This window comes from Anser anser (genome assembly GCF_964211835.1).
Source record: "Anser anser genome assembly, chromosome: 15".
NCBI lineage: Eukaryota > Metazoa > Chordata > Aves > Anseriformes > Anatidae > Anser > Anser anser.
The window spans coordinates 10,964,575-11,249,012 of record NC_139736.1 but is presented as its reverse complement, the minus strand read 5'-3'; the positions used below and the strand labels follow the sequence as shown (position 1 = coordinate 11,249,012).

At 43.1% G+C, this 284,438-nt stretch overlaps 9 protein-coding genes across 35 annotated transcripts; 4 read left to right on the top strand and 5 right to left on the bottom strand.

Annotated features, from left to right (window-relative positions):
* Window positions 1–1,339: 1,339 nt before the first annotated feature.
* LOC310882288 (hemoglobin subunit alpha-D) lies at window positions 1,340–2,356 on the bottom strand. The gene is made up of 3 exons (XM_083800817.1): window positions 2,175–2,356; window positions 1,818–2,022; window positions 1,340–1,515 (listed from the first exon to the last, which is right to left on the bottom strand). The coding sequence occupies exons 1-3, from the start codon at window positions 2,264–2,266 to the stop codon at window positions 1,387–1,389; spliced, it is 426 nt and encodes a 141-aa protein (XP_083656943.1). The 5' UTR covers window positions 2,267–2,356; the 3' UTR covers window positions 1,340–1,386.
* A 2,842-nt stretch (window positions 2,357–5,198) lies between these two features.
* Window positions 5,199–10,209, bottom strand: LOC310882285 (hemoglobin subunit pi). Of its 2 annotated transcripts, XM_083800814.1 has the most exons (4): window positions 9,331–10,209; window positions 7,307–7,474; window positions 6,050–6,254; window positions 5,199–5,477 (listed from the first exon to the last, which is right to left on the bottom strand). In XM_083800814.1, the coding sequence occupies exons 2-4, from the start codon at window positions 7,399–7,401 to the stop codon at window positions 5,349–5,351; spliced, it is 429 nt and encodes a 142-aa protein (XP_083656940.1). In that variant the 5' UTR covers window positions 7,402–7,474; window positions 9,331–10,209; the 3' UTR covers window positions 5,199–5,348. The 2 variants fall into 2 exon arrangements, with proteins under 2 accessions (XP_083656940.1, XP_083656939.1); XM_083800813.1 differs by lacking the exon at window positions 9,331–10,209 and having other exon boundaries at window positions 7,307–7,845.
* Window positions 10,210–11,577: 1,368 nt separating this feature from the next.
* NPRL3 (NPR3 like, GATOR1 complex subunit) lies at window positions 11,578–61,699 on the top strand. 7 transcript variants are annotated; one of them, XM_083800803.1, is made up of 14 exons: window positions 11,578–12,267; window positions 14,948–15,017; window positions 17,411–17,521; window positions 23,951–24,080; window positions 27,746–27,820; window positions 31,255–31,408; window positions 32,224–32,305; window positions 41,080–41,217; window positions 41,968–42,124; window positions 42,587–42,693; window positions 43,986–44,115; window positions 52,968–53,157; window positions 54,288–54,480; window positions 60,931–61,699. In XM_083800803.1, exons 1-14 carry the CDS (start codon window positions 12,150–12,152, stop codon window positions 61,094–61,096), a joined length of 1,821 nt encoding a protein of 606 aa, XP_083656929.1. In that variant the 5' UTR covers window positions 11,578–12,149; the 3' UTR covers window positions 61,097–61,699. The 7 variants fall into 7 exon arrangements, with proteins under 7 accessions (XP_083656929.1, XP_083656930.1, XP_083656933.1 ...); XM_083800804.1 differs by lacking the exon at window positions 17,411–17,521 and adding an exon at window positions 20,234–20,272 and having other exon boundaries at window positions 11,585–12,267; XM_083800809.1 differs by lacking the exon at window positions 17,411–17,521 and adding an exon at window positions 20,234–20,272 and having other exon boundaries at window positions 12,028–12,185.
* Window positions 61,700–64,005: 2,306 nt separating this feature from the next.
* Window positions 64,006–81,318, bottom strand: MPG (N-methylpurine DNA glycosylase). Of its 2 annotated transcripts, none has more exons than XM_083800810.1 (5): window positions 80,910–81,318; window positions 75,564–75,712; window positions 74,730–74,955; window positions 71,484–71,688; window positions 64,006–64,528 (listed from the first exon to the last, which is right to left on the bottom strand). In XM_083800810.1, the coding sequence occupies exons 3-5, from the start codon at window positions 74,949–74,951 to the stop codon at window positions 64,134–64,136; spliced, it is 822 nt and encodes a 273-aa protein (XP_083656936.1). In that variant the 5' UTR covers window positions 74,952–74,955; window positions 75,564–75,712; window positions 80,910–81,318; the 3' UTR covers window positions 64,006–64,133. The 2 variants fall into 2 exon arrangements, with proteins under 2 accessions (XP_083656936.1, XP_083656937.1); XM_083800811.1 differs by having other exon boundaries at window positions 75,568–75,712; window positions 80,910–81,314.
* Window positions 81,319–108,228: 26,910 nt separating this feature from the next.
* RHBDF1 (rhomboid 5 homolog 1) lies at window positions 108,229–146,176 on the top strand. Of its 5 annotated transcripts, none has more exons than XM_083800798.1 (19): window positions 108,229–108,539; window positions 124,237–124,378; window positions 126,522–126,652; window positions 129,454–129,555; window positions 132,367–132,580; window positions 134,524–134,730; window positions 135,484–135,606; window positions 135,769–135,929; window positions 138,272–138,523; window positions 139,119–139,230; window positions 140,106–140,180; window positions 140,769–140,930; window positions 141,044–141,144; window positions 141,868–141,931; window positions 142,401–142,495; window positions 143,461–143,536; window positions 144,061–144,161; window positions 144,427–144,580; window positions 145,416–146,176. In XM_083800798.1, the coding sequence occupies exons 2-19, from the start codon at window positions 124,259–124,261 to the stop codon at window positions 145,833–145,835; spliced, it is 2,670 nt and encodes an 889-aa protein (XP_083656924.1). In that variant the 5' UTR covers window positions 108,229–108,539; window positions 124,237–124,258; the 3' UTR covers window positions 145,836–146,176. The 5 variants fall into 5 exon arrangements, with proteins under 5 accessions (XP_083656924.1, XP_083656928.1, XP_083656926.1 ...); XM_083800800.1 differs by lacking the exon at window positions 108,229–108,539 and adding an exon at window positions 111,008–113,086; XM_083800799.1 differs by lacking the exon at window positions 108,229–108,539 and adding an exon at window positions 113,166–113,187.
* A 464-nt stretch (window positions 146,177–146,640) lies between these two features.
* On the bottom strand, window positions 146,641–150,218 carry SNRNP25 (small nuclear ribonucleoprotein U11/U12 subunit 25). Of its 2 annotated transcripts, XR_014572890.1 has the most exons (7): window positions 150,087–150,218; window positions 149,891–149,981; window positions 149,687–149,792; window positions 149,529–149,603; window positions 148,186–148,248; window positions 147,656–147,773; window positions 146,641–146,850 (listed from the first exon to the last, which is right to left on the bottom strand). XR_014572890.1 is itself a non-coding variant. In XM_083800812.1 (6 exons), the coding sequence occupies exons 1-5, from the start codon at window positions 150,192–150,194 to the stop codon at window positions 148,194–148,196; spliced, it is 435 nt and encodes a 144-aa protein (XP_083656938.1). In that variant the 5' UTR covers window positions 150,195–150,218; the 3' UTR covers window positions 146,641–146,850; window positions 148,186–148,193. The 2 variants fall into 2 exon arrangements, 1 of the variants encoding a protein (XP_083656938.1); XM_083800812.1 differs by lacking the exon at window positions 147,656–147,773.
* POLR3K (RNA polymerase III subunit K) lies at window positions 150,213–150,859 on the top strand. Its single transcript, XM_083800815.1, has 3 exons — window positions 150,213–150,345; window positions 150,453–150,540; window positions 150,620–150,859. The coding sequence occupies exons 1-3, from the start codon at window positions 150,235–150,237 to the stop codon at window positions 150,745–150,747; spliced, it is 327 nt and encodes a 108-aa protein (XP_083656941.1). The 5' UTR covers window positions 150,213–150,234; the 3' UTR covers window positions 150,748–150,859.
* A 654-nt stretch (window positions 150,860–151,513) lies between these two features.
* Window positions 151,514–197,035, bottom strand: GTF3C1 (general transcription factor IIIC subunit 1). 5 transcript variants are annotated; one of them, XM_083800784.1, is made up of 37 exons: window positions 196,775–197,035; window positions 196,395–196,604; window positions 196,047–196,223; window positions 194,632–194,775; window positions 194,005–194,101; window positions 193,218–193,341; window positions 191,281–191,439; window positions 189,661–189,776; window positions 187,788–188,112; window positions 186,594–186,805; window positions 185,835–185,974; window positions 184,020–184,173; window positions 182,945–183,048; window positions 181,913–182,097; window positions 181,281–181,553; window positions 180,127–180,272; window positions 179,605–179,702; window positions 178,309–178,405; window positions 177,351–177,528; window positions 176,460–176,595; window positions 174,967–175,102; window positions 172,430–172,511; window positions 171,040–171,225; window positions 169,291–169,448; window positions 169,009–169,151; window positions 167,296–167,377; window positions 165,861–165,973; window positions 164,884–164,946; window positions 163,654–163,747; window positions 162,643–162,815; window positions 161,724–162,008; window positions 159,661–159,953; window positions 157,908–158,170; window positions 156,734–157,394; window positions 154,561–154,600; window positions 153,394–153,586; window positions 151,514–151,945 (listed from the first exon to the last, which is right to left on the bottom strand). In XM_083800784.1, the coding sequence occupies exons 1-37, from the start codon at window positions 196,993–196,995 to the stop codon at window positions 151,724–151,726; spliced, it is 6,483 nt and encodes a 2,160-aa protein (XP_083656910.1). In that variant the 5' UTR covers window positions 196,996–197,035; the 3' UTR covers window positions 151,514–151,723. The 5 variants fall into 5 exon arrangements, with proteins under 5 accessions (XP_083656910.1, XP_083656912.1, XP_083656911.1 ...); XM_083800786.1 differs by having other exon boundaries at window positions 159,661–159,914; XM_083800785.1 differs by having other exon boundaries at window positions 185,835–185,971.
* Window positions 197,036–197,040: 5 nt separating this feature from the next.
* On the top strand, window positions 197,041–269,892 carry KATNIP (katanin interacting protein). Of its 10 annotated transcripts, none has more exons than XM_083800791.1 (27): window positions 197,041–197,058; window positions 197,330–197,410; window positions 197,840–197,916; window positions 200,454–200,623; window positions 205,029–205,108; window positions 207,484–207,615; window positions 210,941–211,199; window positions 214,441–214,590; window positions 216,943–217,106; window positions 218,797–218,906; window positions 219,352–219,466; window positions 221,335–221,538; window positions 225,387–225,524; window positions 231,025–231,913; window positions 239,779–240,513; window positions 241,773–241,981; window positions 246,000–246,075; window positions 249,044–249,221; window positions 251,358–251,523; window positions 256,039–256,196; window positions 256,491–256,555; window positions 258,393–258,503; window positions 261,223–261,362; window positions 263,826–263,927; window positions 264,581–264,738; window positions 267,102–267,190; window positions 267,326–269,142. In XM_083800791.1, the coding sequence occupies exons 3-27, from the start codon at window positions 197,855–197,857 to the stop codon at window positions 267,391–267,393; spliced, it is 4,728 nt and encodes a 1,575-aa protein (XP_083656917.1). In that variant the 5' UTR covers window positions 197,041–197,058; window positions 197,330–197,410; window positions 197,840–197,854; the 3' UTR covers window positions 267,394–269,142. The 10 variants fall into 10 exon arrangements, 9 of the variants coding, with proteins under 9 accessions (XP_083656917.1, XP_083656915.1, XP_083656918.1 ...); XR_014572889.1 differs by lacking the exons at window positions 197,041–197,058; window positions 267,326–269,142 and adding exons at window positions 262,235–262,297; window positions 269,152–269,892 and having other exon boundaries at window positions 197,069–197,410; XM_083800789.1 differs by lacking the exon at window positions 197,041–197,058 and adding an exon at window positions 197,069–197,221.
* The last annotated feature ends 14,546 nt before the right edge of the window (window positions 269,893–284,438 follow it).

The window sequence follows — 284,438 nt, the reverse complement described above, 5'->3', positions numbered from 1 at the left end:
GTGCACCCTGAATGATGAAGGCGAGGAGGGCAAGGAAGACGAGGAGGGTGAGGAAGATGAGGACAGCTGGCAAGGTGAGGGCAGCAGTGCTTCCAGTAGGTTCGAGAGCAGGCGGGTGGAGGACAGTTCACACCCGTGTTTCCTCCGTGGCCAGCGGTTCTTATCATTTGTGTTTGGGGGAGATTAGCTTGACCTGGCACCATGTCAGAGCATGGGAGGAGGGGGGAGCAGAGCCCAGGGAAAGAGTGGCAGGGCAGAGTGTTTTCATCCTGTGCACACATCAGTGGGGCAAACTGCAAAAGCGGATGAGCCCTTCAAACTGAAGGCACAGGAATATTTGGGACTAAATGAACATGGAGACAGATACATGTAGATAATGCTTCAGAGCATGGAGGAATAGCACTGTGTGTTCATGAGTGCCCTCACAAAAGCAGGAGCCAGCATGGCACAAGGACTCCTCAGAGCCGTTTCTGTGCATGCAGGGTCCCAGTATGCCCAGTGGCCTGCACTCAGCCACTGCTTTCCTGATGCACCTTCTTTCATCCCTCACAAACTCTTGTTACCTCCCTCTGGTGACACAATGCAGAATAAACCCTGGGCTAGTTTAATATCTTATAACCCATCACCTCCCTCAGATCTAAAGCCAATGATTTTGTTTTGGTTTGGTTTGGTTTTGATTCAGGCTCCAAGAATGTGAAACCAGTGGCATTGGAGTACAGCTCCGCAGAAACCAGCTCGCACCCTCCCCAGATGCCATGGGAGGAGCAGACACCCAGGGCAGGGGAGGGGGACACTTCCCAGGCACTTGCTAGGGATTTGTGGCTCAGGGGCTTGAGACCAAGAGCAGTGTTTGTACTTCATGGTTCACAGTGGATTTTTTGTCACTCCGTGAACTTGTCTGATTGCCTGTGGAGCTCATGCAGGCACTTAGCTCCCACAGCATCCCAAATCAAATCCTAAACAGTCATGGTGACAGAGCCAGGAAGGGTTAATCCTTCCCCATGGAAAATCCTTCAAGGAGATCCAGGAACCATGGTTGGCTTCACATACCCTTACCCCACACCCAAGGTTTGCAGGCACAGGCAGGTGACAGGCTGAGCTCTGTCCCCAAGGTCCTGCTACCAGCTTCAGGACTGTGTTTAACTGGGCAGGCCCCAAGCTGGAATGGGAGAGTGAGCAGGGCCCTGGAGAGTAGCCATGGACCCCAGGGCCAGTGCCTCCTCCCCACTACCACAGCCAGCCCCGCCAGCAGATCTCTCCATTCTGAGGGATGTGGGGAAGCAACCCAGCCCACCCTGGGGCCCCCGATGCCCAGTCCCAGCACACACGGACACAGTGCTTTGGCAATGGTGTCTTTATTGAAGATGCAAGGGTGCAGGCAGTGGCTCATCTGTACTTTTCAGCCAGCACGGCAGCCACGGCCGACAAGAACTTGTCAAAGGCAGCATGCATCTCGGGGGTGTAGTCTTTGCCCAGGTGCACGGCCAGCACCACCTGGAAGCACTGCGACAGCAGCTGCAAGGCAAACCAGGGCTTAGTACCCCTGCCCTGGACGGATGGCCCTGAGTCCAGCCCACCCTGGCCCCAGCCCCTGCCCAGCTCCCATTCCAGACACAATCCCAGCCTCTGGCCCACATCCCAGATGCAATCCCAGCCCCTGCTCTCTGCCTGCTGGTCCCCAGGACCATGGTACCCAGGACCGCAGGACCCTGGCCCTCAGTCCCCAGCAGTGCCAGATCCCAGGAACCTCAGACCCCAGGACCCCCAGACCCTATACCCCCAGACCCTCAGACCCAAGGACCCTAGCCCCCGCTTGCCTTGAAGTTGGCGGGGTCAACACGCAGGTTGTAGGCATGCAGATTGCTGAGCTCAGACAGGGCCTGGCTGATGTTGTCCAGGCTCTTCACAGCATTGCCCAGGGCAGCCGCCACTTTCTTGCCGTGGCTACGGACCTGTTCAGAGCCGGGATGCAGGTCGAAGTGGGGGAAGTAGGTCTTGGTCTGGGGGTAGGTGACGAACATCCTGCCGGAGCAAGGCCAGTCAGTTTTGCTGCCCTGCTGCTCTGCCCGGCTCAGCCCGCACCCCATGGCGCTCTGGGTCCCAGCCCACACCCACTGCAGGGCTCCTGCTCCCTGCTGCCCACCCCATGAGGGCCCCCTGGGCCCAGCCCACACCTCTGCAGAGCTTCATTTCCGAATTCGTCCTGGTGGCCAGCCACCTTCTCCCACAACTGCGCGATGATCTTCTTGTCGTCGGCGGTCAGCATGGCGGCAGCTGGCGAGGCAGGCTGGCAACTGACGGGTTTCTGTGGTGGAGACACCCGCGGGGCCGACCTCTTATAGCACCCTGCGCTCCCGCCCTGGCCTTATCTTATCAGCGTGGAGGGGTGGAGGGGCTGAGGCCTCGCAGTGCCGGGACCAGGGAGAGGCTGCAGCAGTTCCTTGGGGGGCCCCAGCTTCCCTGGAGGGGGCCCGTCCCCAAGGGGGGCCCAGATGGGGCACCACTGCTCTGCTCTGCCCTGCTCTGTCCTTCCAGCTGGGCTGGCCCCCGCAGGTGGCCTTGCCGCAGCAGGCAGAAGGGATCTGAGGCAGCCCCTCACCAGGCCTGGGGCTGGGGAGAGCACCCAGCAGGGCTGCGCCTTACAGTCAACAGCAGCCATCAGCACATCCCATGGGTGCCACAGGCCAGCCACAGCCTTGGTCTTTCTTGCCAGTGCTCCTGTCCAGATATGCCATTCTCCCCTCGCCAAGCCCTGCTTGGCTCTTTGTCACTTGAGTCAGGGTGGGTCCCACACCTGCCCCTGGCCCTCCTGTCCTCCAGCCTCTGGCACATGCAGCCCACTCTGAGCAAAGATCGCTCGGGCCACCTCCCCTCCCCGTGCTGCCTTTGCTTTCTGCACGCTCCCAATGCCTCTGAGCTAGAGCCATGGACAACCTTTGGGGCAAGTCCTTGCAGGTAATGCCATGGACCTGCTGTGGGAAAGGCATCTCTCCATCAGCCCAGAGAAATCTGGGTGGGGGAAGAACCTCTTTCATTGGCACATTGTCTTTCCAAAGTCATGGAACCATAGAATCATAGAATCACAAAGGCTGGAAAAGATCTCCAAGATCACCTGGTCCAACCATCACCCTACCACCACTATCACCTACTAAACCATGTCCCTAACCACCATGTCCAACCTTTCCTTAAACACCCCCAGGAACAGTGACTCTACCACCTCCCTGGGCAACCCGTTCCAATGCCTGACTACACTTTCTGAGAAGAAATTCTCCAAAATTCTCCAACCTGAACTTCCCCTGGTGCAACTTGAGGCCATTCCCTCTAGTCCTATCACTGTAGGTCCATACCTGCATGATTGTCAGGCCTGCACTTGTTGCCTCATTCCCACCCCGGTATGTGCTCCTGCCTCTCCATAAATGCTAGGACACTCCATAGGGCCTGTGGTGGTTGAGGACTGTCTTATCTTTCATTTATCTCTGTGTGAAGTCATTGATACAAGTGTGGGTTTAGGGATATACCAGGTGTTGACCTACCAGATCCCCCTGACTTGAGGACGTTCAGGCTGGATATCAGGAAGAGGTTCTTCACTGAGAGGGTTGTCGTGAACTGGAAGAGGCTCCCCACAGACATAGTCACGGCACCGAGTCTGTCGGAGTTTAAGAAGCATTTGGACTGTGCTCTTAGTTACATGGTCTGATTTTTTGGGTAGACCTGTGTGTTGCCAGGAGTTGGACTCGATGATCCTTATGGGTCCCTTCCAACCTGGGATATTCTATGATTCTATGATTCTACCATGTAAGTTGTTGATTTAAACCTCTGAGCTACCCAAAACCCCACCAGTATAGTATGCTTTAAAAACTTACTGGTCACAGAAAATGCTGTGGTAGACTTCAACAGGTTTAGAGCAATTTGATGGTTTCAGACCTTCTGCATCTTCTCTCTCACACTTACCCAAATACAGAGCCTAAATTTTGTAAATTAGATGAACACTACAGCTCACTGCACCAATTCAGGCTTGCTGATCAGAGTTTGCTTAAGACTTTGCACCCATCTTTTCACGTCAAAACTCCTCTGAGACACACATGGACAGTGAATGTAACTTGATAAATATCTCACTGAAAGAGCAGGGATATAGCTCAGCAAAAGAAACAGGGGTCACTCAGTCCTTAGACACAGATCCTTTCTAAGATGCACTATACGTTCAGTTTGTTCCACATGTGTGGGAAGCTTATTTAGTCTTTGGCATGCCCATAGCATATGGCTTACTTAGGTAGAGAATACACCAACAAATGAAGGGGCTTTTGATTTTCAAACCGCTCTAAAAATTCCTGTATTTTCATGAAGAAGTGATGCATCACTGTAAGTCTTGGGAAGACTTTGGAAGAGGAAGCAAGGACGTAAACAAAACAGCTCTCACATCTTTTAACATCTGGGAGCTGGGAAGGAGTCAGTGGGAGTCAGGAGGGCCTTGGCTAGTGAGGCGTGAGTAGGTATGTATGGAAGATTCATGCCTCCCCCCAGGCTGACTGTTGATACAGGTCAGCAATACAGGTGACCCGTATTCTTCCGTCACCTTTTTCCAGACAAACACTCATAATTTCTGGTCCCGCAGATGTCATCAACACTCCAGTGTTGATGTGTTCACTCCAGTGGCCACTAGTTTTCCCAAATTTCAAATGCATGCAAAATTCCCAGTATAAAAACAGGAAACATCAAGCTGACAGGATGGTCCCTTTACCAAACAGATGTGACTAGCAGGTGTGATAGCCCAAGGTGTTCAAGAAACACCAGATACCTTGACCAGACCCTGTGAAGAACAGCATGCAAATACAATGCCCAGCATCACCTTGTGCACATCCCACCATATGAAATGCAGCTATTGTTCAGAACAAGCTGTGCTGGATTTTGGAGAGGCCAAATGAAAAGCCTGGGTCCATTCAATATCCTAGAAGGGTAAAAGAATGTTTCCTAATCAGCTTTATCTTGGATGGACCTACCTTCTGAACTCTGAGCAGTAGCAGTCACAGGGCTCTAGTCTCTTCTGGGATTCTGCTCAACGGTATGTTATTTTTGCTATGTACGTGAACTTAAACAGCTTACCATTTTCCTTTCCATATTATGTAGAGATTTCAGGACACCCCTACCTGAACGCTACGGTGTAAGTGGAACGTGTGAAGATGAAAGCACAGAGACCATAGTTCACAGTTGAATTATTTATTGTGGTTTGCAGATGACCAAGCCCCTGCATAGGGGATTTGAGAGGACTGCATAGGAAGGAGTGAATACCCCAAAGCTTGGCAGCTGTGATGTGCCATGGATGCGCGTCCCTCATCCTCTGTGGAGGCCATTTATCTGTACTTCTCAGTCAGAACAGAAGAAACACTGGACAGGAACTTGTCCCACGCAGCATGAACTTCTGGAGTGAAATCACTAGGATAGTGGGCAGCCACAGAGCACAGGATACAGTGGGAAAGCAGCTGTAAGGGAAAACAAGATTAATTCCATTGTAATCAGTAACAGATGCCAGTCTGAGGGTCTGCAATTGACCTTGGTTTGTCCCAGCATGCTTTGGAATGACAAATACATGTCCCAAACAGGTGACGTTAGTGCCTGAAGAAGGAGAGTGTGCGAAGAAGCAGACTGGCCTCTTGTATTGTGCAGAAGGCACTGCTTGATATAAATCCCTCTTTCCAAATGTCTCTTTCTTCTTCACCAAAGGGAATTCAGATTTTATTAAAACTATTCAGGGAAGGTGATACCACCTGACATGTAAGGAAGATTGATAAATTACAACAAAGGCAGCAAGGACTCAGATCTGTCTAACACAAACCACAGAAGCACCTTGAATAATCCTTTGCTTGACCCGAACCAGATGTTTTATTAGAAGATCCAGTCTCAGGTTGAAAATCAGATTGGGAACCAGCAGCAACATGAGTTGACAAGGCTGTACCATACAGTCAGGGATCAAACATCCATTAGCAAAATGATCTGTGGTCTCTAGTTCTGTGACTGTCTGTTTTCATTCTTGAAAATGTCTGTGTTCACTTACCTTGAAGTTCACTGGGTCCACCCTAAGGATGTAAGCATGCAGCTCACTGAGTTTGGCCAAAGCGCCTCTAATGTCATCAATGTTCTTCACAGCTTCCCCAACGGCATTCATGACCTTGGAGCCATGGCCACGAAGCTGAGCTGAGCCTTGGCTGAGATCAAAATGAGGGAAGTAGGTTTTCGTCTGGGGATAGCTGGAGAAAAGCCTGGAAGAGAACATGATAATGAAGTTTGGCAGTGGAAAAGGCATGCATGATCTGACAAAACCTCCAGGCAAGTACACTGTAAAGCCACCAGCTTCAGAAGTACACTCCTTCAGCAGTTAACAGAGCTTTGGAAGCTTGAACCTGGCATCAGAAGGTCTTTCTGCTCTTAAACCTCTTCTGTAGTATGTACAGATTAAACAATGGGCTAATCTATACATACTAGAGAAGAATGAAATGCTAAAAAAACATTTTAAACATAATGTATTTTTCTAAATAAATAATAGCTCCAAATTGTCACTACATTTTCTGTATTACACTGTAAGCCAGTTTCCAGGACTGGCTTACAGTCTTAAAACTACTATGATCTGAACAAACCAGAATCAATATGAGTGGTACTCAGAGTCCCAGGAGTATCACAGTACTTTAGATTGATTTTAAATAACATTTAAATAACGTTGAATAGCAATCACTTCTGAAAAATTTCCAGAATATTAACCTTTTTGTGACAGCTTGCTTAATTTGAATGACTGGTTTGCCGTGCTGTAGTTCATGCAGGGTCCAGTTGTGTTGTTTCCTAACAGCTTTTTATGTATCAATTGGAGCAATGAAACACGAGTACCCAGTGAATCTCATGGACAGCTATTCCCTTGATGCCCATTATATGAGAACTTACATGATAAACCACTGAAAGTTCATTTCCTAATAGTAATAACTCTGTTTTAGGTCATCAGGTATGAATGACTTTGAATTTCTCTTTAGGGCTCCTACCTGTCAGTTCTTCTGAATTGCCATAATCAAAGTAAACCCATAAGATTATTTAGGAAAGTATCTTTGCTGTAAGATTTTGAAACCATCTATTAGCATTTAGTAGCACAGATGTAGTTCCAGGAAAAAAAAAAAAGTCATATTAAACAACATGGAGATAATCAAGCAATTCTCATCAGTCCCGGTGTGACTGTATGAATCTCACTCATACAACATTTACATAAGAAGCATCCTAACAGCAAATTCAGAGGAGGCACCCTCTGGAGAAGGTGTTCTGGGTGACTTACCTCTCCAGTGATTCTGCCCCAATGGCATCAGCTTGGGTAGCCACCTTTGTCCAGATGGTGATCACAGCAGCCTTCTCAGCTTGAGTGAGCGTCATTGTGTGGGAGAATGCAGGCTCAGGCTCCTTGCAGTGAACACAGAGCAGGTTTGTACTAATTGCCCTCGCAGCCCTGGTTATAAAGAGGCAGAGGAGAGTGGACCTTGGGGTCTGTCCACATTCATTGGTCACTCCAGAGGCCCACCCATGGAGGTGGGAGGCTCTTATCTCCCCGTGAAACAGAGCCTTTTTCGGAAAGGGTCAGTGCACTGGCCTTCTGTTTTGCTGGTGTTATCAGCTTCTTGCTTCTTAACATAATGGCTATGTGGCCTGAAAAAAATGTCTGGACACATATTGATACATGAACAGAGAGAGAGTGCTGGAAAATTCCAGTGATGGCAGATTAAGACACATCTTTAAGCTGAGGAGCATGTGGATTTCAAGCATACTAAGAAGCTTGGAGAAAAACCTTTATGTTACCTTGCTTCACAGATGTGAACACCAGACCATGTCTTTCTGTGGCATATCATACACTTCCAATTCATGTGGCCACCACATGTCCTAATATTATGTTAAATACTTCCTGGGTAGTGCTGGGAACAGGCTGGGAGATGCACAGCATAGTTCAGAGTGGGAGTGAGACCCTGCTTTGCTGGAAAACTGTGCAGATTTTGCCACATGTTTCAGCACTTCCAGGCATTTGCCAGCCTCTTGCAAAGAATTAGGGACCCACTCCACTACTGATATTGCTTATTACAGCAACAGTAGTAATGGATATATGGATACAGGGAGAGAGAGCTTATGAATTTGAGATCTTATGAAATTGAGAATATTTCTTCTAAAAAGAGGCTTGTATATGTGAGAAAACCCGGTTGGATGCACGTTTCCTTACTGTCTGTGGATCTCAAAGTGCTGAGACCAGAGGGCTTCCTGAGGCAGTTAACATAGATGTTTCCCAGCAGTTTATTTCCTTAACCTACAGTTCCCTCCTATAGAGATCTGAGTTACATCACTAAGTGCCTCATACTGCATCTCTTTGATTTCTAGTTGTGTGGTTCTTACTGTTAGTTATCCCTGGTGTTTTAAAGTAGCCTTCAGCACCTCAGACAGTGCTGGTATAAACTGTGCTACATGCTGTACATGCACAGGAAAGCCTGGTCCCATGCTAGAAAGCTTGTAGCTTCAGGGCTTGGAAAGACCAGCACAGGTCTGTAATCGCAGATATGTGGGCAAAATGTCAAAGAAATACCCTTCTGGAGATGGTCGCTTCTGATCCTCAGAGAGTATCCTGCCAGCACATGAACCAGAAGTAAATCTCTCTGCCACCCTGATAAACCACAAAAGCAGTACACACCACTGTGCATTGGCAGCAACGCACAGCAAGCTGGCTGGTACAGGCAGAGGCGTCAGCGCTCTCTGCCCAAATAGCCTTGCACATTTGTGCTGAGGAGGTTGATATGTATACGCCAGATTCCTTGCCAAGACGTGTCTGTGTTTCACAATGCTACCAACAGCTACAGACGATGCTCCCCAAACATGGTTGTCCTGCTAAGAGGAAAGCCCTTCTAAGGATCTAGTGGTACTTGGGTCATGTATGCATTGGAGTACATCCAGCCAACAGTTATCTGAATGAAAGTAGCAGTGCCAGTGCAATCATACCACCCAGCTCCCCTAAATGTCACACAGGCACATGCACCAAACGTGGAGACTCTCTTGAGAGCTACGGTGTGGCTGTGCTGTGCTGCTGGGCACCGGAACCCGACTGCCAGCATGTATTGGGTTTGGGGTGTGATGTTCTTATAGTGCTTTTTTTTTCTTTTTTTTTCTTTTTGTGTCTTCACATGAAGTTAGATCTCTTCTATAACAGGAAAATATTATATTCAGTTTATATAGCATAAATGGAGGGAGGTATCAAGGGAGGCTGTATTCATTACCTCTTACTATATGAATTAAAAAAAAAAAAGTGCAGATTTCCCACAGGAAAATTACTTTGATAATAATGCTGCTGTTGTTTGTCTCCTCCCAAAAGTGCTGCCTCTTATATTGCCCACTGCATGGCAATGCTCCAAGTTTTGCTCAGTGAGAGTGCTTGAGAGAAGTCACTGTGACTCAGATATAGCCAGGCAGAGGCCAACAATACCTCCTTCCTATTTTGTTGCCAGCTGTTTAACCTGAATATCAGTCCTCCATGACTGGAGGATTAAGGTTTGTGTAGGTACGAGGATCAGAGTGATGCCTGCACTGGAGGCTTGTTGGTTTATATGTATAAATCTTCACGGAATTTGAATTCATTTTCCAAGAGTTGCTCTTGCACTATCACAAAAGCCAGAGCAGCCAAAAGGTGACAGTGGTTTGCTAGAAGGAGCTCACCACTTGCCTAGGATCAGGGTTGTGCTGGGGACAGCTTCAGGAACTCTTTAGAAACATGCTTGGTGGGAGAAGTATGATTTACAGCCGTATGTGGCAATGTGACAGGAAGAGTGATGGGCTCTGCCCTTGCATGGACTTCTCAGCCAAGTTCTTCCATTCCACTGTTTCAGCTGCCCACAGGATACAGAGACATGGAGGTCCTGGCCTACGCGATGCAATGAATAGGACAACAAAGCTGCTGTTATTCCTCTGGTCACAGGGTTCATCATGAAGCTATGTCCTCTGGCAAAGTGCATCAGACATGCCTTCCTCTCTTTCTGCTGCTTCTCATAATTATGTTTCTTAAATCCGTAGCAGAATGTGCACCCTGGTGCAGATGATGAATCTTTGTCGTGAATCTGTGAAATGTCACCAAAGACCTGGAAAAGAGCAGCAAGGCTGGGCTGGCACACACTGTCATCCTGCACAGCAGCATGGCCTCAGGGCTGCCTGCCCTCTCACATCCTGCTCCTGCAAGAACAAACAGAACAAACAGCAAGTGAGAAAAGTGTTTTTTAATATTAACATAGGTCTTTTTTAATCCTTGAAAAGCAGGCTGTCAGATTTTCTCATTATAAAAGCCATAAGTCAGCAATAGACCTGTTTGCTCATTATAAAAGTGGGATTATAATTTCCATGAGCCCTGACTGTAAATCCAGACTAATTGAATGGCTGCACCTCTGTGAGATCAAGGATAACTGTCCCCATGAGCCCATATTCTGCACAGGGCCTGCCTCCCTCTCAGGGGGAATTTCAGTGTATAACAAATGGTGGCATATATATCTGCTCTAACTCTGACAAATGTGGAGTGTATTAAGTTTTGGAAATCTTAAAAGTAGAATCTAAATCTTGCCTTTATTCTTTTATTTCCCTCTAGCACTCGAAGAGCATGCAATATTCTAAAGCTTTGCTTTAACTAAACTCATCTACAAGAGCTGGAAATGGCATATATGTCCGTAATTTATAATTGAAGAAAGTAAAATTATGCTTTGAAGCAGACACACTGGGAAATTTTAACATAGCTGCCCAGCACCGGTGCATGAGGAATGCTCTGCTGTGATAATGTGGCTGCTCTTTAATCACTCTTAAACAACTCTCTCGCCTCAATGACACCTTCTCTTGCTTCAGTTGTTATCACCTGCCTTGCAGAGAATGACAGTGCAGATTAAGCCCTTTGCTGCGTGTGCTCATCTCCCTTTCATTCTTTCAACCACCCATCTTTCTGCCTGATGTCCCAGGGAAGAATCTTGCAGAGAAAACTCCAGAGTGGGTATACCTCAGATTATTCAAATATCTAAATATTGCAATCAAATACAGAAGAACTTACATGCAAAACCCAGGACATCCTCTATCATAATCGTTGATAGTTTTCTGATCTTATTAGAACACAATATAAGACAAATGCACCAAAACAGCTGCCGGGCAAATAATGTTACAATTAGTAAGCTAGAGGCATTAAATCTATTAATTTACAGGAATCTCAAGCCAAATTGTATCAGCAGTGCACACTGTGCCGCAAAGTGCCCTGAAATCATACAATGAACATAAAAAAACCAAAACCAAATGTGCATTTCCATGAACACAGAGAAGACTGATTTCCAATGCGTGCCTCCTGTGGAGATCCTTCAGTGTCTGAGCTGTGAGGAGTGACGAGCTCTTCAGTTACGAACGCTTGCTGATGACCGTACCATGGAACCAGCTTTTAGTAAAGTTCTGGAGTTGTAATAACTGAATGACTAAAAACGACTGAAGGAGATCATGGGACATGATAGTGGCGAACGGGTGTGTGGGCATATGGGAAGAGGTGGGAATAAGCCTTCCCACAGAAAGCCAGATGTGGTGTGGGGTTTTGCAAACAATGGCAATCACTGGCCCAAGACTCCCATAGCTGGTGCAAGGCTGCCAGGGCAGGCGCCCCAGCTGGGATCCAGGTGTCACGGTGGGACGGGTGCTGTCACTGCCCTGGGGCACCACAGGCGCTGGCTGGGGTCCAAAGCGCCGGGGGAAGCGTGCTGAGCTGGAATAAATTCGCGGTGTCGGGCTCAACTAGGGGCACCGACCATAGGCACGTGAAGGACTGAAACGGAGTGGGTACACCAGGCTGGAGCGTGAGGCGCTGGCTGTGCTGAGGGCATTGGCTCAAGCGTGAGGTGCTGGGCTGTCCGTGGGGCACAGGTGTGACCTGGTGGCTGCCGGCGGCGGGTGCACGCCGTGCCGAGCCGAGCCGTGCCGTGCCGGGCCCCCGCACCGGGGCAGCTCCGCCCCACCGGGCTCCGAGGGCCGGGGAAACCGGCGGCTGCGGCGCCGCGTCCTCGGAAGCGGAAATCAGCCGAGCCGTGCCGCCTTCCTGCGGGCCAGGCCGTGCCGAGCCGTGCCGAGCCGTGCCGTGCCGTGCCGGCATGGGCGAGAGCACCAGTCCCATCAGCGTCATCCTGGTGAGCTCGGGCAGCCGCGGCAACAAGCTGCTCTTCCGCTTCCCCTTCCAGCGCGGCGCCGAGCACCCCGCTGCCCAGGCCAGTAAGTGCGCGCTGCCGCTGGGGTCCGCCCCGAGCCGAGCCGTGCCGTGCCGTGCCGTGCCGTGCCGTGCCGTGCCGTGCCGAGCCGAGCCGCAGGGCCCTGCTGCCGGCCGTTGCTCCTGCACCCGGGCCCCTCGCCCACCTCACAGTCCTCTGGGTGTCCTGGTGTGTCCCCCCCCGCAAGCTCACCTGACGCCCCCGTGGCATCGCCATTCCCTCATCCCCACAGTTGTTGGTGTCTTGGCACCCCAGAGGCGTCCTCCCCCTTCTGAGGCTCGTCTCTTGGTGGTTGGTGTCCCCTTCACGTGCCTGCAGACGCACAGCTCCCCGTGCCTTGGCCTGCCTGGCAAGGCGCGTGCATCTTCGTGGCACAGAGCAGGGCTACGAAGCTGGTGAAGGGCCTGGAGCACAAGGCCTGTGAGGAGCGGCTGAGGGAGCTGGGGGTGTTTGGTCTGGAGAAGAGGAGGCTGAGGGGAGACCTTATTGCTCTCTGCAACTGCCTGAAAGGAAGTTCAGTGATTCTATTCTGTTCTTTGCTGGGCAGCCATATGTGCACCCCTCCTTGGCATGGGGTGCTCACACCTCACCGGCCGGGCTGTCCCCAGGCTGCTGCCACAGGGCATGGTGGAGGCACAGCACCCCGGGTTGTCCTGTGTGAGGTGTCTGTCTGGCCGAGCATGCCGAGCAGGGGCTGAGTGCAGGTACCCTGACTGCAGGTGCCCATGCTGACATCTTTGAGGAAGGTGAATTTGAACCATGGTAGGGACTGGTGTTACTCGCGATGCGGTATTGTGTTGCTTTTTTGTTTTGTTGATGTTGGATCAGCTGGAGCACTGGGGGTTTCAGAACTGTGGAGGATGGAGGAGGCAGAGTAAGGAAGTGGAAGGGGGAAAGATACTGACCTAGGAGAAGGAATTCAGAAGAGACAAAGTGAGCTTTAACAAATAATGGGTAGAAACTAAGGAGCTTCATAGAATCATTAAGGTTGGAAAAGACCTCCAAGATCATCTGGTCCAACTGTTCCCCCGCCACCACTATCACCCACTAAACCATGTCCCTAAGCACCACGTCCAACCTTTCCTTGAACACCCCCAGGGACGGTGACTCTGCCACCTCCCTGGGCCACCCGTCCCAATGCCTGACTGCTCTTTCTGAGCAGAAATGTCTCCTCATTTCCAACCTGAACCTCCCCTGGCACAACTTGAGGCTGTTCCCTCTTGTCCCTTCAGTCCATTGTGTTGAATAATCAGGTGAAGGAGGTTTCATTTATACAAGAAAACAGGACCTTTCAGGTCTCAGCCAGTTGCTGCGGAGGCAGTTTCGCTTGTACCTCTTTCTCCATTGCTTCCAGCCCCAGAAGGTATATGGGATGGACTCAGACCTGCCTTCAGCAAGAGTCAGCCTGGAGCCAGGGGTAGGATAACTGCGCCTGTGCCTCTAAATGAGAATCAGTATGGCCACCGGTACTTGCCAGCAGGAAGAAGGGGTGGAGGCTCTACAGGGTGGCTCTGTGCACCAAGCGTTGGCACAGGCTCCCCACGGCAGTGGTCATGGCACCGAGCCTGTTGGAGTTTGGGAAGCATTTGGACAATGCTCAGACACATGGTTTGGTTTTTGGGTTGTCCTGTGAAAAGCCATGAGTTGGACTTGATCTTTGTGGGTCCCTTCCAACTTGGTATGTTCTGTAAATTCTATAAATTCTGTCCAGTCTTCTCTTGGGTCTGCAATGGCTGACACGAAGCCATGCTTGTGCTGGCCCTGTGCAGCCGGCGTGGCTGTTTCTGTCCTACACTTTGAGGTGCACTACTACTAAAAAGTCAGAGTGGCTTTGAGAGGGCTTAGCACGGTTGGTGCCTCAGGATCACAGCGTCATTGCTTGCAGATCTAAGCCATTTCCAGGCAATGTAATCGCAGGTAAGTTAGAAATGATTGTTGATTTCAGTGTGAGTTCGGTGCCTAAGAACATCTGATGATTTGGGCCTCATTAAGAACGTACTAAACTGAACATGAGAGTCACCTGGTAGGTGAGTACGTGGTACATGGCCTAAAGTTGTTCTGCATGTATCTTTGCCAGCTGCCATATATCATGGGAGATTTGACACCCCTTTTTAGGTTGTGAGCAATTTTTTACCGAGCAAAAGTCATTTTTGAATCCCTCTCTGTTTTTTATAAGAAAAATCTGAATATATATATACACGTATATATATATATTTGCTGTCAGTTTCCCTCCTGTCTCTCTCCTGCTTTTTGTTTGCAAAAGATTTTGATATCTGTCACCACAGCGGGGGCTTCTGGAGCATTATCATTCTGCTGAAACCTGAGTAATGATAAGGGAAATTAATTGGTCAGATTTTTATTTTCCACTCTCTTGAATTGCAAACTGTTACCTGGTACTTGAGAGAAAAGTTATTTCTTTGTATGTTTTGCTTTATTCTCTGTATTCCCTGAAAATGTAAGTTTCTTTCTCCTATTTTTTAATGTGTTTATGAGTAAAAATAGAAAAAAAAAGGAAAAAAAATCTGGTATTTTCACTTAAAAAGGAAAGGATTCTTACTTTTAATGTTACTTTTTTTTTGGAGCTTGATTATAGATTATTTTTAAAAGGGCACAGACAAGTATTCTTTAATGTACACTTTAAGGAGGTTGTTTCTCAAAAAAGATGTCTTTATTCTTTGCTTCAGATAAACCAAGGAGTCGATATGCTGTGAATAGCTCTGGTGACACCTCGGAGGATCAAGATGGGGACTCCAGGTAGGGAGAAAACATTTCACTTTGTCTGAGCTTGAAACAGGAGGAGATGGCCTCTCTTTCTCTTGCCTGCTAGTTCAGCAGGCAAATTCTCTTACAGTGTATAGAAGACCTGCAAAGAGATGCTCTAATGCCAGGTTATGAGCAAATTACTGCTTGGTAATGAGGAACGTCTCACGAGCGAGTGCTAGTGAGTCTGTTGTTTTCTGGGCACGGTATTGGTCAGATGTTTTGTGCTTGTTAGAAAGGCAGTATTACTCTTTGAAAGCTAGGAGTATTAATCCTTTGGCAAAATTCCACTTTTCTCTACCTGCATACCTCTAACTGGATATATCATGTAGTTGCCTCAGATTCTTCCTTAGCTCATATAATTGTCATACAGAATTGCTCTACACTAATGAGTAACTAATTTTGTTTTTCCAGATATAGCTGCCTGTGTATCCATGGAGTGAAATAGTAGCTCAAAAGGATACTGAGACTTAGAGACTTTTTCAGGAAATCAGCGGGTAACAAATGCACTGAAAATAGACAGTATGTTGTTCAGCATGCATATACGTAGAAATGGACCCTGTAATTAGTTTTTGGAGAAAATCTGAAATTTGCTGCATTGTTCTAAATTTATCACTATCAGATATGAGACAAACCTGGGCCATAGTTCAGTTCCAGATCTTTTTTGAGATGTGTCTTTTAATTTCAGATATTAACAATGGCGTAGTTGCTGCTGTTCTCTGATATAAGAATGAAAAAGAAGTTGTCATCACTTATCCTCAAAAAAATAAATATCCCAAACTTGCGAAGTTTAATCTTGTTCTTATATTTGACTGAGAATAGTTTCACTGAAATGAAAACCACCCATGACAGTAAACTTCATCAAGTTTGCATGTTTTTCCAAGACTGGGACCTTATGAAAACAGTACAACAGATGTAACACATCTTGTTTGAGGTCATTTGTATGTATTGCATCTTCTGATACCTTTGAAACCTTCAAATGCAGTGTTCTGCCATGTCTCCATGGGACGCATTGTGGTACGGGGCACAACTCCAGTGGGACCACACCATGTCTTTAAGTCTGATATTTGTTGAATGACATTTCAGACTGTCCTCTGGACAGCAGCTAGTATGCATGTTAGGAGGGCTCTGTGCACGTCTGTTGGTTATCTCAGGGATTTTGTTGGTCGCTGTTCAAAAACGCTGTCTCCAGTATTTCCCTAGGTAGATTTAAGGCAGTATTGGAAGTGAGCCAGCTTCTTTCTGATACCTATTCTTGTTGCCTCCTCCACTTTGGCAGGTTGGGCAAAACACATAATGCAGAGCTATGCTGGCTGGATGTTGTCTGTGGTGCTGAATTAGTATGATGCAATATTGGCTACTACTGTGGTGGAGGAAGAGCTTTTATCACTTCAAATTACGGTCAGACGAGAAAACTGCTCTTAATTTAGTATTTTCCTGAGACTGGTTGTAAGTAGATTGAATGTGCTGGCATGTAACCTAAATTAAACAAAGAGTTAAATGATTTTATTGTAGTAGTGCCCAGAAATTGGTGGTTGAAGGCTAGTGCTCAAGTCTCTTGGGTCAAGTATTTGTTATTAAGCTTTTAGTGTTTAAAAGAATTTAGGGAACTGACTTCCCTAAGCTCAAAGTATCAGCTTATTGGCATTAAGTGGGTTTGGACAGTTCTGAAGTGCTGAGTGAGAGAGTATTAAGACAGAAATCCCGCTCTGTAGTGATGGTCTTCAGAGAAAAATTGCTATTTGTACAGCCTTACATAGCAGTACATACAGATCCATACTGTACTGTCTGTAGCTGATGGTTGTCACGTTTACTGGAGTTCATAAACCTTATAGTTACATCCATGAAGTTGAGGTGCCAGCCAACACAGCTCTATTAGCAGGAAGGCCCTTATTACTATCCCCTATGGGTCTGCCAATAGCTGCTATTCACGTAAAAGGGGAGTGGGAGGAGCGGAGCATCTATATTGCTCTGCCAGATCTTGAGGTCCAGCACACTGCTTGTGCTGCTTACACAGGTATACATCTACGTTCAGAAATGCAGTGTTTTTCAAAATTGGGTTTCTGTCAGTTTTGTTTACTGAAAAGCCTTTCCTGAATACCGGTGTAATTAGTGTTGTAAATCCATTGAAAAAGCTGTCTCTCGCCCTAATACAGAAGAGCAGCTTTCAGATTCATTTAATGCAGCCATACAACTGATGCAGCAGCTAAATATCCTTCTCTTCAGCGATAGCAACTAGTAGAAGAAATCACTGAAGCTCTCATATGTAGGTAGAAACCATATGCAAGTCTTGCGTACACAAGCCCATCTTCCAGCACAAAGCAAAAAGCGATTTTCAAAGCTGTGTACAACAGGTGGCTCAGAGTTTTGATCTCTGTCTGTATTAGGAGTAACAGCAGTTGGTGCCTGTGGAGCAGAAGAGATCCTCAGGGGAGAGTGGAGGCTGAGAAGTGCAAAAGGTCTTGGAGAGAGCGAGATGCATGTGATTTACAGCCTATGTGAGTAGACGAGGGAAGGAAAGAGCTTAAATATCACGTACTGTAAAACCAGTACTGTCGCTGAGCCCGTGGGATTATTCCTCAGCAGTGGTCTGGTTGTCGCTCCTGAGCTCCCGTGTGGAATGTTTTTTTTATGTTTCTACTGAAGGCTGGAGAGACCAGGAGTGGAGCGACTGGGTTTGTGAGAGCCATCCCTGTTTCTCGAGTGGCAGTTCTGTCCCTGTAGGTTTGTTCTTGTGCAGCGCAGTGGTGTAGCAATTCTCTTCCCGAAATGCTCGGTTTAGTAGTCCACAGAGAGTGAGAGGGTTTGTCAGCATGAAGTCCTATCTGTGTTCTGGTGGTGTTGATTTTCTTATTGAAGTTGTCCCGGATGAAAGTAATTTATGAAGTGGTTTTGTGTTATTTTTGGAAGGCTTCCTCAAGGAAGTGTTGGCAAAAAGATTTCTTTAAATCACCACATATCAGTAATCTCTACAGATGTTTTTGGCAGCACGAATTGGGGCTTTGGAGAGGGCAGTCTGCTACGTTGAGTGGTTTGATAATGGTTTGTGTTCATTAACTGAGGTTATTTCAGATCTCTCTTGCTGCTACAATAGTTCTCATGAGGGTTGGATGCATCTTCTTTTATAGTGGATGACTGTCCATGATATACTGATAATCTAGGATCAAATGTATCCTAGATAAGGTTCAGTATTGCTTTTTTTCTAAGCTGTTGGAACCCAGATTGATTACTTTTGAGCTTACCTCTCATGGAGCAGTTAAGGTATATGTATTTCTTTATGGCTTCAGAAAATGAGATCGGTTCAGGTGCCTTAACTCTCCATTTCCATACTTATATGCATAATTGGATTTCTTGTGACCTTCAGACATGAGTTTCCTGGTCTTCATTATACTTGGTTTTTTAAAGAAAAGTGCAGCTTATTCATGACAGTCCTGCCTCTAGGTTACTGGTGTGTATCTGCTGTATTGATTTCTCTTCAGTGGAGCTGTGTTTGGGTCTCTAGAATACAGATCTTTTCTTCATTCTAAAAGCAAGTCAAGCAACAAAAGTGTTCAAGGTGTGTTGATGATGGCCAGGCAACAGAGAGGTGTTGTTAAGATTCTGTTACTGTCAAAGCAAATCACCTGTCAAGCGTCTCTCTTTGCTGGCTTCTTCTCAGTCTTTCATCATTTGCTCTCACCAAAAACATCCTTCATTTTTTTGAGTGCTATATCAATAATACATACCCTTCAGAACTTATGGAGATGCCCACCATCCTGGAAAAAGGTAAGGCAGTAAAGACATGTAGCAACTCTTGAAGTCAGAAGATAACGCTTTGTTAAGTTTGTTTGAAGTGCATTTTGTAGTTTTCTTTGGAGGGCAGATACTCAGCAAAAATTCTAATGAAGATGCACATAGGGGAACATACGTTACACCAGACTTTGTATTTTTTAGTAGCGTAACGGGCTAACTGAGGGAGATTTAGTAAGCTTGACAGCATTGATGTCATTAATTGGCTACATGCTTTTTGCTAAAAACAAAAAACCATCAAGTTACTGACAAACAAGGACTCAAATGTCCCTTTCTATCAAACAGTAGTCCTCCTGTGGTAATGTTTCTGTATCCTCTGTCCCTCTTTCACTGGACCTCAGTATTCTCCCTTGTTATTTGTTCTGAAAGGCTTCCTTTCTGTAAGCCTGTGCTTTTCTTTTCAGCCATCCACCCCTTTAAACATCCTTTCTGTAATATCACCCTGTTGTATACAGTTTGTCATTTGGGATTGTTCTACCTTTTCAATGTGACTTGTGGAAATCTACAGTGGACAGTATGAAGCTTTTATCAGATTCATTTTTTGTTATGGATTCATTTTTCTAAAGTCCTTTTTCCCTTGTTATTTGGAAAACAAAAACAAAACAAAAAAAACAACTACCAAGCAGTTGATAGAATTAAAATAGGTATTTGTTTCCCTGATACAAAAGTGAGTGCAGCTGCTAACAGAGCCTTGCTCTGTACACCTTTCAGGTTCTTTGCCGTGAAAACTTTTTCTGCCTACTCTTCCTAAGTTACCTTCATGCTTGTGCTGTGGTTCTGGACAGACTTGTACTTATTGTTCAGATCCCTGTGGGAGAGCAGCAGCAGCTGTTTGTGCAAAGCCCTTTAAAAATAACCCTGGCTGTGCGTGGAACAGTAAGTGTTTGCTGTCCTCTTTTTCTAAGTCTTGTGGATATGGAAGCACTAGCACCAGTGGTGAAGAGCTCTGACACAGCTGGGGCTGCATGGGATGTTCTTTTGGCGAAACCTCTACTGACAGTCTAGAAAACAAACTGACGTTTATAATCTGCTCTAAATCAGACTGCAACACCTTCTGTGTTTTTGTTTGTTTTTGTTTGTTTGTTTGTTTGTTTCTTGTGAGGTAAGCGTCAATTTAAAAGTGCAGTGTAAATGCAATTCCATAAATGCAGCATATTGTGGGAGCACATTACAGCAGCCAGTGTTAGTGAGAGGACTAAAATGCCTTCAATTTCAGTCTGCAATATATCACAGGAATTCACCTACCATTAATTTTGAGTCTTCTCAATACTTATCTTTCCTTTACAGAAGTTAAACTCTTAATAGATCGTCGTAGTATTTAATGTTATCTTTTCTCTTTTTTTTTTTTGGTGTGTACTTGCCTCGTTTATTTTCTTTTGTTATGTTTTCGTCTTGTGTTTATGGCCATGTTCCCATTTCAGAGACCAATGTCCTCTAACTGATGAGCAATTGGTTTCAGGGTAAGACCAAATGTTCTTAATAATCACCTCTGTCTAGAATGGCTTTCTTTTCTCACTATCCTTTTAATTGTGCTTTGTTCCTGGTTTCTACTTCACACCGAATGATGACATAATTATATGCTAAATCACAATGTCTGTAGGAAATGTATTGCTGAGGTTTTATGCTAGGATAATTACAAAGGTCCTACTAACATTTCTGTGCTTTCTGTAGGGTATCCAGAATGGGTGTCATACTGTCCCTGTGGGAATTGAGGAAAGTTGTGACCCTCCAAGAATGCAACAAAGTATAGTCTTAACGTTGTAGTTATTCTGACAAGGAGCCCTAAAACAAATTGCTTTCTGACAAGCAATGAATTAAAAGTACAGATCAGTAAGTAAGCTATTCAGTCTCACAGTAATTACGGAGAGCTCTTCAGAGACCAGGTTTTGAACGGATGTTCGGGTTGCTTGTTCTTGCTGCCCCACTAAGCTAAACTGGGTGACTGCATTATACCCCTTCTTGAATGTGTGGAGGGAAAAGTGCTTATCTCTGGCCAGGGGCCCCAGAAGTATTAAACCTCATCTCTAGTCCCCGCGTAACAAAGATGATCGCCCAGATAGTCAGCTCCCTTTCTAAACCGCTTCAAAGACGAATTCTTTAGAAATAACTTACTTTGACTTCATGTAGACCTTAAAGTTATTTTCCATTCTTCGGAAAAAAATACATTTTTGTTTGATATTCTTGATATCCCTCCTCTTCTGTATGCTAAAGCAAAAGCAATTGTTGTTTCAGCTACGTCAGTTCCAGAGGAGGTGCTGGTGACAGCAGTCAGTCTGTACTAGTGCAGTTTGTATCGTACTGCAGGATTGTCTGCTGTTGCCACAATGTCAAGCTCACGATAGGATATTTTGGGCAAATCAAAGCTTTTGTTTTTTTGGATTTAGTTTCCAGCTGCTGAATTCTTTAGTAAAGGAAAAGTTTGCTTCCCTCTGGAAATCACAGAGCTCAGGCTAATTCCTTGAAATAAAAAGGAACTGTCCAATTGTGAAACCTAATCTGCTTCTAACAAACTCTTGGGCTCTGATAAGTCAGTGTTTTTAGGTCGTCTTAGTACGCTACAGAGATTAGAAAACCAGTTTTAAAATATCTAAACTAAAATGTTGTTGTTTAAGATGAAATGATGAACTGAAATGAAGGGAATGACATATCTGTTGTCCCTCAATTTCCCTCTTGTCCAGAGGCCTAAGAAACGTATAAATTATGTGGAATGTTTTCGGGGGGTTTTGGAACAAACAACCAAACCAATGATTCTAGGCTGTCAGACCAGGAGAATGAGTCTGGAGTCCAGGTCACTCTGGAGAGCCTGTGGTGATACCAGGTGCCTGTACCTACCAGGTAGACCCCCTGCAGCGCACCAGAGGGTTATATATCCTGAGCATGTCATCTGGCTGCAGTTGCAGTTCTCTCCCAGAAAGAGAGGTCTCGGCTAGCAAGAAGATGGGGAAGATGTTGCAAAATTAACCTGTTAATCTTCTGCTCCCCACAGAGCCAAATACGAGGTAATACAGAGGTGGGTGTCAGTGTCGTGAGCTATCCTGGGGAGCTGCTGAACTGTTACATTCAGCACCACAGTTGTGCGTGAAAAGATCTCTTGGTGGAATTCCGTGTAAAAGTGAAATCTTAACAGTGGTGTAAGTCATCATTAATGAAGTTTGGTTTTCCAGCTCTCAAGGCATCCTTTGCCAAGGCTGGGGGAGGGAAGAAGAATTCATTTTTTACAAGCAAGCAGGCACTTCCCAGTTTACCCTCTTTCTACCTCTGCTTACCAGAGCATATGCTCATTTTTTATCCATTGTTCTTACAGTCTTCCTGGCTCTGTGATCAGGCTATTATCTAACACAGCTGGGCATGGCAAAAAGAGGAGGGAAAGCTCACTGCTGCCATGGTGACTTTTTCCTATTTTGGATGTGATCTCCAGGAGCTGTTAAGATGTGAAGTCCAGTTGGAGGAAGCTTTACCTTTTCCTCATGAAATCCATGTGTTGTGCAGCCCAGTCCAGTGCAGTGGCCGGGGAGCACGGGTTCAGTGGCCCCAGGAGTCTCCGGCTAGTCTTCCCATCTCTCTGCTAGCCCTCTGCTGTGTTCAGCATCCTGTGTGAGTAGAGCAGCCAGGGATTTGGAAGTTTGTACAGAGCTGCTCCTCCCATTAGCCAAACATAAGCAGGATGGTGAGGATAACCTTTTTGTAAAAGCATCAGAGGCTTTGACAGTTTGGAAAGCCCCTGTATTATCCTGCATCTTCAGTATATGTAGGTCTAATAACAGAAATAGCCCCTGGGTCATATGCAGATAGATACACACGAAAGACCTGGCTGTGTGTTTGTCTTAGTTTCTGTAGTACTCCATAACTCACTCAGAGTGAACCAGGAGTGTGGTACATGAAGTCCTTCCCTGGGCACTGAGGGCTTGCTTGTGGCCAAGAGATAAGGTGAGTGCAGAACACACCCGTGTCTGCCCTTTTCTCTGAGTGATACTGTGTTATCCAGGAAACCTGTGTGGTGGAGGGGGATGGTCTGACAGGGACGCACATCCATGAATGTAAATAAAGAAACTGGAATAAACATTGCCATTATTAAAAAACCGGTCTCATCGGAAGCTCGCTTGAAATCCATCTGGTTAAATGAGGGTCTCAGAAATCAGGTGAGGAAAGAACATTGCTAATATCAAACCTTGCACTACTTCTGTTGTGAAACAACGAGAAGTTCCCTCCAGCAGCTGATTGAGGTCCCCTTTGCTATGGATTTGAGCTTCACTGTCTCGGGACACCCTGAGGAACATGAGTATTTTTAAAGAGAAGGCCAATGTTGTAAGGTCATCAGAAGTGGTTGCAGAACTCTTCCCTTGTCACACTGGAATTCTTACCCATTTTTGGAGATGTGGCTGTATTTTACTTGGCAGACTCCTTGTAGATACTTGCTGTCCTGTCTCATGGTTGCAGTCTTCCCACCACAAATCCAGAGCAGTCCCCAGTACCACTAAAACGTGGTCAGCATTGAGGAGAGCCCATTGTCATGAATTTGTCTTGGTTTAGTTTATCAGATGAGGCCAGGTGATGCCGTGCAATTTTCAGAAGGGTGCTGCTGGTCCTTTGACCGCAGGTTGAGAACCGTTAAGTGAGTAACTTTGAATCTCACTGACTAGATTTGGAAAAGGAGGGACAAATGTAGAATATATTTTCCTTTTAATTGAATCAGCTCTGTCTTGCCTTCCCCTTTGCCGCAATGGGTGGCTTAAAGATCTTTGTTGTGCTTGAGTGACAGGCTGTCTTGATGTGTAGTTGCTTAGTAAGTTCATTAATCTGCAGCTAAATCCAGGCAATGGCTAACTCAGGCTGTTTTTGTATTTAAACAAACTGCATCTAATATTACCAATTTATTTTGCTGTGCATGTACTTGAATAAGCATGACACCACAGTCTTTGTCTTGAACGCTTCCTGTTTTATAATTGTGATGATCTGATAGATGTAATTAAGGGATTCTTAATTTTCTATAATTGGGGGTATTCCAGGTACAGCAATTTATACACAATTTACAATACTTAAAAAAAAAACCTCACAAGTTAAATATATCTGTATTTGGAGGAACATTCTGGGGGTATGCTTTTTGAAAATTGTAATAACTTTTGTTTCTGCTCTTCAAGGTTTTCAGATGTCATCCTGGCAACAATTTTGGCTACAAAGTCAGATATGTGTGGCAAAAAATTTGAACTGAAGATTGATAATGTTCGCTTTGTTGGCCACCCTACATTGCTTCAGCATGCCCTTGGGCAGGTATGGTAAAAGGTCTGCTTGGGGGGCATGCTTTCTTTTCAAACTCCATGGCTTAGTTAGGAAACTTAGAATTTAGAATGGATAGGTTTGCTTTTGATCCTGTTTCTTCCTGATTTCTGATTCTTCTTGATGCTCAAAGCTGCCTTTCTGTATTTCCAGATAACTACGGTGAGTGGCAAACTAAGGGAGCTGTGTCAGTGACTCACAGAAACCCCTGTCTGGTTACATTGGAAAATGAGCTTAGGTAAACAGAAGTAGTGCTAAGTGGTCCAGCTCAAAAAGCTCTTTCTCACCATGTTAGTTGTTGCAAGTTAGCTTTTCATCACTTCCAATTAGTATGGCAGTAATAAAAAAAAATAAAAAAACCAACCAACCCCAAACACTAACAAATGTTAAAAAGAGGTCTAAAATTTTCTTGTGGAGAAATTCAGGCTGCTGTTTGTATTCAGACCTTGGTTTATGGTCTGCGTTTTAGCTGATTGGAGTGAAAGCAGTTGTCACCCAGGTATGGAAAAGTCCCTGCTTAAATCTAGGAAAGAATTTGCATGGTTCTGCCTGCAAAATATTCCCTTTCCCATTCCTTATCCTGACAGACTATAAAAATGAACGAGGCTTTGGTAATTTCTAAATCCAACACTAATCTGTATCACTGAACTGCTTTCATCTCCTTTTTTGTCAAATTTGCTAAGTCGTTCATTTTTCCAGGCAAAAATCTGCTTGCCAATTCTGTCATTCTTTCTATCTATAATTAGAGGTGCAAACAGATTGTTGGCAACTGCTGCTTGATATTTAGAGGACCAGACTGCTTTAGGACTGCTTTGATCCAAGTAAGAAGCTGGCTTCAAGCATCAAAAGGTGCCAGTGTTCCACTTCTGAAACTCACATATGAGTACAAGAAATGTGACTGAGCATCACCAAGACTCAGTTCTCAAATGTTTGAGCTGCTTTGGAAAACAGAATACAAGTTCCCCCAGGCTGTGCAAGTACTTCAGCAAATGCAGCCTGCTGTGTTCAGAACAGCTGGTGCCCACTACCCTAGGACACTAAAAGTTGCTGGTGCTGGTGGGAGTGAGGTCAGGTGCTGGGAAGCTCAGGCAGTGTTTTCAAGGTAGTTCTTGTTTTGTCGTTCATGTTTCTGGCTCTGACACTGGGAGCCAATAGAATGGTACCAAAGAAGAGACGAGAAGGTGTTGCCTTGTTTTGTTTTTATAGAGACTGTTACAGCCCACCTCAGTAATGTGTGGCAGTTGACTCTATGAAATGATGGAGGAAAGGACTAAGGAAGGGAGAGAAGGTGGGGATGCTCTGGACCCACTGTGATGCTGTATGGGAGCAGCAAGGACCAGCTGCTCCTGATGGATGGGCAAGCTGGGGTGCTGCTAGCAGGGTCTGTCACCAGTCTCACAGAAGGCAAGCAATGAACTGGGCCCAGGGTCCATCCGGAGAACTCAGCCAGGAGCAAAAGGAGATGGAGCCACAGGTAGGGCTAGAGGACAAGGCTGCTGTGTACATAGTGCAGTCCATCCAGGAGACACACTACCTACAGCGTAGGTCTGAGGCCCGTCCACGAGACAGGGCTAGAGACGCCCAGCTTCAGGGACCAAAGGCCCCATACTGAGCTTAAATGGGGCTCCTGGGTCATGCATGGGCGGGTGTGGGGACCAAGTGGTGCCGGTCAAGGCCGTTAAGACTGTTTGGTGCTCTCAGGCACTGGCAACAGTACCAGGTTCATTTATTTTGCCAATCTTGTCCAAAAGGCACAACTTCATAATTGTGGTGTAGTGAGTCTAAACTAAGTTGAAAAGTTGTATTTGCATTTGTTTACCACACTTTATACATTTTCTCTGCTTGTAGTCACTTTTATCCTAATTGCATGAAAAACCTCTTCATTTTCAATTTGTCTAAATAAAATTACATCTATGTAAATAAACAACATTATAGAGTGCTGTAAATGCCTTTTTGTTGCTTATGGTAGAATCTTTTTCTTGGCTGTGTCTTATCACCCCAGCAGGCACCCAGAACTTTCTAGTTTCCAGAATCTTTTGGATGTGGCAGCCCTCTCTACTAGTTCATTTGGGTCTAAATCTGGGACCCTTAGGCAGTTAGGAAGAAGCTAGATTATTTCACCCTGTCCCATGGAGCAAAAGCAATGACTGAAGTAACCTGACAGTCTCTGGTTTGGATTTCTTTGGAGTTCATGCTGCAATAAGTTACTTCACAGGACAGCTCAGCAAATTCTTCTTCAAATGAGATTCAGGAATTACAAGAGCACCACCATTTAATCGTGTGCCAGACTGTCTTTTATGTAATGATATCCTGAATTCTTAAATTCTTTCATCATTTTCTTTTCCAGCTTAGGTCTTCTTTTTCCCACTCAAGAGGGGATATGAAAACTAGCTGTATTCCAGCTGATGTTAGTGGTTGATTTTAAGGAAAGAATAGGATCAGTCCCTGCACTTAATGCTTTTAAGTCTTTATTGAAGTTCACAAGACATCTTGGAACCTGTATCTCCAAAAGAACAAATAAGCACTGTAAATTGTTTTTGTCATATCCCTTGACACTGCCTTTTTGATAGAACTTCACGTAACAATTTAGAAAAACAAAGATATGTGTTACTACTTCTAGTTTTTCCAATTTTTAAGTGAAAGCATTCAAGAGTTCACCAGTGAGCAGTTTGTTGATGGTGCTCAGTACTTGTCAGAAAGGCTGGATGCAGCTTTGCTGTTGCTAGCTTCTCTGTGTTTGCCCTGCTTCGGACACTGCATTAACTATATGCCCATTCATTGGGTAGGGGCAGAATATTAGGCTAGATGATTGTTCAGGTGGTTTATACTTCAGGTTGGACTGGGTGTTCAGCAGGGAGCTTCGGGGAACGCAGGGGTGTCCTCTGGATTTTGTGCTCCATCTTGTGGTGACGCATGGTTGATTCAGAGATGTTAGTACTGGATTTGCAAATTCAACTTGCTTGTCTTCACTTCCTCTGTGCCTCCCCACAAGGAAGCCTGTACATGTGCTAAAGATTATGACACTAGGAAGCCTTCTGTTGCAGAAAGAACATTTCGGGGGGGGGGGGGGGGGGATGGAGAATGTATTTGAAATCCTGCAGGAATGTAAACCAACCCTTTTATCTTAGTATTGTGTAAGTGCATGAGATTGAATATGGGCAGTTCTAGAGCACAGTTTTTCTGATGAAAACAACAGCTTGCAACATGATGCAGTCCAAATGGGGATTTTAGGAAAAAGGAGAATATGTGTGGCATAGGGTGAGAAATCTGTAGTATTTTCTGTGGTTAACAATTGTGCTGAGAAAAATTTTTATCTAGGGTCCTTAATGGTGCTAGAATGCATTAGTAAAGACTAATTAGTAAAGACTACTAAGACTGCTGTCTTAACTGATACACATTTCTATGATCCTTACCAAAATGTTTTGGTTTATGTTTTATCAGCTTCTCAGAAAGTGTAAAATAACTGTAACACTTTAATAAGAAAATAATTATACAATTTTATTTTTTACAAGTCAAATTTTGGTGGTAGAATTCGATTTGTCTGCTCTCGTCTCCCAGCAAATTGTTATTTGACTGAGTTTTTCTTTTTTTTTTTTCCTCCCTTCATTACTTGTTCGAGAGGACACTAGCATATGGGATTTATTTTAAATATTTTTCAGGTATCCAAAACTGATCCCTCGCCAAAGAGAGAGATGCCCACTATGATTCTCTTCAATGTGGTGTTTGCCCTAAGGGTAAGTAGGGACTGCCTTCTTGTCATCTGGTAATGGAATGTCCTTCAGATGTGTAACAGAATGCAGTAGGTTCACGTTGCCGTAATCTCCTGTAAAACATTTAGTGCCCGATTTCACTGGGAGATTTTCATTTGAAACAACAAAACTAAACAAAGTAGGACATGACACTGCGAAGTTAGTAAGATTTCCAGCCCAGCGCTACGTAGCCTCAAGCACAGTTGTTCTCTTCAGGATACATCTTAGAGTTTTTTTTGTTCTGTTTTTTTAAAAACCCAGACTATAAAGGCGTGCAAGAAATCGCTTTGAAAAATAGATATGACCCCTGTTACAAATCTTGCATGTGTCTTGTATGTTTTTATTGACAAGCTGCTAACCTGCTGCGATGTTTCTAATCATGCAATTGAAGCTTGTCCAAGTTAGCTATGTGGAAAAGCAGCCTGCGTCTTACTGTCCTGTATGCCAGATGCCATTCTCTGCTCTACTTCTGCCTGGGGTAGGTCCAAATCCATACAGCTGCACTAGCACGTTGCTGAGCCCTTGTGGCTCCATGCAGCTCTGGCCTTGGTGGTCAGTTCTGCGCCAGAAGCAGAGGAAGCAGCAAGCATGGACAGTGACGTGCGTTTAGACAGACTTACAGGTTAGGGCCCTGCCATGGGTTTGGTTAACCCAAGCTCATTCAGTGTGGAGCCATTCAGAAATCTGCTCTGTGCTCTCTAGAGCAATTACATTTTCCAGTAAGGTTTGCCAGCTTGGATCCAGACCTGGATGGGTGCTGGGTCTATGTGTTAGCACTGTGCTGTAGTTTCTCGGAAGACATATCAGCTTGGGGTATCTAGGCTGGCTGGATCTGAAGGAATGTGCACATAAAAGTTCTCATCTTTACAAAATTATTAAGGGAGTGAACTTAAGAACTTGCTGATCATGCCACAAGCTGACCTTTAAGCTGGAGCTTTTCTTTCTCTCCTAGCGTGGAGAGTTTGCCTTTGCAGGGCATGGCTTCCATTTCTATATAAGGCTGTGCTTTGTGTTCAGTTCAATCAATCATTTTCAAATCAGAAAAAGGATAGAGTTTAGGCTCATGTTTAGAAGGGAATGGCATTTGTGTGTTTTTACCTCTCTTGTCTCATAGCATTTTTCTGAGTGGGGACCATGTTCCTGGGCTCACGGGCTTGCAGTTTCATCTAAAATTGGTCTATGGATGAAGGTGCTCTTGATTTAATGTCTGAAGAGTTTTCTTGGCTGTCCTTCTCTATTTGGAAAAAAACTATCACTTTTTTTTTTTTTAAGCCTCATGCTCTTTTTGAAATGATAGGTCAGAATAGCACTGTTTAGAGCCCTTAATCATGCTGTATGATACAGAGCCATGTGCCTCTGCTCATTACCTCCAGGCCTCTTTATAATTAGTTGGATAGTGTTTGCAAGCTGCCTATTTTCAGCCATGAGATTGTTTTTAAAGAAGGGAGCCACTGGCTCCAATGCCAGGGAGCAACTGGCTGTATGTAGCATTCTGAATGAGAAGCAGGTACATGTGAGGAATAAATAGACTTTGATGTTAAACAAAAATCTGGAGCAAATATATATGTTTTCCTTGGAGTTTCTTTTAAAGTCTACTCTATTGATGAGATGTTGGTATCTGTGTTAAGGGATCCTGGTTTGGCTAATTTGATAGTATAAAACCCTAGAAATTTCATTATGTTCAAGCATTATTTGATTTCTGAGCTCTGGCTTTCTCTTCACAGCCCACAGGTTACATCTGTGAAGCTATCATACTATTTTTGTGGCACATATGCATGTGAAGCAACATGCTGAAAATGAAGGATGGCATTGGGATAGCTGTCTTGCTGGAGATGGCTGATTTTTGCTTGACTAGGACTTTGGATACCATGTCATGATTTTAAAGCCTCCAGCTCCTTGACTGTGAAGTGACTTTTTTTTTTCCCTTTTAGCACCGGTACTTTATACATGGCCATAGTCCAAGTGGCTTGTCCTCAGTGGAAATGCAAGGTTTCACAAGAAACAATTATCCCAGTCTGAATCAAGCAAGATATCGTTCATTGAGTTCTGCTGGGAATCCAGCGTTGCTGTGCTTTGGGACATTCTTAGGTTAGGAAGTGCCAAATTTGCAATGCAGAAGTTGATTTTAAATTTCACACATTAAGAGACGTTAGTTTCAAAAGTTTTGATCTTTTAGTAAAACACTATGCTTTGGTTATAGGCAAGTGTTTGCATGTTCACCTGCACACATACATTCCTCTTGTCTGCATTTCTTTAGAATCTGTTTTCTAGTGGTTCTCCTAGGAAAACTCACTTTTTTGCATTTTGGCACTGTGAGGATACTGATGTAATATGTGCTTAATACAGCATTTAATTGTATTTGCAAAATGAGACACTTGTACTTCATAGAGAGCTGTCAAGTTTTTGGAAAGTACTATGTGTAAAGCAAGTGAATTTTTTTTTCCTAGCAGAGTCTAGTGCACTGCAAAGTGTGGGTGGAGGTATTCTGTGATAAAGATGAGCCCATCTGCAGCGGGCAGACAGAGCAGGCAAAGTCCCAAACACTGTAATCAGCACTGATCCTGCTGTTTAAGCTCAGGGTTACTAACGTGTCGTGACTCAGCAAGAAGAGTGGAATTTGAAAATGTTGACTCATGGTTTGCTAGTTTACATGCCAAGTTATCACTTGCTAGAACTGTAAATTCCTTTAAAAGTCTTAACAAACACGAAGCAGCCGCTTACTGTGCACTTTCTGACTAGAGCTGCTGAGTCCCCCCTTATCAGCTGTACTTACGTGATAGATTTTTCTAGCACTTTCATTCTGGGACTTGCACAAATGCAAGTGTTTGTAATAAGCCATATTTGTGAAATGCTTTGAAATGTATGTCCAGATTCATTTTGGTTTTGTATCAAAGTATTGATCGTTTGTTCGTACTGCTTATATACTGGCAAGACAAATGCTAGTTGTAAAAGACAAACTTCAGTGCAGCCAACATGGTGAGAGTGGGCTATGTTAAAGGCACTGCAGTCCTTATACTCCCAGTGAATTTAACCTGAACATTGTGATGCTCTTCCTTTTCAAATAACTTGACATTTTCTTTTCTTGCTATGTGAATTTGAGTTCTTTGGTCTCTTTGCTAGCAAAAGTTCTAGTAACAGCTGGAAAAAAAACAGATATGAGTATCATACTCCAGGTGCTGTGTTAATTTGATGTGCATGAACAAGTCTATAAATCCTTCACTTTCCTCTTCCTTAACTTTGGACATCTCTGAGAGCTTTGTTACTGTCAGAGAAAACTCCATTCTTCATCCAGTTGCCAAAGAGACTGACTTCTTGTATCTGCTGAAGATAATTGCTTTGATTACTTATCCATCACTCTAGTTCCATAAATGTGACTGTGGCTGAATGACCAGACAGTTTTCCTTCTGTGTTGCCTGTAGGCCAATGCAGATCCATCAGTGATAAACTGCTTACACAACCTTTCCCGTCGAATCGCCATCGTCTTGCAGCATGAGGAGCGCCGCTGCCAGTACCTAACCAGGGAGGCCAAGCTGATCTTAGCTATTCAGGATGAAGTGTCTGCCATGTCAGAAAGTAAGTGTTGAGCTTAGCTTTGTGTACAAATGTATTTGTGCAGGAGCACTTTTTCAGAGAAGTGCTGATTGTGGCTTTTTCTTTTGTGGCTGGGATCAGTGTGAACAAGTTTTGGTGCTCTTTAGCATTCTTACAGCTTTTGACTGCATTTTGCCTCATCCAAGAACACCATCCCTGTGCAGAGATGTCAGCTTTAGAAGTGAAGTAATTCGGTTGCTTTCCTTGTTAGCTTGGTTCAGAGCAATCATTGGAGAGAGTGTACTGAGCCATCATGTTTGGATCTGCCTGTCAGGATGATATGGAGGAACTCATGTAGCTACTTCACCCAACCTAGAGCAAGTTTCCTATGCTCTAACACTATGTGTTTAGTTAACTAGACTTCTTACATGGAAATTTTACTTTTACATGTAGTTTCCATGGCCAACAGATTTTTATACACAGCGTTTTTATAGACCATGCTTTATGGCAATTTACTATAATAATATGCACCATCTAAGGTGAACTCTTAATGACACATCATCTTGCTTCAAGTATTGAAAATAAAACCTAGTATGTATAAAAACAAAAACACTTAAAATGATCACATGTCAAGTTCACAGGTAATGTGTTTAACTAAGTTGAGGATCAGAAGATGGCATTAATTCACTGTTATTATCATAATGGTTAACTTGGATTATCATAAAAGCTTTGAAATAGAAATGTAGATTAAAAAGATATGGATTCTGTGCCCAAGGTACTGGTTTTGCCTAGGGGGGGAAAAGGAAATTCTCTCTGCTTTGAAATTGTTTGCTTTCTTGTTTTGAAATTTTCCATAGCCACAGAAGGGCCACAGTCACCTTTTCATCATATCCTGCCCAAGTGCAAATTGGCCAGAGATCTCAAAGAGACTTATGACAGGTAAGTAGGATTTCCTTCATAGCTCATAGTATGTTGCTTGTCACTGAAACCTCTTGGCCCTATTCCTTAGGAGGTTATCTATCTCTTTATGCTGCTGACTCACTGGGATTTGGGTTTAGACGAGGTGGAACAAAGTGGAGGCTAGGTGTCAGGTGAAATGTTCGCAGAATTGCTATCCTAATCATCACCTTGGTCTCCCTTTGGATATATTATGTTTCTTAAAAGTTGGTGATCTCTTGCAGCTTCACGATTTATTATTTTCCTCCTTGGCACAGAGGAACATAAAAATAAACGAATTGTAAAACTGAAAAATCTGAATATGAAAATATGAATATTTTATCTCTGTAGTAGTGCTCTAAACCTGCAGGTAAGAGAAAAATGCTGCATATAGCACTGATGGCAATGTTAGATACTGCGTTGGCTTCATTTGGTTACACTGTGCATGTCTGGACAGTGAATTTGGATTAGGTGGTGAGACTTTCAGCAGAATAGAAAGTGTAACATGCTGTTTCTTGATTGGATTAAAGGTTCTGGTGAGGATTTCAAAGGAGCATTGAGCTAGTGTTGAATTTCAGCAGGAGTTGGCACCCAGCTCCTCCAGCGTACTGCTTCAACAGTATGTCGGTGCTGACTCGTCATGCAGAGCAGACACCTTCATTCAGGATATGCACTTGGCAGGAGAAGGACAGAAGATAGAAGGGTTTGGTGGGGTGAAGGATGAGCCCCTTGATTAGTGTGTTTGTCTGGACTTAGGAAAACTACTGTTGAGTTCCTTTGTTGACTGTCAGGCACAGTGTATGATCTTAGACCAACTCTTTAGCTTCCCTAGGTCACAGTTTCCCTTGTTCAAAGGGAACAATCACAAAGACCTGGAAGGCAAGGCACTGAAAACCTAGATAATTTAACGATTGCAAAGCACATTATAAAACTTCTAATAAGCTGTTTTAACTATGTTCAAGAGCTGTGAATTTCAGGCTGTTTGGAATGAGTGTAGCATATTGTTCAATAAGATTCTCACAAAATGTATACTAAATTTTAAAATAAGGCTTTTTTTTTTTTTTTTGCGTAGCCTGTAATTCTTATATCAAACTTTTCACTTGCTTTTTATGTTTCTCTGTTCGTCTCAGGGTATGAATTCATGACTGGGCAAATATTGATCTTGTTTCCAAACATTTTAGTGACACAGTGACATCTTGTGGCATTTAACTGTGACTGGAGGAACATACAGCCCAAGCTCATGGAGTAATACTACTGTCCTTCCATGAAATAAGGAGTAGACTGGCCATGGAGAAACACACATTGGTGCAGGCTCCCAGATATAAAATAAAGCAGTCTCCCTTATTTAGGCATTGTGGGTGGGGGAGAGGGCGTGCATGTCATATTTTGACACTATTTTGCATGGCATTGTCACAAGCAAATTAAGAATTAAACTGTTGGTAAAAGGATAAATGACTTTGCATTTGATTAGTAAGCTCTCTTTGAAGAGTCATTAACAGTGTTAGCTGGATGGGTAATAAGGTGGTGTTCTGCATTTTCCATTAATGCTTTATATGAGAAAATAGGAAATATGCTTATTACACCTGCAGGCAGACAGGGTGAGAGGTGCTGCAGCACCTTGCAGGGCAAGCATATAACTAAAATAATTTTTTGGTCAAGTAGAAGAAACTGTCCAGCACTGGAGGGACAGGGACCTGCTGGAGCAGGTCCGGAGGAGGCCACGAGGATGGTCAGGGGGCTGGAGCACCTCTGCTGTGAAGAGAGGCTGAGGGAGCTGGGAGTGTTCGGCCTGGAGAAGAGAAGGCTCCAGGGAGACCTATTGTGGCCTTTTAATACCTAAAGGGGGCTTGTAAGAAAGATGGAGTGAGACTTACAACAAGGGCATGTAGTGATAGGACAAGGGCTAATGATTTTAAACTAAAAGAGGGTGGACTTAATGTATCAGGAAGAAATTCTTTATTGTAAGGGTTGTGAGGCCCTGGCCCAGGCTGCCCAGAGGAGCTGTGGGTGCCCCATCCCTGGCAGTGCTCAAGGCCAGGCTGGGTGGGGATTTGGGCAGCCTGATCTAGTAGCAGATGTGCCTGCCCATGGGACTAGGTGATCTGTAAAGGTCCCTTCCAACCCAAACTATTCTATGATTCTGTGATAAGTGCATGCAGTGGCAATGTACTGGTTTAAATATATGGGCATTTCTGGCATAGCCTTTGGCATAAGGAAACATCATAGTTAGGTGGAGAGGGCACTTTGAATTGCAGATGGGAACCCATCTCTCCATCTGAGATTTGCTCAAGCCAGCATTTCCTACTGCCTGCTTGTTTTGGAATTCCAGTCAAGTGCTTCTTGAATTACTGCAGTTGCTTCAGAATTGCTGTCTAGCCTTTGGTTTCCTGTAGATGGTGCTGAGGTATTTCAGGCAAGACCCAACATGTCCCTTAGTAAGTTGGTTTGTAGTAAACCATGAGTGTACGAATCTTTTTATAGCACAATGTCCTTTGCATTTTGAATGAAATGTCCTTATTTTATAAGACAGTAATCAGTAGCCAGGCCATTTTGACTGCAGTGCTACTGCTGCTGTTATAACTGAGTGTTATTAAACTGACAGTTTGGAGGTAAACAACAGCTAGTTCCTGGGACCTTCTTGACTAACAGCTAAAACCAGATGTTTCTCTTCCATTAGTTGCGAAAACAAGTTTGAAAATCTTTTTCACCTTCCCCTCAGAGGAAGGGGAACCTTTACTGGTTTTACAGTGGGGGCCTCCTATAAGCCAGCGTTCAATTTAAGGAATTAAGACTACTTTCACCAATTGTTATCTACAGAGCAGATAATTTGTTAGCCTGATGATAGCTAAGTGCCCATCTGTTTTTTAGTAAATTTCTATTAGCTTTATATTAGAAGAAAATTGAAAATATGATTTTTTGGGGGGAGGAGAGGATTGGTTTTTGTTTATTTGTTTTTAATATACAAAGAGCCTTTATACATTTTAGCCTAGTGGGATTTGAACTGACTGGTGGATCTAGCCTATCTCATCACTTTAAGGAGAAGAGGAATAATTATATGAAAATTAATGAATTATTATGTTATTTATATGACTGTACTATGACATATAAGCCAACTACAGTTAGTTGACCAAAGGACAGTGTGTCTTTTACAGGGAAGCATAAAACTATTTGAAAGCTCTAAATAGTCACAACCTCTAGCAAAAATAAACTCAAAAGCTACAAGCTCACCCCTACAAAACTAGCAAACATATTATTAATATATGGTGTAAATAGGATAAACATAAGATGTGGTGTGTGTGTAGGAATTCATAACCAGTTTATAAAAAGTGAGGTGGGATTGTCTGCGTTTTGCTGATAGCTGTGAAAAAGAAGGCTGGAATTCTGTAGGATACTGGCCAACTTTAAGATTCCCATTTTGGGGGGAGTAGATCACAGTTGCTATTCAGGGCAAAGCATAAGAACAGAGCAAAAGAGCATTGATATTCCCTAAAATATTCCACAGCTTCCTGCAGCTTGCAGCTCTGGAGGTGCTTTCTGTATATTCAACAGCCTTAAGCTGATCTCATTTCCCGAAATTAGTTCACTCTCCTGCAAGCCAAAGTAAATATTTAACAACCACAGCATCCTCTGATAAGGAGCTCCATGGCTTAACTGGTTGCTCTGTTTCTTTCTGTTTCTTTTTGAACTTTGCTCCTCCTCCCAGTCTCATTAGATATATCTTAGGTCTTACACTGGAGAGACAGTGAAGAGCTTTTTACTGGTTACTTCTCCCTGATTCATTTTCAGATTACTACAAAATCCCGTCAGTATCCTAATCCCTTGCTATGTATCCCTCAGCATTGCTCATCGTGTATCATCTAAGCAGAGATTTCCAACAAAAAGTGTTGAAATTAAGTTTTCATGAGAGAAATGGAACATCAGTGAGGATTTAATGGACGATTAGAATATGGAGAATGAAGCCATTTTTACCCAGTTACTTGTGATGTCTGTGGGAATCTGCATTCATACCTGTGCTGTTCAATGTGTTCATATTGATAACTGGCCTGGAAAAAGGGGCAGTGTGTGAAGTGACAAAGTTTACAGATAATAACAAAGGGAATAAAAGTGCAAATAGATGAGGAAGATTTGAAGAAAGGTTACTGGAGACCAATTGATCAGCAGATGAAATTCACTATAGTTAGATGTAAAGTAATGCACATGAGACAAAACAAACCTTATATAATATATAACTGCTCTGAAAAGGGCTTTTGGAATTATAGCAGATAGTTCAGTGAAAAACCTCGGGGTGCAGTAACACTGAAAAAATCCCTATAAAACGTGAAGAGAAGTTGGGAAAGGAGCAAAGAAGAAAAGAGGTAATCCTGTACATTTCTTGTATATCTACCATGCCTTTGAAATCTTTGTGTAATTCTATGTTTCCTGTCAGGGACTATTTAAATGTGTCCCTGAGCCAGAGGTTCATGGTACAGTGCTGGCCAACGCAGTGTTCTCACCTTCTGTGGTCCCGCGTCTTCCTGGTGCTGGACTCGGGGTGGGATAGTGAGGTCTGTGCTCTGAGTTTGCCTTCAGATTTGATCTGTTCACTGCTGCTAGATAAAGATGATTCCACTTCGGTTTCTAGCTGTGTTTCAGTCTCTTTAGGATAGGATCAGCATAGCGGAGCTGGCGCCACATCTTTTGAATAAGGACATCGTGTTATAGAGTTACGTGTGCTCATTGAGCATGGATATCACCACTTACACAGGACTGTTTGCTCCACAGTTTCAGTTGTTTGAGAAGAACAAAGTCGAAGTGTAGCTAGGTGAGTCTGTAATGCAACTTTGATAACTTACAACCTGTTTTCTTGGTACTTTCTTCTGTTGCCAGTTTTTGGTGTTGTGCTTCTGTCCCTAAAGAAGGAAGCTTCTGGGTGTGCATGGCCCCAGCCAAACAACTGGCAGCCAGCTCATGGGGATTCGTGAGGCTTACAGTAAAAAGCTTGCTAAATAGATGACTTTGTGGGGAACAAATAAAAATGAAAGCAAATGCGGATCCAAACTTCAATTTCACACAGTAACAGCATGGCTGAGGCCGGAGGCCCCCCTGGGCCCATCTGCTCCCCCCAGTGCAGGGGGCCCAGGCCCGTGTCCAGGTGGCTTGGGGAGATCTCTAAGGAGGAGACTCCACAGCCTCTGTGGGCAACCTGGGCCAGGGCTCCGACACCCGCACAGCACAGAAGTGCCTCCTGGTGCTCAGAGGGAGCCTCCTGTGCTCCAGTTTGTGCCCACTGCCTCTGGGCCTGGCCCTAGGCACCGCTGAGCAGGGCCTGGCTCCATCCTCTGTGCACCCTGCCTTCGGGGATTTGTAGGCATCGGTGAGATCCCCCTGAGCCTCTTCTTCTCCAGGCTGAGCAGTCCCAGCTCTCGCAGTCTCTCCTCCCAGGAGAGGTGCTCCAGTCCCTTCATCATCCCTGTGGCCCTACATTTGACTTTTCCCAGTATGTCCAGGTCTCTCTTGTACTGGTGGGCCCAGAACTGGGCACAGCACTCCAGGTGTGGCCTCACCAGAGCTATAGGCAGAGGGGAAGGATCACCTCCCTTGACCTGCTGGCAGTACTTTTCCTGATGCAGCCAAGGGTACCGTTAGTCTTCCTTGCAGCAAGGGCACAGTGCTGACTCTTGTTCCACTTGGTGTCTACCAGGACTCTTAGTACCTTTTCTGCCAAGCTGCTTTCCAGCTGGATGCCCCCAGCACGTGCTGATGCTTGGGGTTGTTACTCCCCAGGTGCAGGACTTTGCACTTCTCCTTGCTGAATGTCGTGAGGTTCTTGACAGTGCATTGCTCCAGCTTGACAGGGTTCCTCTGGGTAGCTGCATGGCCCTCTGGTGGATCACACTTCTCAGTTTTGTGCCATTTGCGAATTCAGTGAGGGTGCACTCCACCCCATTGTCCAGTCCGCTTTCTGTGACTTTACTGTGTTTCATGAATCCTTGCATATATCTCGGTGAAACTAACTGATTTTGACTGGCTAAGTGCAGTCACATACATTTTTGCTGGTGGATGTAGTTTGTTCCTAGCCAGATTATTAGAGACTTAAATTATTTTCCATCCACAAGGGGAGGAGTGAAGGAGAAATCATTACATAAAGCTAGCTATAGTGAAGGTTTGAAATTGAATGCAAATGTAGAAAAATTAAATTAAAATTGAAATCAGAACTCAAAATCTGTTTTTCTTGTTGTCTTTAAGTTTAGGCTATTGTCGTATAATGCAACGTAGACAAAATTATGCTGTGGAGAATGTAATTATATAATTAAAGCTTTTGCCTTAATGCACTTGGACCAAAGAATGAAAGGAACCAAACATATATTTTTCCTGAGTGTTAGAGTACACAGGGAGAATATCCCTGCAAATGTTTCATATTTTCATGTTTCTTTGCTTCTTTTTGGTAACCCATTTTGACAACCACACTAGCTTTCACATAGTCTCTTAACTCATTTGTGCAATTGATCTTTTTGTCATGTTTTCTCTTGTGAGTGTTTGCCCCCGTACATAGTGTGGATAACTACTGCTTCAAGGTGCCCTTTACCTTGATGTATTTTAAGATAATGCAGCTTTCTCTGTCAGTTAGTGTGTGTCTGGTGGGTTAAGCAGTGTTACTGGAGTTGCAGCAAGACAAACTGAGGTGTTTGCCATGCTTTGCATGTTCCTTCAGGGTTTGTAGCCTCTGATCAGATGTGAGATGCTAGCACCAGAGAGTGGGTTTAGCTTTTCAGGGATTTTTTTTTTTAAAGGAAAGCATGTATAGTGTTTGTTCCATTAACATTTTGGAAAATAAATACTTCTCAGTGTTCAGTGCAGGATTTGAGAACAAAACCATGGCCTCTGCTTTACAAAAGCTTTGTCTACAGTGAGATTTCACGTAATGAGTCTGATCATGCAAAAGGCAGGACAGGATCTTGTTTGTGCTCTCACCACTCTGTTGTGGTTTGGTGAATAGTTACACTGGCAGCCAAAGCTACCAATGCTTTTGTTTTAAAGCTGAATTTTCTGATCTCTCTAAACTCCTTATACAACCAGATGAACTTGAAGAAGAGCATGTTAGTTTGTGGCCTAAAATTAAGCGCTAGGTGTAAATGTTTAAATCACCACATAAAGAGTGTTCAAGACACGTATTCACTCTCTGTCTGTTCCTGGCATGTTTTTAAATGTGTTTTGAGCAGAGGGGAAATTATTGGGTTTTATCTACACAAAAGCTATATTACAAGTCTCAACACACTCAAATTTAAAATTTAGACTGGAATTTTTGCAAACTTCAGTTTGCAAAAAAAATTTGCAAACTTCAAAATACTGTTTTGTTTAGAAAAAAAAATTTAGAACAAACTCTAAAAGTAGAGGGTGTCTTAAGGGAGCTAGAGGTTTTATCGTCTGAAACCTAGCCTGTAAAGTTCTATCTGTGATTCTATGATCTATAGTTACAGACCTACGTGCGTACTCCTTCTGATGGATCCCAGCCAGCTCATCTTTAGGAGTTGGTGCCATGGGGTGATTAACATTTTGAGGACTGGGTTTTGTTCTCAGGATGAAACATTCTGGGGACTGGGTTTTGTTCTGAGGATGAGGTTTGAATTCAGGCAATATTCATTTAGCCTCTGATGCACTTTCCTCATCTTGGAGGAAAACAGCCTGTAGGCATCTTGAGAAGTTCAGCTCTCCAGTGTAGACAAAGTTGGCTTTGGCTTAAGAATGATTAAGGAGTTTTTTGTGTCTAACTCCCTATACATGAGAAGATGTTCTGGGCCTTGCCTCTTCCTCCTTGCTCCGTCCCACAGTCTCCAGCAAAGCTGTTTCCAGGCCTGTGTTTCATGTTGTCAGACTGTGCAGTGTTGTAAAAATTTGCATGGGGGCACTGGCTTAGTTCCTTACAGTATCTTGCCCACCTGTACCCATTTTTCAGCAGATACAGTTACCTACCTAGCTATGTTTCATCTTTTGCTTAGATTTACAGATTCCTACTTCCATTTCTCTATATCGTTTCTGACTTGATTCTGTTCATTGCTGAAATATCTGGAAGTGTCATTACCCAAAGCAAGCCCTATAAGGTATCTCAGTTGTTTATCATACGACTTATGAATCAAAAGATGCCGGTTATGTTTGTGATAATAGGTGCTCTTGTCTGCTTTGTGGAACTGAGATTTTGGCAGAAACTACTTTTTGTGGTTCGACATGCTTTTGAAATGCAGGAGTGAGGGCAAATAAGGCAAATACTTATCCCAAATGGAAACTTTGCAATTCTGCTTTTCAGCTTGAGACACTTTTCTTGGACGTATATATTTAAATCTCAAGTCTCTGAACTGTTTTATGGATTCTGAACAAATGGAGCTTTTTCCAGAAAGATGGAAAATGGTGGTGAAAACATTGTGCCTTATTTATCTTTGCCCTTTCCATCTCTGGTCTAGGGAATTTTCTAGTGTAGTGACCTTGCAGGAGACCTTCAAGTAACTGTGCTCTCTTGAGATACTGCTGCAATGTTAAGAGCAGAGGGAACTGACAGTCAGTGGGACATAGTCTTGCAAATTTCCCCAAAGCCTCATAATACATAATGTTCTGTAAGTACATGTTAAGGAATCTCTTGCAGCCAGGAATCATCCATCTCGTCCTCAGCCAGTCCAGCGGTAGACATGGTACACTCACCCTTTTCTTGCCCTGCTGTGATTCCTGTGCAGAAATGAACCTGGACCACTGTTTTCACTTGGTATACACTATAAATGCTGTATGTATTTATTTTCTTCCCATTATAGTCTCTGTACAACAGGAGTGGTCCGATTACATATCAACAACTGGTTGGAAGTGAGTTTCTGCCTGCCTCATAAAATCCATTATGTTGCAACAAACTTTATTCCTCCAGAAGCAATTGAGAGAAGCCTGAAATCTATCAGGTAAGAGCAACTCCTTCAGGCTGCGGTCTGTCCTTTTGCCAGGTCCAAGTATTATGCTGCAAATGATTGTACTGGCACAGCTGGGGGGATGAAAGGACACTGAGTGGTGGGTGGCTGGGGTGTGAGCTGAGACAGGACTCCCTGAATCTTACGCTGAGGTATCGTGCTGCTGCTGTATACGTGGTGGTGCAAAGCCACAGCTTTCATGTTAACGTAAGGTGGTTGCACTGAATTTGGTAGGCAGTGCTGCAGGAGAGGTCTGCACTATTTGCATTCAGAGAAATCGTGTGTTCATTTTAATCTGTTCACATGGGACTGATTTTTCTTAAAGAGGAAAGAGAGCCTACACCCTTTGATGTCTTATTTCTTGCTCTCCATGTTTACAGCTTTTTACCTGCAAAACTAACTCACTCCTGCTTTCTTCCTCTCTTCTACTTCATTCTATATTTCAGTGATGCAAATGTGCAATTTTCAGTCAAATTCTCTAGGGTTAATTGTATGCCAGCACAGCGTCGTCATTTTTTCTGTAGTCATTAGGGCATCCAGTTATCATATAACCCTCTATCCCCATTTTGTGGGGAACATCTTATCTTGTAACATAAAAATAATCTTACTCTGAATCCAGTTACAGCAAAAGGATGATACTAGAGTGTCATTTTTACCAGATGAGGTATCATGGTCTGGGAATAACTAAACCTTCAGGAAAAGTTGCAGTTTACTGTGCATATATATTCCTTTTTTTTTCTGCAGGCCTTACCATGCCTTATTACTTCTAAATGATGAGAAGTCATTGCTTAATGAGCTCCCATTGGACTGCTCTCCTGCCCTGGTGAGAGTAATTAAAACTACCTCTGCTGTGAAGAATTTGCAGCAACTGGCTCAAGATGCTGACTTGGCATTGCTGCAGGTACGGGGAACTGTAAGCAGTAGCTGAAATTCTTTTAATTCACAAGACATTTTCGTTCTTCATGCCAGTGGGTTTCTGTGGTATATGAGCATGTTAGGTTTTTTTCAGTGTGAGCAGAGTGCACAGAGAAACCTTGAGCCTTAGAGTATGGGAGAAAGATGGGTGAAATGAAGATCAGTGGTGCAGTGATGGTGCTCAACAGTCCAGCATCCAAAGCTGAATCATAGGTTGCTGTGGAAATTCTTAACCTTGTCAAATGCTTTTTGATGTGTCACATGTTATTTAAACCCTGAACTTATTCTGAAGGCAGAGTTAAAGGATGGAATATTTTTCTTTCATTTCAGCTCAAACGAGACTTTTTGGTCGTCTGACATGACTTTTCTGTCATTGTATGGAAGTACTGCTGAGATTTTGAATTTTGCTTTTTTGCTGTCCTAACTTTTCCCTGTTTCCTTAATGCAGGTTTTTCAGCTTGCTGCACATCTTGTTTACTGGGGAAAAGCAATTATTATTTATCCGCTGTGTGAAAACAATGTCTACATGCTTTCTCCAAATGCCAGTGTCTGTCTGTAAGTAGAAGGAAGATCAATGATTGTATTAAGAAATTGGTGAGAAGTGCAGATATTCTTTCTTTCCCTGTCTGACTAGGTAGAGGGTGGATCTTTCTTTGTGTATGAATTTGTTGCAGTTGTGCAGAACACTAATCATTACGTGTGCTGGAAATTGCGAAGCCACATACATTACGTGTGCTGGAAATTGCAAAGCCACATATGAGTTTGTCTGGGGTAGGGAGCGGTATCAAAGCAGTTCAATATGCTTCTGCAGTGATGTGGGACTTGGAAACAGTATTTACATTGTGATGCTACTCTTAGTGTGTCCCATACTTTAGTACATCACTGTGTTCATATCAGAAAAGGTTGTATGATTCTGAAGCAATGTGGAAAGACTTAGAAAGCTTGATTAAGTTAAATCGATGAATATTTCACGGGACCGTCTGGGTATCTGGCACACAGCATCACCTGAAGAGAATCAAATTAGCAAGTCAGGGTAGTGTTGCCGTCAATATTGTATTGTTTCATATGATGGCATTTCCACTTACATGCCTTTCAGTAGACTGAAGGTAATGCAGATAGTCTGAGGGAAGGTAGTGGCAATCAAGGAAGATATGGAGGCAGCAGTGGATATTTTTGCTCTGCTGAAGATTGGCAACTTTTTCTGGGCTAGATTTTGAGATGTTTTTAGAATCCGTGTTGGAACTCAGTTATAGGAAAATACTTTTAGGTCAAAACTAATGGGATGGAAGTATAAAAATAGTCCTGAAAGGGACCTTGAGGTCATGCACGAACAGCTGTGCCTGTGTCATATATGGCAGTGCTGTTCTTGAAGACAAACAGTTTTCTTAATATTTAACTTGACTCTCCCGTACTTCTAATCAGTCATATTGCTTTCCTTGTTCAGCACAGGCAGGGAGAGCAGTAACATCTGCAGCTGCATTTAGCTTGTTTGAAGATTGTGCTTATATACTGCCCATCCCCAGTCTTGTCTTCTCGTGACTGCCCAATCCCTGTTCCTTTGATCAGAGACTGCACAGGTCTAGACTTTTTATCATTTTTATTTTTCTTCTCTGGATTCCCTGCACACCCTGAGTAATACAGTGAAGCTGAATGTAATGCCAAGATGAAAATACATATTCTGCTTGGTTACTTAAAGCAAGATGCAACATGCTGTTAAGTACCCTTACTGTGTTTCTAGATGATAGAGAATATTTCGTTTGGAATTGACACAATGTAATGCTTAAGTGGATAAATATTACACTGACCAGCAATATAAAACTGATTTCTGCCTTTACCTCTTTCTGTAGTTACTCTCCATTAGCAGATGCGTTTTCTTGTCAGTTCCGGGGCCACAATCTGCCATCGATGCTTTCCAAGTTCTCCCTCCCAGTGTCACTCTCAGAGTTCAAGAATCCACTTGCACCGCCTGTTCAGGAGGTGAGATGGGGGAGCATGCAAGAGCTGTTTGGACAGCGTATGGTTGCCCTGCTAAGGAGAAAAAGGACTGGTGATGCTTCCGGAGTACCTGGTTAGGAACTTGCTACTGTAGGCTTAGAAGTTGCCACTTACTACATTTCCGAATGTGATTTGTTGTTTCATATCCATGTGCCAAAAAGCTGAGGGGATTTTGAAGATGAAGCTGTGTGGATGCTCTGTGGTAGCAAAGCACATTCCTAAAAGAAAAATCAGAATGCTTCTTTTCCTTGAGTGATGTAGTATGGAAGAAGAGTGAAGGCCTGTCATAAACTGTAGGGCTTAATGCAAGTTTGTGGATTCCGCACAATCACATTTACTTTTATTATATCCCATCTGGTTTTAAAAGCAAATTGTCTATTCACTTGCCTTTTGGTACAAAACTGGAATTGTTTAAAGGCTATTGCAGGAAGTAGATTCAGCAGGTAGTCAACAGAAGCCCATGTGTTACAACATCAGCATTTTGATGTTCAGATTTGGAATAATAGCATATTGATTTTCGATTTGTGTGCTGTTATTTTGCTTGATCATGGTTTGCAGCATTTCTGGGAACTGGTGAAATGCAAGAAAGATCTCAGTAATGTAAGACCTCCAGGCTGACACTGTTACATTCCCAAATGAAAAAACCTCTGAACAATCATTGTGGCAAAGTGAGCACAGGCAAATTTTTTAACTGGTATCTTGTAGTGCTGTTTGCTAGCCTTTGTACTTTGATGACTTTCTGTTTATATGAAATTAGTCACTGTTCAAATACCTAGAAGATTAACATCAACTGAGCACACAGACACAATTGCGAGAGAAGAATTTGGCATAATTACAGGTTGGCAGAGATAATGATCAGAGATAAAGGTAACTACTTATGTAGCTTCTAATCCCCATAGTATATACCGGTCAGCTGCCATCTTTAGAGGCAGGGGAAGAGCAGTGACTACTGTTTTGGCAGTACTTTGCTGTAGCTGCAGACAAATCTCTGTCCTGAAAATTGAAGCTGAATCAATAGAGTTAATTTTATTTTAGCTGCAGTAGCTTTAGGAGGCATTTTTACTCTCAGTACTCCTTTTAAAATTAATTACCTGCTTTAAGACTTTTCCTTCAATAATTCTGGTTGTTCTCAGGCATCTTACTTTTGTTTAAAATACATAAGTAAAATCTGCCACTCACTACTATAGTTATGAGGAAAGCCTTGAAACAACAGTGCATGTCAATGTTTGCCAGAGCTGTTGGAATGCTAAAAGGGCTCTTTTAGGTTGTGCATCTTTGCTCTGATGCTCACCTCTCCGTGATGGGGCTCTGAAGGTCAACAGCATGGGTGGTTTTCCTCATCCTTTTGGCATGTGTTCATGCACTGAGGATGAGGATGATGCTGTGAAAAGCTATGGAAGTGCCTCCTGCAGTCTGAAAAGGGGAGGTGAGCTTCTGTGGTTGTGGAAGACTTGGGACTGCTTTGGCAAGACGTGCATGAGGATGAGCAAGACAAACCATAAACCAGTGGGCTGCTGTGAGAGATGGCTAGCTTTTTTTTGCATAAAGTTAAGCATACCAGTTCTTGGAGAAGTTTGAAATGGAGAGATGTTTTTGTATAATTATGTTCCTGTAGAAAAGGTACATTCTTCTGCTTTAATGTACCTTTATAGAATTCCTGGTAGTATTTTGTTAGGAACTAGCCTTTTAAGAGAGATGAATCCCATCCCTATCCTGGGGTGGCCAGGCTCCAATTGTAATTAACAGAGATCTAGTTGATAGAGCAAGTAATCTGATGAAACGTGGGTGTTCTTTTTTTCTGCTGTGCAGCAGTAAAGGGTGCTGCACTCTGAACTGTAAATATTGTCTAATTGTGTTTTCTTTGCCGTTGAAAAAAAATTAACAAAGTTTGGACTTTTCACTGTAATTTTGTCCTTTTTGTACATTGGAGTCGATGTTTTTTAATTTGTAGTGTAGTTTTTTTTTTAAACTTTGAAGAAATTCACTCATGGTCATATCTTGTGCTTTTCATCATGCTGACTGTACTGTCTCTGTATTTCTGAAGGTAGTCTGTACTGAAAGGTCAGTACTGTGGGAAGTCTAATCACTAGTTACCTGTGAGAAGAGGCCGACCCCCAGCTCCCCACACCTTCCTTTCAGGTAGTTGCAGAGAGCAATAAGGTCTCCCCTCAGCCTCCTCTTCTCCAGACTAAACAACCCCAACTCCCTCAGCTGCTCCTCACAGGCCTTGTGTTCCAGGCCCTTCACCAGCTTCGTAGCCCTGCTCTGGACACACTCCAGGACCTCGATGTCCTTCTTGTAGTGAGGGGCCCAAAACTGAACACAGTACTTGGGCAGTACGTTGCAGTTGAACTCTTCAGCAGTTTAATATCTGTCCTCTGTCAGTGGTCTTGTGCTTATATTTGCTGAGCTGTTGGTCTTTGGGTAGGGATCTCTCTGCTAGCTTCCCTTTTTGTCTGATTAATCTGCCTTGCTTGGATAGCAGTGTTGCAGTAGCATGAGGATGAGCCTATGCCTACAGCTCAGCTGATATAATGATATCTCTGTGCTGCCAAGAGGAGAGGTGGCCCCGGTTTTCCTTTCTACTCTCAAGTGTGTGCACACATGCCTTCCTCCTTTCCCCCTTTCCTTTGTGCTGGTGCTCTGGCTCCTGTCCAGCTTGACTCTATTCACTTAACTTGTTTCAGCCACGCTGGTTTTCTGCCAGGTTAGCAGGTGGAATTTGCTCAGGGGATCAGCAAGATCCAGGACTGGCACGGAGCAAGGAAGGCACTTTTGCAGCAGGGGATGTGAGTGAGGAAAACAGAAGCAACTTCCCTTTTTTCACAGTGGTGGTCTGTCTGTTAGCAACACTGTGCTGTGTAGTGACTTCCAGCAGTCCACTCCAACCTTGGATTGTGACCCAGGCAGCAGCCAGTTTAACTCATGCTGCTGGTACTGGATCCCACCAGGGTGTAGCCATGGGTTGAGGAGATCCTGTGAGTTGATGTGGTAGCGTAACTCATATTACTTTTTAGCATTTTTACTGGAAGAGAAGCAGTTTGCATCTCCCCCACCCCAACCCCAACCCCAAGAAAGCTATTCTTCTTTTTGCTTCCAGTGACTCTGGGCTCTTGTCCCAGTGCTCTCCTCTTGCTTGTGTGGCACGGCACTGGTGTGACTGCGCGGTGGTAGACCAGAATGGAGCACTGTGGTTGAAAATTAATCTGGTGTTTTGCTGGAACGGTATACTGGCTGGGATGGAGTTAGCCTTCCCCACAGCAGTCCACACAGTGCTGTGCTTTGTGCTTGTAGCTAGAACAGCATTGATATCGCATGTTCTTGTTACTGGGAAGAACTTAGCCGCATGTGTATGTAGTTTGTGGGCAATGTTAGCTGCTTGGACCTGCAACTATCTATCTTGATCAAGAAGGTTTGAGGTTACATACAGAAGCTAAGGGTCTCAGTAAGCAGATTAAAATTTAATCTCAAAGCCACTTCTGACGCTCACCTTCCTGTTTAGTGTCGTTCTGTTTTCTCTTGCCTTAGAACAATGTGATTTCTAAAGAATATAGCAAGCTTTTCTGCTGATAAGAGAATCTGCCCCTCTGATTTGCACAGGATTGTTTGTAGAATTACCAGCTTTTTGCTCCCATTCTTGTTGATAAGCTAAGATGCCTTTTATCATTGTGGTGGCATTAGCTAAACGAAGTGAAGAGCTGTAAGCTTTGAGTCTAGGACCATGTTCAGTTTATCTAAGATTACAGTCTTAAGGTGTAATTCAAATTCCTTTTTTTAAAAAAGGATCTGAATATAATCTAAATCAGGTTGTACATTTGTAGATAGATGCTCTTTCTCAAAAGTTGTAGGAGATAAGGAGACACAGCCTAGATTCATTGCATACAAAGCAACTGGTTCAGTTTTGACAAAGAATACAAGTGTCTGTGTGCAGAGAACACCCACTTATGGCAGCCTGGCTCTAGGGTGGCCTCATGGCCTTTTGGAAGAATATTCTTGTAGAATGTTGCAGAGCAGCAACGCCAGTCCTCTGGTCGTGTCCCTCTATGCTGGTGCAGGAGTATCAGGAGCAGATTAAAACTTATGTGAGTATACCAGGCATGTGCCAGACAACTGCAATTGCTGCATAGGAATGTTTTAATTCTGCTTCTCAGTGTAAGGTTTTCTTTTACAATATCGAAGTTTCTTCACCCAGATACTCTGTGCTAGGTTTCTTGGCAAACCAAGGAAAAATCATAATGCTTGTGGCTTCCCTCCTCCATGCCTTGTAGCCTCAGCTAGTTCAGCTGTTTGAGACGAAGGTTTTACATATCTCTGCGCTGCCCTGAGGAACGAAGATGGACTAGCAGAGGGGATCTTTCCACCCATGAGGTAGAAGGGATGCACCTATGTGAATTAGACATCCCATTTTGTCCCTGCATCCCCTTCACTACAATAGTTCCTTATTATGATACACAGTTATTATCGTAGTTAACTACTTTATCCTTGATGGGGCTAGGATAACTGTGGAAAAAAACAGATATGGAAGTATGACAGCTGCCAGTGAACAGAACATGCATGATTAGTTTTTCAACTTTATTTGAATAAAGTCAATCCATACTGTTGGGACAAACGCACCAGCAGATGAGGCCTCTGCCTTACACATCCGGAAAACGTGCCATGCTTTGTGTAATGGCACAGTGGAAAATGAGCGTGTGTGTCAGAGGATGGGAGTGGGAGGAGAACTGCATGCTGAAAAGGCAGTTGTCTTCTGAGAAATGGACTGCAAATGGCACTGTTCTGCTGGGCATCTGGAAGGCATTAAGAGCCACAAGAGCTTTTGTTGGCAGAGGTATGGAGACAGTACGGTTTTTCAGTGTAGCAGGTTAAAAAATATGGCTTTCTAGGCCTAAAGGGAGGGAATGGTTAAGCTCTCTTGGTAAAGTGAGAATTCAGAGCTGGCACATAATGATCAAAATGGCAATATTAGACAATCATGTTTTATCCTTCATTAATAGGGGTCTTCTGAGTTTTTTTTAATGCCAAACAGGAAAAAATGTAATAGATTTGTTATTCGTAAAGCAGGATGGTTTGAATGATAAAAGAGCTTAATGCATTTCAGCAAACGTCCGTTTAGCGCAGTGACCATGCAGGTGCTACCTTACCGACACAGAGTGACACTTAGTTCTCCAGTCAGACCATGAAGAGCGTGTGTCAAATTAACTAGATAATCCAGACTGGAAAAAGGGGGCTTACACATTTCAGCAGGCAAAATGTGCTGGTTCTTAACTAAGAGGATATCCTTGGGTAGTGAGAAACACTGAGCTAGGATTTGGGTGCTTCTGTGGTGCTGTTTTCTTTTCCCTTTCCTGAACATGTTGCTAATCCCTGTTTTCTTTAGCTTTTTAGGCCTGGGAAAGAAACAACCTTAAAGAATCTGTGCAGGAAATGCATTTTATTTAACATATTACTGAACAGTTTTACAAATGCTCCCTTTGATTCACAGAGGGAAGAGAATAATGAATGCTAAATCCTGTTCCTCCAGGACCTGGATCTGAGCTTTCCTGAGTGTCTCAAACTGCCCAGATGGGCTGCCATACAGTGCCCACCTTCTCTGATTTTATCAGTAAACACAAAGCAATGTATTGTTACCAATGCCTTCCATGCTGTGGTGCATACTCTAATTTGCCCAGGTCTGCTGTGCCATGACGGGGGCGAGGAAGGGGATGGCCACGGGCTGATCTGTGCCAGTGGGAACGATGCAGATGCTGCAGCTGACAGAACCCCTCAGACTGGGGAGAGGGGAAGTATGAAAGAAATATAAGATGAAATTTAGAGTTGATTGTTAAATTAAACAATGAAGAATATTGCCTTTTATATTTCTGTCATGGTACTGGTGTTTCAGCCAAAAAAAGGCTGGCTATGGCTTCCGACAGTCATTCAGTGACTGAGTGGAGTCGGTGCTGGGACTGAAGCATACCCTTTCCTGGGAAGTTTCTCTCAGCCTTTTTGGCTTCAGGAAGAACCCAGCTAATCCAGCAGACTGAGACCAAGCATGGAGATAAGCCTGTGTCCCTGAGGGATGAAGAGCATTTCCAACAGACAGAGCAGCGCAGATGGTGCGGGGAAGCCCTCTCTCCTGCAGACCTGTCTGTAAACTCCATCATAGCTCAGGAGGAACAGATGGAGAATGGATATAAATTTTGTGTTCATGTCTAGAAGAGCAGGCAGCAGAGTATTAGCAAAGCCTCTGCCTTATCTTATCTGTGAAAATACTTGCAGCTTTTGGTAAGAAATAAGTTTAAACCTGGAAGAAGTATTTTTATGTACATAAGACAAAGTGGAAAAGGTGTTGGGGGTGTATTAGCAGTGATGGCACAATACACACAACTTAGGGCATGGTGCCTGCTGTAGGTGCTTCACTGCCTGGTCTTTTTTCTAGGACTGGATTTTAAGAGACACCAAATTCCCACTGAAGTCAAGCTTATTAGAGATAACTTTCAATGATCATTTTCTTTTACCTAGAGGTGGTTGTTCAGGCTCACTTCAATACAGAATAACAGTTTCCTCTAGTTGTAGAGTTACTCGCTATCTCCAAGTCTCCCACTCATGGCACAAAGACATTAGGCAGTCATCGTTTCAGGAAAGTGCATTATAGTTGTAAATCTTTACCACCACTTTTGCCTGGCTTCTTGTTCCACTGAGCCATGGCTGCTGTCTCAGGGGTGGCTTTCTCTAGATATTTGCATAAGAGGATTGGAGCGAAGGTGTGTATGCAGAATGGGAGAGTTCCCAAGCATACAGGGCTGCAGCAAAAACAACTGGCTATTTTTGTAATTTACAAAATCACCAAAGTGGCCTGTGGAGGTTGGTCTAGGTCAGGCCCTACACAGCAGATTCTGCAGGTCTGGCAGAGCCTGTCTTGGTGTCTTCTTGAATTTCTTTGGATTTTTCTGAGGTTATTTTGGTCTATGAAATCTGCAGACCTCTTTAATTTCACATGAAACTAGGTAATCAGATGCCACTTCATGCCAGCAGGTAGGAAATTTAAGTAAAACATAAGAGAGATCTTTACATCCAGGCCTGCATCTGGAAGGAAGGTTTTTAGCAACGTAATCACTGGAGTAAGCCTCTTCCTTTTACAGGCTGATCTCAGGTGTTAGCAAAATAATATGCAAATGTACTTGCTATCTTCTGCTAATTTTCCCTTCTCTAGATTTTCTTTTAAACATATAAAATTAATTACACCTTTTATGGAAAGGATGTGTGGAAGGCAATCCCAGATAAGATGTTTTAAGATTAAAATCCATTCAGCCTCAAAAAGTGGTAATCCCTGAAAAGACAGGGTGTGGGTTTATCTGCAAGCAGAAGATGTTTCTTTTGTGATTTGATAGCAGAGAAGGAACTGAAAATTAAATGAATTATGGAAAAAGGATGATTATGGAGGCTGATGAACTTCATTCTGGGGGCTTGTATTTGAGATTTGGCCTGTTATCCTGATGATTAATACAGCAGAGCTAGCTTCCTTCTTAGAGTCTGAGCTCATTCTGTATGTGTTTCTCTCACCAAAACAATGTTGGTTGCTATGAAATCCCCAAACAGCTTTTGTCAGTGAATCAGTGTTTTCAGAGCTGTTAGCTATGGGAAGGGTTGTCTATAGTGAAATGAAAAGGCTTTTTGTGTAGAAATTCAGACACGATGATGGGTTTTGAATGCTCCTCTAAAACTCCTGAAAGTAGGCCATGCCAGAAACCTACCAATGTTCCTCCCTCATTCTGCCTGCTGCTCTCAGCATCGCTTTTGGGACATTGTGCTGCTTCAGCTGCTGCAACACAAAGGTGTTTTGCTTGTTTGTTTAAGTTGAGTGTCATCTCTCGGTGGTTTTTAAACTCTTGCCTGTCTGTACTATGGAAAGCTAGGTGCCTTTACAAGCTGGCCTGTCCTCATATTGTGGAGAGATGGTGAGTAAATGGGTGATATTAACCCTGTGTATTGAGAGGGGACTCCCTGGCAGCAGGAGGCTGCTGTTGCTTGTCCAGTTTTCTGCTGCCGTTAGCATTACTTCTGCAGCAGCGAGTCCTGGCATGGCTCTGATATCTGGAGTCTCTCTCATGGTTTTGCAACAATTTCTCATCTGACGACAAAAGTCTCCTGTGGGCGCCTCTCTTGGTTGCTTCAGCTGTGTCCTGTCACCCTGCCCTCTCCCTGGCTTTCCAGGAGAAGATGAACTTTCGTCTGAGCATTCTGGGATTAACCCTTTGGTGATTACTGGTTTTAGTGGGTGTTGTGTAGAAACCAGCATGCTGATCTCGGGGCTCACACTGCTGGGCCTAGGCCATCAGGGCCTGCATCTGCCTCATTTGTTTCCCATGCCCTGTGTCTCAGAAGGATGATCATTCCTTTTTTTAGCACCTACTAACATTTTTGTTAAAAGGACTGAACAGCTCTATGTGGGGTTGTATGGCTAAAGTATTAGGTATGGCTATATTTGTATGGCTAAATCTTCATGTGGTGAGGGCATTCAGCTGCTCTGCTAGAACATAGCAGCTGCTGAAACTCTGGCAGGGGGGCAAGGTTGGTTTGTTTGAGTACACTGGCTGTGCTGGCCAGTGTTGCATAAAGACGTGTTGGTCATTAACAGTTTGATATCAGCCTAAGCCATACACAAATGCTTTGGGTGTAATGAGCGCGTGCGTGTCTGGTCATCTTTTTGTGATGGGAAGTGTAGGCTGATGTTTCAGAGAAAATATAAAACTGTTCTCTGGCATGGAAAGCATTTCTGGCTGTGATTTCCTAGGCTTTGTGCATTGTTTTTTCACTCTTCACAGGTGTATAATGTCTCATTTCTCACTTTGCAGACTCAGCTCATTCAAATGGTGATATGGATGCTCCAACACCGGCTTCTTATTCAGCTTCACACTTACGTCTGTCTGATGGTGCCACCAAATGAGGAGGATTTCCGGGCCCAGGATGAAGACATGCCCTTTACTGCCAGAGTTGGAGGCCGAAGTTTAAGCACCCCCAATGCTCTCAGCTTTGGTTCTCCAAGTACGCGCAAACTTTTCTCTGTTGTTCAGATCACAGCCAACTTCTAGACATTCTGTTAGCGATGCCTTAGTATGAAGATAACTTGTCTTTGCTGGAGTGCTTGCAAATTATGACTAACCCATCTTAAATTTAGAGCTGGGCATTAGTGAAAGTCTTAAGGACTTAAATCCTTGTTTTTATAAACAAGTAGTTCTTTGTAATTTGCCAAGTTCTCATTTGGTTATGTCAAATATTTTAATATTTATCAGAGGTACTTCAATGCATTTTTCCCAAGTAAATTTCTGCTTCCTTGCTGTGCTAAAGAGCAACCATGAAGGACCTTTGGTTGCACTGCTGTTATTGCATGAGCTCTGGTTATCAGGAGAGGAAGAAAATTGTGAAAATTTGTTTTAAACAGCACTGATTTCTGTGGGCTGTAGAGCTGCATGCAGAAAATACAGAGATGGCTGTCAGTCTCACAAATGGTTGATTTCTCTTTCCTGGCATATTTAATTTCCTCAGTGCCATTCTTCAGGGTGATTCTAGGAAAGCATTTTTTCAAAGGGTAATCAGATACAATGCAGTAATCCCTAAATGTGCCTGCCTGTGCTGTCATGAGCAGCATTCTCAGAACGCTGAACAGCACTGCGGCTGGAAATCAGGATTGATACTCTGTGCAACCTTCAGCTTTACAGAACTCATGAATTAAGGCAGAAATCTTGGAACGTGAGTTTGATAAGTTTGCGCTCTGCTTATTTTGTCTCACTCACAAGAGGATATTGCTTCTTGGCCTTTCTGCTTGCTCGCACCTTCCGTGTTGTTAGGCTTTTCATGTTACCACTTCATGGTATTCCAGCAGAGCTGGCTGGGAATTTTCTTTTCAAATGTTTTTATGGACTGTTTATGGTCTCCAGAAGTAGTTTCCCACGTAAATTGATGACGCTGTTGAAATATTTGACTTTCCAACTGAGAAAATTCCTGCGCTGTCATATCACTAGTTGCAGATACACATAGCATTTCCAGAGCCACTTTCTACAGATCTGAGGGGATTGTTTGGAAAGACTGCATAGAAATGACCTGAATTGATAATCTTTATATTGTTATGCTGAGGAATGTAAATGTTCTGTCTCTTTTCTCTCATTCCCTGATAGCTAGTAGTGATGACATGACTCTGACAAGTCCTAGCATGGACAATTCCAGTGCTGAGTTGATACCTGGTGGGGACTCACCCCTAAATAAAAGGATGACAGAGAATCTCCTAGCAAGCTTGTTGGAACACGAGCGGGAAGCTATCCTCAATGTCCCTGCTGCCCAAAATCCAGAAGATCTTCGCATGTTTGCAAGGTAGGTAATGAGTGCAGAGTATAATTTTTTTTTCTTATCCTTGTTGTTTTATTGAAGGGTAGGCATGGACTCGAAGCAAATACCATTAGCTTGGCATTTTGGAAGATAAACTATTTTGGTTTTGTTTTCCTTATAACTATTTCATACATTTTTTGACAAAAACTAATATATATGTCACAAGAACACCTGTTAACAAAATTCTCGATGTGTGAAGGAGCATCAGGACATAATAGCCTGTTGTCCAACCATCACTGTTTACCTACCAGTTTTGCTGTGTCCACACATGGTAGATATAATAGCATAGCCTGAAAAAAAATCTGAGTATGCAAAGGAAAGACTCATTCATACTGATGCTGTCGTTTTGTGTTGGTATTTTCAAGCCAGCTAGTCTTTATTTTAAGGTTTTTAAACTATGTGTAAATATGAGACAAAGAAAAAAGCATCAGAGACAAAGTCAGCCTGAATACTTCTACAGCACAGCTTACAAAGGTTTCAAGGCCCGTTTTGCTGAGATAAGCTGCTTATTTGAGTAGGTTAGTTAGCTCTACAAGTTAAAGTCATTATGTTATGTGATTAGTAGCACCCAGTTTTGTTGTTACAAATTTCAACACAACAACAATAGGCAAGGTGTGGTTCTGCATATGGTCAAAAGCAGAATGACTTCCTAACCAGCTATCTGTGAAAATGGTAAGGGGGAAATTTTTTCTTTCCTGAGCATTTCAAAACACTGGAATGCAACTTTCACTGTTTTTCATACTTGTAGAGCAGAAAACCTCCTGGGGCAAGTTCTGTAACTTTTCCCGTACTTTACAAATTCAGGTGGTCATCCCTGAAAACCTGGTTTTCACCCTAGGATGGATATAGTCAAGTAGCCTACAGAAACTGTATTGGCAAGAAGTTACTTTTCTTATCTTTGATGAAGTTTGCAGCTATGTTGTGCTCAGGCATTTTTACAGAGCTCTCCCATGCTTGTGGGTAGTTGCTGTTCTTTCCTGAAGTATTCAACTCCTTCTCCACTTTCTTAACTGTTCAGAGGACATTCTCTGAGAGGCAACACTTCAAACATTTGAGATTTTTGAAATGTTTGCTCTTCATTACCAGATAAGTGGTTACAAAACCTGTGAGAAAGAAAAGTAAAAATCATAATTGGTGGTATCTTAAGACAGAATTTGTGGGGGACGCTTTGGATGAGTTTAGTGGCAATGCAGATTCATAATTATCCTGGAGAGAGGAAAGGATCTCATTATTGCTTCCCTGTCACCTCTTTCATCTGGATAAAGCAACAATTTGAAAGCTTTTGAATTGCAGATGCCAAAAATGACTTCAGTTTCTTCAGAAAATCAGCTGCCGTAATCAGGCAGCTGTCTTAATGATGTGTATTTTGCAGTTTGCCCATGCACTAGGTTCTTTAGCAAAGCCATCCTGAGCATCTGCAAAATGTTAATTTCCATTCCACTGTAGATTGAATTGACAACCATAACTCACTCTTAAGTCAGCAGTGAGAAAGAGAGAAGGTAGAGTAAACAGATTGGTTCTCTGGGTAGGATGCTAGAGTGTAAAAATAGAAATGTTTATACAAGATACTCTTGGTTACTTGTGACTTTATGAGACACCGCAACTGGGAGGTCGTGCATGTATTTTCTCTCATTTTGTCCTGTAAACCATTAGAGATGAGTGCCTGGGTGAGCCTGTGGCTCTTAGTGAAAGTATAAATAATTGTGGAGAAGCCACTGCAGTGAATGAGCTGATCATCCTCATTACCCCAGCAGAGGTTACTGCGTCAGGTCTACTTTTTGCTTCATCTTGAAGAATAACAGCCTAATGAGGGCTGTGCTACAGCAAATAGCTGTGCTGTATCAGCTGCCTACCAGAACAAATTCCTACTATAAATGCGTAGTTAGTGCACTAAATATACTGTAACTGACCTTCTAAGTATAGTTTTGTGTGTGCACGAAGGGATGGTCTATTTTCAGTATAGCAGTAAAGTTCAGCCTGATATATTTTCATGTGTCTATGCCTCTGAACTCCTGTTATTCATTAAACAGATACCAGAAAGAACTTGTGCCTGTCCATTACGATGCAAAGCCAGTATTTGCAAGGCAGAAACCTTAAGGGGGAAATAAGGGATATGGGAGCTTGGCTTCAGCATTGGCTGCATTAATCCTCATAGCATTGAATCGGAATTCAAATCCAAGTTGTTTCCATAGGTGCTGCTGGAGAGGAGGGATGGCATTGTCCTTCCAGAACTAAACTTGAGAAGGAAAAAAGCTCTTTTTGTGCTAGATCTTCAGTAAGGTACATAAAGTATTCCTCAATGCACATCCAGCAGTGCTTTTAAAGACAGTTTGAGGCTTCACTCGTTGCTTCTCTCCCAAGCAACGGGTGTAGAGTCACTTTTGGGAATTTTCTTACTCTTAGATTGAGAAATAGAGGTCCTTTACTCCATAGAGGAATATTCGTAGGTGTTGTTAAGCTGTGGACAGTTCTGCCCCATCTTCAAGCAGTGTTGGAAAGGGTGTCTCCTTGGCCAGATTTAAGCTAATTTTACTTGAATGACTAACCTGAGATATCTTTTTTTTTTTTTTCTTTTGTCTGAAGCAGTTTAGAGAACTGCTCTACCACCACAGTGCTGATAGCAGGGCAGCTCCTGTAACTTGAACGGGGAGGATGGTGATGAGCAATGGAAAGAAAGAATCTTCCATCACTGCATCTGGACCTGGAAGCACACATCTGTCAACAGATGGATTTGTGCAGCTTCGGAGTGACCCAAATGCAGTGTTATTGCCCTGAGAACTGCCATCTTATGTCCTGTTTGGGTCCCATAGATGCTTACTGCCTGACAACGTGAAGATAGTGCCTGTCTTCAGGCTCCAGCTTCTGGAGCTGTAAATGAGGGTGCTTGGTGTAACCCTTCTGTGGGGCAGTGTTCACTGTCTTATGTCATCGTACTGGGCACTTCCCTCTGCCCTGCCTATGCTAGTGGTTTATTCCTGTGTAACACCAAAATGAGCTTTCTGTTCACTCCTCCTTTCTTAATTGCTGTATTTTCCAGGTAGGAGTTGCCTGGGACAGATGAAGTGAGGCATTTCCCAGAGCTCTGGCTTGCAGGCATGCACACGGACACAGGCGCATGCATGCGTGAAGGAGCCCAACACAGAGTTACTTGGCTCGGGTCAGTCAGGACAGATGGGAACCAGGAGCAAAGCGTGGGGCTCATCAAGCCTGACCACTGACTTCTGTGGTGCACACGCCTGAGCATGTTGTCCATGTATATGTCATGTTAGAGGCAAATGATACATTAGTGAGGGAGAGCGGCCATCAGACTGAAAGAAATTATTCCCTTCTACCTGGTGCTGCACCTGGAAAACTCTCTCGTTCCCCTCTCTCTCCTCCCCCCAGGTCATGAAGAGCATGGTGAAGGTGGAGATGGGCCCGTGCTGGCTGCTGGGTTGGGGTCTGGGGCATGGGACAGGCGGGGAGGCTCATTCAGATGGGGCTTATTCAGGCCAGCAGAGCGGAGGCTGAGGGGGATCCAACGCCTGCCTGCAGCACTTTGGAGGGCACTTACAGCAGATGATGGAGCCAAACTCTTCTCATTACTGGCAGACGGTTAAACGAGGGGCAGCAGCATCAAGTTGCAGCTTGGTAGATTCTACTTCGACGTTAGGGAAAACTTCTCCAGGAGGGCGATGCTGCCCAGGACAGATTACCCAGGTATGAGGGAGGATCACTACCCTTGGAGAGTTACAGAGCTTGGGCAGAAAAATCTACAGTGTTGGCAATTCTCCAGCTGGGACAGGAGGCTGGACTAGGCCTTGGAGGTGACTTCCAGCCAGCGTTTTTGTGATATTCTTTAATATCCTCTCTAGCTTTTATTGGAATGGAAACTATTTCATCTTGACCAGTTACAAATCCAGACTCTTTTTGAATATAGGATGGATGTATTTATTGGAAAACTCCTACTTAGTTTGCGTTGCTGTTGAAAGCCAGGTCGCAATCATTCACACATAAGTCAGTTGTGCCAGGGGATGAGAGTTTGGACAGTCACTGTGAGCAGCTTTGTAGGAGGGAGAGAATACGGAGCTTTTAAAATCTTTAAAGTGACTTTCTGAATAGCGACACAAGTTAGGGGAGGAGGAGCTTTGGCCAGGGACAGATAGCAACATAGTGCCCAGACAAGGCTAGACAGCATTTGATTCGTCTTGGAAAATCACAGCAAATAAATCTGGGCCAAAATGAAATGGAGAATTCTAGAAAGCAGTCCTTCTGGGGGAAGAATCTGGTAGAAGAGATAGGTAGTCATTTTTAGAAAGAAAAGGATGTTAACCCCCTAGCTAGCTAAAATGTGAGCATGAAAAGAAAAAAATCCAAGATCAGTAAGTGTTTTCAAAAATCACCATTAATACTTCAGGCAATGGTGCGTTTTTGACGCACACAACCCCCGCTTTGCCTGCTAATGGCCACTTTTCAGTGTGCTGGTTACCATCGACTGGGGGAAGGAAGCTGATTAGCCTAATTTAAATGCCCCGTGGGAGATACTGCAGGAGGCCAATGCACTCCACAGATAGGGGAAATGTAAATATGACTGGAGCCCGTTGTTTGTTTGCACTGCAGACTTAGCAATTATGTTCTACATAACGGTGCCAACTTGAGAGCTGGCAGATGTACATCAAAGCAGAAGGGAGCGTGTGCAGCGTGTTGTGCTTGCACTGCATGCTCATTTTGCTGGGGAACTGCACACCCCCAGGCTGCCTGCAGGGACGAGGCAGCTGAGGTACCCTGCAATGAGCTTACCCATGGCCAGGGAGTGTGAGGAGGGTGATGGGAGCAAAGAGAAATGACAGGAGACTGGAGGTGACCGATAACTTAAAACCACGTGTGTGTGGTATACAGGGAGGCTGTGACGAAGGGAGACTCGTTGCATACAGACTCCTTTCCAGGTGGCCGTGAAGGGTGGTGGGGTGACAGGAGTGCCCAGCCTGAAGAGCAGAAGACAACCAGGCAAGCTTCAGTCCTTCAGTGAAAGCAGGAGAGGCCCCGTCCTACCATCACCTGAATATAGGCAGGAATGCTTTAAGGGATATTTGGCATCTTTCAGGGGCCGTTCCTGCATGAGGACTGTATGAACGAATTGGAAAACAGATCTTGTCATCTCCACTCATTTTTACTGTCAGTTGGCATAAAGCAGCCGGCCAGTATATTCCTAAACTGCAGATGGGTATGGAAACATGAGCAAAAGCTGATGAATTCCAGAGCAGAGCATGTGATGTATAACACATGGAGATGCACATCTTTATGTTAAACTGGAGAAATGATTCTGGCGTGCGTGTTTGGGCCTTGGCTAGTGGGAGTAGTTTGAGTGATGTGCAGCATGGTTCCTTCATTTGGGAGGTTGTTAAGGCAATTAAGAGGCTGTGCAGCAAACCTGAGCTTTATCTGAAGGGCTGGCTTGGTGGTTCTGCTCTGACGGGTCTCAGGGGAGCAGCAGCTCCTCCGCCATCAGGGACTTGCTGCAGTGAAGAGCCTGCAGTTTGTCTGACCCTGCTGTGACTGACTGCGCGGGGCCGAGGTGAGCTGATGTTTGTGCAGCATGTCGGTGCCCAGCAAAGGGATATCTGTACTGACTGACGAAAACTGGGCGTGTAAGTAGTCACTGTGGCTTTAGCTTAGAGTCAGGGTTTAGGGGCTCTTTCAGGACTTCGTAATTCCCAGAGCTTCTCTGTGGTGATCCTGGCCAAAACTGCCATCTCCCTATTGCAACCACTCCACCCACCCCAAGCTAACCAAACCTCAAGAGTGCATGACCTGTAGTTACCAAGCCACTTGGACTGCTCTGGGGGAAAATAGCCTCTTAAGTCTAAAAGCAAGACTAGACTGCTGCTGCAGAGCTGTGACAAGCGCATTGTAGATCCAGCTAAGAGACTGCAGAAGTAAATCAGTCACTTCTTGCTTTCTCAGGGCTTGTTGGCACTTGTGGTTCTGTGCTTTCTGGAGTTAAAACTACTGACAGGCTCAGGAAATGCCCTAGGCTAGGAACCCTTTTGATACAAGGAGGGCCTTTGCAAAACCCCAAGGCTGCGTTTCCTTATTACAGACTAGCTGCCATGTGATGTAGGTATCAGGGCAGCACGGGAGCAGGGCACCCTTAGAACAGCTGGGCACCGCTGAAGCAAAGTAAGTGTGATGGAAATTGCACACATAAGTAAATGAGAATTTAGTGGGTGATGTCCCCTGTACTGATTTTCCAGGGGACTTCTGTGCCAGGCATGCCTAAGATAGGAACAGATTTCACTCAATTCACTTTTCGTGTAAATGAGGGACACAACCCAAACGTCTTCTGATTTGCATCCCATGGGAGGGGAGACCTTGAGGGTGGCGGTATTGGTATCGAGTCTTGCTGCATCCACTTGCTTTTGGCCTACATGCCTCCCTTGTTCTCTTTCCCTGCAGGCTGCTGCACTATTTCCGAGGACGACACCATTTGGAGGAGATCATGTACAACGAGAACATGCGTCGCTCCCAGCTGCTGATGCTGTTTGACAAATTCCGCAGTGTCCTGGTAGTGACCAGCCATGAGGACCCTGTGATTTCAGTTTTCCAGTCCCTCTTAAAATGACTCTACAGGCAAAAACCTGCCACATGCTTGATACTCTAGGAGATGCTTAAAACATAAGAGATGAATTCAGTTCCTTCTTGCCACATGACACAGAGCAGGTTCTCTCCCTCCGTGCCTCCATTTCCCATCTTCATCCTGCGGTTACAGCTGAGGCCAGTCTATGTGAGGGGCTCTAGGGCCTGCTGCAGGACAGCGTGTGCTTGCTCAGCTTGGGATCCTGCAGTGCCACGTGCACAGCAGGGGAGCTGCTGTTTCACTGCTTTCCTACTCCTTTACCAGGGCTTGTAAGCGTGGTCCAAGAAGATTTTTAACTGCATTGTCGCTGACAGTACATTTGGGCGGACGTTTTGCAGCAGAAATGCTTTTTCTGCTCTCCGGCAGCATGACCGCTGGGTCATTTAGCCGTGGGCACCGTTCGTGGGCAGCCTCTCCCCACGGCAAACCGTGCTTGGCCTCTGCTCAAGGGCAGAGCAAAGTTGGCATGGCTTTTAGGGAAATGTCCCTGGGTGCCGAGGAATTCTGTTTGATCATCGTTATCTGGCAGCAGTGGGGACATAACTAAGAATGCAAAGTGTCACAAGTAAACAGTTTCATGAATGAAAATGACTTCCTTTGTTATGGCTTGCTGTTTCCTCTCCCCAGTATCCTTATTACTAAGTGTCTGTGGGGACGCTGTTGTCACAAGGCAGCCTGGTTGCAGATTTGCAGGTCTGTTTTTGACTGGGGCAGGAGGAGCTTGGTCACAGAGCAGGACTGAAATTGTCTGGCCATGCTGCAGGTGCATGGATGTATTAGTTCCACAAAGCTGCAGGCTGCTGCTTGCCCCTCTGGGGCCTACTTTGTGGCTCTGTTTCCCTCCCTGCAAGCACTGCTGCAGCTGCAGGGCAGCAGACGAGGGAGCTGGCCTGGGTTAAAGCCATCCAGCTGAAAAACAACACACAGGTATGTACGTGGCTCTGTTTCCTCACCCAGTTCAGCAATGCTTGAACAGCTCCCCACAGCTGTTCACCATGGCGGGGTCCAAAGCGGCAGCAAGGCAGGGACGTTATGCCATCAGCTGCAGCACGGTGCCTGTTTTACCTCTTCCCTTAAGAGTAACGCCGAGCTCCAGCTGCTGCATGGGTGAGGGCAGAGAAGGCCCAGGGCCCCGGGCTAGGGGATGCTGAGATCCTAGGCACCCCTACAGCTCTGTGCTGTGCATCCAGGAAAGGGGGCAGGAGGAACTTTTGCTTCCGTGGTGGTGGCTTCCAGGGACATGTGGTGTGTAAAGACCATCAGGCTCCTCTCGAAGACCTTCCCCTATACCACACGGACCACACACACAAGCTTGAACTTTTCCCCAGAGCTGCAGGACTGTGAGAGCGGCTTCACTTGCCCACACAGTGGGGTGAAAAATGCCTTGCCCAAGATATCCACCACCGGCAAGGCGCAGCTGCACCGAGGGAGCACAGGGCCCACAGCGTGCTGGATACCCAATGGCAGCTACTTCATTCCAGTCCCTTTTGTGCGTCTTCCCCTGCAGCTGCAAGCAAGGATGTTACAGAAGGACAAAAGCGATGCCTGAGCTAAAATCAGCACAATGTTGCTGCAGGGCCCCGTGGCTCATCCAGTCCCCAGCAAATGCATCACAGGGCGTTAATGAGCTGGACATAACGAAGCCCCTTTGGAGGAGCAGGACAAGAGTCTTCTCAGGTGATGGGGGGGAGGTTGGAAAATTGAACTTTTTCTTGCACATGAATCCTAAAGGTGGAGAGGAATCCCTGTCATCTCCATCTGTGGTCATAGGGATGATGCTGACACAGACTGCTAGATGAAGCCAAGTGCCACGCGTCACTGACGGGATGTGGTCACCTTGGCCCAAGCCCAGGGACACAGGTGAACAACGGACCTAAAGGGGAAGTGCAGCACAGCGCTCCCTCACCCTCCCACCCCGCGGTCATGTCACGGTAAGGCAGGGTGCAGCGCTCCATGGGGGAAGTTGCAGCAAAGCTGTGGCACAGAGGTTCCTAACACTGGCTGGTGGCCACTAAATCCTGAGACCCAAGCAACCGTTTGGCCTGGCTGCGTGGCTTGGTGCCATATCTCCAAGGCAAACTGCCAGCAGGGCTGCAGCTCCGTGGGTTTTGCCCTGAATCCTAAGTGCCCCCTCCACGCATCCCCCACACACCGTACCTCATGGCAGGCTGCAGTGCTGCGAAGCAGAAACCTCAGCATCAGTGCTTTCTCTGTGTTCAGGCTCACATACTCATAAGATTTGAAATGGTCTCAAAAGCAACAGGAAAACATAAACAAAAAAAGATGGACTTTGTAGACTGGGGTAGATTGAACAGGGGCTCTTGTCCAAATCTCTGCTCAAAGAAAATGCGTCAGGTCAGGTCACGCAGGAGCTTGTCTAGAGGAGGTTTGAATGCCTCCCAGGACAGATTGCTCACAGCTTCTCTGGGCTCCTGTTCCAGTGTTTGACCACCCTCATGGCAAAAAAGTTTTCCATGTAGCTAATGAGAATTTCCTGTTTTCTAGCTTGTGCTTATTACCTCTCATCCTGCCCCTGTGTACCTCTGACCGAACTCTGGCTCTGCCTTCTCTACAGCCTCCCACTAGGTAGTTGTAGGCGACAGTAAGATTCCTCTTTTACCTCCGCTCCTCCAGGCTGCTCAAACACAGCTCTCTCATCCCTCCTGTCAGCCCTGCTGCCATCCAGTCTCTTGGCTATTCCCCGGAAGAAGCCAAGTGGGAAGCCTCTACTGGGCAGCAGCACAGCAGGCCAGCATTGCGAGCCTTTGCCAGTCAGCCACCTTACCAGAGCCTGGCTCTGTTCACAAGGCCTTCAGTGCTCAAAACCAACCTCCGTTTTGGCTGGGAGAGCCATGCCCATCTGCACCCCCCAAATAAAATTCCACCTTGCTGTCTTCATTGTGATAAAGTACGTTTATTGTTAAAAACCTACAAGCTGGCCTTGCTGCTGCCACAACGTAGCTTGAGGCTCTCATACAGAGCACAGATCAAGTCCTGGTTGGTGGCACACTCGCAAGACTCATCAGCTGCAAGAGGAGGGTCCCATTACTGCCATCTCTCTCTCTATTTTCTTGTCTACAACACTTACAAATTTGTTTCCTCGTAAATAAAACCTGAGAGGTTTGTGTGACCATTCTCCCCTGTTGCCAACACCAATCCTGGTTGTGGCTACCACATCCTGCTCCCCTGGTAGTTCACGTCCAGGTACCATCCAGATGGCTGCATCTTGAGTCAGGTCCCTTTGGTCAAAAGCCTTATCAATCCCAAATGCTTGGCAGAGCTTGGAGGGCCCATTACACAGCTGCCAGTCCTTCAGTGGCTTTGCAGGTCCTTTCCTTGAAGCACTGCGCAGCTCTCGCATCACATCTAAACCCCGAAGAGGCTCCAAAGAACGAAGTAAGACAGCAGCCCCTTCCCCTGTGCAGAACAAGAACCACATGTTAGTACAGGGTTGTTTCTCAGGAGCATCTCCGCACTGATCCCCAAGGCCAGTGGAAGCACCTCAGTTCTAAGCCTGAGGGAGCAGGGAATCGGCTGCGGCACCAGCCACAGGGCCTGCACTTCTCCCAGGCTGTCACAGCCCCAAGTCAGCTGCTAACCCATGGTCAGCACATTGCCTTCCCTATTCTGAATACCTGGAGTCCCATAACTCTGTGTCCTTGATTCATCAGAGCTGATTTGCTCTTCCTTAACCCCCACTTCTTGATGTTCGTAGGTCTTGCTGCTGCTCCAAGGCTTGCCAGAGGGCAAGAGGTTTTTCTTATGTCAGCACAATGTTCGGGAATAAATACACATATGGTTCAGTTTTGGCATAACTATCTGAAGCTGCTCCCAAACCCAGTGGATTTATAATAAACTCTGATTATAAGATCGCTAGCTAACAAAGGAGAGGAGGAATGAGTGTGGATGCTGCCAACAGAAAGAGACAGCTTGTGGAGTTAGGCTGGACAAAGCCACCTGGCAAGCGGCGGCAGGCACTGGGAGCAGCCGCTGTCTGGGCTACCGCTGAGGGAGCTTGGGATGGAGGCGTTACCAGTGCCAGTACCCTGTCTGAGGTGTGGGTGGGACCAACGTGGCTTTGGGTAACTGCAGGGCTACAGAGCAGTCCGATCTGAATCCTTGTGCCAGGGAAGCTCTCACAGGATGGGGTCCTGGGGCAGGCAGGGGCTGCACCATCTCTGGCTGCAGGAAGCATGGCCCTGGGAGCATCCCTTCTGCAGAGATGGCCCATCTGCGACGAGAAGGGAAGAAAGCTGCCATTCTCTTCTCAAATGTGATTTATCACCCTGTCAGGAGCCTTTGGAAACTCCAGCTCCCCATAGCCATTGTGACCAGCTGCTCCCCCTCATTTTGGTGACAGTGAAGCAAAGATACAGCTCTGAGCAGAGAAATTCCCCTGCAAGGAGGATATCCAGCCTAAGTGGGTCATAAATACTTCCTTGATATTTTCCACTGGGGAGCAGGGAAGGTCTTCTCATGACCTTGAGTGGGCGAGCTGAGAGCCTGGCAATGCGATCTGTGTGCTGCCCCACACAGCACCCGTTGTGCTGGGGCCGCCCACGACATTCCTCCTCTCCAGCATCTGCGCTCTGGTGATGCTGCTCCACAAGAATCTCCTCTCCCTCTCCAGCCTCAAACATCTGGAGCCATGCTCAAGCCTGGCAAAGGCTCTTCTGTAGCCCACCAGATCCCTAGGGACCTGCGGTTTCCAAAAATAGAATCCCTCTCATATTTTGTACAAGTCCCACAATAAACTACTCTCCTGGGTTCCCAATGAACCTATAAACTGAAGGCCTGATTTCTTGCTTTTGCAAGGTGTGCCTCTTGCCTTGAACCTGCACAGAACCCCCACCGCCCTCAGTGCAGCTCAGTGAAATAAACAGACTCAATTCCAACAGCTGTCCGCAATCTGCTTCCAAACACTCCCTTCTCTAAGGAAGGGGATTGATGCTAATCTAGCAGCCAAAAGCTGCTTCCCTGTATGACAGTGATTTAGAGCTCAAAGCTCATTTTAGATTTTTAAGAACATGCTCCATGTCCTAATTCTGCTTTTCATCCATGCAAACAGAAACATCCTTCATGTTGGGATGCTGTCTCACTCACCAGGAACAACTGTCGGATTCTGAGGAGCTGCTAATTACACTACTTGCCTTCATCCATCATAAATGTAAGTGGAAACTGTGGTTACATGTGAATTAAAGCAAGTCCTTGGGAGCTCATGTGAAGAAAGACAAGCCCTCAGAGAAACTCCAGGTGCTCCAGAGCATCCGCACAGCAGTGGCAGGGTGTACCGGGCACTTGTCTCTGGCTGCTCTTTGTGCATTTCCACTAGGAAGTTTTCCAACTCTTTGTAGCTGTGTGCAACACAGACCCCTCTCTGCTCTGAGCCAGCAGCCCCTGAATGTGAGAGCAACACCACGAGAGCTTTAGGAAGAGTCACCAGGCAGGATATGAGTGCAGGGATGCCTTGATGAGCTACTACTTTCTCTACCCTCCCAGCCCATGGGCTGACGTTCAGGACCGCCTGAGTGTATTTGCATATCAGAAGTTTTACTTTAACTACCAAATAGTTGCTGAATCCTTCTGGCTCACCTCCTGCCTGCCAGAGTGCTCGAGCCTTCCTTCTTCCCTTCCTGCAGCCTGCCACTGTGAGCTCTTGGGGTCACCTGGCTTCAGCAGCAGCCTGACACAGACACTGCCACCACCACGCCATCGGCAGCAGCGCAGCTTGGGTCCTCTGCTCCAGTCCAGAGGCAGTGTATTTACCTCCCGTGCCTCACAGAGTCACTTCATGTACCGAGCAGAGTTTAGAGCCAAAAGCTGGGATCTAGCAGCAATGCAGAGGCCAATTCTCTCCCTGGGCAGCTAGAAATCATGAAATGATAATGAAGTCCCACACCCGCGCTCTGCAGCTTGCTTCTCCCTCCCTGGATCAACTCCAGCTCTCATTCTTGGAAACAGCTCCTGGCTGCTGTAGAGACATTTTCTCCTCTCTCCACCCATCTGACTCACTGCTCTCAAAGCACTTCCTTCAAAGTCCTGGTCTAGGACCCAAAAGTTAGGAAGAAGTCCACACTGTGTGACCCTGCACCCGGGTAGAAAATCATCAGGATCCTGATTTTACAAGAGATTATTTCAGATCTGGCAGCAAAATGCTCACATTGGCAAATGCCTGAGAAAAAAAATCACAGCAAAGTCAAAGAGAAGCGTGACTGGCATTTATTGTCTTCCTGAAGCGAGGGAAGCCCAGCATCCCTCTTAGCCCTTGAGACGGCTCTTTGTACTAAGATTATTCTGCTGTTGCCAAGATTCACGGTAGGATTCATGCACGTTGAAGGACATTGGTTATATTTTTCTATAAACTTTTCTTCCTCTATCTTTTATGATTTCTCCAAAAACACCATGCAGTGATGCACTCCATTGCTTCAGGCAGTATCAGTCCTGACACAGTAATGGGAAAGGCCTCTTCCAGTGTAGTCCCACGATTCAGCTTTATCTCGGTGATGTACACAAAGATTTCCCCTTCCTCTGTGACAAAAATCACGAGACCACCCTTCAGCTCGTTATGGCTTTATGAACACAAAAACACAGCCAAGTGGACTTGGCTGAATACACAAACAGCCTCAACTTCCCGCCTCAGCGTGGCGAGGCAACATGCTACAGCTGAAGTGTTTTTGCCATCTGTCGGCGGCATCACGCTGGGCTGAGGACATACTGCTGAGGACACTACGGTGGTGGTGGGTCTTGCAGTAAAACGTGCTTTTGTAGCTGCTCTACCACACACCTCCGGCAGCACAGCTCTACCGGTGACACACCTCTTCCTATCCCTGAGTGACACTGCTGAGCTTAAAGTGTAGAATAAACCAAATACAAAAACCAGAAGATGTTTATCCCAACTGGTATGAAAACAGACAATGCTACAAGGCTACATATGAAAAAAAAGGGAGCTTTAAAGAGCGAGAGGCTCAAGAGCCAAATACCTCATTCTTGAGGAGGTATGCAGAGGGCAGCACGGAGGAGAGGCATATAAAGCCTTGCACATACGGTACTGTCTTAGATCCTGAGCTGATTAAGAAACAAAAAGCTGCCTGCACAATTCAAGTCAGAGTTTAGCTGTTGTCTGCTGCAACAGTCCAACCTGTGCTGCTTGCCTGGTCCCCACAGCGCCTGTGTCCGGGACAGCCCTGTGCAGCAGCTATGCCAAGAAGGTAGCAAAACACAGGCGACACAGAGAGCAGGGCGCTTTGATCTTCCTCCAGTGAAAGTACAGCTGCTTTCATTAAGCTAACAGCTCCAAATCAGTGCTCTGGCCGCTCAGTTCAAGAAGCTGAGCCGCGGCAGGACAGCAGCCAGTGGCTCTCTTGAAACGCGCCCCTTCCTCATCAGGACCCTGCTGCGGAAGCAGCACAAGGGCTTGCCAGCAGTGCAAAACTGGTCCTTTTGACCTGAGCCGGCACAGTTACGGCAATACAAGGTCTCAGCAGGGGCACAGAAATGCTGGGGAAAAGCAGGGGTTGAGACAACAGAATTCTGGATACAGAACAGGCGTTTCCAGCGTGAGGGCCAGATCACGCTACTACAGCTGGTACACGTGGCCACCCGATCTGACAGAGCAAAGCAGGGCACTGCTGGGGCAGCAAACCTAGGGCTGCAAAGCAAAATCTGCTGGGCATTTCCTCCTGCACCCCAACCCTGCAGAGTACAGAAAACTCACGTGAAGGCCTCGGTCACCGTCAAAAGCTTCCCTTCTGACCTCACAGTCAACTTCCCATAGCAAAACAGGCCTAAACGAATAATTGATTACGCAAAAGTCATCGTGCAGTAACGGCTGACATTCAAAGGGAGAAAAATCATTTCTAGAGCAAGGGCTCTGATAGCTGTGGTGCCCGAGAACAGACAGGGAACACAAATACTTCCAGGGCCCGTTCTTACACTTCGTCATCTCAGACTCTGTGTCCCCACAGCACCATATCAGGGCTGCAGAGCAGACAGAGGCTGAGTTCATTTCTTTTTAAAGCACAGGAAGATCCTGGCAGAGACAGGTAATAACTTACTAACAGATCTTTTTGCTTCATACAAGTTCTCTCTCTGCTTTAGTGCAGAGACCCACTGTCTTGGGCATTGCTTAGGGAACAAAATGTCTGGTCACACACATGGGAGAATGTCCTAATGCAACACAAATAACGTAAGAAACTAAAAATAAAGCTAAGAGCTCTCCTGAATCTTCAAATTTCCAAACAGCCTAACTTTTAAAGGTGTGGCTTGGAGCTATTTAGGAAGAGGGATATAAATTCTTTGTTAGCCATAATCACAGAAAAAGCAAAGGGACCCCAGAGGGACTGCCTGAAGTTTCACTCCCTGTGAAAGAAGTCACCTGGTATTCCCCCAGCCAGGCTCTAGGCAGACCTGGAGCATTCCCTGTACTGAAAAGTTAGCTCCATCTTGGGGCGGGGGGGGAAGGAGTGGAAGTCAGGGGAAAGATATTTATTTGGAAACAGGCAGGAACAGTACCCTGACACTGTTCTGTGCTTTACTGTGGTGTAAGATGGCAGCCAAGGAAAGAACTGATTTCTCCCGAAACCAGCCTCAGGCTTTCTGCCAATTCTCACGTCATTCAGTGTGAACTTTGCTAACATGCATCCAGGTCAAAATTGAAATGGCTTAAGGTGGGATCAATTTGTGCGTGTTTGCAGATACCAGGGAATCCAAAAAACACCTTTCCACTTCTCCATTGTTCCAATTTGCTGCCCCCAGCAATACCATGTAGTATTGCCACATGTAAACCCCTTTATATGTTACTCATATAAAGCAAGTTGATCCACCATCCTGAATTTGTGGTGGTTTTTTGTTTGTTTGTTTTTGCCTTCTGCCCAGGTGCATAAATGCCACTACAGAAGCCTTCCTTCAGGCTAAAATACAGGACAAGCATCTTCTCTATCTATGGTAAGATGGGAAAAGCATCTCAGGTACAAATCTTCCCCCAAATTCTTTCTTTCAACACATCTGCACATGGGCAGATAAACTGAAGGAGTAACTGCGGATGCATCCCGTGCCATAAGAAATGTACAGCCATGCTGTTTACTTCAGCATCTTCCTGACAAAGTCAGTAGTGAAAGCCGTGCTTTGCGTCAGCATAGCTGCGGGTATGACAGCCTAATGAAGAATAAACAAGTGTGTAACAAAAATCTCTGAACTAGTTCCATCAAAACAGCGAGCTCATTGACTGTTGTGCTACAAAACTAAACATAGGTATATAAGGGAAAATTTCCAAAAGCACAGATTTCAAAGAAATCTTTTAGAATTCAAAGGCTAAGCATCTTTTTTTTTTTTAAATAAAAATTATTATTCCTAATATTTCATACACTAAGAACCCCATCCTGAACAAAAAAACCTTCTTTCATTATCTGAACAGATTTGGCAGAGACACCGTAATGAAATTCACGTGTTCATCCATCAGACTCCAGACTTCCATTTAGGAAGTCAGGCTCTTCCCCCACAGTATTACCTGGCACTGTTTTTCTGCTTGGCTCCTGCCCAAAGGCCAAAACCTGAGGATTAACGGTCACTGTGACAGCACTTGCTTTCCAGTTAGGAATATACAAGCAAGGTTTTTTGTTTGTTTGTTTTCGTTTTTAAGATCTATCTTTGCAATGGTGAAAAAAAAGTTTTTGAGATTTTTCAAACGAAGTGTTTAAGAAATACATGCTGCCATTTCAAGGTGTCTAATTAACCAATAACTTTATTCCAAGGCAAACACTGTCATTTGTAAGTAAAGCAAAAAAAGGTCTACAAGCAACACCTGCTTGTTAAAAGGAGAATCGTTTGATTAGGGCTTTTATTATCTTGAGAATAATAGAAGATTAAAGATCCTGTAGCAGCCTGTTTTTTTTCCAGTTTTTTTTTTTCTCCTTAAGATACAGCAAAGCAGCTAAAATGGTCCTACAGTGACTACTTGCTTACACTTAGACATCACCACCTTCAAGGAACAAAGCTCACGGACTCACATGACTAAGGCAGCAGCTCTGGTCATCAAAACTGAAAGCTCCATCCTGTCAAGATTCCCTTCCAGCCCTTGATCTTTATTTTTGCATCTGAACAGCCACAGAGCTTGCAGCTGGGACAAAAACCCCATCTGGCTGGTCACTGCATAGCCAGAGATGGGCCCTGCTTGTAGCATCTGAAGCTAACGCACCGGCCACAGCTACAAACCGTTTACAATGGCAAAACTAAGGTCCCAAGGAAAGGTTATGACAACAAGTCATTGCCTTCACAGAGTCCATAGGGAACTCATGAGTGACTGCAACACAGCAAATGTAGATTGAAATATCAGACCCATGCTGTAGGCATTAAATCTCTTTCAGCCTCAGCTTACCTTGGCTGGAGACATTCACGCAGAAGTAAATCCCATAGATCTGATACACGTACAGGGTTCCTGGTTTCATGAACATCGCTGCGTTTCGCTGAGTTTGCTTCCCACCTTTCGAGTGGGAAGCTTCATCTTCCCCACCCAGATAGGCTTCTGTTTCAACGATCCTCCCCCAGAGCTCCCTGCCGTCAGGAAGTCGGCGAACTAAAATCTGAAATCAGAGGGCATCAGTTAGCAACCCCCTGTACAAAACAACCACAGCACAAGGATTGCGGAAGCAAGTCAGAAAAAAGGGCACGATGGTACAACCTACTCTCCTCTACCTCCATGAGGTCAGTCTGTAAGCTAATAAGAACTCCTTCAGTTTCTACTGTCTGGGCCACATCCCAATACAAGAAATTTCTACCTGTCATTCACTCAGCAAAATGCTTGGAGGGTCTAGATGTTACAGTATCATACAGAACAAATTTATGGCCATATATACAACAAATCAGCAATCTCCACAGCCCACAGAGCTTCTTTTGTGGTTATTTTCTGTATTCTCCACCTCAACCCAGCAGGAGAGCTAGAGGTTTAAGGCAAAAAAGCACCACTAATATCAACTCTGAAGTACCACAAATATGTATTCCTTCAATCAGAAGAAATATGACAGTAGCATAATTAAATAACTACTGTGATTGGATAGTCTCTCTCTCCTAGAGGTGTTTCAAAAAAGCCCTAATGACCATAGAGACAGAAGTACTATTGATACTTTGGTTATTTTCTACACCATGGAGAGGGCAATTGCAGGAGAGCTGGAAAGTGGCTTCAGGCAGACAACAAAGGATCTTTGTTATTGCAGTGCGTTCCTCACTGCTGCTACCTCCTTAAATAAAACAAAGTAGATGGGGAAAAACACAACCACAACAGTGAAAAGATTCTCTAGAAAAATAAACACTAAACTCTGTACATTTTTTTTGTTGTTTGACCTGATTTCTAAACTTTTTTTCTTTTTTCTTTTTTTTTTTTTTACTTAATGCGTGTTTATAATATACTGCACTATGGTCTCATCAGTCTAATTATAACATGTTCTGTGCTTCCATACTTAAAAACCGGCAATTCAGAAATGACTTGCAAGAAACAAAGCATATTTCCTAATAGATTTTTTTCCTGGATTGCTAATGCAGTTGTTGACCTGATCCAGTACAGATGCTCCAGAAGTCTGTCTTAAATGTTGCAACTCCTATATATCACATTTTCCCTACAGCAGTTCCCAAATCATTGAAAACAACATTTTATTGTTTTTGTGAACAACAGGGACTTCAGAAAAGCACCGGTGTCTGTGAACACCCCAGAAGCACACCCACATGGCCAAATTTCTCTTTCAATATGATGAAGTGCAATGGCAAAGTTACAATTTTAAGAGTATGCAGGCATTTCCCTCACTCTTCAGACTAACTATTTACAGTTATAACAGTTTAAAATAATAAGTAATACTAACAAACCAGGCACCTCCAAAATCTGGTAGAGCAAAGATAATGAAAGTAAACACTAAGCTACCAATGCAGTTACAATTATATCAAATGAAACCATAGATTACATCATGGGAGACTGAGAGTTATACTTTAAAGAAAATCTAAAATGCACACAGAATTTGCCTGGTTTGTAATTCTAGGCTTAAATAGGATAAGTATGGAATTGGGACTAAAATATCATCTGCCTGGGGCAACAGAATGCATGAGGATGTTGGAATCATTATGACAACAAAAAATGCACTAGTACAAGAAAACTTCAGGTATCTTCATATAGACTAAGAAAATACCACAGTAGGGTTGGCCACAGACCATATTTTTTAGATACCAACAAATGTTGGTACATAAACTCTCAAAGTGATCCAGAGCAAAATGCAAAGTGTCCTCCAAAGGCTCATCTCTGAAAAAAAACTTTCACGAAGTTGTTCAATTTGTTGAACTTTCAGCCATGGAGTATAAAGTTCAGTGTCTTTCCACAAGCTTTCAGGTCTAAAAATAATCTATTACAGTATTGCTTACCAGCAAAAAGGGGAAACTACATAAAATGAGGAAGCTTGTTAGGAAGAACTTAAAAGAGGCAGCCAAAGGCCAAAGCAGGAAAGGCAAGCCTCTAGCAGGAAGTCTATAAAGAGCAAATACACATCATGACGTCTGAGAGAAAAGCTGAGAAAGAACAAAAAAAACCCAGCAGGGTTAAAAAACCAGGAGAGCACAGGCATTAATTACAAGCAAGACAGTATCCTTCAAAAATAAAACCAAAGCTAGACACAGCAATACATGCCAAAAACAACAGTTAGTGGAACAAATTCCTGAAGTTATCTAAACCAATGAGAACCCAGAGAGTTCACCCTACAGATAATAAAGGTATATTAAAAAAAAGTCTCAGATAAGATTGTAGCAGTAAAACTAAAAATACATTTTGCAGTTGTGTTTAGGAGGTCCCAGACTGGAACTTTTTATAGGAAGGAACTCCCTCCCATAAAGAGAGCCGGAGGGTTTTCTGAAGGACTTGCTGAGCAGAAGAGACACACTTAATCTCCCGTACTCTGATTTCCAAAGGCTTTCAGCAAGGTCCACAAATTCCTCAAAATTTCTGCAGTGCGATAAAGTAGAAGGTATTTTCATGAACAATTACTTGAAAACTCAGAAACAACAGGTAGGAATAACAGGTCAGAGTTTAACTGTGGGACTGTGGAATCCCAGAGGCCTCCATGCTAGGGCTTATGTTGCCTCACGTATTTGTGTTAATAATCTGGGTAAGGTGATTGTTAGCAAGCTCCCCATCTCTACTGACAATACTGAGTTAAGCAGAACAGCAAAAATAAAAGTAGATAGTGCAAGACACAACTCTCATAGTGTACTTCCAGGTGAGAATGGAATATTCCAGTACCCTATGACAGTGGATATTGGTCAAGAAAGGCCAAGGAGCTGGCATGCTATTAGCATCTTAAGATATAAAGTGGAGGTAGAGGAGAAAATTATGTTGACTGCGCAGCATTACTTTCCAGTGGGCAAAGCAGGAGCCAAAAACAAATAAAGGAATACCTTTATGTCTTCATCCAAAACAGATTTAGCTACTAGTCTTTAATTTCCTAAACTTTACAAGAGAAAAAATGAGGAGAACAGTATTCCTAAAATAGAAAAGCCCTAGGGTCAAATTGCAGAAAAATAATTTCATCCTTTTACACTAAATTATTAGCTAGCACATGCTTCAGCACAGTAATCTGTGTTCATGTCTTACCTGTCCTAGAAAGGATTTGGCCAGACTAATACAGGGCTGGCTGAAAAAATCTGCTTCTAGCTGGAAAGACTTTTTCTTCTCTGTTGCAAAATATTTGCTGCTTTTTGGAGAAGAGTCCCCATCAGGAGTGGTGTTCAGGTTCTCCAAAGCATCAGAGGGAGCGATGCTGGAGTTGCTTTGGAGAGCACTTAATTCAGCCAACAGCTTTCTTTTTCTTGGCATAGTTCTAGAAAATAGATACAAACATAATTAGAGATGTAAAGCTTATTTAAAAGTAACTCATGTCCACAAACTCTTATTTTTACACATCTCTCCACAACAATGAATCTGAAAGGTTAGACAACTTAGGCAAACTACAGACGCAGGTGACATATTTAGCCGGGTCTACATCAGGTTAAGCAAATACTGGGCTCTGCTGATACACAAATAGAAAATGGCAGTTTGAGTTTTCATCTTGTAAAGACTCCAGATAGAAAATAACTCAGTTCCACGTAGCAGTAAAAATATGTTTGCTTTTAGGTTAGGAAATTCCGAACTTGAAAATAAATATGAAGCAGTACTATGTTAGTTCTCCAAAAAAGGAAATAATCTGTTAAGCAGACAAAAAAGAATACAAAACAAACACCCTGAATATTGTGCCAAGTTAGAAAGTTCAGAGAAGTGATGTATCAATCATTTTATACAGTAATGTAAGTGGATAACAATCTAAGTCTCCACAGGGCACAGAACATTTGAGATGGGAGATGCCCTATTTACAGTCATAGCGTCAAACTTGTTTATCATGCGGTAAAAATGTTTCTATTAAGACCTTCACAAAATAAGCTTTAAACTCACCTACCAAAGAGACGAAAAGCAGTCTGTTCCAGCCTACAGTATGTATTTGTGACAACTACATAAGATAAAATTGTTCTTTTAGATTTGTCACCAATTTACTACGCGAGATTCAAAAGTTAGTTTCTTTTTCTGTGCGGCAGTCCTTATACCTGTCAAAGAAGAACAAAGTTATTTATTCACTCTGTAAAGCTCTTTGAAACCTATGTTGGCTAACAGCGTGATGTGGGAGCTGGGGGCGATGGATTAGCGCCGTGACTCCAGCTAGCTTTGGCTGGAGCTATTTTCCTGCAGGAACATCTGCAGAGCACAGCACAGAAGTGAGCTGTTTTTGGGGAGTTGTGTATGCTGCTCTTGGTTCTTACTGGACTCTCAGAACCTCCCAGGTAGGCTAAGAGATTTTGGAGCTGTAGGTCATAATACCAACAAAGCATCATTTACTCAGGAACAACTTAACAGTTTTCTATTTCTTCTCAGGGTCTAGCAAAAGCCAATCTCCCAGCTGGGACATTGTCACTTTTGGAAATGCTCTTTATTTAGCCTTTTTTATATAAAAAGGCTAAGAAAACAGTGGGAAAAAAACGCACTTTTCCTGTACTCCAACAATACCGGATACACAAAAAGCTGAAACCAAACTTTAAAAAAATTCCCCCCCTCGCGTTAAATTTGGAAAGTGTCAGCCTCAAAAAGGGAGTCTTATAAGAGACTGCAATGACATCAGGTTTTAAAAGATGCCTCACCAATGCTAAAATTCAACCACATCTAGACACAAGGGAAAAAAGCAAGAGTTCAACATCCTATGTAAGTGGAAATCACAAGAGACCTACACACAGCTGAATCTGCAAGGGAAGCATGTACATAGTTAAACTGCTGCCGCTCATTCTTCACTAGATCAGGAACTTTTAAAAAAGCCTACAAAACCTTTTGCCATCAAAAAAGATCTGTAGCTTGCTTTGATATTTTTCACAAAGACATCAGCAACAGTTTCCTTTAACTGCACTGAAACAATAATGAAGCACAAGTGCCGTTCCCCGGTACTGTTATTTTCTACTGCAGAAATAGAGACACATGCATATAAAGATACACAGAAAGAAAATCACAATGCCATGACTTGCAAAAAGACTATATGTTTGTTTCTTCCTGAACATCTAATTCTTTACGGCAATAATTCAGTGATGTTAGAGACTTGGCATAGAATGGCCAACTCCATGCCAAGCATTCTGCTCTGGACCATGGCTTTCACTTTGTATCAATTCTTGAAAACTGTATTAGAAGTCACCCACCTCCCTCAGACAAAATTGCCTGTTGGCCTTTGCAAACATGAGTCCTGCCTAGAAAGGAGGATGTGGATGGGAAAAGGGGTTGCGTGAAGGAAGGGACAGAAGAGGAATACTTCCCCATATCAGGCTAACTTCTAAAGAGTCAATCAAAGGAATGCTTCACACTGGAGACCAGCCCCAGACTCTTCTGACAGCGTTAACTGGAACTTCTGGATCACCAGCAGTACACGAAGACACGCTGAAAACATGGCCAATTTGTGTGGAGCACTAACTCAGTTGGAAAGTTGCGCTTTTATGGAATGCAACATCAGAAACAGGATCTGGGTTGCCTGGCACCTATTGCCTTTCCAGTTAAGTAATTCTTAAAAGCTGGAAGTGCTCTTACGGACATGTTACACGGGCAGCCCAAGGGCACTTGTAATTTCATTGCTATAGGCTGATCTCACACAGACCTCAGCATCTTCAGCTCTCATTAGAAACAGCTTCACAGTCATGAGAAACGCAGAGCCTACAAAACGTGATTTCATTAAGAGCAAAAACCCAGACTGAAGGGAATGCAATACCATTCCAGAAACCCAGGAAACCCCCAGTGTACCCGCTGTCTCCCTGCTCATTCATACCAAGATATGAAACAAAAAACTCTACGCCTCAAAGCCTACCTACATTTTCTACAAAGAATGTTGCTTGAAACACGTCCCTTCTTGCCAAATGAAAAAGCACACTGCAGAAGACAGTGCATATCAAGTACCCAAGCCCTATTCACTCGGGAAGTAAGAGACACCATCTCTTCTTAATGCAAGTCTACAGACAAATCCCACAACTCTTTATTTCCATCTAGATTTTCTTGCTGGTATAGTAAACAAGTTATACTTCTATATCGTGTGCCTCAAGTAAGAATCAGCTGCGGGTTCAACACTTTTTACTAATCCCATTGTAACCAAACTAGCTACAAGTCGTTAAGCACATGTGTATACATGCACAGAAACGCAGGCAAGGTGGGAAGGAGAAGATCAAGATGTTCATCCCAGGAAAGGTAAAAAGGACAACATGATAAAGCGACACAGGAGTCTTAACCCACCTCCTCAGTTCTGTTACCCAGTTCAGTCCATGGCTACAAGCAACCTCACCACTGCCTTCTGACTACGCCCAGTTCCACCATGCTCCTTCTGAGGTAATGGTACCAGTGCACACAGTCTTCAAGGGGCTGGCACACCGCATATACAAAGAGACCTTTAGTGTATTTTCTCTTTTGCTGAGATGTAAAATACGACTTGTCTTCCTTACTGATGAAGAAAGCTTCACAGAATTAGTCATTAAGGCTCCAAAAGCTCACTCATTTTGTGTGTGAAATTACGACTCTGCACCCGCACCCACGTGAATCAGTTTACATTTGCAATTGAGCAGCCATTAATGTTAAGCCATCTGGAAACACTTAACAGTCAGAGCCCTGCACCACTTACAGGTCCTTTAGGAAAGGTTGCACAGCACATCCCTGCGGCACTCCAGTGCTGACATCCCCTCATCGCCAGGGCTGCCCATTTACTCACACCCTCTTCCCTATCTGCATGAAGCGTTTATGACAGGTTGACTTTCTTCAGACATTTGTTTCATTCTGATTTCTGCCCCCCCCCAAGGTTCTAACTGTTTTTAACTGAGTGCCAAACTTGAAGTTTAAACGAAAGCAAAAAAGTTAAATACAATATTGACAATGGATGTTAGCTAGCTCAGCCTCCTGAGATCTAAGTTAACCAAGGCATTACCAAGCAGCATTTAGAGAGGCCACAAAACACTGATCTGCAGTTAATTTTTTTTCTTTATATCTGCATTATATGTAGCAAACCTACTTTCAGTATATTTGGCTAATCATCAAAAAACTATGAGTTATTTTTCTCTGCCTATATGATAACAGTGAGAACAATCTTGATTTGTAAAGCATACTCAAAGAGCTCGAAAATGATACAGCACTTAACTCTTAGGTACCTATTGCATAAAATTATCCTAGAAAACACATTCCTTCCCCAAACCTTAACATTGCATGAGAAACAATTTAGTTAGGCATGGGGGTTTGACTCGATGACCAAAGACATTTCTCCAAAGCCTTCATTAATGCACTGACAAAAAGGAAAATGTATGACTGAAATGCTTAAACTTCCAAATAATATCCACAAAGAGTCCCACTTAAGAGTTCCTGCTGAAGTACAGTAACTTAAAGACCAGGAAGAAAAACATAAGACACAAAGATTTACCCACAAAAGGATCCAGGAGTTATTCCCTCCATAAACATGGAAGCAAAGGGTTCTTGCAGTTCCTCCTAAGAAGTCAGCCCTCGGCTCAGACTCAGAGAAAGGACCCACTCCATATCCAATTTTACAGAGGAGTAATATGTGAAGTCCTATGAGAAGTTTTTGACAGGCAGGGGGGCAAGGGACAGGTTATTTCCTCCAAATTTCAGGTCCGCTACTCAAACAAAGGCCTTAGTATTCAAGCTTTGTTCAACCTGAACTCTCCAACAAGACCATATGGAGGGAATCACAGCCACACTTCGTAATCAGTCATGAGACAGACTCAGTAACAGCTAAGATTCTGCTCTAGGAGATTAAATTGGGACTGATTCAATGCACATGTTATGAGCCTGTCTCCTTAGTGAGAAAGTCCCTTTCTTCAATTTTCAACCAAAGGAAAGACTTTTCCTACATTTAGTGATTCAGGGTTAATCTTTACAGTTAGAGAGAGAATATTTGTCTGTACCTTGCATTGCATTACCAGGCATTGTTAAATAATTCAAGTAAGAAAACAGAACACTTGATCAAAGCCTTAATGGATGATGATCTGTTGAGATACAATTGTAAATGCAGGTTAAAATAAATAGCCGATGTAATGTCCACCACAATAATGAGCAATTTCAAAACCCCCAAAGTCTTCAGGCTCTACGTAAACAATGAAGGATCTGAGGAGAGGCCAATTTCCCGCACAGCTTTGGATCATACGCTGTATGGGACAAAACTAGCTTGCTAGTGGCAACGAGACAAAAAACATCTGATGATGTAATACAGGAACAAAAGCTAAAGTTTCTCCTATAAAAAGACACTTCCAGTAATCTAGCAAATCCCCACTTATTGTAGAGGCCGTGAAAATATGAGTCAGACATAGATATGAACTAGTAAAGCATGAACACGGTCCCTTTCGTGCCACAGTAGCCTTGATTCTAACACGGCATTCTTACTTAGAAAAGCCTCCATTTTCCAAAACAGATTAGCAGCACATTTCCTGGAGACTGGGTATTTCCCCTCCTTATAGGGTCTAATTCATACCATTTTTTATTTTTATTTTTGGCACGCACACATCTGTACAGCAGTTGGCCTTCCAGCATTTAGCTGTGAAATCACCCATCTTCCAGGATCTCTGGAGCATCTCTGACCGATTCCATTATCTGTGCATTTCGTTATGTACAAAAATGCCAAAGGAAGCTCTGCAGAGCAGAAGTGGCAGGCCAGGAAATCCCTGTGCACCCAAAGGCAGCCGTCCATTTCATCACGCTTTATTTAATCAGCGGATCGCGCCTCTCTCGCCCCAGCCCCAACTGCATTCACAGAACGGGGATGCTGTTTTCCCCTCAATGTTCATTACGTGGTCTTTGCAACATCTTAAAGCCAGAAAGTGTAGAAAATAGTTTTTTATAGTATTAGAAAGGGATGTTTCGATACGCAAGCCTGAAATAAACAGCACTGGCGACCGTGAAGACAGCTGCAAGAGCGTCTGTTTCTAGGAGATAGGTGGGAAGAAACACCGGGAAGCGTTTGCCACTTGTGCTGGTGGAATCCTGCAGAGCAGGAGCCGTTCCAGCAGCAGCACCGGGGGCCTGCCCGCACACCAAGCCGCAGGACACCCCAATCACCACGGTCACGTCTCGCAGGGCAGCCCCGTCCTACCGACGCCTCCAGGCCGCGCACGCTGGCGCCGGGCCCCGGCTGCGGCGGAGGCGGCCCCGGGGGGAATTCACGGCCCCGCAGCCCGCCCGGGGTGGGCCCGGCAGCGGCCTCCAGCCCGCCCGGCCCCGCCGCACACGCACCTGGCTGGGGCCGCGCCGTGCCGGCCGCCGTCCCGCGGTGCCACCGGGCCGGGCCAGGCTGGGCCGAGCCGGGCTGGGCCGGGCCGCTGGCGGGCACCGCCTCCCGGTGAGGCCGCCGCCCGCCCGACGCGGCCGTGAGGGGCCGGGCTGCTGAGGGGCGACCCGAGAGGGGCTGAGGGGAGGCGGTGGGCTTTGGAGCCCGCCTGTGTTCCCGCAGGCCTCCCTCCGGCCTTGTCAGCTGCGAGGAGGAAGCGTTCAGGCTTTCAGAACAGGCCCAGAGAGCGCTTGCGTTTTGTCACCCTCCAGTCAGCGAGGCAGGGCTCTTGCTGTGCCCGCAGAGAAAGCGTTTCTTGCTTCTTAATCTTGATTTAAGGATTGAAATGATTGAGCTGCTGCTGCGCTGAATGCTGCTACACTCATTCACTTCTTCACTAGTAAAATGTCCCGTGGATTTTTGGCCTTACCGTCTCTCCTGTGTCCAGGTACCGGGCTCTTACTGCCTTGTCGGACTAAAAAGGCCTCAATTTTTTTTTTCTTGCCATCTTTTCACGGTGTAGATGGTGATGGTCCACAATCAAACCGATTTACGACCCTTTCTCTGAGCTTGCTTGATCTTTCATTGTAATTCTTTTATGGACCACAGATTGCTTTGAACTCTTCCTGGTTTTCAACGTCGACTTTCTGACATGTTGCTGCTTCATATTAATGACACCCAGAAAAATGAAATAAAGGGGTGAATATACATTCCAGTGAATATGAATGGTTACAAGCTGACTTCATAGAAAGCTGCATTAATTATTCCCTCAGTTCTCTGAATAACAAGTGTCTGGCCTGCAGAAGAAGATTCTTGGCTTTGGCTTTTACCCAGATGGAGCGCATGGTCAAAACGGGGTCAAAAGAAGATTTTCCTCACCGCTTTCTGGAGATACACAGGGCTATGGATTCATAAACAAGTGTTTGCATAAAGGGTACTAGGAAAGGTCTGATTGATCAAAATGTATTTATTTCCTATTTATACAATAAAATGCTGTTTGCCCTGCTGGGTTCCAGGGTAGCCATAGCTAGGACAGCACCAAGTCACTTGGAGATGGTTAGGAGCCAGCCGTGCAGAGAAGGAGCACTTAGTGTCTGTCTCATTCATAAATTTGCAGGGAAGGATAACTTAGTTTACGCACCAGCATTTTAGGAGACATCAGAAGCCTTGGAGGTGCGGTCAGGTGTATGCGTGGCTAAAGATGGCCTTGTGGAGGCACAAAATGACATGAAGAAAAAACCGATACACTTTGTAACTCAAAACAACACCAAGAATGCACTGAAGAGTTGCTAAAACTTTCTGGTAAAGCATGATAGCACTGATATTGTACTGCTGTAGAAAAGAAAGGGCAGGAAATATACACACATATTAAAGTTATTAATATTTTAATTGGAGATCTCTATATGACTTTGTTTTGTTAAACTGGACAAAAATAAGCTCACAATAGTGAGGATTCCCTGCAGAAATACTGCTGTCCAGCTGCATAAATGCATTTAGCTCCAGCGGGAAATCAGTTGCTTGTGTTATTAGCAAAGAAATCAGGAGATATACATATATATAAAATCATAAACAGTGTTGATTGCCTGAATGTCTTCAGAAGAGCTTAGCATCTTGGACTTCCTTACTCGCATGGTTAACATCCCAGCTTTAATATGGTGTCAATATAAGAACGGAAGGCCAAGAATGTGTATAAAAAGGAAGATAACCAAGCATCAAACTGGCCTTTCATCAAATTCCAAAAGCTAAATGTGAAACTAAGAAAGAATGAGAGATGTAGAAAGGGTTTCCTGATGTCAGACTAGTTCAGCTCTGCAGACTTTCTCCTGTAGGAGTCTGTGGGACAGGCACTTTCAGGAATGCTGGCTTCTTTGATGACACAAAGGAAGTATTTCAAGCTTTTAACACCTGAAGAATGCAAATTGCTCCAAGCTACAGCATATGCCATGTTCTTCTTTTGTCCAATAACTTCACTGTAACAGAATTAAAACCTAAAATAGCCTCTTGTAAAAACTGATCTGTTTGGGAAGATTAAAGTTTTCCTGTCTACTGGGCAAAAGCATTTTTTTTCCCTTGAAAGAAACGACTTGGGAGCCGCTGGGAGCTGTTAGAAAATCTGGCTTTCTGAGACCTGGGATCTGCAGCATGCTGGATGCATACGGACGGCTGGGCTTTTCTTGGAGCAAAAACTGTGTTTGCAAAATGGTTCTCCACAGCTTCCAGGATATGATGACTGTTGACTTACCTTCTTTCTACAGTGAGGACAGCAGATCAGCATGGAAGCAGAAGAAAGCACAAAGGACAGATTTCCAAGTCTTCCCTGTGTAAGATACCAAATCAAGTTTTTGTGATATTCACTGAAATTGGATTTTGTGTCCAGTTCGAAAGAGACTTGGAGTCAGCTCCCCACCAGTGGCTGTTGACTGGCCACTTTGCCTGGCCACACGACTCTCACCAGGACTTGCAAGACAGCTGCAAAGTTTCATGAGCCAACTACTGAAGAATTCCTGTAGATGAAAATGCTCCAAACAGCACAGGGTTTTTATGACACCCACTCCTGGCCTCTCCTGACATCCAGTCTTGGCTGCTGCTTCCTGCTTAGTTTCAATTGCCAGCGTCTTGTTCAGAGCTATTTCCAGTCGGTGTCTGTTAGAGGTATGTACACACAGCCCTCAAATTAGTACCAGAACTAACCAGCTACTAGAAGGCAGAAGGGCTCATAGCTACTTTGGTATCTCCCACACCCAAGCTGAGCCATGGATCAAATATCTAGTTCTGCGAACCAAGACCATTCAACTTGTTATGTAAGCAGATGTGTATGTTGTATTCTAAATTTGGTGACATCCATGATGGATAACATTCCACCTACTTTGTACTCAGGGTGAAAGAATCGTAGCAAGTGCATTGCATGTAATGGGAAAACACAGTAAATTAACAGACAGCCTGGGAACCTCAGCTCTGGACCTGAGACGGCAGGCAAGTCCTATTTAGTAACATATTAATGGACTCTACTGGGTCTCATTTTTGTTTCGGATGCAGGACATTGTCATTCTCTGACAAGACAGAAATGCTTTGCTTTATGGGATCGCTCAGTGCAGAGAAACAAATAGAAAAAACAAGTGAGCAGGGCAGTCTGCTGGGCTGGTGGGCTCTGCTCACTGTGTCTGCAGTACTGACAGCTTACGTGATATCCCCACTGACACAGATTTTGGCAGTACCGTAAGGACAGACATGCCTGGGGTCTCTCCCAGCTGCATGTGGGAGGAACAACAGTGGGAAACTGGAGGCTGAAGCCGAAGGCTCAGATAAACTGGTAGGATGTTGGGAGGCATGAGGTGGAGCTGGCACAAGCTATTGGCCAGCGCTGCCCCTCTGCTGAGAGTGCTCAGAATGTGCTGGATGCAGGGAAAATGCCAGTGTAAGGCATTTCAATGCTCTTTGCCTCCAGGCACTTGTTCTTGCCCCTGTCCTGAAAAGCAGTTGCCCCTCTGCTGTACCTGTGCGTTAACTTGTAGACCTGTGCTTAAACCAGCTCCTTGAACTGAGGAGGGGAAGTGAGAGAGCAGCGTGGTGGTGCTGAGCTACCTGCTGGTGTGAAACCACCACGAGCACGTCCACACTCCCTAGGCAGAGCAACAGATCACCTTTGGCACGGATAACCTAGAGCAGTATGGGCAGAAGCAGGCACAAATAAGGTGCATCAGCAAAGCTGAGGTGAGGGTAACACTGAGGAATGACAGTTGTTCTGCAACCCGTGCAATGTCAGCAAACTGCTAGTAGTTCAGGTACACTCTACCGCTGTCTCTTAAGAGATGAAAAACATTCAAATCCAAATGCAGCTGAGTTGCTGCTGATCATTTGTTTTTACAGGAGTAATCCTGTACCCCTCGCAAGTACAGAAACACTACAGGGAGTCATTTCATTATGTACTGGTAACCACCGAAGGGAACTTTGCAAAGGTGACGCTTGTATTGTATGAGTGTACTGGGATAAAGACTGGTCACTCACTGGTTCTGCTGGGAAAACAACAGAACAGTTTCCCAATGAGATCAGAAGCTTACGTCCTGACTGGGACTCAGTCACTCGCTGTCCTAGGGGCTGGTCACGAAAGTTGTCATGCAGAGGGGGAGTGAAGACTGAAAAGGAAAGAAAGAGGCCTAGAAAGTGCCAAAAAGTGGCAATTATTATCACAAAGAAAGACAATTACACAAACTGAGAGTATTTGTGTAGGACATTGTGGATACAACAAAGTTGTAGGGATTCAAGATCTGTTTGAATAAATACTTGGTAGGAAAGGCTGTCCAGGGCTGTTAAACATAGACAGCATCTCTAACTCGGGAAGTCTCTGAGCCACAAACCGCTGGGTCTGGTGGAGTATTTAGGAGAAGTATGACTCTACATTTGACCTGGTTTTATACTGTCTGTAAGCTTTTGCAATTCACGCTGTTGGAGGGACATATCTTCTGCTCGATGGATCTGTTATCTGACTCATCTGCCCTTAGAGATTCTGTAGGAGTCACAATCGTTTTGCTTATCCTGCCTAGCTGACCCCTTCTAATAAATCTAAATTCATCCAGGCAATGCACAGAAGGTAAAAGAAAATGTTTGAAGAGCAAAAATGCCCCAAATCTTCTTTAGTGAAACAGAACTGCCTATCCAGACCCTGTTGTTTGCCATCACAGACATCTAGATTTAGGATACACATGGGCGTGGGCATATTTAGAGTCATTGACCACAGGCATGACATAGCACTGGTTACTAAAACTGACCTGAAGTTGTTTGCCTCGCAGGATATGGTGAGGAGGCTTGGATTGAATATCATTGACTAAGGTCACAAGAGTTAAGCTTGAAATAGCAGAATATGAGAACATTTGGGATGTAAACAGGTGACTGGAGGGACTATATCACAGGCTTTTTGCAAGGGATAATCATTGACCAGAACTGCTGGTGTGTAGGCAATGATCTAAGAAAAAGTTTACTGCCTGTATAAGACTGCTGGCAACAAAAAGGTTAGTTCTGACTGAAGTGTAAGTTAATTATATTCCTGGTGTTTTTTAACTCCAGTTTTCATGTCCCAATAGACTAAAAAGATGATTATAAATGCTGCATGAGAGATGTTCATCTTAAGGCTCACAAGACAGAACAAGAACCAGAGAACCCCCCCTCTTAGGGTCTGTGTTTCAAATTTAGTTGTTGTAACTAAAATTACTGTTCCATTCCATTTTAACATTCTTTCCCAGGGTAAGAAAACCTATGCACTCCCCTTGTCTCTTTCCCTTTTGAATCTGCAGGCTGAGTTTCATTAGATTTTATGAAACCCAATTTCTAGGTAGGGGATAAAGATTTGGAATCATGTTTTCACCCCTTAGAAAAAGAAAAAATGCTCTCAGCAATTCCCTGCGCTGTTTCAAGTGCTCTGGGTAGTCAGCACAGAGCTACTGGACACCCTCCCAGTCCTCTGCTGCTTATGGGACATGGGAGGTGAATAATGTATAGAACCATATGGAGTGGGGAGGGGGAGATAGAGGAGCTGGCAGCATGGTGAGGTCCTTGGGAGGACAGGAGGAGATGGAGGTTTTTGTGGAAACAAAGGGAAATTGGGCACAGGAGCCTAGGAGCCCAGTGTTTTGTTCCACTGCTCAAAGACCTACTTAAACATGAAGGATCTCCAGTTTCTGACTGAGGTCCCATTTAAAAAGAAAAAGGGTGTTCTTGAACCCTCAAATTTGTCTTCAGACAAATTCATTAGGTTTAATGTGATTATTTCCTGCTGCAGGATTTCCCAGAAGAATGCAGTCTTTGGGGTGAGAATTCAAGTAGCTGGAAAGCAGCAGGATGCACCCTCTGCATATCAATTTTTCAGTTGGCATTGGACTTAGTGTTCCAGTTCCAAATACTGCCACTGAAAACAAATGTCTTTTTTTTTTTTTTTTGAAGAGATGGGAACTTGGATATTCCCAGGGGAAAAAAAAAAAAGAGAGAGAGAGAAAAAAAAAAAAGAAAAAAAAGCAGTTTGGGGGCATAACTAGAGTATAGGTAAATTTGCTTTTGAGTGTAAATCACTAAAGCTTTCTGCAGCATACACCCACTTTTAACATCTGCTTCAGTCAAGGCAGGTCTATGCTGCAGCTTTGCTGTGGCTTTTACTTTAGGAATGTAACAAGAAAAAAAAATCATACCCTGACCAATAAAATTACATTGGAAAAATCCCAGTGTAGTTTGATTAATAATGGAAAAGTGAAACCCTTTGCTAAGGGATCGTAGCCTGTTTGAGGTGGTAATTCCTCTATACTAACAAGGAAAACTTTTGGGCAATATAAGCCAAGAACTCTGTATAAAGGCTTTTAATGGGCATTGAAGGTGAATCATATAATTAAGGAATCAGCTTTGCTGAGCAATGGCTCCTGAAATTCGGCAAAGATGGGGACTGGGCTCCCTCTCTTCCTGGGCCTCCAAGACACTCTGCAGTCAACTTTCAAATGACCTTGTCCAGGTAAGCAAGATTAAATAACCGTGGTCACACCTTCTCTGTCAAGCAGTGCTGTTGCTCAGTCGGCCCGTCCTGTCATTCCTGTACATTCTGGGGGTGATTGTACTGAAATCAGTAAACCTCTAGAGCATGTCTAACCTAATGAAAGATCTTGACACTCACAAAGCAGCAGGGTTAACTAGCACTGCTGAATCTGTTTCTGCCCCATCGGCTTGCCCTTCTGCTGTCATGGGTGGCCAAAGGGGATATGCAAGTACTGAAATCAGGAGCATTTTGTGTCCTCGTATAGGAATATGTAGATCCCCACAGTGTGCTGTAAGCTGTGCCGTATAGTCATGTCTGCTTTGGAGGCAGTAGCCTCCTGCCAGGTGAGAGCAGACAGCTAGACATGACAACCCTTCAACAGTCCCAAAAAAGTGGGGCACGGAATGCAGCCATCGTGTTGAGGCAGTAGGCAAAGATTTTCTGATCCCCATGGCTCTAACACTCAAAACAGAATCCCCTGATGACGCAAATATTCTCCACAGACTTATGAGGTTTTTGAAAAGAAACTGATATGGCCTAGCTCCAAGACTCCCTCTTTTCCAAGTAGGAACCTCTTTTTGCTACTGTGGATTGCCGCCTGTCAGAGGCTTGTTTCACTTTTTAGTCTAGGAGTTGGTTAAGATAGCTACCACATCTGGTTGCAATGATCTGGAACTTTTTTGCCCTTCTCTGGCCTGCCTTACCGAAGAGTTCGTGTACATCACAGTGTTGCTTTAGTTGGGATATGCATTGCTTTTGGCTGAATTTTAAAATATGTTGTCACATGGCAAGAAAGACTTTTGACTGGAAAGTTAGGAACACAGAGCCAATATAAATATTCACTGAAAAAATAGGAATTATTTTCAAAATAGCTAAGCTCCCAATTTATTTGTTCCTACTTCCTGAAAATTTATCACATTTGCTTGGCTCACAGCTTTTCCCCACTTATCTGTTTTCTCCTTGCTGACATATTTCTGAGTGCAGCACAAGCTGTGTTTTGCTCCATTTTGTGGGCTGTGGTATTTAAAACTTCAAATAAAAGTTGCAGTTGTGTCTTCAATGGGATTGTGGGTTAGCCAGTTCTAGTCTTAACAAATTTGTAGTGATATAGGATAACCAAAGATATTTGCAGTAAGTCAGAATTTCTCCTCGTGTAAAGAAAGTGACCAGAATGGGGGTTTGGGGGTTTCTTTTTTGGTCTGAGCAGCAGGAGAGTTCCTCTTCACGTCAAATTGCAGCTTATGCTGTTGCTGGGGGTTACAAAGACCCTGGAAGGGCAGAAGGCCACAGGCGGTGACAAGGGAAGCTCTGATTCCCATGCACCATGATAATGGTGCAGTCCCAGAACAGTACCGAGAGAGGCGGTGGGACCTTCATCTTTGGAGACTTGCAGAGTTCAGCTGGACAAGGCTCTGATGAGCTTGCAGCCAGCTCTGCTCAGAGCAGGAGGTCAGACCATCTGACCTCCGGGTCCTGTCCAACCTCAGCCATTCTGTGATTGCATGAGACCCCCACAGATGAAAACCCCACCCGCCATGCCCCTCAGTACTCCTCTTTGCCTACAGCATCATCTCTGAGCAGTGGCTCTCAAACAGTGACCATGGATGTGTTGCCTTGGTATAAGCTGAAGGCCAGAAACTTGCACTCTCATCACTTGCAGCAGGTTGCTCTGCAACTAACCACTGATCAAAGATACAGCCTTTGGCACAGTAATTAAACATTTAAAAGGATAGCATCTGCCTAACAGCATTTGGTTTGGGTTGGACAAGTGAATAAGCGTTTTTCCCACCCTTGGAAGGTTTCAAGACTTCACTGGGCAAAACCACAGGTGCCTTGATCTAATGTTGGTGACTGTAGTGCTCTTGCAGAAGACTGGGCTAGATACCTCCAAGGTCACTTCTAATCAATATTTCTGTGCTTTACAAGTCTAAATCCAGACAGGATGAGGAAATTTAGATTCACAAAACAGACTTACATATTGTAGTATCTTCTTGTAGGCCTTTTGCCCCCTGTTAGGTCTTCCTTAAGCATCAAGGGTTGAGGAACCCACCCCTGGTTCTGTGCATAGGATTATACAAGTGTTCAAATAGTGGTATTGAGGGGAAGTAACACACCTGCATAGACCAGGTGAAGATACTTTGGGGAAAGGTGATTTGTGTCTCTCCTTTCAGAAAAAGGGCCACACATCTTTTCCTGACTCAGCGTTCATGACTTTAGTTCACTATTACTATCGAACTTTATCTGGGATGTAGAGGCCAAGGCCTTTCCCTCACTGAGCACAAGGAGCAAGAAAAGTAACCACCATGCCCTGTGTTCTGCACTGTGCTGCTGCTGTGCAAACCGAGAGATAAAACCACAGGCTCTGGACATACATTGCCCTGCCTAATTTTCCACTGACTGTAACCTGGCTCAGAGCTGTTCTGCCATGCAGCCCAGCAGCGAGTGTAGCTGCTTGCAGACCCACAGCCAGGGACAGTGGGATCGTTCTTCTGGTGGCATCAGGACCTGCCTCCATGCAGAGGCATGAACTGAGCCCTCTAAGCCCCAAATCATCATGAGAGGAGGAGGTGACCTCTGATTTCAGAAGTACTTTTGCCTTGGCAGAGACGGCTATGAAGGATGAAAAGACGGGAGAGGACTGGCGTTACTTACCAAGCATGTGGGAGTGGAGGGGCACTGGAGAGATGCTGGCTAACCAGGGGGAGTCAGATTGCAGAAAGACCCTATTTTTGGAAACCCTCTAACAAGTTGCCACATCTTGCCGGAGGGGCTCGGTATAGCAAGGTTGCTTGTCTGTTTTTTCGCTAAGAAACCATTGAGAGGAGCTGTATCACCTATGGACTTACATCTGGAAGTGTGTTCATTTTGTTCTGTTACTACATTTTAATTTCCATAGCACATCTGATATGTGGCTTTCTGATGTGTAGCATTTCTACAACTTTGCTTCTCCGTATGTTAGGTTCAAACTGGAGAAAAAGAGAGACTAAGGACTAGCCAGCTGGAATGGCGTGTGCGATGGCAAGCGTGTAGGGGAAGCAGAACAGCTTGATGTGTGCGCTGCAGTGACCTACAGCCAAATAGCCAAGGTGTTATTTACACATGCTGTTTACACATCTCACATAAGCATCGCTAAATTAAACACCATTCAATTACTGTTGGAACTGATTTTTATTTTATTTTTATTTTTTCAAGTAAGAGGGTTGGAAATTAAATGTTGTAGAATCCATTTTTAGTGTCAGTGCTGTCTGAGGAACGATTTCTGTGGGTTAGATGAACCCTCAAAATGCTTTTAATGAAGCAGTTAGCAGGACAGTCAGAAGCATTGCCAAACTGTTTTCTCAGTCTGACTAGTTAAAGTTAAAACAAAACAAAACAAAACAAAACAAAACTCTTCTAATCAAAGATAAACTAAGTGATCATGAGAAAGGAAATGCTTCCATGAGTAACTCCTCTGTCCTGCCCTGTCACCCTGCAGCATGCTCTATGTCTGCCCTTTCCCAGGAGAAGGCCGTGCACATGGCTGGTCCTACTATTTTGGGATAATATATGTACCCGGGACTTGGTGCGTTTAGGAACAAGAGAAGCTGAAGTCCCATGTCAGCACATTCCCATGGTTCAAGAGGGATTATCTCCCATGGCATGGCGGGGTGCTCCCAGGGTCTAGCTTCAGCCTCTGACTTTGGCACCTGGGTCTCTTCTGCCAGGAGGAACCATACTAACAACAGGTGGCCTCTAGAAATGCAAAGGATGCAAACTGTTTTTGGGACTGCTGGAGGGAAGGTTAAGGTGGTTTCAGGGCTGCTGACATTGGCATAGTGGGTTACAGTAGCCAAAAACCTGGGGGATTAGAGAAACTGGCTGCTGAGCAGCATTGTGCACAGTTGTCCCTGGGGTGGAGGTGGAGCCCCCAGGATCCATGTTTCCAATGCTCAGGACAGATACTGAAGTGGCACTGCATTTGCAGACCACAGCACACTAAGCAAATCAATCAATCAAACAAACAACAACAAAAAAAGAAAACTCCAAATTTTGTCTTTAATCATCCCAGCACTGTCGAAATTTCTTGATCCTCATTGTGATACGTGTGGGAAAATTCCCTCGTGTCAGAGACCCCTCTGAGCCATGCACACAGCAGGCCAGGGATGGGGATGGGGCCATTCCAGGTGTGTTTCTTGGATTAGCTCGCAGATGTTTTCTAAGAGGGTTATGGAAAATGTGCACCCCAGGCCAAACGGCTGTGCAATCACCTCTTGTACAGCCCTGAGATCAAAGCCTGTCATGCTCCTTGAAAGAGAGTGTTACCCTACATAAATGAGGGTAACTTGTCTGGACAACAACAACAAAAAAAAAACCAACAAAGTTCTCTGCAGACAGCTGTGCTCAAGGTGAAGTAAATTTACTTTGGCCTCGACAATCTTAGAGAATTTATCCGGATAAAGCCACAGTGGCAGCTGAGATTGGGAGCTGACGAAGTCTCCAGCTGGTGGCTTAGACTAGGTCTGGTTGTTGCCCTGTAGGAAGGCAGCTAAAGGATTGCTGAGCAAGACACACGTGGACACGGGCTGACAAAGCCAGGATGTCTGAGGATGACATTTCTGTGCAGACCTGCAGAGACACCAGCACCACGGGGAGCCAGGACCTGAACCGTCTCCTGCTGTGGGAGGCGCGGGCCAGAGAGGAGCCACCCCAGCAGCCTCTGCCTACACCCTGCCGGGAAAGAAGCCTCTCTTCCCAGGCTGTGCTGGCAAACCCGGGTGCCCTGCGGGAGCAGAACAGGCACGTTCCTGCAGCTTTGTCCAGGACATCCATGTGCTGGCACAGGCTGGACACGGGTCTTTAGCTGGTGTGGCTTCATCCCTCAGCTGACTGCAGTGAATGAGCATCTCTATACCCCTGGAAGGACCAGACGCCCGTGTGAAAAGGGGCTGGTTGGGGTGCAGGGTATGGCCCCTAAGCACAGTGTGAAGGTTTTAAAACAAGCAGGAATTCTACAGCTATAAAAAAACTCAAATTCCACAAATATTTGGAGCTAAATTTAACCCTGATCCTTCCAAATCTGTGCTCATGTAACTGGAGGTCTGCCAGATTAAGCTGCTATACAAGAGGTGTGCTATTTTAGGAACAAGAAGGGATTTTTTTTCTCCCAGAGCTTTTGCCAGACCTCAGCTTCAGAGTGTATGTAGCTCAGGCAGCAGCGTCCTGGTACAGGGTCCTACTGCATAGCACAGGAAAAATAAACTTGGATCAAGCCCACCAGTGTGGTATGGCTGCAGGCCCACAGGGGGGTGGGCTCGCTGAGCTGCGCGGCACCATGGCACAGTGGGACGGTGGTCACCAAGGACTCACCGCTACTCCTTCCTGGTCCCAGAGCACGCTGAGAAAGAGCTGAGGATTCCCGTGCTACTCTGGGCACTAAGCCACTGGCCTCCTTCCCATTAGCCATAATCACTGGTTTGCTGGCTAATTTATGAGACATGCTGTAGGGATATTCATGAATATAGAAGCTGCTGTAAACATAATTTGTTTCTAGGATTTGACAGTGTGTATCTGAGCAAATTCATTCACCCATCATTCTCAGTGGCCTGTGACAGTGCTTCTGCTAAACAGGCTACGATAGGCACGAGCTTCTGTCAGGTGCTGCAGATTCTTTCCTGAGTCGTCTGGTTTCCAGCTTGTGCCAGGAAGCAAGGCAGTTAGTCCCTCTGGTTTAGCGTTATTGCTAGAAATGTTATTGTTAGCCATTAAATTCACTAAACCTATTTTCAAGGTTATTACAGCATTTAACTTGGCTGCTCCAGTGTGGTTTTAAAGTTGTATTTCAAACATATGATATGGGTTAAAGATAGCCAGTGTCTAACTAGAATAATCCCTGGAGAAAGTCAGATTCCTCACTCTCCCAACGAGCTGTCCTCCTCTCAACATGGCAGACACATTTCAGCTCAGTGACCAGATCCTTCTCTACCAACGTGTGCCAGACTAGACCTCCAGCATCTGGGGAGAAGCTTCCACCAGAGAGGCAGGAGCGAACTCCTTAGGAAAAAAAATGAGAGCATTTCATGTCTTAGGACAAAGGAGCTTCTCCAAGTGTCCAGGCTTAAGTAACCCCTACCAACAGCCCCTACATCTGTATTTAGCTTTTCATTTTCTAAGTTCCTGTGTGGGTGTGTGAGAAAAATCCCATCTCATCAGTCACTGGAATTTCTGGGAATTGGGCATACTCCAGCATTATGGTTTGGGTTTTAGGATGGCAATGGTGCCAGAAATAGTATTTTGCAAGTAGCAGCATGCAGCAATCTGGTGGGCCGTGAGATTCCATGGGGCTATCATTAGCCCGTGAAGCATTCCTGGGGGTTACAGCGGGGCACGAGGCCTGGCAGCGGCCTGTTGGCTGCCCAGCATCCCCACTTGAAGCTGCAGGGAGAGATGAGTCAGGCCCCATCTCTGCCGCTCTGGCAGGTGGAGAGCAGCCCAGGCCCTCCCACGCAGCAGCCGGGGGCTGTGCTCCTCCTCAGTACACTGGGCTTGCTGCAGGTGACGAGCCTGGAAGGGCTGCTGGCACCACTGGGCGCCCCTCCGCTCCACACTTGGCTCCTGAAGTCCTGCTGAATCCTGACAAGTTGTCCTGAGGGGCTCGGGAACATTTTGTTGGAGAGGATGGAGGGGCTGAGGAGTAACTTTTCCGCTTGAAGCTTGCCAAAAGCCAGGCTTACCATGGCTTTGCGCAGACACACTGTGCAAGTGCTCTCCAGAGCTGGGTCTTGTTACATCCTTTCATTCACGACTGTGAAATGAGATGATACACAAACAAAAACATGAGGCGGATGCTACCAAGTCCTGGGGCTGATGAGCCATCTCCTCCATGTACTCCCCAGGGCACCGGGAGCTATCCTCAGCTGGCCAGGACCCCTTGCCCCCAGGTACACTGTAAAGCCCCTGGTGCTCAAAGCCACGTTGGGGATAGTGGGCCGTGTGGGATATATATTGCCTCCCTCCTGCAAACGGATGGAAATATTTCTGTTTTCCAAAATTAGTTTCTAAATGTGTTGAAATTTCCTTTCAGTAGGAATTCTTGAAAATCTGGTCCTCATTGTGAAACTGAATGGCAACTTTTTCCAAACCCCCTTCTTTGGAGTTCCTCACCCAAAGCAGATTTCAAGTCCTTCTGCTTACGGGGCAGCTCTCAGTATTACCCTGCTGAGAGACTGAGGCAGGGGCTCTGAGGGATTCTCCAAAGGCTCACCCTCTACTATGTGGCTGCTTGGACTTTCTTTGTAACAGTGCTTTAGCTGTTAACAGCTGAAGAAAATCACGGTGATGGTTTGGACAATGCTTTTCACCTCCTGCAGTGGGACTGGACTGCCTGAGATCCTGGCTCACTGGGCTGTGTTCAATCTCCTGGACACGTGCAACCCCACACGAATTCCTCTTTCTTAGCATGACACCCTCTGTTTGCAAAGGACTGTAAGTTTAAGGGTCATGTACTCAAAATACACTAGTACAATGGCAGTATTTTACAGCAAGGCTTACTTAAGAATGACATATTTTGTTTTCCATGTCTTCTGGTACCATCTGGACCTCTGGGGAAATATCTGGAGTGGCCTGGCAAATTCCCAATCACACATCTGAAAAGAGTTGTTTTCAAAAGGCCAGCAACACAACTGTTTGTGAGGGCTGATTTCAGGCTCTGACTTCACTTTGAGCGGTGGCTTCTCATCAGTTTGGTTACCAGGGTTATTATTAAAAAAAAAAAAATGACAAAACAAGCTCTAGACAGAAAACACAACTGCCTTTCAATATTAAGATGGACTCATTAACCCCAAACAACAAGGCAGATAATTTTATTTGAAGCTCCATTTACAGAAACTCTTTCTTTGAAATTCTTCCACGGAAGCATTTTCTCATTGCAAACAACCAGCTTCAGTGGGCACCAAGGAAGCATCTATGTCCAGGCCTATTTTGGGAGCCTGACTCCAATTGCTCTTTTGCTCAAAAGTAGGTCAGATTGTATTCCTTTTCCAGCAGGACAATTAAGAACAAGCTCAAATGCAAGATTTCCAGGAAACTAGAAATTGCTGCTTCTATTTCTAGAAGCCCTGCCAGAGACAAGCTCCTTTGTACTAAGGCTAACTCCTCTCCTAACTTTACCATATGACTGATGACTCAAATTATGAGGTTTTGTTTCCCACTTCTACCTGAGATTTCCTGTTTGGGCTCTTCCCAGATGCAATGAAAAAGGTTACCACAGAGACACTTACGGACGTATAACTCTAGCTGCTAAATTTGTAATTGCCCAGCCCCAGGGCAGAACATCCTTTTAGCTGAATCAGTGGCTGTAAGAACATATAACATACCATGGAAAACTGGCCTCATTTTCAACAGCACTCACCTTCTGTGTACCAAAGGAGCTGGCTCTGTTGGTGTGATTATGTGTAACAGAAATATATGAGACCTTGTGATTGCTGAGCCTCAGTCAGCAGCACCAGATCTCACATTTCTCCATCTTCCCTGCTCCTCAGTACAGAGGGCATACTGGGTCCAGCGCTGTGCCAGACCCTCCTGTCTTTCCTGCACTTCTGGGGAAATTTAAGTGTTTGTTTCTAGTCCAAGGATCACTGAGAATGTACATCGTTTCCTTTCGAAACAGAAGCATTTTTCCTTGGAAATATCCATTTAGAATCAACACCAGCAGTCCTTGCACATAGCACGGCCATGAGCCAGTGGTTATACGTGGTCAGTACATGAATTGCGCACAGCTAATCTCAGCTCAGCAAGCAGCCTGAAGAACTGCCTTGTGCTGGAGCTGTGGTCAAGGAGCTCTGTCCCTGTAGCTTAGGATCCAACCACATGAAATTTAACAAGAGCAAGTGCCGGGTCCTGCACCTGGGACAGGGCAACCCTGGCTATACGTACAGACTGGGCGATGAGATGTTGGAGAGCAGCCCACAGAGAGGGATGTGGGGGTTGTGGTTGACAGCAAGCTGAATGTGAGCCAGCAGTGTGCCCTGGCAGCCAGGAGGGCCAACAGTATCCTGGGGTGCATCAAGCACGGCATCGCTAGTCGGTCGAGGGAAGTGATTGTCCCGCTCTGCTCTGCGCTGGTGCGGCCTCACCTCGAGCACTGTGTGCAGTGCTGGGCACCGCAGTGCAAAAAGGACATGAAACTGTTGGAGAGTGTCCAGAGGAGGGCTACAGAGATGGTGAAGGGCCCAGAGGGGAAGATGTATGAGGAGCGGCTGAGGTCACTGGGCCTGTTCAGCCTGGAAAAGAGTTCCCGGGGTGGAAGCTCTTTAAGGAAAGGTGTGAGCAGGGACTGCAGGGGGACAGAGAGCACAATCCATGGCCCTGCAAAAATGCCCCTTAAGGGTCCTCCCTCCTTATGTTTCATGGAACTGTTTCCCCAGACCCTGCTCTTCACGCGTAACTCAGCTAATTCTGCACAACTAGGGACTGCCCCAGCATATGTGTGATACAATCACAAATTTTAAATCTAGAAGAGATCGTTTGACTCACCAGTCTGATTTACCCAGTGAAGATCTCATGATTCCTCCAGCTTTTAGATCAAGGAGTGACTTTTCTGTTCACTGCTCTGCTGCTGGCTCTCTGACCATGTGTAATTGCATACATATGCATATGCAGGATATACTTACAAAAGCTGGAAATTCATTGCAGACTCTTGTTTAATTCATGGCCAAACTCCCTCAGACCTTCCCATGGCCATTAGGAAGCTCAGCATTTCCCCATGTCACCTCTTTCTTATGGTGCCACAGTAACCATACAACCCAATTATGTGGGGAAATCGTTCATGTCTTTACCCTAAATGCAGAAAGGTGCCAAACGCTTGGCTCTCCCACCACCAAAAGAAAGTGCTTGACATTTGCAGGTCTCTAATTTATATATCTTGAGGGCAATGGGGCAATGCATATTGCCCACAGCCAGGGTCAGATGTGACCACTTTTCTTCATTTACAAATGACCACAGCTGAAAGAGCAAACGTGTAGTGAACAGGAAGGGTCCCCTTACTGCCAGGGAACCACAGAGGAGCTCATTTACCATGGGCCTGCAACAAACGATCATCTGTGCGACCATTATACCAGCGTTTGTAGTCAGCATATCAGCATGCTGCTGATTAAGTAATTCCATTTGAGGACAGCCTGAGCCTCCGGTATGGTGTGTGCAACTGTGAAAGAGCGTGGGCCCACTGGCGTGAAATCTTGCTGTTTCATGCCATCCTCCTGGTGGCCGTGAGCTTGCTCAGTTTCAAGAAGTGAGTTGAAATGGTGGTGGTAGTGTAGGAGAAAAATGCCTGTATCTGGCAGCAAAAGGATCCTTTTCCATAGGCTGTGGCATGCTCTTGGGAAAGTTGTCTGTTGTATGAGGTGAGTCACTTAACCACGGACATCTGTGGACGTGAAGATGCTCTCGGTTCCCTCTTGTAACCTGAGCAGCAAGTGTGGCTGCAGGGATTGCAGACACCATGCAGGCGTTTTCCAGCAAAAGGCCGTGTAGGAGGCTGGGAGGAGAAACCATGCTGCTGGCAGTCACGCTAAAGCCACAGATGGTGAAGAAACCACATAACCCAAGGCAGCCCTTGAGAAAACATTCTTATTACCTGCCCCTGCAAACAGGAGCCACCACTGACCCACTCACAGCTGACGTGGGTTTCCTGTGAGCTGCTCACCTCCCTTGTACAGACCTGGGGGTTTCTTCTCCTTGGTAAACCAATGATGTCCCCAGCAGAGTCACCCTACAATCCCAAACCACTCATGGGAGCTCAGCTCATAGCTGAAAAGCACCTGGACTTACGGCCTGGTGTTTCCTGCGCTTCCCAGAAGTGTTATGGGGCTGAGAGTGTACCGGGAAGGAGGCAGTGCAAAGGTGGCATTGTGTCAAGTGGAGACTTTTCATTTTGAGTTATTCATTTTGAGGAGTTCATTTTGCCAGACCTCCCTCATAAATGAAACTAAGAGCTAAGGGATAGCTTTGTCGCTCTTCCTCCAATGCCTTCCTGTAGTTTTTTTAGACAAGACATTCAGTCTCTTGATCCCAGGGAGGATAATCACTTCCATGGCTGTTGGCAAGGGTGGGAGCTGGCTGCCCTCAATGCTCAGTAGCTTGAGGCTGAGTATTTGCTCCATTCCCTTGGAGACAGCAGGAATTATTTACTGCTGAAAAGATCCTCATTACAGCTGGAACATGGCCCAGGGAGCAGCAACCTCAGGAAAGAGCAAATTTGGTGATGAAACCAAAAGCAGAGGTGAAAAGGCCGGCCTGGTGATGGGGCTTTTGCCCAAACCAAGCCCCACCAGCGCTGGCTGGTAGGCTCCCTGCCCTGAGGGCTGCCAGCGGAGTGGGGTCTCCCCTGGCAGCGTGCACAGTGCATGGGCTCGTGCCCTGGCTCCAGCCTTGCCGCTCTGCAAACAGGAAGCTGGCAAGCAGCTGCTGAATAAGTCATTTTGGAGAGTTTGTACCAAACTGGCTTTCAACTCCTGAATGTGTAGGACGGAAAAAGCTGTGAATACGCCTTTGTGACCAAGTTTGGCACCAGCCGCACTCTGCAAGCAGGACAAGAATGTGGCCATTTAGAGGGGATTCAGCTGCCCTTTAAGAAATGAAATGATCCCTTCCCTTTCCTGCAAGGCTTTATTCAGGGGAGAATAGGAATGAGACAGTGAGCAGCTTCTTTCTCTTGCTGGCACCAAGGGCTGCCATCACAATAGTGGACACCAGAGCCCAGGAAAGGCCCCAGTGTCGGGAAGATGCACAGCCCGGCAATGGGCCCACCCAGGAGGTCCCTCCTGCTGCAGCCCGTCTGCTCCTGGAAGAGTCAGGCTGGGGCAGTGAAGTTCCAGATCTGCCTTTTCCCAGATGATCGAGCGTGCCCTGTGGTGATTTTGTGGGGAGACCAGTAAAACGCCTGTCCGTCGCATCCACAGGGCTCTGAGAGATTTTAGAAGTGAGCAGCTTGGAAGTTTTTTCCTTTTTCTGACAGAATTCTCTACCCAGTCTTTGAGATGTTTCTGTATGTTACATTAAAAATGGGTTCTGTTGAAACATTTGTATTTTGGGGTGTTTTTTTTGAAAGACTAAGATATTTTGTGCAGTCCTTTCCTTTTTGGACAACTTGACATCCAGGGGCTTTGTAGCAACCTGGAATGAAGACATGTTTTCTTTTTCCAAATCCTGCAGGAGGTTGGACTAATTTTTTGGTTTTCTGCCTAACTGAAGCTTTGACCATATTCACTGGTGCAATTGTCATGTTCAGTCAAAGAGGGAAAGATGCCTCTGGAACAGACAATTTGCTTTAGCCTAGGCTCTGAGAAGACAGTTTGATTGCTCATATATGCCCAAAGTTTTCCAAACAGTGACTTGGGAATTTTCTGAACGGCTGGCTTTGGGACTTCACAAGTCCTGAAGCAGTAGAAAGCTCCATCTGATTTCAAAATGCTTCATGTGCCAGTATTTTTGGAAGGGAAAAACAAGCTGGCTTGTGCTAAACTACTGGGACCATTTGCTCCAAGTCAAGACTTTTTGTAATAAATGCTTATAATAAAATGTAATACATGCAAAGGTCTTGGGTGGGAGTCAAGATTTATGCTCAGCTCAGTTGCTTTCTTTTTGAGTTTAAGAATTCTTATTCTTTACTTGCCTTCTCCTGGTTTGGCATCTTATAACAAACAGAAACAGAAAATTGGTTATAAACTTTGATGGCAACTTCCTCTTTTTACCATGTCGTGTGAAAGGTCTGGAAAGATAGAGACAGCTCCACCACCTCCTTGTCATTTAAGCTTGGCAACAGCTTCTTTAGTTCCTCCACCAAAAAGTCTGCTGGAAAACGAGGTTCTAGTTACAGCTCAGCATGTTTTGTAGGCTCACCGTTGACAGGGGTTAATTACAAATAATCCTTCTCTTCCTGTTTGCATAGCTCCAGTGTTTCGGTGTACATGCATCATGGTGCCCAGTTCGGATCCTTTGGATTTGTGGAGAAATGGCATCTTTGGAGGCTGGTAACCCCCTCCTTTTCATTAGCTCCTGTTGCAACCTAAAAAATGAGGATTAGCACAGAAGGACCAAACCAATAAAGCAGTGACAGACCAGAAAAGGGAGCTACCTTTCCAGTTGTACATTTTCTCACTGGCTGGGAAGCACAGGGGCAATCGTTTAGACCAAAACCCATGAAATTAGATTGTTTGAAATAGTATTTATTTTAAATATTATTGTTCCTTAAATATAACTACAGCATTTCTTGCTAAACATTGACATGGTTAATTTATTTGTTGATGGAGGGTGGATCTAAACTATGCTAATGAAACAGGGAGACTAGATTTTACTTTGAAATTCCAGCCTTTTATTTTGTCTCTAAGTTGCCTATGCCAAAACTATTTGTCAAGATTTCTTTAAAGATTTATTGGGTTTACACAAAGCCCTGTCATTTTAGTTGAGCAAGTTCTTTACAAGACTGTTGTCAGTAAACAAATTAATTTATTCTCCAATTACTGAGTTCATATTTTTACAGGAAGATAGCATATCATTGTTCTTTCTTCAAAAAAATGTAGTTTATTTCTGACAGACGGAACAAAATTCCTCATCTCTTTTGTGATTTCTTTCAGTTTATTTATAAGTAACTGAATTGGAAATCTCTGTCTCTCCTTAAATTAATTTCCCTTTTTTTAATTTGGAAAGTTGTGAGATGTGGTGATTGCTGCGTTTGAGTCCCTTTTCATGATGCTCAGGAGCTGCTGCCCGTGGGGGACCCGTGCTGGAGCAGTTTGCTCCTGATGGATGGACCCCGTGGTACGGAGCCATATCTGGAGCAGTTCTTGAAGAGCTGCTGCCTGTGGGCAGCCCACGCAGAATCAGTTCAGGAAGGACGGCATCCCGTGGGAGGGACCCCACGTGGAACAGGAGCACAGAGTGACCGTGAAGGAGCAGCAGGGACGAAGCTTTAGGGACTGACCGCAGCCCCCATTCCCCATTCCTCTGCGCTGCTCGGTGGGAGGAGGTAGAAGAAGGTTGATGGGAGGAAAGTGGTTTTAGTTTGCTTTTAGTTCTCACTGCTCTAGTCTGTTATCAATAGGCAATTAATTATATTAATCACCAAACCTGTTGTGTCTGCGGTGGTAATTAGTGAGTGATCTCCCTGTCCTTATCTCAACCCATGAGTGTTTTTTTCATCATATTTTCTCCCCAGATTTGCATTATCTGCAAATCTGCAAGGAGTCTCCCTGTCATTTGTTCCTGGATAGAAAGCTGTTAACGTACAAGGTAGGAGCTCTTCTCCAAACCAATCCTTTGTATACCTTCTAGATGCATCTCCACCTTTTGGCCCTTGCCAGCCTACTGATATCAGTGCTAAAGCCAGTGATGATCCCGCTCTCAAAAAATACTCTCTGTAGGAACAGTTTCAGCATTCAGATCGTGCCTTTTCCCCTTGCCTGCTTTCCACCAGACTGAGCTTCCTGCTCTTGTCCTTCAGAAATAGGACACCAATTGCTCTCCCCTCGACATTATATTGCCTTCATACATGAAAGTCACCATTTAAAATTCAGGGCACTCCAGAATTACAAATCACCAGCTAAAAGGTAATTTGTGCAATTTGAATTTGGGCTCTTATGTTCCTGCACTCTGATAGCAAGGTTTGATCACAGGCTCAAGAATGCTCCATATTTGACTGCTTTATAAGAGCCCTTGTGTGCCTCTTGGCAATAAATCTGTCTAGTTTTGAAATTCTGAAGCAATATTATTTAGTCTCTTGCCAACAGTGGATTTGAAAATTGTAAGAGTCTTTCATGCTATGTAACAGATATTTTGGGGGTTTCATCTTACTTCTCCCATGACGTTTTTATTCCTTTCATATGAAACATATATATACGTGTATCATATCTGTATATATAGATTTTAAAACTTTTTATTGTTGTTGGAGTAAACTGGGGGGACAGAAGCTATTTTGTTAAGTGACATTTCGTAAATATTTCAATATTTTGGAAATAATAGTGTTCTTCACACTTTTTTTTTTCCTTTTATACTTTTTTTTTCCAATTTCCCCAGTGGTTTACCAACACAAAACATACCGTTTTGACATGAATGGATTTTCTGGGTGAAATACAGTTTAAAATAAAAAATTCTGTAAGGGCTGGCAATGAAATCTTAGTTTTTTGTTACTTCCACTCCTCCAGCTCCTCCTGCCACTGGAAACACACGATTCCCTGCAACCAGAGCTAGAAATCATCAGTTGCGATTAATTTGGGCAGGAAATGAATGGATTGAGTTTTGATGTGACTTCCTCATGCTCCTGCTGGGCAGCAGCTCCTGTGGCTATATGCAGTCTGGGGGACCACCAGCTTCCCAGATCCCCAGCATTTCAGCTCCCCTCCCGCCTTGTCTCCAGGGTGAACTCTGTTTTTTGTCCCTAGTCCTACACCCGTGCCCCACATGGACTCATTGACACGTCTGTGATGTGAAGTAGTTCTGGTGTGAGCCGAATAAGTTACTGTCTAGGACAGTGGGGCTTGGTTTCATTTTGGGCCTCTTCCTTGGTCCGTGACGCCTGGCTCCACAGCCGGTCACCACCGCCAGCACAGCCCCGAGCACACCCATCGCTGCATGAGATGGATGAGCTAGAGGCATGGTGCTCCTTGTTGCCACACCACGACGTAATAACTTTGGCAATGTTTGCTCGTGCCTGAGGGTGACAGAAGCTTCAAAAGATTTTCAGTCCAATGTTACTTTTTTTAACTTAATGTAAATTGAGTGGATTGTAAGAAATTCAAGTTGCAACATAGCTGCTTGTGAGTAGCCTTTTTCTTTCTTCCTTTTCCTTTCTTTCTTTCTTTCTTTCTTTCTTTCTTTCTTTCTTTCTTTCTTTCTTTCTTTCTTTCTTTCTTTCTTCTTTCTTTCTTTCTCTTTCTCTTTCTCTTTCTTTCTTTTCTTTCTTTATTTTTCTCTTTCCTTCTTTCTCTTTCTTTCTTTCTTTCTTCCTTTCTTTCTTTCTTTCTCTTTCTTTCTTTCTTTCTTTCTTTCTTTCTTTCTTTCTTTCTTTCTTTCTTTCTTTCTTTCTTTCTTTTTCTTTCTTTCATTCTTTCATTCTTTCATTCTTTCATTCTTTCATTCTCTCTCTCCCCCTTCTCTCTTTCTCTTTCTCTCTTTTTCTTTCTTACTCTTTCTTACTCTCTGTCTTACTCTTTCTCTCTTTCTCTCTCTCTCTCTTTCTCTCTTTTAAAGAAAAAGGTATTTTTTGCACTCCAAAAAGTGTCAATGTTATTTTTTGCTATTCTATACCCCTCCTGTTGCACATCTGCCCTGTACCAAGGCAGAGAGGTGCTACAGGCACTTGGGCTGCTGCCACCCCTTAGTCCCACTTTCTCGCCTTCCACATTTCAGTGTTGAACATCAGGCTATCAGGTCACTGGTGCCTAAATTCACAGGTTGGCAGCACCAGCCTTGGCATCCAACCTGGAGAGGCGGCGTCTGTATTCCGGCTGTGTTGTGCCGATGCTCTGTATCAGCAGGCTGTTAGCAGCCGTGATGCCAGGGAAAGGGAACTGCTGGAGCTGGGAGCTCAGAGCAGCCAGCTCACCCTTCTCGGTGTGCACCAAACCCAGGTTTAGTTTGCATGAGGGGATCATTCCCTTGCACTTAGGCCCAAACCTGGAGCATTCACAAATGCAGGGCTGTTCTGTGGAGCCGTGCTGCTCTTCCCAGAGGGGTGGTATAGCCCCTCTGCACAGATAGATGTGGAGATGTGGAGATTGGTGCTTGCATGGAGCAGTGGTCCCAGAATTATGGCCAGTTCCAGAATAGTCCTAGAGCTGTCCCATGGCTCTCCAGCCTTTAGGTATCAGATGTGAAGCTTTGTCTGGCTACTGCGGGAAGAGAGTCTTTATACAAGTTCTCACCTCTAGTCCAGTCACCTGGTAAATCCTCGGGGTGTGCAAAGGTGAAGGAAAGGCTGGGTGTGCTCCCAGTGTGAGGCTGTGTCAGAAAGCAGCAACGCCAGCTGCACACACAGGAGCTCCAGCATAGCAAGGAAGAGCAGGAGACAATTTGCGTAGCAGCTCTGGTGAACAGATCCCCCAGCACCAACCCCACTTCTGCCCATAGGAGCTTCCCAGTGCATAGGGCACAAGAGCACAACACCCTTCCTGTCTCGGGGTGAAAGCCTGACTTGCAGTTGGTCCCAGGAACCTGCTTAGTTCCCTGCCGAGGGATTGCAGGTGACTGGAAACCACCATGGAAATGCATTCCCCAAGGGGAACCCCCATCCTCAACCTCCTGGCAGTTTCCTCTCTGGCTCCTGGCCAGGCCACCTACATTTGAAAGTCCATGGGATTTTGCTTAGGTTTCTGTGTTATTAATCCTCCCCAGGAGAAATCACAGGCCTTTCTGGACCTCTTCACTCTTTGCTAGAACAGCTGCTAGGGCTGTGCTGCTGCTCCATGTGAGCGCAGGAGGCACTGCAAAGCCAGGCCATGTCCAGGAGGCAAGGGAAGCTCTGTTTTCCCTGTGAAGGCTGCAATCCGATGCTCTCAGCTGGGCTTGCTGTATACTAGGACACTTTTTTGGCCTAAACCCTGAATAAAGCAGTTCAAAAACAAACCATCTGTCTAGATTACAAGCAATACAGATAAAAATAGATCTCTGTGCTCCTGGCGTGTCCCAGCTGTCCTCACATAACTGTTAGGCAATGCGTGCAAGCTGAAAGAAGGTAAAGGAAAAGGGGCTGGGCTGGCTCAGAGCATTGTACAGCTCCCTGGTGTGCCAAACAAAAGAGAGGCCATGACTTTTGTGTTGAGACTAGACAATGTGGCACGTCCAACCAGCCCATGCACCCACCTGAAACTTACCTTGGACAACATAAAAACACTGTTTTACAGATGCATCAAAAAGCTGGTAAAAATCAGCACCCAGGGTCTCGGCGTGACTGAACAGGTGGGACAGGCCAGGACTGCGGGACCAGTGCTGGGAGGCAGGGAAGGCAAGGACCACTTTGTTGGCACAGAATCGAAGGAAAATTGGCTTTTGTGTTTTGCATTCCCAAGGCAGGCTGCGCTAATGCCGCATAGCTGGACAGCTAAGGCTCTTAAGACTGTCAGTGCTGGCAGATTCAATGCCTGATTACACAGGATAACTGTTCCAATGAGCATTGCATACAAACGTGTGCACAGGAGGGAGAAGCGTGGGGTGCTGATGAAGATGAGGAGCATGTGAACTACCCACAGGCCATTCTGTGCTGCCCGGACTTCTGGCTGGTGCAGACCCGTGAGTGCCTGGGCGAGTGTGCAGCTCGCCCAGCTTGGAGGGAGCAGCGAGAGTGAGCTGCGGCAGTAAAACTTCCGTACTTCACAACGGAGGATATCTGTTGCACTGTGTCTTGACCACGTTTTGTGGTAGGGTCACAGTTTCTCATGGATTTCAAGCAGAAGGGAGGAAACTCCAGCTTCCAGCAGAGAAGAACGAGGCAAATTGATGTAATTACATGTTCCTGTTAAACGTAACAAGCACCGAAAGATAACTGTCCTTCAGCTGGCTCTCAGAGGCCATGTTTTGAACAGAAGTGCTCCCTGCAATTCCCCCCCCATAACATTCCTCCCCTTTGGACACTGAGTGAGGCGAAAAATCTTCAGTTTTCCCCCTTTGCTAGGTGAGACCTGAGCTGAGTATTTCCTTTTTCAGAAAAAGATCAGAGGCTCCTCTATTTTCAGGAGAACTCTTCCAAATAGTGAAACCAAAGACCCAGATAGTGGTTTTTGTCCTCTGAGAAGTGTGTTTGCATCTGGGAAGCTCTTCTGGTCAGGGTGGGTACGACCGGCCTTAGGCTCACATTGACCCTGAGTGATGACACCCATGTGAAACACCACTGGAGGCGAACACCTGGTATCCCAGTCTAAACACAGAGGAACCCACCCTAGTAGTTGCTGGTTGGTCACCAGCTGGAGAGGGATGGAGAACAGGACTGCAGCTTGGGGCCAACCCCCGCTGCGAACAGATGCCAGCTTTGGAGGGGAATTTCCTAAGGCCTTCCTGGGGAGCAACATTCAGCGAGTAGAGATGGAAATACCTCCTTCACCATCTGAGTCCTCTGCCTGGTGTCTCGCAAGGACTACTTCTCTCCCCCCCCCACCCCCCCCCCCCAACAGGGCTCCTATCATAGAATCATGGAATATCCCACAAGGACCCAGTCCAACCCTTGGATCCACACAGGACCACCCAAAAAACAAACCATGTATCTAAGAGCATTGTCCAAACACTTCTCAAGCTCCAGCAGGCTCGGTGCCATGACCGCTGCCCTGGGGAGCCTGTGCCAGTGCCTGCACATCCTATGGACATGCCTCATGTCATGATCACAGGCTGGACATTGCTGTCAGATGCTGGCATTAAGTCACTTTTTATCAATGTATTTTAGGCTGATACGACTCAGTGCACTGAAAGAGGAACACCCTGGCTGGCAATGGGAGCAAGGAGAGTGTATTCTTGACCAAGAGGGTAGAGTCTACCCGAATAAGTGCAGATGCCTGCAGTTGCCTAAGGGAATCCCACCCCGCAGGCCCGGAGGGACACTCCGAGCATGTGGGATGGAGTGAGGAGTGCTGTCTGTGGGAGCAATAAATCACGTTTCAGTGTAAGAACTTTATTTTTCTTGCAAAATGCACATGCTGTTGGAAGGAGGCTAAGAAAGAGCAGGGGTGGGTCAGAATCACGCTGGCTCCAGTGCATTCCTTCTGGGAGGTGCTGAAGGGCCTGCAAGTTCATCCCTTCTCTCTCATGTTACTGGACACTTCTTTCCCTTGTTTATGTGGTAGGAACATCTGAAAATAATTTGTGTCTGTTAAGCTTCATGGGGCTTTGCGGACAAGCAGGGTTACGCATGCAATTTGGTCTCCACCTTGCCGAGGACTAGCTGGGGCTGACCTGGATACGCTCACCAGCTGAGGAGACGCGCTGAAGTCAGCAGGGCTCTGGGGGCTGCCTTCGAAGCGTGGCTGTCGCTGCTGCACACGGGCACGGGCAGGGTGGTGGCGATGAGCTCCCCCTTCGCACGCAGCACCGGCAGCCACCCCGCTCCTCTCCAATGCCGTCATGTGCAGGTCGGCCTCGGAGGTGCGGCAAGATGGCAAGGAATACTCCCCCCTGCCCCCGGTTATTGCTAAAATTTAAAAAGTACGCAGATGCAGGTTTGGGTCCGGCCGAAGATGGATGTGCATGATGCAGGCCCTACTGAAGCGTCCGCTGGGGCTTTAGTGAACCTCTGCACGAGCAATACATGCTGACCACAGAGCCAGATGGAGAAAGTTTGGGCAGCGGTCCCAGGACAAAGGCGAGGACTACTGAGCAAGGGAGATGGGTGTACGCCATCCAGAAGGGGGAAACGTTGAGGCCGGGAGGAAAGAGCGAGCTTAGGAAGGGTTGATACCCTAACCATGTGCCCGGAGAAGCTGTGAAGAACCGGATGGGAAACACAGGAATATTTGGGGCAGGGGGGGGGGGAGACACCGAGCTCCCAGCTTCGGGGCTCTCCAGGCGCCCCCGGCGCGGCTGCTGGCGGAGCCGGGCGCTCCGGGGGAGCGACTCAGGAGCACGCCGAAGGCTCGGCGCTAACGGGACTGCCTTTCCCCGGCAACCCCGTCCCCGTCCCCGCGCGGCCGGGGAGGGGACGGGAGGGGACGGAGAGCCCCGACCCCCCGGGAGCCCCGCCGGGCCGCTCCAGGCTCAGCCTTCACCGGCGAAGGGGGAGGCCTGGGGCGGGGGCCCGGGGCCGGCCGCTTCCGCCCGGCGCGGCGCATTCCTGCGCCGTGACTCAGGCGGCGGCGCGGCGGGATGAGCCCCGCGGCCCCGGGCGCTCGCAGCTCCCCGGCGGGGCGTTCGCCGCCGAAGCCGGCGCGGAGCCCAGCGGCCATTTGCATGCCGCGGCTGTGAATGGCGTGCCCGGCCGGCCGGCCCCTGGCACGGGGGAGGAGTCTCCGCGCCCTGCCCGGGCCGAGCTCGGCGGCGGCGGCGGCGGCGGCGGCCCCTTAAGCCCGCAGCGGGGCGGCCCGGAGTCCGGCGGCTCGGTGCTGAGCGCCCCGCCGCTGCGCTCGTCCCCGCCTGCCCGGTGAGTGCGGGGCGGGGGCCGGCGTGCGGGTGCGGGTGGGGAGAACGAAGGGTCGGGGGAGGGGGGGGGGGGAGGAGGGAACCCCGCTGCCCCGGCGCGCACGTGAGTTGCGGGCTCCGTCCCGCACCGCGGCCCCGCCGCCTCCGCCGCGGCTCGGCAGCCCCCTGCTGGCGGCACGGGCCCGACGGGCAGCCCCGGGCACCGAGCGGGGAGGCCGGCCGGGGGGAGGCTGCGGAGGGCCGGGTGGCGGGGCAGCCGCCTCGTCCCGGTGCCGCAGGTGGGTGACAGGTCCTAGCCCGTGGGGCCGGCCCGGTCTCCAGCAGCAGGGAAGGCGGGGGCGGGTCCTGCCTCGGAGGGGTGGCGTCGGGACCCCCGGTGACCCCGGAGGTTTCGGCTGGAGGTGGGGGTGCGGGTTCGTGGCCGGCTTAGAGCTGGCCCAGGGCCACGCAGGAGCCCCGGGCCCTTCCAGCTGTCCCTCGCCACGCGTTGCCACCCGTTTGTCCCCTTACGCTGGCAGTTTGGCAGCCACCTTGTGAGCTGATAGGGGATCATAATCTTTGGAGGTAAAGGTTAGTTTTCCTCTGGATCCAGTCCCTGAGCTGACTTTTCACACTATGCACTGCTGGCCTGATGTGGGGGAATTGCAACAGCCCAAGGCGAATCTGGCGAAAATTCAGATATTCCATAGTTCTGTGAAAACTTCTGCAGGATTGCGCTCTCAGTGCTGCATCCTTTTGGGCTTCTAAGAAAGTGACCGGTCCTTTCCCCCCTTGTAGCGCACACACACATGTAGCTGCTGCTGTTGCACTGGAGGGCCCCTTGCGCGTATTTTGGCTTGTGCTTTTCTTTCCCTCGATGTGAGAGGTGAGCGGCAGCACAAACGACTTCTGCCTGGCCTCGGAGTGTTCCTCGTGCAGCGCTTGGTTCTGGCTGCCAGTTCTCTTGCAGGTTGGCCTCGCGGTGGAGCGTGCAGCGTTGGTCAGGGATGCCGGGGTCTGGGAGCAAGCAGGAAGTTGTTTCTTTTCTTCCTGTTTTTGTCCCTATGGCTGCTGATTTCCTCTGGGAAGAAAGCTATACTTAATGGGAAGGGACAAGGCAGCAAACACTGAAGGAAGGGAACTGAACGCACTTCTGAATGAAGCGTGGGATGAAGAAGGCGCACGATGTTTTAACGGCAGTAACGCTGATTCAAAGACAAGTAGCTCCCCTTGTGCTGTAAGTGAGGTAAAAAGGGCCCAGTTGGGACAAGCTGGGGAGTAGAGCCTTGGGAGAACTGGGTCTGCACTCCAGTGCGTGGAATTACCTTGCTTTCCAGCTCTTCTATCTCAGCCATGCAGTGTTTGCAAGAGGTGATGAATAGTGCTAGATCCATTGAGATAGCTAGAAAAACCAAATGGGCTCCTAGGTGCCTCCTTCACATTTTAATTGTTAAATGGACTTTCAGAACGGCCTTGTGTGCTTGAAAGCCTGTCTGCTCTTTTTTTTCTTTTTCTTTCCCTTCTCCAGCCTGTCAGCCTAGTGACAGCTATTGCCTCTCCCTCCTGCTGCTTCATCTGTAGATCCTCATGGCTACCGCAGTGCTTCCACTGTTAACCTAGGTCTCCGCTGTCCTTGTGCTGGGCCATTCCTGAGCTGGGGCCCGGCCGTCCTCCCGAGGGGGATTTTGGGCTTGGAGTGGAGGAGCAAGCTTTGCCACCATCTCTGTGCTCCTTGGTCCTGAGTCCCCGGGGCGGCAGCAACTCTCCTGTGTGGCCGTGTGTCAGCAGTGTGCCCGCTTCAGCGGGTTCCCATGAAAGGAGGTTAAAGCTGTGTGGTGTAAAAGCAACTCCCACAAAACTAGTTCTGCTCTGGGACTTCCCATGACAGGCCTTTTTTTTTTTTTTTTTTAAGCAATACATTTGCAAGAGACCTGCCTACAAACTGGCTTTTCAGGTTCTGGGGAAAGCCGTGGGCTGGCGCAGGGCTGAGGAACGTCTTGCTCTTGCTCGGTGCAGGGTAGGCCCTAGCTTGGCCCTCACCGAGCTCCTGGCCTCTGCACCTGGCCAGGGCCAGAGGGGCTGGTGCCTTGTCGCAGGATTTGGGGACGGTGGGTTCGGTTTAGTGGGGGTCTTCAGCAGTCCTGCAGCAGAGCGAGGCTGCACGGCAGGAGTAGGAATTCCTTTTGGGATCATTGGTCTTGTTCCTCTGGAATCCAGCCCCGGAGAGTAGCCAGCAAGTCCCAGCATGTTGCCTTGAAAGAGGCAGGGTCTGCTGAGTGTAGCATGACAGGACAGTTTATTTTGGGCACAGTGCCCACATGCTCAGATATAATTAGTAAAGGTTTGATTCCATTCAGTGTATCAGATCTTTCTGCAGTGTGAACACGCAGCCTAGTTAGTGCTGAAGGTCTGAGATGGGCAACGTGAACAGGAGTCCTGAGTTGTTTTCCATTCAGTGCGTCCAGGGAAAAGGTTGGCAGAGCACCCACCGTGCTGCTGGGGATGTTGCCTGCCGAGTGGGATTGGCCGTGAGCTGAACATCTGACATTTCTGTATCTGCATCTCAAGAGCTGTTTTCTGGCAGAGCAGTCTCTGATAATATTCTTCCCTTGTGGCTCCTGCCTTTCTTCCTTAGTTATCTCTGGAGGCTTTGGCATCCCATGGAGACCATGCACCCTTCTCAGAGGTTCCAGCATTAACTGTGACCCAACACGCTTCTGTTAATTCCTGTTCCTGCAACCACCTGCCTGTCACCAACGTATGACCCATTCCAGTAAAAGCACTTAAAACCTGAGGATGGGTTCCTTCGTATTTTTTTCTGGGCTCAGATGTGGATTAGTTTCCTTTCGTTTCAGCTGAAGAGATGCTGGGCCCTATGTCTAACACTCTGTCATCATTAGCTGGAATGAAGCAGACAGGAACTGTGCAGATCTGGCACTGTTATTGTAAGGTTGCCTCCCTGCTACTGGATGTGTACTTGTTGTAGATTTAGGAAACCCATGCAATGTATGCATCGCCTGCCAGCGCACAGAGCTGTGTTGCATCCTCTGCTGAGAGCGTGACAGCCTCTCGAGCTACAGACTGCGTTGTGGGAGCTGTAACCTGAGTTTAGTGGGAACCATTGTGTCTGGGTAAAATGTCCCCGTTCTCCTGGAAGGCAGAATGAAGATGGTCACTTTTTTCACAGGAGGAGAGAATGCCCACTGTCAGGTGGGTTGTCATCTCCCCAGTTGTGGCTATATATATATATTTTTAATTTGTTTGATTGTTTGTTGCCTTGTTCAGAACTAGCAGACGAACCAGTTGAACTGAATGGAGATGGTGACCTGCTCGCTCTGTTAGTGTCTGGTAACTCCCCTCTGAGGTCAGCACCCACCATGCAAGCAAATATTTAGGAAGGGATGATCTCAGCCCTTGCGGCTATCAGGCCCGAGACTAGGGAGGCAACAGGCAGATTTACCCTTGAAAGCAAGCGGATCTATCAGACGGTGTTTTTTGTGGTCCTGCTAGCAGCCCTGTTTCTGCAGCCCTGAAGAGCCCTGAACTGACTCAGAGCGTGGATCGCTGCTCGCGCAGAGACCCTCCTGTGAGCACACAAGGGGAGGGCAAGGCTTGACTGCCAAACCTCTCTTTACAGGCAGGCCGCATGGTGCCATTGGTAGGTCTGGGGCAGCTCCCAGAGAGAGAGGCTGGGTTGTGGCATTGATGTGGAGCAGTGGTAGTCGTGTTCGTGCCGAGGCCGCGCATGGTTGTGTCCTTGGTAGTTGAACTTCAGGGGTTTCGGACCGCCTGCTCTGGTTTTGGTCCTGCTCCTTTAACTGCTCTCCGGGACTAGCTGAAGCCCACTTGAGATCACAGTCTCTGATACTTGCTGTTTCAGTCAGTGCTGCTGTAGGAATGAGGAAGTGTTTTTTTTTTTTTTCTTCTTTTTTTTTCAAGGAGTGTTGGGATGATGCCACAAGGAGCAAATCAGTAGCCGAGTTTTCAAGCACATCATCCAAACTCTGGTCAAATCCTTCTGAATAACAAACAGTGGCTGTTTGCTGCTTGGTGAAGGCGGAGAGTTTATGTTTCATGTTAACCTTAACTGTTGAGTCTCCAAGTGCTGTGTAGGACAAGTTTGTTGGTTGTATGCTCTGCTGCAGAGACAGTAAATGCCAGATTGACGTGAGGCTTGTGCATGCTGAAATTTCCTTTGGGCTTGCTTTTCAACTATGTGGGTGCGCCATTTGTTTGAAGCACAATGGAAGGTGTCTTGTGCATGCTGTCAGATTGTTAGAACTATCGCAATACAAACCTGAGCAGCGGGTACATTCTCAAAGAGACCGGAGCCTTCAGCAACAAGCAGACCTTGCCTTAGTAATCAGAGCATCTCTAAAACGCAGTGATTATTACCGGAAATTTAATTTCTTCTCAATGATCTAAGAAGTGTGTTGCAAAAGGCTTCCCAGGGGGAGAAGAGATACGAAGACATGTCTGATCTTGCCTTTTCTGGATAATATACCTTTGCTGCCTCCTCCCCTTCCTGTTTCCACTCTGCTGAGAGAGGGACAGCCGCTTGCTCTGCTGGTCAGTAGCAATCCCTGCTTTGAAGGTTTTTCTTTTAAAAGGAACAATCTGTATGCGATCATCCTGAAGCTGCACAGGATGCTGCTTTTACAGTTCTACAGGTCTGGCGCTTTGCTTGGCTTTAACTTCATGAAAGTTGTAACAGCTTGATTTGTAAGATCTGGAGGACTCAGATGTCTGGGGTGGATGAATACAGCTTCCGTGTTTCAGGTGTTACTGCCCTGTAGCAATCGGCAGATGGCAGGTACGTTTCTCTGTCGCTTGAATTCAGAGATCACTACTTTAAAGTCAACCACAGAAGACAGCTGTCTAGGATTTGCTTTGCCAAAAGGTGTGAGCATGCCTGCCCTTTCTCCGTCTGCCGTGGGACTGTAAATTCAGAGGGAGCAGTGAGAGAGAACATGCCATTTGCTCAGTTTATAAATTGGATTTAAAAAATACCTTTCACTTCCCCCCCCCCAAAACAAAGTATTTTGATTATTTGTATTATGAATGACTTAGCGCATTGGGCACACATGAATGTATACGTGAGCGCACGCACCTGCAGAGCAGGGCGAGCTCTTCCTGCAACTGCTTTCCCATGAGGCAAGGCAAGAGAAGGTGTGTGGCCAGCTGTCAAGCACCAGCCAGAGCAGAAATTGGAGCAACGGAGGGTCAGGCTAGCTCGCCTGTGTCAAAGGCTATCCGCAGGTCTGTCCCTGGCTAGATCAGCTAATGCTTAACAAGAGCAGCTCTAGCTGAACCAGCTCTGCTCTGTATCCTTAGCTGTTCGAACGTGTGTGTGTATATATATTGAATTATCTCCATGGGGCTTCATTGCTTTTGGCATTGCTGGTGCTTGCAGGCTTACTCTAACTTGTATCTGGGGGAAGGGAACCATGGTCACCTTGGAGAAAGCAGGTGTGTGATGCCGCGTGAAGATGCCGTGAATTTCAAAGGGGCGTGCAAAGAAAGCTGGCCTGCATGGCTCAGATGCTGCTGCTTCCATCCCTTCTGAATATAGAATGTCTTCGGGTGGCTTTAGTGTTTGTTATTTCCTTTAAGAGTTTTTTTTTTAGATTGCTATTCAGTGTGCTTTTATGTAACTTTCCATAGGAAATGTTGTCATCTGTGGCAGTTTTGATCTCATTTGCCAGTGAGGCATTCTTATTTAGCGCAACAAATAGTGATACTTAGCTGCTTTTAATACTAAGGTGAATGCATGGGCAGCAGCTATTCCAAAAGTAACCAGAGCCAGCATTCTGTGCTGCACTGAGAGTCAAACTGGTGCCTTTTTCTTAGCTTTCTGTGTCCTGAATTGCAGTCCTTGTGACAAATATGCAAGCTGTCAGGGAAAAAAGTTACAAATGCAGAATTTCAACAAAAAACAAAACCTTTGTTAAAATACAGTGTTAGGATTTAGTTGTTGTTGTTTTCTTCTGTGTTCTAATGTGGGATCATGACTGTGCTATCAAAACCTTTTTTGAATCTTACCTTACTGCATAATTGAGGTGACTGCTGTGTCCCTGGTGCTCGTGGGTCAGCCAGTATTTACAGTGCACCCATTTTACTAGTAGTGAAAACCAGTACAATCCCCTCTGGAGTCCTGGTGAATTTTTGCAGTGGGTTGAACGTGTACTAAAATAGTTGCTGTGATCACCCTTTCCTGCTTCTTTGTTAGCGAGGAGCTCCAGTGGCGCTGAAGAATGTAGACCCAGGCGACTGCTGTGATGCTGCTGGGGACCCCAGACCAGAGTGCTGCTGCCTCGGCTCTGGCACCGCTAGCCCAGCAGGCACCTTTGAAAAGGCTGCAAGAACTAGGCTTGTGTAGATGAGCCTTCTTCTGGATACACTTCCACTGTTGGCAGTCTGTTGTTTATAATTGGATTTGTTAATATTTGAGTTGTTAATGTGATTATAGTTGTTATCCAGTCTGGCTACGTTCGCTGCGGCACCGGACCAGCAGTAGTATCCTGGCTTCCTGCGTAAGCATGCTGAGATGCATCGGCTGTGTGGTAGCTGCTGGTGGTTCGAGGGAAAAGCCAGCTCCTTCTGAGGATGACTACCAAGCTTCCCTGAGGAATGGAAGCGTTGCTTGGTGCCAGCTTCTCAGCCTCTGTGCTTGATGCACTGTCGCTGGAGCTATGAGCAGGTACCACCATCGGTCCGTGCCCTGATGCAGCCTACAAGTGGTGTGCTACGGCCAGAGCCTTAGGATGCAGCAGCTGTAAATGTGGCTGTCGCACATGGTGCCAGGCTGGCGGTCTGTGTGAAGCTGCAGGGTGTGTGCACGGGGAAACACAAACAGGATGAAGACACCAAAGTACTCCAGAAAGCTTCCTGCTGCTCCCCCCTCTTTGTTGGTGATGTTTTATGCTCAGGCTGTTCCCCTTGCTGGTTTCTAGGCAGGTTGTTGATAGCTCTGTAGATTTACTCTGGAAGATGGAGCTGGATGCTCGTTGCTCCTGATCTGGGCCCTGTCTGGGCTCTGGGTAGTGCTGCGAACACCCTTCTGTCAGCTGGGTGCTCTAGGAGATGGAAAAGGCAGCACCTCTGCCCAGTCTGCTGGGCTCGGCTCCCTTTGTTAGGGCTGCAGGCCTTAGGCTAGCAGGGGAAGCTGGCCCCTTGGAAACCCTTTCGTGGAAACTACCCGTGTGTGAGGCTTGGCTGGCAGCTCCCTGCAGCTTCATGCTTCTGTGGAGTTGGTTTCCCATTCGGTGACTCTGGCAAAAATTCACTCTGCCTCTGATGAAGCAGTAGTACTTTATTCCTGCTGCACTCAGCGCCTGCGCTGAGGGCAGTTTTCAGAAAATAATTTCAGCTTCAAGAGATGCAGAACCCACCACCTGCCTCGTGATAATTTTAAGCTTCCCACAGTGCTACAGATGTGAGGTTTTGGCCACGTTTTCATAATTGCGTGAAACCGTACTGCCTCGAGAAGCATTTCTGTCATCTGGCTCCAGCTGCTCTTGTTGTTCCTGCCTCTTCCTCTTTCCCTGTGCTGGCACAAGTGTTTGTGGAGCCATGTGGTGACTTTGGGCTGGGGAAGGAGCTTGGGCTGGAACAAACCGTTTTCGTTGCTGAGCTAACGCGGGTTGGCTCCCAGTGCAGGTCACCCAACAGCTGCGGGGATGGTGGTGCCAGCACGAGGAAGGGGCAGCACGGCAGCTGGGGGCACTGCTGCTTCTGCTGCCTTGCATCTCTTTCAAGTGGCTGTATATCATCTTTGCAGCTTGAATTGTGAGCCTTAACTTCTGTGTGCTGACTCCTGCTCTGCCTTTTGTCTGCTGGAACAAAAGGACCTGGAAGATCAGAGTCTGTTGCCTGTGAGTGTTTGCAGGTTGCAGTTGGGGTCGTCTTTTAACCTGTTCTTGGAGAAGTTTAGCTACAGATCCAGGGACTAACAGGAATCAGAAGAGTTTTTTGAGCTCTGTTCTTCTTCTCCCTTCAGTACGAGGCCACCAGACCTGGATGCCCCTCATATCCCACACAGGGCTGCTTTGAAAGCTTGTCATGCTCGTGTTCCCACGGGAGCTTGTTTTTAGTTGCTTTCCATCATGACCCACATTTTTTTTCCTGAAAATTAGGGAAATCAGTTGCACAAAAGCAACTGATCTGCTTTCCTGATTGTGTGATTGGCTCACATACATTCAGACATCGCTGTCAGGCATTTTTATTACCTGCATTTAAAACCCTCTGTCTCTGTGTGTAGCTGAACCTTCTCCAAGGTCAGTGGGTGCCAGGTGAGGCTTTGCACCGTGTGCCTCTTGCATACCAGTTTCTTTCCTCAGGGCCTTGTGTGAAGTCCAAAACTTCTATCTATCTATCTATTTATTTATTTATTTATTTATTCATTTATTTTCCCTGATATAGCTTCCTATTTCCTGTCATAGGGGTCTGCTTGACCTCTTCCAAGGCAGGAAGTTTCCACTGGTATTTCTCAGCAAATGAAATAAATGAGTGGCTCACGGTGAGGTCCCTCGATGGTGGCTTGGTTGCTTGGGTAGCCACAAAAGTCAATAACCTTCCAGAAGCTTCTGCGTTCACCCTCCTGTGGCTGGTTCTTGCTGCAGTGGCCCTGCGGTAGTCCTTACGTCCTGCTTTTCCGTGATCTGCTTGCAGGTGGTTTTGGAGCCACCTGCTCAAGCACGTAGCTTCTGTTGTAGCTCTTCTCGGAGCACTGGTTGAAAAGAGCTCTCTTCTGCTGTTGCTTCTGGATAATGCCCTGACCCGTCTGGGGCGGGACGGGTTGTCCTCTCCCTGCCTCTCTAGGTTTAACGTCTGCGTGCGTTGTCTTTTGCTCCTCTTCCCGTGATTACAGCTGCTCCCTGGTCCCCGGTTGTTTCTCGGGTTGTATTAGCTTGTCCCCACAACGTCTCAGGATGAACTCGAGTGTTTTTCTGACCCCCAAAGGCAGAGAGCTGCCGTTCTTCATTGCTGCGAGGTTGCCAGTATGTAAGGATGGCGTACGCTCCCTGGAGGGAGGGAGATCCCATGCCTTTTAATGCACTTTCCCCAAGGTGAATGCAGCCCTCAGCCATTCCGTTGGAGCCTGCACAAAGGCTTCTCATACCCCAGAATCATTTTTTCCATGTTCTGCTTGAACATAAAAAATATTTTAAAGACAGCTTGGGTCGGGACAGGCCTTTCAGACGTGCCACGCAATGGGCGGCCATGCCTTTATCGACAGGCTGGCTGTTTCTCGGTTCTCATCTGGTCTGCGTCCCGAGGAGAGTGCAGGGCTCAGCGTGCTGCGTGTGTTGGTGGGGCTAAATAAAGCTCCCCAGCGCTGACCTGCCGGGCTGGGATGGAGCAGAGATGTTTCACCCAAGCGGAGGACCGTGGTTTGCTGTTCCAGCTCAGCTGACATCAGGGTGAGCTATCACTGAACAGGCGGGTCCTACCCTTCCTGTCTCAGGTTACACACAGCTTATCCGAAGTTGTCTGAGCCTCTCCGGGCTGTCAGATCGACAAGAAGTCATTTGCTTCTGGGTCGGGTTAGCTCTGTGCCTGTGAAACACCTTGAGGCGGCTCGCTGGAGTGAGCCTGCTCTTTGGGCAGCCGGCAGGTGGGTTTGCTTGCCAGAAGAAGGCAGGCTGTTGGCGACCTCCTGCCGCCTGCTGTGGGCTGCTGGCAGCACCAGCCTGTGCCGGCACCCGCGTGGAGCTGGTGCGCGGCCCCGCGTGGCGGAGGGCAGCAGGCGGTGGGTGGGTGCCGTGTGGGCACAGCAGTCCTGCTGCCTGCCGGCTCCCTGCGGGGCAGGGCGAACAGGACAGCGTATTTTCCTGGCTTGCTGCCCGGCCCGTGCCCAGAGGTTCCCGGCTCGCCCTGATCCCAGCTTCTGCCGGGCTGTCGGCAGCTCTGCAAAGCCTCGTGGCATCTCCCTTGAGCTCAGCAAGGGAGGGCCGGGAAAGTGGGAGAGATTCCCATGCAGGAGTGCAGCCAGGGCAGTGTTGATGTCCTTGTTTCGTTTTCGAGGTGGTTCCTTAGGGCGGGACGCAGTGGATGGAGGTCGCGGCAGAAGCCTGAGTATTGCTGCATCCTTGGCAGCTTTCCCTGAGAGCGCAGGGACACGGACCTGGTCCGCCTTCCCCGTCCCTGCCTGCCCTCAGCCCCTCCGCCTGGCTTGTTATGAAGGTCTGGCTTGTGCCCAGTATTTGGGATATTACTTGTAACTTGTTGGGTCTGATCCATGCTAGTTGGTGGTGTTGGCAGTCATGAGGCTGAAACCCTGCTGCTCCTCTTCTACTTGGATTTCCTGCCTTCTCCCGGCTTGCCGGGCCAGCAGAAATCCTCCTGCAGACAGAGGCACAGACAGCAGCCTGCTGGCTCCCCTGGCTCATGCTGGCTGCAGAACACATTTAGGATCCTGTTCTCTTTGCTGTGTTTCCACTCAGAAGCCCACCAGCGTGCCTCAGCCAGGACCGTTGCTGGAACAGACCCCTCGCCGGGGGCTCTGCACAGCAGGCACGGCAAATGCAGCTGTCGAAGCGACGGCGATTTGAAAAGCGGAGGAAAACAGTTGGAGGGTCATCAGGGACAGAACATGGGACGTGGTGAGGAGACGGCGGCAGAGCAGCTCCAGTGGCTGCTACCTCCTGGGGGTGTCTGTAAGAACATGCACACGCTGTGCTGCCGAGGAGCGCAGTGGTGGTGGGGGAAAAAGCACAATGTTTGTTTGTGTGGTAGGGTTGGATGAACCGTTTTTGTTTTTTTTTTTCTTCATTTGGAATGCAAATTATTGGGGAAAACAGCAGCTTTATTTCAAAAGGAAGTGCTGGTTAACAGTGGAAATTTCAGAAGAAGAAAATCAACAGGCTTTTAGGGGAGTAGCTTCGGTTGTGTGTTGAAATGGAAGGATGCTCTGTCTTGGAAATGATTGTGCAGCTCTTAGAATATATTTGAGATGCCTGTCAGTTTTAGGAGCATACTCAGACTTTCCACACAAGGCTTTCCGTTCTCTGTTTGGGTCAGTGGAATTTGCTAAGCAGCTTTTCTTGATCATGTGCCAACTTCAGAATTTAAGGTGCTCTCCCTCCTTCTTAGCCTGTGCCACAGCGCAGTGGATTTAGCTTTCGCTCTGGTACTGTGACCCTGCTTTGTCAAGGTGCTTCTGAAGGTAACTTTACTGGAGTATCTGCACCACGAAGGGCTTTGTTTGTTTGCTTGCTTTTTAATTGAAATGGCCTTTATTAATCATCTTTATGCTGCCACCACAGTTGTAACATGCAGCTGGGTTTGCAAATGCCGTGTGTTCAACGCGTGTGCTGGGGCAGAGTTTGTGCTGCCCAGTTCCTCGGTCTTACGATGCTGAGGGAGCAGCCAGAGCTGGCCGGGCAGTGCACATGGTGGTGCCAGGCCTGGGTGTGTGCCAGCGCTGCAGGGAGCAGCCCAGGCAGGTACTGGGCCCTTCTGCCTCTTCCCGGCCTCTTCAGACAGCCCCCGTGCTTCTCTCCTGGACGGGGATCCCGCTGTGTATGTGGGAAGAGAAGATGCTAGGGAGAGCATGGAGGAGATCTGTACAGCCAGGATTGGCATGGAGAAGAGGGGCAGGGAAAAGCTGTTCACTCTTCTAGACCAAGAACTGTAAGGCACTGAGTGAACGCAGGAAGCGTCAGGTTTAAAGACAAACTGAAGAGGATGGCTTGTCACACAGCGTGTGTTCCAGCCCTTTGCCACAGGCAGGTAGGAATACTAAAAGACTGCATGGATTCAGAAGGGGGTTGGATAAATTCTGGAAGAAAAAACATTGGATGGATATGGGGATGGATGCAAAGACCCATTAAATGCAAAGACATCTCTGGCACAAGATGTTCCTGAGTTATTCATAGCACATGCAATGACTCTGTCCTGGGAGATACGACTGTCAAGTGATCCTCTACTGATCGCCAGGCATCCTCTGCTGTAATGAGATACCGGATTTAGGCAGATGCTTGGCCTGACATTGCGTGGCTATGCTGTGTATGTTCCTGTCCTGCTGCTGCCAGTGACCTCTTGAAAACACTGATTGGGACAGTACTGAGAAACTGGGATTGTTTGAGGATATGTGACCGTTCAAATGAATTATGTGTCAGTGCAGTCAACTTTGAGATGAAGCCTCTAGGCCAGAACGAGTACATGGATGCTGTATCCTGAAACGCTAACCCCTTAAAAAAAATCAAGGGGGTAGCGTGAAACTCGGGAAGTGCTTTTAGTGCAGTGCTGAGCCACAGGTTAGTAACTGCAGCGCTTTGAGTGAAGGCCAGGTGTAATAATGGGTGTTACACGTGCTGCAAAGATGTCCAGCCATCCAGCAGTGCTGTGCATACGGCTGGATCCATGTTCAGTCTCACCTTGAACCTCCTGGAGACCTTTTGTGGCCATAGCCCCATCCCTCTCCTGCCTGCGTCAGAGGTATTTCGTTGACCTGTGCTGTGGCCATGTATTCACAGTGTGCAGACATCTTGTGTGTATGTAAGATTTATTCTTGGCCAGTCCAAATGTGCATATGCAATTGGGAACTCTGAACAGCTCTTACTAACCTGCACCCTTATAAATTGGTGGTTTAGTAAGTAATAAGGGTTAAACTGTTGGAAGAATTTGCTTCTCAGCTAAGTACTCTGTTTGCAGTCGCCCTTAAAACTTGCCTGGTTTTTAAATACTATGTGTCCTTACACAATTATTGTATATGCATTTTGATGCTTTGCTGTTTTTTCAAGAACACAGGAGACATTACATACATTTATATGGCAGGTGCCCATTTTACTTTTTGTTTAACATCATTCTGAGGCAGGATACTGTTTTCTGTAACACTGGACTTTAGTTTTTTGTGGAAAGTGTTTGTGCATCATGCTTTTGAAGTTCTTAATTTCTGACTGATGTGCCCACAAAGGAGGTGGGAGATGTAGGTTAAAACCCTTCAGGTGAAGCAAATACTGAAGTGGGGTCCCCAGCCTTCCCAAGAGTTCTATAAAGCACACTTTAACTTCTGAAGCTTCAGAGAAAGCAGTCTGTTGCCCCTGCCAGCTATGCGAATCTCATCTTGAAATGTTTTTCTTACCTAAAGCACGAAGGTGAGTCACCTTTGGGGACAGCAGTAAGGCTTGACCGCATGCATGTGCGTGCTCTGGCCTCGTCTTTGTGTGCGGCATGTGGAGATCCCAGTGCTTGTGGGTTGCAGTGAAGCTGGTGAAGGATGCTGGCACGTCCCTGCTGTGGCAATTTAGGAGGGGGGACTGAACACCAATTTCATCAGAATGTCGTTCGCCGTATTCGACTTAAAGTGCCTGTTGTGTGCCGGTGCCGTGCCTGGGATGGGGCCGCACTTGCACGTTCCCTTGTGCCAGTTGGTAGCTGTCTCATAGCGGATTTACCCTTCGGGCCGTGCAGTGTTAAGCCCTTGAAGCAGAGTATGTTTGAGCCTGTCTGGCTGATGCTTTGCTTTTGCTAAGGGTCACTTTTTTTGCAAGCTTCCCATGCTGTCCCTATCGCTGAGGGCTCCTGCATGGCATGGAGGACCTCAGGATATGAATCTCCTCGGTGAAGATGAGGAGAGTGTTGTGCCAAATTTTGTTGCCTGATATTGAGGTGTTTGCTTTCTGTTTCCATCTTTTAGGTGATGGATTAGACTGTGCCTGGGCAAGGGCCATGCCTTGGAGACGTCCAGCACTTAACCAAATCTCCTTCAAAAGTAAACACAAGCAGGCAGGAGCCCCCCTAATACCCTTGCTATTCTCATCTTGTAGGAAATTGGAACAGGTGCGTTTAGGCACCCCTGCACCCCTGCAGCTACGGATGGACAGTAAGGAATTGTGACCTTTTATTGCGTGGCACTGCATCTGTGCACATGGGGTGGTGGTGCATGTGCAGAGAGTATGTCTGTACAGGCTAGATTGTGAATTCCCAGACTTTTGGGGGCCTGTGGTATTTGCTGAAACCTAACCTTCATCCACCTACAGCTGAGTCCTCGCTTTCCATTGTTCCAGCTCAGCTGAGCATGGTGCTTCTGGCAGCCAGCCCAGCTTGTGTGACTGAGCTAGCAGCTGGTCTTCACCTCCTTTTAGACAAGATTCTCTTCTAACCCAATCCAGGTCCCCCTCTGCTCCCTTCTGTTGACCTGCTCCCCCTTCTGCAATGTACCTTCTGCAATGGTAAGCCTCACTGTTTGTGTGGCTCCCTTTACAGAGCACTTGTGGTGAGCTGTGGGAGCATGGTGAAAATGCTGTGAAAAGCAGTCTGTTTCTGAGAACCAGAGCCTAATATAGCTTGGAAGGGACCTTCGCAGGCTGTCTGGTTCATTTGCTGCACAGCACGAGGCTAATTCTGGCTGCTCAGGGGCCTCGTTTGGTTGAGTGCTGGACGTCTCCAAGGATGGAGGTCTCACTGCCTCTCTGGTCCTGTCCCAGGACTTGGCCACTCAGAATTCCCGCCTTGCATCTTGGATTCATCGTGCATTCAGAATGAATTGTCTGTTTTAACACTGTAAAAGTGCTGAGCTTTAATCCAAAGAAAGCATTCTGCTCCCTTTCATAACGTGTGTACCTGCAAAGTTAACTGGACTCTCGTTCCCTCTGTTCTTTATGGGAGGGGAAGAGGCTGGCACTCTGACTTTTGTCTCCTGTGGGATCTGTGTTCTAGGATGACACAAGGAGGGATCCTCTTGGATCTGTTGTCCCGCTCGAGACACGTGCTTCCCACTGCTAGCTTGCGATTGTGTATGTGCTAGGAAGGAATAGGGGCTTGTGGAACAGCTCTGATTGGCAAGCACTTGTGGAGATCTGTGATTGAATCCTCATCAATTTTCCTTTTTTTTTTTTATTTTAGCATGTGCAGCGAAGTAGGCACTCACAGCCTGAAGAAGTCACATAGTTCTTGTTTCACTGCGTGCAACCTAACCAGCCAGAGAAATTTGAGACACAGTATAGTGGACAAGACGACAATGAGTTACTCTGGTTACTTTAGTGTTTCTGTAACACTATTATTAACAAGATATTAAATACTGTATCATTATTTTTTATGTAGGAAAACCACTCTTAGTTCAGAATTAATGCCAGTTCTCTAACGTTCATGCTGTACTTGCTATGTGCACTATGTACTTGCATAGTGCACTCTGTGCGCTATGGCGTGTTTCTGGAAAATGTTTACATGTAAAGAGATTAGAAACAGCAGTTACAAATGGACACTTGCTAATTGCTAAATAGTAGGTAGTAAGGAAATTGTGGTGCTTGGCTTTGGGTGGGCAAGGGAGCCTGTGTGAGTCACAGGCTGGTTTTGGAGGGGGCTTCAGTGGCTTTTAGTGCTGCAGTTACTTAGCTGGTTGGAATGGATCGAGATCCAATTAAGATTTAATTCCTGACTGTTTCTTATGGAATCTGGACTCCACAGTAGTCTGAGGAAATCTTAATGGGAAGTGAGTCTAAAATTTGTGACTGTGATCTCCAGCACCTGGCTTGAGGTCCTGTGGGCCTCAGAAACGTGCTCCGAGTGTCTGGCCCTGGCTGACCAGGGCTGACAGCAGCTGGGACTTCTGAACCCTTGCCAGGCGCTTGGCAAGTGCACTCGGCAAGTTGTCTGCTGTGGGGCTTGGGGCCTGTAAATCACAGCCCACAGGAGGGTAGTCTGCCTGGCCCCACACGCACTGTGTCAGGGATGTGTCTGGCCCCTTCCCAAATGTGATTTCTCCCCTCTCCTAGGCTTGAAGACAAACGCGGGACAATGTCGGAGGTGCGACATGATAGCACGAGCAGCTTGCAGCGGAAGAAGCCACCATGGTTGAAACTGGACATCCCGGTGCCGGTGCCCGTGTCGGTGCCAGAAGAGCCTCTGCCAGTGCAGGTACAGAGGCCGGGGCCAAGAGCGAAGGCCTGTGGGGTTGTGGTGGGGGTGTGCAGAGCCCTGCTGCAGTCCTGGCTGAGAGAAAGACAGTGCTGTGTGATGACAGGTCGTTGGGTAAATTTACAACCAGAAGTAAGCTCCCCCGTGAAGGCGATATGGAGGGAGAGGATGAGTGTATTGCTGATGTGCTGAGATCAGTGGATGTGACTGTTCGGATGTGGGGATTGTGAAAAGTGTCCTGGCTTGGGGGTGGATATGGGATTGAGGTAGCCAAACAAACGTTTCTTAAAGGAACTGGAGAAGTGAAGGGCTCCTAGAGAAATATGAGGGCCTGGAAGCGCTGGAGTTCTGCTGAAATGAGCAGGGAACAAATCTGACTTATGAATAGCCAAGATAATGGCAGGCTCTCGTCAGTAACAGCAGATTAAGAACAGTTACTGGCAACATAAAGCTGTTACCAGCATGAGCATAAGAAAATCACATAGGAAGAGAAGTAGGAATCGTTGAAGAGTGGCGGAGTAGAGACAGGATGATAGGTTAGTTGGAACTCTACAAAGTATGAGAGTAAAACATACATATTTCTGCTGGGAAGAGGAAGAATTACCAAGAATCTCTGCTTCAGAGTGACAAAAACTCTTACGGGTGAGACCAGGGTAGGATGGTGCTAGCTACTTATGACCTTGCTGCAGAGCAGAGACTGCCTGCAAAAAAGGCAGAGCCAGAGAGGTGTTGCACAGAGCCTAGATCCATGGGTGGAGTGTGGTGTCTGGGCTCAGATGGTAATATACAAGAACAGTTTAGCCAGCAGAGAAATGGAAGGTTCTGTAGCTTCTTTGGAGGGGAGTTGAGGGTGTGCTTATCTTAAGAGGGAATTTATACTGTTACTGGAAGAGTGAGGACTGGCGTCTGCCATTCTGATCCAAGGACAAAAATTGACTTCATCTGTGTGATAGCTTCTGGTAGATGCATCTTGGTCCTGATCTTCTCGTGGAAGGAAGGAGATTGGGATTCAGTCTGCAAGGATTAGAAGTGAATACAGGGCTTTAACTGTGCAGGTTGAAGCCGTCTGAGTCACTTAAGGCTTTGATGGATGTTTTCTTACCTGAAATCTCTAAATCTAGCTGGGCATCTTCTAGAGAGGGACTCTGTACTTACAAGCTGGTATAGATGATGTTCTCTGAAAGTCCAGCATGTGCAGTACAGGCTGTTAGGATAAGACTGCATAACAGGCTCCTGTGGCTTATAACCTGAGTGTATATGCATTGTTTTAACATAAAACATAACAAAAATGAAAAGATCAGTGGAAATTATTAGTTCTCTGGCCAGCAGAGCTAGAGTTGCAAGCACTCTTGAGACAGTGTCTGACCAGAGAAACAGTTGGTCGGAGCTTCACTGGCAATTGAAGCAGAGGGATTGTCTGCTCAGCCTGCATTTTAGAAATGGGCGATGGTGTCTCTGCCAAGCTAATGAAAAATTCATCTGGAGCAGCCTTGGGGAGGTTAGCTGAGAACAGTCAGGTGATCTGTGTCCTATTTGGTAGGTGACATTCAGCCAGGAGAAGCTGAGAGCTTCCAGACCTGAGTGCATCCAATTAGGTTATGAACAAAGCTGATGTGGCTTTCCCAGCTCGCTTATCCTGTGCCAGGCAGCAACTACAGCACAGACTCACCCGCAGCTTTCATAGGCTTTTAGTGCAGATCCAGAGTTGCTTATGAAGCAAATCTCACTTGGCCCTGCTTACTGTGCTTTGCTTCACCTTGTGGAGTGGTGGTCTAGGAACATGTGATCTCAGTTCCTTCTGGCTAGAGAAAAGCCAGAGGGATGTGTTGCAGGATCCATGGACATCAATCCATGGGACAGGCTAGAGCCAGTCTGAACTGAAACCTACTGCAACATGCAGATGTCAAGTCCTTGGTGCTGACTGCTCTGTTCTGCTGGTCCACTCCTGTTTCTTCACATTAGCCAGTCATGAACTCAGTCTTTGTTAGCCTGATTTTGCTCCTCAACTGCATGCAATCAGCTTGTGGCTTGGGCTGGGGGGAGAGGGAGGCTGTTGAGTTGCTGACTAAATGGTTCACCTCTTGGCTGGCCTTGTAGGTTCTCTCTCTGAGAATGCTGACTCCCGTTCTGCTTTTCTTCACAGCCAACAAGACGTCAGGCCTTTCTGCGAAGTGTGAGCATGCCTGCTGACAACAGCCGTGTGCCCTCCTTGCCTAATGAAGTGAGGAGACCGGTGCTACAACGACAGACCTCAATCACCCAGACCATCAAGAGGTGAGATACTGAGTTCATGCAGCCTGCTTTAGTGGATTCTGCCGTCCATTGCCATTCTTTATTCATGGGCCTCTGATTGTCCCATTGCCTGGCACTTACATGGCATGTTATCAAAGCAGGATTAAGTTGTCTCCATTGTTGTCTATCATTAGGTTGGGGCAGAGGGTGGAAGCAGATAGGTCCCCAGTATATGAGCCCAGTAGTGCTATATAGGATTGTTTTTTGTAAGCGAGATACCAGGTTCTGGGTGGAAAATTGTGGTGATCAGGACAGTGTATTGTCCTTGCCAATTAGAGTCAGGTTTTGACTGTTCCAATGCTCTGGGAAGCTGTCTGTTTCTGAGTAATAGGATACCTCAGGCCCTGATGTGTAGCTGAGAAGGTGTGATGTGGTGTGTTGGCCTTGCTTTGGTGTGGTATTTGAGAGCATGTGATTGTGGGGAGGGGGGCAGAAGCCCATCCTTAGCAGTCGCAGACGCACGGCATGGCTAAGGCCAGAGGCCCCCCGGGCCCATCTGCGCCCCCCAGTGCAGGGGGCCCAGGCCTGTGTCCAGGTGGCTTTGGTAAATCTCCAAGGAGGAGACTCCACAGCCTCTGTGGGCAACCTGTGCGGCTCCGACACCCGCACAGCACAGAAGTGCCTCCTGGTGCTCAGAGGGAGCCTCCTGTGCTCCAGTTTGTGCCCACTGCCTCTGGGCCTGGCCCTGGGCACTGCTGAGCAGGGCCTGGCTCCATCCTCTGTGCACCCTGCCTTCGGGGATTTGTAGGCATCGGTGAGATCCCCCTGAGCCTCTTCTTCTCCAGGCTGAGCAGTCCCAGCTCTCGCAGCCTCTCCTCGCAGGAGAGGTGCTCCAGTCCCTTCATCATCCCTGTGGCCCTACATTGTTGTGAGGTTCTTGTCAATGCATTTCTGCATCCTGTCCAGGTCCTCTCATTGGCAGCATGGCCCTGTGGAGTATCTGCCACTCCTCCCACGTCTGTGTTGTCTGCAAACTTGCCGAGGGTACTCTCTGCCCCATTGTCTAAATCATTAATGAAGATGTTAAACAGGACTGGACACCTGGGATCCACTGCTGGTTGCTGGCCTCCAGCCAGACTTAGTGCCCCGCTCACCACCCTCTGGGCCTGGTCATTCAGCCATTTTTTACCCACACGTCCATACATCAACATGGCCTGAGAGCAGGCCTCTACGGCTGTTTGTGCCAGGACGTCAAGGATGAGAGGATACCCTGTGACGGTGCTGCGGAGGCCCTGACAAGAAGCACCGTGCAGAGGGGCCAGGGCAGCCTGCTTCCCCAGAGGTCCCTCCAACATGTGCTGTGTGTGTAGAGCTGCGTAGGGCTGAGAGGTGTGGGAGACAGGAGTCAATTTAGTGCTGGGGAACAAACTTGCCTCCAGCACTACTACACTGTAAGGCAAGGCACGCGGAGCTACAGTGAGCGGGGAGGGAGTGCTGAGCAGTGGTGGTGAAGCTCCTGCATGCTGAGGGAGGTGCTAATGTCCTGCCTAGCATCAGGGCTATGGACAGGCACGTGCGGATGGTGCACTGACAGACCTGTGCCATGTCTTCTCTTGCCTGCCCAGGCTGGAATGGCAGTGCCAGGGCCCAGGTGGTGGCTGCGTCTGTGCCTGTGCGTAGTGGTCTGGGTAGTAATTCTGTAACCCTGAAAGTACATGTGGTCCCCCAGGGAGTGGCCAAGAAGTGCACAGATGGTTTTGGAAGTCCTGTGAGTCTCCTGCTCAGAGTATGAGTGTAGGGGGTTGATGCCATTTAGCAGTGCAGAGTTGTCTCAGGCTGTTGTGCAATGTGAGGGGTGGCCAAATCTCTCTCTTCCTCCTGGAGGAATTAGCTTGCACGTGATTTTTGTAGAGCGATTTGGGTAGGGGGGCAGGTGCAGCAGTGGGAAGGACTTCCCAAGGGGCAGAACTGCAGGAAGTGCGCAAGACCTAGCAATAAAAGGATGAAATAATGGACCAGAAACAAAGACAGGGAAGTGCAAAGTACCGAGGAATGACCTAAAAACCAGTGAGGTATGTGATGAAGAATTGCAGACCATATATCCATAAAGGTGCCTCTGGGATTTTTTTTTTTGTGAGTCCAGAGAGGCTGACTTCCATGTTTGCTACTTAATGCAGCCCTAGTTATGCACAGAATGTGAAACTGTTCTGGCAACAGCACTCTGTACCTTCCTGTTCACTGCTTCTTGGAGGACACGGATCAGGTGTGAGCATAAATTCAAGAGTGTATGGTCCAGAATATGGCGTGGTAGTAATTCAGGTGCTGGAGTGGAGCATCTAATACTCTTTCCAGTCTCCTACAGTGTCCAAGATGTCCAATCAAGGCAGTAGGTGTGGCAGAGATGGACTTGTGCCCCAGGTGAGACCCTGCCAGGGTCAGCGAGAACAACCCCAGAGCATTTCCAGTGGCATCAGATACCTGTATCCAAGCAGAGCATATCTCATTCTGCTGACATCTGCATTGTTTCACACTCTGGTGTCTGAAGCCAGACAGTGGGATTTGTAGCTGGTTGTCTGGGCAGAAGAAGGCTGATCAAAGAGGTCTGGGGTGAAGGGAGACTGCAGTATCTGTTGTGTCCTCAAGACCAATGGGAGACATACATCAGAGATGTAGATGCACAAAAGGGATTCAGCAACCTCCTGGAGCCCTCTGTCGTGTGCAGCGTGGCACAACTGCTGCTGATGGGGTTAAGTAAAGAGATGGGAAGGTTTTGGATGTAGGTTGCTGCCCACCTTCACAGCCTGGTGGGCTCTTTCCCTTCAGCTCTCTTTTCTTTGCAGCAGGCAGGTACGGTTTCAAAGGAGTCACACCCTGCCTGTTCACGGGCACCGGGTGGGCAGGAGTTCCCTGAGAAAGCGGCAGTCCCTGCCCCGATCGTTCTTCAGGTACTGGTAGAACCGAGTGTGCAACCTACCCCTGCATGTGTGTGCAAGGGCTGCTGTGAAGTGCACAGACTCTGGCTGTTGCTGAAACCACTTTGCCTTCCAAGGCCTGGCCAGGAGGCCTGCAAATGGGTGGCAGGGAGAAAGTTCATGTGTGTGTCTAACAGAAAACGATGGTCACTCCTACTAAATCTGTAGGCAGCTGTCAATATGTAGCATGGGACTAACAAACTGTCCACTCGCCAGCCTCACTCCCTCCTGCCTCTCCTAACAAGCTGTCAACCTCCTGGTGTTCACCATAACTGCAATATCTCCCCAGGGCAGCCACAGTGCAGCCTGTCTTTGCCAACATTAATGCAACATGTGGAATATGTGTGTTTTGGCCCCAAAGCCTCTTGGGAGCAGAAGAGGAAAGAGAGAAAGCTGCACCAAATGGGTGCTAGTTGTATCGGTCTGAATGTAGCTCAGAGCTGGTTGACATCATGACTTTTTCTAATCCAAATGTGACTGTCTTCTTTTTGAGGTGGAGACCTTCATTTACTTAGCACCAAAGAGATGAGCCACTCCAGGAGTCCAGGGCACAGTGGCCATCGATCACCAACCCCAGACTGGAGCTCAGTAAACCGTGACTGTGCATGGCAGGGACTGGACCTAATGCCCAGGTGTCCCTTCTCATCCTACCTTCCTCACTGCTACCCTTGGCCAGGTGGCAGTCTGACACTGTGTCTGCCTTTGCAACTGCTTGCGGTTGGGCTCAGACTGTCAGAGCTGATTAGCTCAAATCAACAGAAGAACAGGAGCCAGCCCCTGATGTCAATTCATTGCTGGTTACAGTGCTCCAGGGTGTTTGTAGGAGGTGATGGGGCTCCCCAGGTGGACAGAGTGTTCGTTATTTTTCCAGGGTGCTCCAGGTACCCTAAACTCTGTTCTAAGGCTCCCATGGACTGTCTTGGCTATGATCAGGGAGTAGGACAGATCTCTGTGCTGGCACTGGACCAGCAGTGGTCCCTGGCAGTTCAGGAGTGGTACTTGCTGTGCAGAGTGGCTGTGGTAGTGCTTGTCCTTCCGTGCTAACAGGAACACAGTTTCAGAGAGCTCTGAGGCACCGCTCTTTCCACAGTGGGCTAGTAGGGGCACAAACAACTCTTTCCTCTCTCCCTTTGAAGAGTGGCCCCTTGTCACCCAAGGCCACCTTGGTGTTGAAATGTTGGTTATGGAAGTCCGAGTTGTGTTGTAAGAACATTTTGTGGCGTGTTGTGCCTGTGCATCTGCACAGCCTGCGTGTTACCTCTGTGCTGTGGACTTGGTTCAGGTGTTTCAGGCCAGGCACTTAACCTGAGCCCTTCCACTCAGAACAGGGACAAAGATTGCTCTGACAAGCTGTGGGTCTGTGGGAGCAGAGCAGTGGTCTGAGCTGGGCATAGCCCCTTCTGTGTGGTCTGTCCCCTGTTGACTAAGTGGAGGCATTTGGAGAAATTTGGCTCAGTGAGGTTGGGTAAGATCTAGCAATGGCCCACTCAACCTTTTGCCCACTGAAGGGCCTGTTCTGGGTCACTGGGAAGTTGGAGAAGGCTGTGGGCAATGTGTGGTTGTTTGCATCTGGAGGTTTTAGCTGGAGAGACACTGTTTTGAATTTGTGTCTTTTTACGTAGTGTCAGGACACCTTCACCTGCTTGCTGATGGTATCTTTGTTCTGTAGGGTGGAATAAGGAAAACACAGGACTAATTTCCTACCTCCAGTGCACTGACTCAGTTCCCCTGCGTGATGTAATTCTAGATTTAACCTACCCTTTACTCCAATGTATGTTTTGATACTCCCTTTGTGATTTGTGAGGTCTTGCTTCTCAGCAGCTGGAAATCCTACACCTGAGCAGGGGGCCTGAGGCGAGGGTTTCGGGTTTGGCTTGGAAGGACTTTCAAGTTTCGACACCTGGGCCAGACAGCTGTAGGCTGACACAGCTTGCCACCTTCTGAAGCAGGATTAACCACCGTGGGAAAGGCCTGGCAGGGCTGCGATGATCTTTGTATGTTTAGGATACCAGCTTCTCCTGCAGTATTTGACGTAGGTTGTTGGTCTAATTCACACCTATCCCTCTCTACCTTCCTTGGGATTTTGCTTCTGATCCAGTGGGCTTCCACGACAGCAGCCACTTGGCAGCATACCTACTTTGTGGCTGCAGCATTGTGCTCCTGCTTCTGCCACCAGCAGCACAGAGCTATGTGCACCTGCCTTAGCGGAGAGCAGGACCACAGCAAGCATTTGCTGTTAATGTTAATTTTGAGCAGGATGGAAGTCCTGCAGCATGAGAAGTTGGGGATATTCTGGGAGTGTGGTGGGCAGCTGGGAGAGACCAGTGAATTGTGGTGGCCACAGGGAGAAGCTACAGAGCCATGGAAAAGTATAGTCCCACAGTGGGGGGCCTAGAGCTGGCCTGAAGATGGTAAGTGTTTTCTGTGGATGGCTTTTAAAGAAAAAGCCATTTCACCGACTTCTTATGTGAATTTCTGTTCCATCTCTTCTTCTTTCTTTCTAGGAAAACTCAGAACTAATAGTTCATTACACACATTGAATCTCTTGTTTTTCTTTTGTCTCAAGAGAGAAAATAATGCTGTTGATGGTTGAACATTTCTGGCCAGCATATATCAGATTGCTAAAACTGGCTGAGGAAAGGCTGTGAGGTGATCGTGGGGAAGAGTTCTGCCTACATTCAGATTGGGGTTGGCTGGAAGTGACCACCAGGGGTTTTGTCTTTTCAATTGCATTGTCCAAGCAAACATAATGCTCCTGTGCACTTGTATGCTGACATCTTTCAGAGGCACAGCTGACTGGTTTGGAGTAAGCAAAGACAGTGATGCTACACAGAAATGGCAGAGGAAGAGCCTTCGCCACTGCAGCCTGCGGTATGGGAAGCTGAAACCTCAGGTCATCCGGGAAATGGACTTGCCCAGTCAGGACAATATTTCTCTAACAAGCACAGAAACCCCCCCTCCACTCTATGTTGGGCCCTGCCAGCTGGGCATGCAAAAGGTGAGTAACCTGGGATAGACTCAAGGCCATCGCGAGCTTCCTGCACAGTGTCTTTACCGCTTTTAACTCCTCTGTTGGCATAGTTCTGCCTGAACATGTCTTCTCCAAAGAGTTACAGTCAGTGGCTCAATGTCCAGGTGGAAACCAGTAACAAGTGGTGTCCATCAAGGGTCTGTGCTGGAACCAATACTATGTGATATCTTTACCAATGAGATAGATATTGGGATTGAGTGCATCTGCAGCAAGTTAGCAGCTGGCACCAGGCTGAATGGTGCAGGTGATATGCTAGGTGTCATCCAGAGGGACCTTGACAGTCTTGAGGAATAGACCCATGTGAATCTCATGAAGCTCAACAGTGCCAAGCGCAAAGCCTGCGGGGCAATCCCCAGTATCAGTGCAGACTGGGTGATGAATGGATTGAGGGCAGCCCTGCTGAGGATTTGGGGACCACACTGGGACTCTGGTGCCATGGTGGTTAGATGCGTGCAGCATGTCTGAGAACATTGAGCTCAGGCTTTTTGCTGCCATTTTACAAAGGCAAAACTCTGTCATACGTAGACTGGACACTGTTGTCGACCCCCATTTACAGTAACAGGCCTGCTAACATCCAGAGCACTTGCCTTGTCTCAGGCTGAATGCAGGCAGTAGCACAGGTACTGGCTTCAGAGAAACCTGATTATGTTATAGGACTTTGAAAAGTGTCTCTTGCATCAGCTGTACTACAGCGCTGCTCACACGTCCTCACAAATTGTGAGGTATCTGGTGCCCTTTGCAGTAGAACTGTGTCCATAAAGGACAGGACCCAGTCAAACATGCTCAGTTACCAGCACTTGAGAACTAATCCATAATATTCCAGCTCTTCCCTTTGCTCCATTCACCACCTTAATCAATATGGTATCAGGGCATCAGTGAGCACCACTGCAACTTGGACAAGTGGGAAATGAATTTCTTCCAAAGCAAGTTAGTCTGTGACCTGAAGCCTGGCTGCATCGCTGAAACAGAGGAGAATATTGTGCATCTTTCAATCCAGTCTCACCTTGCTGAGGGCTTTGGTCCCAGGAAACTCAGAAATATTGTTGGGCTCTATGTGGACTACATTAAATCAGAACTTGGTTTCAGCAGATGAAACCCTATAAAGCTTCCTGTTGAGTGTGCAACTGTGGATTAAAAAAGGGTCATAAAACATTAGGATAAAGCAACCACAGCTGTGATGATGTAAGGACAGAGGTAAGTTTTGTAGCTGAAGGCAATATTTTCAGTAGGTTGGTTCGTGTGTTTGGAAGAAGTGGCAGCTTTGGTCTGAAGAGTCCCAGAGAAGGGCTTGTAGCTCCTGGAAGCTTGCCTGCTCTTTTCCAGCTTATGATTAATAGAATCAGTTGTAAATGTACAGTAAAGCTTCACCAGGATACTGTTTAAGTCCAGTGCTGTCCACCATCAGAAAGGAAACGAGCTCTATAAAGGACATGGTTGCACTCAGGGATTTCTCAAAGTCCTGCTCATACATCATATTATCTGACTGTAGAGTTTACTGGCACAGAAGGTGAGTGAAAGCAAGAGCTTAGGAATGGCTGAAGGAGGTTTGGAGTCTTGTGTAGGCGTCAGGAACGTTCTGGGCAAAAATGATCAATACCACTACCACCAATCAAAAAACCCCACTACCACCACCACCAAAAAAAAAACAACCAAGAACAAAAACAAGTTGGGAGAGGTTTGAGGAGGATGTGGGTTTGGGACGGAGAATTAGGGCTTAGCTTGCAACAGGTTATGATTTATCTCCCTAATGTAGAATTGCTTGCTGTTTCTTCCAGCCTGGTTCTTGGCTGATCCCAGGAGTCAGGCCACTGTATGGTTTCAAGAGGTGAGACCATGGCGAGTTGGAGGGAGAAAGGCTTGGTAGACAGCAGCTGGGGGGTAGGTGACTGATGGGCTTCCTCTCTGGACAGATCATAGACCCTTTGGCCCGTGGCCGAGCTTTCCGTATGGCTGATGACAACGATGGCTGCAGCATCCCCCACACGCCGATCACGCCAGGCGCCACATCGCTCTGCTCCTTCACCAGCTCACGCTCGGGCTTCAACCGTCTCCCACGGCGGCGGAAGCGGGAGTCTGTTGCCAAAATGAGTTTCCGAGCAGCTGCAGCTTTGGTAAAGGTACTGTCTGGGGGAGCGCAGGGATCAGGCTGGCAGCAAGATGGGGCCTTGCAGTGGGAGGGGAGTGAGAGGGAAGGAGCTGTGTGTGCAGGCCATTGATCCTGGAACAAGTACTTTCTGTGAGTAGAGGGGATGTGGGAGAGCAGTGATGGAGGGGAAGAAACCAGGATGTGTCCTGTTTTGTTTCAGCCATCTGTCTAGCAGGCAGGAGTAAAAACCAGGATGCTTGCTGGGCTTTGGTATAGGTCTTGCCCACCTTTTATCAGCCTTGGGACTTTGATTCCCACATTCAGCAGCCTTAGAGGGTTCCAGCAGGTCCAGCTCAGCCTGCCTGGACCTCTGGGTGGTCTGTCTGCACCTGCTCGTGGCACAGTAGAAGCACCCGAGCCTCTTGCAATGCAAGGCTCTTCATCCCGCCACGTGTGCTTTTCTGGGTGTCCCTTAGGCGGGCCCGGTAGCCCTTTTGCTGTGTTTGGTACCACATGCCACTGCTGTTTGGTCAGATGTTGTTGTAGAGACGTTAGAAGCCTGTGCTACCAGCCTGCATGGGATGTGGGCACTGTGGATTGAGAGGTGGGTTAGCACTTGGAGGTGTCACCTGGAAGGTGTTGCACACCAGCAGGTCTGCTGTGCTCCACAGGCAAGCCTGACGGGGTCAGCGCTTAGACTCCCTGCGACCTGTCCGGGTGACACTGCATGTGCCTGGGGCTCAGGTTTCTGGCAGCGATCTGATGCCACTCTTGCTGGCTACAGGGGCGCTCTGTGAAGGACAGCACACTGAGGAGGGCTCAGCGGCGCAGTTTCACCCCGGCAAGTTTCCTGGAGGAGGACACGGTGGATTTCCCAGATGAGCTCGACACTTCTTTCTTTGCTCGGGTGAGAGGCAGGACGCCGATGTGGCACTGGCTCCAGAGACAGCACGAGGCTGTAACTCTGGCAGGGCTGTATGTTGCAGAGGGTGGTGCTGCTTTCTCCAGGGGCTGGTGTCTCAAATGTGATACTCGCCCCTTCTGACGGGACTTCTGTGTCTTTGCCCAGGAAGGAGTCCTTCATGAGGAGCTCTCTACGTATCCAGATGAGGTGTTCGAGTCGCCATCAGAAGCTGCAGTCAAAGATGCTGAGGTGAAACCTCTGGATCAGACAGATCTCACAGGAGGTGCCTTGGACAAAAATGAGCTTGAAAGAAGCCACTTGCTACTGTGAGTATTTTCTTGGAAGCCGCCAAAGCCTAATGTGGGGTGGTGGCCAACCCATTCAGAGTGGGACCTTCAGTGCTAGGCAGCTGGTGGGGCAAGACCATTGCTTCCTGCATGAGGGAAGGCAGGATCTGAGTGCTACAGGTGTTTGGAGCAGAGCTCAAAGAACAGAACAGTGGTGGGTTTTCTTTAAGCCCAGCTTGCTTCTCTTGATATTTTGGGTGAGCGACCACCTACCCCAGCTACCCATGAAAAGTGACTCTGAGGCCACCTGTCCAGCAAGTTCCCACACCGATGTGATGTGTTCTGGAGGCTGTGTCATGCCTTGGGGAAACAAAAGACACCAAATCAGCTGAGGATGCTGGGGGCCCGGCCTTCAGCTACGGAGAATACAGCAAAGATGAGAAAGCTGTTGCTACAGACACCGGGAACTGTTGTCTAACTCCAAGGAGTGGTGTGAAGCATTGCTGAGTGTCAAGCTGGGCTACATTCCTCACTTGAAACCAGAGAAAGGTGTGGCACTGATGCCGTGAGCCTTACAAATATGTGGGTGGTACTGTACTGTATGCCGAGATTTTTTCCACCTGAGTAACTGGTACTGAGTAATTGCTCTGTGTCGTTTCCGAGTCAGCTCTGGCTTAGCTGGCAGCTCACCCCAGCAGAGCGCTCTGCTGGGTGTGAACATGCAGCAGACAGGGAGGTCCTTGTGGTTCTGCTGCTCACAGCCCATCTTGCTCTGTTGGTTCTTTCCTTCAAGTGTTTCCAAGAACTTGACTCACTCTTAATGTAAGTAGAAGCAACAAATGGTGTGAGCTTGTTGGCTTTCCTTTGAGATGGTCTCAGCCTTTTTGGCTCCATTCATATCTCCTCAAATAGTTTTATTTATTGAGGAAAATAACACTTCTTTCACACTTCAGAAAACGACATCAGAATTGCAGTCAGGTGTCCTTTTAGGTGATCAGGTGTTTATTCTGGCATAGGCTGATAGCCCAGCACTGGAAATATTGGGAAAAAACATGTCGGTAATGCAGAAACTACTCTAACCTCATCCTATTGCTTGTCCATACTTCAAAGCTGTCTTGACCTCTCCAAGATGCTCTGGTGATCTTTCAGGAAAAAAAAGATGGTCAATCAGTTTCTCTGACCACTTTTGACAACCATTGTCTTTGTGCAGACAGGATCGTTTAGGATACCAGGGAAATTATCTGTAGAGACTAGAGCGCATGTAGGGGACACACTTATCACGTGGCAGTGAGCAAGAGTGAAATGGTAGGTAGTATTTTTGTGTGTGTGTGTGTGTGTGCCAGGTTCTCAGTGCTGCATACCTGAACTCCAGACTGCTCTTTAAGAGCAATGAAATACAAAAAGCATCTGAAGATTGTGCAGACTTCCAGAGCAGGTGCTCTTCATCAGTAGCTTGTGCAACCTTCATTCATTGCATACTTTATTTTGGTAAGAAAACATTCCTTTAGACAGGGATGCCTGGGATTTTTATTGTGTTGTTGAAGCCTGGTTTTGTTTTTCTCCCGAGAAATGCATGCATCAGTGCAAATAGAGGGAAGAATGGAAGACAGGTCTTGAGAGGTAACTGTCTTAGTCTTGGATTCCTGCTCTTCTCCTCTGTCTGGTTTAATGGGCATGGGGTTTTGACTTGCCAGTCTGATCGCAGTAAAGTACTTCAAGGGTGGGGATTTCCACTGCTGGGCTAAACTGCACTTCCATTTTGTAGCAGAGAGCAGAGTGAGAGGAATGAAGTAGAAGAGGAAGTAGACGTGTATGAGGGTTAAAGCAGGGTCTTTGGGCTGCTGGCCCTGGAGATGCTGAGGGTGTAGTTGCAGATACAGCACGTGGCTTCCATTCCTCTCCATCTGTTTTGCAGAAAAGATACTTCTTAGTCAAAGATTAAGTTGAGATTGCAAGAGGTGGTCAAAATCGTCACAGAATGCTGTTCTTGCTCCCTGATGCAGTATCGATGCTGGGAGGTTGGAAACCTTGTCTCCCCAAAATGAAAAGCTCAGTGACGCCTCGTCAGAGCCTCCCTAATTTAACTGGTTGCTGAGATAATTCTTTAAAGCTGTGAGAACTCCTCCTTGGTGGGGCTCAGTTTGGCACAGCTACCTTGTGCCACCTTCTGTGCATCGTCCCGCGCTTTTGTCAGCTGGGGCTTTGTAACACTTGGAAATACAACTTCTACTTCAGAGCACCTTGCTTGCCATCAGCTGCTGTTCAGCCGGGCTGTGGTGGGACAGACACAAGGTCTGCTGCCACCAAAGACCAGAGAAGCGCTGGTCCCTGTTACTGTGCCATAGAGAAGGAAACCATTGTTGTCCCACTTTTTATTCCAGCCCACTGGAGCGAGGCTGGAGGAAGCAAAAGGACGGGGGCCTGGCACAGCCCAAGGTCCGCTTGCGGCAGGAGGTGGTGAGTGTCAGCCCACAGAAGCGTGGCCAGCGCATCGCTGTCCCTGTCAGGAAGCTTTTTGCCAAGGAGAAGCGGCCGTATGGCCTGGGGATGGTGGGGAAGCTGACAAACCGGACATATCGCAAGCGCATCGACAGCTACGTGAAGCGGCAGATTGAGGACATGGATGATCACAGGTGAGAGCCGCAGTCATAGAAGGGTTCCCGATACAACTAGCAAGGGAGTGAGTGCCATTGCCTCTGGGTGACTCAGGGAACTGCCTGGGAGTGATGGGGCGAAACCTGTGGCTTGAGACCCCCTAGTCTGTATCCCTGAAGCACAGCACTAAACTGCAGCTGACAGCAGCATGTTAGCATCACTGTGCACTGGGAGCGTACCCTACTCCTCCTGTTGCTTTGGGCATCTGTGTCTCTTCCCCACCACTACTGTCCTGTTATGAGCAAGAAGGCTCAGGTATTCCTGCCTCTCATCGTTTCCCTAAAGTCATTATTTCAGCACATGGCACATTTTGGCATCAGGCTTGTGTGTTCATGGATGGCTTTCTTGGCAAAGAGTGGCTTGCTCAGTGTTGTGGGGTAGTCAGAGTAAACGGGCTGTCTGCCAGCAAGATCGTTGCCCCCAGTCTTGTGCATCCCTAAATGATCTTGGTCCTGTTCCCCAGAGTCTGCCAAGGTACCTAGGAAAAATCAGAAGCTTTTCTCGTGCGCTCTGTGAGTAGATGTAACGTGCCTGGATTTCTGCCTCTGATCTTTTCCCTTTACCTCCATCCAGGCCTTTCTTCACATACTGGGTCACCTTTGTGCATTCACTCATCACCATCCTCGCTGTGTGCATCTATGGTATTGCCCCTGTGGGGTTCTCACAACACGAAACTGTTGATTCAGTAAGTAAATCACCCTGACACGCCTGGAGTGTGACTGTGTCTCAGCCTTCTGCTGCTGGTTCTGTGTCAGTCCTCAGCATAATGGCTACTTGCCTGAGGCTTGCCTCGGGGCCTGCATGCAGCATCTCTGCGAGCCCTTGTGCTGCCTGCTTTCCCTCCTGCAGCCACATTGCTCTTGACATTGAGCTCTTTCAGATGGGCTTTTGACACAAAGCATGGTGGGCTCTTCACAGGTTCTGCTTGTGTCTGTGCTGGGACCCCTTTTGAGCAACTTATTCCCCTCCTGGCGGAGACCAGAAGGGTGCTCGTGGTAGGGAAATATTTCAAACCTGAGTTAAGTTTTTGCAACAGCTTCAGGATTTTGCTTCTTTCAGGAGCAAAACTGACCTGTCTGACTTTGCGAGCTTTGAAGCTGTTTGTAGACTTCCCACAAGTTGTCAAGGGTCTCTCTCTGAGGTACACATTTCTGTAGTGCCGTATCCCTGCTCCATGCGGGGGATGTCCTGGATTACTTCTCACCTACAAGTCTGACAGCTTTCAGAGCACTGTCACCAGCGTCTGGACCTGCATTGCTGGCAGCTGCTGCTTATGTTTCTGAGCTGTGTGAAGCTTTCTGCAGGACCTCAGCCATCCTTGGGAGAGCATGGATTTTCCTGAAATTTGAAGTAGCCAGATAGACTATTTCAGTGAAATCTTTAAAAGAAGGTGCCCAGACCTGCTATCCAGCAAAAGACCAGTTTGAGAGAACTGTATACCCAGTCATCTGCTGTGGGGATTCCTGCTACTCCTGGGGGCTGTTTTCACCAGTTCCTGCTGCTTGCCCTGCTGCCCACGCAGGCAAGAGCTCATGGGGCTCTCACCTTCTCTCCTTGCAGGTCTTGCGAAACAGAGGAGTTTATGAAAATGTCAAATATGTTCAGCAGGAAAACTTCTGGATTGGCCCCAGCTCAGTGAGTGTCATTGGCTGGGACTTTTGGTGGGCTGTCAGGGGGATACATCCGTGTCTACAGCCATGCCACCCCACAGACCAGGGCCCTCTGCTGCTTGGGACCAGGTGCTAGCAGCTGCCACTGGCTGGGCTTCCTGCAGGACCCTGCAGTCCCAGGCAGGGTGCAGCAGCGCTCCCTGCCTCAGCTGCCCTGCAGAATGGGCTACTGGGAGGCTGCGATGGACCTTGACACTCCTGCTTTGCACCCTGTTCTTATGAAGCCAAGCACTGGGCCAGAGAAATTGCAGGAGTTACGTGGGGTGTGACAGCTTTCATGGTGCCATTCCCATGGGAAAGGCTGTAATGTCCCAAAGCTTCCTTTCCCAGCCCCAGCACTGGCATTTCTGGGGCCATGGGCAAGGAAGTCCCTGGATTCTTGTTCTGGGTTCACTTCTTTGTGGCAAATATTGAGAATATGCCTGATGTGTGTTGAACATCATTATGCAGGTCTTGTCCCTGGCCCTGATGGGAGTCCCCCCCCAGCCTGCTCTGTCCTGATCAGTCCTTGTCTGCACCTTGCTTGAGCTGAACTTTTCCATCTCTCTGCCAGGAGGCCCTGATCCACCTGGGGGCCAAGTTCTCACCATGCATGAGGCAGGACCAGCAAGTGCACAGCTTCATCAAGGCAAAGCGGGAGAAGGAGAAGCACTCTGCTTGCTGTGTGCGAAATGACAAGTCAGGCTGCGTGCAGACCTCAGAGGAGGAGTGCTCAGTGAGTGTGGTGGTCCCTTTCCTGCTGTTCCTGCAGGCTCAGGGCCATTTCTGCTGACGCTTTCTCCCTCCCTGGGCTACACAGTGACACCTCTCCTCTCCCCTCTCCTGCAGTCCACCCTGGCTGTGTGGGTGAAGTGGCCCCACCACCCCAGCACACCGATGCTGGCAGGAAGCAAGAGGCAGTTTGGGTCAGTTTGTCATCAGGACCCCAGGTAGGTCCTGTTGAGCCCAGCTGCCGACCTGGGCACACCAGGGCTGCTGTGACAGTAGAGCCAGAGTTCCCAGACTAGTTCCGTGATGGACAGGGCAGCAGCTAGTCTGGAGACCATGAGATGTGTGGGCTTGATGTCCTTGCCTGCCCTGATGGCTGCAAGGGAGGCTGAGGCAGCTCCCTCCTCTGGAGCCTCCCAGAGTATGCTCATACCTGTGTTCCCCCCATCTCCATTGTTGGCTGACCATCTACACAGTGGTTTGTTCTGAGCTGTGGGTCCTTTTCCTGTCCCTCTCCTCCTCACCTGCTCCCCGCACAGGCTCCCTCCCTGGGAGCTGTGTTCCCAGCACAACTCTCCCGCAAGGCCCTGGGTGCCGCAGCATACACTTGCCCTTGGTCACCATGGGCTGGCGCAGGGCTGAGACCAACTCAGTGCCCATGTCTGGGGTTGTGTCCACCTGGAAAGGAGCCAGGCAGCCTCCAGTATGTTGCTGGGCGGTTGCCTGCTCTCTGACGGCTGCCTTTGTGCTGAAGCCATGAACTCTGCTCGCTGGAAGCAAGCTGTGGCTTTAATCAGCACAGCCTTGGCTGACCTGATGTAGTGCGTTACCACCCCTGCCAGGGACAGGAGGGACCTGTGGGAGTGTAGCCTGGGGTGCAGGGACAGCGTGGTGTACTGGGGAATGTCATTTCTGTGGGTGATCTTTGCTTCCTGTTGCTGCAGAGTGTGCGAGCAGCCAGCCTCAATGGAGCCACATGAGTGGCCGGACGACATCACCAAATGGCCGGTGAGCATCACTGGTGGCACAGGGCCTGTGCTGGCATATGGCATTTCCACCCCACTGTTCAGAGCCACAGCACTGCTGTTGGAAGCAGTATCTGCTGCAGCCTCCTGCTCGTTGTCACAACCATCAGGTCAGGGCGGCAGTTGCTTTGTCAAGCCAAGGCTTGAAGCCCTCCAGCTCCGAAAGTTCCCCCTGCACCAGCTAAAGTCCTGAGCCCTGCCAGGGTAATAGGATGACGGAGACTGACTCAGTCTAGGAGCTGTTCTGGTTGCTTGGCAGGGAGGGGAGAAGGTGTTGATTTAGGCTCCAACAGCTCAGGCAGATGGGGTGTCAGGCACCATCTTGCTATCAGACGAAGGCCTCAGGAGGCTGTGTCTGTGGGACTGGCTTCTTCCCAAGTGTCTGTTTTGACCTTACCCAGGCAGCAAGCAAAATTGTGACTGTCTAACTGAAGCCTGTTGTCATTTTCCAGATATGCACAAAAAACAGTGCTGGAAATTATACAAACCACCTTCACATGGACTGTGTGATTACAGGCCGGCCCTGCTGCATTGGGACCAAAGGAAGGTAACGAGTTTTACCTATATGGAGAGGGGCTGGGTAGCGGGGTGAGAAACAGGGGTCCCTTTTGGGGTTGTAGACAAAGCCATTTGTCCTCCTGCTTCCTGCATGCAGCCCAGAGCCCTGCTGGGAAGGGGAGCCCAAACGGGTGTCCCAGACAGAGCAGGACTCAGACAAGCGCAGGATAACAGCCAGCCTGCTTCTTTGGTGTGGCAGGGTATCTCATTCAACTGATCCTGCAGTTTGGAGGGACTCAAAGCCCTGGGAATTAAATATTTTTTGGGGGGAGTTCAGTGCTTTTCCTCGGGAATGGCCAGCGTGTTCCTAACAGGCTACATTGGCCCAGCTTGGTACCTCTGAGCATTCAAGGAGCTGTCAGGAAATGACCAACTGTGGGGTTTGCCAAGGAGGAAGATGTTCTTCCTCATGTTGCTTTTCGGCTTAAGTAGTTGCCTAGCGCTTGGACATGGCTTTCCCTGCTGGGAAGAAAAATCAGTGCTGCCCCAAGGGGTTTCTCTGTCCCAAAAGTCAGGGCAGGACACTCTTGGCTTAGCCCCTGCCTTCCTACGCTGTCAGCGACTCAGGCACAGGACTCCTAAGCCCAAGAGACACAAATTCCACAACCCTCAGTGTTTCTTTCTCAGCTGTAAATAGCTCAGCTTCAGTACTTATTTTGGAACCCTTGTATGCAGGGCATTAATCAAGGGGGGGAGGAAGCAGGGGGTGACTGAGACTTGTGTTTGGGAGAGGAGTGGGGGGGAAGCGGCAGGTATGAAGAGTGGCGTCTGACTGAAATGGGAATGCATTAGTGCACCCGTTGCAGAGATGCTACAGCATGTCAAGGGCTGCATCAGTTCTCATAGACAGATTTGGGATGAGATGAGGAGGAGTGGGTGTCCAGGGACGACACTGTGTCTTCCACACGACTGTGACCAGTCATTTCTCATTTTGATTACCTGTGCTTCTTCCAGGTGTGAAATAACTTCCCGAGAGTATTGTGAATTTATGCGGGGCTATTTCCATGAGGAGGCAACGCTTTGCTCTCAGGTAAGTGCAGGCTGGGGTTTTGTATGGCCACTCCTGTTCCTCTTAGCAGCTTGGCAAGATTTGGGAGCGACTGTGGCAGTATGGGTGGGAATCCTGTGTTCTGCCCTTAGGCTGAGTCCCACCCTGAGCCCAGGGGAAGTTGCTGATCCAGAATGTAGTGGCAGAGCTAGTTGCATCCATCCTTTTTGGGAGACCAGTTTAGAACTTGGGGCTGGTAGCCACAAAAGCCCAGCACAGGGCCACTGTAAAAGCAGCGGGTGAATGCAACCTTCCTGCTCCATGGGTGAGCAAATGGGGATGTATGTTGTACATGTGTTGAGGTGATAAATAAGGGCCTAATTCTGCAGTAAGTAACGGGTGGGGTCAGAGGCAATTGGTGTCAGAGACAAGTGTTGGGACGTGATAGAGCAGGGAAGGGAAAGGAGAACCCCTTTTTCAGAGTTAGCTGCAGTCTCTGACTTTGGTAACGCTGTGCTGGGTGGTGCTGGCTGGCACACCTCATGACTCCTCTTTTGCTGCCCTAGGTTCACTGCATGGATGATGTCTGTGGACTCCTCCCTTTCCTAAATCCAGAAGTCCCTGACCAGTTCTACCGCCTCTGGCTCTCACTTTTCCTACATGCTGGGTAAACACAGGTGCAAAACTTCCAGTGGGGGGAACCATGGGATTGCCATGAGGGTTGTTCTAGTGGTTTCTTCCCTGGGGGACAGTGGGGGGCTGAGTTTTTGTCCCTGCTGAGGTTTACCAGGCTGCATTTGTTGGGAGGGATATTAAGAGGCATGGGCCAGATCAGGTGCTTTCAACAAGACTCGGCAGAGAAGACAAATGAGCTGAGCACATTGGGGAATTCAGTGGCTGCTGCTTCAGCTCCTGTACTCTGAATTTGGCAGGATCCTGCACTGTCTGGTTTCAGTCTGTTTCCAAATGACGATCCTGCGGGACCTAGAGAAGCTGGCAGGATGGCATCGCATCTCTATCATCTACCTGCTCAGTGGCATCACTGGGAACCTTGCCAGTGCTATATTTCTACCCTACAGAGCAGAGGTGGGTCTCCTACAGACTAGGGTCCTGGCAACTTGCCCTGAATACAAGTCTCTTCATCCCTGTGCCTCTCTGGCAGAGGCAGAGAAACCAGAGCTGTGCTTATTTCTGCAGCACGTGGATTGTGCAGATTTGTAGCTAGAAGTCAGCACCACACCGTCATCTAGCTGCCAAGCAGTAACATCCCCCAGAGTACCTTGGGCTTTCCAAGTGACTGACCCATTCTGGCCATGGGAAGATGGCTGCCTCTTGCAATGAATTGGGGGTGTCGACCAGATGATGAGGCCCGTGGTAGGCTGGGAATTAAGATTTGTAGCTGGTGCCAGAGACCCTCCACATGCAAGTGGCAGGTAGGAGAGGGTGTGGGCTAAGACCACAGCTTGCCTTTCCCACAGATGGTCCAGGACTGTCCCTGACCACATTCCACAGCTGGAGAAGTCCGATGTGACCATCGGCTTCACTTCAGAAGGCTGCATGGGTTGGACCTGGAGGACCGTCTTCCAGGTCCTTCAGTAAGGAAGAGTGCATGGTGGGTGAGGGGCCCAAGGAGATGGCCTTTAAAGACCTCTCCACTCTGGTGACTCAAACCAGATTCACCCTCCTTAAATTGAAGATCTGTTCTGGCCATTGATGGCCTCACACCTACCTTGGTCCTCGTGTCAAACCAGGCCTTGAACCCCATTGTCAGGATGAAGTCTCACGCTGCGGCATCTCTTTCCCAAGTAACACTGAACAAGGAGTTGGTTGAATGATAAGTAACTGTAATGGCTGGAGCTGGCTGCAGAAGCCAGGCAAATGGCATGTGCCTGATGTTACTTGTAATGCTCTTCTTCTGCAGGTTGGCCCTGCAGGATCCCAGTTTGGGATTCTGGCCTGTCTCTTTGTGGAGCTCTTCCAGAGCTGGCAAATCCTGGCACGCCCATGGAGGGCCTTCTTCAAGCTGCTGGCTGTGGTGCTCTTTCTTTTTGCCTTTGGCCTCCTGCCTTGGATCGATAATTTTGCTCACATTTCAGGATTCATCAGTGGTTTCTTCCTCTCCTTTGCCTTCCTGCCCTACATTAGCTTTGGGAAGTTTGATTTATATAGGAAGCGATGCCAAATTATAGTTTTCCAGCTCATCTTCATTGCACTCTTCTCAGGACTTGTGATTCTATTCTATTTCTACCCCATCAAGTGTGAGTGGTGTGAGTTCCTTACTTGTATACCATTCACAGACAAATTCTGCGAGAAATACGACCTGGATGCACAGCTCCACTGAAAGGCAAAGACGGGCTTCTCGAGCAGGCACTGGAGATGGACTGTCTTTGCATTTGCTGTGCTAGTTCCATATGGACAAAGCTTCTAATCCAATGACACTTCTAACCCTGCCCGTGGTTAATTTAAACTGTCTCTTTAGCACTCGGCAGGCATGTTTTGCCTTATCTCAGAAGACTCTGAACAGAACGTTTGTGCCTTGTTCAATTGTATTGAACCTTTTCTGCTGCCATTATTTTTATTACACTAGTTTCAATACTACATTTTTAACCAGAGTTATTTACTACTGCTGAGGTGGTGATTAAATGGAAAGGTAGCGTTTTAGCTACTGTTAATTGTTTTGCATAGTCTGTGGCTATGTTTGTTGCTTTATTTCACCCGTGTTGTTTCACACACCAGGAGGATGCATGCTTTTCTGGCACCCAAAACACCCAGACAGATTTGCTGCTGGAAATCACAGAACTATTAAGGTTGGAAAAGACCTCCACGATCATCTGGTCCAACCATCCCCTAATAATAGTGTCACCCACTAAACCATGTCCCTAAGCACCAGGTCCAACCTTTCCTTAGACACCCTCAGGGACGGTGACTCCACCACCCTCCGGGGGCAACCCGTCCCAGTGCCTGACTGCTCTTTCTGAGAAGAAATGTCTCCTCATTTCCAACCTGAACTGCCCCTGGTGCAACTTGGGGCCATTCCCCCTAGCCCTATCGCTAGTTACCTGTGAGAAGACGCCAACCCCCACCTCCCCACTACCTTTCAGATAGTTGTAGAAAGCACTAAGGAGAGAAATAAGGGCTTTAAATGCTTCAGAAAACTAGAGAGTCTCTTTAATCACAGATAGTGCGTTCAGCATACAGCTCAGAGGGAAACATTTTGAACAGTGACTGTGAAAACATGTAGGAATTTCTAGTCAACTGGAGTTTGCTTCTCTGGGAAATGGTACAGTCTTTTCCTCTAGGAGAGTGCTGGATCCGGTGCCTGGTCACGGTAGAGCTGGATTCTCTGCTGGATTTCTCTATTAAAGAAAGAACATATTTGAAAGTGGCAGTAATAACTACATGACGGGCTCTCTTACATCCACAGTACCAGAAGGATGAACCGCTGCTATAGGTAACTGCTGGGCGTGGGCACCATGGGGTAGACAGAGCTTTTCTGTCATGGCACACACTTCATTACACTGGATGCCACATATGCGGTAGTACTGAAAGAGGGAAAAAGCTACTGTGGTCACAAAGTGACAGTTTCTAACCCAGCTAGCTGGAGCCACAAAACAAAGAAGTGTTTGGAAAAATTGCAATTACCACTGCTTTTTGGTGACTGTGTTTTTAGGTGATGAGGGGAGACAAACAATTTCAAACATGCTAAGTTTGGGAGTCTTGGCCACCCCTTGTGTCTGTGTGTATCACTGCAGCACGATACCAGAACTACGCTGTATACTTGGGCTACATACAGGTAAATATACATGCTACCAGTAGTCTTAAATCCATCAGCTGCACAAAAATACTACAGCCAAAAGTTGCCTAGTGCCTTCTGAGAACAACTCAACTGAGCTCAAGGTTTCCATAAACTGAGAAAATTGAGAAATTGAGAAACAAAAGCTACATGGTACATAAGCAGAGGTGCCTCTTGGTAACTCCTCATAACTTCCAGTAATTGAGGAAGATGGCTCAAAGTACACCCAACGTGGAACAGCAGCAATGTTTACTTGTGTTTGTATATGTGCACCCATGGGACGATTCTTTTAACTGCAGGTGCTCTGAAGGGTATAGGAGCATTAGGAGCAGGTGGAAGAAGAGTCACTTGGATATAACGAGACTCACAGGAGGATCAAATGAACTGGATGGTGACAGTCACGTGTAACACAGAGACCTCATCTTCCTAGGCATTAGTTAACAACCTGCCACATTTCTGACAGTGATTTCCAGAGACTCATCAAGTCTAAAAAAAAATAAAATAAAGCAAGGTCCCAGAAGCAGTCATAAGAGCAAACAAAGGAATACCGTATTTAAGGATTCTCAAGACACTGGGGGAGCAGAGTCTAAAATGTAATGTAGGGGTTAGAGATGCACCATTGCTAACACTTAGGTATTGCTTCTGCTGCTGCTGATGTGGTTTGTTAACTGAAGTAGCTGAATCATCATTCTCTGCCCTAAGAGAAGCACAAGCAACACAATGAGAATGTGGAAATGGATCAGAGCCAGCGTGTGAGCCTAATGTAGCCATGGACGTTCAGGAATGCTCTGCTGTACAGTGGAGAGCAGCACCACAGGCTGCTGTAAGTCTGAATGCTAAGGCCCTGGGAAGACAAAGCTGAAGAACTGGTAGCTTGTAATGGATATTCAGGACTTACCTGACAGGTTACTTTCGAAGCTTCTTAATGAAGCTGACCTCATCCCGGTTTCTGATGCCATACCTGAACAGAGAGTTGTGCTGTTACATGCCAGTTCTCCGGAAACCACAAACTTTGAAATCCTATAGCCTCCTTTTCCCAGGGGAAGATGGACTCCTAATGTGCTCTACTGCAGGACAGTTTAAAATTCTCACCTGCATAGGCTGAACAGGATCTGATCATCTGCCTTTTTAACTGCAACACCTTCTCAACACAATGTCTGTCACCCATGGCTCAGTCTTTCAAGGACAGCTTTGATTAGGCAGGGCTGTCTTTCTAGGGACTCTCATTCCTGCTGAGTTTGTAATACTTCAGACAAGCTTTTCTTGCCGGTGTGCATGAGGGCTGCTATAACCAGCACTTGCTCTATGCAGCAGCTAGAGTACACAGAAGTACCTCCTGCCTCCTTGCCTTGAGAACAGGCATGGAAGCATAGCAGTGGTTTGTCAGTGTTGTTACAAGGATTGTCTCTGATGTGTGGCTGAGCAGGCTTTACATTCTTTCAACCCTTCTCCATGCCCTTCTACCTTAGCAGCTCTGTCAAGCTCTGTGAGGGGGTCTGAGCACTGGCACAGGTTGCCCGCAGAGGTTGTGGAGTCTCTGCTCTTGGAGATACTCAGAACCCAACCGGATGCAGCACTGAGCCACCTGCTCTACGTTACCATGCTTAAGCAGAGGGTTGGACTAGATGACCTCCAGAGGTCCCTCACCCCATTCTGCGACTTCAAAAGCTCCATCTGATTTCCTCCCTTAGAACACCTTCGATCCCCTCCACCACGTCATGGGGCCTGTGCTCATCTCCTGCTGAGTAGCTGCTCCCACATGCTCCCAGTTCCACTGGAGATGAACTGATGTGCTTCACGTGCACAACACCATGCCTTGCCTTCTACGTGCTCTTCTCCCTTCATCTCTCATTTATGCTTTTTCTCACTAACCTCATCTCTGCAGAATAGCTCAGGTGTGAACTTAGTGTTCAGCTGTTGTACAAAGTTTAGTGTGGCTGGGCCAGGGACAATGTTTGACTGCCTTGCTGTCATCCAAATTGCACAAACACCCTCATCACGGAAAAACTGTGGCTGAAGAATTACCCACGGCTTTCCCGTCATGCAGCTGTCCTCTGCTAGGGACGTGTCCCACCTGCGTGAAGCTCTGCTCCCACCTTGCAATCCATTTTGGAGAACCTGGCTGAGCCGCGGCACAGAGGTGGAAGCCAATCCCTCCCCGTGCTCATGCTTTGAGTACAGCCTGACTCTAACGAGGCTCATCCAGCCCCCACAGACGCCGGAAGCGACTCGCTCACTCACTCTCTCAGCTTCTTTCTGTCATCTGCCAGTTTCTCTCCGGCGTAGGTTAGGTGGTACGTCCTCCATATGTACTTCCTGAGGAGAAAAAGGGGTTAAGCGGGAGCCCCGGGGGGCGACCGGGGCAGGGCCGGGCAGCCCCGCGGCGGGGCGCCGCTCACCAGCTGAGGTGCTGGGCGCCGCCCTGCCGCGCCTGCCGCAGCTGGACGTGCCTCCGCAGCGCCTTCTTCAGCTCCAGCACGGTCGCGTTCTGCACCACCACCACGGCTGCGGAGGGGAGAGCCCCCGTCAGCGCCCCCTCGGCCGCCGTCCCCGTCCCACACGCTCCCCCCCCCCGGCCCGCCGCCCCTCAGCCCCAGACGCACGCATGGTCTCGCCGTCCGCCTTGCAGACGCGCACCGTCATGGCCTGCCCGTACTCCAGCGCCACCTGAGAGCCGATCTCCTCCGGCGTCACCTGCGGGGAGCGAGCGGGCGGCGGGGGGGGGGGGGGGGCTCAGCCTCAGCCGCGCCGCCCCCGCTCCCTCGCTCCGCTGCCCCGTGCCCCCAGCCCCGGCCCCACCTGCGGCGGGAGGTCGCAGAGCAGCGGGTCCTGCACCAGCCGCGCCAGCGCCGCCTGGAAGAGCTCCAGCACCTCGGCGTGCGCCAGCTCCTCCTCGGGCTCCGCCATCGCCGGGCCGGAAGGGGCGGCGCGAGGCGCGGAACCGGCGATGTTGCTGTTCTGCCCGGCCTGCGGCAACGTGCTGGTGGCCGAGGAGGGGCCGCGGTGCCACCGCTTCGCCTGCACCACCTGCCCCTACGTGCGCAATGTGACGCGGAAGGTGCCGGGGGACCAGGGGGAACCGGGAGCGGGAGCGGGGGGGGGGGGGTGGAGAATGGGGGGCGGCCGCGGTCGGCCCGGACCCCGCTGACCGCCGGCGGCCCGCAGGTGACGAGCAGGAAATACCCGCAGCTGAAGGAGGTGGACGATGTCCTGGGCGGCGCCGCGGCCTGGGAGAACGTGGACTCCACCGCAGGTAGGGGCCGTGGGGCGAGCGGGGCCGGGCCGGGCCTGGCTTTGCCTCCCCTCACGGCGCCTCGCCCCCCGCCCCGCAGAGCCGTGCCCCAAGTGCGAGCACCCCCGCGCCTACTTCATGCAGATCCAGACGCGCTCGGCCGACGAGCCCATGACCACCTTCTACAAGTGCTGCAGCCCCCAGTGCGGCCACCGCTGGAGGGACTGAGTCCCCCGCACACCTCGGGGCCGGCCCAAGCTGAGGGGGCCCCGGCCTGGTCCTGCCCCGCGGCCAGGCTGGCGGCGGCCGCCCTCGCAATAAAGCTGGCGGTGAGTGGAAATACCCGCGTCGTGTGGTGCTTTGAAAGCCGCTGAGGCTGAGACTGCCGTGGAGAACTGGAAGAGGAGAGGCCGAGCCAGTGACAGGTGAAAAAAATCAGTGTTTAGGAGGTAACTTTAGTTAGCTGAAGCTCTCTAAGAATACTCAGCAAAGGTTAGCCCAGATTCAACTGCTGTGGAACTGACCCACACGCAAAGCAAAGGTAAAATGTTACCGCTGGAGCCTTCAGGGGAGAAAAAAAGAACAGGGGCCTTTTGCCCCACACGGGCAAACCAGAGCAGAAGTTCTGTTTAAAATCTTGCAAAAGCTAGGAAGGATGCATGGAGTCCTTTGGATAGATAGAGGCCTGGCTTGGCTTTTACAGGAATTTCTTTCAGATCGTACTCAGTACTGCATCCCCAGCTCCAGCAAACACAACATGAGCACCTTTGATGTGCAATTAAAAAAAAACAGCTCTTCATAAACACCCTGGCTAATGGCTCACACCTAACTAAAACAGACCGTTCGTATGGCCATTGAAGTACATGAAATGTTATCTTGAAGAGACTGCTACAATATCTCACTACAAAAAGATCTAAAAAGAATGCCTGCTGAAGAAGCAGTATAGTAACTGAAAAATAATAAAAAAAAACACTAAAAAAAGTAGGATCAAGTATTACCTTCATCTTAACATTAACATTTATTCTCAGCTTAAATGTATTCAAAAGTAAAAATAATTAAAAAAACCACTGCTTTCTTAAAACAAAACATGATGGAGCACAAATGATATGGTGTTTAATCTGCATTAACACTTGTTCCTAAGGGCTAAACCAGTTTAACACAACTCAAGTTTAGATCTTCTGTACATTTTACTATCTTTTATCTATTATACATGGATAATCTGCACCCATTTATTCCAGTTAACTTCATAGGGGAACACTCTTCCCAGCCTGAGAGTACAGTCTATGGTAGGCTCAAAGTATGTTGTTGGGGTTTCACTCAGTTTGGGATTGTTTATTTGTTCTTCCATAACTGGCTTAGAGAAGAGAGACACCAGGGATGGCTTTTTCATGTGGAATCGTCTGATGCAACCAAGAGCTTCGAGACCCTGCAGAAAAATTCACGCATTTTAGCTTGAACAGTTGCAAAAACAAACTAAACGACCCACCCACCCCCTCAAATGCTATTCTACATTTAGTGTCCCCAGAAACATTAGGCAATTTGTACCGAGTAGTTTAACTTCCAGCCCACAGGAGGACACGGGGATGGCAAAGTTTACTGCACACCAAAGAAAGTTCACGTAGCTGGATATACCCTCATTTGTCATTTTGCTCATCAGCTACTGTATCTCTTGAGGATAAAAGCCTTTCAGCACAGCAGTTGATGTCTGGATACTAAGAACACACTTTCAATGACAGGTCTCAGAGTTACACATTGGAGCTGGTATAAATGTACCAGGATTCTGAGTCAGCTCTTGTTAATGGGTAGGCATTTGCTCCCACAGCAACACCCAACAAGGCAGTCTGTGTGCTGTATGTGCTGACAATACCTGCTGCATATTCAGGGATCTTATGCAGGGAAGCATTCGGACCTACTAGCGCTTGGTATAATACTACAGATAGAATATATATATATGTGTGTATAGAATATATATAGCTCTGTATATGGTTTCAAAACCAGTTCTCACCAGATTTATTAGTAATGAAGCTAGATTCAAAGTTCTCCAGTCTGTAAAAAACACACGTAACTCTTTGATTTTAATTCAAGTTGCCTAGGAATTTGTGTTACTCTCCCACACGTGCAATGCCTGACCAATGTGCACTGCACACTTAAACCTGTTCGCGGCTGCTCTGCCTGTCTCCTGATCCCAACTAATTGCCAACAGAAATTTTGCCATGGCACAGGACATAGGGGCATGCCGTGCTGGATGGAACACCTACAAGGCAGGATGGTTAGTCAGTGCACGATCGGTAGTGTACACAACTTGCATTGTTACCAAAATGTCTTTGGACATGCCACATGTGTGACATACGTACACATGAATATTCATTTCTATTGTTAAACAGGGGAAGTCATGCTTATGGAAGCAACTACAATATTACTGCTATACTTAAGATTTTGAACCATCTTAGAAAAAAATCAAGGTTTCAATTGCAAAGCAGCAGTGGTGGTGATCCCATGTCTAGATGTGGAAAAAAAAGGAAACAAATTTTCTCGCCATGTATTGTTTTACAATTAAGGATGTATGCCATCAAACAGGCTTATAAAACAGGTCTTATTTACAGTAGTTTTTAAACACATTTCTTCAGAAAGCTAAAATTGTTACATCAGTAACACAGTAAATCCAAGGACAGGTAAAGCAGGCTTCTTTCTATTCTCACTGTGAGCAGTAAATTCCTCTGGCTTTGGTTAGCTTGCACTAATGGGAGAAGAATGTTTTTCATGGTTCTTTCACAGTTGTCACCCATTTTGCTGGGACTTCAAGTGAAGTACGTGCTGACTCTTACTGCAGAAGCCTCACCGGACTGAGGTTCACACAGCTGATGGTTCACATACCTGCAGTATCTCCAAGACGGCAACAGGCTGCAGTACCCCCATATAATGCTGCAGCAGCAGGTCTTCCGTTATGCCTGGTTTCGTCATGATGTGATAGAGCACAGCTTCCATCATTCCCTTACATACAGGTTTATTTAGATTCCCATCCACAATCCTCCATGGTCTCCCAATGAAGCAGACATTCTCACAGGCCCTGCAAAAGACAGTTCAAGTTCAGCTCTGCCAGCTGCTACTTTGAATGCAAACTGCTGGCTGCATCATGATGCCTCTTCCATCCCCCTATACTGGCAGCCAAGGCAGAATGCTTGCAGGTTTATCTTTGTCTAGTGATTGTGTGCAATTGTAACCAACCCTGTCCTTAGTTCTTACTAGGTTTTCCCAAAAATAATTAGCTAGATTTCCCATCATCATAATTTCTATGTAACAGTGACCGGCCCCAAAGTGAACACGGTCTCACCAGCGCTGCTTACAAGGGGACAGTCACTTCCCTAGTCCTGTTAGGGAACAGTCTACACTATTTCTGATACAAGCCAGGATGCTGTTGGCCTTCTTGGCCTCCTGGGCACACTGCTGACTCATTCAGCTGGAGGTTGACCAGCAGCCCCAACTCCTTTTCTGCTGGGCAGCTTTCCAGCCACTCTTCCCCCAACCTGTACCCACTGCAAGGGGTTGTTGTGACCCAAGCTCAGGACCCAGCACATCACTGATGATCAGCAAAGTTTTGTTTCACTTGTTTGTTTGCATTATTTCTATTATCCTCCAAAAGTTGCCAAAGACTTGCTTTGATCTGCAACATACAGCAATGATACTCAGACAGGAAACTGAATCGCTCATTTTTAGCATTTTGGATGCAAAGGCTGGACCCTGCATTGTAATTCACACTTTCCATATTGCGGAGTTTCCACGTGGCCAGGAAAGGCATAGAGAAGGTGAGACTCACCGACACTGGACTTGTGAATTAAAATTCCTGTTTTTCCTCTGATACTGGAGAGCACACATATGAACACATCAGCAACATTAACAAGAACAATGGAGGAAAACATGGGGCTCATCTTCAGTGCTCTCAATTCATCACAACATAAAGCTAAGGTCTCCAAAGCATTTGCTTTCAGAAGTTATTTTAGTAATGATAACTGTTCAGCTATTCTGCAGACATCTGTTACTCACCTGTCCTTAGCTGCCTGGGATAAATCTGTCATAGAACTGTCTGAAAAGAAGACAAACATGTAGTTTTTAAATTAATTAGCCCAAACTTTATCTGGTAGAAGAAGTAAAGAAGTAAAGGGCAGCTAAGCTGTAAAAGGCAATGGCTTATGCTAGAAAATAACAGAATCAAACTAAGTGGTGGTGTTCTCTGTTGCATGGGGAGTACCACGATTCCACTCTGCCTTTACCTGCCTGCAGCACAGCCCTTCTTCCACACGTGTTCTCACAACCACATCTGTCTGCTCCAGCCACACTTCTCGTGGTTTTATTCCAAAATCATAGCAAGAAGTTTTATCACTAGAACTCTTATTACACGGCTGAACAACAGACAATTCTATGTACTGAAAGAACAAAGTTTCACCCCATGCTGGGTCTCAGCTTGCAAGTGCTCACATGGGTTTGGGTTTGTTTAATTTTATGCTGCTGCTGGTCATACTGAAGTTGATCAGCCGTCTGAGTAACTGTAGACTTAGGACTTGAGAATGTAAACTCAGGATTTCAGCATGGTTTACTTTCAAAATGAAGGTTGTCACTGCAACTTCCATGATCCATTATGGCATGGGTTTTAATTACATAATTACTTAATGTACATACTTCTACCACACCCAGAGGCTAACAGCTTTGGCATAAGCACATGTAAACCCTTCAGCTGTGCTTCATCAGTAAGGCCGGTAAGAACTCTGCACTTGATAACAGCTACAATTTTACCCCTCCTATGTTACAAACAGTAGAAGAAGTTAAATCCAAAATATTATTTTAGCAGTTCTTAACATGAAACTATTAAAGTCTTAAGCTACTTAGACAGCCCAGAGTCTATTTCTTGCAGGAAAGCCCCTATCAAACAACAGTCAACTCCCAGACCCTATGGCTCAATCTGCACTGATTCATATGGCAGGCTGCAACTGTAAATGCAGGGTAAGGGCAGATTTTGGCAAAATGCCACAAAGACAGTTAGCTTGTGATTCAATCTGAAATGAGAGCTGATAGAAACAAAACCAAAAGACTCCCCCCATCAACCTACTCAATGTAAATCCTGGCAAGGGCTACTAGCTATTAAAAAAAAAAAAAACAACTGGAAATAAAAAGGACAGGAAAATGGAGTCAGATTGGGTCACAAAAGAGGCTATTAATCTTTTCACTGGCATGTCCTGCGTTCTGGTGAATGGTTTAATGACTTCGCAGCTTTCAGTCACAGGTATTCTAGTTAAAGGTACACCACAGTGCTGTGTTTTCTAGATTTAAAAATGTCTAGCCTTTGGAGTGAAGCCAGAGATGAGAAACTTCAGATCCAAATATGTCTTTGGAGAACATTAAGACATTGATTGTCCCATTCTACTCTGTGCTGGTGCGGCCTCACCTTGAGTACTGTGTGCAGTGCTGGGCACCACAGTACAAAAAGGATGTAAAACTGTTGGAGAGTGTCCAGAGGAGGACTACAGAGATGGTGAAGGGCCCAGAGGGGAAGATGTATGAGGAGCAGCTGAGGTCACTTGGCCTGTTCAGCCTGGAAAAGAGGAGGCTGAGGGGAGACTTCATTGCAGTCTACAGCTTCCTCACAAGGGGGAGTGGAGGGGCAGGCACCCATCTATTCTCTTTAGTCACCAGCGATAGGACCCAAGGGAACGGAGTCAAGCTGTGACAGGGGAGGTTCAGGTTGGATATCAGGAAGAGGCTCTTCACTGAGAGGGTGGTCGCACACTGGAACAGGCTCCCCAGGGAAGTGGTCACTGCACCAAGCCTGTTGGAGTTTAAGAAGTGTTTGGACTGTGCACTTAGTCACATGGTCTGAATTTTTGGGCAGACCTGTGTGGTGCCAGGAGTTGGACTCGATGATCCTTATGGGTCCCTTCCAACTCGGGATATTCTATGATTCTAAGAAAATGGGTTTCTAAGGAAAGCACATTTCTGGACTAGGCATGAACATTCCAGGCACAGAAAATAATCTTTCATGTATCTGAAGCCTCTAATACATTCTCAACTAGTGCAGTGCCACTTCGTGAGAAACAAAAACTTCCCTTGGTGGGTATGGCTTCATAAAGGATCAAGTGTTTGCTTATAAAATGGAGCTACCTGTTTGGGATCAGATGACAACGAGCTAGCCTCTATTTCTTGGATGTAGAACACTCCTACATACCTTTTAAGACCTCTGGGTTCTCCTGTAAGTGGGAAACATCATCACACTGCTCTTTGACTGAGTGCTCAAGGCTAGGCGTAAGCTTGTTGTGGTCAGTGCTGAAATCATCATTTTCTACTTCTGGCTCTTTGTCCTCAGAACAAGGTTTATCGTGACCCTTGTATGCATCCACATTCACAGTGTCTGGAGTACACAATGGGTGTTCAGCTGTATGTTCTGATTGTCCCCCCAGGGAGCCTGATTCTCCATCCATGATCAAAGGGTTCTTCATGGTAATAGGATCAGTAACATCTGCATCAAAGTTACTTGATTTCGCACTTTTCAAACCACTCTGTGAATCCTGGCAGAGTTGGTTACCGTCTTGAAGGACATAATTTTCAGTCTTGCATCTCTTTCTTGGGGGTTCTTCATCACAGAGATTTTTTGTGTCTGTTTCCAGCTGTTCCTCCTCTTGTGAACATTCCTCTCCCTTCTTTGGTCCTGACAGCAGGCAATCCTGTTGTACATCTGAGAGAGTGGTGTCTGCACCTTGCTGACCAGAATCATCTGGTTTATTCATCAGACATACTGAATGTAATAGCCATGGCTTGGCAAATATAATTGCAACCAGTCGTACAGTATAGCCTCCTACTTCTAAAACCTGCTGCATTTCAATGAGGTCCTATGGAAAAAAAAAAGAAAGAAAAAAGATCTCAGGAGCTTACAATGGAAAAAAAGGCATTATAACTAAGTATCATGGAATTGTCATATTTAAGTAGCAGCTAAGAGGGAGAGCTTAGTAGGATATTCAATTTCCTGTCCTGTTGCGCTTAAGTTGAAAAGATGTTGTGTACCTTAAACTTCTTTGAAATTGCAACCCAAGACATTTTCATTCAGCTTAAATTAAGTTAAACTATAACTGGGAAAGAGTACTTTGCTTCCAGAGGTGAATGCTGACACCTCTAAGTTTCTGAAAAAGTTAATTTCTGTCTTTGAATAACTGCTGCTTTAGATTTTGGCCTTACTAACTATGAAGCAAGATTGCTATCATGCTATTGGTATGTTATCTCCTGTCTAATATGAATAGCTTTGTTCAATTTATATTGCTTCATACCATCTGGAAGATTGTTCTATTCAAGGGGAATTCTAGGCATGCAGACATTAATGTATGGAAAACAGCTGGCTGTTAAACCACCTGAATGTACTGCTGCAAGTTCCTGGTGCGAGCAGGTTCCACCTCTTCATAGCTGCAGAAGCGTTTGCCCAGGTCAGCTTTGCAAATCCCGAAGTGGGAAGTGGCTTCTATTGCATTACGGATCTCCAGAACAGCAGCTGTGTCGCTGGGATTATAGCCATAGCATTCTGTACACTCACGAAGAAACTGATCAACATCGTACTTTTCTTCTTGGACTTTTATCAGCCTAGTAAAAGTTTCAGGAAGGCAGGAGACTCCCACAGCTGTGTTATCAAGCACAGAAGAAATTGCAAAGCAAATAAAAAACAAGTGTATAAGCTGTGATGTATTGTTATTACACAGCGCACTACGGAAAGATAAATATTCTGAGACAGACAGATTAGAGGTGTTCTAGACAATTCCAATTAAAAACAGAGCTCAGCTTTCCATGTTCGTTACCGCAGCTTCCTTTTTCCTTTCTGCCTTACATATTTGTGTCTGAAAAGGCCTGTAGCAGTACAGCAAGCTGGTTTGAAAGGGCCTACTCTCTTAGCAAAGGGAGGTATCACTGGAAGACAGTGTAGACTTTCTGGTATTCTCTAACACTGGGCCACCTTACCTTAATTAATTAGTTAACTAAGTTAACTCAGTTAATTAGTTAATTAAGTTAACCTCATTAATTAGTTAGCCCAGCTCTCCAGCCTGTCCAGGTCTCTATCACACTGAAAAATCTGTGGCAGCTGATCTGTGGCAGCTGATCTGTGGCAGAAAGCTATTGCCCAAACGTGGCATAAACTGCAAGTTCACAATATTTTAGTACAACCAGTATAACAAGCACCTCTGTGTTTGGGGACAGGTCTGTCACTGCACCAAAACTCACCCCCCACTGTACTAAATATTCAGAAGCTAAGCAGCATAAAACCTTTTTTCAGTTCCGGATGATTAGGTGGCAGTTTTGGCAGTCCTCTTATCTGCTCCCTGCCCTTTTATCTGCAGGTTTCCTTTACATCATGCACTGACAGACACTTACATGACACAGCTGCACTTCTTTGACAGCCAAGGAAAAACAAGAACTGTAATGAGCTGTTAGCTGAGCAGACCTGCAGGGCATGTGTGGTAGCAGAGATATGAGAAATAATTCTATTTTACCTCTATCACAATAACAATAGGAATGGGCAGGGACAGCACTAGGCCTTCCCACTAAGAGCTAAACAGCTAAAGGCTTTCCTGGATACATTTGCATTACAGCAGAAAGGAAGATCCTCAGGAAGGAAGAGTGCCGATAAATTGCAAATATTCAAGCTGTAAATATTATCAACAAGTTTAATTACTGTAGCTAAAAGGCCAGAGATTGAACACCACTATTTCAGTCACTTGCAAGAGACAAGTAAAAGTGAATTTCCATTCAAGGAGCTCTGAAAGACTTTTTTTTCCTCTTTACAGAAAAGAAATCCTGGCTGTAAGATAGCATAGTACTTTAAGTTATTGTGGGGACTGAAAAATTTAAAGAAAAAATGGAGCAGAGGACAAACTTCCTATTTGGATGAACAATTTCATGCAATATGAAGTGCAGCCAAGGACTTGTCACCAACCACCAAAAGGTGCCTTTATAAGTCGACCACTTGTTTGTATTCAGTCAGGAGAGAAAGCATTACAAGGCAAACTGCATGTCTAATGTAAAAAGAACATTCCTATTAGGAGGCTTTGTTCAACTCAGAAAACACATGAGCTGAGGATTTATCTATCCTGCTCCAGCCCACATCTGTGAACAAACCTGGAGAGGTGAGTCTTCCTGGAACTGGTGTACACCGCAGCTTAACCTTCACCTGGCAGGAATTGACCACGATATTGTCACTGGGACTCAGATTGCGCATACTGACGATTCCAGGGGCATAGTAGCCTCTCATCAGTAAGTAATTGGTATGAGATGCTTGACGAGCTTTTACTTCTATTCTCCGTTTGCCACCAGAGCTGTCATCTAAGTCATCCTCCTCCTCTTCCTCCTCCTCAAGTCCTTCTTTTCCCAAGCTACAGCAAACAGAGACATTTTGTTTGTTTGTTGCCTCCCTCCGCCAAAAAAAAAAAAGAAATTGACTCATTACAATGAGTACAGCAAGAACGCATGCTATTCTGCATTCCAGTAGTTAGTCATGAACAGCTGTGGGTATGTCCATAACAGGCTTATTTGAAGTGCTGAGAACAAACAACCGTAGAAAACAAAATCCGGTGAAGGTCCACAGTGAAGTATATACTCTCTTTTTGTGAACATCTGAAATGAACCCCAAACATCTCAGCTTACAGTGCTGAACCTCTTTGGCTGAACAGAAGCTTCATCATGAGAGAACACCTCTCAGAGCACAAAGGCTGAAACCGTACGTGTCTCAGACAGGACAGACATGAGGCATGTCTGTCTCATAGGGTAGGGTTTATTTTTAAAAGGAGAAAAGCATTACAGACCAAACACCTCAGTTACTTAAAAAAAAAAAGAAAAAACAAAAACAAACAAGAAAACTGTAGACAACTTCTAAGTAAAGAAAGAATAGTTCTAACAGCAGCCATGATAGATTTCCCAGGAACAAATTTAGTCAAGTCAACACTTACTTTCCAGGACAAGAAAGAGCCATTCTGGATAAAGGTGAAGCAGACACCTCTGGACAACTGATCTAACCCTGAAGTTGTCTCTCATTTAAGCAGATTATGCCAGAGACAACCTAACCTAGGTTCCTTCTACTCTACTCTTTTCTGAGATGGCTTAGACCTGAAGTACCTTCTCTTAAAACATATTAAAACCAAAAAAGAAAACATCATTTTGAAAAAAACTAGTGTAAGCATATCAAAACTGGTTGGAAAACTGAACTCAGGTGCCTCTACTCACAACTAGGACTTCTCCAGAGTTCAATGTTGTATGCATTTCTGCTAATGACTAGGTGATAACATAGCTTACTAAATTCGCACGGGATCACCAAACTGGAGTGGCTACAAGTATGTGAGAGGACTGGATTTGTTTTCAGAATGTTTCCATTGGAAAAATAGTCTGGAAAAGAACAGGATGCAATTTCATATGGACAAATGCACTTATTATTTATATTACAGTACTATACACCTGTATCCGCACTGCGGGGAAACTAATGATGTGAAGGAAAACAATCTTTTTGTAGTGAACCACAAGCTGGACATCAATTACCACGCTTTTTTTTTTTGTTTTTTTTTTTTTTTTATTTTTGGCAAGAATATAGCCATTAATCATGTTGGGGTATATAAGCAGGTGTATCACCTATATAATACGATAAAATTGTCACAGACCTGCCAGCAAGACCATGGCATTTGTTTCTTGACATCACAGTTCAGTTTAGAGGAAAATAATACGGAAGACACAGATCTGGATAATACACCAAAAACACTACCAAAGGAACTAAGGCTGCTCATTTTAAAGAGCAGCAGATTTTGGGAGGAGGACTATGATAACAAATATTCAAAAAGCTGCTCTAAAGAGAAAGGGAACAAACTATTTCCCGTGTACACTGGCAACATAACAGGAAGCAACAGGTTGCATGCAGCAAGAAATTTTAGTTGTACTCTAACAGAACACATGACTATTGCAAGATTGCCAAGAGAGAGTTTCACTTTCAATGCTATTCAATTGCTGCAGGTTTAAAAAATAAAAATTAAAGAACAGAAAATACACAGAACAAATATTGTGGAGCCAGGTGTCACTGACAAAGAAATCCTAATAAATCTTTGTTAAGTCCTTGAAATGGGAAGGTACAGTGTTGAGATAGCCAACTTCATTCAAGTTACTCCCAAACCTTATTTACTAATAAAAATATCAGTATTTACCTTTTTATCACTTCATTTTCTACCATAGTGCTGTCCACCACAACTATCTGCTCTGGGATCCTCACATTCACAGATACAAGTCCCAGGGAGAATAGGGAAAGCATTGTCACACAGTGACCACCTGGTCCATCCATAGGAAATGTAATCATGCCTTCTGATGCTTTGCTTTCTTGATCTTTAAACGAGAAGTTATCTGGCTGGTCTGATTTTTCTGTGTCCTTGAGCTTCTCGAAGAACTGAAAGGACTCTGTACAGATTGTACTAGGAAACCGCCATGTAAAAACTCTGGACAAACAAACAAACAAACAAGAAAACCAATCGGCAAACCATAAATCTTTTGTAGTCTGTTCTTACAGTGTATAGATTTCAAACCAATAGTACATAGAGCAGCCAAACAGTTAAAGTTCCATGCTAGAGCTGATGACCAAGTATCCTCTACATCTGCTTTCACAGTCCCTTTACTAGGTCCAGAACAGCAGGTATTTGTACACCATGTAAAGGTCAGGTACTATACAGCAAATATAAAGCAACGATCTCATCTCCTGCTTGAGCATTGAATGCATTTATAGCTAACTGCTCTTCCCCGCCCCCCGACATCCAGGGTACAGTACAGCACAAAATAATTAGAGACGAAAAATCTTTTCACCACATCTAGAACTTTGGTGCTACCTCTCCTCTCCTCTGCGTATGTCTTTCTGTAAAGGCTCTTCAGCAAACTTGGCTCTATTCCCTGTATGGTCCCAATTGCTAACTGAATGAAGGGCTAACATACATAGATGGTATCTTCATCTCTTGAGCTTCAGCTGTGATGGCCGGGTTTCTTTTTTACTCTAGGTACTTCATGTGTATTCTCTCCTCCATGCCAAGCATACCAGACTGGATTCTTTTTATTTGCTCATGCATATACAGTGACACCCACCTGTAATAACTCTGAGAGAGCTGATATGACATGGGTACAAAAGGCAAAGCCCGGCTTTTCTTTGGACCCAGTGTATGGTTTACTCGACGGCGATTGACCAGGCTTCTCTTCTGACACTCTAGGAAAGCCTTCACAAGAATGTCATCCCGGTACTCCCGGTACAAACGAAATGTCTGCAAAAAACACCAACATAAAAGGCAGTTTTAGCTCTGAACCCACTGTTAGGCTCATCTACTGGAGGTTTATATTAACTAAATGAACGTTGAGCTACAAGCCAGAATGTAAATGACATATATAAATTCACTTAACTACACTATTTGTTTCTTTTATTGGCTTCCAGGCTTTCCACAGTAAATGCCAATTAAATTAACTAAATACTGGAGAACACTTGAAATTGAAAACGGGATCAGTCTCCTACTAGAATTTAATATGTAAAGCACATTCATTTGCACTGTGCCTGGATAGATTATTCCCATCATTTTACCAGGCAGACATGCTTCCACGAACTTTACTTTTTAGGCCCCATTCTTGCCTGTTGATATTTAACTCCTTTGGAACTTCTAACTTTATTTTTTTGAAGTGTTTCACTGATAGATGATACATTTTTGTAATCTCCAACACTGAAGGAGAGGTTGACCAACACCAGTGGCAGCTGGATACTAGGACTGCCTTTGTGGTATCTCCTCCAGAGCATAATTTCAACTGCTCAAGCAGGCACTAAATCATGATACAGTTTGACCCACTGGAATTGATACAGAGTTCATTTCCTATGATTTTCAAGGATTGCTCCAACCTTACATCTTGCAATCTCATCCTCAGCAGACAAGCAACATATAGAAAAGCTGCCTGGAAAACATAATTTCTCAAAAGCAGAACAGAGTAATCCCCAAAGAATGGATACAAATCTAAGTTTCGGGGTTTCTTGTCTCCCATTTGAAAAGACATTATGACAAGGTAAGGAAAAGCTCTTTAGGACTGTATGACCAGTAAGGACTGGTCTAGATTTTGTACCTGGAACGACTGGCAAGATTTCATCTGGTTATCTGAGAGTGCCAAAGTGCTCTGAATAAGATTCTGTAGCACTAAAAAATGAATATCGTAGACACTGAAAAAAAAAAAAAAGTGTTTATTCATGATGATGATTTTTGAGCAGGAGGTACCAAACTAGCGAATTAGCACAAAAATAGGCCAACTCAATCACTTGCTGCTTTGAATATAGATTTCTAAAGGTATGAGATCACTTCAGCTGAGGATCATTAATGTAAAGGAGCCTGTTACATTTACTTGACCCTCCACCCTGAATTTCTGGATCAGTCCAGATAACATGACATAAAACAAAGTTCTTTTTGATAACATCTCCTCCTCTTAAGGTACAGCACCCATATGGAAAACATAAATGTCATTATAATGGTAAGAGACCACCAGAACGACAAATTATTGTCTTAGTTGAGAATATTCATACAGGAAAGCCTGTCTTATTTTAGATTCCAGAGAACTCCTTGCCAGTAAATAAAACTTCTGCTTCTACCTCTACCCATCCCTTAAGACTCCTCTGGATGCTTATAGGCTAACACAGAAAGGTGCTTCCCAAGTACAAAAGCCTTCTGCCAAAAGCCACTTTCCAAAAAATATCTCTGCATTTTCTGCCAACACGAGACCTGGGCTCATCTGACAGTCCTGCCCTATCTTTTATCTGCACAAGAGCCATAATAAAATAGATTTTCTTAGAGCAACCGAGGCTTCCCAACACAGTCTTCAAGTCAAGCATTTGCTTTGTGTTCTGCAATTTCCAGACATCTCTTCTGTATTTCTTCACAAGTCAAGAGGTCAGATTTGTAGAACATTGCAAAGCATTTCAGGAATGATCTTACTACTTCCTAAATTCTGGTGAGGGCAGTAAGTGGTAAAAATTTCTTTTGAGTGGCAAAGGAGATTTAAAAACCTGGAGATAAAAATAATCACAAAAATGCTGAAAATTCAGTTTTCCCAATGGAGAAATTTTGAGAAGGTCATTGCTGCTGTCATTTTATTCATCAAATCCACGATCCATGTCAGAGATAACTGCAGGCTTTTAAGTGTATTCTTATACTAAGCTTTATATTGAAAAAAAACAAAACAAAACAAAAGAAAACAAAACAAACCCATACTGAATTAGAAGACTATATACACGACTTTCACAGATGTGAGGGCTGACACGACCTTGGAGTCCCAATGGAAAAAAATGGTGTTGGTGTTACTCACCTACTGAGACTATCCTCTTTTGTGTTTTGGTTTGTATCTTCTCCAATTGCCAAAACTCGAAATCTAGTTAAGTGAAGGAAAAACACTGTGACAAAAGTAACATGCCTTATACTGAATCTGTGCCATACCGAGATCTTGATTTCGTATCAACTGTGAAATGCAGAGGTTGACCACAGCAACTGCTAATAACCTAAGTACTAAAACAGTGCAGGGGTGCTCTCTGTTCCAGCAGCCCTCAGTATAACCATCAGATGAAACACATGCATGGGAGCTAGTACAGAATTGTACAGATTTGGTATTTTACTGAGTTCTCAGACTTTCAGTTGCCATCCACGGCATTTCTGTAACATACAGCTTTTCCCAAAGTTAAAAAAAAAAAAAAAAAAAGTAACAAAGGTGCTAAATTTTTTATCATAAAATTGTTGAGACCCATATTTTCAAACTCATCTCCAAGTAATATTTATCAACAAAGAGCCTGGGGAATGCTATACTCTGCTAAGTGCTCTTCGGTATCACCAGTTTTAGACAGCAGCATTGAAATGATTTAGCTAAGTAACCAGCAACAAATTATGATACAAAATGAAGCCAGTTAATCTGGAAAATGGTAAAGGAAAGTCTTATATTTCATCCAAAATATCACACCTGAATACCTACATCGCTAATAACAAAGCTGAGGATTTAACCGTTTATGAAAATTTGACACTGGAATTTCTGGTTTTATTATTTAGCAAAATGGAAATGATTTAAAATAAGCATGCTTGCACAAATAACTGAAAATTAGTTATATATTTGTATTTAGGAGTTATGGATTTGAAAGAAACATTGCTTGTTGTATGTATTGAAAATTCTTTTGATACCAAGAATACAAGTAGCAGAGGGTATGAACCATGCATAGCAGAGAACAGGTATGCTCTGAATGGCCCCCCTCTCCCACTATCTGCCCAAGTACGGAGTCAAAATCACCATTATTAAAATACCTGGAAAAGAGTTCCTGCAAAGTATCAGGAATCTCAAGGTTGGGATTTCCCAGTGTTGAACTGAATTTCACTTTCAGTCTTTCCACAAACTGCTTAAACTCTGTTGCACAAACCTTTAAAAACCAAGAGAAAGAAATTGAGGTTGGTAACATTTCTGAAGAGTTGGAAAAGACCGTTTACTTTTAAAGTGTTGATGGAAAATTCTGGTAGAGGGAGCTTAGTATTGAATTATCCAGTCAAAGAAATAGTCCAACAGATGAGAGAATGCATTAAAAGCTCTGTAAAGATTGCTGATTTTCTCAACAGTTGCAGGTTCTGTGTGTAATCAGGCTCACAGCTACAAGCAACCCACCATGAAGATAGTTAATAAAAATTACACACAATTAACAGCATAAGATCTCTTGCTAGACCTTTGTTTAGGCTTCTGCTTAAGTCTTTTTTTCTCTTTATACCCTTCACAGTCTCTATCACGTTCTACCTCAAATCAGTTTGCACAATCACTTTTTGAAGGGCACCTGCTAGACAAGAGAAATGGTCCTGAATCTCTCTGGAAACAAGTTTTTATTTGCTTCCAAAGAGACTTTGGGGACAAACGATGGAGGGCAAAAAAGAACCCAACAAATAAAATAACATAAAAATTTTCTCCCCTATACTGTAAAACAATCTATAGAAGAAATGCATAAAAACAGCACGAGAGTCAGCAGTTTCTTTCTGTGAGAGCTAGCAGCTTCAAAGCTTCTTTGCTTTCCATTCAGGTCCTCTTCCCAGAAGAGGAAAAGTCACTTCTCCTTAGCTTCCTGGACAGAGTAGGTAAGCAAGGATAGAGGATGCATGCAGTATTTTTCAATTCCTTATGAAGTAAGAAAGTGTGGCAGATGAAAGAAGGAAGCAGAAAACGTACAGTCTGTCCTCTGCAGTATGTATACTGCAGTCTGTGTACAATTCATTCCTAGAAACTGCCCAGCAGGACCAAAGATGCTCCCTTGAACACTGCTTCTCCAATAAAATTTGCCTACAATCTTACATTCAGCCATACAAGCAGTGCAATATTTCAAGATGCAACTGGATTAAAAATACAAAGTTACCAAGCAAAGACGTTTTCTTGCTCAGATAACAAGGGGCTAAGAGGATTTAAAAAAAAAAAAGTCAGTGTACATGAATACACACGATGGATATTTACAAACAACCACATTGAAAAAACAATTTTGTTGTGCTGTTTACATGCCTTTGGAAGGCTGCGAGTGTCCGTCTCATTCCCAAATAGCAATGATGCTACATTTTTACAACAATGCTATTTTTAAAGTGGCAAAGAGCACAAGACAAGTAAGAAATTAAGTCATAGTGCAAGTACTCAAGAAATGAAATCACAGGGCAAGCACTCAGTAATCCAAGCAATGCAAGCACTCTATGACCTTTCAGATTATTTCCCTCCTACCTGTGGGTCTTCATAGTTATTTTCTCTATTCATGAAATCATCAATGAGGGCTTTATCTTGGTAAACCTCAGCAAGGCAAACTCTGCAACAGATACAATTGAAGACATTGTAACTGGTTGAAATTCTCTCAATCTAATGCCGCTCACAGAAATACCTATACGTATCTATACGTATACGTATATGTATATGTATATCTATATGTATAACCTATACGTATCATTTGCAAAATAGGAATAAAGGAAGAATTCTGCCTAACTTACCACATACCTAGATTATCAGTGCAATCAAACCAACTCATCTTCACTTCGTTACTTCATATGGGCTGTGATAGAAATGAGAACTGAATAATAAACCTAAATTTCCTTTAGGAAAAACTTCTGTGCCATGGCCCATACACAGTGCAAGAATAGCACCCATGCAAGTCTTTTTTTTTTTTTTTTTGAATATTTTTGTAAGGAATGCAAGAAAGTGGAGCAGAATAGGAAGCAGAGGTGTTCTGAGAGGGACAAAGGGCTGAAAATCTTAAGTGAGGCAGCTTGGTTCACCTGAAAGAAGGTACCGAAGTATAAGAGAGTTACTTGTCACTGTTACTTCTAAATCCCTGTATCTTTACTTAAGAACTGACAATCAAATTCAGACATTAATAACCCAAATCAGATTTAACTTGTTCTTCTAAGCATGTTTGTCTCCTCTGTCTAGCTGAAGATGTGCAAACAGTAGAGCTAGTTACTTTAAGTATGTTAACCCTTTTTTCCTAGTTTGAAAACAAGCAATTACAAATATTTCTAAGGATCAAACAAGAGGTATGGAACGTCAGTTTGATCTTGCTCGTTACAGAACTTTTGTCTTCACAAAGGTGTAATAATGGATCAAAAAAAAAATTCATTTCAATCAGAATCCTCTTATAACAGATACCAACAGGATACAGACTGGAAAGAAGGAAGAAGAGGCTGTGCACAGAGTGATACCTTTTTTGTGTAATCTCCCAGCTTCCGAGAATTTGCTTGAAAGGGAAATTCCTGATCCACAACAATGTCTTTACATTTATAATATCTTTAATACTCTTCAGTGGATTTTTCTTTCACTAATTTATCTAGTTACTTTCTGAATCCATGTAAACTTTATTATCTAAAGCATCCTGTGTCAAGGAGTTCTAAACTCAATTGTGTGTTGTATCAAAAACCACCATTATTTTAAACTACTGGTTATGATCTTTATGCAATGTCTTCAGTTCTTATATTGGTTAAGTAATTGTTCCTTCTTAATAGCATAAACATGTTAGAGAACCATAAAAATCATTTGACATCTCCCTTCAGTTCTCTTTTCCTCTTTTCCAGGCGCGCAAATCCTTTTATAGTATCTGTTTCCACCCCTAATTATACTTTGCACTCACCTCTAACTTTTCAAATGTACCATATCTTCTTTTGAAGTCATGGGGAAAAGAAGAATAAGTGGACAGAATACCAGCTAACATCAGAAGTGTACAGCACTTTTAAGATGCAGGTGCACTACTGATTTACATACCAACATATTTCTTGTGCTATTCTTTACGCCATTGATATGCCTTTCCCACTGAAGAGGCAGATTTGATAGCACTAGGGTGCAGAAAATTGGAAATTTATATTCCCATGAAACAAGATAAACATGGGAGGAGCATATCCCTTAGTTTCAGAATTCAGCTTATGCCTAGAACACAGACAGAAACCTTCTTACTTGTAATTAAGGTAGGTCTGGGGATTTCTGACAATGTAACGAGCTCTTCGTCCAACAGAATGAGAAGTTTTATCAAGGGACTCCTCAAAACTGGCATGCATGATATCCCGAACTACTTGCCATGGAACAAAGGGTCCTTTTACCTACGAAGAACAAAAATGTTCAGAGTTGAACTTCAGCTTTTATGTACACGAATGATGTTTAGAACCAGGAAGAACTCCTAGGACCAATGAAATGTGTGTTCAACACACAGACCCTTTAAATAGAGGTCCTATTAAATACCTTTGCATTTAGCACGTGACTAGCAATTCGGCACAGCATGAGCAAGCTGTCTTCTTGCACTGTCCAGGTGACACGCAGACGTGTCATTCTCTGCAGGGCACTCTGGTCAGCTTCGTCATGGTAGCGGAGCCTTTTGCTTTTCTCTACAGAAGTTTCTTCTAACAAATCCAGAAAAAGACAGTTATCTCAGCACTACATATTATGATGAATTCAAACTCTTATCACAAACATTATAAATGCTAATGTGCAACTTTAAGGAGCAAAAGCCCAAATTAGAGACTTAGTGGGCTAAATACACTGTCCTTGCTTTGGAAAACATGGCTTAAATCAATGAAAAACTGGGTTAAAAAATCCACAAAGAGAATTTGACTGGACGTAACTCAAGTTCTTTCCAGTATTATGTTTCTGTAAGATGTAGTACAGCCGGGCTATTCACTATGACACACAGCAAGAGAAGTGCAATGTAACCAACAGTGAAGCATCAGATGTGTCAAATGTATTTTAATGATTATTTAATCTGTAGAAAAACTGAAAACACTAGAGACTATGCATTCAACCAGGTGTATGCATGGTAAATGGTTATAATGTACAACCTGAAAAATGCTGTAACACCAAGCAGGCGCTTTCAACAGAAGAACGGTTATCTTTTTTCCTCAAATGTCATTGTTTTAATTTACACTGCATTTTTCTTGGGACTAAGTGCTGCATGAGAATAGGAAACAGAGCAGCTTGCCTTTGAAAGATATCCGAGGAGCAAGCCTGAAACATTGCAACTGTATTTTATATTTAAGAAGTTCAAACCAATGTTTGTTGTGAGTAAAAGCACAATGCAGCAAGAATTTTCAAGAAGGAAAAGGTGCTCACTGTGGCTAGTGTGAAAAGCAAGCAACTAGGTTTTAGTTCCCACCAATAGCTACTCAGCCAATTCAGAAGACAACAGATGCTTCTCTACTGTTGCTGTTTGATTTATTATCTTAGCCTTGTGAAGATTGAAGTAAGAGATAAAGTCTGATAGGAAGAAATTTTGTTAACTACAATCTTAATGCTTTGTTTCTTTCCTTTTGTGCTGCTTTGTCAGCTCTGTTTCTGTCATTCAAAAGCAGAAGGAAAAAAAAATCAGGGGAACTTGTCACATACTCATACTACCTCAGACACAAAAAGGAGCAGTCTAGATATGCACAAACATGCAGTGGATTACAGAAAGTTTATCTGTCTGGATGTGAAATCCTCAGGGGATGAGGAGGATTATGGGGCCAGGAACAACTTCCAAAGTTGAGCTTGTGAGAATGAAAGCACAAAACAGAGAAGGAACTAGGTGACAGCAGTTGAGGAAGTAAAATGCATTAATACTTTGCTCAGGAATGAGCAAACAAGCACTTTACATAGAAAACTGACTACCTACAGATTCTTCATCGTCTGATGCTCTAAGCCAGCTATCAAAAAGGTAATGGTGAATTGCAATGAGTTGATCTGGCCCAGGCACAATTTGACTTTCTTTTGTTTATACAGTAGTACAACCATGATGGACACACAGGTAACAGCTGCAGCATGCTCCTGTTTTCCACCAGAGCTGGAATACAGCCCCAGAACATCTGAACTTTTTCACCAAAAGAGGCAACCCAACAAGATGACTAATAACATTCCATTTCCCACACTGTGTCAGTCACATCAGCTTCTCTAAAGCAAACTACAGTAGGTATATGCATTAAAAAGAATGCTTCTTCTTCCTGATGTGTGCTAGTTACTTACCTTTCTTTTTCTTCTTTATTGCCTTCCCAGTATCCTTCTTAAGCCTCTTCCTCTTTTGGCTTTTTCCACCTCTCACTCGTTTGGCTCGATCCTGGGATGTTTCTTTACTTATTTCAATACATTCCTCCTTTTGGACAAGAGACTTAGATCCTGCCTTTGCTTCTCCCAAAATATTAATTTTGTTACCTAAGATGACACATTTACAGAAGTGGATCTTTATAGCAATTATATTCTACAATATTAAGATATAAAAAGCAAATGCCAGTTTCAGTGTATTAAGAGAGAAGGTCTCTCCAACTTGCCTTTTGTTGGTCAGTGTGGCAGTTCATGCCACTTCTCAGCAGCTTACATAGAATAAAATCCTACATAAATTTGGAATTATCAAGTAATTATTAAGTCTAAAGTACAGTGCAAAAACACAAGGAAACTGAACTGAGGTTTTATATTCAACATGAAGCACTTCCTCTGCCTTAACTTAGATGCTAGGCTATGCAATTTTAATAGCGCCTTAATGAGGATTCATTACAGTGAGCTTTTTATAACTTAGGAATTTAAATCAAGCTAGACTTGGCAAAAATGGTTCGACAGTTTCAGCATTACAAGTGTTTAATGTTGCACATTCTTCTCAATTTAATAGTTATGTAAAAGGCAAGCTCCTTTTAATTTATCAAATTGAGTTTATAAAGATGTAGAATGAATTATTTGTAACAAGGCCTTTAACCTTAAAGTCATCTAGATGCTACAAAACAGGCTAGGGATGAAGAAAACCAGAAGTCTGAAGGTGCAATAGGACCGTTTGCAAACGGACGCCTTTATCTAGCCGTATTTACATATAAAGTATACAGAACAACTTGACTGCAGAGCAACTACAGCCTAACATGCAGTTAAAGTACAAGAGTATGAACACCCTTAACAAAAAAAAAAAACAACACAAAAACAAAGCAGCAAGGAGTTTCCCACTTTTAGGAAAGATCAAAAGGTAAATTTTGGATCCAATTAAACAAGTGGCAAACCACCGAAAGGCAGAAAAAACATCACTCACAAATTGCTTTAGAAAATAAGGTTAGTATTCTACCCTACATTGGTATAAACCAGATCTCTGATACTACTACGGCCTTGTTAGAAAGATAGGGGACCTAAAATCCTAGTCATAAGAGACACTGGGTACTTCTGGACTTTTTGCAAACTGCACATCAGAAATTAAAAAGGATAAAAAATATTGCTCCAGATATCCAACAAATAGGAAAGGAAATTATTTACTTTTCAATTACAATGCCTCAGAAGCATCCTAGGTCAGGTACAAGATTAACCCATGTAATCAATATGGGATTTGACAAAGACAGTACCAGCCATAAAACAGTCACAGCCCCCACCAGCACCATCACCTTACCTCCAGTACTAAGTGGAAGAGGGTGTTTTGTTAAGAAGGTTTGGAGTCTCATCGTCAGTCCGTTTTCAGAAACTGAATTTTCCTAGAACAGAATTTTCAAACAAGTGATATGCAAAAGGAGTGCACCACTTTTAACATTACAATAAGGATATCCTTTGAGTAGTGTCAGAAATAAGCTTTCAGTATGAACAACAGGAAGATCCCTAGCTACAATGAAGAATTCATTTATCTTATTACTACTACGTATTTGAATGGCTGTTAAGCTTTTCTTAATTTATACTGGCATGACCACTAGATTATTAAAGTTAGAATTTCATCAATTCCCTTCAAGTTTAAGAAGTCATAACTGGAAAGGAAATACTCGATTCTTTCATTGCTAACAGAGGTTGAGCAGAAATTCCTGTAACAAATTGTTTTTTCGAAGTGTTTTACATTCCATAGGAAATTCTAAAAAGCACAAAACCAAAATGCAAATACAGACATGGGTAGATGCCTTCTACACTGTATTCTACCCATCTTAAATCTGAGCCCAAACTTATTGTAACATATTAAAAGTTTTTCCATTCCCAACAAAACTCGTTTATCCTGTGTGGAATTCATCGTCAACAGAAGTTGGTTAGAGAAGAACAGCAGAGAGCCCAGACTGAAGAACTGCAGGAGGTTCTGTTAATGCTGAACAACTAGGTGACAGAACAGCAAATGAAAGCAAAATGATCTTGCCTGAGGGGAAAAAAACAAGGAAAACTTTAATTTTACATATATGCTGATAGGCTCAAATTTGACCACTACTTACAATAGCGTAATTATGGCCAGTTCTGTGAAAGCACCTGTTCAATAGTTGGTAATGGCCAAAAAGCCAATAAAATGTTAAGAATTCTTAGGAAAGGAGAGCAACACAATGCAGATATAAAAACCCAACAATGGCCACAGCTTGAACAAAGTATGTGATTCCATTTCCACCTTAAAAGGGATACAGAAGAACTAGAAGAGCTTAAAAAAATGGCAATAAGAAAGAATAAAGACAGAACAGGTTCTATGCTAGCAATAGTTAAGTAATCTAGCAGATGCCAGTTTTTAAAATGAGATGCTAATAGGAAACATTAGAGATACTCACAAAATCACAAGTGAAATAGAAAGGGTAACAGAGAATAATACTTTTCACAGCTTCCCTTACTACAATTATTAGGGGAACTTAGGGCCATTAAAAGGAAGGAGTGACACATAATAGTGGGGCTTTGAAACTCTGCTACATGAAGTTGTAAATACTAAAGATTTACATGTGTACAAAAAATAATTATACAAACTAATGCTAGATGAAAATGGTAAGACATCTCAGAGGGACCCTGACAGGCTTGAGAGGTGGGCCTGTGCAAACCTCATGAAGTTCCACAAGGCCAAGTGCAAGATCCTGCACCTGGGTCGAGGCAATCCCAAACATCAGTACAGACTGTGCAATGAATGGGTAGAGAGCTGCCCTGCAGAAAAGGATGTGGGGGTACTGGTAGATGAAAAAACTTGACATGAGCTGGCAGTGTGCACTTGCAACCCAGAAAGACACCTGTATCCTGGGCCACATCAAAAGTATGGTGGCCAGCAGGGCAAGGGAGAGGATTCTCCCCATCTACTGTCCTCTCATGAGACCCCACCTGGAGCCCTGTGTTCAGCTCTGTGGCCCCAGCACAAGAGACAGGGATCTGTTAGAGAGCAGGTCCAGCAGAGGCCACAGGGATGATCAGAGTGCTGGAGCTCTTCTCCAGTGAAGAGAGACTGAGAGTTGGGGTTGTTCAGCCTGGAGAAGAGAAGGCTCCAGGGAGACCTTACTGCAGCCTTCAATACTTAAAGGGCTCCTACAAGAAAGACAGGGAGAGACTCTTTACCAGGGTGTGTAGTGACAGGACAAGAGGTAATAGTTTTAAACTGAAAGAAGGAAGAGTTAGATTTAGATTAGATATAAGGAAGAAAATCTTTACTGTAAGGGTGCTTAGATACTGGAACAGGTTACCTACCTGTGGTAGGTAGGAAGCTGTGGATGCCCCATCCTTGGACGTGTTCAAGGATTGGATGTAGCTCTGAACAGCCTGATCTAGTGGGAGGCATCCCTGCCCATGGATGTGGCGTTGTATCTAGATGATCTTTAAAGGTCCCTTCCAACCCAAACCATTCTATGCTTTTATGATTTTTAAATTATTTTTTTTTTTAAACTTTGTGCATTTCCTTATTCTAGGTGTTTCAGTTTTCATCTGACAATATGAAGCACCACTAAGGAATCTAAGTTTCTTGCTTAACAAAGTATTTCTCCTTTGGTCGAATGTACTATCAAATTCAGTTCCAATAAAATTTATGTCCAACTCTTTGATTCACTTCAGTTAACAAGATTTACTACATTTGCCATCCATTTCTTTCCAGTGATGCAAAGCCTTACTAAGACAGGACTGAGAAAGCATGCAAGCAGCAACATTTTGCAGTCGGTATCTCAATCCTTAAGAATACAAAAATCTGCACAAGTCATCACTTTATACAAGTTTAAAGATACTCACCTTGCTAGTCTTATTGATGATGTAGCTTGTCCAGATCCAATTGCGTTTTAAATGCCCATAAAAGCTGGAATCCAGACCTGCAGCACCTAACCCATCCCCAGGGATCGTTCCATTGTCAACCACTTCTCGGCTGCCTCTAAGAGAAAGAGTGAAAAAATGTACATTTATTATTTTATAAAAGCAGCTGAGAAAGCAATCCCTAAGTTACATGTGTGCAATGTGCAGAACTCTCCCCTTACCCTCCCAATTTAGATAGAGCTGGGAAAGACGAAGAGAAAAAGAGGAACTCCCTTCCTTAACCCTGATGCAGACGCAGAGTAACAACAAGGCTCTTCCATGAGGTTGTAGTGCCAGATATTTAATGACCAAGCTTTCAGTTTTAAGATTATACCCAAAGCAACTTCATTATTGTTAATTAAGTTCCAATGATCATGTTAAACACTGTTCTCATTATTATTCCTACAACAGAACTAGAGAAAATACTTGCTCAGATGAGAAACTTTCTCACGGCAACTGTGGGGAAAGTTTTCCATGGGGACTAAAGGCCACCATAAACCCTACATTTTTCACACTGACTGTCAAGGACTGATCTCTCCAGCTAACAAAATACATTAAAACCTTGTTTAAATACACATACAAACAGCAAAAAAAAAAAACAAAACAAAACAAAACAAAAAAAAACCACCAAAAAACAATGCATGTGAGATTCTCTCTCTGGAAGGAAAAACAAAACCAGAAACTGGAATTTGGTTTCCTCAAATATATACTCCATTATTTATTTATTTTTAGATAACTTTGTGTATCTATCAGTATTACTGAAAATAACTTTAAACACTGTTTAATAAAACAGAATAGAGTACTGACAACAAAACTAAACCATAGTGCACAACAGTATAAAAAGTACAACTGCTATTCTGCAAGGCTGTCACAGTATCCTGGCTGTAATTAGGCAGATGATGTATTTCAGGCTTCTGTATTTCATCAGTGTACAAATACCATATTGGGAATTGATCTGTAAGCAATATGTAAGAAACTGCAACACAGAAAGGACAGAATTCAGAATGTGATACTTGAGAGTTTCTGAAGCTGTGTGGTACTTGAGATGCCATGCTATAAAGCACAGGAGAGTCCTTAATTTTTTCCCCTTGCGTTAACTGTACTTATGAAGCATTCCTTCCTTCTCAGTTTCACTTTCCCCAAGACTCTTGCACCACACATCTGTACTACTTTGGAAGGAAATCTGGACCTGGTTTTCCCATTCTGCTAGAATAAATACCCACTTGATAGGCAAGGTGCTTGTAGAATTGATACATAACTATGCTTCTTCTTAATCAGAAAGGTTCTGAATTAAAAACAAAAAACAAAACAAAACAAAAACCAACCATGAAATGCTCGCCTTCACTGCATTTGCTGTTGAGTGACATTCTCAAAACCAGAACAGTTCTTTTTACCCACTCAATTCATTCCACAAAACAAGCATGAAGCAGACATACGTGGTATATTCCAACATCGCACACTTTCGTTCCAGATTGTGTTTATCCACTGCTGATTCTTGTTCCATTTCTACATCTAGTGCAGTCTCCTCCCCTTGAAGATTACTTCTCTTTGAACGAGGATAGCGGACAACTCCTAGACATACAAATGGTTTTGACCATCAGGTTGAGAAGTTAGACTTCAACTCATTTCAATCTACCCTGCTATGGGAAACTACTGCTCTCACTGACTTACCAAATAGTAATAAATAGATTCTTTTACCTATCTGACCACAGAAATACAGAATAGTTTTGTCTGGGCTTTCAGTAGCAAACTTTTCTCTTTTTTTTTTCTTAAATGTATACTTGTTGCAGCTGTATATCCTATTTAAAAATACAAAAGGACCAAACAAAAAAAATAAACTCAAAAAAAAAGGGGTGCAAAAATCCTTTAAATTCCACTTCTCAGCTAACGGGAGCTATCTGTTGGAAAGTTTAACAACACGTTTTTAAGGAATAGAGAGATCTGCTTGAATTGAGAGGACTATGACAAAAATATACTAGTAACTATTCTCAAAGTATTCTCAAAGAGGTTTTTTTCATAGCTGGATTGAAATCTACCAGGGCTATTACACATATTGATACGTCTAATGGGACAGAAAGGATTTTTCCTTTAATACAGTTCTGAAAATGTCAAATATATAGTTCTGTTTCTTAGATCTCAACTTCACATAATTACAAGGACAAAACTCCTAGTTTTTTTTTTTTTCCCATGCATAAAGAGACCAGCCAACAGAACAAAAGGCGAGCAATTACATACACAGAGCTTGCCTCAAGTTTTAGGAAAGGGAGGAATTATGGTATTAACAGAATGAACAGTAAAGGTGATAAGAACGTACAATTATACCATACCCAATGGTGTATTAAGGCAGACACACTGCAAATCAAACCAGAAGTTTTCCACATCCTGCATGGTATTCAGAACATATAAGCGCCTCTCAAATGGGCGGCTGCTTTGTGCCAAGTTATAGTGGGGGTCACAGATAGTGGTATCTACAATCACAGCATTTCTCTTCATATACACAAACACCTGTCAAATATAGTACGTTTCAGGCTGGTAGAAAGAAATCATTGAAATTGCATAATTTACAAGACTCAAAATCTAATCTATTTTAGGAACGATTAGCATTTTCTCAGTCTTTGCTGTTTTGAGCCAGTATGTAAGCCAAATATTGCTTAGAGACACCAACATCCACCATGTTGCATTGTATTCCCAAACTTCCTTTGCCAGAGATGCAGAAATTTAATTTTCAGATTTAGAACAGTTTCTTTCCCCAACTTGTGCATAGGACTATTCCAAGTTTCCACAGAGAATGACTACTTCCTACAAGCTCTCGTTCAAGATTAGGCCCCTCTTTAGGGGCCTAATTATCTATCTTCTGCTCGTAAAGTATATGTTGCTGTTGCTGCCTTCTCCTTTGCATGTGCCCTCAATTTACAAAAAGTCGTGTAAGAATGTCTCTATTTCATTATGATTAGTGACTTAATTCTGTCTGTTAGACATCCAAAGCCTAACACCTTAATAAATGAGTACATGGCATACTAATTTTTCACAAAGTCTGCAAACTCACAGGTCATTATTGTGTGCAACTTCCAGCATTATACACTTGAGTACTCTCTTTCCAGAGAAAGGCAAAAATTCCAGAGAAAAATAACTTACTATATGACAGCTGGAACAGGAGGTTTGCATATGTCTGCAACATCAGTATTTTATTAAACTACTTAAGGTAATTACGACCCCCCCAAATTTGCATTTGTATCACTGGAACAAATAACACGAAGAACAATGGTTAAGTTTTCAAAGAATTACCTGGTCTTTGTCTTGAAATTTCTCTGTTGGACCAAATTGTATCAGTCCCATATAACACAATCTTTGAAGGTTTTCTACCACTGAAAAGATGTACCTCCTGCAGTAATGTTAGAAACAATACAATTAGCGTTCACGAAAGCAGTAACAATGATACCAGAAAACATGCCATTTTCATACAGCAACCCGAAGTTTCAGAAAACCAGCTGCTTTTTTTAAATATTGGGTTTTAGAATTTCTCAAGTGTCTGACTTGTTAGTCCATAGAAAATAACTAAAATCCCAAAGCTGCAAGGTTTCTTTCCTCAAATCACAAACATAATATTTTAGCTAATTATTAACAAAATTTTGCTAGCAAAGAACATAATTAGCTAAAAATACTTTATGTACAAAAGAGTTGAACAAGGTCAGAACACCAGCAGATCTGCAGACAATTTCTTATTATGAGAAGACATTCGTAACAAAACATGACTACTAAATATGGGCTGATAAACCTTCACGTGTCCATACAACTATAAGGATCCTTGTCCAGTTCTTTAAAGTTGTAAGGTTCAGAACTACCTGCTCCAAGAAACTGCTTTCAGAGCTTGGCATAGCAAAAAGTGCATAATTTCCCATGATGTTTATCTACTTCAATGGCAAAACTCTGAAAGTTTCAGGAAGCTTTTGAGATCACACTTCTGAGACAGAGAGAGAGTTTGTGAAAAATCCAGCTTTGCTCACATTTAACTTCATTAAGATCTAAGTTTGTCTGTGCAATTACATGGGAATTTATACAATTTTTTTTATTTTTATTTTTATTTTTTTTGCATTTTATACCTTCAGTCCAATCTCGATTTCTAAACCTTCTAGATGAGGAATGGCAAACAATGGCAGACATGCCAGCGTGAGCACATACACAGAAACTGAATGTTATGTATGAGAGGCAGGAGTTAGGTAATGTGTCACCTCCTGAAAGATTTATGAAGGACAGCATCATTTAGACTCTATTAAATTTTGAATTTAGCAGCAGCCAGGAGTGTGTTTTGAACAAAAGTAACATCCTGCTGATGAGTTATGAAGGACAGAGCCTCCCAGTTCTCAAACGCTGCCTGACAGCATGCATGAATATCATTTATTAGTTTCTTATTACCTTCTATTTGGGAGAGAAAAATACAGTTTGGCACACTATCCTTACAAGATTGATGATCCTTGTCTTCAGTAACAAAGTTCTCTTTGACACAAACAGAAAATAACTGAGAAAACAGTCAGCCACTGTTGTTTCCTCCCTAGAGCCATTTACTTTGACTCATCTACTTACCTTTTGTAGAGAAGCTGCTGTCGGACTGACCTTGGAAGAAATCTGATCAGTGTGTGCTTTTGTAGTGGATCATTTAAAAACTCTTCAAGACCATCCACCTAGAATTATTTATAAGTTAATCAAAACGTGAAATATAACTGTCCTTTAAAGTACTGAGCTTTGGTATTACTACTGTCTACTGAAATATTTTTAAGCAAAAGTTATTGCTTTTGTAAAATGGTTAAACATTAATCGTGTTAATCAGGCAGGAGATTCACTGAGATTATAAAAAGCTCTTTGCAAAATATAAGCTTTATAATTCGCAGTATTATAGGGCTATACATTTTTCTCAGCATGGCTGAGCATGCAACTAGCTTTTCTGTACAAGAAACTATGATGAAATAAAGTTTCTACTCTCTAATGGCTAGTTTTGTTAAAAAAGACTAAGGTGGTATTTGTTACTGCTTATAAGTCCAGTTGAATTATCAGACTTTAAATTAAACCAAATATGAAGTAATAATAATAATAAAAAAAGCACTATACCTTGTAGCTCACTTGTACTATTTGAACAAAGAGTGAGAGAGGCAAACAGAGGAGAATGTCACTAACAAGAGCCCATCCAAATCCAAACTCTCTGTGAACTGGCAGAGGAGGGACATAGCGCATCCACGACGTATCATCCACATACACTAGGAACAAGATAAGTGGCTTAGATTCAGATTAAGACAGGACAAACTCAATACTTACACTAGTCATTTTACTGCGAGTGTTCAAGCAGAACATATCTGGCAGTTCATCGTTTGGATGCCTGAAAATCTAACATGACCTGAAAATTACCTATCTTGCTGACTTTCAGTCTTTTTTGAAGTGGACGCTTACATTTTTCAGTGTTGGTGAGGACACTTGAAAAGCATATTTAAACCTATTACAATAAGTTTGCTCTTCTTCCTTTGCTTACACAGACATTTTAGAGGATGTCTGAAAGCTACAAATGTAACAAATTCCCATGTTCTGAAGTGCGAAGATATTACTTACACTACCCCCATAAGACTTTATTTTTTTTTTTACCAAGATAATCTGCTCGAAGACTTAACTATCCTTAAACTATATTTAAAAAAATAAATAAATATGGATATCCAATCCAATTCTTTTTCTACACCCAATAGCATGGAGAACAGTTGATCAATTAACTATAACATTGTCTTCATTTTGGAAGATATGCATTCTGTCCCCCTTAGTACAACTTTTTTGTATAAGAAATAGAAGGTGGCAACATTACGTTATTTATTTTAAGCACTAGTTATGCAACTAGGGCTTTGGTGCAGACCTATCCCTAAGAAGATTAAATCTAAACCGTTTCTTCCAATTTACTCAAGACAATTTGGAATTCAAATCCTGCTCTCCAAATTACTAGCAAACCGTCCACTTATCATCATCCCCAATTTGAGCATATTTTGGTTAATTATCTAAGACATTAAGAAAAAATATTAATTATGATTGGGCTCAGAATAAAGGTCCTATATGATATCCTTTTCAATTTGAGAACAAGCCATTAATAATCTCTCAGTACTTTTTTCAAGCATTTGTGTTCCTACCTTAGTGTGTTTTCATTGAAATCATATTATCAAACAGTTACGGAAATATTACACTGAACCATAGCAAAGCCTCTAGTAAAGCCAGGATGTGCCAATTCTTACCTGTTTGATTAGACAACTCCACTTCAGTGTCGCGTGCAGAGGTTTCATTTGTCACAGCTTCAATAATGTGTATGCTCCCATCTGTCTGGGCTTCGAGGACAGCAGTGTTCACATTTGGCTCTTGCTTGCTGCCTTTTTTCTCACCATCACTACCTCCTTTTCGGTCTGCTCCATTTAAAGGGTGTCCATAAATTAAATACCAAAGGAACATGTGGACCATTCTTAAACGGGGCATTTTGGGAAGAAAGCCAAGAGAACGCCCAAGTCCTGGAACTGGGAGGAAAGATAAAGTATCAAACAGAAATAAAAAGTGGTTTAAAACAGGAAAAAAAAAGCTATCTCTGCAAAACTGATGTGAAAAAAAATGGGAGGAAAGGTGGGCCAATGAAGGTAAATACAAGTTACACATTAGTGAAGAAGTAGAGAATGGGAATACTCCAGTTTGCAATTTAAAAAAAAAGCTAAGAAACCATTGGATAGTAGTCCCTAGCTGAGATTGCTTCTAATATAAGGCATTTCTATAAAATAAGAAAAAAACAACCACTTATATCTTATGAGAGCCCAACATCTGAAAGTGATCATTAATAATAAATGGAAATGTGAAAGATGACAGAAAAAAGAGTTGGATGTACCTGTAACAGGGTGATAGTTTTTTAGCTCTGTTATGCCCATTTTTTCATCATTTTTTCCTGTCCGACTATTATTTTCATCTTTACATGAACTTTCTTGTGTTTCTCCTGACTCAGGAACTGCATCTTGTCCCAGGTTTTCCTCTTCGGCATGGTCCTGGGATGTTGGTGTCTGCGGAATTTTAACCCTGTATTGAAACCATACAAGACTTTGGTAAAAACAAGTAAGATTATGATTGCTTATAAGTTGAACAGAGATGGCATCACTGGGACTGGTAATTAAAGGAAATGCAAGTCTCTTTGCAAAAGGACGATGGCCTTGAACACTTGTTCCCATCAAATGATACTGAATATTTTGATGGAAAAAGAGGTACTTTTATGATCTTTTTTTTTTGAAAAGATAAGCTGGGTATTGAAATTTAATATGCACAACCCTATTCTCTCCTGATATAGGATTTCTTTCTTATATTAATCTTTTCAGACATAAGGTGCAGAAAATCCTGAAAGAAACAGTGGGAATTTCTTACTCATTCATCTCAACAATTCCCATTATTTCTCTGTCTGCAGCTAAAGAGAATCCTAAGTTTCCTCTAAATATTGCACCAAGATTACAGGGCTAACTTGGCCTCAAATCCACTACTAACCAAAAGACAGAAAATTAAGAAGCTTAGTGCTGCCCGTAAGTAAGCCTCATTCTCTGTGAATTGGCAAAGCTCTTTAATTACTGCTGTTCTAAACTAGCTGGGTGTGATACCATGTGAAGACAGTGACTGAAATGCGAAGCAAAACGAGCATGGAGAAGTCAAGACCTTGAAGCTAATGCTTAAAGTTCAAGGGATCAGAATTCAATTCCTCCTCTTTCCTGTCTTTGGAAGATACTAAGCACCTCACTTCATCTTTGAGCTTTGATTTCTCTGCTGTTAGAGAGGAGGCTAATTTTTCTTTTGCTTAATTTGCATTTATTTCCTCTGCATACTTTTGCATGTACTAGACATAATAAGCCAGATTCCCCACCAGATCATCATTGTAACTTGCCTGCTTGCTGTGCTTGAATTGGAGATTCGGAAACGCACCTGCTCGATGGCACTTTTTACAAGTGGATCATTAGGACTCACGGAAGGATGAACAACAAACTCTACCTGTTAAAAGCAGAAGAAAATAAACGAGGTATTTATGGAAATATCAACTCTTAATCAGCTGCATAAATTATCAGAGGTTTAGCCAGTAGCCACAATGGATGAACACTATAAAGTTTTATTAATTCACAGAATATTAACAACTTTGGGGTGAAAGACCAATTAGCTTATACTAAGCAAGACACCAGGCTGTTTGGTCTCTATACCAATAAAAACTCAGTGTCATTTGCACAAACATCTTTTTTTTTTTTTTTTTAAATCTGAAACATTTGGAAAACACAAACTTGCAAATATTAAGCTGAAAGGGATTAATAAAAAGCAGTACCTCGGAAAGCCAAACTAATAGATATTATTGCTAAAAGTATGCACATAATTCAGATTAGCAAGATTTCATGTGTAATCTACAGTAATTGTGCAGAAGGTGATTTTCAATGAATTGTTTCTCTCCCTGCTTTTGACATTTCACACTAGAGTTACAATGACAAGTGTGAGCTTTACAACTACAGACTACAAACATTTAAGCTACAGACATTTTACTTTCATAAACCCCAGTAACAGTGGATTTTTGTTAAAAATACAAGGTAGATCACATTCTATAAGTCTCAATTCAGAAGCTAACTTATCATTTCTCATACACTCTCTGCTTTCAAAATGAGATTAAATAGAATCGTGCTGTAGCCTGACAGTGCAGGGAGAGACAAACAACAAAACCTCTCAGACGGGAGATTCAGAGACTGATCTAGGGACTATTCCTTGGTTTCACGATTATCTGCAGTACAATAATTGAAAGTAACCAGAAACCTGGTTTTCACAGTAGCTCAGTTTGGGACATGTAATTTATAGGCAGCTTGACTGAGGGTTCTGCTACAAAAAGTAAAGTCCTCCCTATATTTCAGTACAAAGGCCCAAAATATTTTGATAAACCAGAAAGTTGTGAAAAAAGACGTTTCTGTTGCCAGGGTTTGAGCAGACACCTTTTTACTAATGCCGTCTTGGATGACCGTAGTACGATAGAGTCTGAGGAGTCCTTCTCGTGAAAGCTTCTGGACCAATCGGATGATAGACTTTTTGCAACATTTAGTGGAGACACCTTCTTGCTTCTCTTGATCCATGACCATTTTCTGAAGCCTACAAGATGCAAAAAAACCCTGCATTTTAGCCCAGAAACGCTCCAAACTGCCTAAGCAGTTTGCTTGAGGGAGTGGGGCAAATGGATTTTTCCCTACTTACAGCAATTGCTACTCATTTTTCCCTTTTGCTGTAGATAACTAGAAACTTAGCCTTAAATTTCAGCTGTATTTTCTCTGTTATCAAGTGCACCATTTTCAGGAGAACACTGCTGCTCTTATGTCAGCCTCCCTAAGGTGAAGAAAAACTACAGCTTTTCATGATGGGTGCAGTTTATATTTCCATTTGTGAGTTCAATTAAGATTGAGGCAGAAAGAGGTTACTTTGCAGTGTTCAGAGCTCAGAAACTACACATGCACTCACAATGCAGATACACATTTCCTATTAATTGAAGCAAGCTCATTTCTTCCCTTGTAGTAGTCTGCAGGAGCACATTCACAGCCTGCTCTCTTTATGCCCATTTTCATACACTTCTTCACAAATGCTCCAGGCCCTATTTCTGGAGAGTGAATTTTCAAGAGGATAATGAAGGGTTATTTAAGAAATGAGACAATAAAGTGAATGTACACATGGACTTCAACTTTCAAAAGAATACCACGTAATGGCAACTAACAACTATAGTGACAACCAGCAAACTTCCCTGGCAGACACCAGAGAGGGGCAGAACTTTCACTAGCAAGGGAGGAACCTATGAGCAGCACTAAAGGGGATAGAAGTATCTTCTAAGTCTGCTCTTGGACATGGCTAGATGAAGCAGCAATGAGGCTGGTGCCACAAGATGAAGCTCTACTTTCACGACACTCTGCAGTTGAACTAGGAGACAGAAAGTTTCAAAATTCTCAAACCAGAGGAGAATAAAGTCATTATTTCTTACTAAATTCCTAGAACATGCAGCCCTGTGTATTTTTACATGCCAGGATGTTATGCACTGTCATAGAAGATGGATGGTGCAATCCAATCTGCCACAACAGAATCTTGCCAGTTTGGAAGCTGGGACTCAAGGATAACACCAGAATTGCCATTTCTCTTGAAAGTGGATCTCAGAAGTCTGAAAGATTGCTATATCATTCAGGGAAATATCTTTAGTCCCGACAGGACAAATCATGAGAACACATAAAACCATTCCACATAAAAAAAGCTAAGAAAAGCAAACTTTCCGGATCCCACTAAAATCCTAGTGACAAATGATGGCTGAGTGACATGAAGAGCCTCTACAATCAATGACAGAATAACACAAGAACAATTTTTGAAACCAAGTAGATAGAAAACTTAGGTAGATGAAAGAATCCTCAAACAGGGAAGTGCTGTACTTTACTATGTGGCTCCGGACACTGGCATACTGAGAGGAGAAAATAGGTAGATCTCTTAGAGTTGATCTCTGGTCAGCTATGATCAATATCAATATAGATCTCTAAATATACTGTTTAAAATTTCACTTGTTTAATTATCTGAGAAGAACTATAATTGCTTCTAAACAAATGACTAATTTCCACGATTCAGTATAATTCTAATCCCTCCCCCTTCCTTGCTGCATTCTCTCCATCATTACAGCACTGCTATTAGGGAGACGAAAAGCCAACAGCACACAGGGTTCCTGGAGCAGGGCCTATGCTACCACAGTGCATCAGGCCCCCAAAACACTGTTTTTTAGACAGACTCACGTGAACAAGCTTTCAATTAGCCGGAGGTTTCGGACAGCTTCCACGATGAGATTTCGGCGCTTTAGCAGTCTGTAAGTTTCATGAGATCGCTCCACTGCTGTAGCTTTGGAACGCTTTTCCTTCTTTTGGTCACATATCTTCTAGTGCACAACATAGACAAAAAGATATTTAATATGAACTATTCAGGGTCTTCAGCCTAACAGTGGTTCTTCACACAGTTGCACTATGCCCATTCCACGTTCTGACCCAGTTTGACTTGAGAGTTTTGGCCTAGAAAGCTGGTAGTGGCATTACCATAGTGCTGAGTCCAAGCCAACATATCCTGTCTCTCAGAAACACTTCATCTCACACTTGTTCTTACAGCAGTGAAGCTACACAATTTTCATGTCAAAGCCCATGAATTCTTCTGGTTTAGGGCAGACAAACCAGATAATACGCACCACTTGTATGCACGGATGGACATTAGGTGATAGCACATATTAAGTAAATATGGGGAAATTGTAGAACACTAGAGAACTAAACCAGAATGATATACTGGGCATCTACTTTCTTACCTGCTGGAATAATTTTCACTTGCCTACAACGTAGACAAAATATAAATGTGCTTTAAAATGAAATAAAGTTAAAAAAAAAAAAAAAAAAAAAAAAAACAATCCCATAAACAAATACAAAAACTATAGCTGGAATCTTGTTGTAAACATACACAACTTAGCTCAGACAGCCATACCAAAAAGAAAATACTAAGACCCATGATCTTACCTTAGGGTCTTCAAGTCTGACCTCCTCAACCACAGCCACATCTCCATCTTCATCAATGGAATGAGCACAGGTTGAAAGACTGGACTCCTGCTTTAGAGTTTCCAAAGTAGAACTCTCCCCCAAAAAGTTGTCTGGTTGTTCATCAGATTCTTCAACAATTTGAGGGGAAGGCAGCTTCTTCCCCACAGACTTCACAGCTGTTGGCTTTAAGCCTGGTTTAAGAGCAAAGGGCCTTGTAATTGTTCTGCTCTCACAGTTTCTGTAAACGTTCAGCTCTCTATAAAAGGCCTTACCCACTCACACAGGTAACTGTATACTTTAAAGCATTTTCACATATTCTTCTACCATGCTGGAAGCAGTGGTTTGATTGTGAATGACTGAATTGTCCAAAAGTAAAGCTTTTAAAAAAGCTAACTCTGGAAATGTGGTTTTCAAAAATGTGCTCTCTACATGCAGAAGCCTCTTCAGAGGCAGACTTACATGACCAAGAGGGGACAGATTAGCTTATTCAGAAACTGCTGTCTGAAGAAAGAAGGGTTTTTGTCAAAAAGATTTTCAAATGCTGCCAGAAACCTGAGGGGAACTCTTCTGACTCAAAGCAGAATTGAGAACAAGGATATAATATTACTCCCAAGACAACAAACATAAGATATGAAGATCTGTTCTCCTCTCTTCCCATGGAGTGCACCAAAGTGGTAGGCACATGCAAATAGCTAAACTAAACCATGATATCCTCCTTAAAATATGTTCCCAAAAGGTTGTCAGCTTTTACATTGTGACATTCCCAATAACTCAAGAGAAAGATGAAGCAATTAGCTTCAGGAGACATTTTTGTTACAATATGCTTAGGTGAGTAAGGTTGAAGGTCAAGTCAACCCAAGACTACTGCTGCTTTAAAGTAGTTAGTTACCATCTTAGCTAATATCAGACAAGAAGTCAGTATGAGTTCATGTACAGTCATCTCACTTGAAGGTTTGTATCAAATACATTTGTCCATGTACTGATGCAAACTCTAGAGCTCAATTCCAGACACATCCAACTGAAAAAAAACACCAAACAACACACGACTAAAGGAGGAAGATTTTTTTATGTTTGAATAAAAAACGTTAGTTTGCTTGTCTGTCAGCTCCCATTCTATGTCCTGCACCAAAGAGGACAGTTACATTCTCTCCAAACTTTAAAATCATGATCTACCTTTAACTGGTGTTGACTGCTGGGTACCATCTTGGAGATTTGATTTCAGCAGAGAACCTGAATTGGCCTTCTGACCTTTCCCTCTCTTCTTGCCATATTTCACTTCTTCTTCATTGTCAGACTCTGAGACCAAAGTGTCATCTTCTCCAGGAAACGCATCCTCTACAGGGGGAGAATCTTCTGGCACCAGAGACAAAGTAACTGTAGCTAACTGCTCACTCCTAGCCTTCTCTCTCTCAAACTGACGGTTTAAATCACTCTCGTCTGCAAAACTGTATGAAACATACTTTGTTGTCCTTTGCCGTCCTTCATCCTCCATAAAACCCTAAGAAAAGAATTGGAGCATAACTTTATTACCTTACTTCTCCATTCTTGCAGTCTGTTCTCCAGCATCAACAGTGAGAAAATTTTCTTACTGTTCTCTGCTCACATATAAAGATATTATCTTTTTTTCTAAACAACTACATTGTTGACTAACCTTAGCATACAGAAATCAAAAGAAATACTCTGCGTGAAAAATAAGTAAGTCTGTATTACCTGCATATTAGAATGAAATGCCTACAATATACTGGATGTATAAAAGTCTAAGGAAGAATAAACTATATGCATTTGACACTGAAATCAAATTTTTCACAACTTTTTTCTGTAGTGTAGAGATTACTAGAGTGAATTACACTTAAGTAGAACTGCTGCTACACTGGGTAGTTTAAAACATCTAGCAACTTGAAGACTTAGCTATCAGTGAGGGAAGACAACTTCTTCATAGTTCATTTAGAAAAAGTGCGTTTAGACATTCCTGTGGCATATATAGTTCATTTGTTTTTAATTCTACTGAACTTTTTACCAAGCAAGATATTAGTAAACAATTCTCTATTGAAGTAAGATGGCAATTATCCTGCCTTTGTGGAAAGGGGTGGGTGGGCGCATATGAAAAAAAGACAGTTGAATTTGTTCATCTCTAATTCAGAAGCCTGTTGAAAAAATATTGAAGTATTTGGAAATAAAGATATTAACCACCATAACCTCTACAAAAGAATTTTTTTTTTCAGAATGTAATGCTGCTTTCAAAATGCAAGTAGATTTGTTTTAAATTACAGAACATCTCTGATAAGATCTTTCAGAAAAGACTACAAGAGGAGACAATTTTGCAAAACATCAGTTGTCTTATAAAGATGAACCAAAAGGGCTATTTTGAGTTGAGAAACATTTATGTTCATCTCCATAAAATACCAGAACATGCAGATTCCCAAATGCCAGTAGGTCACCTGTGTTACCACCGATTACAATGAGTGTGCTTTAGTGGTTGAGGTGCATTTCTCTGCCCTGTCTCTTTTCGGCGCATAGGCCTGCTTCATACTGCTGGGAACAGTGTTGATCTGGGATGCTGTGAAGCTGCATTTGGTACAATCCCATTAGCTAGTGTGGATCACTGGAATGTGCATTCAGTATGGACAACAAATCTGGGGCAATGTGTATTTTTTCCCCAGTCTTTATTACACCCAGTCACAAACCAGTGTAAAATACTTGTACATCTGGGTCAGCGAACTATTAAATGTTAGGGCAGCTAACCAGAAAACAGTAAAGAAAAGATTCTAGGAGAGCAGTTATGTTACATTCTAACAACTAGGCCTAGATATCAGATTATAGTAGGTTAAAATTTCAACTGAACACTTTTTGAACACTTCTCTTATATATCTTTTCCTCAACTGAAGTCATAATCTTTTCAATTTTATCATAATTCTTTCACTGTCAACTCTCAAATCCCCGCGGTTTCTATTGTTTGAGGTTAACAATATTATAACATATTACCACAGTAACCACAATTGCATTTTCAGTTTCAATAAGTATCAATATTATTTTATTTTAACCTTACCTTGACAACTTTGTACCTTTCCAGGAGACGACAGAGCATCCTTGCTTCTAGCTTCCCCACATTCATAGCCATCCGAATTTCGGCCTGAGAAATACCTTTTGTTCCTCTACTTTCAACTGTTTCAGAAAGGAAAACCAGAAAACATCTCAGGAAAACAATCTGAATGAATTGTATACACATATATCTTTATATATATATGCTCATATTTGTTCTAAATAACTGTTACAAAGTCAAACTTGTCTCAAAAGCTATGTGATTTTGAACCATATGCCAGAATGTAAACCTTAACGTTCACCACTAACAATTAAATAAATTTTCAAAGACATACATAAGATAGTCAAATGCTGTCATAAAACAGGATTTTATGGAAAGCAGCAGCCCGGTAGAATTAGGTTCAAAACCGATAGTTTTATATTAAAAGGAAGTGAATCCTGCACCTGACGGCTTTCTACAGTCAGATATTCATTCTCCATTACGAAAGGTAAAGGAGTAGGAGAAGGAGAAAGAACACCATTTTCTTCATCACCTTTTCTTATCCCATAGCGTTTCCCATGGTGTTTTATTTTGGTGGTACTGAATAGTTGATAAGCTTACAGGGATGGCAGCAATGGATAGGAAGCCCAGTCATAAGACAGCAATGACTGCTGTTACAAAGGAGGAAAAAAGGCCACTAGTCTTCCCTGAAACATGATTATGGAAAAATAGATTCTGTTGTTTAATTATGAAAAAAGCCAAAATGAAAAGCACATCAGTTTAAATTTAAAAACAACAATAAAAACAAACAAACAACAACAAAATCATGTGAACTGCATTTAACTCTCCTTAAAGGCAAAATAGCTTGCAAAGTATTTAAAACGTATTAGCTCTTTCCAGCACATACAGAGGCAAGACAAGAAAAGATGAACTAGTAGGGAAAACACATTAAGCTAAAAGTTTTTAACATGTTCATGTTTTCTTAATTTCAATAACTAATTGACATTTTGAATCAAGGGAATCTTGTTAAATATTCAGCACTATGTTCTTGTCAGAGATGAAGCCTGACATGCAAGACTCAAGAGTTGTTTTGCATAAGACAGTCTCAAGCCAAAGCAGTGACAAGGAAGTCCCAGCTTTGATCAACCCCAGTGTGCTTTACCTCAAAGACTCTGACTATCCAAATGGTTGACACAAAAGGTAGAACAGTATTTTCTTATACATAGAAAACTGAGATAAAGAGATTAAATGACTGCCCGACCACCTACAGGAAGCTTACAGCTCCAGTCTAATCTGAACAAAAAGCCCATCTTTTCCATGGAAAATTAACACTCGGATGCATAGAATGCAATCAGAACTTAGAAAAATTAAAAAAAAATCCCACAATACCTCTCTCTCATACATATAAAGAGGGCAATCTGAAAAATCTTTAGTATATTATATTCATATTCATTATATTCAAAAAATCTTTAGTATATTATATTCATGATACTTGAATACCCTTCACACATAACACTGTAACTTAGCTTACTATGAAGTTAAGAATCCTTATGAACTCCAGAATTAAGCAAGTCAAGGAAACATTCTGTTAATCTTTGTAACAGATAAACCATCCTGCACACGCAAGTATCTCACTACATCACCTACTTATCTCATAAGCCTGGGTGAGCATATCCCTTTCACAAACAATATCCACAGGCTGGACAACTTTTGTGATGATCTCTTCTTCATCATCATCATGATAATCTTCCATTTTCTTCCGAAATTCTTTTAGTAATTTAAGGCAACGGACCATGACATCAGTACCTGTGAACATGAACGTTGTAACAACTCTAAACAAAATGCAAGTTGCACGTGTGCATGTACATGTTTAAACTATATTGTTTCCCCGGGCAGCATGGTAAAAGTAGTGCAATGGGGAAAAAAAGACTTAAGACAATTGCTTATTTCTAGGAAAGGTTTTCAATAGCTCTTCCCTATATATATATACGAATCTGTCAAAATAATGACTAGCAGAATTTTTGAGATGTTCCAAACATTCATGGCTATGTCAACATTACGAAATGTTATTTTATTATAGACACCCATTTGTTTGCAGTTTGCATTTTATTATAGACACCCATTTTGAAGCATCTTTGAGGATCTTCAACGTCATCTTGAAACTACACTTAAGTGAATTCTGGTGTATAAAACTCCCTGATATTCTTATGGGATGAAGGTGGACCTGCATATTCCACGACAAATGATCTTCTCAGACCAAAGCTGCTCTTAACAGAACTCCTTCAACCTCTTCCTTATTTATTCAGTGCAATGTGGGAGATTTCTCTTTGACCCTTGCTAAATGCTGTATCTATCTTTGGCCACTGCTCTTCTTCACCCATAATTCAGTTTCCCTACAAAGATATTTCCTTCCCCCAGACTTTAAAGATTTTAAGGAATTTATTATCTTATCAAGAGCCTTAACCCACTTCTATGTGACTGGCACTCACGTTTGTTCTCTCAAAGTTCTCACATCTTTATTGGTTCTTTCACTTCTTCCTTTATGACCACTCCCTAATCAGAAGGACTATTTCATTTGTGATGTTTAGATCATATTAAAACTGTTACGTTTCCCTCCCCCCCAAGCAGTTCACTACATCTCTGAAAAAAAAAAAAAACAAACCACAATGCAGTTCATCTTTTAGAATTATTTTCTTATCTACCCTGGCAAATTTGATTCTTAGGATTTTCTGTGACTAAAGATTTGATTTTGACTTCCTTCAACAATTGCATTAATTCTAATGGTGATACTAGTCTTCCTCATGCTTTCTGTTATTGCTTCTTGTAATTGTTGTCCCACTAAGTTTTATCCGAGAGCAACTGCTCCCGTTTGTTCCCTTTCTTTGTGCAGTCCTACTCTTTTGTCTTTCCATTCATGTTTGGAAGTTATCAACAGTTTTTGCAAACCTATTAACTTTGAATTCAAAGGAGACTATGCATTAAACCCTTCCTCAGTAAAATATGCTTTTTCTGTATAGCAGTTATAGACTATCTTCCTTGTTTAAAGAATTCCAAGGTAGTGCTGCAGAAGCATACTTTTACAATCTGATATTGTACTCCCAAGCTACGGGACAACAATACGACACCTTCCAGAGAAACTTTGCATGCTGATGACTTTCAGCAAAAATCATAATTTCCAGCAGAATTCACAACTAAAACAGCCTGTTTCTTTAGCATGGTACTTAATCATGGCCTCATTTGCTTTATATGTCATTTAACTGCCAATCTGAAAAGGCAGCAGACTGCTCATCATCCCTATACTCTGTATTGGCTTCAACAATCTTAACAGGAGTCATGATTCACTTGATCTGCTTACATTGAACCTGCCTTCATCCAATATGTGTAAGGTACATGTTTCTTACAAAGCTGGAACAAATGCTTAACTCAACCATCTGCAGTGTTCTAACTCTATTAACACACTTCTCTGAAAATATGTCTTCGTAATTATGTACTTAAGCAACTTTTAATTTAAGATTTGAATCTTATAAGAAGATTGGCATCAATGTAATTACACATAAGGAAAGCAAAAATATTGTTCTATTTACCTTTCTTTGTCTTGTAGGGACCTCCATTGGGGTGTATCTCTTGTAATGGGACGGATATTACCTTGGCTAGGCCAGCATTCATCATATATTGATAAAGACGTTTGAAAGTTCTCTCACAAAGACCCTAACACAAAGAGAAACGGCAAAAGGCATTGTGAGACAAAACTCTGCCTTTCAGGAAGCCCACAGAATTACCTATTCATCTTCGCAAAGAAACAAATATAAACATCAGTGGAAGACCAAGGAGTTCTCTAATTCAATGACCTTTGCTATCACAAGTCTCTGTCCTCTAGGTGATTAGCAAAGACATTCATACTGCCTGTTTTAAAACACAGTATTTTGGGGTAGGATATCAAGGAAGGATCTTAAAAGCCCATTAGTGAATACACAGGCAGAGCTTCAGGGGCTTCTGCAGTATGTTCCGTCCCTCCAGCTCTATCCTCCAAATAAGCAGCAGCAACCAGCTAGAAGTATTACACAACAGTATCTATTGACTGTATGTAGAAAAAAAGTTTGGTGCTGTGACAAAATTTTTCTAAAGCTGTGGATGGAATAGAACTCCTTGCTTAAAGCAAGCAATGACAGTAACTTGATCTAGAGCAATATGACGAGATTTTCTTCCCTTTTTTCTAATTCAATAAACTACCAGGTTTTTATGATCCTTCTTTTGATATCCTACCCCAAAATATGGTGCAACTTTAAAAAAAGAAGTATGAAGAAGTGCCTTTGATACTAATCAATTATATTCTATGTAAGACAGAATTTGAAAAAGAATAATGAATCTCACCAATTCTTCCCTCAAGTTTCCTAATGTTTCCATATGGTTTGAACGAGCACTTAGCATGCTCGAGAGCTTCTCCATCAGGATATCATATTTACTCCTCCTAATCGAGAAAAGAGAATATTTGACATTTCAGCATGCATATAACTTCATAAGCACGAGTTGTACCTTTCTAAAATGTTAATTACTATAGAAGGCACACTGAAGCATTCTTAGATTGTTTTAGAACTTATAGCTTTCTTTTCCTTCTGTGAATAGCAGGTGAGAGAATTTGTCCCCAAGTGAGGGAACATAAGTAAGTCCAAGCTGTTGCTTCATTGGAAATTCACAAGCGTGAGTTCTGACTGTAAACAAAAAGGGAAAACAAAAATGTATTAAAGATGTGTTTGAAGCGAGAACACTCAAAATTAACAGAATGATGTAAGCTACAATGAGAAGAGAGAGGCTCATAGCAGGCAGGTGACAGGCACTAGAATGCCCTATTGTTCGCACTTCCAAGAACAGTCCAGCATCTGGAAGGAGTTAATAAATAAATTGTGATTTTCTTTAAAGAAATCGAGACTACAAACTTTCGATATTGTAAAAGGCCGCAGGCTACCCAGGAGATCTTTTAAACACCCCAGCGGCACATACCTATCAACATGAAAGCGAGTCAGAAGTAGAAGAATGGAGTGTTGCTGTGCTCCACTTGGTAGTCTTATCACATGAGACTGCATTGTTATGAGACCATTTCTGTCCAATACTCTTCGGTGATAATGAATTTTTCCAGCATCCACTCTGAAGAAAAGATAGCAAGATACGTATAAGCATTGGAGCTTCTGCAAACAAATACTAAGTATCCAGTATTCGAACAGCCTTCACCTAAATTACCCACAGTCTTGGTTGTACATTATGCTAATTTATAAAGTGACGATCTCAAAATTAAGAAGTACCAAAATTTAGATGTAGATTTAGATTTTAGATCTAGATTTAGATCTAGATTTTAGATTTAGCCTGTGAAATTGATTAATTGTACGAAGTATTTTATATCACTCTGAATAAGGCAAAAGCTTTACAGAGAATAAGCAGAAAACACATGAGAGCAGCTATACAATATGAGACTGTTTGGGAGTTCAGTTTCAAGTGTTTCAGAACCCTGGAAGAGAATTATAGAGTAGTGATATACAGTCTCCTAGGAAAAAGATATTCTAAGCTATTCCCTTTTTTAAAAAAGATTTCACATCTTGATAAACAAGGCAGTTAAAACCAAGCTTTTCAGAGTAGCTCTTAAATAGGAGCTCAGAAGTAATTTTAGGCATATAACTAGTTTTGTGTAAATGTAGGGAGATTGACTTACATACAATATTTGTGAGATTAAAAATAAAATACAGAACCCGATGCAGCATTTTGCAAAATACCATAGAAAGATGATTTTTATAACCTTCCTCGGAATTATATGCTAAAAACCAAGCTTTAGGATTAAATGCATGAAAAATAATTTATTACTGGTATCACACAGAAGCATGATAAGACTTGGCAGTGATCATGCTTCTAGATACCTAACGAAAATAGTGAACATTCTCTCAATTTTTGATTTTCCTAGGACGTTAACTGTCTTTTACTACAGGGAACTTACAGTATGATCTAGATATTCTATCACTTCTTCCTTGAAACAGACAACTCTGGTCACTGACTGATGATTTTAGCATTTTTCCTTAATAAACTCCCTCCTATTTACAGCAACATCAAGCTCTAGTAAACGCTTAACCTTTCCAATTCTCTACAGTGTATTCAGTCCTCTGAGAACACAAATACTTTAAACCCTGCGCATTGATCCAACAGACAATCTCTGGTTCCATGAGAAAATAGCAGGAAGTATAATGAGCTCTAGAAGAGACCAGTACCCCCTGTAACACAAGCTCCAAGAGACAAATGTTCCTGTTAGCAAGAATGACACACTACCAAAAAAGATATGAGTTTAATTGACACATAGGAATACAGAAACATGTGAGTAGTCAGTAGAAACTTATTCACTTCAATTTAATTTATATATCAAAATATAAACTTACTTAAAAACTCCACTGTGCAGATCCCTCTGAAGCTCTCCTTGCCACCTAGCACGACCTAAACGCTCCAAAATGCAGTAGGAGAAGTCAGGCAGTTTTAAGTCAGGGTCCCCCTCCCAGCCTATCAAAGCTCTGTAACGCTGGTCTTGGGAGGCAACAATGACCAGTTTCTCTCCCCATCTAACAGAAAGGAAAAGAGCAAAAGTTTATTAGAGCCATAAAAAGAGAGCTGAATCACTTTTCCCCCATAAGCATCATATTTCCATAGATTTGTACAAACTTTGTTACAGGAGTATAGTTTTAAAATTAAGTTTAAAACCTTTTAATGCCAGGTAGCAGGATTTCACTCACTTTTCAACAGCTTCTGTGTAAGTATAACAAGGCTGCAGATCCTTCCTCCTCACTTGATCGGTGATATCCACTCTCTCCTTAAAATACCGGCAGGAACCCTGTATGCCATCTTTATTATCCAAAACCATGTGGACAGGGTAAATGTCATCCAGCGGCACCGGATCCCTTTTGGTTTCGAGTATTCCCGTCTCCAGGTCTATTTCTTCATACCTGCCATAAGAGCAGCCAGCGTTTACCCACGCGAGGGGGAACCGAGGGCTCCTGAGGGAGCTCTGGGGGACGGTGCCCGGAGGGAAGGGGACAGCGGGGGGGGAGCAGCGGGGCTGGAAGGGGACAGCGGGGCTGGAGGGGGCCGGCACCCCGCTCCGGGGTCTCCTCACCGGTCGTGCAGGCGGAGCGGCGGCCGCGCCCGCGGCAGGAGGTAGAAGCTGACGGCGGGCTGGGCGCTGAGCGCGGCCCACAGGAGCTGCTGCGTGGCGGGCTCCAGCGGCAGCGGGAAGGGGGGCGAGCGGGTCCCCAGGCGGTGCCACAGCGCGCTCAGCGTGACGCCGTCGAGGCCCTCCAGGGCCACCTCGTCCAGCAGCACCCAGAGCGCCTCCATGCTCCGCGCCGCCGCTTCCGGCACCCGGCGGCGCGACAGAAATGACGCCGCCAGCCTGCGCCGGTAACCGGGGAAACGGAGAAACAGGGCTGCGGCCTAGCGCGGCCCGGCTCGGCCCCGTCTCGCCCAGGCTGGCTCAGGCTCTGGCCCCGCGGGGCTGAGGGAGCGCGGGGCGGCCGCGCCTGGCTCCCTGCTGCGCCGCTCGGCGACGGGACGGAAGGAGCCGGTGGCGTTTGGGCGGCGGCGGGGGGCGAGCAGGGGACGGAGGGGTGGCGGGTGGCTGTTGGGCACAGAGCTGGCTGGAGGTGACGAGCTTCAACTTGTCTCTGTGTAGGAGGACGCCCTGCCGCAGCCTGTAGCAGCAATTCTGGGCTGCTCAGTGGGAAAAGCTTGCGTTTCCTGAAAGGCGGGAGAGGTAAAACCTTTAATTAAACGCTTTACGTGTATCCAGGCTCCCACGTTTTAGATCTAACAGCCGGCACGAGCAGTACCAGTTCAGGAAAACTCTCCCATAGCTGGGCCTCGGGTGTGGCCTTTGCAGTTTTCGCCTTGGCATCACCCTGCTTGTCAGCTCTCAGATTAAAAACTCGCTGTAGCCTCTGCCTTCCCCTTTTAGTATTTTGAGGCTCTGCAGTAAATCGTGAAGGGCTCTGAAAAAGTAAATCAAGTAATGTTTCCTCTGTTCTTCAGGAAACTTACTTGTTACACTGACTGTGTTATGGTCTGTTGAATGAGGAGCTTCTTTCAGTTTACAGCGTTCATGGCTCCTGAGGATGCAAAACCAGTAATAATCTACAGTAAATCACTTCTCTTCTTAAATGTGGCAATTCTACATTCATTTCAGCTTTATATTAAGGATATGGTGACTGACTTTGATGAAAAACATGATGAATATTTAGTATCCCTTCAGCAGAGAAACCGGTAAGAGACAAAATTGTTATCACTATCGAGTATGTAATATCTGTTGTGTGCTATGTAATATTGCGTCTAAAATCAGTAGTGGTGAATATTAGTTTAAAAACTTGTTTGTTATGTGAAGCCTGGTTTGCTGTGTCTTAAAGCATTCCAGTAGTTCTCTTCCCTTTGTTTGCTACGTCCTTATTTCTGGAGAAGACTGTGCTATTTCTCCAGCATACCTTAAAATAAGATACAGCTTGGAGCTCATAGTCTTTGCCAGAGTAATGGCTCGCTGCAAGCGGACTTAATAAGTGCTCGGCACAAAGGAGAGGCTCCTATTGGCAGCCAGTAGCACTGAGCTGGCCAAATTGAAGGCTGTGTGCTCTGAGAGCAGCCAGGGATCTGGGGGTTACTGACCTAGGGCAACCCTAACACCTTCGGTCGGGGAACAGGACTTGGGCAAAGTAAAAACTTTGAGGCAGACCCTGTTAGGCAGGGTAAGCAGACTTGTGAAGCACTGCTCCCCGGGGTGGAATTGGTTGCCCATTACTGAGTAAAATTTCAAAACATGCAGAATGCTTCGAGCTCCAGTGCAAGAGGGATGTAGCTTTTGACCTGGGTGAGCAAATCTCTGGGTGGTTTAGGGCTTGAGCTGCTTGCGAACATTACCCTGCGGGATGGAGAAGTGTTTTTGGAGCAGCTGATGGAGAGGCAATGGCCCATAATGGCCTGAACCTGCCAATTTCACAAATGAAAACCTGCATGAAGGGACAAAATTTGGCATTTTTTAGAGATATATAAGCAAATTGCTGAATTGTTTGTGTAGGCACAAGGCCTGATGTTTGTAATACGTCCTCAGATTGTTAGGATACTAGCTCCAATAATATAGTCTGCTGGACGTAGGGTGGTGTGTGTATTAGATACATGTTCAGACTCTGCTCGTGTTAACCCCTCTAGCCTCATCTGCTGTGACAATGCAGAAAACCTGGTTCTTGTGTATCAGGAAAATCAGTTTTTATTTTTAGCATTTGTAAACACATGTTGGAATGTGCGACTTTTAATGAGAATGGTGGATGACCAAGAATTCTTAACATGAGTTAGGAATACTCAGTCAGAAGGTTATGTTTTTGTGGTTAGGATGTTGCATTAGGCCAAGGGGAAAGAGGGTTACGTCAACCTTGTTTTTTTTCACAGAGAGAACCTGGAAAAAAAAAAACACACAAAAACACACACACACACACACAAAACAAAAACACAGTTCTATCAGCTGACTTCTTTGAATAAATGTCTTTACAGGCAGGTGTCATCTCTGGCCTTCGAGATGACTGGATTCTCAGTCAGTGACTGAGAATAGTGAAGACTGAGAAAGAAAGTAATAGTTACATCTTATGATGAATGCATGTTTATTATAACACAAAAGAATATGTTCTTGGCCCAGAGTGATGCTCTGCTGACAGTGTCTGTGACTTTATCCAAAAGGACGGGAGGAATCTTTTGCTGTAGAGAACCTAACTCCAGGGCTTGATTCCAGCTCCTCTGACCTGATCGTACTGAAATGTATGGTTCTGTTGCATCTTTCTCTGCTGGAGTGGTGTTAATCAGAATGTTCAGAGCTACGAAATTTCAATCTCACATGCATTTTACAGATTCTTCTGAACTCCTGTGTTATAAGCCAGTTGCATTGCAACTGTTGACTTATTCTGGCAGAAAACAAAACCAACAAAAAAAAATCCACCCTCCACAACAAATTGTAAGGTTTGCACATAGCAGATTTAGAGAACTTAGTAAGTTTTCAGTACTGCTGACATACTCATTGCAGTGTTTACTTATTAATGCAGAATTATTTCATCAAATTGCTAATTCTTAAAATATAGTGTCATTTTGGTAGCAGAAAGTAGTTCAAAAATTCAAAACTCAGTAGCAGTGTCAGTCTATGCATAGTTATGAATATTTGTAACTTGTGTTATTTAAAAACTTGTGTGGATTTCTATCATAATATACTTATAGACATTTAACTTACTATAAGTTCATCTTCTCTACACTTCTTAAAAAAAATCAAAGCAAAACAAACAAACACTAGATTTAATTTTTTTAAAGTTTTAATGAGTTTAAAGTTCTGGTATCTCTAACTACACTATTAACTTGGGGCTTTCCCCCTGAAGTTTTGAAACAAAAATAGTACTTTCTCTTTTTTTTTTCCTTGGAAAGAGCTCAACCATTTTAGTATTTCTAAAATTCTAAACAAAACTCTCTCAAGTTCTCAAGAAGAAAATTTCAGTAGAAAAAATGCCAAATGGAAAAAAATTGATGTGGAATGATAAACAGCGTAGAAAAATCTAAGAAGTGAAACACTTGGTTGAACTGTGTCACAGAATGTCAGTACTCATACAAGCATTAAAGAACAGGAATGGGTGCTGGAAGCTGTATTCTGAAATTGTTACTTGAGCTACAAACTTTTTTTTTATTATTATTTTTGTGACACTGTGCCTTTGTATTTATTGCCAGTATGATCATCTGTATATGTACTGTATAGGGATGAGTTATTATCCTTTCTACTTCAGGCTACTGAGGCATTTAAAAAGAAAGGATCCTACGCAAATCAAACTGGAACAGTTAGAGCAAGGATTTTCTCTGTATATGAACGGAGCTAATTCAGAGCTGAGAAATTACCACAAAAAATTCAACTCGCATGGCTACCTCAAAACTGAGACACAGACCGCCAGGACAAATGGTAAGTTACATCAGAGTTTTATGGAGGTTGCAGCCTCAAACTATTTTAAATATTTGCTCATCAGAGCTGTAATTCAGTCAGTGCAGTTACCTGTCGGGCTGTGTGAGTGAGGCAGCAGTGTTCAAGCACAGTGGAATGAAATTCCGCGGTGCTCTTTCATCAGAGTACTTATTAAGCCAGTTGAATGTTACAAGGGGTCTCTGCAACACCCTATCAATTGCTCAGCTGATCCCTAATTAATTCCAATGTTTAATTTCCCCATCTCTCCACTTGTTAAAGTTATAACTAAAACTAGAAGATTAGAAATGTATATAAATTGCAGTGTAAAATAATTATATACCTTTGTCTGATACATAACACCGTTCATAAGTTTTAAGATATGATGGACTTAAGTATTGTCTGGTTTCCTGCAGACAAATGGCATTTGATTAGAGAGACTATAATCAAATTATAGACTTAAATTTTGTTTGAGTTATCATAGTCCTCTTAAAAAGACAGCTAATCTTTACTTAAATATTTGAAGTAAAGAAAATTTGCCATTTTCTTCCTGTGGTTAGCTGGCTTTATTTGAAATGTGAAATTTTGTTTCTCATTTAAGTCAGTCTGTCATAGAGAGCAATGTAGTAGTAGGAATAATTTTGCATGCATGAAGTTATAAGGAGGGAGCTTAGTGGCTTTCTAATCCATTTAGCTTAATGAAAATAAATGATTTCACTAAATCCCAATGTAAAGCAGTTTACCAGCCTTAGTCTGTTATCCTCATACTTGCAACGTGTCTCATGGAGTGTATCTTCTTAATCTGTTGCTGTATAGGTAGTGTCTACTGAGCCTTTTTTCTTAAAAATGAAGACAAATATTTAAAAATAACGGTTAATATGAAAATTTATGACTGAAAGTTTATTAATCTCAACAGTACTCAAAGCTAAATTTTATTTCAGTAAAAGTTCTAGCCATAACTCCAATCTCCATCTTTTTCTTTTTCCTTTTTTTTTCCTCCCTTCTACACTGGGTCCATGTTATTTGTTTTCAAGTTTAGGTGAGTTCAGGCTTGTTCTATCAGTCTGTTCTATTGTTTCTTGCAAGTCGTACAGCATGGGGGTGGGGAATGAGATAGTTACCTGTCTTCTCCCTTAGTTTCACTGTTTTCTATAAGAAAGTAAGAGATCGTGTGTAACAGTGCAAAAAGCTTCATGCTCTTGAATACTGGAAAAGAGGAAATTCTGTGCTTTTGTCATACTGGGGTGATATACGTTCAGGTAGGTAAAGGTGTGTAAACCAACATCTTTGACTGTTTGGTCCAAAAGCTGTTTAGGGCTGTTTTGGCAGTAGCTGTACCAGAACTTTGCCAAGAGAAGTTTTCTCTTCAAGTTCTGCTGTGCAGTTGCTATCTCTAAGCCTAACCAAGGTGTGTGTGTGTGTTTTGTTTCATTGTGGTTGCTTATTGCCCCTTGATTCAGTTCAGGTAGAATATTTAGCTTGTCTTTGGGATTTAAGGTACTTTTAAGGACTTCAGTGGCAGTCTGTGTTCCCTTCCTCAAATCCATCAACTTTGAGACAGTGGCACTATCTCTGTAGAAGAGAACTCAGTGTTTTGCTGTTTCCTAGCTATCCAATGTTCTTATTTTAAACACATGCAGCTGCAGTGAAAGATACCAACTAAATCATCCTGTCATTTTTCTTCTTCCATTTGATTTTACCACTAGAGTCCAATGTGGGCGTCATTGGTGATCTATATAAAATTCTTGCCTGGAGGTAGTATCTTAGCAATTCTGTAGTCTGTTTCATTTTTAGGCATTTCTTCTCAATGATTGAACATTATTTTACTCACAGAAATGATTTCTGGCTAAGATACAGTGCTGAATTTTCTTCCTTATCCATCTCCAGTAAGAATTATTGCATCATTTATTACTTCTAGAACATCCATCTGTCAGATTAGTCTTTTCTAAAAAATTAAGAATGTGTGATGCTTAATAGTACAGAAAGGACTCCAAGCTTCCTGAAAGCGTCGTCATAAATCTCTTTGGGCTATTTTCTTTGCCTGTGTTTCCTAGGAATAATTAATGATAATAGTGATTGACACAATTCTTATGCTTAGGCTTGATAAATGAATTAAAGTAGATGATGAGCTTTTAATATGTACAGTAGGGAAGCTGGTCTCCATGTACACTGTCATTTATATGGGTATGTAATCCAGACAGTTTTACAACCAAGTCTGTACTTTCACTGAATGTTGATGTAGTCAAAGAGATGTCTTAAGGGCAGCGCGGGGTCTCCTTGTATTATGACTAATATTTTAATGGTGTCCTACTCAGTCCTTGGCTACTAGAATAGGCACTGTCAGCTTGAGTCTCCAAAGATACTCCTACTCAGGAATGACAACAGTGGACCTATTTTGTGTGCTGAAACAGGTAATAGTTGGTATTCATATCCTATCCATCCCACAGGAAGAATGTTTTTGCCTCTGTTGCAAACATCACTGTAGTGTAGGTGGCTTGGTTGCATCATCTTCTGCTTGGGTTCAGAACTACTGTATTTTAGTGGCTTGGATTTGGTCACAGGAATCCATCACAAAATACTCAATTCTGAGAACCAAATACTCGGCACTGGTGGCATGAGTCCTGCCCTGTCCCCTTTTCTTACTTATGCTTGTACCATACATGATGAGCCGGGCAGTTGCTTAGAAAATAAGGATTGCTTAGGAACTGAAAAGTGAAAGTGCTTCCAATTTTGTCCAAAGCAGTGACCAAATCAGACTATGCTTCTAGCATTGTAATCTCAGGACAAATCACCCTTGGTGCCTGAAGAGCTCCAAAGCAGTCAACACCGATGCTGATGACTGCGAGGTATAGTTGGAGTTATGTAGTATTAGCCTAGTTATGTAGGATTAGCCTAATGGAGTAGCAGGAGCTATAGTTGGAAGGGATGTTTTTGCAAGACAAGATGTCAGGTATCTTATTTCCTCCCTGGAGCAATCCATTCTCTTTCCCCTCTGTCCTGTTTCAGGCCTCTAGGAATGAATAAGATACTTTGTGTAGAGGCAACAGAATCAGCTTTTGTTCATCTTGCTCTGTAGTTTTATGATCACTCGAAATTGACCTAAGCCTGCATTGTTGTACTAAGAATGGTACTACCTCTTGCTGTTCTCTCCTACATGCTTGTGCTAGCATTTGTACAATCGTGGACAACCAGAAAGTACAAGTGACTAAATTAAAAGTAATTTTGTTTTCTATTCTTCCTCAGTTAAAATTTGCTGATAAATTTGTGAACGGTTCACTGCACAGGTGCAGTGTAGGGTTGTCCAACCCAAAAAAGAAAATGTGGCATTGAGAGTTGGGAATGAGCAACCTAATCTAATTTTGAAGTAAACCCTGCTTTGAATGAAAGGTTGGACTAGGTGACCTCTAGAGGTCCCTTCCAATGTAAATCTTCTCATGATTCTATGATCTTGGGAGGAATACTGCTTCTTTTATTGGTTGTGCCAGTTTCTGCTGGCTTAAGATGACCATTCAATTATGGCTTAAAGAAGAAAGGTTTTGCATCAGCAATTTTTCTCCACTGAAAAGAAATGGAAGCTGTAAATCTGTCTTGGACATAGGAAATGAGATGTCTTTATTTAGGATTGTATTGAGAGTGTCGATGATGTCCTTGCTCCGTTGAGGATGCTGATGCGACCTGCAAGATGCACATCTTTGTGTCTCAGTCAAAGCATCTCCTCAAAAATCCATTGCTGCGCTGTAAGTTGGGACTATTTCCAGTACGGGGACCTTTTGTTCTGCTTGACCATACACAGAATTTTCACCAAAGTTTTGACACCAACTCTCCCTCACCTTAGAAATGAAGGAAAATGATTATTTTTCCTTTGTGTCTGACTTGTCCATGAAGAATGCTTCTCTGCACAGTATGTTAAATGCCCAATACATTGTGTTTAATCTGCCAATACCTCAGTATGTTGCCTTAGAGTAAATGTACGTACAAAATCCCTTTGTAAACCCAGCATAACATCTGTTTTTCACCAGGGCCCTGTCTATCAAAGTCTGCCTTCAGCTTCACTTTACCATCTACACAGCTAGGAGTTGGAATGGTGTGCACACCTATGCTAGAACAAATTTCTGTACTTCTTATCAGTGAATGTGGGGCTGTGCATGCTGTTGTGCTAACATAGCTTTAAGCAATTTATTCTCTTGAGTGTGCGTGAGGGTGATTATCCTCAAAGAGATTCAAAACTCTTGCTACTAGTACATAACTAGCCAGTATTTGAAGTGGAATGCCTTTTCAGTTGTTAATATTATTCTCATATCAAAGATATATTCTTCTCCCCTCATATGGGGGGAAAAATAATGTCAAATAAAGTATGTATCCTCAAATGTTGTATTTCTGCTTCCCATCTTCTAATTCTTCTTGGCAGCCCAGCTAAAAGCGAGTGAGTTGCAAGAACGCAGCAGACAGACTGCACCAAGCAAAATACAACGCAAAGGATGGCTTCAGGTAACAAGCAGTTTGAAGTAATGCATCTTTGAACTAATTCTTACATCACAAATAATTTTGTGGGAAATTGGTTGCAATTAGTGGAGGGTTGGCAGTTTATATGCTTTGAGATTCTCGTAGAATCAGAAACTTGGTTTAGTCTGGATACTGGGTGACAACATGAAATGATACTCTAACCAGTTTTGTGTCTTCTTTGAAGCCTGAAGTGACAAATCTCATTGGTTTGGATTCAGTGACATCCTTTACAAGACACTTTAGTAGCCCTGACATGATTGGCTCACTCTGACCTCAGCAGAACAGCTATTCCTTGATATCTCTGATGCCATGCCTAGAGAGTTTCTAATGCAAAAGTTGGAGAAGCTCATGTTGGAGATCCATCCCTGCCTGTCACTGCAGTTTGTCACCCTTGAATAGTATTAAGGGACACAGAGGTGTAATTTGCTTATCTTGAGTCGTAGTTTGTGACAGATTCTCATAAATCAGAAGAGAGGAAAATACATATAAATAATAATACTCTGCTTATAAGAAATTTGGGGCCATTATCTTCATAGTTGGTTCACTGAAGAAATCTCAGTAGTCTTTTTTTTTCTTTTTGGCCTAAAGAAGGATCTGACTTAATTCATCCATTTTGAGAAAACAAATGTGAATTGTAAACAACTGATGCAGGTCACCCAAATATTTACCCTATTTAATTAGCAATTGCCTTGGGTGGATATCCAGTCCATGCTTGAGTGACTGGTGATCAGGAGTCTGTGTCACTGAGGGTCAGGTGTTCACATCATGCAGGTTTCCTTTTCTTTCAGCAAATATCTTGCATTCAAATTTTAAGGCTGCATTACTTTCTGTATAGCCATTACTGCTTAGTCGAATGCACTTTCTCAGTCGTTGCTTCCCTCACTAGATTTCTGCTGACATACTGGCCTGTCAGACCTTGTTTACCAAATTTGCCAAATATGTGGCTAGTCATAACCTACATCATTCTACGTGCAAGAGCCAAATGAAGATATTTTCTCCTCTAACTGGGTTGGGAAGTTAGGCAAATATAGAAAGCTGTACTACCAAACACTAGCTACCAGTGGAGAGTGGGTTAGAGTGATATCTCAAGCCTTGAATCCAATTGGGTGGGAGGATAGCAGATAGTAACTTAATGAACAAATGGAATTATTTAGCTAAGGAAATGTGCAACCCCACTGAGTAAGATGCAGATTGTGCTAAACAGCAGGTTACTTTACCAGTAATTTCCCCAGTGGTGAAATCGAGGGTTGTGGTCCTTTTTGCTCTTCATCCTTCTGTTAGATCCGGGACTCAACCATCTCATGGTCACTGAAGCCAAGGCTGTTGCTACTCTCACATCTCTGACCAGTTTTTACTTGATTATAATTTCCAGCAGAGCAATTTGCTTGTTGGCTTCTCAGTCACGTGTGCTGAGAAGCTGTCATTGATGCATTCTGGAATCTCCTAGATGGCTTGAGCCCCACTGTGTTGTCCTTCCAACAGATACCAGGTTGGTTAAAGTTCCCCATGAGGATCAAGGCCTTAAGACTTGAGAAATCTTCCACTTTTTTTTTTTTTTTTGAGAAAGGCATCATCTACTTCCTCATCAGAGTATCTGTAACAGATACCCACTGGAACAGCACCCATTCTGGTCTACCTTCTAATCTTCACTCAGAAGACTTGACTGTCTCCTGACTTAGGCACAGGTCCACGCATCCCAGCTGCTCTCTCGCTTAAAGGATGACTAGTCCTCACCTACTCAGCCTGTCCTTCTCAAAGAGCCTCTCTCCATGACAGTACTGGAGTTGTGGTGGGATATAGCTCATACATTTCTGTGACCCCGGTGACGTAGCCTGTAACCAGAAACACACTTGTAATTCTTTCTATTTGTTCTCCATTAGCATAGAGACATTTCAGAGAGGCACTTACATGTGCAAATTCACCAGAGCAGGCTTGAGGGCTTTCCCCATGAGGTTATTTTGCCAGCTCTTCTGTACATGCCTGTGCTTGAAGTGATTCCACGTCAGCTGTTTTGTTGATTGCTATGTTTCTACTCTTATCATTTTTTTTCACTTGGTGTGGTGAGAAAGTGAACCCCAATGGGCACTTGGGTTTGGTTCCAAATAAATGATGTGTGCTGGGCATGACCATGATGTGTACTCCAGGGACTGCAGCAGGTATGGAGTTTGACTGGGGCACTGTACATGTCAAACAATAATGCAAGGGCCCAAAGGTGAGCTGAGAGAGGACAGAAACCTTCCATGGAACAGAGGGGAAAAGGATTGCTTGATCTAAATATTGTTATGTAAAAGATGATTATTCTTTTTGTACTGCTGATGGCACTAAAAATGTCTAATTTCTTTGCATGTTTCTTTTAACAGAAAACTGTGGAGATTAAAACAGAAAGGGGGACTAAACTCTGCATTAAACCTCCTCTGGAATACTCTGAGGATTTTGAACCTTATGAAAGCTTGAGCATGGAGAGAAATAGCGATGATCTCCATTACTCTCAGGTACGATTAGCAGTTGCCTTCTATCGTTCATGGTAGTGTCAATTGAAATGCAAGTGGGGCCAAGTATCAGTATTGACTAGAGCATGCAAACCCAGTATATAGTATTGACAGTAGACACTGTAGGATATAATATTGGATAAGGATTTCGGGATGTACTACCTATAATGTAGTATCTTAAGTTTGAAAGTCTGAATCCTCCTCTGTCCCTTCTGCAGGCTGGTAATGGCAGAAGCTAGCTATGGCTGATTTCTGTCCACAAGACATTTGTTCTGTTACCAGGCTACAACCAACAGATTGGCAGCCTGCAAATTTTGGGGAATCCATGTTAGGAGAAGCCTCATGTAATCCAGACTTGCTCTATCAAACTGAACTTAGTCTTAACACTGAACACTATTTAAAGAGCCTTAAGCTAAGCTTACATTTATAGAATGCTCATTTAGGGAACTAAATTACTTGATTTTGAAACGATAGTAAGAAATGAAATAATGACCCGCTCTTAACCATGTGGCACTTTAGCTCAACTTAAGTATCTGCTTAGTGTTTACTCTCCAGGAGCTGCAAGGATTACGTTGCAGCTGTCAGAGCAAGGCAACTGAATCTTCGGATAGGCTACCCTTACAAGTGTTGCCTCTCCAAATAAGATCATCTCTACTCCCATGTTCTACTCAGGAACATTTAATTAAAAATTTACTTAATAAGTAGTGTGGGTATAATATGTAGACAGTGATTTCTATTTTAAGATTTTTCTTTTATGACACTCAGCACACTTGATGCTCACATCAGTCAAGGCCTGGCCCTCTCTGGACCAGTTCAGACTGGCACTGTGAACTCATGAATAGATCATTCACTCTGATCATATGACAGCTCAGGTTCTGGGTGTTAGGCACTTAAAATGTAGCTGTTTGACCTTTTGCAGTGTGTGAGGTCCATGCCTGCGTCAGCTGGTGACAACTGTTAATTGACTTTAGATATGGAGTAAGCCCCAGGCCAATCTCTTTGACTATGTGACTAGTAAGGCCATTCATTGGTGGCTTTTACCCACAATCTGATCTAAAAAAGCAATAAACAGCAATAAGCTCTGTATGCTTGTGTATGCTCAGTTTTGTCTCTGATTTTGTCTCTGATCTTGATGAAGCTCTAGAGATATAAGTCCATGCGACCTTATTGTTATTTATAATGTTCCTTTGGGGAAACATAGTTCACTTATAGATTTGCTAATTTCTCTTACAGTATGCCTTGTTGTTGAATCCCGTGACTCACAATTTCTTTGGTCATGAGTTTCTTTATCTTTCATTATTAATTTTTATTTCATTGTTTTGTGATTTCTGCTCAGCTGTTTGTGGATGACTGCGTTCTAAATCGTGAAACAATTTTCATGAGTCAGGATTCTGTGAGTCTGAAGGAATGTTTTTGAGGTTTGGCATATCCAGAAGACACTTGAACTAGCTACTGAGTCACTTGGACTAGCTGCTAAATCAACAATCATCTTAATTAGCAAACAAGTAGACGGAATTCCACTGCCTTCTCCCTTCTCTGTCCCTTTGCCTTCCCCCATCATGCCATAGTCCAGCACATACCGTCATTAAAAGATGAGAAGCTCTTTCCAGAACAGAAATTGCTAAGCTGACTATATTCAGAAGAGGAGGTGACAACAGTATTTAAGATGTTTAACAGTATTAATTTGAGCTTCAAAACTCCTGTAACAGAAGTCTTGAGTGTAGCAGGTCACTTTATGAAGGCTGATGAATATCTCACTACATGTCTTAAAGTTTTTCTCAGTGGTTTTTAAACCTGTAGCTTCCAGTTCCACACATGTATACAATCTTAGCGTATGTGCACTTCATGTCTTTATTTAACAATGGAATGTTAGAAAACCAGACTACCTCTTTCTTCTTCTTCCTACCTTTCCTGTACTGCTTTTGAGCTCATGATGTATTTTTTGCTCTACAAAACAGAAGTTTGTTTACAGTGATGTATTTTCATAATCATTTATGTGTAAGTAGTAAGCTTTTAATTTTAACCCAAAACTCCACTTATTGTTTGTATCCCAGATGGAAATAATTCTGGTTTTCCTGAAGTTGTAATGTGTTCTCTTGAATATCTTATAAGCAAATGTCACGAGGTTTTAAATTAAAAGAAAGCCCCTACAATTCCCTGTCAAACAGCTGGAAACGTGCTTAATATCAAACTTCAGGTTGCTTATAGACCCTCTTTTTGAACTAGGTTTGCCTGTTCTTTGTAATGTGTTTCTATCAACATGGCTTTCCTAACAAACATAATCTGTAACAGGAGAGCAGCTTGAAGCTTTCATTACCACCTGAACATATATTGTTATGATTCATTTGTACCTAACATAGCTTCCAGTTTTCATTTTACTCATACTGTTTGCTTACCTATACTTCTATCAAAGCAATACCAGCAAAGGTAGGAAAAGTAGATTTAAGATAGGCAAGATCTTTGCCTTTTACATTCATAAGAATAAAAGGCTCCCCAGCGTTATCTATGCTGTCTGTGGCATACGCTGTGAGAAGTTGGGCAGTTTTTCCACAGTAAATTAATTAATTTTTGCATAAAATCCTCTTGCTATGGGTCCAATGCAAAACCTCTTTGCAAACTGGAAGCTTAGTTCATCAGACTACATGTCTTTGCTACTGCTTTTTCAAGTACAGATATGTACATGCATATTATCACATATTAAATTAAAAGATCTAGCTGTTGCAGACACAGCATGGCTGAGGCCGGAGGTCCCCCTGGGCCCACCTGCGCCCTCCCCCTCTCCCCCCAGCCCGAGGAGGGGGCCCAGACCCATGTCCATGTGGCTTTGGGAGATCTCCAAGGAGTAGACTCCACAGCCTCTGTGGGCAACCTGTGCCAGGGCTCCGGGCTCTGACACCTGCACAGCACAGAAGTGCCTCCTGGTGCTCAGAGGGAGCCTCCTGTGCTCCAGTTTGTGCCCACTGCCTCTGGGTCTGACACAGTGTAAAACCGGAGAAATGTGTGCCCTTGCCTTCTCCATTACTTACCTCCTGTTTGTAACTTACTCCTAAAAATTGGTTTTGCACAAAAATTCCTTGGCCTACAGAATTTCCCTGCAAGGACTCTGATGAGAAAGTACATAGGAGATGTAGGATGATTTTTCTTTACATGTCTTCACCAGGGAAAAGAAGATATGGCATAGGAATATGAATATCTTTAACTACATCATGGCTCTGAGTTCATGAGAAGATTTTTCTTTCTCCTAGGGGAGGAAGAGGCAGCCACGTTGGTTTATTTTAAAATAAATGTTTGAGCTTTCCTGACAACTTGTTTGTCTGAATTGTACCAGAAACTGAAAAACAGCTTGCAGCTCAGTGTAGAAGAGAAAAAGATGGAAGAAGACTCTGTTAGTGAGGATTATGACTCTGTTGAAGAAGTGATTTCAGAACCATCTCCTACTGAGGAAACATCTACAAGCTTAGGAGGCCTTCAATTGCATAGCAGTAGATCGTTGCAGAAAGAAGCTTCTGAACATCAGGATGCTGGGAGATGCTCTGGCCTTGATTCTGGTGCCCTTACTGTGTTGGAGTACAAGCAGGATCAAAGTAGTAAGTCTCTGCGTGTTATACTACTACAGTATTGTAATAATTCTTTGAGAGCATTGCTTTTAAGGGAATCACTGCAGGTTTATGCTGTAATTCAAAATACCAATGTCCACAATCAGGTGCTGGAAAGGCATCGTACCAGTGTAATTTCTTTGCTTTCTTTAAGCAATCGTGCACCCCTACTTGCCTCTATTCCTTCCTGGGTAGCATACAGAACCTACAGAACATACAGAACATACAGAACATACAGGTTTGTGTTATGTCTTTGGGCAGACTTTTGATAGAGGCTTTTCTCTTACTGTATGTCCTTATTCAAATAGTTTTTTTTGAAGTATATTTATAAGTTAATAGATTATAAAGATACAAAGATTATAACCTGTTTCTCATAGTCCCAGGGCCTACATCGAGCCTGTGTATAGTTAAAATCAGAGGTACAACATTCAATTTGTATGTATATAGGGATAGACATCCTATAATTTGTTTTTTCTAAGTGATGGGTAAATACATATGAAAATCATTGCCATAGGGTATTTAGAAGGTAAAATATATTGATGGCTTCAGTAGCAGTTTTAACAAATTAATGGATAGCAAATTTATTGTACTTTATGAGCTAGATGCAAGCTTCAGCATGGTGAAGAATTGCACCATATATTCTATATTCCTCCCTGTTCTATATTCCTTGCTGATATCAGAGACAAGATCTTAACATAGCTGGTTATTTGTTCTGATCTGGTAGGGATGCTATTATGCCCAAGGGAGCTGTACACTGGGATTTGCTATGCTGTTTGCTAGAGGAAAGACAACTGAGGCTGTAGGTGTACATGGCTTCTCAGTGTTGACAGCTACTTCCACTTCCAGCTGTAGCTTCAGCCTTCTAGACCAGCTTTTCTCTCAAGGTTGCACTAATGAGTTTGAAGTCCTCAGGGATGCATATTTCAGGACCAACATAGGGAGGAAAAAATAACAAAATGAACAAGCAAACATGAAATTAGTTTCTGTATTACCTTATAGTGAAAGTAATATGCAGAAAGGCTTAACTGTTTTTGACAAATAAATACTTGCCTCTGAATACAGAAGGCAGAAGAGCACAGTAGACTGTCTCTCTGGTTCCCGGGCTGTAGGCCCAGCTTTTACATAATCATATAAATCAGAGTGAATGACTGCATCACCCAGTCTGAACCTGTACAGCACAAGACCTAGCATTTCTGTGAATGAATTCCAGGTATCTAGGAAAATTTCTGTTTCAGTGTTAGCAGTATATCAAACAACATGATAACGTTGTTGCAGACTGCTACTCCAAGGGCAGAGTATTTCTGTATTAGTAGTATCTGACAAGTTCCTGTCTTGTTTCTCCATGTGCTATTTGCAGGACTGTGTATGAGTAAGTGTATACCAGGGTAGCTCAGTTCTTCCCAGCTGCCTTTTCCACTGATTCAGAATCATGGTTTTCCACTCAGAAATTTCTCTTTCATTGCATCCGCAGTAGCTCGCTTTGTTTCACTTGGTAGGTCTTTATTGTTTACTTTTGTTAGCACAAATGTTTTCCACAGTAGAAAAAATAGCTTTTTAAAAATGCTAGCTAAAACCTGTGCTGACATTTTAACTCCTCGTTCTTCACCTGTTTTATTTGTAATGTCTCCTCGTTTCTGCTATCTAACATCCCTTCCTCAGATTGGCTTTCCTTCTGAAATTCCTTGGGATTGTCTCAGAGAATCCACGTCAGATAAAGCTTCAAGGTTTTTCTGGAGGTGTTGTATCATGATGGGGTTAGGGGTACCAAAACTGCTTGTCTCTTCATCTGTCCTGTTTGTAATACGCACTCATCAGGTGTGCGTATTTGATGCACATGCATTGTCTTAAGATGATTCTCATGTTCCAGGTAAGTGTAATATTACTAAGGCACTGAACTATGATCTCCCCCTCCCCCAGAATACCTCATCTGCTTTTTTTTTCTTTTTTTTTTTTCTTCGTAATGGGAAGTTGCAGAAGTTGCATGGGTTCTGCTTTTACGTGAAGATCTATTTCACTGCTGTGATGACCCTGGGCCCCAGCTCTCCTCCAACCAAGCCCATGTGTTGTGCTTTACTGAGTACTAAGGTTGGAGAACATACCAGGTCTCCAGCTTAAGTAGCCTTCAAGTGGACTTGATTGAAAGGAATCAAGGCTTTTCTAAATGTAGAAGGTACAGTGGAGTGTAACAATAGTAAACTGGAATACAACAGAAACTTTTATGCAAGGAGTAACAAAGGAAGCAACAATTTCTTATTGTGAAGAGAGATGTTTGATTGTAGAAGTGCAGAAGGGATTGGACTGAGCTCTATAAAATAGCATATGGTGCTAGGATATTAATCACTTATAATGCAAGGACTGAGAGCAGCAATGGTGTTTTCAGGCAGCAGATCTAAAGTAAATATAATTAAATTGTAGTTCCCAGTGCCAAATGATGTGACAGCCAAATTTTAAGTGCATTCAAGAAAGATTTACACAACTTCATGGAAGATGATAGGGACACCGTTGTTTGTTAAAAATGTTTTACACACATCTTCCTGTCCAAGAAGTCAACTAGAGAGGAAAAATCTTTGCATGAATTGAGTAAAGGAGTGTTCTTGTGTTCTTCTTAATATCATGGAAATGAGTGGAGTGTGGGGAAAGGCAGCAGCAGAAGACGAGAGGAACAAGGGGTGCAGTGGCAGCACGAACAGGACATGTGATTTTTTTTTTTTTTTTTTTCTAGTGAGAAATTTCAAAGCTGTGATGCAAGCAAAGGAATCATTAATAATTCTCAAATGAAAGAGTAGATAACTGCTCTTATGAAATGCACTAGGCAACCCTTACCCACTTTGGAACTTCTTAATAAGACAGTTTTAAGATTTTTTTTTGGTATAACTATATTAATAAATGACTTGGTTTCTTGTGTTTCTTGTTTTTTTTTTGTTTGTTTGTTTGTTTTGACAGTAATGCTGAAAAATACCTGCTGCAGTCAGGATATATTGGTCTAATGTACTTCACAGTGAAATATTTTATTTTGTTTTGCTAGGTCAGTGCAAGCCATGCATATGTATTTATACATCAATAGAATTGCATCAGTAAAGGAAGGAAGGATAGGGGTTATCACTTTACTTGAGCCAGCATAATTAAAGTGGCAAAACTTTAGTATTTAAGATCCAATAAATTTTTCCTGGCTGACTGTTTCTAAATATCTCTGAAGTTGATTTTTTTTTTCTGTTTCCTTATTATCTTGCAGAATTGAAGCCAGTACGAGTTCTCTCAGCAAAAAGAAAAGATAATGCTGAAATGTACATTCCTGTCAGACCAGTTGTGGTAAAAAATAAAATCAGTCGGCCGCTCTCTGCCGAGTCCTTGCAGCTGGAAAGACATGAAAGAATTTGCTATAGTAAGAAATAAGAATATATGATGCCAATAAGGAGATTTTTCATGCTTTTTTTCCCTGTTGGTTTGGATGTAATTTCAGCACACATCTGTCATAATGAGATTTTTCTTAGCTGTTGTTTTTTTTGTTGTTTTTAGTACCTGAAGAGATTCAACTTTTGTAAAACTGAGAAAGTCTAGAGCTTGTACACTTTGGTCTTCTGCTGTATCTTTATTACCTTCCTTCTCTTTTTGCTTCCACACCTATATAAGACTTTGTTTTCCTTTTGTTCCCTGTGCTTGCTCTGTGTTTCTCACTTTCCTGATGGAGATTTATTCCTTATGGTACTAACAGAAGTGTGTCCTAAAATCAGGAATTTACCCCTTGTTGAAAGATTTTAATACAATGCATTTACAGCAGGAAAGGGACGTGATTTTCCCACAGCAGAGAAAAAACAGCTTTCTTGCTGCTTTGGGTAGACAAATGATAGATGGGTGCAAGGACAGCACTTAAGCACAGTAGAGCATAACAGTAAATGGTGCTAATATCTTTAACAAATATGGCAGGAGTAGTGGAATGGAATCAAAATTTAGTAATGCACATGTCTAGAACTGTACTGTGCTGTGATACTGGTGTCCTGTGCCATTCTTTGTGCCCACCTGTGTAACTGCATGTGGAAGGAGAGAGTCACCGCTTCTGTGAGGTTGTTTGGTTAGGGACCTTTACAATATCAGCTTTTTTCTTTTTTTCCTCATTTTCCTTTTAGTAAGCAGATGAGGGATACATAAACAACATACAGAGACACAAACCAGACTGGCAAATAAGGGAGGCAGAAAGAACCAAACCTAGTCAGTCACGCTAACTGATAAGGGCATGTGGAATGTGGAAATGTTTAATTCAGTAAGATGATCTGATCGAGGATCTTGTCAAATGGGATCCCAAGGAAAAGGGGAAAGTCATAAACACAAAATATACAGAGATACAAACCTGACAGACAAACATAACAGATTCTAAACAAGAAACAAGCCTCATCAGTCACATTAGTTGATGGACTGCAGGCAGAATAAAAAGAATAAAAAGGACTTGGTTCTACCCTTGGATTTGCAGACATGACTAATATTTGTTGAAAGTGAGAGTGAAGATGGCGTAGGGTATTAATGTATCCAAATCTCACTTTGTTTTTTTTTTCCTTTAAAAAAAGCAAATGAAAAATAACAAAATTTATTTTCCTCTCTTTTAAACCCATTTCCAGGCTGTGATATTTCTATTTTTCTGTCATGTGTTTGGGAAGATGGGTCTGTATTTGGGCATTTTTGACTGCTTAGTTGATAAGGTCATACTTGGTTTTGTGTCCTGGTTTCGGCTAGGATAAAGTTAATTTTCCTCCTAGTAGCTGGAATGGTGCTGTGTTTGGGATTTAGGATGAGAATAATGTTGATACCACACTGATGTTTTAATTATTGCAAAACATTGCTTACACGAAGCCAAGGACTTTTCAGCTTCTCACATTGTCCTGCCAGCGGGCAGGCTGGGGGTTTAGCAGGAGCTGGGAGGGGACAGACCCAGGACAGCTGACCCAACTGGCCAAAGGTGTATTCCATGCCATATGATGTCATGCTTAACAATTCATATGGGGGGGCTGGCCAGGGCGGGGAAAAACTGCTGTTCGGGGGTAGGCTGGGCATTGGTCAGCAGGTGGTGAGTAATTGCATTGTGCATCACTTGTTTTGTACACATTATTAGTAGTAGTACTCTTACCATTATTATTTTCCTTTCTTTTCTGTCCTAATAAACTGTCTTTATCTCAACCCACAAGCTTTCACTTTTTTTTCGATTCTCTCTCCCCATGCCGGGTGGGAGGGAGGGTGAGCGAACAGCTGTGTGGTGCTTAGCTGCCAGCCAGGTTAAACCACAACATCTTGCAAGTGGTGACTTTTGATTCCCTTGGTTTTTCTTATAAGAGTCGTTGGATTCCTCCAAAACAGCTGAATTACCCAGGTTTCACTGAAAAATTCTGTAGTGCTGAAATTTTATACATTTCTTTTTCATTTAACTGTTACTAGGCATTTCCATTAAATAGCTGAAGAAAAAAAAAGTGCAAAAGCATTTTAAAGCATAAAAATGCCATTTCTCATTTGTCAGTTTTCCTTCCTCTTTTCAGTTTTACAGTTTCAGCTGTTGTCTAGAGTAGATGTGAACTGGAGTCCTAACGTAGGATAACAAATTGGAGCAATTCAGCCTTGCTTGGGATGGTTACAGACTATTAATATAGCTCTGTTTCAGTAACTGAATTGGATGTTTCAGATGTATGCTGTTGTAATGTTCCATATCTGTATGGCTGGACAAATGGGCATTCCTTCCTTCTTTTGATGGCAGGACCATTAAGTCGACCAGAAAGACCACTTTCATCAACTCGAAAGAATGTGTGTGAGAAGGATTCTGATCTCTCAGTTTCAGCTGTGGTTAAAGCTATGCAAATTGAAAATGAAGTCTTGCAGAGAGATTTGCAAAGACAGTCTGTTTCCACAAATCCTCAAAAGGTATGGCAAAATACAGAAAATTGATGTTTGATTGAGTACAAAAAAAGACATTCTTTCCTTAAACATGAATTATAATCTTAAAGTTTGTATGTAATTATAAGGTTGTGTAAGAATGAACAGTGATGTCTCTCAACTCTAATTGAATTTGTATTGTTCTTCTGTAGGGGGGCTTTGCTTTGTTTTGTTTTTTTTTTTTAAATCTGCTTCCTCGGGATACCATCCCATAATGCACTCTTCATTTCATGGTTCACCGAACAACTGATAGACCAGTCACATGATATGTCCATACAGTCAAATACACAGCTACAGGCCCATTTGAGCAATTTTCTTTCTGGAAGCTTCTTAAGCAACATAATACGTTACTTCCATGCCAATAAATCCTACCTTCCTACTGAACTCATTAATAGTGGCACAGTTTCCTATTAATACATACACAGATTGTAAGGTATGCAATTTGTGTACATCTCTTATCAAAGGCAATTAAAAACTCATTAAATAAACAAGGAAATAAGCGACAATCTGTTCCTTTCAGATTCAGATCCGACTATTATTCCTTTTTAAGACAAAGAATTGGGAAGTTTGTCCTGATTGTCCTAGCTGATCATTAGGCATAATAATACTTCGGTTCTCTTAACAAAAAGAAAGTAGATAAAGAAATTTGGGCATAAACTGGAACTTACAAAACTGTCTGTTTCGGACAGTGTTCACGGATTTAAAGTCTGCTTCCAGTTTGGTGTTTGGGACCCTCATTTATACAGGAAGGAAAAGAGATGTGCCTATTGGCTTTTGGATTTACTCATTTGAGTTCTGAGAGTTTCCTAGACAGCACTACTTACGCCTAAAATGATGTTCCCTGAATTTGTGAGATAATGCTATGGTGAATCTGTATCCACTGTCATCTCTGAGTCAACAATAAGTTTCTGGGGAGTTATGGTCAGGAGCCAAGGATAAAATGTTCTTTTATTTTAGGTAAATACTTTAAACATGGTGTTGTTGCAATCTAGGTCAATTCTTCAATCTTAGTTCTCTTGTTTTTGAGATACATTATGTGAGAACATTCATTGGAAAGAAATCACAAAACTATAAGTATCTGCCTGCTGGCATTCTGACTAGTTTTAATACTGTTATTCTTAAAAAATAACGAAGTAATATTTAAAACAGATGTAATGTCACCTTGACACTTGAGAAGGAGTTTCAAAAGCCCACTCTGCGTTCCCAGTCCTGAAGCTGACCTAAATGATCTTCCAGAAGTAGTTTAATTCTACTACACAATTAAGGAATTGTAAAAACTTGGCCTTTGATATTTAGATGTATAACAATGCAGAATATTGGAGAAGTAATTCACTTCTAAGCATTTTAAAGTTCTCTTAGTCTTCAAAAATCATAGAGATGGAAATGACCTAAGAACAGAAGGACTGCCATTCCTCATCTGACTAGTTCACCATGCTGTGTATTCTGTCTCTAACAGGAGCTACCAGCAAATGTTTAGGAAAAATAACAAAGGGAACGGCATATACTTAAGCAGTGGTGTGCAGGTAGAGAAAGAACCTGTAGCATTGTAAAAACTGATGGGCTTCTTCTCTGTTTTAACTACATGTTTAGAGTTACAGATTAGCTAAGATTAGCTGAGACCAGAGCAGAGATTAGCTGAGAACAATGTGAATGAAACGTTTATTTTTTTCTTACATAGGAGTTTTCTGTTTCATCTGTTCTCTCTGCAACGGATGAACCTTCAGAAGAAAGCCAGGCAGAGGCTGCACTCACAAAAGCTGTTGAGAGAATTTGTCCTTTTGGAAACAGGTATGTATACTTCCTTTAAGGCTAGCTTCCTTTTCTGATGGGACATTTTTCAGTACTGGGCACCACCACACCCAATTGTCTCTAGATGCCCCAGATTTTGGGCAAGTATTGACAAAAACATAGAGAAGATTCTAGCCTTGGGCCAATGGCTGTGAATCAGGGGACTGAACTGCCAGCAGTCTACTAACCGTGTACTTATGTTTGTATTTCCTGTGTATTACTTTCTCAGACTGCTTCAGAGAACTGCAGCCCAGTCTTTTAACTAGACTGTGTGTATCTAGGGTGGGATGCTGCAACAGTTCTCATTCAGCATGGGTGTATGTGAGATTGTTCTGTGGGCTGTGTGGGTTCATCCTATCATCTCTTCACCTTCACACCAATGAAACTATTTCTTAAAAATGCAAGAATTATAAGGAAATAACATATAAAAGAATGTGTGTTTCAGACAACAACAGAAACTTCTGAAAGTCCTTCAGGAGACTGAGAGCCATTCTGCTTGTGACAATGACATATTCCTTTCTGATGAAAAATCTGAAGCAGATTCCATTTTAAGAGAGAAGGTCTGTGTATATGTGCACCATAACTGATGCTTCCCAGTGCTACTGAAATACAAGTGCATTGAATGATCTGCGTTCCACCAATTCTGCCTTATATCAACTAATAAACCTATGGCAAGGTAAGAGTAGAGAATTTATCATCCTCTTAAATCACAGTCCACTCCAAAGCCTTAGAAAGCAGCTCTCTTTTCTTTGTCTTATTAGTAGGTACCTCTTTGGACTACTTAATTCTTGTAGTCTGTAAGGTAGAAGGGAACATAAAGGACCTCTTTAGTCCACAATTACTACTACAACTGTTTCTGTGTAGCACCTTCTGCAATAGAAGTGATAGTTGTTTTCTTCTCTGCTGTAGTAGGGCTTTTTGAAGACCCCAATGATGTTCTCATCTTACTTAGGGTGCCTTTTCTCCTCTTGAGAGTTGCATTTTAGTGTTGGATACATCCTTGACTCCTCCTTGTGATGACTTTGCAACATAATTTGTGTTTCTCTGGTGAAAGTGATGAAAAATTCAGATCCCTACAGAGGGTCCCAACTTTTTGATATTGTTAAGAGGCTGTCAGGCTTCATTCCATTGAGCTGTTGCAAGAAATCCATGTAACCAGTTTATTTTGTTTATTTAAATCACTTAATTCACTTCATGTCTTTCATTCCTAATGGTCAATAAAGTTGTTTCTTTGGTATATATGTTGTAGTAGAAAAGCATCGCTTCGGTAAGGATAACATAAAACTACACAGAAATACACCTAAACTATTTACTTTCTTAGTCAAGAGTGTCAAAGCAGCTGGTACTCTGAGAAATTTCTCAGTTTTTCCTGAGAACATACTGATGTTTACCAGATTACTTGAGCTCTAACACGTTTTGGATGACTTAACCATAGCAGTCTGATACATCTCTTTCTAAAATATGTCAGCACATTTAATGGGTTCTGTCTTGGGTGAAGGCCTGTTGTAGTGCAGTGGTCTCTGCTCATTCATGCTTTTAATAGACCTTATAATTTGTGTAGTAAAACAGATTACTGCTTGTTAGTCAGTAAGAATAAGGTCCTTTGTTAATCATCAAGGTGATCTAAAACAAAGGATAGCAGAGGTTCTTCAACAGAAGTTGCTCTTTTAGAGATCTTATATATATAAATTCCTTCTCCCACTTGTCTCCTGGTAGTCTGGTTCTATTGGACTGCTTATTGGCAAGAGATATGGAAGTTGTTTAGCTGTCTCTATGCTTCATGCTCTCACATCCTGTGGGAGGCAAAACATCAAATATCAGTGAGCTTGTGCTGGCTTGTACAAACCTGCACATTGTTTGGATTTATTTTTTTTAATTTAAGATGGAAACAGTTCTGCTAGTAGAATCTATCTTAGAAACCTGCAGTCTCTGTGATAGTGATATTTTTGTTAACTCTTACCAAATATGTGAATTGACAAAAATGTTTGATAAACAATATTTGAAAAAATCAAAAGCTGTAAAATAGAATTCATGTTGCTCATGCCTCCTGTTTTTGACTCTTACCCTGAAGTTTTACAGTACAGTTTGTAATTGCAGCTCACATGTTATTCTGTGAGCAGAAAACTGGTTCCTCTTTTCATCAGAATGACAAATGAAGAAGACAAAACAGAGAGCTGTTTTCTCCTTAGGCTTTGGAGTGGATGAAATCTAAGAGGGTGGTAAGTTCTGTTCTCTTACCCTGCTATAGGTTTATTAGTTGGCATGGGGCATAATTAGTAGAGTCCAGAATGATTAAATATCATCCAGATAGCTTTGAGTTTAAAGGCATTTTGCTCTGAATTGTCAGCATTGTAGTATTAACAGTCTTCATGTTGTTGCAGACTTTGTTGTTTTGTCAAATTGTTTGTTTTATTTCATTTGGGTTCAGATGACAAGTGTGGAAGTACGCGATGCCATTTATGTGACTATGGAACTTCTTTCTAACTGGGGAAATCCAGTAAACGTTGGCTTGAGAGAGGTGGAATTCTTTGATTTATGCAATGAAAAGATATTTGTGTCTCCTCATGACGTGGACATTCGAAATGCTGACTACCCAGGGGATTTGTGCTGCTTGGTCAATCAGAACTTAAATGTAAGACAGCTTAGTCCTGAATGTAACAACTTCTTATTTTACTATTTCTGTAATATTCCATCGCTAAGTTTTTTTGTTTGATTGCATGATTTAATTTTGAACCTGACTTGTAGAACAGCTATCTGAAAATTAAAAACATAAAAATTGCAATTTATTATTAACAAATCCAGCTTTTCTGTACAAGATGTTGGTATTCAGTTATAATGTTTTTGAACAGAATTTGATTAATTTGTTTGACTTGGTTAACTTAGCAATTGGAGGGAGGCACATTTATCTGTGCCTATTTATATACAAACACTGTGATATTATCTTGGGTGAAGGAACACATTTGGGTTTTAAACTACTGTAATATAATTATCGTATCCATAGAACAAGATTACAAAACTTTAAGGACAATGAATTTTGCATTTTTTACATTACATCTGCAGTTAAACCAAGTACTACTTGTGATCTGAAGGTATAGGAGCTTCACTGCTTTTTCTTCCAGTTATTAAATGTGAATTTCAGTAAACTGAAGACTGTAAACTTAAGACTGAAATGTACTTCTTTTCTCCTGTCCCCTTGTTATGCTTTTACCTAGGGAAGGACCATGGAAGAATAAGGATGGTTAGGTAGGTGCTTTTGAACAAGAGATTAAGAAAAATGTATGGTGTGGTAAAGAAAACTACTTCATAGTTCTTCTGTTAGATAGTAAAATGAGATGCTTTTATGTACTGAAGACAATGAACTCTAAATAACTGGAATGAAATACAGAACAAAAAAGACAGGGATCTCCTGGAAAGAGTCCAGCAGAGGGTCACAAAGATGATACGGGTCCTGGACCGTCTCCCCTATGAGGAAAGGCTGAGAGACCTGGGTCTGTTCAGTCTTGAGAAAAGAAGACTGAGATGGGATCTTATCAATGTCTATAAATACCTGAGGTGTGGGAGACAGAGGGATTTGGCCAACCTCTTTTCAGTGGTTTATGGGGACAGGACAGGGGCAATGGCCACAAAATGGAGCACAGGAAGTTCCGCACCAACATGCGAAAGAACTTCTTCAAGGTGAGGGTGATGGAGCACTGGAACAGGCTGCCCAGGGAGGTTGTGGGGTCTCCTTCTCTGGAGATATTCAAGGCCCGTCTGGACGCCTACCTGGGCAGACTGCTCTAAGGAACCTGCTACAACCCCTACAATTCTGTGATTCTGTGAAATTCTGGTGCTACTGCAGAGATCAGAAAACTTCGTAGCTCTTCATACTGCCATATTTTCAGTTGTTCTTGGGATTTGCTGTATGTCTTTTGACATATTGATGATATAAAACGTTCAAAACTCACCATGGGACTTCAGAGCTAGGATTCTAATAAAAATGAGTATGATATTAGTGGTTGAATTTACTAAATGACTTAGTCTTTTAAAAGTACAAATTTTAGCTCATTTCATGCTAATGATACTCTTTGACTTGCAGGGTGAATGAGAATAGAAAGATGGCAAATGTGTAATACTTTAAAAGTTAGTTGAAACTCAGTATGAAATATTATTTCCAGACAAATATTTCTACTTGTAACATCTTTCTTGTTGTCCCCTGGAAATTGTAGTTTGTGTGTCATAAATGCCTTGTCTTGTTTATAGGCCATACTCTGTGGTGGTTTACACTCAGTAGTAGTAGTAGTAGTTGTGATTCTCAGACTTCCTGGATAGTTATATATTGTGTAGTAATGTAATTATTAATCCATTATACAGCATTTTTTATATATTCACATATCCCATTATTCTTAAGCCATGAAATTTTATTTTTAATTGTTAACAGTGTAACATATTCCTTTGATTTGTTAATTTCCTCAAGGCCCAAGCCTTCCTTTCCTCTGTATCAGGCATACCTTCAGTGCCCCCGCAAAGCAATGTATCAGAGGCCAGTCTCTCAGAAAATCTAACAACAAAGGTTCCTGCTCTCACTTTTTTCTTTGATCCAGTTCAAATATAACGAGTACTCCTGGCATATCAGGTTCACCCTGATAGTTCAAAGAACTCTAGGGCTAGATTTTTTCAGTGTTAATGCCAAAGACAGTAACTCCAGACTCCAGAGCAGAGTACCTAATGTATAATGTTATAAAGCACGAGCGTCCTCCACAGACTGAATTTTGGCATGGATTCATTAACATATCCTGAAGTTCTGGTGTCAGCTCTTTGAAATAATTATGCTCATTCCTAAGCATTTCCACTGATTAAACAATACCATCCCCACAGTTGCTTCTCACTCAGGACAACATATCGGAGCCAGGCTGATTATTTCTTCTGTTGTTTGGAAGATCTGCAGCTTTTACAGAGCTTCTGGATAGAAGCACAAATGGGTCTCTACAGAGTTCATTTTGGCTCTGAGTCTGCTGCCTGCCTGTTAAAGTAACTCTGGCACTGTATCAGTACACCCAGAGAACCTACTGATTTCTAGGCCATCAGGTCCTGACTTAAGAGCTCTGAGGTGTGGAGAAGACCTTCATCACATGTTGTCTGCTGTTGGAAAATCATTATTGTTTTTTTTAATCATGCTTGTTCACAGCATGACTCAAATAATATGATCTAGCCTTGAAGTTGATCCTGGAATTGGGTTTTCACTGGTTTGAGGGTTATTCTTCAATGTCGAGAGACTTTTTTTTTTTTTTAAAATATAAGAAGGAATAAGCCCTTCTGGTGCTTGTATAGCTGTTATAGCCCCAAATGCATTCAAAGTAACGATGATGTCCCAAAGCTTTTTGAGAGGCTCCTGGGGCAGAGACAACATCAACCATCAGAACCTTGGATAGGTATGACCACTCTGAGAACTGGTTCTGTTCATGGTTTTCAGCAGGCAGGCAGAGATCGGTCCTTAGCATCATTAGACATATATTTAAATTACTCGATAGGAACGTTTTAGTTACCATCTATGGGGAAAACTGAAAGACTCAGTTCTAAGTGAAAGGATGTGGAAAAATACTGACTTTGTGTACCTACTGTGTGACTGTATGTACTATGGATTCTTGAAAACAGGAAGGGAGGTAATTTACCTGCTCATCTCAGATCACTGAAATGTTGTTTACGTGTATGTTTACATTTTGCCCTTATTCTTCTCTGTTTTGGGGTAACATTTGATGTCATATATATAAACATTTAAAATTTTGATTTTGAAACTATTTATTTCTTGCTTCTTTCTGAACTGCCACACATCATTTTTTTCCATTTCTAAACATGGACAGATAGCACTCTTGAACAGTGCCCAGAATTCGGCATACTTTGGTACTTTAAACTGTCTTGATTGTTAGTTGTCTGTAAAATTGATGTTGGAGATTTCCATTTTATCTTAGAAATTTTCAGATATAGCTCTAAGGAATATATCTGCAAATGAAATTAATTATCTGCAAATCCTGATTAAAATAAAGGTAGCAAAATAAATTTGATGATTCCCCTCTTTAGATGGTGAAACAGGAGCACAAGCACTTTAAGAAATTGTAAAATGATTATGCAGTGTCCATTGTGCTCAGTGATCCTCTCTAGTGCCTGCAAAGCTGATTAATTTGATTAAAATAAACTGGACTTGCTTTGACCCTGCAGTTACAAAGCATGGCAGACTGCCTGTCATTCATGAGCATGCAGATGTCTCGCTTGGGATGGCAAGCAGCTGACCTTTATCTAATAGTCAGGTTGTGAGCTGTCTTACAGGCAGGGGCGTCGGATTTACTGTTTGAAAATAATGATAAGATTTTGCTCTTAACATAACAGGTTTTATTAAATGATTACTTTTCTAATTGATTTTTTCCTGTGGGGTGGTGAGTTAATTAAAATATCCTGCTTTGGAAGAAGGAGTACCGGTGACAGTCTGCTTGTGTGTGTTTTTAGACGACAAAGGAATGCTTCCTTTGGATGTGCCCTTTCCGTCCTCCCATCCAACTTTACTTTGTTATCCGCAATCCCACCCGGTCACGTGACTTTGGTATATCCAAGATCAAGATTTGGAATTACAACACAACAACTAGTGTAAGTAGTCTTTTCTCAACTCCTCTATGCATGCTCTACCTTTCCTGTAGAAACTCAGTTTAATTTTCTTTCCAAAAGTATGAAATAAAAGTAGGTAACGTTTCCTCTAGTGAAATATGGACCTAGGAGAGGCCCATGTTTACTGCAGATTTTTGCTTCTGTTGTTGTTTGATTCTGTTGATTCTGTTACAGCAATGTAAACATGAACATTTTCATAGGCACAGTTAGTGTTTTCTATGGAAGCTGTTACAAATCTCAAAAGACCTAGCAAAAGGCTTGCACATTCTGTCAGGTGATCTTTTACTGTGGTGAGAAATAAATATACAAAGGTAAGTGCATCTTAAAGCAACTCAGAGTTCTGAATATTATTACAATATGTAAATAAATGTTGAATTTCTCATGTGTGTAGGTATAAACAGGGTGACTTTTGCTCAACTTTTGTTCTGTTACTTTGATTAAAAATATACTAACTGCATGTACATAATATAACTAGTAATCTAGTGTTACAAGAGAGACATCTGATGACAGATGGTCTCTTGTTTGTGTGTTTGAATGTCACCATGGAAATTATTCTTGTTTGTACGCTGAAGTGTTGAGGGGAAAAAAAATCCCAGGTACTGGATGAAAGAGGATTTGCTGTTCTATTTTATAAATAAGAGGCTTTATCCCTGTGGTCTTTCTCTCATCCATGTTCTTATATAAGTACACGTGGTAACTTATATGTATGGAAGTGGCTGTGGAGTGAACAGCTTAAACAAGTTTGTTATCATGTGATTTATACATATTTTCTGGAATCTTAATAGCTTTTTTCTATTAAAATGTAGGCTACGGAATGTTCCATCATAGTTAGGGTGTGAAAGGGATTGCTGCTTTTGGAGGTAATACTATGGTTTGTTACCAAGCCTATTGAATATATGGGAAATAAACATATTTGTGTGTTGGAAGACTTTTTTTTTTAAAATAAACTGCTATGAGGCAAACTGTAAAATCCATTAGGATTGTAATCCCATGGATTTCAGTTGCAGTCCAGCAATATACACGAGCTCATTATTCTTAATGTGAAGGAATAATCAAAGTAGTTCTGCCTAACTATAATTTATCATGAGGACATTTTGTCTGAGAAGGATCAGAAACAAAAATACAATTAGCTAACAATTTTCTTCCTGCTAACATAAATCCAGAGCTGTATTTGTTTGTATTTTAACTGTTATAACCCTCTTTCCCTCAGAAACCACATAAGCGAGAGGCGCTCATGTACTTCTTCAAATAGATAAAAGACTAATTCAGACCAGTACTTACAGATTTTTGAAAATATTTGAGTTTTAGGTTTTGATCCTGAAAGTAGGAAAAAACTGTATGAAGGAAGCTCTAAAAACCAGGTCAGATTATTGTCATATATTCATTGGTTTAGTGCATTCCAAAGAAAGTCTCAGAGAATGCTTCACTTTGCCTTCTTTATTTACTTCAGATGAGGTCCGTGAAAAACGTGGTCATGTTTAGTCTGTGAAAACAGATCAAGAGTAAGGATGCCCATTTTTTTCAAGTTTGTCAAGCATGTAAATATTTTCTCTGGCCTTGAAATTGAATTGTTACTTGATAGTTTTAAAGCCCTTTTCCTAAGATCCCATGTAGTGACTGTGGTATGTCTTCACAAATCTGTGAACGGAATTAAAACTTAAATGCATGCATGTTTTAGTTGCTTTCCAACTGGATAATTTTCAAGTGATTATTCCTCTTTGTGTATATTTCATATCCGTTCTCTTGAGTTGGAGATTTTTTTCACCCAAGTCGCTGCACTGGGGTGCATTGTCTGTACAGTTGCGGTTTTGCAGTTCCTGGCTAATCTGGAGCTTTGTTCCCACAGTGTTAGGTTTATAGAAATACTTTTTCCTTCTTGTTTTTGACTTATTGCTCCTCCTTTTTCACTTTTCTTTGAGGAGTCAGGCAGAGGCAATGTTGTTTTCTGTACAGCTATAATTCACAGAAAAGTGTCTCCAGTTTAAAGCTTTGTCCTTCCTGACAAATACCATTGAAATGTCCAGAAATATACTCTCTGTTGCTTTATTGGAAAGCACTATGCCAGCAGGTGCTCTGTTAGGGCTGAAGTTGAAAGCCAGGAAAGAATATTGAGGAACCATAAAACTGTTTTCACAAAATGAAGGGGACTCATTTCAATACATTTTGTTCTTAAGCTGTTGCAGATTTTAATTTAAAAGATGAATTTGACAAATAATTTCCAAAATACACATGTATATTTCTGTGGTTCCATGCAGGTTATATCTGTTCCCAAGTAAAAACACAGGACTAATGTTTGAATATTCAAAACTGTAATAAAGGTAACATATTCTGTAGAATGTTGGAGTTATCCCAAATTCAACTGCGTATATCCAATACCTGTAGCATTTAAAGGGGAAATTACTTGTCCAGACATACAAACATTCGGAAAATAATGTTACTGGAGCATCCTGATAGTCTCTTTCCCATCATAATTTCAGGCAAAGCCATGTAGTTAGATTTTTATACATATAATTACAATGCTTTGATCCCCAGTTAGATTAATGTAGCGGTGTCCCCTATGGTTCAAGGGGAAAAAAAGAAATCGTTTTATGACCAAACACATCATTACAGACATCCAGTGCTTTATGATACTTTAAGAGTAATGCAGGCAGCCATGACGTAATGACTAATTAAACTGGGTTTACAGCTATTCTCTGAGAATTTAATGAAGGCTCTCTCTTCTATTTTTTTTTTTTTGCGTTCCTTCTTGCCCCATCTCGCCCCCCCCCCCCCCCCAATTTCTTGTTTGCCTGCATCTTCTATATTTCTCTCTGTGTAGATGCATATTACAATATCCTGACTCCAGTTGCCTCTGCACAAACTCTCCTTGGTTGACTGCAAGTTGACTCACAAGATGCTCTGCCCTGTATCTTTGGTTGATGAAACAAACAGTCTATTTTGTGACAGATTGAGAAATATGTGCTGACAAAATAGTTGATCAGCCACTGTTGTCCCAAATTCCTGAAACTGTATTATTCTTACCTTCTTTTCAGTGTAGGGTCTCATTTTTTTTTCTGTCTCCTTTAGCCAGTTACCTCTCGCAAACTGTGGCGTTCTGTCATGTTTGAGAACATCTGTTCTATCAAATCTGTTGAATGTTGGTTGTATCAGTGAATTAGAAGTTACTAGGGGCAGACAGACAGCTTGTATGTGAATGTGCAAACACAGAAACACCATAATAAACATGCTGTGTTAGCAACTGAGACTAGAAAAAATCATAATTAAAAAAATAGTATTCCAAATTACAGTCACTATACAGATTCTCATTTCTGTATTTGATCTGAAGAGTTCGGTCTGCAATCCTGGTATGTCTCAATCACAAAAGTAAAGTATATTACAAACTGTAAATCGTGCTGTATTGCATCAGGTCAAAGGTCCATCTAGCCAGTAGCCTGTCTTCAACAGTAGGCAAGAAAATATAGTAAGCATGACTTGAGTAAGATTAAAGGCAAACATACATGATAATTCTTCCTGATACTGTCTCAGCATAGAAGCAATTTTCATCTTGGAGACTTCCTAGGGCAAATGTGATTTTTTATTTTTTATTTTTTTTGGCTTCAGTAACCTGCAATGGATTTCTCTTCCATTAATTCAGTTGGTCTTCCTTGATCATATGCAAACTTGTAGTATCCACAATATCCCTTGACGAGGAGTTGCCAACTCAGCTACTAATTGTGTAATTAATTTTAGTTTATTTAGCCTGGACTGCACCAATATAATTTGAAGCTCTGTAGTCATCCGTCAGATGGGACAAGGGTCTATAAATCTTTGTCCAAACAGTTGTGCATGATTTTTTTTCTTCTTTCATTATCTTTTCCTCCAGGTGGAAGGGTCCTAGCTTGTTGAATTAGTTTTTATAAGGGAGCTGTTCTTCCTGTGTGCTTCATTTTATGTGTGTCTGTGTAGAATTTTATCTTTTTATCTTAAGAGAGTTTATATTTTGAAATCCAACAGGCAAATCATGTAAAATTTTCTATGTTAAAACAAGCGTCAGTACTGTTTTTAAAACGGATTGCAAACCTGAGCAGGATCAGTCTTTTGGATTTATGGGGAAATGTCCATCTTTCAACAGACAGTCATGTGCTGTGCTAGCATGCCTATTGCAGTTCTGGTGTTGAATGGCTGTAGGGCCTAAGGGAACCTCCTGTCACCTTTGCATGCTTCCATATAGATTTACAAAAAGATTTAGGCTGAATGAGAGTGGGTCTGTAAGCCCTGTCTTCTGCTCAGAGCAGGGCTGACTATGAAGCCAAATCTGGTTGCTCTAGACTTTGTCAAGCTGAGTTTTGAAAGTCTCCAAGATAGAGGTTATACCACCTCTCTGTGTACTGTGCAAAGATAAATCACTCTTTTGAGAAGAATCTGTTTTCTTATATTTAGACTGAAACCTTTCTTGATGCAGTCTGTATCTCTGGCCTCATGTCTTTTTCTGGTCGTCTTCTGAGACAAGCACTCTTGTGGACAGGAGAAGCTGTGATGTGATCCCTATTCTCCCTTCTTTCCTCTGTGCTGGCCAAACCCACTCCCTCAGCCTCTGTTCGAAGCCATGTGCTCCAGTCCCAGCCATGGTAGTGGGCCTTTGCTCGGCTCTCCCCAGTTTGTCAGCACTTCTTTTGGAGAGGGATAGGATGAAAGGGGATGACAATATTGTGTTTTTCAGATGGAGTATCATGAGTTAGGAGTTACCACTTCCCTCAGAGCTGGCTCTGCTCTTAATGAAGCAGTGCAGAGTGCGGTTGGCCTTCATCGTCACAGAGGCACACTGCTGACTGTGCCTGACTTGCTGTTGATCCCACAGGTGCTTTTCTGCAGAGCTGCTTCCAGAGCTGCCTATGCTGTAAATTATCGCTGGCATCCAAAGAACCTGTGTACCTGTTGCTGTAATAAATTGCACTTAATTGCATTGTTCCTAGCTGTGATAGTTCTCATCGAACACGACTAGAGTTGGGGCATGTTACATTATTGGTGAATCTGTGACCGTGATAGTTCAGTACCCTGAATCCAACCAGACCCATAACGGTTAATCGGTTACACCCCTTAATGCAACAGGCCGTTTGCTGTGTAGCATACATGTCAAGTAAGCTGTGAATCTTAAAGGTGCTGAAGCAAAATCTGCTTCTGGAATTTATATCCTGATCAAATATAAATATACTTAATCTAGGTGTCATAGCTCAAGGTTTTCTAAATATATAAGCATTATTTTCCTAGGTTTCAGCCAAAAGGGTTCATAGTAGTGTCTAGAAGAGCTGTTGGTCCTTTTAAATAAAATCTTAAATATTCCACTGTAATTTTCACTTATTTGAGCTTTTCATTTAAAAAGTACTTAAAAGCATTTTGCTGATACGGGGTTTTCATTGTTTTCATCTGTTTGTCAGAGTTCCGGAAGAGTGATACCTAATGTTTGAACACCTTGATGGAAATCTCCATGCTTTTATTTTTCCAGGACCTTGATGTTGGAGCAAAGAAGGTGAAATTATATGTTGATGAGAACCTTGTATTTGACGGTGAATTAGAGAGAGCCTCTGGAGATCTCATCGCTGACCATAGCACTACAATTGACCTTACAGATTGCAAGCAAGATATCGCTACCAATCCTTCAAATGAAAGGAAAGAAATAAATGCATCTGCAGCCACAGACAAGAAAGTGGACCTGCAATTTGCATGTTTACAGTCAAACTGTACTTCACTAAACTGGAAATCTCTGCCAGAAGAAAGTCACATTGAGGATAAGGTGAACTCAAACAGCTTTATTAAGGAAAATTTGACTGAGTTAGAGAATGATCTAAAAGTGTTCCCATCTCACGTTTGCATAAAAGATACCAAAGAAAATGCACCAGCACGAGAAGTTATTGAGCATGTTCAATCTGATGATGAACTTTCTTTGAGTGAGCAAATGGAAAAGCTAACAGGAAGAAAATTGTCTGATTCTACAGGTGGACTTCCTTCATGGTTACAGCCATATTCCCAAGTAGCAGAGAATAATCAAGATGTTTCCAGTAAGCAGAAGCCTTCCTGGCTTGCTACAGAACATGGTTTAGGCGTGAGGTTTCAAACACAGTCAGATGTAATCATGACAAACTTTTCAGATAGGACTAATGAAGATGTCAAATGTCAGAGAAATGAGCTGGGAAGATCCAGAAGCAGAAATACAAATGGAGATGAAAGAGTAGAAATGCTAGCCAGAAAGGATGATGGTGTTGGCTTAGACATTTCAGAGCAGTTTTCTAACAAACATTGCAGCAGCTTAGAGTACCCTACAAGTGGAAGGAGAAGTGTAAGAAAGCAGGGATTAAACACTATAAATATTAAAGAAGATGATTTGGCACCCAAAGGTAAGTTCTTACAATAATAACTTTAGTGCAAGGGCCGATATTTTCTTCATTTCACAGAAACACAGAATCAGTGGTTGGAAGGGATCTCTTGGCATCACGTAGTCAGCCTCCCTGCTCAAGCAGAGTCAGCTAAAACAGGTTGTCCAGAACTGTGTCTGGCTGGGTGGTTTAGTGTTGAACCATCCTCACTGCAAAAGCATTTTTTCATGTTCAGATTGGGTTTCATGGATTTCAATTTGTGCCCATTGCCTCTTGTTCTTTCACTGGTCACCACTGAAAAGAGTCTGGCTCTTTTGTCTTTATTCACTCCCATCAGGTATTTATACATACTGATAAGATCACCTTGAGCTTTGTCTTCTCCAGGTTGTAGATTCCTATCTCTGTTGGCATACCCTCATGAAAAAGGTGCTTTGGTCTCTTAATGATCTTTGTAGCCATAGGATGGACTTCCTCCAGTAAGTTAGTATCTCTTGTAATGTGGAGCCCAGAGCTGGACACAATACTCCTGATGTGGCATCACCAGTTCTTAGTGGAGAGGAAGGATCATCGCTTTCACCTGTTGGCAATTTCTGAATGTATAGACAGTTCTATTTTAGTTATACTATTTGCAGTATTCAGTTTTTCTCATTCATACTATGACAATGCTCAGTGTCTCTCTCTTTATCCTATGCTGGACATGAAATGCTGTTTTTTTTAGAATTTACATTCTGAGTTAGTATTTTAAAATTTATTTGGAGAAGATTAAAACTATCAATGAAAATTTGGAAAAAAAAAGAGGAAGAGCATGAGCTCAGGATAGTAAATTTACAGAGTTTGTGTGGTAGGTTTGTGTCTTTCTCGGTGAGGCTATATGCTGCCTACAGTAATTTCTACTATTGCTTCATCACCTTTGTACATGTATCTCTGTCCTTTTTGTGTATGCAATTCAGAGAAATATGATACAGAGACAACAAAGCTAATGGATTCCTTAATCTGAAAACGATGTGATTCAGTTGTGCACAAATTTATCAGCTTTGCTCGGAAACAGTACAGTGTGCTATCTCATTTTGGGGACTCTAGAAGCAGAATGTCTGGACAAAGTCATATTAAAAGAAACATAAGCATTTTGCTAAAAATGAGCAGGAGTTCACTTTTTTACAGCCTTGTAGCAGCATAACTATTGAGGGGCAGCTGTTACCTGTTTGATTCTTTGGCAGTGAGGCCTGACCTACCTGAAATTGTCTTGCCCATGGAGTCTGAGCACAGTGGTTTTTAAAGCTGCATTAGAAGATTGCCTTTCCTAGCAATCCTTATGAGTGTTGATATATCTCAGGTAGTGATATAAACCCAGTAAGTACCTTAAAACAGACTAACAAGGTGCCTGTTCATCCTTAAATGAGCACACGTTAGGCCAGACAGCCTTGCAGAAGCAATAGAATTAAGTGCCCACAGATGTGGATTTTTTTTTTCGGTTTAATACTATTTAAAGACTAAAAAGGCAATTCTGAGAGAGAATTTGTATAATTGTAACCCAAGATCAACCTTTGCAAAGAAAAACATTTTTTTTTCACTCAAAAGGTTTTTTACGATGTGGTTGTCATTTTATCCATGCTGTAAAATTCCGCCCCCCCCCCCCCCCCCCCCAAAAAATAATAATATAAGCACTTAGTCTATACTTTCAAATCTAACATTCAAAACTGCCTTTTCAATCTCTTATTTTACTGCGTAAGCAGAAAACAGGTAGATTTTTTTAAATGACTTTCAAAAGAAAGAGCTGTATTTTCCTGTTTGCAGTTTTGCTCAGTTGTGTATTTAAAGGAGATTAAAAAAGGAAAACTGATTTATTTATTTATTTATTTACGTTTTTGATCTCAGTGTTTTAACTAAGCTTATGTTCCTAAATTCTCAGCTTTCTCTCTGTGACAAAAGTGTCGTGTGCAAGTCTGAATACGTATATTATATGCAGGTCAATCCACAAGCCGTATAATGCACTCTATATTTGGTAGGCCTAAATCTCTCTTCTTTGTTGCAGTGCTATTCATCTAATTCTGGAATATATTTTATCTTATATAAATCCTCTAAATCAGATTTTGCATTAAGTTAAGAAGTTAAAACCTACTTGTAATGGAAGCACATAAAATATATCATTTAACAGAGGTTTCGTAACAATACAGAATAAGCGATTTCTCTATATTAAAAGCAACAGATTTGACCAAATCACAATATGGCATATGAAGCTTCTTACTGTATTGTGTTCTCTTTTAACCTTTGTTTTGATGCATGCCTAAAATAAATAGAAAATCAATGCTGAGAAACAAACCAGAGATCTTACAGCACCATTAACTTGGCTACATATACTTTGTGTTTTATGGTATGCATATGAATAGCCCTCTTGTGAGACTTTGAGTTTTAAAACTTGTCAACATTACTGACATTGTAAACAAATCCCCCCTCAACGCTTTCTTTTCAGTTATAAGAATGGCAAGAATTTAGGAGTTTTAATTTAAACTATCTGATTCTTGTTAGGATGACCTCTAACCTTGCTCAGAGCAGGTTGTTACCTGGAGCTTAGAACTGAAAAATTGACAATATAACTCCCAATACATGGTTGTCCCAGAGAAAACCACATTTTACAATTTTCGTTCTCTCTATACTGTGCCGGGTGAAGTCATTTTCAAAGTGTAACTGAGTGAGCATTAACAACAGGGAAACAGTTTTACGTCTTTCCCTAAGAGGGGTGAATTTAAATTTTTACAGAGCTGGGCAACTGTAGTTTCCCAATAGAAGTATGTGACAAAGGGGACTCTGCACAAGCCCATATGCAACATCGCAGCTCATCTTTGGTCTTTAAACGAAGAATAATGAGAACAACAGAAATTAGAAATAGCACATACATGCATACTTGGCTTGAGCTACTGTTGCTATTAAAAATAGTTTTATCTTTGGTAACTGCTTCAGTGTTCATAGCAAATGATGAAAGTATGCTGACAAAACTTGCAGATAACGTATAATTTGGGGTATTAAAAGTTAAGAGGATTGAAGAACAGAAAGATGAACTTGAGGACTGGAGTGACAGCAGTAGAATGCAATTCAGTAGTACAAACTGCTTGCAAGGTCATTTGGGGACTAATAACAGAAACTTAAGTTGTAAGCTGAGTAATCATCAATTGCAAATGACTGAGGAAGAGGAGGATCTTGGCTGAGTAGTTGATCACAGACTGACTATGAAATGCTAGTGCAATGCAGGCATGATTACAGCAATGCACTCTGAGGATGTATCAGCAGAGGCATTTCTGTTAGTTAGGGAAATGTTGGTATCTCAGCGCAGGCACTTGTGAGACTTCAATTGGAAAACTGTGGTTCTGATCATCCATTTTCAGGAAAGCTGATTATAAAGTGGAACAGAAGAGAGCATTTAGAATGACTTGGGAAACAAAGTGTGTGATTGCAGCATGGAAATATGATTGCTATTTATAGCTGCAGGGAATAGAAATGAGATTAATACAACAGAGAAGAGGAAAGATGTTTTTTCCAAGCTAGTGTTGTCCCAAAATGTAGTTTACTGAAGTTACGAGAGGAATTGCATGGTGTGCGTTGCTGGCAGAAGCAGGACACAAGGCTTGGTAATTCAAGACATTCCTCCTAAACCCACAGGGGAGATGAATGCTGAATGTGTCATTATTTCTGGACTCTGGGATAGCGTCCGTCATACAATCCTCTCAGGCATGCAGAAGGCTGGGAATGTGTCTGTAACACCTGCAAGTGTTCTTTAGCTACATGCAGAGTTGATGACAGAAGTACCATGGTAGTTTCACAAGGCTCCAATAAAAATAACAGATTTTAGATGCTAAAAGGAATACCAGATCCTGTAAGTCTTCAGACATTGACCTGTGCTTTTGGGTTATCCTCTGCTTTCTTTTCAGAGCTCCGCTTCTCCTGCTGTCACTCGTTAATGTAGCTAAAAAACCTGTTAACCTCCCATTTAAAATCACTCCTATTGCACTCTCCTAGGAGTGCTTTGGAGTTGTTATCTCTGTATTGCTTAGAGTACTTACCATTAAAAAAAGGGGGGGGGGAGAAGAAAACAAAAGGAAAAAAAATCGAAAACAGTGAAGGGCAACGGATATCAAATACTCTTCTGTACAAGCCTATCTTGAAGTTTTCAAGCTTTGGCGTTTTAAAGTGCTAAATAAATATGCAGTATCTTATTCAGGTAAATTGTAAGAATCTGGGAAGTACTCTTTGGGATCACCCATCCGACGAGTATACACAGGGACAATGATTTGAACAAGGAAGTGATTTGCAAATGACTTATGTTCTCTGAAATATTTCTCTGAAATTTGTTTCCTGTTTGTATTTCCCATGTGTGATGGAGAAGAGTGGACAGGTTGGTCTCCAGGCTTTCATGCCTATGTATATGGAACACAACCCTCTTTCAGGTAGTTTCCCATCTGCTTTCAAGTTCTTCTTTTTAACTCAGTTGTCCCTGGTGTAAAAGATTATTGGCCATAGGTAGGCTAGGAACACTACTTATTTCCTAGTGATTCCAAAACCAAAATTAAAAATTAGTCTTAAGTAGTCTTTTGGGAAAATATTATTTTGCATTTTATTGCAATTGGCATTTATTCTTGATAACCATTTGTTTTAGTATCCACTCAAGGACATTGTACAGAACTAAAATCTAGCCCATGGGCCTGTAATTGTTTGCTACTACATTTGCTTTTCTCCATTTATTTGAAGAAAATATAAAAGTGACAGCTTTTTTTGAAAATCTTTTTTATTGTCTGTTCTTAATCATGTTGAGCTGGAAATTAAGCTGCTCCCCAGCATGATCACAAGGAGAGCTTGCTTCGCTCCCACATTGCTCCTCTTGCATGCTGCCCCCATTGTATTCCCATGAGATGCTACATCGTTATCCCCCTCTTGCTGGCCAGGGAGAGGAGTGTTTGGGTCTCATCTGCACAGAAGGCAACACTCACCTCATCCTCCATGTACGCTGAATCTACTTCTTTTCTCACCACTTCTCTTTAAATGCATGTGACTGAAGACTCTTTCCCTCTTTGCTGTTTAATTATTTGTAGTTGCTTTGGGCACTCTCAGTTTAATGGTTCAATTTACACCCCCCTTAGTCATGGCACCCCATCCATTCCTTTTGCCAGTCCTGGTGGGTTCTGCATTTACTCTGGATAACCTCTCAGAGACTCGTTCATCCACAGAAGCCTGTATCCTTCAATCCATTGCTTATGCTTTATCGATCTGTAAGGTCCAGATATTATTTTTGTTTGCCCATTTGGAAAATGACCCAGGCCAGTCTGTAGGATTACTGTTGTTCTTAGCCACCTGTTCTGCTTCAGGTGCAAGCTTTGCTAGCAGGGATACTCGATTCCCAGCCATGACTTCCCTTTTCCAGGGGTACTGTTTTAGGTCTCGTTTGTCCTGACCTATCAGGACTGATAGGTGGTAGAGTCAAAAATCTTAATTTTTATGAGAAAGAAAAGTTCAACATGGCTAAGTGCTGGGTCCCGCACTTTGGCCACAACAACCCCATGCAGCGCTACAGGCTTGGGGCAGTGTGGCTGCAAAACTGTGCAGAGGAAAAGGATCTGGGGGTGTTGGTCAATGCTCACCTGAACACAAGCCAGCAGTGTGCCCAGGTGGCCAAGAAGGCCAACGGCATCCTGGCTTGTATCAGGAATAGTGCAGCCAGCAGGACCAGGGAGGTGATCGTCCCCCTGTACTCAGCTCTGGTGAGGCCATGCCTCGAATACTGTCTTCAGCTTTGGGCCCCTCACTACAAGAAGGACATCGAGGCCCTGGTTGCTAATACCGTGCAATGGCTTGGGCAGTTAGGAATTGAGGAAACCTGCATGAAAGACAGATTCTATGCAAGAGGATGATGGCAATGGAAGTTGTAGTTAAAGGTAGAATATAGAAGACAGTGGCAAAAGCAGAAGGGAGGAGGAGGATCTGTAGTTACGTAGATCTGATGCTAAATTTAAAAGAATTACCTTGCCAAATCCAAGCAGCAATTTTTATTTTTTTTCTCCCTTCAGGGCCCACTAAAGAGTATGCTTTAGGTTAGTGTCTTTCCAGCCATCATTCTGATGGTTTCTCAAATGTATTTTTAGCTTTATATGTCAAGGCTGTTACAGACTTTTTTTTCTGTCTAAGTGGAGGAAAAAGTAAGTTTCTGGTAAACTGTTAAATCTTGTGTTGAAGATTTTCACTAAGAGCATAACATTTCTTTGGTGCTGTATAAATATTCAAGGGGTTATAAATGTGTAAGAAACAATCCACCTGCTCTGAACTATTTTATTTACAATTTACAGAAAAACTATGCATTCAGAGGAGGTAGAAGGAAACCGTGTGAAATCCTTTCAATTATGTTTTGTTTTTGCTGTGCCAGTTATACCTGTTGCATAGTCTAGCCCCCCAGCCCTGGCCATTTTACCAGTGATGGTGAAAGGCAGCAGCCATTTTAAAGATGTAGGCAGACAAGATAGACACAGGGTAGAATGAGGTAATGAACAGCCAAGTGATTATTTCAGGTTAACCCACATTATCCGATGCACTCACGTGCAATAACTTATCATTTTGGCAGTATGTTTTCAGCGGGAGTTAGCTTTTGGATTTGTTACCTTGTGATACAAAGCTTAAGAAATCCTTGAGTAAGAAGTCAATTCTTTCCATTTAGGAAGTGCACGCTAATTACAGCTTAAGTTTCTAATATTTTAACCTCTAAGTTTAGCATATTCGAAATTTACAGGCAGTAATGATAGAACAAAAGTTAACCCACTACACAAAAAATGCTGGATTGATGCTTCATGACTTTAGCTTAAAACGCTACATTTGTAGAATTTTGATTTCCATCCACAGATAAGTATGCATCTATAGTAGAGAAGGTACATCGTCTTCCAGTAGCTGTAGAAATAATTCTGCTTCTGTTTTTATCATGCCTGTCCTACCCATTCCACTGGAATTTCTTATCAACTTATTTCAGCCTGTTTTGCTGAAATAGGAAGCACTTTTTTTTTTCTCTAATGCTTTGGAAACTTAAACAGTTCAACTCTGTCCAACAGTATGAAAGATCTTCTGCGGAAACGCAGAGGATGATACCTTGTGATGGCCACCCAATAAGTATCACTGGGTAAAGTCCTTGAATCGACTAGTAGGTCACTGCTTAATGTAGGTACAGCCTCTCCGTCGCAGCCTGAGGTTCAATAGCTCTCAAAAAGTAAAAGTTAGGCACTTGGACACTGCCACCAGCAAAGATTGAATGGACTTTGTGCTTGCAGAAATACTATGAAGAGAAGCTGTCTAAAAGCTTCTGTCTTATTGATTAATTTTGCCTTCTGTCAGTCTGCACATTTTAAGTGTTTACTTGTATCATGTTGTCTATCTGCATTGTTTAATGTGTGAGACATATACAAAAAATCTCTAAAATTAGAAGTGAGAATAAAAGCAAAGTGTTGTACTGGCATTTTCCAAATCTAATATGAAATATGGAGTGTAGTAATGGCAGGTAGGGTATAGTTAACAATGTGCACTTCCTGCAGGTTTTTTTCCAAGGAGTTTTGGCCAAGATCTTAAATTAAAGAAATTCATCATTATGCAAATTTTATATGTTGAGTCAAGAATTTCCAGTCTAAAACTTGCATTTTGGTATATTGGCATGTGCTCTGCTCTTCAATTGTTTTCATTATGTCTAAATGGAAAGGGAAATTGTGACGTAGCCTTTTTAACAGAGAAGCAATATAAAAGTGCTAATATAGCAGAATTTCAGTTCGGGAATATGAATATAACCAGCATAATTCTAGAAAGTGTGCTGTAGTCATTTGCTGCCAGTCCTGTCAATACATTAAATTCATATGTAATGTTATTTTCAGATGAAGACTTTTCTATCAAGGACGTAGCCACCTCTAGAGCAAAGTGGCACAATGAACAAGAACATACCCTGCAGGAGTCCTGGAACTCCTTGGTAAAGTTCAATTATTCCCATCGCGGCCGAATCTCTAACATGGATTTTCAAGGGGATATCTTTGATGAATTTCTCCATCAGCAGAAAATCAACCGGACTGGAGAATATCATCTAATGAAAAAAGAGGGAGTACAAACACTACCAAAAAGGCAAGAAGAAGAAAATTCAGTGGAGGCACATGATGGAAGTGATTTTAAAATCCCCGTTTTACCTTATGGGCAGCACTTAGTAATAGACATTCGAACAACATGGGGAGACAGACACTATGTTGGTCTTAATGGAATCGAAGTTTTCAGTTCTAAAGGAGAGCCTGTTCAGATTGCAAAAATAACAGCAGAACCACCTGATATAAATATATTACCAGCTTATGGCAAAGATCCCAGAGTAATAACCAATCTAATTGATGGGGTAAATCTGACGCAGGATGATATGCATCTTTGGCTAGCACCATTTACCCCTGGAAAACCTCACTTTATCTTTATTGACTTTGTGAATCCCTGTCAAGTAGCTATGATTAGGATTTGGAATTATAATAAATCTCGCATACACTCTTTCAGAGGTGTGAAAGACATTATAATGATGTTAAACGAACAATGCATCTTTAAAGGAGAAATTGCAAAAGCTTCAGGAACCTTGTCTGGAGGTATGCTATCATTTCTTACTTTCTGTGTGAAAACAGTAACATAATATAAACAAATACATATGTCTTGTTTTTTATCACTTTCCACTTAAAGGCAAATTGGCACTTTGTTAGTATTTAGTCCTTTTAATTTAAAAATGTAATGCAAAACTAATGTGTTCTTTAATGATATTGTGAATTTAAATAGCATATAGAGCTAATTTTTATTCTTAGCAAAGTCTTAACAACTAGATCATATTTCAGTAACAGACAGTCTGCAATATTTACAGGCTGCTGGTTTTTAGTCTTCACAGGTATTTTGGAAAAGTTGATGGAGACATTTTTTTTTCATTTTCTTTTTATAAGTACTTGAAATTTGACTGGGTTTTCTAGGTTTGTCTGCTATGCAGTGCAAGGTAGAAATTATAGAATCATAGACTATCCCAAGTTGGAAGGGACCCATGAGGATCATCGAGTCCAACTCCTGGCACCACACAGGTCTACCCAAAAAATCAGACCATATGACTAAGAGCACAGTCCAAATGCTTCTTAAACTGCTACGGGCTTGGTGCCGTGACTGCATCCCTGAGGAGTCTCAGTGAAGAGCCTCTTCCTGATATCCAACCTGAACCTCCCCTGTCACAGCTTGACTCCATTCCCTTGGGTCCTATCACTGGTGACTAAAGAGAATAGATGGGTGCCTGCCCCTCCTCTCCCCCTCATGAGGAAGCTGTAAACTGTGATGAGGTCTCCCCTCAGCCTCCTCTTTTCCAGGCTGAACAGGCCAGGTGACCTTATCCGCTCCTCGTATGTCTTCCCCTCTGGGCCCTTCACCATCTTTGTAGTCCTTCTCTGGACACTCTCCAACAGTTTTACATCCTTTTTGTACTGTGGTGCATAGCACTGCACACTGTACTCGAGGTGAGGCCGCACCAGCGCAGAGTAGAGCGGGACAATCACCTCCCTTGACCTACTAGCGATGCCGTGCTTGATGCACCCCAGGATACTGTTGGCCCTCCTGGCTGCCAGGGCACACTGCTGGCTCATATTCAGCTTGCTATCAAGCAAAACCCCCAGATCCCTCTCTGCGGGGCTGCTGTCCAGTGTCTCGTCACCCAGAAATTGAATATAGTTATTATATCAGTAGTCAGTACCTATTCCCTGTATATTATCTTTAAGCACTACTGCAAACTTAAATGTAAAAAAAAGACCAAAAACAGTTTTTATCACTCCATATGTTCTTCTGTATGGTTTCTTTATTTAATTCTATATATTGCCTTCAGCTCCAGAGCACTTTGGGGATACTATATTGTTCACTACTGATGATGATATTCTTGAAGCTGTATTCTGCTATGATGAGATGTATGATGGAGAAACAGAAAATGACAGCTCCCTGAGATATGAAGAAGAGCTAAAGAGGCCAACAACTGCTGATGGGGATGGAGATGAAAGACCTTTCACACAAGCGGGATTAAGAACAGAGAATCAACAGGTGGGGGCCTCTACATTCAGAACTCTATAGACGTCTTTCTGAAACATGGTATGGAAGTAGGAGGCACTGATCGCCCTTACGGCATAAATCTCCATAGAAAAACTAATACAGCCATCTGCCTGTTTTGAAGTTGTTTTTTTTCACCAGCTCAATAGTCGTTCTTCTTCTTCTTATTATTTTTTTTTTTTTCAAGCGCAGGAGATCCTCCAAATTTTGCTTTCTCTGGTTAGGAAGACTACAAGGAAGGCTATACTGGATTGTGTGTGTGTGTGTGTGTATTCCTTTTCTTATTTTGTATTGCTTTACTTATTTGGGCAGAGATTAGAGGGGTTTCTTTTTGATTTAGGTTTCACCTGAAGATTTATGCCACTGACAATGACCGTACACTTAGTCTTGTAATGATTTGTTCTGTACCCTGTCAATCCAAACCAAAGATTTTTCGATGTTTTCCACACAGAGTATACTCTTCTTTATTTATTCCTCCACTATACTCTTCATTATTTATTCCTCCACAAATAGAGTAACTGAGGTGGGAAGGATCTGGCATAATAGCATTTCTTACCTTTCCTCTCTCTCACTTTATTTTTAACTCTTTTCTATTCTGACTAGCATCTTCATGGGTCTGTGTCCCTTTTGCAGCATAAAAATGTCCCCTACTATTCCATACAGTAGGTATTTTACTACTTAGAGGAGGACTGTATCTTCAGGCACTGCAGTCTTGCCTCATACCAGTCTAGCCCAACAGTCCAGTGGCTGAGTAAAGATCCTGCAAGATGTTCTGCTTAAGATGGTATCATTCAGTTTCTGACCCACTTTCCATCAAATCTTACACCTTTTTAGAATATTCATGAGCACCTGCTATTTCTCTAGTGAGGACATCATTGGCTAGGGGAAACTCTTACTAGTATATCTATGAGGAGATCCAAAACTGAATCAAACAATATTCCAGCTGGTTCAATTGAAGTGCCCCCAGCAGTATATGGTTCCTAATGAGCCTCGTGCTGTGTTGAGACCTGCCTGTTCTGTCTAGACCTCTTCTCCTGGGGACTTACAGGACGTAAAATGTTATGACACTGGCAGCAACTCTAACCCTTTGAATCCTCCAGTGCTAGTTAACACTGCCACTGGTAATTCTGGTTCCATCTTTGCTTTCAGTATCTTGAACTGTTCAGATGCCTTACGCAGTGCAGGATTTCCTGAACACAAATTGAAGTTCACCTGACTTTTATTGATCCACTTGTTCATTGTTAGCATTCACTCAGGACCTCTTCCATTGCAAAAGCTTAGGAGGCCTGGACTGCCTGGTGATTACTCAGAGCCTCTGCTTTTTATTGTGCTGTTCATCTGTGATGTTTTTCTTATTCCTTTTCTAACCCTGAAACATGCTGTATCAGCAATGGAATAACAAAAGGTGTTGCGACTGAACCATTGATCTCCTTGTCATTCAGTGTTTGCTAGTACCATGAAGATTTTCTAGCTGGATGCTTATGGTGTCAGGATGATACGAATCTACTAGATGATTAGTCTTCCCCAGCATAGAGTTGTCATTCAGACTAATATTGGGCTTGAACAGTCTCTGCCTGTTGATCATTAACCCTTTCTTCCTGTGACTGAGATAGTGTTTTACTGTGCTGATTACAGAATTTTTAAAAGCTCTTAATGGAAGCATCTTATATTCTTGTCAAATATTATCTATGGTCATTTGTCTTCCATCTCTTTCCCCATGATTTCAGTTAATGTGTCAACTTTTATAGCAGGTCAGACCTGTGACTAGTGCACTTGAGCCAACTCTGACAGTCACCAGTAGTGGATATCAAGGCAGAACATAAGAACAGAGCAAAAATGCAGTGATGTTTTTCTGGAGCACTCATCCAACCCTTAGGAGTTTGTGTCACAAGAACTTTTATTGACTTAACTTATGTGTTTAGTATCTCTTCATGGATTTTTATTGCGTTGATTTGTTCACTGGCTATTCTAAATGTCTTACTTTCCAGAATGATGTCATACTTTAGTTTTTCCTCACATGGAAGATGCTATAGAGTATGGTTGGGTGTAGGTGCATGGTAATACTTGCTGCTTTTTATTTCTTTTCCAGCAACTCCTATACAGGGGTAATATTTCGTTCTAGCCATAAGGTATCACAGTGTTCACAGGCAGTGTTGAAATAGAACATTAGACTAAGGCTGAAAGAAAAGATACCAGAGATCAGTGGAATGGAGGGATCTGAGTGGCCAAGAAATGGGGAAGAGGGAGAAAAGAGGTGATAAAAGGTGTCTTTTAAAATATCTGAAGGCATTAAAGGCATTATTCTGCATTCTATAAAGGCAGTAGCTTTATTGAGTCTGTGGAGTTTTTATATTCAGCAGAGTTCCAAATTTTGATTCCCAGGCTGGTCTTTGAAAGTTGTTCTGAGGAAGAGGCATGAGACATCAAAGATGGAGTCACTGTTTTGTGAGAAAATACCCTCCAACAACAGAGATTTTTTTTTCATCCTCTGTAGGTTCTGTGTGAATGTATTATAGTGTGCAGTTCTGATTCAATTTCACCTACTTAATTACCACAAGGACATTAGCTGCTACATGAAGTATGTTGCTGTGTGAGAACACGTGTAGAAGATCCAGGGATGTCAGTGGTTGTACTATGGAAATTGACTATAACAGCAGGAGAAAAGTGTTGAAAAGTTTTTATTTCTTTTAGGCATAATGTAAGCGCTTTTGGTGTATTCCAGATGACAGGAAGGCTACTTCTAATGATGAATGAAACTATGGAGCATGAGTCTAGACTCCTAATTTCTATTTTGGCTTTTTGACTACTAATGAGTATTGAGCTGATGTTTTTGTAGAACTGCTTACAACAATGACAAGATTTCATTCAGATCTGCTATTACGTTGTAGCCCAATATTGCATATGTAAAGTCAGGATTGTTTCCCTTCTGTGTAGCATTTTTACATTTATCTACAATTAAGTTAATATGTTATTTTATCACCCTCACTCAGTGAAAGGAAGTCTATCTGCAAGCCTTTGCAGTTGTCCTTTGTCTTTACTACCATAATTGCCTCAGTACGATCAGCAAATTTTGTCCTCTTTTTTTTTTTTCCTGGATTTTTGCTTTCCTGGATTGTCAAAACCAACAGTTAATTCCTGTTTGCAAACCAGGTGTTTAATCAGTTAGAGTTTCCTCTATGGCAGCTTAGCTTACTCAGGGACTTTGAGGAGGTGTTTTTGTGAAATATTTTCTGGAAATGCACCTTGTTGCCTTGCCTATTGACTAATTAAAATAATGTTACTAGATCATTGAGCCATTAGTTTGGATCCAGCTTCCGTTTAAAAAATAAAAATAAATAGATACGGATTGACTGCTGGGAGTAAAAAAGTTTTATTTTTTCATCCCTTGCTGTCAGCCATGATTGTACTTATGAAAAATATCTTCATTTCAAGTTATGCGATCAATAAAATAAAGAGCATAAATTTTTAATCCATGAGGAAAAAGCATATTCCTTGGCAGCCTTGATAATTTGTGTTGTTAACTATTAATTAGTATTGTCAAGGAACAAATGCATGCTTTTGGATAAGGTTGCTCATTTCTTCTGCCCTCTGATTCTAGGGAAAAAAAAAGTGATGGCACTTTGAGGTCTTACATTTCGTCCAAACTTTTTATCTCTGTGACGTATATGCTACATGCTGCAAATGCAAATGTATGTCATCATTTGCTAATGGCAGTCTGCATATTAGTAAGAGTGACAATTTCAGCCTCACCAAGAAAAGTCAGCCCACGCTAGGAAATCTCATAAATGCACTAACAACATCAACAAACATATTATCTTGACTTAGTAAGGATGCATGTGATCTTTTATGTTTTGGGGCATGTTTTCCATTGTTTGCAGAACAGCCTGAGTGGTGAGGCAAAGGGAGACTGAAACACAAAAAGCAGTACATAAAACAAACAAATATTTTACGAACTGTCTTAAAAGTGTATATTTAATTGCATGTTTATTGCACCTGTTGGTTTACTTTTTAGGTTCAAAAGCAAGTAATTCTGCCAGACACTTTCTCTGAATGTATACCCAAGGAGCCAGGAATATTTACCGGAAAGTGTAAGTTCTTTCTTTCACTGCTTGCATACGCCACTCCACACCTACCCCCTCACCTTCCCGACATGTTATGAAGGAGAATCTGAATTGTCAGAGTCACACGGTGACAGATGTCTGGTCTGGAATAAAGAAGAGTAATTGAATATTTAAGGCAGAAGCTTTTTTTACCGTGGATTTTAGAACATTATATTGTGACAGCTGGCATTTAATCTCAAAAATAACACTAGCCATTTGCGTAGTCCTTGAATGGGATTTGTGATAGCTGTGTCCATTACCAAGCAATTCTATTCAAATCCTGCATATTTATTTAGACTGACTGAATTTCTCAGATCAGATTCACAATAGAAAGCCTACAGTTAAAACTAGACCAGAATGTTACATCCCTACTGAAAGTACCTGATCTGTTTATCCTGTACAAAAGCAAATCTTGCTGGCCTTTAAATTATTTTCCAGTGAACCTCTGGATGGCCCAGAAGTATAATTTCCTGGTCCTTTGACCAGCACAGGAGAAATTGGGTTCTTGGGCCTGACATAAAGCCTGTAGAAAACTGTGATGTGCTCTCGGAAAATACACACAATACTGTTATTCAGCTACGTATCTATGGTTTATATATATAATGTAGATCTATGAACTTTGTATATGAACATCTATGATCGGCTCATATCTGTGAACTTTAGATGCCTTTCTCTTGTCCCATTTCTCAAAATGAATGAAAAAGATAGTGAGGGTGTGATTCAGAGATCAGTAGATGCAGTCTCTCATATGGACAAGATATTGTTAAGAAGTTGATTGGAGTAGCTTGTCTCTACCCAAGAAAGAGGTCCTGATTTCCACTGAGTTCTTGCAGGGAAAATGCTGGAGCAGAAACCAGCTGCAAATGAGGGAAGTTTCCTACGTCTTACCAAACACAAAAGTCCTCCAATTTAGTGTATTGCACAGCAAAAATTTGCCATTAATTGCTACAAGAGACTTTGTAAATGACCTTGCATAAAAGCAAAAACAAAACAACAACAACAACAACAACAAAAAAAAAAACAACCAACCAAACTGTAAGCTAACACTTGTCTTTGTGGGATTCCCAGTGATTTCAACATACCATGTCCTGCCTGTGTATATTGCTCCTTCTTCCCCTTATGCTGTGTGGTGGGGCCTTAGACCTGAAATAAGAGTCCTTCTACTTCTCACTTGGGGAAATTACTGGGAATTGTAGAAAATCTGGAATCACCACTGCCTTTTTCATGTGGGGCTCCTGGTTGTAAACTGTGTGTGGAGTCACTGAGGATTTGTGTCCTTGACCTGTTGTAGGTCATTATCTCTTTCATCCTGCTGCCAGTCATGAAATCAAGGGGAAATCGTGCCTGACCAACCTGCTTGACTTCTGTAAGGAGATGACTGGCTGTGGAGATGAGAGAAAGCTGTGAATGCTGAGTGAATGTTATTTATCTTCAGTTTAGCTAGAGCTTTAACAGTCTCTCATATTCTCCTTGTAGCCAAATTAGTGAGAGATGAATGGAATGGATGGGAATAAGGTGGATGGGGTGGAAAAGTAGCCAGACTGCCAAGCTCAGAGTATGATGATCACTGGTACAAAGTCCAGCTGGTGGCTAATTGCTAGAGTTCTGACATGAAGATGGTATGTTAAACACATTAGTAAACCACATGTCTTTTTTGGGTTAACTATGAGTTGGTATTCTCTAAGAGATCTAATCATGTAGTATTTATGAAAGACTGGGTTTAGATGAGTCTATATAGTCACTTGGAAGGCAAAAGGTAATAGATTGGTAGGTCTTTGTTTCTGCATAATCTCAATCTGTCATGTCACAGTTCAAATGTATTATTGAATAACTGTCACTCTGCAGTCTGAGTAATGAGACACTTGATAACACGCTTGACCAGGAGCTGTATAGTTACAAGTGACCCAGATGTCAGCTGCCCACTAAAGGTCTAACATTGATTTACAGTAGGTACTATGCTATTATGTGGAGGTAGGCATGTAGACCAAGAAGTATCCAAATACAGCACATAAAATTATTTAAACAAAATACGCATACTGCTAATTCTTGGGGCTTTCACACATGCTTGTTTACAGAAAAATTATTTAGTTCATTAGAAAGCGTGTGAAAGAAAATGGTATTTGATTGGATAATACATGGTAGGATTCATGGCTTGGATTCAAGCTGTTGGCAAGTAGGCAGGCGTCAATGTGGCATTGATGGTGTCGCAGTTACATCTACCACACTGTCCTAAATAAAGAAAACTGTGAGGTTATGTGGCTAGCCGATGGTAATTGAGTCTGATCCTTGAACGAAGTGTGCTCAGATGCAGACTATCATCAGTCATTTGTGCCAGGCTGTGAGCAGTTGAACTTAAAATGCATTAGTGGGTTACAATGTGGAGAGTGAGTAGATCCCCTAGTGCCACTAGTGGCAGTGGCAAACCCAACCGAGAGCAAATTGCTAGGTTGCTGGCTAGTTAGAGTGATAACAGGGAAAGAAGCCTTCCTCCTCCTGCTCCTCCTGACAGCCTACGTAAACACCGCAGTGCTCTTAGCTGTATTATCCTGAATTACTCTGTATTAACCCACGGTATGAATCATAGAATCATTAAGGTTGGAAAAGACCTTCAAGATCTATCCAACAGTGTTTTAAGTGTGGGGATGTTTTTTTTTTTTGTTTTTGTTTGTTTGTTTTTTAATGAGGGTCTGGACTTGTAAGTAGCAATTTTACATTGGTGCTCTGTTCTGGAAAACATTTGTACTTTCAAGTCTTTGTGCAGTCCAGGTTTCCTGTTATCTTTGCTTTTAAGAAATCTATCAGATGTTTCATGTTCATGTTTTTGGTGTCTTTGACTGCTCTGTACTAGTGAAAGTGTCTTCTAGTTCACACTGATTATTCAGTTTTGGAGTCTTTGTGCCTTACTTAGTACTAGTAGTTATGTATGTGTGTATATTGTATGTATATTTTTATATAGGCCTGCAACTGAATTTTACCATGACCTGGGGAGATTCTCATTACCTTGGACTGACTGGACTTGAAGTGATAGGAAAGAATGGTCAAGCATTAAAAATAAGTACAGAACAGATTTCTGCTTCACCCCAAGACTTGAATGATCTTCCAGAGTATACAGGGGATTCCAGAACATTAGAAAAGTAAGTAGTGAAAGAGGTGGAATGTCAGAGCATTTTATGCAGGTTTTTTTTTTTTTCCTTCATGCCTGTTGTTTCAGTGAGTCTGCTCAATATTCTTATCAACCAACAGTTTTAGAGTTTATCAATTTTAAATGCACTTTACATCAAATTTGATAAAATGACAGAATTATATTAACTTTTGTTAGGTTAACACATGTAAATACCAACATGATTTTCATACCCTTATTACTGATTCTTGGATTTCACGAGCTTTCCAGGAACAGTTTGTTGTAGGAAAATTAACGAGATGTTTCCAAAAGGCAATATTTGAGTTAGGAGTTAGGAGAAGGTAATGTGCCTGATTGGTATCACTGCTAAGCACATTCCAGGCAGAAATATGTGCCATCTATGCATATACAGTAATATGTATGTAGGATTTCTGAATAATTACAAGGGAAAACATCAAGTTAGCTAAAGGTGAGGTTGTATTAGGGAATTGCAGGAGTAGATGCCAATCTTTAATACTGCAGTTTTTGTTTAATTCCAGTGAAGTTTTATGCATTGACAAATAAACTTTCTCAAATTATGAAATGTACAAAAATCTCTTCCATAAGTTTAAAGATCTAAGAAATCTTCCCATGAGATCCCTTATGATGAAGAGGTTCTGGATCCACTATGATGGACCCAGACGCAAAAAATTAATTTCGCTTTTCCTTATGTATCTTATCCAGAGGAGTCTGGATGCTCTTTTTACAGCCTGGTCATCTGTTCATCCTAGAGTTTCTGGCAGGCTTTCTGCCTCTGATGTATTTGAGGAATTTCATTTATGGTACCTTTTGCTTGCTAGCCTTCATAACCTTTCTTAGCCTGTGCATATACATTTACCCTTCCAGAGCTTATGATCCTGTTGATTTAGTTTGTTTGACCATGACTTTTGTTGAAAAATAGCTTGTAATACTTCTTTTATCTGCCACCGTGCCAGGCTGGCTTCCATTTTTTCAAGTCCTCCCTCTTTCTAATGTCTTGCTTAGTGAGATAGATTTGTTCTATGCTTCCAGTGTGATATCCCTTAATATTCTGTCTGCTGTGTGTAATGATTTCATTTTGTTGCTTTGTTTTTCTTTTTTTTGTCAGACTCCATTTTTACTTAAGAGGCTTTTTTAGCACAAGAAATAGGGGCTTTATTTTTTTCTTCTGATATTTCTGCCAAGTATATTGAGTAGGCTTCAGTGCTCTTCAACTACAAAATTTCAAGTAGGTCCTGTGTACTATTCAGGACCAAGCCAAGTTTTATATCTTTTACATCAGTTCAGTTTCTCTGTGAAGAGAGTCCTTATTAACACCTGTTTCTGTGAGGAACTGCCAACTCTGGTACCCACTTATTTATTACACTTTTAAATAAAGAGTAAGTACATAGGGCAGTGTACAGAAGTAATTACACTGGGTCAGTTAATTCATGTTCTCCTTTGCGCTCTTTGTATGCCATAGTTTGTGGTGGAAGTCAGAATTCCAAGATCAGGAAATAATGGAATGAAATTTACCTAGTCAGCCTGACATCTGTGCTATTATGAGACGGCATTGTCATGTCGGTAGAATTATTTATTTATTTATTAAAAACAAAGTAGGAATGTGCTTAACTGTGAGCATGATGAACGATGCGAACAGACTCTGCTTCTTCTCTGAGCTATATCCATCAGCCATTCAGCTCAGATTCAGTATAGTTGCATTATATAGTTGCATATAGTAACCCACTGCAAACTGCCAGGTATGCTAAGCTAGGCACAGTTCTGTGTTAATAAGTTATATCACATCTGGGCCTTAGAGCTTTGCCTTCAGTCATTTTGGTACAGAGATACCAAATTAGCTTTTCTCTACCTGTTCACACAGGGAAAAATTAGGATTTTTTTGTTATTCCTCAACAGACTCAACTAAACGAAATGTTTTTATTTTTTCCTCTGCCTCCCTACCACCCCGGTCTTCAATTCAATGATTGTGTATTACTTTTTTTTTTATTATGCTTTTTAATTTCATGCACATAGGCATAATAAAGCCCTGGAATCTGTAAGTGGAAATCAGAAAAAGACCTAGTAAAGCACCTGTTTTCATGAGTAAAGCAGGCTTTTCCTTTCTGCAGCTAATGGATTTTTCTCCTCATAGGTTAATAGATGGGACTAATATCACTGCTGAGGATGACCATATGTGGCTCATTCCCTTCTCTTTTGGAGAAAATCATCTGCTCACAATCCATTTTTATAAAATTGAAAATATTGCAGGGCTTCGCTTTTGGAACTATAATAAATCTCCAGAGGATACCTATAGAGGGGTAAGTAAAAGAAAAGGAGCACTGCCAGCAAAAATATACAGCAGTGCATTGGAAAATTGGTACTGTGATAAATGAATATAGCTGCCTTAATGGAATGCCATAAATCTTTCTAGATTGTCTGAGTCTGAGTTTTGTGGCAGGTATAATGCATTTCTGTCTCCACAAACAGCAAATACTGGAGAAAAAAAAAAGAGACAGTTTAAAGAAAACTTCACAGATGATTTTTCTAAGAGACACATAGTAACACATATTATTTTCAAGATACATGATCTTGAAGTGATATCCTCTCACTATCCAGTATTTAGGCCTACCATACGATTCTTCATTTCCTGCAATAAAAGGATTGGTAGAACAGTGAGCACTTCAACAGAAATCCTGTTTGGATAAGTTAAAGAAAGCAGTATCTGCGTATAAACTTTTTGTTGTCTCTGATAGTGGGGTCATTTAAAGTGTTTTCATGCTCTTTGCTATTCTTAAGTCTGTCATTTTAAAAGTTATCATTTAGTACATTGATTATAAAAGCTGTATAGCTATTTAGTTAACTAGTAATGTTTAGTAAAATGTTAAATAGAGATTTTGGTGTGCCTTTTTAAAACAAAAAATATAATGAAACTTCTTTAAATTTGCATAATGAAACCCAAGGCTCTGTCTCTGTGGCCATGCCATGCAATTTTCAAATTTGCTTTCAGTTTTCAAGTATATACTACCATAGAGTTTATGGTTCATTAAACCTATGTGGTTACCAGGCAGTTGAATGGAAAACAGCTGGGGATAGCAGAGTTATACTTGGCTGTCATACGTGGATCGTTTTAAGCCCAATTAATCAATGCTACCTTTTTCAAGAAGCGAGTCTCTAGAACTCTTAACATTTGTTTGGGAACGCTGCCATCTTCAAGCAGTTTGGCTAATGTAGTTTAGCTAAAATTGTATAACATACCTCCTCGCTTCTGTTTCTGAATTGCTTGCTTTAATTTTGTTTTCATCCTGAACTGTTGGAGCTGACTAGCAAATAACATCTGTTGGAGATGGTGTTATATCTAGCTCTCATTCTGAGTTTGGCTGTAACTCATTTCCCTGCTTTTTCTCAGAAGATACATATGCTGTTGTAATGATAATGAAGAATTTGTTGCTGTTCACTGCACAGTTTGTGAATCCATGTTTCCAGATCTTCCCATTCACATTGAACTGTTGTGTTCCTGACTTCCAAATTCAGTTGGATAAGAAGAAAAATGTTGGTGTGTATAAAACTAGAGACAAGACAACAACAACAAAAAATCAGCAGAGCTCTGGAAAAATTTTTAGAATTGAAGTTGGAGGCATGGGTCCTTCATAAGATTGGACAAGATAGTAGCAAAGATTGGAGATTCTGTGTAAATTTACCTTCCAGGAATTGCTTTCATATGGACAATCACATAAGGAGGAGGGGTTCCCTCTCTGTAACTGAGCCCTGGCATCTTTTAACATAAGCAAGAGGTGTTGTAGATTGTCAAAGACTGGCCAAAGACTCACATAGGTCCAGAGTGTGAGATCTTTCATTCTAGCCACAGCTGATACGGAAATTTTAACATTTGACAAGTGATTGTTTTAAATACATTGCATTAACCCAACATGCTTGACACATGGTAGGGTTCAGGAGCATGCTGAGCTTACCATGTAAACATACACCTGTGTAACATATAGGTTTTTATAGTAAAATCCATGACTTAATTGGTATGATTGGGCATAAAGAAAGGGCTCTTCCCCATGAGAATGGTACAGCATTGGGACAGTATGCAGTGACAGGGTGAGACCTTTGTCGGTGGAGGCTTTCAAAACTCAGTTTAACGAGAGGCAGAATAACCCAGTTTAGTTTTGCTGGCCGCTCTGCTCTGAGCAAGAGTTGTGACTGGAGACACGCAGAAGTCTCTTCGAACTTAATTTTTTTTGTGATTCTTTATGTGTATTGCAGTCTGAAGAACTGTCTGTAAATGGTGATGTGGAATGTTTTTCTCTACTATTATGAGCCCAAGTTTCTCCAAGGCAGAGCAGGGAAGAAAAGTTTGAATATGAATTTTCCAACCAAATCTGCTTCCTGTGTGTGTGTCTCAGTTATTAAAGGAGGAAAAAAAAAAAAAAGCCAGATCCCTAAGATCTAATGGGGAATTTGTTTTTTGGAGACCAAACCAAGACAGAAAGGAAGGAAGGAAGGAAGGTGGGCTTTTTTGTTTGTTTGTTTTTTTACAGTTTATTTGCTAGATTGACAAAAGAGGTGGGTCCGATAAAGTATGCATGTAAGTGGCACACCTGTAAGTCCCCTAGCAGTTAGTGGGTACAATTTAAATGAGGAGTTCATACCTCCAATCCTGCGAAAGGATGAATGAGACAAGTTATTTGGAAAACTGAAGGTGCAGGATATTTGCTGGGCCCCGCAGCAAAGAGGCTTTGAACTGCAAACCTAGGGCAACATGACATTTGTTCTCTGAAGTATTGCTGTTCTTCTAGGAAGCAGTCCCTGGATGTGAGATATAATGATTTTCTAGGCAGCTGTAAACTGGTGGATTCTATTCACAGCTTTAGTATGAGAGGGTAATGGCAGTGAACTGTCAAAATGAAGGCTTGTATGCTATTTCCAGCTCTATGAAAAATTACCTTGTGAAAGCTTTGTTATGCAATTTGTAATATGCTGTGTGTGATGGTTGAGTGCCTTCTCAGATGATGAAAATTACTTAGAAATGAGGGCTCTAAAGGGCACATAAATATAAGCAGCTGTGGTATAATAGGTAAGATTTCATCTCTAAGTCTCTAGACTTCCCATTCAATATGTGTTTCTTAAACTAAAGTGTATTTCAGTGGATTTTTTGCTTCTTCCTAGCCTGGCAGCCTGATTCAGCTGGAAAGTAGCATGCAATAGCATGTCTTATACAAAAAGTATATTTCCTTTTTTGCTCCCAAGCTTATTAAAGATGAATCCAGAAATAGTTATTTCCCCCTACCTGGTACTTATACAAACTTTCCCTCTTAATTTATCTTTGTGCTCTTTGAAAGTGAAATGAGTGCCTCATTTAGTCCAGTACAGTATGTTAAGTTTTCAAATCAAGAAATATTTATGCAAAAAAAATAATCTTAAGCTTTACTTTTGGGTTATTACATGTACAACTTAATGAAATCATAATTGAATAAAAACAGTTTACAAATGGCAAAAATATGAAAACCATTATGAATATCAGGAAACTGATAGTGTATGGGCTTTGCAGAAAACCCTTAATGTTACGTTCTTCTCAGAAAGCTAAAAATTCCCATTTTAAATGACTATAAATACTGCATATGTATTTTAATATAAGTCCTAATAACAGGTGATGAAAATTAAATATTTCCATACAAAATTAAATTAGCCTCAAATTATCATATAGACATCAGTCAGTGTAAAATCTAGAGATTAGGAAACTGACTCACATTACCTTTAGACTAAGTTGTCTTTTGCTAACTAAATGAATCCATTCTCATTCAGTCCATTAATCAGCAAGCTGTAATCGTAGTGACAGTTATAAGGCCATCTTGTTATATTTTTCCAGGTATTATTCCTTCCTTAAGCAGTAATTAGTGACAGACTAAGTGCAATGAATGCTGCTTGTGATTAACATTAGGTTACATTTAACATACTGCAAGGCAAGATGCAGTGATAATTGTTGCTGCATGACTGAATCGTTATGTGACTGGGATCGTGCATACAGCACCAGATGGTGCTACTGGGGGAGGGTGAACGGGCCAGGACTCCCTCATCTTCTGATTAAGTATGCCTGAATTATTTAGTTTAATCTTCAGAGATTGTATCAGGCACGCATACATCTGTGATGTGGACATGGCTCAATCTGTTTTGCCTGATACAGGTACCTCTTCTTTATTTGTATGTCCTTAGGTTACATACAGCACTGCTTGGTACATCAATTTGCATGATCTTGGAAAAGTCCAAATCCCACCTGCCATACAGATAAATAGAACCGTTGAAATACAGCTTTTCTGTAAACAGAATCGAGACATGAAAGTGTGTCTGCTCCCAAGAGATCACCAGGTTACATGATTTCTTAAAGGCTAGCTTCAGCCAGGGTTGAGCAGTCAGGCCCGAGCTAGCATTGCATTCAGCTGCACAATGAGTAACTAACCATCTCCCCAGATGACACACGCTGTCTTGAAAGCTGAGTCTGTCCAGTCTGATGGGTGTACTGCTGCAGCTCACAAAGCGTCAGTTTGCTGAGCTCTAGGGGGGTGCAGTAATTGAGGAGCTCTTCCAATCTTTTTCTTCTTCCCGCATCCTCAACCTCTGCCATCCCCATCAATCTCAACAGTTCAGTCAGTGTCACCTGTGATGCTTTGGATTGCACACTGTGGGTTGCAACTGGTGTCTTCTGGTTAAGGCCAAAGGATGTGATACTACAGAGGAATGGAATAAATGCATCAAAATTACTGAAACAATTATTTGAGCCTCAGAAGTGAATGCTATTGCATTGGATTTATGTTATGTTATTTTTTTTAAACAAGGCTAAGGTAGTCCATGTAACGCTGGATGGTCACAGCATCTCCCCACCGGAGGGCTTTCTTATCCGCAAGGGACCAGGCAACTGCCACTTTGACTTCGCCCAAGAAATTCTCTTCCTTGACTATCTGCAGCCCCAGATGATTAATAGGGTACAAAAGAGGTAACGTAGGATATTTTTATTATCTGAACCACGTAGTTTCTCTTAACTGTACAATATTTATTTGTATTTTTCTTTTGAAGCAAATCTGTAGCAGCTAGATGAAAATATAATGTATTTTATTGAGCATCTAGGTGAAAATATAATGTATTTTACTGAGATCAGAGAATGATCTATTACATAATCTGGGGAGCAGAGGGGTGTGTGTTTTGACTTAGTTTCTGGGGTTTGTTCTGTTCTTTTCTGAATGACCCAAGAGTGTACATACAAACTATTTTGTCGTGGTCATTTTGGCAGGACTGGTTCACAGAGAACGGAACAAGCTAGTATGGACTATGAAGCACCATTAATGCCATGTGGTTGTATCCTTCTCTGTCGTTTTCTTATTTGGTACATAACTCCAAAGTGTTCTGTATAACGTAGTGAATCGTGACAGTTTCGAATCCAACAGTTTCTGGTGCTTTAAGAAATGACTGAGATATCAAGAATATGATGAGAAAGGTATGAATTAAGAGTAAATAAATGAAACAGAATATAAGAATGTGTCACCTATAGTAAAATGCTCCAGTAGCTTTTTTTCCTCCCTTTTGGAATCCACCCCAGCTAGAGCTAGAGGTTCATAAGCACAGTATCCTGCCAGCTTGTCAAAACTAGAAGTAGTCCATATTTTTTGCGTATCATTGAATGTTCTCATTGCTGTTTCTTGGAATTTGTCTTATTTTACGTGTTTGTTAAGGCTGTGTTGACCAGAACTGTGTAATATTTTTGCCATTTTTGTTAAGTTTAAAAAGCCAGAAACATTGAGCTTTCTTAAATAAGCTCAGCCTTTTGTGATACTACTTCCTCTCATGCCATCCATCTACTTGACAGGCCTTTTAAATCCATTAGGCTATTCTAACCATGTTTAGAGACACTGAGGTCTCAGCAAGACTAAGTTCCTGATCGTTTCATGAAAATCAGTGGCTGGGTAGAGGAAAGAGAAAAATAGGTGCTCCAATAGAGAAATGGACAGCGCACAATCTTATTACGTTTTCTGCCATTCAGTGAAGGGGCATATTTGCTGGCCAGTTATCACTCATGCAATTCAAAACCAAGCAAAGGTGTATTCAGAAAATGTAGAAAGGCAATAAAGCCTCCAGATAAGAGCTGTGGTGTTAATAAGTTGCAATATATAATGAGGAAGGTCACACACTTAAAAATAAATAATGATAAAATAAAAATAACAATAATAAAAAATCATTAGTTCTTCATCTACAAGAAGAACATACATGAGCATATGTGAATGTAAGTAGATAGACTTTTATGTAGTTGTTCCAACTGCAGATTTTCATTTTTGTGCGTGTATTCTCAGTATTAGAAATGACAGACTTTTTCTCTGAAAATAAAATAGTTTATTCACAGAGGTTTAAGACATAGTAAAGTCTGCAGTGAACAATACATTTTTTCACCCATATTATAACTAGATAATGGAACTTGTTGCTACAAGATGTCACTTCAAAGAAGAAGGATCATGAATGATTGGACTTCTATAGACATTAAGAAAAGTTAGGATTGTTATAATGTGTATTGAGAGTATTAAAAAAACACCTCTTCCCTCTTCAGGGATTAAGTTGCTCTTTTAGGGACTAAAAAGAAATTCTTGATGGCTGCATACTCTACAATATCTGTCTACTAATGTTTCTTAAGTATTTTATATTTTTATGAAAGCATTAGGTATTGGCCACTTCTGGAAACAAGGATGAATTGTGATTTTTTTTCCTAAAAGCTTGTCTTTATTTCAAACAGAAATTTTCGGATTTGAATAGGAAATGCAAATTCTGTGGTGTCAAGGAGACCTGACTAATCTGTCAGACTGTATCTCCAGTTGTAAAGAGAATTGGCAAGCAGCTGCCATCCAAACTTGGTGCCAAAAAGCATGGCACAACTTGCATCTGTTCAACTCCTTTAAGCTGAGATAAGGTGACAGCATCCAAAGTATTCAGGTTTCCAGAGCTGTAAATCTGTGTTATAAATATGTAGCCTACTTTGGTATTTGGCTAAACAGTCCATGTAGTATCAGAAGCATCTCATACACTGCAGATGAGAATGTCTAACATTGAGATGTGTGTTGCACAGTCATTTTTAAAAGTGCAAGATAAATGTTCTGTTAGGATAAAGTATCAGCATCAAAATTTTCCTTAATAGCTCTTTGCTTTTCAGTTGTTTTTCAGTTTCAGCTTCTGACTACTTGGGGTGATCCATACTACATTGGTTTGAATGGACTGGAGCTGTTCAATGAACATGGAGACCAAATCTTACTGACTGAAAATAGTATCCTTTGAATTTGATTCAATGTTCCATGGGTAACCAATAGATGGTATGAAGGACACATCTGAAAGATTCATAGTAATCAGGGCCACTGAAGAATTGCACTTCAGCACTCTGTATCAACTAAATTTGGCCTCACCTCTGTAGCTGGTAAGCTTATGGAGCAGGTAGACCTAGAAACCATGTTAAGGTATATGGAAGACAGGGAGGTGACTGGAGACAGCCAGCACGGCTTTACAAAGGGCAAATCATGCCTGACTGACTTGGTGGTCTTCTACAACAGAGTGACAGCATTGGTGGACAAGGGGAGAGCAACTGATGTTATCTACCTGGACTTGTGCAAAACCTTTGATATGGTCCCACATGACATCCTTGTCTCTAAGTTGTAGAGCCATGGATTTGTTGGATGGACCATTTGGTGGATACGGAATTGACTGGATGGCCACATCCAAAGAGCATTGGTCAACATGTCATTGTCCAGGTGGAGACCAGGTGGAGTGGTGTCCCTAAGCATTTCGTATTGGGACTGGTACTGTTCAATGTCTTTGACAGGGATAGCGGGATTGAGTGCACCCTCAGCAGATTTGTGGATGACATGAAGTTGAGTGGTGCAGCTGACCACTAGAGGGACCCTGACAGGCTTGAGAGGTGGGCCTGTGCAAACCTCATGAAGTTCCACAAGGCCAAGTGCAAGATCCTGCACCTGGGTCGAGGCAATCCCAAACATCAGTACAGACTGGGCAATGAATGGGTAGAGAGTTGCCCTGCAGAGAAGGATGTGGGGGTACTGGTAGATGAAAAAACTTGACATGAGCTGGCAGTGTGCACTTGCAACCCAGAAAGACACCTGTATCCTGGGCCACATCAAAAGTATGGTGGCCAGCAGGGCAAGGGAGAGGATTCTCCCCATCTACTGTCCTCTCATGAGACCCCACCTGGAGCCCTGCGTTCAGCTCTGTGGCCCCAGCACAAGAGACAGGGATCTGTTAGAGAGCAGGTCCAGCAGAGGCCACAGGGATGATCAGAGGGCTGGAGCTCTTCTCCAGTGAAGAGAGACTGAGAGTTGGGGTTGTTCAGCCTAGAGAAGAGAAGACTCCAGGGAGACCTTACTGCAGCCTTCCAAAACTTAGAGGGGGCATACAAGGAAGATGAGGAGAGACCAGGGTGTGTAGTGACAGAACAAGAGGTAATTTTGAAGTAAAAGGGGGAAGATTTAGAATAGATATCGAGAAAAAATTCTTTACCATGAGGGTGGCTAGATACTGGCTGGTCCGGAGAAGCTCTATCCCTGGCAGTGCCCCAGGCCAGGCTGGATGGGATTTGTGCAGCGTGGACTTGGGCGGAGGTGTTCTTGCCTACGGCAGTGGGGTTGTATCTAGATGATCATTAAAGGTCCCTTCCAACCCAAACCATTGTCTGGTTCTATGAATCTTACAGAGCTGGAAGTGTATACCCCCATATAGAACTGATGTTGTTCAATCACATTGTAAAAACAGTGTTTCTTAACCAACTAAAAATGATAAAAGCATTGATGCTGTGTGAATTGTATGTCTCAACAGATCCTTATTGCCTTATAAATAGAGATTACAGTGAAAAAAAATCAAGATTCTTTTCTGAGAAACATTTTTATTTATGTATTTTATGGTGCATGATGAACTTGAAATCTCCAAACCTGTGATGGAGAAGAAACATTTTGAAATTGAAGTGTTAATAGTTTGTTTTTAAGATCAGGGGATTTTTAACTTAAATTGTATGCCTTTACAGTATGTCTTGTACGTATTTACAATGCCAGGTAAAGATAGCACAGCTAGTTTGGAATAATCACCTGTTTCTGCTTGTACAGCAGTGTTTCTTGGATATATTAGGATCCCAGAAAAAGCACATCTGTCTCAGTGTAGTACTACGTGTGATAATTCAGGCACCAAGTCTGAAGCAAGCTTTTCTTAAATAGCTGAGTCATTTCTGTGCTATTTCTTAAATTCCGTATAAATACTGAGAGACTCTGGCCTTCTAGAAAGCAAAAGAAGGGGAAACTATTGTCTATCAAACTAGCTTGCTAGGGACTTGTAATTCTGAAAACAATGCCATCCATCCACATTTCTTTGCATGTCTTTAACATACATACGTTTTAAACTGAAAGATTCTCTTACAGAGAAAGTCTAGTTATACAGAAAGCCTATAGAAGGTTTAATCTTTCCCTCTCAAAGAAATGAAAGAAGGCCTTATTAGACAGTTAATGGTTTTTATCAGAAGTATTGAGGAACTTCAGGAAAATGGAGTCAGACTGATGACTCTCTTCTACAAGGATACTTTTCTTAAGGTGTCTTTCATATGCGTTTCTACATGTTTGTGCTAAAAAAAGAGTGGAACTTTGTCACAAAATAAATAAATAAAACAACACCTGGGAAGTGCCTATTTCTGATAAGGGAACTTATTGATGAAGTCATGAAGATGTACTTTAAAATAAATGAAATGCAGCTAGTTAATTTCCTATTTTAAACATAATTTTGAATGCCAGAATCAGTAAGAGTTTTACTGCTTTTAAAAATGTATTCTCAAGTTCCTCAGCTACCTAAGTAAACTACTTGGAGTATTTTACAATTTTTACAGCTCTATTGTAGAAAACTTGCTCATGGAGTCTGGAAGAGCAAGCATGACCTTTTAAGTATTTTGTTTCTGAAATGTCCTTTACAGTTATTTAAACTTAAAGCTTTTTTTTCAGATATTGCTGCTTTTCCAGATAGTGTCAATGTTTTGGAAGATGTATCCGGAGATATCCGAACTCCAGACAAACTCATTGACAGAGTAAATAACACAACTGATGGCAGACATATGTGGCTTGCACCAGTTCTTCCTGGTTTGGTACATTTTCCCTTTTCATTCCATTGTAATGATGTGCATAGATGTGGCCAGAAGCATAAAAGAAAGGGAAAACATACATAATCTTTAGGTAAATTTGATATTAGTAAATTAGGCTACCTGTCAGAAGACATTCTCTTTATTCCACTTTCTCTTCACTGAACAGATAGCAGCGGAATAGATCTCCCACCTTTGTAACCTCCTTATTATTTCTATGATGCAATAGCAAAATAATTTCTAGACGTTGCATAGATGTTTTTTCAGCTACTCTGATAATGTTACTGGTAAAACAGCTTAATATGTGTGTTTTGTGCAGTAAACACCTTTCAAGTGAGAATGTGCTAAAATTGTAAACCATTTTTTAAAAAGGCGATAAATTTTGTTACGGTAATTAGAATTTCTTCAAACCTCATTATCTGTCTTGAATTCAAATTCATAAATTAGGCATGACAGGCATAGTATTTCATGTCCTAGAGCTCCAAGTGATTGAGCCCTTTTAGAAGCAGCATGTTTAAAATATGGTGTACCAAATATCTAAACAGGAAAAGCAGATAAACTTAGATGGGTTCTGACTTTGTTTTTGGGAGAGAACATTTTTTGCATTGGGCTGTTTTGGACATCGTTAAGATGTGTTTCTTAGAGGACAGATTTCAAAAGTAATAAAATGTAAACCTAAAGTGTGATGTGCTATAGCTTACTGTGTTGGAAAAAGTCCTTACAGCATATATTACAGTTATTTATTTAGGCTACTATAAGCAAAGAATTAAGTCAGTTTTGAAAATAATTCATATATTATTTGATGATGTAATGCAGTGGGTATAGTTAAGATAAAACTTTAATTATACTTGGGAATACTGACTGCTTGTGTTTCTTAGGAAAATGGAAGTTCTGTGTAATGCCTGAGGTTCCTAGGGTCTAGATCCCACATCTTGAACCTGGTAATTAACTCGGGATGCACAGATACCTATTGTAGCATCGTGAATGGTTGATTTGACAACCATCTGAGTTTGCATGTCTGACATGTGTTAATGTCCTTATAAAAACATTATTGCAGAGATTATTTCATTTTGGCAAAAGGAAAATAATGCCTGAGGTTCTAGCACAGATCCATACAATGTTTTGTGTCATCATGTCTGGCACCAAAGTACCGTAGATAAGATATTATCTGTTTACCCTTTTTAACACTAATATGTGATATGCAGGAGGGACAAGTAAGCAATGTAATGGCCCTTTCTGTACTTAACCTGTAGCGAGTGATACCTTTTCAAGATCCATATAGTTCTTTCCTCTCTGCCATCTTCCGTGGTTTGGTTGCAAAGCCAGCAAGTACAAATGGATTAAGCAAGCAGCCTATTAATGATCATTGTCTATAGTTGGGACGCTGAACCAAGTCTTCTGTATCCTCATTGTTAGCTTGCTTTGAAACATTCCAGTTGTCTAGAAAGCTGAATTAACTTTTTGCTACATTGGAAAATTTGAAAGCTTTAGGAAAAAATTATATAATGGGACTTTCTTTTCCTTTCCAAATTTATCTTCCTTTCTACTTATAAAATTTTAGAGATTTATTACTAACATAAGTTTGGTTTGAATTCTTTGTTACCCTTTTACTGATACTTTGTTTGTTTGAATGCATTTTCCATCAAATTTTTCATTTTCTATGACACTAACAATTGTCTTTGGACATTTTAGCCCAAATTTTCTCCTGGAAAAACATACATAAAAGCAGCTTTATTGACATCTACCTCTCTTTCTTCAGTACAAAAAATACATAGTGATTTAAGACAAATAACAGTATCTTCTACAAAACATTGAAGGATTAAGACTACAGAGGATGCTAGAGGGGGAACATAGGATACATTGGCCTAAAGTTGATATAGTAACTCATAAAAGGAATACCATAGAATTAGCTGTTCCCGTGACCTAATCTGTGTTCTTAACATCTTGACACTGATGTCACCTGAAGATAAAATGAACAGTATGTCAAGCAATAATTATTTGGCAAGCATTAGGAGAGTTGACTGTGTACCTGTTTTTGCAACTTGTGTGGGGTGCACAACTTCTCTTAGAGTTTTGTTGGGATATAGGAGAAATTTTAGTGTTGCAAGTAGGAAGATGGATTCCGTTCATAGCCAGCTTGTCTCATGCTGAAGCCCATGTCTGTGTTTTGTTGATGTAATACTCATTAAAAGTGTCTCTCTACCCCTCTCCCAAGTGATTAGCAGTCCTGAATGACAAGCTCAGATGCAGATATCATCTGCTGAGTTAATGTACATTTAAGAGGGCAGCTCTGGAGAAGAGGCAACATCTGTGAATTATCAACAGAGATGATAGCTGAACTTAAATCCTTATCAGATTTCTGCCCTCTAGCTATATCTCTTTAAATGCAGACCAATTTTGATGAAACTTGTATGAGACTTATCTTTGGGGGATTTGTGCTCTAAAATATAAATGAATTCTCTTTTGCAGGTGAATAGGGTATATGTTATATTTGATGTACCTACTACTGTTTCAATGATCAAGTTGTGGAATTATGCCAAAACACCTCAGAGAGGTGTGAAGGAATTTGGTGTAAGTAATTTTGTATGCCTTGTTATTCTTTTGGTGAATCATCTTGCCATAATTTCTGCACTTTTTTCAGTTTACTTCAGTGTGATTCTATATAGTCTCAAAGAAAGGGATTTGTATCATTTAACACTGTATTTAATATTGAAGTGATTAACCTCTGCAAGTCACATGTCCTGTTTATCAGATGTTTTTAATAATTATATAATTGTTTTAAGGTAGGATAATGCTTTTTTTTCTCTAGTTACTATAGAACAGGTCTGTAATACTGATTTAAACCACAAACACAGGTTTTGGACAGTTGAAGTGAGTTGAGATTCATTAATTCCTAGATTTAAGAGTGATTCGCTCCAGTTAATAGAAGGGCAATTACATAAAGCATGAAATACATTTTGAGTACCTTTTTGAAAGCTTCATTAGAAATACCAGTAAGAAGACAAAAACTTGGGGGGGGGGGACAAAAACCACCAGCAAATGGAACAAAATGGAAATTTAGGCAGACAAAAACTAAAGTAATGACTGGACTTCTGAAACTAATAGTGCAAAATGATTTTTAGTTATTTCATTGAGAAGACTGCTAAAAGTGATTCCAAGAATTTTTTTAAATCTGTTTTTTTTTGTTTTGTTTGTTTGCTTTTTTTTTTTTTTAATATCTTTAGCTTCTGGTGGATGACTTGCTTGTGTACAATGGGATTCTGGATATGGTGAACCATGTCGTGTCAGGCATCCTACCAACCTGTGACCCAGTGGTCCCATACCATACCATTCTCTTTACAGACGATGAAAAGATTTGCCATCAGAAGAGAAGTGTTATTAGGTATGTGGGTGGATCTTGACTGGAAGAGTGTTGTTTTCAAAAAATGTTTTTGCGACTAATGTTAGGAGTACACAAATAGGTATAAAAATTCCCTATAAAGCATACTCAACCCCATTTAATGGTTAATAAACAATAGTTGTTTTTTTTTACATAAAAGGACAAAAATGCTAGCTCTAGCTTTATTTCTAAGCATTTTTTAGCATTTATTAGGATTATTGTCTCATATTTAAATGTGTTTTCATGGCAGCCTATAATAATAAAGACGAAGTAAAGAAGCTAGGTCTCCTTAGAGAAGAAATAATAAATCCCAATGATACTATGTTGGGGGGGGGGGGGGGTGATAACAAATAACGATCAAATATCAAAAGTAAAGAAAAAGTCCTCTGATTTTTCACAAATACTAATTCAAAAACCAGAAATCTATTATTTTATGAATGTTCTAGTGAACTATTAAATGAGAATGAATTGGGTTCTGAGGACTAACACTTTGAAACCAGCAAGTTGGGGATCTCACAGCAAATGTGATGAAAAATACACTTTTGTTCTGAAGATCAGGACTGATAGGGCCTAAAAAACAGTCCCTAGCAAGGAAAATGAAGGCTGAAAGAAAAATGTATATTCAATGTGATCGAAAAAGTGAAAAATTTAAAGCTTATACAAATAAATACTTGCTTATACATTGCACAGTTAAAAAGAAGAATGTCTTGCACATACATAACTTGAAAAAAGGCAACAGTTTTGCATTTAGAAGTGACATATTCATTCAGAAGAATATTAAAATATTTAAAAATAAGTGGAAGGAATGTAAGCTATCCTGACTCACAGTAGAAGTTCACATTTGCTTACAGGGATTTCCTTTGTTTCTCTAAAGCACAGGAAAGTGCACAGGTGGTGTGGGCCACAGGCAATGCCAGATGTTAAAGTAGATTATTATTGTTTGGAAGTATTGTGTTAGACTCGTGCTTTGTACAAGTGGCTGTGGTGTCATGGTAAAATCTGGCGGTAAACAGTTTTTCAAGTGAAGAAGTTACTGAAATGAAAAATATCCTGAGGAAATACAAGTTTTGAGGAATTTTTCAGTGGGATACGGGAAGAAGGAGAAATGAACTTTTACTTTCTTCAGTTTAACATCTTCATTTTAACATCTTTGAGTATTATTTTATTGGAAGCAGGGAAGTTCCACCTGTAGTTATAGACCTCCTTCACATAACTTCCTTTACACATGCTTAAAAGACGTATCTATTGATTTAAGTTTTAAGAGGGAAATCCTTTTATGGTCTCACACAATTCATGATCTGTTTTCCAGTCAAAAATATGCAGTCTTTTCTCCTAGAATTCCTGTGCAGGAATGTTCTTGGTCTTCCTTCTTAGCTTGTTTTGCAGTCTTCTATTCCTTCTTTTCCCTTATGCTACCCCACTAAAACATAGGGCACTCTGGCAATAAAACATAGATATCTACTATATCTATATATTTTTTAAAAATGTGTGTATTCTTGAGCTTTTATATGTTGGTACTTCTGACTTTCACACGTCATTGGTAATATTTTATGAACCCTGAACTTAAGTCTCATGTTATCATCAGTGATGTAAATTCTGATTTGCTCCAGTATTGTTTCTCCTGTTGCACTGTGTTGGTTTGAGAGGTATTAATTTTTTTCTGCAAGAATAGAAGCATGTTGTGTGTAGTATTTGTAAAGAAAATAAAAAAATCAAAGGCATGGATTTTTTGTTTTCATCTGTGTGAAGGGGAGATGTTAGTGTTGTTTTCTTTACATTTTTTTTTCTGTAATTTAATTTAACTTTGAATTTATTGTTTCTTTCACATAAAAAAAAAAATCTTAAAATTCTGTGGCAGCCTGTAAACAAAACTTATCACAATAAATAAGTATTGCAGGAATTTTGCAAGTAATACTATATCAACATTACAAAATAAAATCCCTGTATGGAACTTAACATTATACCCTCTTTGTACAGCACTAATGTAAAATCTCTCTTTGGTTGTTGTGGTTCAAGCTGTATAAGCAGGCAAGAAAATTGTAGCATGAATTTGATGTTTATATTTGAATGTGTGCCTACTGCTACATATGCCACTAGTTAAAATTGGCAAAAAACCAAACCAAACAAACAAAAAAACAAACAAAAAAACCAACTTCAGGTAGATGCAGACAGAATGCCTTGCCTTTCTATATAGTCTCATGATGTGTTTGTGCTTCAGTGTTTTTTTTTGTTTGTTTGTGTTTTTTGTATTATTTCTGTTAAGCCTCCTGGACCTAAGTAACTTATTTGGTAACCTTTTCCATGACAATCATAGCCTTACAAAATGTTGATTATTTCGGTTATTGTACTGACTTTAATCTTTTCAGCAATCATATGGGAGATCAGGATGTACGAATGATGAATGAAAATCAGATTATCACAAACAGCAAAATGAAGCAGGTTGCGGCTGATCCAGGTTAGTTCTGTCTTTACAATTTTCTGCTCATTTTCTACAAAGACAGTATGGATAATAAACATTGTTAAAGACCTAAGCTGGGAAAAATGGGAAGACTTACACCTCTTTTATTTATTTAGCTCTACTTTTTCTTAGGAAAAAGCAAACATGAATGTCATACTCTGATGGATTTTTATTCTGTATCTAACTCTGAACGTGGATGAAATAAATCAATGGCCTATGTGGCATGTAGTTGTAGCTTATACCAACACATAAACAGAAGTCCTCAGGAAAGAAACTGACTTAAGGTAAACTGAAAAATAGTGTCCAAACAGGTCCAAAGATAGCTTTTGGAGTAATAAGCTTGTTGCATCCCCACTGGCCTTTTAAGCAGCTTTAGAGATGATGCATATGTGTCCTAGAACTACTTGCTTGTTGTTCCTCAAGCAAATCTAAAATCACAATAAATGGAATAGGGATGAAAAAGTGTTGACCCTATTCCTCACACTGTCTGTCTTGTTGGTCTTTTGTCTTACAAAGTGATAACTAAAGAGCCTGGTTTTATTTTTTTTTTTGCTTTTTTTTTTCTTCCCCAAGAAGGAATGGTAGATTGTGTTTATAGTCTGAAGAGTCCCTGTCATTGTAAATTATACAGGATAGCTCCCTAATACGTTACAAATTCTCAACCAAGCTGGTATATTCACGATTGTTCTTCTCCCACAACCATGGCAATTTCTCTAGTTAGTTTCTCTAAAAAGTGTTTCATAAGTATTTGATGGCTTTTAGTAACAATTCTGTAAAAGGATATGAAGTGCTGTCGCCAGTGCAAATATATCTTCAAAATATTAATACATTAGCACTGGTTGTGTCAGAAGTATCTTGCACATATCTGTGTCTGTAGTAATGACATCCTGGGTTGTAGTGCAGACGTAGCTACACTTTACAAGCTATAGGGTATCATTGCCATTGCTGTCACATCTGTTGTCCAGATATTAAGGAAGGAGAAGGCCTTTTTTGCCACCTAAAGATGGGCCAGTCCTCATCTCTTACTGTGAGGTTGTCTGTTGAGGATTGCCTATTGACTTCTGTCCCCTGTCACCTCTATAGTACTTACTGGTATCAGACACAGGGGTTAATAATACTAATTTATCATTTAGTGATAGAATAATTTGGGTTGGAGGGGACCTCAGGGAGGGCTCTTGTCCAACCTCCTAATTAGAACAGGACCAACATTGAGTTCAGACCAGGTTCCCCAGGAAAGTGATTACATAAGACTTTTTTTGGGGGAAAAAGATTTTCCTGATGTCTCTGGAGTCAGACGATCTTCTTTGTTGAAAGATGGAAGTAATTTTGCCAGGATTGCTTTCAGATGTTGCTTTTCTACCTCACCTTGTTGCCCCATCCCTTATCTTCCTTTATTTCTTCTATATCCATCCTATTCCCTAAATATAATCCGAAACCTGTGACAATCCCATTTAGTCTCTGAAGCCAGATCACTCATGTAAAATGGTAAATCCAAATGTTGGTGAGGAATGATACACAAGAAAGAGCTAGCGTTAGTGCTCTGTGCTCTGAAATGGAACCACAGTTTGTGCTGTTCTGCCACTGCTTCCCGTATGACCTGATTTGACTTCTGCCTTCTTTTCTGAGCCCCTGTGCTGTCAGTTCTGGGACCAAAACTTGTGTGTGTATCTATAAATGATCTTCAGCCTCCATTGAGAAACAGAGTAACAAATTAAATTACTTCCTCACGCCTATTCAGCTGGATACTGTTCCATAGTCTGTCACTCTGAGATCTTCTTTTCTATGGGGAAGTATTTGGCATCACTCACTGTCAATGTAAGATATATTACTGAAAAGAGTAGCTTAACTTTTATTCTGAGTTGGATATAGAAATGGAGATGTTTCTTCCTCCTTTTAGTCTGGGCCTTCAGTGTTAATACAGGAGCATTGTTTAAACAGCATTTAATTTTCCTTAACAGCTTTGCGTCCCAAAACCTGCATATGTGAAAAAGGACTGCAGAGGAGGAAGAGATAACATGGGATGGTGGCTGGAAAGTCCTGAATACATCCAGCCCTAGATACGTGTCATCTAGCTCTCCAAGATACGCATCACCTAAATGGAAGTTGTTCTGTGTTTTCTGAACCACTTCATGTCTTATGAGAGGAAGCTTTATTTGCTAAAGGAGAATTTTCTTCAGTAATGAAATTTAAAGCATGAATTTAGTTTTCAGGTTCTTTTATTGTTATTATCTACACTGTCTGAATTTTCTCCCATCTCTTAATTGAAAATCCGTAGAGGAAGAAACATATAGGAATGAGTGAGAACCTCACTGCTAACTGACAACTGTTCCTGTAAAGTACCAAGAACTTGGGTGAAGCATGATGGTCATAATGAGGTCTTTTAGTGTATTTCTTAAGCTTTAACTTTGAAATCCTAGCTGGTTGGTTGCAAAGCTTCACATTAGGAGGAGGTGTCTGCTTTGTTACTGATGAAGTATCCTGTAAATAGTTCTTTGGGAAATGCACTTATAAGAAATATTTGTTACCTCTCTGTGTCTAGGCTGCCAACTCTGTTTTCATGCAATGTCTCTCTAGTTGCTGACACTGTCTATGATATCAGAAGAGGTTCCACTGGGTGTGCAGATGTGTGATGACTGTTTTTAGAAAATGGAGGTCAGAAGTGGGTTTATCAAGGTTTAATAAAGAAGTTTCAGCTGTCTCATGCCTAGTTTTTTTTTGGTTTGTTTGTTTGGTGTGTTTTGGTTTTTTTTTCAGTGAAATAACCATTTCTTTCATTATTTCACTTTCACAAAAAAAAAAAAACAGCAAAAATTTTTTCTGAAGGACCATCCACTAGTACTCTACATATTCTCCTGCTACAGAACAATGCTCTTTTCTCTAGTTTTGCCTGCATTTGGTTATGTGAACAAGGAGGCTGTACCCCTGGACTGCACCACCGAGACCAACTGCCAGCAATGTATCAACCTTTTTGAGAAATGGTAAATGCATTTTAACTAGCAGATGGTAAGGAGTGAACTGCATTTTTAAAATACAGAATACCCTGAATGTGTAGTCATTTAACCAGAAATTCTAACCAAATTGTCATGCTGCAGGATTTCTAGCTATGCAAATGTGCTTTTCACTGAAAATTTGTCAGTGGTGACAACCTGTAAATCTCTTGTAAGATCTCATAGAACGTTCTACCTTTCTTATTTAGAACTCGTTCGTTGTTTCCAGATAGAACTGAAAGCTCTGAAATGCTTTTATACATCAGAGATACACTATTGCAGCTCCTGATATAGAATCAAAATGTGCTGCTTCCCTTTCTGTAGTAAGTCAGGAGTGCAGTAGTCTGTATATTTGCTTATAAAATACTTAGCTGTTGTTGGCTAAGCTGTAAAGACCGAAGATAGTAATGCAGTTCCTGGATTTTTGTGTATTGATTAAGCAACAAAATGTCTCTTGTACTAAATTCAAAGCACTTCTAAATGTAAAACAGATGTCTATTTCTTTATAATGTCAATAGAATTTGTTATGGAATTTAATTATTGGTATTGTTATTAGTGTGACAAGTGTTCTTGCTTAAAAAGTAAAAGATATGAATAAAAACACATTTTCACAAAGCTTGCTTAAGAACTTTGTTTTCTGTAAACGAAAGTGCTTCTTGTCCACAAAAGCATTTGTATTAATTATTAAACCTGTAGGCATCTTCTAACACTAGTGCTTCCTTTCATTGCCAGGATATCTAGAACAGGAAGTGCAACTCATCACAGTAGGGTGAAGTTGGAATAATGCATGTGACAAGACTTCTCTTGGGAGCATTGGCAGAGCTTGAATGAATCAGAATAAGCATTGTCATATTCCCAAGTGATAAACTGTTTTTCTGAGTTTTATCCAGTCATCACTAAAGTTAAGCCAACAAAAAAACTAAAGTACGCGAGTATATTGTACTTTGATTAAAGGCTCTTTCCAAACTGCATTGACAAAAAAATCCTTCTGTTGTTCTTCAAGCTGTCTCCCACAGTGCACTTACCCGTGTAGCTCTGCCAAGAACCAAGTTCTAATTTTTCTCCAAATCAGATAGCCGTTACATGAAACTCCAAAACAAATTGAGGAGGAGCCGAAAGAAGCATTATTGGTACAGCTAAGAACAGATAATAAATATATGTGCTTGGAAGAGGAGAGGCTATTGCAATATTATTTTTTTATAAGACTTAAGGCATGATTAGAGATTTGTCATACAGGTGGTCTACAGATGAGATGAGGCCCGTCACATTGTCTGTTCTTCTAAGAAAATTGCATTGAATATGCAGAGAATTGGGTCTGAGAGGGAGAGGATTTTCTGTGCTGACCCCTCTTCTCTGTATCTGATCGATTACAGAGCATCTCAAATCCTGTGGGACAGACAGTGGTTCTCCAACCCTAATGCTGTGAGCTGTCTCCAGTTTTTTTAATTTTTTGCAATCTCCATTTTTTTTGGTTTTTTTTTGCAAAATGCTTGGCCAGTCTCAAATGGGTCCTGAACAATGCTGTAATCTCCGAATGAGAAGTATTTTAAGGCTGCTCTCTTCCACTTGCTGCCTCTGCTACATCACCATCAAGCCTTGTATTCAATAGAGAATAATGGGGATGGTTTTTGGAAACTGAATTAACAGGTGGCCTTGTCGGGACACGTTCATGGGCCAGTCCTCATGATCTGCAAGAATGGGTAAAAGTAGAGGCTTGTACTTTGAGAGAGGTGGCTGATCACTTCCTTCCTCTTGTGCAGCACAACATCCAGGCATCCACAGGGTCACAATTCCTCTTTCCCTGCTTCTCTGCCACCACTTCCTCTCCCGCCAGCTGGTAACTGCAGCCTGCTTTCACACCTTTTGCCTCTGGAGATTCATATGCAGTGCAGCAAGCCTAGCACACAGATTGTCGGCCTCTCCTAGCAGCAACTTCTGCCCATTCAAGAGATTCCCCACAATTGCCACACTGTGGAGAGAGCATAAATATTGAAATATTGAAATATTTCCAAAAATTTGTTAAGTTGTGGAACATCCGCCTCTGCATTGTCTCTGGCTGACAGAAGGGTTTGCCAACCTACTGTCTATTCTGGCATGGCATCTGTCACCAAGGCAAGGCTTAATAAAGTCCTTGATACTGGTCAGTCATATACAGAAAGTTTCATAATGTTTAGAAAATACTTCGTTAATCTCTATAGTGTAGGAGATGTCAGTATGTGCCTTTCTAATTGGAGCTGAGATGTGATGACCCTTTATGTAACCAAAGATAATTGTGTCCTAGTCAGCCCTTATTAGGCTCATTTCCATAGTGACTCAGAGGAAGAATTAAGTTTTATTTCATTTTTTTTCACTTTTTTAGCCAACTAGTCACAAGTACATTCATGTCAGAGAAGCATTTGGAAGAGGGAAAAGAAGACGACTAAACATGCGATCAAGAAAATCCCCACAGAGTGCTTCAGTCAATGTCAAGTAATGTCAGAATTCCAGCACAAATAATGCTCAAGCAGCAATAACACATCATTTGACATTGTCAAAAGCATGACAAAGGAAAAAGGAGGATTAATATGAACTCTGGCTGAATCGTTTAATATCAATCATTGAACTTAAGCCCAGTTCAATTTCTGGGCCATTCAAAAACTTTTGAGGCATAGTTTTTCACCTTTACCCATAGTGACTTGCTTCAAAGGGGTTAAGTCAAAATAACAAATGAGTTTGTCCCAGAAGGGCAGAGGACAAAGAAATAATCTGTAAGGAAAAGCATGTCATGCTGCATAATTTTTGATCTTTAAAAAGATACTTTGATAAGTCTTCACAGTGGAATCTGGAAACCAGGATGCCTAGGAAGGCCTACAACTTCAGTTTTCCAATTTCTTCCTTTTGGTGGTTTAATACAGTAGAATTTAAATTCTGCTGGTGAGAAGCACCCATCTATGGGCAAGGGAGCAAGCTGGGATGTAGACAGTATAAAAGACAGCATATAAGACATGAAAGCTCAGGAGTCATCCTCATTTTGGAGGATGAAACCAGAAGAGCTACATGAGAAGCTGCATACAGCAGCCAAGTTAAACTGAGCTCTTCTTGTAGCTTAGGCTGTCAGAACCTGGCCATAAAATTACACCACCACATTAGTGGTGGTGTTTTCTATAAGGTTTCCTGGTCCTGCTGAGTTTTGCTGGGTCCAAGTGATATGCTGTTCCCCATAGTCATGCTTAATCCTGTCAGTTCCAGGATGCATGCCAGGCTTGTAACATCTACTGGAGCCTGACAGCACCAGTGAGTGACTGAGTGTTGTGAGGTTGGACAGAGTTCTGGTGCACCTGGCAACATAGGGCATTTTGTGTCTACTCTGGACTGGCCAGGGATAGGGCTCACTGCCAGTGATGATGTGAGAATGAAAGCCATGGGTGGGAGAGGTTAAATGTTGAGTTTTTAAATCCCCTTACATTTCCAGCAAAAGCTCACTGCACAGCCGAAGTCAGGTAAAAGCAAATATGAAGTGCTGTATTGACATCCCAATTCTGACTTGGGAAGCAGATGGATTCCATTTTACCCTTGATTCAGGTAAGGGCTTTTTCTCTGCAAGATAGAAGCATTTCAGGGACTTCAGAAGCATTTGTGCTTCTGCTCTGGAGTATAGACTGAGAAAGAAGAAAAATGGTTATGAAAACTCCATAAATATTTTTATGCTGTGTGGAAGATTTGCAGTTTTGTAATGGCCTGTATTTTATCCTGCTTTCAGCTTTTCATTGTCTGATCTCCTCCAAGTAGCAGGAATGGGTGGCGAGAGGAGCATCTGCTCCATTTATGTTGTTGATTTCCCTACTCCTGCAGTTCAATTCTGGGAATATGGAGAAGCTTAAGCTCTCACAATAGCATTTTTAACTTTAGAGGTTTTTGTGGGACAGTTGTACTCCATCGGCCTAAGGAGACCAGCAATGGAGTAGTCTTGACATCCTCTCACTGTCTCCTTGGTTGTTTCAGCACCCAAGTGGTCTCCTCACATCTTTGTGGCACACTGTTAGCCAGACAGCTGCAAGCACGGTCCAAAACACCTCTGCTGTTCAGGGTCAACAGCTGCTCACCAGTCAGTGGATGTCTGGAGAGGCTGACAGCATCGTGAGCTGCTTGCAAGCAGACAACCCTGACCTCTTGCTATCTGCTTTGCCAGTCCTTGCTGTTGGGTGCAGCTCTATACTGGCCCAGGGAATACAGCAAGTGGCTTGAATCCAAACCAGCACTGGTGTGAGCAGATGCTGTACATGGATACTGTAGGCTGGCCTCAATGGTCTGGGGCTGCTGATACAGGAGGCTGAGTGCTAACAGGAGCAGATCTCCTGTTAAGATGGACTGAAGCTGCTGAAACTCTTCCAATATTTTTCAAAAAATGTGGACTCCAGACCTTAATATGCTGCTTGGTAATGGCTTCACCGGTGCTATAGGTACTGCACATACGTGCACTACAGTATTTGATGCACCTTTCCTTACACACTTTTAGCTTATTTTGTCGTGTCTGTTTTTTAGCTACATCATTATGCTTACAAAGCCACTCCTCTTTTCCAAAATAGTCCTGAAGGTCCTGGTTAAACTCATTCTTTTTCAGGTGCAACCAACCTGTTTTGTTCTTCAGTTGTATGTGCTTAGATGTGTTTAAGCATTCATTTCATTTCATCTAGTTTCCTATATGTAGGCCACTTGCTATCTGTGACCTGTGCTGTCACTGTTCACTAGCCCTCAGCTGTGATCACAGCACAGCAGATCCTTTTTGCACCAGGCCATCATTTCTAGGGGCAGTGCTGCTGTATGTCTGACTGCTTGATCATTGTGCATTCAGAAATGCTGCAGAAATAGATGTTCATATTGGAGATTTGCACTGACGTGTCTCCTGCAAAGAGAACAGAGGGAAGCAGGGGGCATGTAAGATATTGGAAGAACGTTTGCTTCCTTTTGAATGCTGAAGTCCCAATATTCAGAGCAAAAGGAGGAGGGCTCCTGGCTCAGTGTTCTCTTTGCCCACTTCTGTGACTGTTTGCTTGTTTGCTAAGAAATGACTTACAGCCCATGTGAGACACAAACATCCCTTTATCACACAGCTTGTATCACCCTAATGGAATTCTGTCAGCTGAGGATAAAATGTGGACTAAAAAAGCAATTATAGAGTGAATCTCCTAGCTGTAGGAAGAGCTGAGAGATGGGGACAGAGTGCCCATCTGGAGTAATTTCCTGTCTGACTGGCCTCTAAATCTTTCTGGGAAGAGATCAATTTTCCACCCTTGTCTAACAGCATCAGCTCCACTCACCCTGGCTCAGGACCCTATGAAGTGCCGCAGTGGTGAGATATAGGCATAAAAGGCAACACTTGCAAACTGTGACTTTTTTCTTACTGATCTAGAAATTACTGGAAAAGAGGGGGAAAAAAAAGGCTACAGACCTTTTGTGTGATGGCACTCTAGTGATCCCTTGCTTAGGTCCCAGATGAAGGAGAGGACTGACCATTCCAATGATCTGCAGGGTAGGAGCTTCCCACTCCAGACTATTGCTTCCAGCAGTGCTCCTTCTTCCACCTACAGCTCATTGTTTTGGGTCTAATTAGAAGAGAAAAGCTACCACCCCATCATCTACTAGCAGCCTTCCCCAGCTATGCAGTTTGTTCTGGAAGGTCCAAATTATACAGTGAGACCACAGTGAAGTTTTGCCTTTAGCTTCTGACTCCATCAAGGTCTGTTTAGTGGGATTAAAATCAAGTTGGCTTCATAAATTCTTAGTGTGTGTCTCTGCCTTAAACCTAAAGAGAGATCTCTGGCATGCTATTAACTTGTTCCTAGCTTTTTCCGCTTACTCATGTGTGATCTGTTTTTTCAGAGATCCATTGCCTGTGTCCCTCAGTTGACCTATCTGGAAAGGGTGTTTTCTGATGGTTTTTGAAAGTTCAGCATTCTGGACTAAGCATGCGTAGGAAGTGTCAGAGAATGCTTTAAAAAAAATAAAAATAAAAAAAATACCAAATCTTCTCATTAATGAAGCCAGTTGCTACCTGAAATTCTTGTCACTGGAGGAGGCAGTGGATGCACTGCTGAAGAGAAATTTATTTCAAGGTTTATATCTGGACACTGCATTTCAAAGCCATTGTAATGGCCAAGAGGAACCTGGAACTCAACTGCTCCTTCCTGAGGGTGTGAGCTCAGCTGAGGCTTATAGGCTGAACTGATCTCCAAATTGTAGAGAACATTTGCATGGAAAGCAAGCGCAATAGGCATAAGGATAGGAGAATACAGAATAAGCTGCTCTGCCTGGGAAGATTTCTCAGGAAAATGACTTCGCCCAAGAGGAGCATTGCATCTGGGAGAAGAGATGGTAAAGACAGTGAACTGATAGCAGTTGAGCCCTTTTATATTTTTCACTGATTTCTCTTCCACCTGATAGCAGCATAAGGTAGCAGCCAGTACAGACTTTTCTGTCTGTTAACAAGCTGGGGAAAGAACTTTCATCTTGAGCAAAAAGTGCGTTCAAAGAGGACGAGGACTGAGGCAGCACTAGCACAGCAGCTTTACAGAGCGTACAGAGTGGTTGGCAGGAAAATGAGTCAGCCAGCACACTGAACTGAGATGGGACATTGGTGACTTTCATCCCTGCTTGCTTACAAGTGTGGCCTAGCAAGTGTAAAGCACTGGTGCTGTTACTCTGTTACTGCTTGTTATTCATGGCTCTGTGCTCCTATTCATCGGATTTTCCAGGCCTCTTTCTGCAAGTAAGCATTTAATAAAAAAGAAAAAAAAAAAAGGCAATTAGTTTCACTTTCCTGAAATCCTTACCATTGGGTGATTATACTCTGCCATGATGGACCTTTGGATTGTCTCAGACATAACTTTTAAGATGTAGATTGCCAGCAGCTCATGGGAAGGAGGGGTAAGATGGCCATCTGCAAATAACTGGCCTGGGGATGGGTCAGAGGGACTGGTTCCTCATAAGCTCTATCAACACAGAGTAGGAATCAGGTCTGAAATATGAAAGAGTTGGCTCTTTATGTTGCAGGTAGGTGGGGATGCCTCTACCAAAAGATGCTGACTGTTACTAGAAGCTAACTCAGCTTCATGGGGAGACCTAGCAAAAATCTAGAATCACTAAATGCATAAAAGCATCTGGCTTAGGTAGTCCTTGAGCCTAAATGTTTGAAGGTAGGAAGAGCCTTAGTAGGAAATTTCTTATGTGGTCCTTAATTCTTGTGTTTTCTTCTAAACATCTGGCTTAGAGGCATGATACTGGGTAAGGTGGAGTCTATCTGACCCGGTGTAACATTCTTACCATTAGGGCATTGAGTTCCCCTGCATGTGTATCTGGTGTTTCAGACAGAATGCACTCAGAGAATGCTTAGGGTGACAGAGGGGAGTTTCATGGTAACATTTAGTAGTTGCAAGGGAAGGGGTTGGAGGAATGAAGTAGTTTCTAATGCTCTTTTGCTTTAGGGGCATTTCTGCTTGGTGGGAGGAAGACACATCACCTGATAGTACCCGAGCATCCCTAACTTATTGTGCTCTTAGAAAAGCCAGTCCTGTGGTGCTGCTCCAGGTTTGACCAGTGTTCAGGGACGAGGACACACCACAAAGCATCCTTGTCTGAAAGTGCACGATCAGCTGTAGTGTGTTCTTGCCAATGCTGTAGTGATTTGCATGCTTCTTTGAATCTTCTGTTCTTGATTTGTTGAATTTAAAACTGAACATGGTCTGCTGTGGACACTACTGCCGTGTAATAAATGGTGTAACTGTTCTCTTAGCTGTGTTTCCCCATTTATGCACTGAAGGCTAAAATGAGACAGTGATTAACAGGGGACTCATCTGCCCACTGTTGCACCATTAAAACTTTCTCAGAGCCACTTCAATTTCAAGATATAGTCCCTTGTTTCTATCCCACATCTTCAACTGTTACAAATCTTTTTCTATATGTAGTCATACTGACAGTCTCTGTTGGTGCAAAGCTCTCTATCCAAACAGTGTAGGCAGAATCTTGGGATTCACAAATACATATACATTATGAAATTTGCCATGTATTCAGTTTTAATCCATTTAATACGGGCTATGGTGAATGTAAGTCCTTTTATCTGGTTGCATAGTAGCAATAGAGTATTTTTAATCCTAAATATTTCAGAGAGATTTTTGAGAATTTAAGGAATTTGCACAAAAAATAATTCAAAATATATGAAATAATTCAACATGTGCACTCCTGAAAATCTACACATGGTCTTAGAATTGGCACAAAACCAAAGCTTGTGGAAAAGCAAAGCAAAGCTGAAGTCAGATATAATAGAATCACAAAATCAGAGTAATTCAGGTTCAGAGGGACCTCAGGAAGCACCCAATCCAATCCACTACTCAAACCAGCAGGACTGCATCCAGTTTGGACTGGAAAACCTATAGGGATGGAGACTGCACAACCTCTCTGGGCAGCCTGCTTTAACACTTTACTACTGACTGATTATTTTTTTGTCCCCTTGACACATGATAATCCATACTTTCTCCTGCTGATTAAAGGCCTAGGTAGGCATGGATAAGATGTCTGGTATTGCAGAAAGGTCATCTCTTCTGTTATCATCTAACTCTGTAATGATAAATTGGTCTCCCAACTATAATTTTAGATTTGCAGATTAGCAGAAGTCTTATGAACTCCCTCTCTCCAGTTTGCTGGAGTCACTGCTAAAAATAAAGTAAGTAACAAAGCTCCCTGAAATGGTGTAAGCCTAAACAGTGGAAAAAACTAATCTAGGATGAATGCCAGTTCTGGCTTATTTCCAAAATAATGTTTTGGGATGGCTTTCTGTATACTGGAAATTATTTGGTAAGGATTAGTTGGCGAACAGATGAATCAAATTGACATTTCCATTACCAACAGGAGATCTATCTGTGGTCAGAATTCACGGAGAAGGATGCAGGTTGGTAGTAAGACTATTCATTATATTTAATATTGTCAGAGAAATGAAATAGCTCCTATTATTCATCTCTCTGGGATGGTAATGTATCTGAATATTAATACAGAATGGGAATCTGATCAAAATCCACTGACCCAGCAAGACATTGATATGTATTTTAATCACTCTCTTTGGGACATTGAGAAAATGTACTCTTCACAATAAAGCTGTGAGAAACTAAGATCTGCAATTTCTCAGTGTAGGTCTTTGGAAAATCTGTGCATCTCCTGTCCTTGTATCCAAACTTCTTCAGGATCTCGCAGTGTAGCATTAAGGCCCTAGGAGGATCTGCATCTTGGTAATCTGTTCAGGGTAATAAAAGAAGGTGGCTTTTTTTTTTTTTTTTTTTATTTTCTACTTTTTCTTCTCCTCATGTGCCATGCTCAGACTAAGCCTAACAAGGGTTATTCAAGTGGATGCAGGGTGTAGTTCCAGCCTTTTCCACTTGACAGGTCAGAGTGGAGGCAGAAGCTGGCATTGGTGACTTGCTAGCAGAGCGGGCTACGTGAAGCATGTAATATCTGCTCGGGTCTTCCTTTTGTAGAAGTTTGAGGTTTATACTACAGAGACAAAACAGCTTTTCTAGTTGAGCTGGAAATTCAACTGCAACATGCAGCCATTCTCTCCAGCGTCCTGACTGAAGTCCACTTGCTTTCCACATTGTCTATTTCTCATCTGTAGCCTTTCTACTAGTTGGGCACACGTCTGCCTGTCAGACTGCAAAGGGAGAGAAGCCAACTCATAGTGAAAAAGTAACCACATATAGAAACACGATTATAAGAAATGGAAAAGTCTCCAGAGACGGTTTCACCTTGGGAAACAATGATTGTAGGTTTAATATGAACATTACCAAAGTCGGTTGAATTGAGTGTCCAAAAGGAATTAGGTATATAAATATATAAAGGTATATAAATGAGTAGAGTACACATAAGGAGAAGCAGCCTTCCATACAGGAAGAATGGAGGAGGGATTAATGATAATTAATGGTACTGCCCAAGAACTGTAACTCATATCTCAGTGAAGGAGATGCTGAAAATGAATATAAAAAGTTGACATTTCCTAAAACTAGTTCTGCTATATTGTAAGCCACAAACCAGAAGGGCTGGTGGACTTATTTTGCAGAAAGCATTTACATTATGCAGGGGTATTATTATTAAAAGAATGAAGGGGTAAGCATGAGGTTATACAATGTATGATTTAATGACTGAATTTGACTAATTATGCATTAGAAATATTCATGAGAAGCCTGAAAAATGAATTGGCAATGCATGATATAACCATAGTAAAGGGCCCTGCAAAACAGTACCACAGAAACTTTGCCATTTATCTTTTTTACTCACTGAAGCAGATGTAAATTAAGTTTCCACAGCCTGATTAGCCTGAGGAAAGCTCTTATCTTGATGATCTCCCAGTACAGTTCTTCTGGGAGAACAGAACTCCTCAGGTTTTCATGTAGTGGGTCTGGTCTGCAAGTGATTCCAATACCGGTTGTTTGTATAGCTATTTTTGTTTGTTTGTTTATTAGTGATGTTTATTGTATTGCAATGGTTTGGTTTTTGCAGCACAACTTTTATTATTTGGTTTCTTTTACTAGAATTCTGTCTGATCAGAGGAGTTGGACCAGTTGACCTCTAGGGGTCAACAGGAGGCCATAATTATTCTGTAATTCTGTGAGCAGTGTGGATCAGAACCCTCTGTTTAGCATAACTTACCTGCTGTAGAATCTGTTCTGCCAACTGAACCCTACTGAGCCATAGTACGATGAATATTAATAGCTTGCTTAATTATCTCAATCAATCAGTGCAAGCTACAGATCACCTGAGGCTGAGAAAAGTATTCATGTCCTCACACTTCTGCCTGGGCGTCAGCTCCCAGAGATGAAGCGGGGGAAGAGAGATTTGGTCTAGCCGTGTGACAGCTTAGGTCCGCAGGTTACATGCAGGCTTGAATACATAACAGTCGGTGCATGTTACTTGAATAAGTGCAATACTAATGAATCTGGATCTGGGAGTGACTGGGGAGTAGCAAATGTAATTCCTATAGTTAGGAAAGAAAAATGATTTGGTCCAGTATTGGCTCTTCAGACTTGAAAGTGTGTATTAAAGGAAAAAAATATATATATAGCTTAAAGAAAAAGAGGATGGAATGCAACACGGATTTATGGACTGATTTTTTTCGGTATGTCTGGTTGCCTTCTCTGTCTGTCGGTACAGGCGAAGGTGATAATGTTTCGGAGAGAAGGCTTTTTTAGGCTAAGGAGTAATGTAGACACAGTGCAAATCAGTATGAATTGTCCAAGAAGAACAAAGGATGAATCTTCTTTAACTGTCAGAGTAATGGGACTGTGTAATTTCTTTTCTGACTGAGTACTAGGCAGCAAGACCTAAAGTCTTTAGACAGAGCATGCTTGTAACCAGACACATTTCTGGCAAGAGCAGCATGCTAAAAGTGAAAGCCAAAACCCATTCAGGCCCATGTATTTAAGATATTGCTATTTTATTTTTCTTATGCTGACTCAATTTTGTTACCCTCCAAAGAGAAGGGCTCTTTCTGCAGGTGTAGGCATTCAGCCCTCACCCTTCTGTTCTGTTAGCAGTGGCTGGCTAGAGAGAAAATGAACTGGTCACTGAAAATCTCTTCTAAAGTGGGGGGAGAGCTGCGGTCCCCAGCAACCCTGGATAAGCAAATTTAGCAAGAGTGTCTCTCTCCAGTCAAACTTAGGTAAGCAAGCCTAGCAAGGAAAGCTAATGTTTATACAAGAACAAGAGCAGGTGGTAATGTACAGGAGTACAAACAACAGGAAAAACTCAGGAAAATGAGCTCCCTGTAGAAAAAGCAGGGGAGGTGGCTCAAGTACTGGTGTCCCCTCTGAGGGGATCTAATTAACTCAAACTTCCACTGGAATAGCTGAAAGCTATCAGGGCAAAAGACCTAATGCATATCTCTAAAATGGGCAGAAGTGATTCATAGCACAACAGAACCAGGGGAGGAAGGATGCTGAAACCTGACAGAGACCCAGAAATGACAGTATCTGACAGAACTGGCACTGATGATACAAAGGTCATATAAATAATTCATAGGCCCATGAAGGACCTTGTTACTAGCAGACATGAATCATAAATATCTTGAGTTGGAAGGAACCCACAAGGATCTTTAAGTCCAACTCCTGGCACCACACAGGTCTACCCAAAAAATCAGACCATGTGACTAAGCGCACAGTCCAAACGCTTCTGAAACTCCAACAGGCTTGGTGACGTGACTACGTTCCTGGGGAGCCTGTTCCAGTGTGCGACCACTCTCTCAGTGAAGAGCCTCTTCCTGATAGTCAACCTGAACCTCCCCTGTCACAGCTTGACTCCATTCCCTTGGGTCCTATCGCTGGTCGCCAGAGAGAACAGATCGGCACCTGTCCCTCCGCTCCCCCTCGTGAGGAAGCTGTAGGCCGCGATGAGGTCTCCCCTCAGCCTCCTCTTTTCCAGGCTGAACAGGCCCAGTGACCTCAGCCGCTCCTCATACGTCTTCCTCTCTGGGCCCTTCACCATCTCTGTAGCCCTCCTCTGGACACTCTCCAACAGTTTCATGTCCTTTTTGTACTGTGGTGCCCAGCACTGCACACAGTGCTCGAGGTGAGGCCGCACCAGCTTAGAGTAGAGTGGGACAATTGCTTCCCTTGACTGACTAGCAGTGCTGTGCTTGATGCACCCCAGGATACTGTTGGCCCTCCTGGCTGCCAGGGCACACTGCTGGCTCATATTCAGCTTGCTATCAGCCACAACCCCCGGATCCCTCTCTGCGGGGCTGCTCTCCAACATCTCATCGCACAGTCTGTACGTATAGCCAGGGTTGCCCTGTCCCAGGTGCAGGACCCGGCACTTGCTCTTGTTAAACTTCATGCGGTTGGTGATCGCCCAGTTCTCCAATCTGTCCAGATCTCTCTGCAAGGCATTTCCACCCTCAACAGGGTCAACAACTCTCAGTTTAGTATCATCAGCAAATTTGTTCAAAACACTTTCTAGTCCTACATTTAAATTGTTTATGAAAACATTGAAGAGAACTGGCCCTAAACTGGAGCTCTGGGGGGCCCCACTGGTGACTGTCCACCAGCCTGATGCAACCCCATTTAGCATAACCCTTTGAGCCCTACCCATCAGCCAATTGTTCACTCATCATATTATGTTTTTATCTAGCTGTATGCTGGATATTTTGTCCAGTGGGATACTATGAGAAACTGGTATCGAAACCCTTACTGAAATCCAAAAAGATTACATCAGCTGGCTTCCCTTGATCAACTAGATGGGTGATTTTATCATAAAAGGAAACGGGCATAAAAGGAATGGGGGTACAGTGGGCAACAAGTTGTGCTGGGTCTGTACATCAGATTGCAAGTAAAATAAATGGCTAATAAGCAGAGAACAGTATAGATACACCATGCTGGCAGACAGGTACTATCTGTCATACAAAGGTCAGAACAACCACAGAGCGCTTACCTAGAAGATCTAAGAAGGGGCAGAGCATGTCCTTGACATGTCCCATCCTAAGACATCCGGAGCTGGGTGACACTAAGAATGATCTTTTCTTTTTAAATAAAACAAAATGAAACAAAAAGCTTAGCAAACTTCTAAGCATGTAGGATGTGGCTCCTAAACAAGTATGTCATTTTTATTTTAGGGAACTCTTGGTTTTGGCTGGGATAGAATTAATTTTCTTCATGGTAGCTCACATGGTGCTGTGTTTCAGATGCAGGCTGGAAATAATGTGGGTCACACCCCGGTGTTCCAGCTGTTGCTGAGCAGGGCTTGTACAGAGCCAAGGCCTTCTCTGCTCGTGATGCTGTCCAGCCAGTGAGGAGGCCGGGGGTGCCCAAGGAGGTGGGGGGAAACAGCCAGGGCACCATGCTCAGCCATGGCACTGGGGGAAAGAAGGAGGAGGGGGCCAGCTCGGGGTGACAGAATTTGTCCTCCCAGGACACCATCAGCATGACAAGCCCCACTATCCTGGAAGGGGCTGCACACCTGCCTGCCGCTAGGCAGGAGCAACTGCATTCCTCACTTTGCTTTGCTTGCGCGGGCAGCTTTTGCCTTACCTCATCAGCTGCCTTTATCCCAAGCCACGAGTTCTCACTTTTACCTTTCTGATTCTCTTCCCCATCCCACCTGGGGAGAGAGAGCGAGTGGAGTTTTTGAGGCTCTGAATGGAAGGATTTGAAGAGCGATGGCTGGCGTGACAGGAGAGGTGCATCTCAGTGAATAAATGTCATTCCATTCTGTGTGTATTAGGAGGAAAACTTGAATTTCACAGACAC

Bases quoted from the DNA above. Each gene is read 5' to 3' on its own strand.
- LOC310882288 (XM_083800817.1), bottom strand. From the start codon at position 2,266: ATGCTGACCGCCGACGACAAGAAGATCATCGCGCAGTTGTGGGAGAAG. The intron at 2,023-2,174 runs GTGTGGGCTGGG...TTGCTCCGGCAG, and splicing joins GGAAATGAAGCTCTGCAGAG to GATGTTCGTCACCTACCCCC. The intron at 1,516-1,817 runs GCAAGCGGGGGC...TTTGCCTTGCAG, and splicing joins TTGACCCCGCCAACTTCAAG to CTGCTGTCGCAGTGCTTCCA.
- LOC310882285 (XM_083800814.1), bottom strand. From the start codon at position 7,401: ATGACGCTCACTCAAGCTGAGAAGGCTGCTGTGATCACCATCTGGACA. The intron at 6,255-7,306 runs GTAAGTCACCCA...GTTCTCTTCCAG, and splicing joins GGGGCAGAATCACTGGAGAG to GCTTTTCTCCAGCTATCCCC. The intron at 5,478-6,049 runs GTAAGTGAACAC...TTTCCCTTACAG, and splicing joins TGGACCCAGTGAACTTCAAG to CTGCTTTCCCACTGTATCCT.
- NPRL3 (XM_083800803.1), top strand. From the start codon at position 12,150: ATGGGCGAGAGCACCAGTCCCATCAGCGTCATCCTGGTGAGCTCGGGC. The intron at 31,409-32,223 runs GTAAGTGTTGAG...AATTTTCCATAG, and splicing joins AGTGTCTGCCATGTCAGAAA to CCACAGAAGGGCCACAGTCA. The intron at 42,694-43,985 runs GTAAGTAGAAGG...CTCTTTCTGTAG, and splicing joins CCAAATGCCAGTGTCTGTCT to TTACTCTCCATTAGCAGATG.
- MPG (XM_083800810.1), bottom strand. From the start codon at position 74,951: ATGCCAAGAAAAAGAAAGCTGTTGGCTGAATTAAGTGCTCTCCAAAGC. The intron at 71,689-74,729 runs GTAAGACATGAA...CTCTGATTTCAG, and splicing joins CCAAATCCTTTCTAGGACAG to ATTTTAGTTCGCCGACTTCC. The intron at 64,529-71,483 runs GTAAGCTGAGGC...TGTTCTGCACAG, and splicing joins CGTGAATGTCTCCAGCCAAG to GGGAAGGGGCTGCTGTCTTA.
- RHBDF1 (XM_083800798.1), top strand. From the start codon at position 124,259: ATGTCGGAGGTGCGACATGATAGCACGAGCAGCTTGCAGCGGAAGAAG. The intron at 139,231-140,105 runs GTAAGTAAATCA...CTCTCCTTGCAG, and splicing joins AACACGAAACTGTTGATTCA to GTCTTGCGAAACAGAGGAGT. The intron at 144,581-145,415 runs GTGGGTCTCCTA...CTTCTTCTGCAG, and splicing joins TTCTACCCTACAGAGCAGAG to GTTGGCCCTGCAGGATCCCA.
- SNRNP25 (XM_083800812.1), bottom strand. From the start codon at position 150,194: ATGGCGGAGCCCGAGGAGGAGCTGGCGCACGCCGAGGTGCTGGAGCTC. The intron at 149,982-150,086 runs GTGGGGCCGGGG...CGCTCCCCGCAG, and splicing joins TCTGCGACCTCCCGCCGCAG to GTGACGCCGGAGGAGATCGG. The intron at 149,793-149,890 runs GTGCGTCTGGGG...TCCCCTCCGCAG, and splicing joins GGCGGACGGCGAGACCATGC to CCGTGGTGGTGGTGCAGAAC.
- POLR3K (XM_083800815.1), top strand. From the start codon at position 150,235: ATGTTGCTGTTCTGCCCGGCCTGCGGCAACGTGCTGGTGGCCGAGGAG. The intron at 150,346-150,452 runs GTGCCGGGGGAC...GGCGGCCCGCAG, and splicing joins TGCGCAATGTGACGCGGAAG to GTGACGAGCAGGAAATACCC. The intron at 150,541-150,619 runs GTAGGGGCCGTG...CCCGCCCCGCAG, and splicing joins GAACGTGGACTCCACCGCAG to AGCCGTGCCCCAAGTGCGAG.
- GTF3C1 (XM_083800784.1), bottom strand. From the start codon at position 196,995: ATGGAGGCGCTCTGGGTGCTGCTGGACGAGGTGGCCCTGGAGGGCCTC. The intron at 196,224-196,394 runs GTGAGTGAAATC...CCTTTCTGTTAG, and splicing joins TACACAGAAGCTGTTGAAAA to ATGGGGAGAGAAACTGGTCA. The intron at 159,954-161,723 runs GTAAATACTGAT...TTTTTGGCGGAG, and splicing joins GAAAATGAAGTGATAAAAAG to GGAGGCAACAAACAAACAAA.
- KATNIP (XM_083800791.1), top strand. From the start codon at position 197,855: ATGGTGACTGACTTTGATGAAAAACATGATGAATATTTAGTATCCCTT. The intron at 219,467-221,334 runs GTCTGTGTATAT...ATTTGGGTTCAG, and splicing joins ATTCCATTTTAAGAGAGAAG to ATGACAAGTGTGGAAGTACG. The intron at 263,928-264,580 runs GTAAGTAATTTT...TAATATCTTTAG, and splicing joins GAGGTGTGAAGGAATTTGGT to CTTCTGGTGGATGACTTGCT.